The sequence below is a fragment of the Tympanuchus pallidicinctus genome, unplaced genomic scaffold (genome assembly GCF_026119805.1).
Source record: "Tympanuchus pallidicinctus isolate F22 unplaced genomic scaffold, pur_lepc_1.0 scaffold16, whole genome shotgun sequence".
In the NCBI taxonomy this organism is placed as follows: domain Eukaryota; kingdom Metazoa; phylum Chordata; class Aves; order Galliformes; family Phasianidae; genus Tympanuchus; species Tympanuchus pallidicinctus.
Genome location: NW_026294679.1, coordinates 3274670 through 3561317, shown reverse-complemented (window position 1 = coordinate 3561317; position 286648 = coordinate 3274670). Strand labels below are relative to the sequence as shown.

The 286648-nt window shown below is 45.6% G+C and overlaps 6 protein-coding genes and 4 long non-coding RNA genes across 24 annotated transcripts; 3 read left to right on the top strand and 7 right to left on the bottom strand.

Annotated features, from left to right (window-relative positions):
- Positions 1–1079: 1079 nt before the first annotated feature.
- On the bottom strand, positions 1080–15315 carry LOC128077546 (uncharacterized). The gene is made up of 3 exons (XR_008205046.1): positions 15247–15315; positions 2804–2927; positions 1080–2486 (listed from the first exon to the last, which is right to left on the bottom strand). It is a non-coding gene; the product is annotated as an uncharacterized LOC128077546 (long non-coding RNA).
- A 50038-nt stretch (positions 15316–65353) lies between these two features.
- On the bottom strand, positions 65354–68641 carry LOC128077548 (uncharacterized). Its single transcript, XR_008205048.1, has 3 exons — positions 68511–68641; positions 67469–67713; positions 65354–67015 (listed from the first exon to the last, which is right to left on the bottom strand). It is a non-coding gene; the product is annotated as an uncharacterized LOC128077548 (long non-coding RNA).
- Positions 68642–76385: 7744 nt separating this feature from the next.
- LOC128077545 (uncharacterized) lies at positions 76386–84239 on the bottom strand. Its single transcript, XR_008205045.1, has 3 exons — positions 84094–84239; positions 80343–80414; positions 76386–76683 (listed from the first exon to the last, which is right to left on the bottom strand). It is a non-coding gene; the product is annotated as an uncharacterized LOC128077545 (long non-coding RNA).
- A 22957-nt stretch (positions 84240–107196) lies between these two features.
- OAT (ornithine aminotransferase) lies at positions 107197–120770 on the bottom strand. 4 transcript variants are annotated; one of them, XM_052676858.1, is made up of 10 exons: positions 120703–120770; positions 114436–114662; positions 113422–113646; positions 113189–113284; positions 112084–112211; positions 111046–111168; positions 110607–110735; positions 109479–109592; positions 108619–108763; positions 107197–108169 (listed from the first exon to the last, which is right to left on the bottom strand). In XM_052676858.1, exons 2-10 carry the CDS (start codon positions 114632–114634, stop codon positions 108009–108011), a joined length of 1320 nt encoding a protein of 439 aa, XP_052532818.1. In that variant the 5' UTR covers positions 114635–114662; positions 120703–120770; the 3' UTR covers positions 107197–108008. The 4 variants fall into 4 exon arrangements, with proteins under 4 accessions (XP_052532818.1, XP_052532817.1, XP_052532816.1 ...); XM_052676857.1 differs by lacking the exon at positions 120703–120770 and adding an exon at positions 117292–117404 and having other exon boundaries at positions 114436–114663; XM_052676856.1 differs by lacking the exon at positions 120703–120770 and adding an exon at positions 117309–117362.
- Positions 120771–126460: 5690 nt separating this feature from the next.
- Positions 126461–128231, bottom strand: NKX1-2 (NK1 homeobox 2). The gene is made up of 2 exons (XM_052677389.1): positions 127997–128231; positions 126461–127144 (listed from the first exon to the last, which is right to left on the bottom strand). The coding sequence occupies exons 1-2, from the start codon at positions 128229–128231 to the stop codon at positions 126576–126578; spliced, it is 804 nt and encodes a 267-aa protein (XP_052533349.1). The 3' UTR covers positions 126461–126575.
- Positions 128232–131188: 2957 nt separating this feature from the next.
- On the top strand, positions 131189–199641 carry LHPP (phospholysine phosphohistidine inorganic pyrophosphate phosphatase). 10 transcript variants are annotated; one of them, XR_008205044.1, is made up of 8 exons: positions 131189–131331; positions 141754–141941; positions 142544–142697; positions 145324–145387; positions 146509–146601; positions 153349–153440; positions 192641–192769; positions 199035–199147. XR_008205044.1 is itself a non-coding variant. In XM_052676865.1 (8 exons), the coding sequence occupies exons 1-8, from the start codon at positions 131213–131215 to the stop codon at positions 164891–164893; spliced, it is 882 nt and encodes a 293-aa protein (XP_052532825.1). In that variant the 5' UTR covers positions 131189–131212; the 3' UTR covers positions 164894–165172. The 10 variants fall into 10 exon arrangements, 9 of the variants coding, with proteins under 9 accessions (XP_052532825.1, XP_052532828.1, XP_052532830.1 ...); XM_052676865.1 differs by lacking the exons at positions 192641–192769; positions 199035–199147 and adding exons at positions 164064–164148; positions 164807–165172; XM_052676868.1 differs by lacking the exons at positions 192641–192769; positions 199035–199147 and adding an exon at positions 197139–197512.
- Positions 199642–200918: 1277 nt separating this feature from the next.
- On the bottom strand, positions 200919–239820 carry FAM53B (family with sequence similarity 53 member B). 3 transcript variants are annotated; one of them, XM_052676861.1, is made up of 6 exons: positions 239682–239820; positions 232302–232454; positions 227689–227893; positions 225124–225175; positions 217166–217893; positions 200919–204098 (listed from the first exon to the last, which is right to left on the bottom strand). In XM_052676861.1, exons 3-6 carry the CDS (start codon positions 227755–227757, stop codon positions 203772–203774), a joined length of 1176 nt encoding a protein of 391 aa, XP_052532821.1. In that variant the 5' UTR covers positions 227758–227893; positions 232302–232454; positions 239682–239820; the 3' UTR covers positions 200919–203771. The 3 variants fall into 3 exon arrangements, with proteins under 3 accessions (XP_052532821.1, XP_052532822.1, XP_052532823.1); XM_052676862.1 differs by lacking the exon at positions 232302–232454 and having other exon boundaries at positions 239682–239807; XM_052676863.1 differs by lacking the exons at positions 232302–232454; positions 239682–239820 and adding an exon at positions 224098–224171 and having other exon boundaries at positions 227689–227743.
- A 4851-nt stretch (positions 239821–244671) lies between these two features.
- EEF1AKMT2 (EEF1A lysine methyltransferase 2) lies at positions 244672–250555 on the bottom strand. Its single transcript, XM_052676882.1, has 6 exons — positions 250444–250555; positions 250173–250238; positions 249266–249380; positions 247124–247231; positions 246080–246296; positions 244672–245323 (listed from the first exon to the last, which is right to left on the bottom strand). The coding sequence occupies exons 1-6, from the start codon at positions 250524–250526 to the stop codon at positions 245226–245228; spliced, it is 687 nt and encodes a 228-aa protein (XP_052532842.1). The 5' UTR covers positions 250527–250555; the 3' UTR covers positions 244672–245225.
- An 850-nt stretch (positions 250556–251405) lies between these two features.
- On the top strand, positions 251406–267964 carry ABRAXAS2 (abraxas 2, BRISC complex subunit). The gene is made up of 9 exons (XM_052676859.1): positions 251406–251533; positions 252753–252843; positions 255493–255529; positions 258021–258087; positions 259938–260128; positions 260712–260831; positions 261461–261545; positions 263192–263306; positions 265749–267964. Exons 1-9 carry the CDS (start codon positions 251462–251464, stop codon positions 266213–266215), a joined length of 1245 nt encoding a protein of 414 aa, XP_052532819.1. The 5' UTR covers positions 251406–251461; the 3' UTR covers positions 266216–267964.
- Positions 267965–268710: 746 nt separating this feature from the next.
- Positions 268711–273311, top strand: LOC128077550 (uncharacterized). Its single transcript, XR_008205050.1, has 2 exons — positions 268711–271850; positions 272948–273311. It is a non-coding gene; the product is annotated as an uncharacterized LOC128077550 (long non-coding RNA).
- The last annotated feature ends 13337 nt before the right edge of the window (positions 273312–286648 follow it).

Here is a 286648-nt window from a genome sequence, read left to right as displayed (position 1 = left end):
TTTGGTACTCAGCTTGACGTGCTCTCAATGCCAAATTCAGCTGTCTCCTGAACAGAAAAAAAATGTTTGAGAAATATATACAGGGATGCAAAAATCTCTGCATTTGATTCTTTACTTGGAGGTGACTATTTTTAAAGAACATGGGATGACCTAATGATCTGTTTGACTCACTTAAATAGTGCCACGATGCATTTGCTTCCACAAAATTTTCTGTTCTGATGGGTTGCAATTGCAGGGTGTTGTCCCCTTGAGCACAGCTCCCAGTGACTCATGCCAAGCAACATGACCTCTGGAACTCACAGACATGGCTCCTGCAGTCATGGAGATCAAAAGAACATCGCAGCAACCCCAGTCTCTCCAGGCTGTGCCAGGCCAAGTGCTTGTGTCTTGCACAGATGGGATGGAGCCATGCAACCAGTTGGACATATCCCACACCACCTGAGCTGGCTGTGTGCTCTCAGATCCCCCTCTGACACAATGTCTGAACCCGCCTGGGAAGCTTGCACTTCCCCAGGACATGACCCCAGCTTTGCTCTATTTTACAGAGCAGAACCAAAACCGGGGCAATGAAGGTGGTCTGACACATCCAGGCAGCAGCAAAGGTGGCTGCATGCACTGCTGGCCCACGACCCTGAGGAATGAGCAATCAGAGAGGAAAAGCTGTTCGGACGAGACAACGCAGAACTGTCTCGGAAGTCTGCTGTAACACCATTGCTTTTTTGATTCTGGATCAAAAAAGAGAAATATCAGTCTAACCCATATGCTAGTACTCACACCGAACCCCTGAAGACCTGTGTACGTGCTGGAAGGAATGCACATATGGTGTCTTCATTCATTGCAGTGCTGTTAGGCAGCAGAACTGTCTCGGGAAAGAATTGGGGCTGAGAAGATATTTTTAGTAAGAGAAACGACACTGATCTGTGAAAGGAAATAACCATCGAATCTTTTTTTCCCTGCATCAAGGTTACTGTTAACTTAATAATCATTTTCATTTACACTAGTGCAAAGTCATTAATGAGATAAGAGTGTTCTTATCTTTGTAACGCTACGTATTTATTAAGAACATGTACAGTCACAATTGGTAATATAACAATGCACTGTAAAGTAGAATGCAATGAATCCCTAAGGAAGAATAATAAAGATTTCTGGCTCTTTTTATTCCTCCCAACAACTCTGCAGTATAAAAAAAGCAAGATAACAATGAAGGCTTGAACTCACTTATCAGAATTTGCAAGTGCTCCAAGTGTTTATCCTCAGTGAGAGCGGGAGGCATCCATTTCTAGCAGATGATTAGGGTCTGCTGCTTTAGCAAGAAACGGCTGTGCTGTTTTTATTTAATTACACCGCTGCTGTCAATTATGACCTGCAAGCAACAGAGAAATACTGATGCTGAACTTCATGGGGCACCGTGCAGTCACCAGGGCATTGCAAACTCACTCTGTGCACATCTCTTGGAGGTGGGAGGTGTGAAGCAGGATCAATTCTCCATCTTCCAACCTTCTTTCACTTCTTTCAATAAAAGCAATTTGCAGCCAACGTGACGGCGTTGACAAAAACATTGCTGTCTGCATCCCAAGTTGCAACATTGCTTTCCTCTCCAATACTTCATGTTTGTCTGTCATTTCCTGTTGACTCAGCAAGTGCTTCCTGTAGCAGGATGCTGCCAGAAATGGAGACTCCACTGCTGGTGAGTGGCCCAGGCACAGCCTTGCAGCCCTTCTTCCTCATTCCCCTTCCTGCAACCCCCTCCCATTGGTTCTGCACCCAGTGCTTGGTTTGATCTCTGCACTTTTCTATTTCAGCAGTGGCCAGCCATGTGCTCAGATGTTTCCCCTACAGCTCATAGCAACAGAAAGGTTTGATGTTCCCAACACAAAAGGACACAAACAGTCACACTGTGTCCCCACTGCATGGCTGGAGACTTCCTACTGCCTGTTCTGGTTTCCTTTCCTACTGGTCACAGCTGAGCTGGGGCTCCTGGTGCTTTCTGCTGTGAGACAGATGAAAAAGTGACTTCTAGCCAATTTTTCAGGCAAACACCATCTTGCTCTTGCTGCAACCTTGGGGTGGAACTGAGGAGTGCAGCTTGGTTATCAGCTGCTCCAGATGACCTCTCTTCTTCAAAGTCTCCAGAAAAAGTGTTAAGGACAACAATAACTGGCCTTATTTGGTCTTAATATGATGTTAGCAGATTTAGATGCAATCTTTTTATTGGTGATGGGGGTCACCATCCCTGAGGTTTTCAAAACAAAGGCAGAAGTCACATTGAGTGACATGGCTTAGCAGTACAGTGGGGATGGGCTGATAGTTGGACTAGATAACCTTAGTGGTCCTTCCAACCTGAATAATTCTATGATTCTCTGACAAAAGTGGCTGAACTCTTTGGAAGATGCAACCAGAGAAGCCCCACTGACCAGTCTCTTTTTTTGGAGTACAATTTCTCTGTAGGGAACTCTTTCCAGAGGGGTTGAAAGATTTTCCTAAGGCTGCAATTGAAATGGGACACAGCACCAAGCCAGTACGTCAATCACAACTTCATTTTCAGCACTTCAACTCACACTATTTTCACATGTACCTTAAAAACACTGATCCAGTAAATAGTTTCTAAATTATACTAATGTTTCTTTTAGGGTTCTGAGTAGCTTTTCTGATCTTTTTCCCATTTCAGGTACTATGCTCATTTTGTGTCTGAGATGTTACTTAGAATAATAATAATAATAATAATAATATGAACACAAGAAAACAGAGGTGAAAGAGCTACCGCTAAAATTGCACAATTATTTTGTACCCCAGATGCCTTTACCTTTTCCTGACTATTTGAATTCTCTCATCTCTTCATATTACAGATTTAGCTTTCATCCATCCTGGCAGAATCAACAATCTTTTGTATAAGTTCTTTTCAGGGTAAGCCATTTTTGTGATAAGAACTGAAATGGAATGAAGAGAAGATTTGGATTATATTTCTGTGTGCCTGGACTATTGATCTGCTAGTCCAGGAAATGAAAAGTATAATGAAATGAGCGTTATTTATAAATTTGGCTTGGAGAGGGGGTCGGGATGAAGCCAAACACAGGCCGATAATGTGACTCTGCTGCAACTCCAGCCACCTCAGAAAATCAAGTTCAGCTGTCAGTAGGACATAAGTTTTGCTTCTAGAACCACAGGGGACCTGGTTTTCTTTGTAATTTACCTCTCCAGAGCTACAACATGGTGTAGAGAGGTGGTCACAGAATCATAGGATGGCTTGGGTTGGAAGGGACCTCAAGGATCATCAAGCTCCAACCCTCCATGCCACATGCAGGGCCAACAACCTCCATGTCTAATACTAGACCAGGCTGCCCAGGACTACATCCAACCTGGCCTTGAACACCTCCAGGGATGGACGGGGCATCCACAGCCTCTCTGGGCAGCTGTTCCAGCACCTCACCACTCTCATAGGAAAGAGCTTCCCCCTGATATCCAACCTCAATCTTCCCTCCTTCAACTTAAACCATTTCCCCTTGTCCTACTATTATCTACCCTTTCAAAGAATTGAAAGAGTGGTGCTGCATTCCTGCCTTGAACACATTCACCAAAATCCAGTTTAGATTCCTATTATTCAACCAGGCCCTTTCCCTCAAGGAAGGTGGAGAAGGTGGTAGAAATCATGAGGCAGATTGGTCTGAGGGAACTCAGTAATGCTCATCTTCCAAGTCTGCCTCCTCTCGTCAATATAACTTTGTGCCATAGGTCTTCAAGGTCTGCAGTACTTCCCCTGTGCATTGAGCCATCCCCACAGTCTAGTCAATGGTTATTTTTATTGTGCACTCTGACAGAACGGAACAGTGCAAGAACCATCCATTTTTAACCTCAGGAAGCTCTTCATTAAGCAACAAATAACTCTCAGCCCCTACTTGGTGTTTGTCACACAACATGCCTGCCTTCTTCCCTTCCCAGCCTGGTGTGGCAGTTCCACTCTGCTGACAGAACCAATGCATGCCTAATAACTGTAAATCACGTTATGCCTTCTGATGCTCTGGCTTTAGTATGAAAAAAACAGCACCATTTTTATCCTCAGTGAATTTAGTTTGAAATCTTCTGCTATCTCATCAGTACTTTCAGATGTTACCGGGCTGTGTACCACGGGACCAGATCCCAGTACTACCATGCAGAAATAATTTTATGGCTCAAACACCACCACCCTTGCTAATGGCATTTCTACACCAGAAGGTGCTGGCCAAAATAACGAGCTGTACTTTCTGCTAGCACTCATGCTCTGCTCCTGGCTGTGTTCCACCAGGGTGCCCAGTGGCCATGGTGCCCTCAGCCTTGAGGACCTTCATTTGGGAGCTGCCAGCCCCTTCACAAATCCTTCCTGCCCCTGGGACAAGTGATTTCCCAACTCTCTGAAACGTGCATTATTAATTTTCAAGACTCGGTGTGTCTAAAAGCCAACCACCACACTGGGAAGCATGTCATAAAACAAATATTCCTTTCCTGCTGAAATACATTATTAAAGCCTCTACGCCATAAATCCCAAGTAGATAACACTCTCCAAGGCATCTTGTAAAATAAGCAATTTTCTGCTACCAAGGAAACAAATTCTTTTTCTCAGTCATATCTAAACTCCACCAACATGGTGACAGACATAACATTGCATCTGAGTTTGTTTCTGACAGCCTCATACATTTCTAACTCTGTCAGCAAGAACAAATGCATGAAGCTTTTCAGTTAAAAGAGCTGTAGAGCAAAATAGACTTTCTGGGACCTGGCTCACCCTTCTCTATACCAGACTTTATTCTCTAACATTTCCCCCCCCCATTCCTACTACTGCTTCATTGCAGCAGAAGGTATAACTTGAGCTGAGATCAGAAGTTTGCAAATCTGAGAGCTGCCTTTTGCAGAAGACAGTGAGGATAGGATTAGAAAGATACATAAATAGCCCAGACTCCAAGAAATAGGCTTTATCATGAATAAAACATGTCAGCACAAAGGTGACAGTGTAGTATATCCTGTGGTAGACAGTGTTGGGGCAGAAAGAGCTTCTGCCTGCTCAGTCATGACTGCCCATACATAGCATACCATAACACAAGAGCATCTGATGCCAGCAGATTCAATAGTATTCTTGGAAAATTCTTACTCCATTGTTAACACATGAGAAAAGTAAGCTGCAGGACAGCTCTACACTGTGTGGCTTCCATAGCTTTTGCTAGTAAAGGTGTGCAACAGGACCAGAATAGGTTCAGTTTTGTAGCAACAATCTGAGATAATGCATCAATTCTTACTACATCTACTGGGTTCCTAATGAAACTAACACTTTTATTTTGATAAGCTGCTAACTTTGTTGTTTCTTCTTTCTTCAACAGCACCACAAAAGCTTTTCTTAATTACAATTGCATCACCAAATAATAAATTTTTGTTTTATTTTGGAATAAAAAAGAAAAGAAGAAATTCCAGTATTTGCCTACAAAGCAAAGCTACAGACAGGGAAAGAGTCTGAGCAGTTTGGTTTCAAGAACAGATGATTTATCAAAGACAGAACCAAGTCAAAAGGGAGGAATGAATTCAGTGAAAGGATCACACCTTAACATCATACACATATCTTTTACTCCCTAGCAACTCAAAAAGAGTCACCTGCAGGTTACCAAAAACAGCTTATGAACGTTGGTGTGCTACCTGAGTTCACAGAAGAATGCCAGGCAGGGCTGTGTTTCCACCCTTGGAGCAGTCAGTTCCAGATGTACTGGAAGCCTCTCTCAAAGAAGTCAAGCTGGCACTATCATTTGTGGCATAGTGCTTGACTGCCTTTGGCTCCAGTTTGTATTGAAGTTCTAGTATGTCTGATACCACAGAACTCAGCAGTGGCATGACTTCATTCAGACCATAGTAGTCCACTGATAGCCTCCACTTTCCCTGGGCCATACAGGTTCCTTGGTTCTACAGTTGATGAACCAGTTGCCTCCCCATCGAGAGGGTGATGCCATAGAGCTTATCAACCTTGCCATCAAAAGAGTGTCTTCGTCACTGGGTCTGAAGAAGCATATGAGGGACTGCAGTACCACAGAGATGGGAAGGACAGTGTCCAAGAAGCTAGAGCAAGGCAGTGAAGCATGCTAGGTCTCAGGACTGACCTCTCTTTAGTGATGTTTTTCCTCTGATAAAACTCGTAACAGTCTACTTCCCTTCTCACTGGGGATGAAGAAACCCAGACCCTATGCTCTTGAGAAAGGGCCACAATGTCACTCAGTCCTGCTACGAAAACCAATTAAAATTCCTTCATCGAAAAACTTTTTCTTTTCTTTTTTTTTTTTTAAGAGCACTATTATAAATAATAGTGAGGAAAAACAAAGTTTTCAATTTGTCCAAATGCTTTGACAATGCTGCATTTCATCCTTGCATAAATATTGCTCCTGTAACATGGCCAAGGAATGGCCTTGAGCATCCACAGCGCAAAACACAGATTTGCTCCCATCCAAGTTCCTGAGACCTCTGTACAACTCATGTTTACAGCTGGCATTCCAGCTCTTCAAAAATTGTCCAGCAGCACTTCCTGACAGGGAATCCAAACTGCCATGTCCTGAACTCCTCTTAGCATTTCAAGAGTGGCCAAGGCTTTTTTGCAGGGAGAAGTACTTTCTGTACACAAACTAACTAAACTGGAGAGAGAGGGAAAGCTTTTCAAACAAGCCATTCCTTTCACAATGTCTGGCCTTGCATGCCTGGGTGCTTATCTGTTGTCTTACGCTGATCCAACATAAGATAAACTTTCTGCTCCAAAAAAGCTATTGCTTCACTTGAACTCTAGATGATCATGCTTGAAATACCATGACTGAGACAAAAAGAAAGGAATCTGTTTAAACAAAGAGACTAACTTTTCCCATCATTTTGTTTAATACAATGGTTCTACCGCATCACCTGTAGTCTTCACTTCAGCTTCTCCAGCCTGCATGAGAGTGATGGTGAGGTATTGGAACAGGGCGCCCAGGGAGGTGGTTGGGTCACCATCCCAGGAGGTGTCCAAGAAAAGGGCAATGTCCCATTGAGTGACATGGTTTAGTGGTGTGGTGGTGATGGGTCAATGGTTGGACTTGATGATCTTAGCAGTCTTCCCAATCTTAATGATCCTCTGATGTTGGGAAACTCCAGGAAAAGTCCAGTAAGAAGTGGTATCAGGAAGGAGGTGCCTCAGCTTTGAAATTTCCATTGGAGCTTTGATTTCTGTGTCTCACTCGATATGATTTCTCACTGCTAGGCTCAAGTCTTTCTATGATGATTCTAGAAACACTTTAAGTGAGGGTTCAAGCAGCACTTGTGAAAATTGACGTGAAATTAATAAAATTCACATGGTGCTGGAAAACACAGGTTGAAGCTTGAAGACCTGCAGGCATTTAATGATTCTGCCATTTCATAACCCAAGAGCTTCAGATTCGCAGATAAAATTAGAGATGGAGTTAAAATTAAAAATCCCTTTGCACTAGTTCTTTGATTTTGGTGGAGTGTGGACCCAGACTAGACTTTTCATTTCAAGCCAGTGCTTAGTTACAGTGTTAACTAATCTAAAGTTTGGGAAGTCACCCACAGGAAGAGCTGCCAAAGAGCAACCTAACTTCCCAAGTGGAGCTTTTTCCTTCTACACACCCACAAGCTAAGAGGAAAACCTCCAATAAAGCACGGGTATCTTCTAGCTGAGATTCTTGAGTGTGCACTGCGTAACTTGGACAGTTCTCCAGCTTGTTGCTGCTTTAGAAGGATGCTTTGGTGCAGCAGATGCATGCAGGCTGTTCATCATACCTATAGATATCTGCAGATGGTTTTGTACTCATAAACTCTTGAATATTGGAAGCTTCTGAACATGCCTGCTTGATACCAAAGAAGGAAAATAGTGGGAGCACTATCTGCCGAGGAATGTGTAGAAGTTTTGTTAATATATCTGAGAAAGGGAAATATACCCAGAAAGGGTGGTCAGGCAGTGGAATGGATGCCCAGGGAGGTGGTGGAGTCACCGACCCTGGGGATGTTCAAGGAAAGGCTGGATGTTGTGTTGAGGGACATTTTTTAGTGGGAGCTATTGGGAACAGGTGAACGGTTGGACTGGGTGATCTTTTAGGTCTTTTCCAACCTTGGTGATTCTATGATTCTAAAAATAAATTAATAGATATTTTAATGAGCAAAGTTGACATTACTGCATCTTCCTGCATAGAAAAGTCTGCAGGCTTATAACAGTTATTTTTCAAATCTCCGTCATTCAGCTATAGGAAGAAAAACCTCACATACTTATGGTTCACTATAATGCCAGGTATGCAACACCCAACTTATTTAGAAATTCTGGTAATCAAACCTACCCCAGAGAGAGATAGAGGAAGGAAAAGGGAGAGAGAGTGAGCTATTCACAGCCATAACCCACAGGAAACATGTACTTGCAAGAGAAGATTTAATCTTAAAAGACATGGTAGTTAAAATGCCCACCTACTTCTTTGATTTCACGTGCAACCCAGCCTCACTGGTGTGTGCTATGTCATCCCAAAGAATCACTTCCCAAAAGCCAAGGAGGAAGATTTTATAGATGCTATTCTTGAATTGGTTTCCTATTGTAGTCCCTGTTTTCTGCAGGAGCTGGAGGGCAAACACAGGTCTCTGTTGCACAGTTGCTTTCATGATCCATGCTTATAATTTTCTATGTCAACTACAGTTCAAGGAAGTAAGAAAATTGAGATTGTCTGGTTAAAGCAGTTAACTTTTCTCAGGTTAAAGCAAGCTGTGAGTAACATTGCTGTATGAATTAAAAGGCTCTTATCCATACACAATAGACTAGGACAAAAGGATAATAACCAGATCTGAATCCCGCATCTATCTAAGCAGTTCTGTGCCTCATCTGTGGCTTTTCTATTTAGCTTTGCTCCTCACCACCCTCTGTGGGCGGATTCATCACCACTGACCTCTTAAAATTAGCGCTCATGGAGGACTGAGGTGACAGAAAATGCAGAAGTTTCACAACAGAAATTGTGAAACTGAAGCTTGTCTTTATTCTGGCACCGGAGCCAGGCAGAAAGATGGTCTGATTAATGAAAGACACAGCCTGATTACTTGTGACTTTAGGATCCTTTCCAAAATTCACATGGGTTACAAATGGTCGGTGTCCTACCCTTCCAAGATTTAACCATGTTTACCACCCCAAGCTCTTCCTCTCAATTATTTACTGCTCTCTGGACAATACTAAACAAAATATTTTGGAAAGAACTGAAATTATTGGCAACACATATGGGGAAAAAAATGGAAACAGGGCCTGAACTTCAGGTACTTGGGCACCAATATTTTATTTCTGAGTGTGTGAGGAACAGAGGCATGGACCCTGCTAGGACTGTCTACACTAGAGAGAAGTATAGGATTTTCCTCTGTCCTGTATGAGTGTGCTTTCCTTAGCAAAGCCTCAAGAACTGAGCCAGCAGCTCTGCTCCACAAAGGAGCCCACTATTAAACGTCTGACATCTCTCTGCCATTAAAAACATTTGCTGGTAAAAGCTAGCATAGCCAGTGAGCTTTAAGTGTGGATGAGCTACGGGTTATCAACAGGCATCACTACGTCCAAGCAATGGATCTAGTCTACTTATTCTGTTCTTCAAGGTCAGGAAATGGTGAAACAATGAAAGTATTGCAGGAAAGCATGTTTTTATGTAATGCTCCTCTCAGCTGTGAACCAAGAACTCTGAGAGTAGCCTGGAGGAGATCAGTGTCTTTCATCCACTTCCAAGAAAGTCTGGAAACACTCACACTTAAGCTTGCTAAGTATGCTCTAACCTTTTCTCCCTTTTCATTCTATTGCTGTGGTCTCTCCACATGAGACTCCTTCCTGTTTATTAGTTTGCTTTCTTGTATGAAAAGATGAGAATTGCTGAGATGCTTCCCTCAGCCTCTAATGGAGTTGCTATGAGCAGGAGAACATTGCTCTCAACTTCAACTTGCTTCACAATATCTCAGTAGATGTGAAATCCTCTGAGGTCACCTTTACTGCCTATACCTGCTGCCCTGTGAGCAGGATCCTCACTTCACTTGCTTCTCTTCTCTGGTATTTGCTGTCTTCAAACATTTTAATAAAAAGGTGCTTAGTCTTAATAAAGACATTAACTGCTACACCCATAGGTTTATAACTGGAAAACAGGAAGACAATGAAGATAAGATCTCACTTTATGAAAAGTACATGAGCATGGTAGGACCCAGTGCTGAGCTGGTACTGCAGCTCCAAACCCATCATCACAGCTGGCCAGGCTCCCACACAACACACCAAACAGAATCCATCCTCAGGTAGCATCACTCAGCCAGGCTAGTAGAAGTAAAATTTAATTGAAGGACAGCAGCTTATTTGACTGTTGATCTCTAACTGGGTGTGTAAGAGGTGCATCACTTTGCATTGTGAGATGCCAACTTTTATAGAGCCGCTGCTCCTGGTTGAGCAGCTTATAAGCATGCTGGCATAGTTATTGTCAATGCATTTCAATTTCACTCACAACATTTTTTGCACATTTGTGCACAGACAGGGACACTGCCCTGAAGCACTCTTCACAGGAAAAGGGCACAGGAAGCCAAAACGGCGACAGGGAGAAGGAGAAAGTGCTTCCCAGGAAACTGAGCAGAAAGTGATCATGTCATGTACCCTGTAATTAGCAGCACTAGAGTGTGCTTGTTATTTCTGCAGGCTGGATTCATCCAGCAGCTGGGAAAGTAAAAGCTCACAACAGGAATTATAGAATCATTGAGGTGGGAAAAGACTATTAAGATCACCAACTCCAACCCATCCCACCATGCCCATGGCCACATCCCTCCGTACCACATCTGCACAGTTCCTGAGCACTTCCAGGAAGGGGGGACCCTGCCACCTCCCTGTGTGGCCTGTACTAAGCATTACCACTCTTTCTGAGAAGAAATTTTTCCTGATATCCAAATTGAAGGACAGGAGAGCCCATTGGCAGATGTTGCTCAGCTGCCCATTGGCAATGCCTGCATGAGGCAGCTGAATCCCAAAGGTAGAAAATGAAGGGTACCCACTTTGGGCAGCTCCAGCACTCAGCTTTCTTTTGGTGCCAGGGGCATCGAGTCCTGTGTTTGCCATGGGAAGCCCCAAGAGCTGAATGTGCCTATGGGAAACTGTGTTTGCTATGAAAAACCAAAAGCCAGGAGGGGCCGATCTCCTGCTCCTACCCAAGCAACTCCCAAGGCCACCCTGGGCAGTAGGATCTGGCTTTGAGCAGAGCTGGGCTCTCCAACAGCAAGCCAGCCTATAATTAAAGACCTGCCATTTTCTACTTTCCTACACTTAAAACATCTGTAAGCATAATTATAGTGCACCATTTAAACAGCTTAATACAATGCAGGCGCTCTTCTTTGCTGAGAGATGGCTTTTAACAGCCTGTTGTACAGTTGGATTTACAGATAAGGCCAGAAGTGCACCTAATTATCTCTCTGCTGGCAGCTGCTATACTTAAACTTACATTTTCATAGCAACACGTGGGGCTTTTTGTTCTGCCTCATGATGACTCCTATTCCCTATTAATGCTTAATTCGCTATGCACCAATTTAAAAAGTAGGGATACAGACCTGAGCCAGGGCTCCCACTAGCCAATTAACTGCAAATAACGACAGGGAGCCTGGTGCCATGTCCTTACACATTCCCACCTCATTACTTTAAACGGTGCTGATGGCACTCTGTTAGCTGAGAAGGATGTTTAATGCCTGTTTAGCAGATTTTTGCTGAAAAACAAACTGCTTGCATAGATCATGATATCTGTAGTGAAGTAAAGGGTACTGGGAAGGAGAATGAGTGCATTTCATGGCTAGAGCTCAGCTCACAATTCTACAGCCTTCAGTGTCTCAGCCATGCCTCTCTTGAACTGAAGGAACCAATGTTTCTCAAGATAAGAGACTGTTTTTAATCTCAAATTGAAAGATTAGATAGACCATAGACTCATAGAATGGTTTGGTTTTGAATGGAGCTTCAAGCCCAACCAGATCCATGCCCAGCTGTGGGCTGGTTGCTCCCTACCAGCTCAGTTTGCCCAAGGCCCTAACCAGTCTTGGGCACCTCCAGAGTTGGGGCACTCACAGCTTCTCTGTTCCAGCACTTCATCACAAGATATATGGGATAAACTGGGTGATCCCATAAGGGTGGGAGGATCTGGAGTTTCTTCCTTTGCTGAAGAAGGTGCTGATTAGCATGAAAGTAAAAAGCAGAACTGTGAGAGTTTCTGTCTTCACAATGTCTGAGGTTTTTTGTTGGTGGGTTTTTTTTGTTTTGGTTTGGTTTTTTTGCATGGGAAACAGACAGAAAGAGAAGAGCAGCTGTCTGAGTAAGAAACTGGCCAGGAATAGCAAATTTTGTGAATAAACTTCAGTCATGCAGGAAGAGGTCAAATCTGGGCTGGGGAAGAGGATTCAGAGAGAATTAAGTTCCAGGATGCTGGATGCTAATGTGCTTGAGAGTAGAGAAAGAGAGATGAAGAAATCAACGCTTGTAAAATTAAAATGAAATATTACAAAAAGCAATTGCGAAAAGCAATTGCAAGAGCAAAATGAAAACTTGCAGAGAGAGAGGGAGAGAAAAATGAGCAGAGGAAGTAGGCTGCTCTGTGCGGCTTCTGCTCTCCTGTTCGCCTGCCAAGTGGTGGCTGCTAGAGGAGCAAACGTGAGCACTGCTGTTCCCCAAGCAGATGGGCACATCGCAGCACACTGCACTCAGGCAGCATAGGAGCTTGGGTTTGGATTTGTGGGTTTTGTTTTGTTTTTTTCATCTCTCATGATAACAGCCCTCAGTAGCTGCTGGTCCCCTGGGTGACTGTGCGAGCTTCCTGTGACGAGTCCTCTCTTGCATCTACTTTCCTTCGTCACAGACAAACACTCATCACCAGGAGATTGTGCAATTGTGTAAGCCAGCTGCCAGAAAAGCTGCTTCTGACCTGACCACAGGTGACCTCTGGAGCCATCCTTCAGGTCTCATTCGGGCTACAACATAGTGGCTGCCCCATATGTATAGAATCATGAAATAGAATCATAGAATGGCTTGGGTTGGAAGGGACCTCAAACATCATCAAGCTCCAACGCCCCTGCCACATGCAAGGCCACCAACCTCCTTATCTAATACTAGCCCAGGTTGCCCAGGGCCCCATTCAACCTGGCCTTGAACACCCCCAGGGACAGGGCATCCACAGCCTCTCTGAGCAGCCTGTTCCAGTACCTCACCACTCTCTCTGTGAAGAGCTTCCCCCTGATATCCAATCAAAATCTTTCCTTCTTCAACTTACACCCATTTCCTTCATCCTCACCCATGAAAGCCTTAGGTTGTACATCCACGATGACTTTGATCTCTAGAATTTTGAATGTCAGAACTTGCATCCCAGCAGTCCTACTAAGAAGATTCCTGTACAGCCATGCATGACATAAATACATATTTATTGAATTTCACTAAAAGATTTGGACTATCAGAAATGACACTCTCCTCTGTCCAGCAGTGAAACATTTTTAAACACATTCTTCCAAAAAGAAGAATTATACAGAGACTGTATTTTCATACCCGTCAAACTGCGAAGGTTTTTCATCCAATTACTTTTTGCCTGTAAGACCAGTGAAAGCTAGAAAGCACATACTACCAGAGTTATACAGATGAATGGATGCATTTTTACATGGATTCTTTTTGGAAACATATGGTTAGGAAGACAGGTTCCCAAGAATTTGAAAGTCTGTATTAAAATAAATAACATAAATAAGACGTGCCTAATCTCTGGCTAGATTCTTATCAGACCTGAGTTCTGTTGTGGTTCAAGCCACATGAAAAACATTTTTTTTTCTTTATTTTTTTTAGTAAGCCTAAATCTTTCTCTCCTACTATAAATGGAACTAAAAGTATTTTTTAAAATCAACTTCTCTTCTTACTAATTTATTAAATATTAATTTTCTCTGACTGTATTTTTCTATGTCAGTTGACCCACAATAAAACAGGATATCCTGCAGGTGAGAATCCAACTGCTGTCCCCACCTAACAGTTTCAACATAGGTCTGAACATTAAATGGTCTGAGTCTGCCTCTGCACGGCTGCTGCCACACTGTGTGACCATACATAAGTCAACCTCCAAAACTGAGACATCCTAATTGAAAAATGAAGACAGTTCCCTCCTAGCTCAAAGGAAGTTGTGATCTCTAACCAAATAGAGTGAAAAGATATCACTTTGAACAGCAAAGAGACACCATAAAAGAACAAATTCCATTCCTCAGACTCGGGGAAAACTTGGTGTTGACCTCAATATCTAAGAAATACAGAAAGGAAATTTCTGTTTGCGAAAGCAGAGAACTGCACACATGTCAGCAGATGATATAGGCTCATAAAATGCTGATCATTTTTCAAGGGTCTGAAGAGAATATTCTCCGCAGATACTTTGTGTACCATGATTCACATTTTAAAAGGCTTATTCATAAGCCTTGAAAGAAAATTTGGGCTACTTGCATGGCTTCATTCAGCTATCTGTGAAAAAAGAATTCTCATCTATCAGTCTGTCTTAGCTGCCTTTGATCCAGAAACTGCAGCGATCCATAAGGTGTGCCACCTACATCCTGCTCTGTAGGAGCAGTGCTCCATTTTGCTTAGGAAAAGAATTTACCTTAGATGGACTTCCCTAGTATGTGCATTGAAATCAGTTATGCATGCTTTATAAGAGGAAGCTGGAGAATAGGAACAGCTTGGGAAGAATTGCTTGAAGACTCTGACCTATCCAGGTTAATTGTAGCTGCAAGAAATATTTATGCTATTTGGCAATAGTTTATTACAAAAATCCTTCTCTGTATCTTTGACCTTATGTAGAAACTGGTCAGTAGGATATTGTATCAGGAAACAGTAATACTGAATACAAATTGCCTCTGAATTGCAGATGTTATTAGAAAGGAAATCACATTATCATATGCAATTCTACTATGAAGTAATGGATTGTGTTTCCTCAGTCAATTATCCCACTGGGAAGCAATCATCACAGCTCACACACATGGTCACCAGTCTCAGTGCCTGAAGGCTGAAGGATGAGCTCCAACACCAAAAGTACTGCATGCAACATGGCTGGCTCCCCAAGCCAGCCAGTGTGGTACATCATAGAATCACCAAGGTTGGAAAGGACCTCCAAGATGATCCACCTATCACCAGGTATTTCCTGTTGTATGGCAAAAGAAAGCAATAACTAAGCCTTCCAGCAGGATGCAAACCCCACAGACCAACAGAAAGAAGGAAAATTGACTCACCCCTTCCAACAACCAGCAGTAATTCAAGAAGAGTACAATCTCTATCCAAAAAGATACTACACCCTCAGCTGCTGACCCTTAAATGAGGGTGAGGAGGGATGGATCTATGCTCCACCTCTTGCAGTCACTTAGGTGCATTGCTTGCACCTGAACTCTCTGGGTTAGCCTGGTGCTCAATGATAGGTTCAGGCTGTGACCTGGCAATTCTGCTGCACCCACTAAACCACGTTCTTCAGTACAGCATCTAAACACTCCTTGAACACCTCCAGAGTCGGTGACTCCACCACTCCCTGAGCAGCCCACCTCAGCTCCTGAGCACTCTTTTGGAGAAATTGTTTTTCCTCATTTCCAATCTGAATCTCCCCTGGCACAAAGTGAGGCCATAGATTCCTCTTGGCAAAAGTACAGTCATTCTTCTTCCTGGTCAGTCCAGAGAGATTTCATTCATGACCACACATTTCACATTAGCTATTGGAAGTTATTGGATTACAGCTCTGCAGTGTGAAGGGTCAGCCACGGAGTGGATTCTGAGCAACTCTGCTTTTGTTACATGTCTGTGTAAGGATGGGTAACCAGATAATTACTACATGTGCTGGTTTCCTACCGATTTCTATTCTTGCAATTCAAAGATCTGTCTGGCTTACAGCAATATTCCAGTGCTCTTGAGAAAGCTCTTAAATAAGCCCTTTCTCTAAAGTGCATCTAATATTTCCATGCAATTTTCCTTTGACTCTGAAATGTTCAGTGGCTGCGGAGGTTTTCTTGGAAAGCTGAAGGGGAAAGTAAATTTAATTGGACTGTCTCTTAGTTACCTGACCTTTCACAGTCTGTGTACATGGGGTCTTTCCAATGCTCCAGAATCCTAATTAGCTTCTGCTGTCATAATTACCTTTTTTTCTTCCTCAATCCTCCAACAAACTCTTTGGTTGCACTGGGCCACAAAAAAATATATTAAATGGGTGGAGATTTTCATTCAAAGTGCAACTGCTGACTTCGTTCTAGCCCAGTATTGAAATAAAAATTTGGAAAACTAAACTCAAAAACTGAAAGCATCATGACTTTTCCATACATATTCCTTTTATTCTTCTGGCATGGCGTGGATGTTCCTATGCACATCTTTTGTTTTTCATAATTATTGTTATGGAAGCAGATCAAAAGGAGAGTTTTTAAAATTCTTATCTCTGTGTGCAGTCATAGTTTGTCATATACTCCAATGGCCTCTCTGTTGTAGCCTGGGCTTAAGCTCTACAAAGGGCAAATAACTCATTAATTTTTGACTTAACTGTGCCTTTTATCTTGCTAGAGTTCACAAGCTATTTACTCCTTTTTGAGATAGCTTCCTATGAGGAAGCAGGATTTTTTCCTTAGAATTTAAACTCCAGTTCCAACTATAGACACTTTTATTTCATATGGTAAATTGTCACAATCAAAGGCAGAATCTCTGCTGAACAGGTCGTAAAACATCTGGCTTTTTTCTTGCCATGTTTGAGTCTAATTATCTTGCTGCAGATCATGATTGCTAAGTATGAAATTAAGCTGCCCAACCTCAGCTGTCTCGGAGAGTTTGGGGTTTTGTTTTTAGCCCCTTTGTAGCTATTTTCCCAAAGCCTTAAATCATGTTGAAATGGAAACAGTAAAAATATGTGCCCAGAGAGCAGTCCACATGTGCCGGCACTTTGAAACATCACCACAGGAATTTCTTGCTGTGTGTTACAAGAACTGGTCTCTTTGTGCAGAGAGACTGAGGGCTGCAAAGGACTCCGGTATTTCAAGGAGGAATGGAAAAGCTGCATTCACAGGCAGACAGGCAGAGCTTTGGAAGCAACCACTCTGCACCAAGTGATGGAGGAGTACTCATGTCAACCCGTATTAGCACACTCTTCAGATCAAAAGGGTGTAGGAATGATGTGGCTGATCTGCCACATCCACAGCCATGGTTGTAGAGACTTGGAAAGAGCAGCTCTGATTCCCTGCTCTCTGTCCTCTGCGCGTGACCCACATCCATGCCTGCAAAGTGATCCCCACATGTCTCACAGGTCAAATTTCAGTGTCTCTGCAGTTTGCTCCTCGTCCACAAAACGAGCACAAGCAGCGATGTGACAAGAAATAAATTAGGAGCCTGTGGCACTGAGGGAGCACAATTGAAAAAGCTATAGATAGAGTGAAAGACAAAAGGAATTATTAGGGTAGTTTCTTTCTTAAAGTGGGAGGGGGGTTCCATGACCTCCAGCTTCATCTCCTGATGAAACCATCACTCTACCATCTTTGTTAGGAGAGCATTCTTCACGTTGACTGTTTGTTTTGAGGACAAATGCTATTTTTGCTGGGCTTGCTTTGTTCCCAGAAAAAGAGAAAGGACTGAAAATATGCCATCCTCAGAGAGAACAGGCATTTCCCCCCCTTTCTTTCCCCCACAGAGAGCCAGAAGTGAGGAATAGTGAGCTCCAGAAATGAATATTGTTCCTATGCCATGTACAGAGTCTCACTCTGCTCCCAGTTTGGACCCACTGCCCAACCCCTTCCCATTCTGTCCCTGCCTCTGTGCCAGGTAATGTCCAACACACGCCCATGCCAAGGAAGAAATGCACAAAAATAACAACAGTGAGTCACAGGGAACCAATCAGTCTTTCCACACAGATTGGAAAAGTCTGAAGGGACTACTGTTGAAATAACAGCAAAAATAGGAAATTATTATTTGGAAGTAGGAATTATTTCCAAAGAGCTTCTTAAGGAATGCAGAAGTTGAGGTGAGTTCCAGGTATGAGCGGAGGTTCAGAACATGAGAAGGAAGTCCCACAGGAGGAAAGGATTGGCTCCATGCAGGCAATCCAAGTGAGGTGATAGATGGAACATCATATAGGGCTGGGATTTCCAGGTGTTGTGCTCTGCAAAACTTCTGCACCTTTTTCCAGGCACATGGAAGCGACACTCATTATTATAACAGACATCTAACATTTTTCTGTACTACTTGATTTGCACATCACAAATTGTCTTGGGAACCAGAAAATACTTTCTGCCATGGAAATAAAAAATAATAGATTCTAATAAGGGGTGAAATCAGTTGGAAAGCCAACTTCCTTTATAAATGACAGGTGGTGCCTGGTTGTAAAGGATGAAGGGAGTCATTAATGAGTTGTTTGTTTTAATTATGTAAATGTAGTCAGTCACTACAGAATGGATGCCCACTTATAGAAAAACAATTATATCTTCACCACTTTAATAATATTCACCATTGGTTTTTAAGAGTCTGAATAAGAAACCCCTTAGAGAAAGAGGGAGGCTTCCAGGGGAGGTCAGGAAAACATGAGGGTTCTAAATCTTCTCTCCCCTTGTACTTCCTCCATGTCAAGTACCAGTGCCAATGGCACACTTGTACAGCCAAGCTGAGAGAAGGCTTAAAAATAATGGGCAGGAAACCTACAGTATTTCAGAACACTTGAGTGACAATCCCAAATGGTGTTCCTGCTGTGAAATAATTTCTAAGCATGGGTTTCTTAGATTACCAGACATGTCACTGTTAGAGTATAGGCCTCTAATTGAGGGTTGAATAAAAGAAACCACTGCACTACTTACCAGTTGACAATACAAATAACAATTTACCCCATGAGCAAGGCCTTGACATCCCATGCCTGTTGTTCAAGATCTCCTTGTTGCCCACTCATTTTGTACTTCCCAATTTCACAATTTAAGCTGGTTGCAACATTAATTTCATAAAGCCATCATCCTTGCTGTCACAGAGTTTCTGCTTAGCACATGAAACAGTGTCCTCCCACTGATTGTCCATTACCACTTCCTCCCAAAAACACAATCTCAGCTAGTTGAGGAAGTGGTATAAGTGGGCAGTGGTCAAGCAGAGCTGCTTTCTGTAAGGAAGTGTAAAGTAAAATCAGCAGGCTTACGCCTTGCGGACAGTGGCTTAACCAACTGAGCTGCTCAGGTATCACCAAGAAAGCCAGGAGATTAAAGATTAAGAGGAATAGGACACTTCTCTGTAAAAATCAGCTGGGGAAAACTCTCGGAATTATTTGAGGGGAAGGGTAGTTCAAGATCAAGTGGATGTATATAGGTCTTGAATAACTTCAAGGGTGGCATTGAAATGTTTCTATTCACTGCATTGAAATTCTGAAACCCTCCATCAAAATTCCATAAAGGAAGGAGGAATTCAGGATGGATCTTAGCAGATGAGTGGATGGGATTGGTACCAGAACAAAAGGAATCCTTAAGTTAGAAAGTAAAGGCTTTGAATGGTAGTTTCCCTTGTGAGGGACTGAAAGGAGATCTGTTGAGTAGTTCTAAATTAATTTTGATCACACCATATTTATGCTAGTAATTAATTCCATTTTGCTGACCTACGACTCTGAAAGACCACCAGGACTTTTTGGTGGGAAGGGGTTTTGCACATTTTCTGCCAGATCAGCAGAGATTGAACAACACTTTGAGTGTTGTTTATCAAATGGGCATCAAACTACAACTGCTCAGCTGTCGTGGGCATCCCAGAACACTGACATGGGCTTCACCCTCTGAGGGTGGATCTTTAAGTCTTTTTGCACTGACCACAATGGATTTTTTCATAAGGCCTTAAGAATTCATAGAAAGGATAATTTCCAGCTCCTCTGTGCTCCACTGTAGGTGAAATTGCTTTCAGCAGACTATCCACTGGAAGACAAACATTTTAATTATAGCAATTTTATGATGCATTTTATTCAAAAGACTCTAATTTTCATTTGGTATCCAGGGGATTTACTATTATCTTGATTTACAAGAAACATACAGCATTTGCAGGAACTCCGAATTTCAATTATCTGTTGCTCTATGTATAGTTGAGACCATGCCAGCACAGAACAAATCCAGAAGGAAAAGACGCAAATGAATAGAAGAAACATAATCTTATATTAACAATAAATAAATAAATAAAGAAGAAGTAAAATAAAATAAGAATAAAAATAAAAAGCCACTGTAGCATTATTTGCTCATTTTCCTTTGGAGCTATGTCTGTGGAGCTCTACCACCACGGTCATGAATTTGAGGAGAGGACTTGCCAAATCTGAAATGAATTCCAGGCCTGAGATAATGAAAAAAGTTGCAAGGATCATTTGCTTGCAAAAAAATAGTGTCCAAAATGTTATTTAGAATAACTTGTCTTAAAAAAGCCACAGAGAAGTTGGACCTGCCCTCAGAGAGGTTCGATTGAAGACTATTTATAGTTTCCAGAAGACTTTTTAGGGGTTGCTGAAAGTTCATTGCGAGTTGTATCTGCCCTTTCCAGCTTCCAGCCTCGTTAACGATCTCAAGCTAATAAACTTGAGGAAAGTGTAGGCTTCAACTCTTCTTCAGCCTGTAATCTTCAAGCCTGAAACCATGATGTAATGGCAAACATTGTCTATAAAGCTCGTTGACATTACTAAGCCATTACATCTTTATGAAAGTATAATTAGAATATTTATCATTTTCCAGGATATCGCCTATATTTTGTTTAATATATAATGAAATCAAATCAGTTTGTAACTTGCTGCAAGCAAAATGGCATTAGCATTTAATCACAGATGGGAGAGTCAACATCTGAGTCAACATCTTAGAAGATCAACATCTAAGAGGAGATACACACTAGTATATATCCTGCAGTTGAATATCTGTTGAAAGTCTGTTTTCAAAAGTCAGTGTGGAAAGAACTGACCATGAGTTGGACCAAAGCATGAACATTGGTAAAATTTATCTCTTGTCCTTGATGTGCGTACTTGGTGATTTTACAGTCTCCTGCAACAATCCATATGTACTCCATTAATAATCAAGCATTCCTTACTGTGCTCTGCGGCCAATTTCATTATATTAATGTAATCCATACAACAACGTCATTGCTTTTATTCTGAGCCCTGTGAAGACCAGCGATTTGAACCTTTTAGGATTCATATCTGTCTTCCTAGAAGACTTCAGAGATGCATATTTTTTGATACAAGATGGCTTAGTTGTCATTTTCAGTTCTAGTAAGACTTGTCCTTTCAAAGTACATTTTCATTTCCACAACAGAGGCTCATTTTGGCTCTTGAGTTTGGAATACAACCCGCCAGAAACCCTGTGTTTTCATAATACCACTAAAAAAAAAAAAAAAAAGAGCACACATTTTAAACATTTTTCAGCAACCAAGTGTGAAAAGTTGAAGGAATCTGTTAACATATTGATTGCTTTGAGCACTGCTTTAAATTAGCTTTCTGTTCCTCTCCATATGGTTTTCCATTAAATTTAAATAAATTAAAGTTCAATTATCTGGAAGAGAGGTACAGAGTCCTCCTTGAGCTGCCGGATGAATTATCTCCCACCCTGCTCTGTCAAAAATTCATCAGGATGTCTGCCTTTGGGTATTGCATGTGCCACTACAACCAACCACTCGTAGCCAAGATTCCCACACCGGTGCCAAGCACTCTTTCAGAAATAGCCTTGTGGTTGGAAATGGCTTTCTCAAGTCGTTATGGTGTGAGTCATCCCTGAAAAAAAAAAGTTCATCAACTGGAGAGACTCCACTTTGACACACACAACAGCTTTCAGTCTGGGGAGATGCAGCAGACATAAACAGGGGGATATGCTGCAGATGGCAGCTTTCATTCTGAAAATAAAATGTGTGGCGTGCGTCTGCTATTGGGTTTTCTGCATGCAGAGGGGAAGGAGGACAGCGTGTAGCATCCCTGCCATTCTCACAATTAGGTAACAATTTAAAAACTGCATTCCCATCTGGTGCAAATTTAGGATATACGTAGATAAGGTACTTTGCAAGGGCTTCAGAAGAGCAGAGCACCTGGGGGCCTTGGGAGAGCCTGGGATATCCTCTTTCAAAGCACAACATGTCACCTGTGTGCTCTGCACCCTTGCAGTCCCTGCCTGCAAGCACAGCAAGGGAAGAAAAGTGATCAGGTGAAGAAAGACAGAAACATCCCTCCAGATCTGCTGCTCTCATTCTTTTAACATTCTTCCTTTTGCAGAGCATAAAACATTTTACAGCTTCTGTCAGTGGAAGAGATGGTTCCTGAAGGCAAAACCCCATTATATCACTGCCTCAAAAGTCTTATCGTCTCAGAAAAACAAAAACAAAAAATGCAGCTGTGGAAAGCAATATCAGAAGCAGGAATAATTTAATGGGAACACGACCTACAAGAAAAAAACCTGGTGATCTGCAGGACAAGTCCCATCTGTAGGATGCTCAGGGTAAGCCCCAAGCTATAGTGGTGGGCTGGGGGCAGTGGGCTACACATCAGGATAAAGCTGGACCAGGCTGATGGGGTGAGCAGTGGGACAGAACAAGCTAGAAGAACTCAGTCATCTCCTGAAAACATGCAGAGCCATAAAAGTAGAGCTCCTGGAAAGTGAGTGGAGGTAGGCAATGCACAGAGCACACATTTGTGTTTGCATGTGTGTGCAGCTGGAGAAATGACTTTTGTAAGGGAGGAAATAGATAGGAATTGACTGTCCATGTCTTCCAGGTTCTTCTTGTATTCACAGCCACACAACAACTACGTAAAGACACACTGATCTGATTGGTGAAAAAGGAAAAGCGATAATCGGTTACATCCACCTTCTGCAGTCATCAGGAAAAACATGGGTTTGAGTATTTGTTGGAAAGTATCCACTTTCCTCTTTCCTCTGCTTAAAATGTGACTCTGCATCTTAAAAATCTGTGTCCTCCTGTAAAGTCTGCCATACCAGCACCTCCTGGAGACTTACCTCCAGTGGCCCCAAGTGGGTCGTTCCTTTTTCTGAACATACCATTCATCCGTACCAGAGACTACACAGTTTTACTATGTAAAAATACATTAAATGACTGAATTATTTGTTTTCAAACAACGGGCTGTGCAATCACACATCGAACAAGAATCCTTGGTGCTCGTAATTTACTCTGCACACATGGCAGCTCAAAAGGACCCCTCAGCAGACGGGGGTCAATGAACAAAACGTCCCTTTTAGTGGTGTTATTGAAGGGCTATTGTCTATTGTGTCAGGACTCAGTATTTGTTTAAGAGGGAAATTATTCATAGTAATGGGCCTATCCAGTTGATAGCCTCTATTTTTAAAATTCCCAGAGTATGCATTTATTTGAAGAGATAAGACAATTACGGGAGTTTAAAACTAGATTTTATAGGACTATTAAATTTCCCAACAGTGCAGTAAAAAATTAATAAAATCAACTGCTGCTATTGTACTAAAAAGTAAACATAGTTAGCATTAAGAACCAGGTTTTCTCCAAGGTTTTGCTGCTGCTGCTGTTTCTGCACATGGGAACAAATGGTTTCTGTTCCCTCATCTCAGACTCATTTGCAAAGCATGGCTGAGTGCTGGATGCATTTGGCTCCCTTCAAAGCCTCGCAGCAAAGCTGACCATGGGCTGAGGGGCAGGAGGAGACACCAAAGCCACAAGCAATGGCCAGTGCTGCCATAGGCACACTCTGACCAGGCATTAAGCCATGACCCAAAGGCACTCTACTTGGCTAAGGTACAGCATTGCCATTTCTGCACATCATAGGTTTAAGTGGTGAAGACTATTTGTCCAGCTGAGACACACGAGGTCTTCGTGTCAAAGAGTCTCTGGGTTCACTCCTGCTTCCTGCTCTCAGACATCATTATTTATAGCTTCTGCACCACGCAGTTTCATTTAAAATGGATGAGTGGCTGGATGCTGGTCTTTCTGCCTACTCCTGAAAATGAAATTTTTCATTCCTGTAATATAGTGCTAAAGTCTAACTCAGTTGTTCAAAAGCACCGCTGAGGTAGAAGCCTTCTAAATCATGCACTGCAAATTCTTTGTTACATTAGTGGTGAAAAAATCCTTTCACAATGCCTTACTCAAGCTGCTTTAATCAATAGTTATCAGCCATTTCATTTCCCTTGATAAGTGCTTCTTCCCCTGAAACCTTACTTCTTTCTGCAACTGAAATGTTTTCAACCTGCACTTGGAACGGGACTTATTCCCTCCAGTATAATTTTCATTTTAACCTTTTCTCAATGGCCTAGAAATAATAGATTGCTAAAATTACTTTAATAGATTGGAAATTTAAACCTTTTAGAGATAACCACCTTGATGATGTTACAACTCAATGATAAGGCAAAGAATAACAGATCTTAAAGGTTACTGAACTAAGACGATTGAAGGTTGCTGAAACACTGGGTATTGTTACAGCTCTGTAATTAAATAACATTACCTAGTGTTATGGTTCCACGTGCTATTCATAATCTTCCAGTCTGAAATTGCCTGCTCTGAAGGAAACTCCAAGGGCAGCAATTACCAATGGAGGTAAGCAAATTCTTCCAATATTCCCCCTTGTCCGACTCATTGATTAAAGCACTCTGGTGCTCCTCTATAGTTTTTGGAACACTAAGGGAAGAGCTTCCAGCTGTAATCTTCAGGCTGATGATGTGTCTCTGTCACTTGGCGTTGTGTCTGTGAGCCACAGAATCATAGAATCACAGAATATCCCGTGTTGGAAAGGACCCATAAAGATCATCAAGTCCAGCTTCAGAGAGGAACCATGCTGAACTGTTTAAAACTTCTTGCATCTCTGGTGACTACCAGAAAATCTTTTTTGAACTGCTGGAAGTAATTAGGTTTTCCTAGCTTCTCTGGAACCCAAAAGAGTGTTTCCTACAGGATATTTTTAAGACAATTGCTGATTTTAATTCACAACATCCCTTGTAATCATCTCTAGCTGTCTGTGTTGGATCTCAGAAAGCTAATAGATTTCATTAAAGCAAGTTGTATCTAAAAATCATAATCACACAATCTTATCTTTGCAGTGGTCTAGTCAATAACTATGTTTGTAATTCATTATAAAATAGGGGGTGAATTTTGGTGTTTGTCTCTAAATAACCTGCAAGGCTGTGAAACTGGAGAGGACAACTCAGAGGCTGAAGAGTGGCTGGTCTCCAAAGCTGTGTCCTTTAATTGACATCTGAGTAGGCTCTGCAGACACTGATGTTGTGAGTGTGCACGAACCAACCCCCGCTGAGATACCAAACTGCAGACATTAGAGAAACAAGAAATGGAACACTGCAGAAATCTGTTGGTTTGTTGTTTTTTTTTCTTCTGAAAATGAAAGGAACCTGAACTCCCACTGGTGTGAAAAGCATGTTAAAGGAGACATTGGGCATCTCTTGGCTGGATTCTGCCTCAACCATGGACTAAACCAAAGCAACTACCTAGCAACTGTGTATAGGGATAGAGATCAAGACTCTCTGGGGAGAAAAGATCCACTTCTGGTTAAGTCCAAGATGTTAAATTTCACTATTAACTCTAACATTCTGAAAAGCCTTGAGGGTCATTTCCATATATTTTATAGGGTTTTTTTTCGAGCCTTGTACAGAGAGAATCATGGCAAACAAAACATATGGCCCCAGAATCAGAAGTGACCAAAAGCATTCCTTCCTAATAGTTTTAGGCCTCAGAAATTGCTACAGCCCATTTTGGAAATGGGTTGAACACAGTGCACGGTGACAAGGGCATCATGTGCTCACAACTCACAACTCATTGCTCATATTTTGGCCAGGGCACTCCCCACAAACAACCCCTGGATACAAACCTGATAACTTGCCCCTCTAACGAGGGGCTCAGGTCAGGCTCCTTTAGCTGGCATTATTGCAAACACCTTGCTTCTAATGGGCCACTTGTGGTGCAAAGTAGCTTCTAAAAATACTTGGCAATTTCAGTACTTGGGATGAAACAGCACGGTGTTAAAACAATGGGTCTACACTGTGATTTTCTCTGTTGCAACCAACAGCTACCGAGGCCCAATAACAGACTCCTGTAGTTAGCATCTCCAAATTTATCTGCATACCATTTATTTTTGTCCGGCTTTCCTCAGATGCCAGCTGGGAAATACATCACTGTGCTGCGTTTTTCTTATATATCAGCCCTGAAATAGTGAAAAATAGTACTTGAGTCAGTCTATGTACTCCTCCCATGTAACTCTTTAGCATAGGTATCCTAAGGCAGCCTTTTTTAGTGTTTCAGCATGATGTTTTTTTGACAAACCATTTCCAAGATTGGTCGTCTTGTTCAGCACTCTTCAAAGGTTACTTTCCAACTCAGGAAAACAGCAGAACAAGGAAAGCATGATTTGTTTTTAAAATATTTATATTCTTTATTTGTTTCTAAGAACCCACGAATTCAAGGTCGTTATTGGCTACCTCTCCCAAATTTCCTCCCTGTCACAAGATTAACCAAAAGTATTGCACTAATTAACCTCCAGGGAACTGCCAGAGAAGGAAATACTAGTTGTACACAGCTTTTATAGCAATCACTTACAATCACCCTAGAACTATTGTTTCTATCAGGGTGGGTTTCCATTTTCCCATCACTTTTCCATACATGTCAAGTGCAGAAAAGCTTTCCTGCACCCAAAAACAAAGTCCTGTGTCTGTTTGAGAGCTGGGCTCCCTAATACCACAAGGCATTGCTCCCTTCCATTGCCACGTGAAAGCCATGCAGCTGCAGAGCTCTCCCACGTAGGTGGGGTTGTGGTGGCTTCTCAGCAAATATTTAGGATGATTGAATGATCCTCAAAAACGAACTGCTGTGTTGTGGGTTGAGCTCAGCAGAGCTGTGCTGTGACTGGACATGTGAGGCAAATACCACATGGCATTAACTCATCACAGATGTGGTGGAAGGATGGGAATTTTTTTTTGCACCAGTGGTATCTGACGACATCTACTTGACAAATCCAGCACAACAGCTATCTCAAGTTTGACCACACATATTTTGCAGCTTGTGATAACAGAGAGCTGTCTCTCATAGCTGCCTTACATGTTGCACTGACATCAAATACTTTACCATAAGTCATAGGAAGCTCATTATTGCTCTGATGTGATCGGCTCCCAAGTTGGCCCAGAAATGTCACTGCTACTAAAGTGATTGCCCAGGCATGTCTCTGGTCCTCACAACATTGATTTTAACCTTGTCCTCCAAGCACAGAATTCACTGGCGGTGCAATGAGACTCGCCAAAAAGTAAATTGTAGTTCACGAAAGAATCAAATATGTCTTGGGGCTGGATCCACCCACTCTCTGAGTTGATCTTGAAACATCATCCTCATCAAGTCTTGGCACATCGTGTAAATCCCTGTGCAATAGTAGCAGGATATCAGTCAGTAAGGCTAAATAAACATTGGCAACATTTCCCTTTTTCCTTCCAATATGTTTACCTCAGATAATAAAAATAAATGCCTCTCTGCCTGCAGCAAAACAGTGGAGATGTGTGGAAGATAACAGAGCCTCCCATCACACCATTCAGCCGGATGGATGCAGATGGAAGGGTTTCCCCTCTCATCCTTTCTCTCCCATCTTTCCCTCAGCTTCAGGCGATGTGAATCCAGTACAGAGGCTTCACTTCACGAAGCCATGTGGGTTCAACTGCAGATGTGTGTGCATTATCTGGTGAGTCTGAGATCATCTGAAGTGCATCATCCAGGGAAAGCATCCTTTAAACACCACATGGGCCTGGCCAGTAGAGACCACAGGGTCAAACCTTCAATAGCCATGCTGTCATTTTCCCATAAGCATGCTTTCCTCATTGAGAAGAAACACAGCAGCCTGGTTCACGCTGAAGAGGGTTGGCAGCAGTGGGGACACTGACCTGGCTTCCCTAAATATATCATTCCTGTGAGTTAAATGAATTATGAGCTGCATGTGAAATGCTTCTCCTTTTCTCCTGCTGTGTGTAAAATCTTGCCCTCAGACATCTGTGAATATTAAATCAATGTGTTCTCTGTTCTGTGTACACCCCAAGATGCTGATGGAGTCCAGTACTGTGATGTGCAAATATTTAAGGACGTATTTTCATTACGTGCATTGTTTTGTAATTATCAGCTTAGACTTTAATAATTGGCTCTAATGCCAGTAAAATAGAGGGGTGAAATAATAATGGATTTTGTAGTTGTGTGATAGGTGGAAAGGAAACCTTCTGTCCAAACCAAAACTGCGTATAGACTTTAACATTGTGTAAACACTTCTCTTGTTCACCTTCAGTAACAATGCAGGCTGCTTCTTTTAATGGGACATTCTTTCTGAACAAAAAGCCCCAAACTTTTTTTCTGAAACAGTAACAAATTTCTTTTGGTTTTGAAATCAGATTAGTTTTGTTTCCAGTTGGGTAAATGTGGCTTAAAATTAGCTAGAAATGAGCATACCTTTTCAATCAGAAATAGTTTTGCACGGGCAAGCAATCTGCAAAGAAAGGCAATGGCCTCAAGTCTGCTCTTAGTTAGGTTGAAGTCTTGTACGCATCAGTATTTCATGGCATAAAAGCATCATTTGAGATGCAAGGGATCTCTAAAGGCCCCTGCAATGCACAGGGACACCCACAGCTTCATAAGTGCTCAGAGCCCATCCCCTGACTTCGGATGTCTGCAGGGATGGGCACCACCAGCTCTCCAAGCAGCCTGTGCAGTGCTTCACTACTCTTATCAAAAACAGCTTTTTTCTTATATCCAGTCTAAATCTCTCTTCTTTTAGTTTGAAACCATTTACTTAAAAAGCAATGTTTTGTACCCCTAGGAAGCAGCACAAAGAAGATGAGACTCTAGCCTTTGTCTGAAGCCCGGAGTTGCTCTTGAATTCAGATAGCTTCCTGTTTCCCTTCATGCATCAGATGCACTGTTTTTTTGCCAAGTTTTATAGCACAGAGCTACAGATTTTCTCCTGATATTTATTCCTGCAAGTGTCTTTTTGCTGGAATTAACTCCTGATACACAGAACATGGAACTGATACTCACTTGGGTATCTTCATAAACTAAGTCCCCAAACCTTTTGGCATTAGATTTAAAGCACTACAGAACTGTTGGTGGATCCGTATTTGGGCAAGACTGCATTGTGAACAATTCTTGTAATTCATTTGTGAATAGGGCAGCATCTGCTGATGCAGATTTACCAGCAATGTTGGCATCATAATCTGAAGGACCAGGTGAGGAACAGCTGATGATTGATGCTGCTGGGACAAAGAGAAGATTTGGACGGCTCCCAGCACCTGCATGGGTGAGAGACTGGTGATGAAGGAGTAAGGCTAATTTCCAAATACCTTCCTCATTCCATCTGGGGATTTTTATAGGATCTTGTCTTTCAAACGAGATGGAAAGCCTTACTCTTCCAATAAATTCATGTCAGTGAAGGGAAGCTGGAAGCCTTTCTATTCTGTCTGATATTAATACCTTTAATTTATTACCTGTGGACTCATGTCTAAGTCACATTGCAGCTTCTGTATGATTTAGACAAAACTTGAACGTGTATAGGTTGCTGCGTTTAAAGAGAACAGACTCTAAGCCATGCTTAGAACAGTTCTTTCTCAGATGTATAAAAATTAACACGAACCATGATTCTTTGTTACTTTGCAAGACAGCAGGCATGAGCTGTCCCTGTGCCTGGGCAAGACTGTGTCCTCAATGAATTGCAAGCATGCTGTTCTAAAATCCTGTAAAACATTAATTACAGAAAAATGATGCCTCGTCCATAAAAGCTGCCTCAGAGGAAAACAGAGCCGACAGTTATTTTGCTTGTCTAGTGAGCTAGAACCGTTTGTCATTACCAGATGTGCACCACAGATATTACAGCATGGCTTAGAAATTAACTTGCATTAGGTGGGTTGCATGAACTGACCTGGCTCAGGCTCACGCTGCCTGTGCCAGTGTGATGGTGAGAACCTGCACCAGCAGCTGTCTGACCCAGCTCCTCTTATAAGCACTAAAACAAAACCCAAACACACGAAAAAGGGCAATTAAAGAAGTCTCAGCTCTTCAGCTCACACTTTTTTCAGAGCTTTCTGTGCTGAACAATGTGTTTGTCTCCCAGCACTGGATTCCCTTGGCTGAACCCTCAAACTCTCCTCTGCAAGTGACTCAGAGGGCTGAAGCTCTCTTCCAAAGGCTTATGACTTTTCAAGCTTCTTTTTTGAACCCTAATAGAATTTTGCCCCTTGCAAGTGAGAGTGTTTGACTCAGTTTTTTGGGGGATCAGTAACCCCAGGTAAGAAAATAAACAAAGACAATTAAACACACTGTGAAATGTGTGTGAATAACATCATTCTGAAGCAAACCTACCTCCCCAGCCCTCCCTGCTGGCTTTGGTGTAACTTTATGTGCATACAGATGGCTTCACACAGGAGGTACATCTCTTTATTGATGCGTGCGACTGCTCCTTCATGCAGCTTCAAACAGAAAACTCACTTTTCCCTACTATAACTCCAAGCACCCTGAAACGTAGCAGACCTGTATCTTACAAGTCAAGAAAATGAGATGCTGAGAGCTCATGGTGAAATTAAATCAATAACAGAAGTAGAAATAAAACATTGCTCTTCTATCCCAATCACACTGACCAAAGCCCCAGTAAGCTTACCCAAAAGTTCCACTTTATCTAGGCTTAAATATTCTCTACCTTTTGTTAGAAAAGACTGCTGAACTGCAAGACAGAAAGTCTCACATGTGGCAAAAATGAATGATTTCCAAGTAGAGAATACCAAGAGCATAACTCCTATGTAGTACATTAAGGTGTCACTATCCCTAATTAAGCACAATCTGCAAACAGGAGCGTGTTTTAGCTGGGTTCATGCACACCCCAGGAATTAGTGTTGCAAACATTGAAATTCTGTGATGCTGGTACCACAGTGAACCCAAGCTCCATGTGCTGCTAGGTTTTATAGCTTCCTTCCCCAGCTCACCTAGCACATGGCTGAAGGACTACCTCCGTGTCCAAGCTCATCCAGAAGGGGTAAATCAGGACTGCCATTACAATCCATAGAAGCTGTATCGATTCACACAACCTACAGACCTTCATTTCTGCATAGCAAAAGCCCTGTTCACATTTCCAAGGAAAAGCAGCCCTCGGCACAAGGAATGGCCAACTCTTCTCCATAGCCCAGGACCTGCAGGCAACTAATACAAGGCAGCTGGCACCAGTCCTCCAGCCCCCTGCATGAGGAAGTTCCACCCTCCTACGTCGTCCCTTAATCTCAACCCCTGGCACATGGTGTGGGCAACAGCACACGATTAACAGAGAAACTCTCTAAGCTCCCTTGCAGTGGTCCCGTGTGCTCTGTATACATGCAGACCGGTTTGGCAACGACTACAATTTGGTCTCCAAGGCTTCTGGAGGAAGGGGGGCACGAGCTGCGCTCGCCCCAGCACAGAGCCAAGTTCCACACTTCAGAGCTCATCAGAAATACTTGAACTTTCCCACAAGAGGCTTCAAAACCTTCTCCTTTACATTCATTAGTTGCTTTTCTGCAGAGGTAATTAGCTGACTACTAATTGAATTAAAAAATTAAGGTGATTTCAGGTTATTCATAGAAAGAAACAAAGCAGAAATGGCAAGTTATTTGAGAGGAATGTCAAATAAAGTGTTTTCTTTTTGCCTCAGTCTCTGCAATGACTGGGAACAAGGAGTTTGCATGTTAAATTGACTATAACTTTTTCTTCTTGTGGAAAATAGGGTATTTAATGCAACGCTCATTTTTTTTTTCTGAAAATCTTCTTTGGAATGTAGAAATGAATGTTAACATATTCAAGTCCATTACTGGGAATGGTAATGAAGAAGTCGTGGCCAATGGTTAAGCTTAAATTAAGCACGCTTCAGCAAACAAACACAACTCTTTTAGAATTCCCATTCAACATTTGTCGCAGAATAGAAGTCCTAATAAAATGTTTTCCCTGAGAAAGAATACATTCTGAAAACACGATTGCATCTACTTACTTAGACCTTCTGTAATGAAAAGCTATTTCTCAGGAAGGAAAACTGTTCTTTATAAGAAAACCCAATAAATAACAATTCTGCAACTGATTTCTTGAGACTTAGGCAAAGACATGCTGTTGCAAATACAGGACAGGACAGTGCATAAGGGCTCCATTCCCACATTACACTGGACACAGAAAATATTGCTTAGGCATTGAAAACACTTATGTAGTCTCCTCTCTCTTCATCTCACTTATCTAAGTAAAGCTTTTGCAAACTCTTGATAGAGACAGAAAATAATTGATTCATGTTTCACTGGAAATCACTTTGCTCGTAAATCTTTTGCTGTGAAATGTAACAAATTCCTGCCTTCAACTTCTTGAGAAATTTGGCATGCAAAAAGAGTAAGTGAATAGATTGAGGTTTATGATTTAATCCAAAAAGAAAAAAAATGTATGATTACAATTGCTATTTAAAGTGTATGCTGACCAATTAAACGATCACCTGAATTTACATGCAATGTGCAGTTCACGTGGACGCCTAAAAAGTGAGTTGGGATGCACACTGGAGTCACCCTTCAGGTGCAGTGCACATGCCTAGATTTCAATGAGTTTTCAATACTTGACTCCAACCACAAGAGCTTCCAAGCCCCAGGCTGCTGTTTGTATCCTGTGTCGTGCTTCAAAAAGCACCATATCATCATATCGTGATGATCGTTATTTACTTTGTGCTGAATTTTGCTCAGAGCAGTGGAAAGCCTTCTCATGGTTTTAGCAGCTCTCTTCATAAACACGAGCCCACTGAGTGGGCCAGATCCATGGTAAGCTCTGGCCAGTGGTGCAGAGTAACATGCACATCTAATATCTCAAAGCTAAGCCAAATTTGGGGCTGCTTTGCATCACCAGGACAGTGCATATAGCTGGAGAGCACCAATGACTTTGATTCCAAGCTATAGAGGAAACCTCAATTACTTCCCTATGTGATCCTGGGAGAACAGATGTTGCTATGAGTAGAAGAAAGCAGCTCATAGAGTGTCACTGAATCATAGAATTGTATCATAGAATGGCCTGGGTTGAAAAGGACCATCTGGTTTCAACTCCCTGCTATGTGCAGGTCACCAACCAGCAGCCCAGGCTGCCCAGAGCCACATCCAGCCTGGCCTTGAATGCCTGCAGGGATGGGGCATCCACAGCCTCCTTGGGCAACCTGTTCCAGTGCCTCACCACCCTCTGGGTGACAAACTTCCTCCTAATATCTAACTTAAACTTCCCATCTCAGTTCAAAACCATTCCCCCTTGTCCTATCACTGTCACTAGGGTGTCTTCACGCTGCTTTATGCACCGCAGGCCATATTTCAGAAGAATCATATTTTATTAGATTCATTGGAGCAATTTATTAGTTTAAGTGAAGAAAATATGCCCAAAAATGCCCTATGGGACAGTGATGGACTGGAACGGTGACATAGTGTGCAACTCTTGTTAAAACTTTGGCTTGGAACGTGATTTTTCATGTCTATTTTTTCCATCTCCATGCATCTTAGATGGTTAATTACATACCTAACAAAATTTAGAGAGAAAGTTTCAATGCCTGAGGCAATTTGCAACAAGTTTGGCTAAGAACATCTGCATTACTTAAGGATAATATTTTCACCTGAAACTAACATACTTTCATTTCTCTTCCAAACATTTAACAGTCCAGGTAATCACAAAACCAGACTAGAAAATTATCTCTGAATATAAGTGTTGAAAAATCCATCATTTAAAGTGGTGTAATGGAAATATTTTTTTCAAGTGTACTGTAGATCACAGTATATTCACAGGATACTGTCTGAGGAAACAGCAATAAACTACTCCTTACACTGCATTAAGATTAATCTTAAATCTTAGTCTAATCCAAATTAGCTCTAAGTAGAATATGAAGTACACAAACTGCTGACTTACATCAGTTTATAGACTGTCATATTTGCTGAAAAATGGACCAAAGGAATCATTGTATTGATTTCTTGCCTAGTCCAGACAGAGCAAAGAACAAAATTTCAGATTTACAAAGTGTGCTCAGCTATAAATATATCTGATGTCTACTCAGGTCCAGCAAAAGCTTTAATGCTACAACAAGACTTTTAAATTTATGTCTTACACAACTTACAGCACAACCAGGCAGCAGACTCCAAATTAGCTTTGTATCACCCCACACCAACCTCTCAACAAAAAGCAGTAGGATTTGTAAGCATTTCTTCTGAAACATCCTTTAAAAAAATGGGAAGCTTAGAGGGGGAAAAAAAGCTCCTTTCTCCATGTCACAAGTAGAAATGCTGCTGAATTTACTTATTTTTTCTTTTTATTTCAAAAGACCAATTCTCAGACAGCACCACAGGCAGAACACTGACAGCAATCTGAGCACCCCATAACTAACACCCACTGGGCACTGTGTTTCATTCACTGCTCGTTTGCAGCTGGTGATGTTATGCTCAGAAACACAGGGCCAGCAGCAGGGAGGGAAACCTTCCTGGAACCTCAGGAAAAGAACAACCCCTGAGATGTTCTCACTGAATTCACTGAGATTCATTTAAATAAGATAAATCTTCTCTTCCCGGACTACAGCACCCTTGTTTTGTTTTTTTTTTCTCTGGCATCACATTAGTAATTCTTCCATGGCATACAATCCCGCTGTGAAAACCAACTTGGCGAATCAATTTGTACCACCAAGATGCTCCAGGTAACTTTGCCAGCATCTGGACACAAAGCAGTTTTATTTTCTCCCAAGCCAAGCTAGAGGAGACTTTTCAGTCATGCTCACGGCAGCCACGTAACCTGCTTGTGACTGAGCTGTTTTCTGTGGTAGGAACTTGGTGAACAATTTGAACAACGCATGAAACAAGCAGAGACCTGACCACAGGCAGGGCTGGGCTCTCTTGGGAGAGCAAGAAGAAATGAGTGGCAGGAAACATTGCAAACCAGGGGTTGAATGCACCCCTCTGCCAGTCAGGGATTTTTTTTTAAAGCCTCAGGTTGGATTTACCTGAATGCAAAGCAGGCAGGCCAACTCTCATGTCAAAACACAGATTTGCTCCCTCTCAAAAAAAGGAGATTGTGCAACTAATTGCAAAGAAAAACACGCTCTTTGTGAGATTATCATAACTCATAGTTTCAGCTTTAAGAGAGCACAAGGGGTAAAGCATGCATGCAGCTGAAATCTGAAATGTAAGAACCAGTGAAGCAGGAAAACAATAAAAAGATGTTCTGGATGAGAAGAGATAAAGGAAGGAAAGATCTTTCTCCATCAACCATGACAAGGCTGTTTGGAGGCCCATTGGGACAGCCGTGGTCATTCAGCAACAGTGAGGAAAGGAAGCAGGGAGGCTGGCCCTGATCCCAGCTCTGCTGTGGTTCCCACCAGTGGGGCTGCAGGCTGCTGGGTCAGGAGCAGAGCTCTTCATCCGCCTGCAGAAAGACATCGGCATGGTGTCTGGGCTGTAGTAGGAGCTGCATGGTTTCTGGTGCCTCTAGCATCACTCCCTCAACTTCTCTTGGTGCTGCAAGGCTGGAAATCAAGGCCATGCCACAGCTTAGCAAAGAGAGGAACATAACTTCAGGAGAGAGAAGCAATCTTTTTGGGTTCAAAATCTGCACTTGAATCAGTTTATAAATCCTAAAGTGCAGATCATGAGAACAAAAGGGAGGAGGGAATAGGCATGAGGTCTGCAGAGTGCTCAGCACACAAATAGCACTATTAAACACTTCATTTCTTTTCTGGAATTCTTCCCAATGACTTTAAAATCTCCCTAGGTTTATAGAGGAAAAAACAAACTTTTCTGCCCTTCATAAGGCAGGCTTATGTGGAGCCCTGGCTGTGGCTCTTCTGTCTATGTATCTGGGGAACCACATCAGCCCCTCCAACATCCCCATCTGTGGCCCCACAACAGGAGTGCAAGGGGAGCTGACAGCAAGCATAAGACAGGAAAAACCCCACTAAAAAAATCATTTTAAGGACAGTGGTGGAATGAGGATTGATTTCAAAGTCAAAGCAAAATGGAAGAGCAATCTTTTCTCAATCAGAGGAAAAAATGCTTACCCAGAACTTTTTTTCCAAGCTTTAACAACTCTGCCTGATGTAGAGTGTATATAAAGAATATATGCAAATTTTCTGCTATTAAAAAAAACCTCTGCTGTTAAACATTCATTACTTGATAGCCTAAAATTCAGTACCTGATTTTCATATCCCTGCACAGATTTCTGCTTTCATTATCTCACTGCTTGCCAAGTGTGAATTAACTTCTATTTGCCTCTTTTACTGAAATGCACCTTGTGTGCTGCTGTGTACAAAATACAGTTGTTCCCATGTAGAAGCAGATGCTATTGTCAATGTTAAAATAAACACATAGAACAGGAAAAGAGCAAAGTGACAGGGTTGTACACTGACAGTTGGATGAAGTGCAAGCAAAACTTCCATACAAGAAGCTCTGCTGGAAAGATTAATTACTATTGCAAATCTGGTTTCATGCTGAGACAGCTGATCGCTTCAGCAAAACCATGTTTCCCTGGATGTCCTGGTAAAGCCTTTTAAACCTGGTTTCCCTGACCTGGAAGGGACTTGGGGCATGGCAACAAGCAGAACTGGGAGCCAGCACCCAAACTAGATTCATGTGTAATCAGTTGGGGCAGTGAAAGGCTGTGAGAACTTTTAAAGGCTCACATAGCCCTAAGTGGTTGATGTCAGTGCATAAGTGTATATGTCCATAAAACACAGGGTATGATTGTCTATCCCATAAACACAGAAAGGCTGGCAGGCTTGGACTGCAAAGGATCTTATTTATAGCTCACCCCCAGTGCAGGCTGTCAGGAGCCACATGGTAGCTTACAGGCTGCAGCCTGCACAGACTCAGCCTGCCACAAGACCCAGGTCCATGGGTGCCACCAAAGAGAGCAGGGGGTGAGACTGTGAAACCCTGACCAGTCTTCACCTTGCTGAGGTTTGAGCTCAAGGTGCTGGTTGCAAAGTTTAAATAGACACTGAACTGAGGATGTGGTTTAGCACAGGAACGGGGCGGCTGCAGCTCCATCCTCTAGGCTGTCTGGCAAGGCCACAGCCCTGCACACAGGGCAGCTGCAACCTGGGCGATCCAAATCACTGCTGCAAGCAGAGATACTAGAAAGCTAAATCTGTACTTGGCTACTAGAAAAAAGAAACAGAAGAAAGAGTTCAGCTCCTGGTAGTCACAAGCCTAATAATGGCAAGGCAAAGTAATAAGAGGGTTTGGAGCAAGGTGCAACCTGGTGAGCGTTACAATTTATCTTCAGACTGCTCAGGAACAGAAATAGAAGAGCTAGGATCTATGGTGAGACACCAGGTCAAACCTCAAGATCTCCCTTCTGGCCATTAACAGTAGAAGCAGACCTGAATTCAGAGTAGATGATCACCAGGAAAGATGGAGCTGGCATGGGGTGTGACTGGTTATTCTGCACTCTTACAGAGCAGAGCACAGGCATCCTATGCATTGCTGATTGGAGGAACCCTCAGCCTTGGAGTGAGGAGGGCTGCAGCAGAAAACTGGTGCAGTATTGCAAGATACAAATCCTCCCTGCTTCCTTCCATGGCATCAGACAGGTCTCCTCTAAGCTCAGAGCAAGGATGAGGAAATTGGCAGAGAACAGGCAGAGCAGGGGCAAAGAGAGGTGACCAGACATCCCTCAGGATGCTGCTGACCAGACAGTCTGGTCACTGTATATATATAGGATGGAGCAGAAGCTTGCAATTACATTCCATTTATGTGGTTTACATATAGCCATGCTTTATAAGGTAGCACACATCAAGGCTCAGCAGCATAGTGGGCTTTTTCCAGGGAGTTCTTATCTCCTCTTAGGAAATGAAAACACAGGCAAATTTGCTTTTCCAGGTTAGAGAAACCACAGTAATGTGAAAGACATTTGTATAAATAACATCATGCACCAAATTCCACCATTCCTTTTCACTTACGGCTTCAGCTGCATGAAGTGAAGTGTGTCTTATTAGAACAAATGCGTCTTTATTAAAAAAAAATACATACCTGAAGCAAATTTACAGCAATTCTCTTATCAATAAACAAACTAGCTGAAGCTCCAGGCTCCCACTTTTGTCATAGGCAGGCACAATGCTCACATCACTTGGGGCCAGATGGTTTGGATTAAGGTAGTTGTGTTAAAGGAGCTGAGCTCCATCTCAGCTCTGCATGGACTGGGTAATCCCCATGAGTGCTCTTTCTCTGAGGGCACAGAAGTTGCTGCTGAACCCCCAGAACGGTGCATTAACAAAGGCTTTCTCAGTCCATGCCAACTGCAACTCAAATGTTCCTATTTTCAGAGGATACAAGACGTCTCCTAGCAAAGCTGGAAAACCAAACTAATAGTAATCCTTCAAAGTGGAAAAGACTTACAGTGTGAATCAACAGAAAGGCAAGATTGCCTTCACTCCATTAACACACTGCAGGACTCCAGTTGTAATCCGTCTCCCAGTGGACCGATGCAGCTTCCTCATTAGAAATTAGAATAAATACAAATTACAAACAAGAGCAGTATGTGAATATAAGCATTTCTGTGCTGATCAGGTGGTTCCTTGGTATTGCAGACATAGCTGCACGATGCACTGCTCATTACTCCCGTGGCTTTACAAAACTATTTCTCAGACCAATGCAGTGTGCTATGGAGCAATGGCTCCTGCACACTGCAGCTTTTTCCAGGAAAATAGTTCAATTAATTTTAGCAAAGAAATGAACAGCAACTTCCAGCTGGCTCCAATAGAATATTTAGCATGAAAAGTGCTCTTTATTAAACAAAGTGTACAGAGATTTCTTTGTAGTGTATGAAATGAAATACAAGCTAAGCCATAGAAGATGGGTTTTCAGATCTTGTCAGGCCACTTGAGAAGGTAACAGCTCAGGTTTTGCAATAGGCAGTCAGCTTGGCCTGATTTTTTGGCAACATCCTGCAACTTCAGCAGAATGCTGTGAATGCCCAGTTTAAGACCAGCTAGGATGTGTGATTTGAACCCTTTGAACATAACAGAAGAATCCTCCATGAATAATTGTTGGCCTGTGGATAATTTACGGACCCCAACAGATTTTTTTGTTGCCTGTCTTTAAGTGTTATGCCATTTGGTAGTTAAGGAAGGGACCATGATGGCAGAGTTCATCCAGACTCAACAGAACCACACGGAGTAAGGCTTTTAATTAACCACTTGATTAATAGATAGTTGACTTTCCCATTCACTGTCCTCTGTTTCAGCATGAAGGTACACAGGTGCTACCTGTGAAGCTGCTGCATGCAGCAGGCAGCTTTCCTTCCTTCTCACTGCAGACTGAAGAGCCAACCCTTAACTTTAAGATATATTATACTGAGAAATGATGCGTGTAAAAGAGACTTTAAGTTACAACCTCACCTGCACTTATAGACTCATTTGATTTATTTATTTTTTAGGGAAAAGAGTTAGCAAGTATAGAAATATGGAACTCCTCAAGATCTGTGACTTACACAGGAATAGAAAAGCTGAATGAAGCACCAGAACACACCTAGCCATCAAATGAACATGCAAATAGAAAGTAATGGTGAAACACCTGAAATTCCCTAAAGGATGCAGGTGAGAGAAGAACCATATTGATAAATCCAGATACACTGATGTAGAGGCTGCTACACCAAAGCAAGTACTTCATTAAAACACTTCTCTAAAAACAAAACTCTCCACAGTTCAGCATTTTTCACAATCCCAACTCAAAACAGACCAAGTACGGTCTGCTTCTCCCAGATACAAACTACCTGGTCCACCACTGTTCAACACTTTTCCAAGCAAGACTTTGGGCCTTTCAGATTTCAGCACAGAAGACTGATGCCAGATATTCCCATCTAAGTGGTCTGGTAGAAAATAGAGCTGAGAGTTTAAATACTTTTCAAACACCACCTAAATAATAGGCTTCATCTTAGCGTGTTCAGAGAAGCTTTTCAAAGCATGAAATGTCATTGACTTAGATACTGTCTAACAAAAGCTGACAACTAAACCTCCAAATTCAGACAAAATTAGAGTAGAAAAGCTCTGATCCAACATGAAACACCACAAAGTGCTGGCGTCATATTATAGCAGGTGCATAGAAATTTTCAAGCCTCTGGCAAGAGGAAATGCACTTTGCATACAGGAGAGCCATGGGGAACTCCAGCCGAAGAAGCTATGGCTCACCTTTTAAGATACAGACTCTCAGAAGAAACTGAAGCAATTACAATCAACCCTTCTGGAAAGGGAACTGGTGGATGCAACCTGCAGTGAGTGCACCTGAAAATAAATTGGAAGGCGCAGCTGTGGGGATGGAGATGATGTGCCTTTTCAGAGAGCAACAAGAACATGCACAAGTGTGGAACAGGACCCAATTAATTGGTCTGTGCTGCTGGGAGATGAGCACTGCAAAGAAATCCCAGGGCTGCAAGGAGACAAGTTGGGTTCAGCTTCACCCACTCTGAAGCTCAGACATTCAGGATAGTTCTGAATCTAAAAAGTAAAGTTAGAGAGGGCACAGGAATGAGAGGGAGACAAAATGTGGGCATATAGATCACTGAAGTGATTGGAAACAGCAGGGAGACAAGCAGCTCAGGAGATGGAAGCACAAGAAGGATCTGGACATGGTTTGCTGCCCTTGCAATGAGATGCTCTTCCTCCCCAAACCCATCAAACAGGGTAAGTGCCACAGAGAAAGAAAGGGAAGGGAAAGGTAACACTTAGATTACTGCCAACCAGATAGGAATCTCTGCTATCCAAAATGTGAAGTCAATAAGGAAGGAAAATGACTAAAAGCCCAAAGGAACTAGCAGCACCAAAGCCACAGCCTCCATGGCTGTAGCCTCCCCACCAGCACCTTGTCAGGGCCATGTCCATCACTGAGAACCTAAGTTTTGTCCCCTGGATAAGTCTCAACACCAAACACTTCTGGGCAAGCACAGGGCACAAGCCTCACATACTCAGGATTCCTATACTGAAGTCTCATAACTGTAGTTTCCCCAACCTTTAGAGGTACAGTGATCTGTGATAAATTCCTGCTCTCAACAAAGCTGTTTCTGCTTGAGAGCCACTTTAATATTGCTTAGGTATTCCTAGGTTGTACCAGAGCACAGGGAGATTTCAGCACATAGAATTCATAACATTTTTTCATCTGAATAACCCCAAGCTGACAACAAATGGAGACCCATTTGGAGAGACCTTAGAGAGTTGAATTAACACCATGTTAGGTGTTTTGGATGTGATGCCAACTTCTTTTGCAAGAAATCAGACTTATCCAGCACATGCCTCTCAGGAGGTGCAACATCACTGGGCTGTGTGTGGATGCTGTAATTCTTTCTGAGGTTGATTCTGACACATGGGATGAGATGTGGCTGCCCACCAGCTGCCAGCTTTGCCAACTCAGTTGGCCAACACTGACCCCAGAGAGGGGCCTCTTCAGAAATGGCTAACAGCTCTCATATAGCTCATAAAAGGGATGAGCTAAAGCCCATTAAATAGCATGGAAAGCCTCCCAGTCCTTTTAATGGGTTTCATGCTAGTTTGCTGTCTCTTGGCTTCATTTTATACCTAGAAAACCCCATTCATTCCTGGAACAAGAGTTGTCTGCCTACAGCAGCACACTGGAAGAATGCAGATAGAGCAGCCCAGGGAAAATAAACTTAATTAACCATTTAATTTTAGTATTGGCATTTACACAGATCACCAATCATCTGGCTGCACAATCTCCTTCAACTATTTAAAACTGTAAAATTATATTAATCTGAGATGTTTTTTGTCAAGACCAATGCTATGACAGCTATAGTGCTGAAATTAAGTGGACAAATAGGTCACTCCACCACCCCATAAATCCATTCAACTTATCCATGTACGTTATAGGGTCCAATCCCAAATTCCATTCTCACTCCTGTAAATCATCTCTTCTAAACTGCTCACTGGGACTATTCATTTGAACACTTACAGACAAAAATACCACGCGAGTTCCCTTTCTTCATGTCCCTACATCCTATCCTATGACCTTATCACCTATAAGATTAGGTCTTCAAAATATTGCTCAACTGAATGATGTTGTTTTCTGTGGCCAAGTAGGTGATGTAGAAGCCAAACAGTTGTGATGTAGCAAGATGTGCCCTTCAGTTTTTGTAGGAACACATTGTCTTGTGTTATAAATCTTATTTCAAAGACTGTGCACTCTTAAAGCCAGACCCAGTGCTTCACTAGCTTGTGTCATTCAAAAACCTGGTTATAGCAATGGAGTTCATACAGTAGTTAGAATGCCCTGATACAAAACTAGGGTCTCTAAGAGTGTGGTTTTCCTTTCCTGTCCTTTTCTGCTGGCTAAGAAAAGAAAGCAGCAAGCCCCAGCCTATTTAACTCTGCAGAATTACAAGTGTCATTGCAAAAGGTTTTACAAGTGATTGCTTCCTTACTTCCTTTCCAAATTTCATACCTGCCATAAACCAGTAAAGTGGTGACAGTAATACTTTCTTTTAAAGCCCTTCTTTGCAACTGAACAGGATAAAATAATGCCCCAAGCATGAGAAGAAGCTTTAGCAGAAATGAGAGCATGTACAACAGAAGTGCAAGTGTAGTGAGATTTACAACACAGATGTCTTGAAAGTCCTTGCCATCCTAGTAGCTTGCAATGATTACACCAAAATAATGGAAATTGAAGTTTCCTCTCCAACTGTGTTCACACCAAGGACAAGTGTAATTAAGACCTCACCCATAATAAGGTGTAGCCTCAAGTTACTGCACAACTAAAGGTAAAAATAAAAGTGGGTTTGCATTAATATTGCCCTCCAGCACTCCTAGGATGCCCCAGAGACCTCTCTATTCCTCTGCTTCACCCCTGTTCCCAACCCTACTCCTGCAGCAGCAACAGGACACAGACTGCTCTGCTGACAGCACTGTGCCACCTCACTTTGGCACACCTGAATGCCCAGCTGAGCAGCTGTTGTAGTGCACAACAGCGTGAAATGGCCAATTTGTCTTTGTCTATGTTGCAGCAAGGTGTAAAAATCCGAGAGGAGGAAAGCCTTTGGGAGCTGGTAGCAAGGCAGCAGAATGCTGTGAAATCCACACTGGAGAAGCCTGAGATAGAGCAAGGTGCAGCTTAGGGGGGAAAAAAAAGATGTACAACCACAAAGTTCAGCACAACTCACACAGAGCACAACAGTGTAAAGGTCCTCTCCCAACCTCACAAAGCCAATACTGATCCTGCCCCCTGCCACAGCCATGGATTTCTTCCTTCCATCTTCCATCCATGCTCATTTTCTCTGCCTTCACAATTCATCCTCTGTGGGAAGATTTCACAGCCTGTAAAGGGAATTCTTGGGGATTTGTAAAAGGTAAGGACCTGCAGAGCAGCCAGCACCACACTGCTGCAGTGGGGAGTCCCAGTGAAGAGCAAACAACCAGCACAGATATGTCTCCTTTCTTCCCTGCCATGTCGGCCTCTGGAAGGCTTTTCTCCCTCATATTAGCTCAAGAAAAAAAAAAGAAAAAAAAAGCATGGCCTGATTTTCAGACAAAACATACAAGATTCGTGTTTTAGCCACAAATCAAATTCCAGGCCCTTAAGCAATTGAAAATAGCATTCCATAAGCTTTAAGTGTCCTGTTCAGAAGCAAGAATGGATCTTCTTGAGGGTGCTGCAAGAGATGTTTGCAGAGATTTTTCTAGGGAGAAATTCACATGTGGTTGGAATTTCCTGGAGCTGCACAAAAAAGCAGCAATATGGGGGTGCTAGAAAACAGTTCTTTGTTGCAGTAACAATGACCAAGATACAAAAGTGGCTGCCTTTTCATAACAGTAGTTGCTTGAAGTTGACACAACATATTTTCTCCTTTTATAGGGAGCTTAAGAGCAAAGAGCAGGCTTCAACTTGTGCAGCACCCTCTATGGGAGGTGTCACAGCAGAGGGTTACAGAGATGTGCTTCAATTACAGTGTCCTAGCACTGCTAGGACATATTTGTCTGTGGAGTTATTCAGAGCTACGCTTGCAGCACACACCCACTTTGAGGGTATAAATGGGTACTTTGAAGTTATTTTAGGTAACAAGCAATGGGCTGAAATGCCTCAAATAGCTCTCTGCCTGTAATTACCAGCAAAGAGAAGCTGCATACAATGTAAAGAAAACCTTCCTTTGAGTGCATGCCTCCTCCGGATCTGCCCCTTCCATGCCAAATGCGCATTTGCACTGCTGCTGAAGACAGGCCTGTGCCATCTCAGTTATTTATCACACATAAGTCCAGCCAGAGATCTGCAGGACAGGCATTAATACACCAACCAGAAAAGTACGAGCAAATGCAGTAATGGGGAGTCAACCTGCTTGAGGTACTGCTTGAAAGTAGCATTTGATGATGATTTGTTGTATCAACTGTGCTTCAGTGACTGGGGCAGGAGATCGAACTTCAGCAAGGTGTTCATTGAAAGCACTGAAATCTTTCTGAAGCAGCTGCCATAGCAAGTTCACTGCAACACCCTGATTAATTAAGGGCTGACTAATAAAGCATTGTTCTGTTTCATCATGTGCCATAGCCTGGACATTGCACGGGGCTGGCAAACAGACCAGGACTGCAGCACGAAGGTTCAAGTCAGGTTCTGATGTTGCCAGTGACCTGTTAATGGATTTTGCATAAATAATTTAAACGCTTACTGGCTCTATTCCCTATGTAGAATGTAGGAGTAATTGGCTTTTCTTTTATAAAATGCTTTCGAATCTAAAAATGAACACTATAGAAATAGATAGTTTATCATCATATTCCAGTGGCAGAATCTGTCCCATTTACTTACTATATACATCATAAGAAGTAATTACCCATATAAAACACTGACGCAGTGACCCATAGGTAGAGCTCTACAGGACAAATGAGCAGTAAAGATCAAACTTCCCTGGAACAGCCAAGCTTTCAGCTCATGCAGTTTGAAACTTACATCTTTTAAAAATGAGTTGTGTTCACAGAGGTCACATCAGGCCATTCCCATTTGCATGGCTGTAGGTTTCAGCAGCAGGTTTAGCATTCATATCACATGTTGCCTGCCTGTGTTTTCAATTACTGGGTAATACATTGCTAAAACATCAGCAGACCCAAATGTACACATGCATTACATTACACCTGTACAAGGAAAGTCTTCCCACAGCAAGCACAGCTTTCCCAGTCATCAGCACTGCCTGCCCTAAAGAGCAATGGCTAAAAGCATTTTTCATGTATGTGTTATAGGAATTATGTTAAAGTCTGGAGTTAAATGTTGCTGTTTCCTTCTCCTTGTGATTACAAACCTCCTTGGAGCATTAGCAGACTCAGACAAGCAGAGCCTCAGGCACTGCAATCCCAAAGCCCACTTGGTGTAAATTACTCAGTCCTAATGATAAATGTCTGCTCTGGCTAGTCAAAAAAAAAAACAACAAAGTAATTTGAAATACTATAAGAACAACAATAATTAGCAAAGCTAATGAAGATTTCCATGTGGGATATAGCTAAGTGCAGGAGAGCATACCCATGTGGTGGACACAAGGAAAGGGGAGCTCTAAACCCAAGGCAGCATAAGCATCCCTGGCAGCAGCTGGAAATGAATCAGAGCAGCAGAGTTTGAGTTAATATCACATAGAAGAGCCAAGGAGCTGAGATAGAGACACAAGCACCCTTCCTTCAGCAATGGCAAAACCTAAATTTTCCATGCTGATGCTGAACCAAGCCATAGGGAAGGATGAATTTCCCCATCAAGCCTCCCTCCTCCTCTTCCTCTCTATATGTGCTCAGCTATTTCAGGGTCAGGCCACATCAGGAATGCAAGCATAACTTGTGCCACCAGAACATCTTCTACGGGGTATTTCCAGCCCATCCTGACACAAGAAATATCTTAATCATGTGAGAAAACTGGTTCTCAAAGTCTCCAGGCAAAATCTACAGATCAGATTGGATAAGTGCTGTAACTGCAGCTCAGATAGAAGAACCAGGTCCTCAGCTGCACTTCCTGGCATCCTTCCACCAAAGTAAATGGAGTGCTGCTCTGGCCCTGTATCTGGATTGGTTGCCAACAACTAAGCCAAAGTGAAATACCACCTCTAAAAAGGATGGGAAAAATAATTCTGTTCGATTGCAGAGGGGAAAAAAAAAAAAAAAAAAAAAAAAAAAAAAAAAAAGGATTTGGGGTTTCTCAGCCTTGTATGATTCATGGGGTAATTCAAAGGAAATTACTGCCCATGTCTCTGACAAGTGACCTCCAGGTTCATCCTGGCTGAAATCCTCAGCCAAGACCAGAGGAGATGAACACCAACATATCCACTGGCTCTCCCAGCTCACCCTGCCTTGCAACCATGATTCCTGTAAAGCATGAGGAGAAACAGAGCTTGCACAATGCATGAAAGTGGGCCCTTCCTCTTATTTATAGTCAGATTTGAGAATGATAAGGCTGATACTGCCCTTGCAAACAGGATCAGAATTATTACATTTATGTCAGAGTCAGAATGATGTAGAAGGGGGGAAAAAAAAAAGAGAGAACACCTCCATTTCTGTCAAAGACTTTTCCAGTCACTCCTTTACAACCCCAGGCAGTTTATCATATTTCAACAACTGTTTATACTTGGTATCAACTCTTCACAAATGCCTGTGCCCATGTTGTAGTTATAGCTACACTTCATCCCTTTGACACGATCACTGTTTCTCTTAGCATCTACAGCAAAGCAGAGGTGGATCTGAGCAGCTCATGCTGTTAGGCTGATGAAATCAAGAAAAAATGTGGCCTGTGTTTATTGAGGAAACAAAGCTACTTCCATAAATAAGCAGGAGGCACAAAAGCAAAGCAAAGATGAAATAGCACTCTGAGGGAGGCATTTCACTCATTTTCGTAGGATTTCTGTGGAAAAAAAAAAAAAAAGATGATAGGAAAAAAGCTTTCTTCTCTAAATAGAGAAAATGTTCCTTTTTAGTATGCTCAAACAATTTTAAACCCTTTAGGAAGAAGATATTTCCAAGGCAATCTCAGCTTTAAACAATGGTAAAGAGCCAGTCTCCTCTCCATTGGAAATGAAGTCACTCACAAGAAATTTCTGCTAGAAAGTAACCAAAATCAGCAAAGGGCCAAAAATTTGTTTCTGAAATCAGAATCTGAAATCTGAAAAACTCTCCAATGCCACACATTGACACTATAACGTGTCATCCCGAGCAGTACAGGCAGAAACAGACCCACATCTGTTGTCTTCAACCAGATGAGATTAGCAGCACACAAGTATCTGCACTGCCACCTCTGGGGACCATCAGAGATCTTGGATATCTCCAGCAGCAGCAGCAGACAGCAAATCAGCTTACCAAGAAGCAAAGGTCTAGAGATCAATCTCAGTCTACATATCCATCTTTCCTCTTCTCAAAGAAGTCAAGATTTGATTTCCCTGTTCCTGGAACAAGCACTTAGCAGGGATGATGGCAAGTAAATCTAGCACAAGATGATGGAGACACAAGTAACCACGCAGATGTTTTCAGTATCCAGACATTTACAGGAGCAGAATCATAGCAGAACAGCACACCAGGAAGTTCACAGTTCATGCAACTAAAGCCCATAGGCAGAGCCATGCTGCCATTCATCACAAACTCCAGCATCCACCCAGGTTACAGAAATCACCTCTTAAACTTCCAAAAGGGGACTTCTGTGATGAACTGCAACCCAGCTCCATAGTTAAAAAGCTCAGTTTCATCAAGGGGGCTGTTATAAGTCTCACTTTAGTATCATTTGCAAACGTTTCAATAAAACCTTCAGCCTTGCAGCAAGTCTTGCTCATAATTCCGTATCATTGATCAGTTTAAGCAAGCTACAAATGGCAAGCTGTCCGATAGCTTGTTAATGCAGGCATCTTCTCTCATGTGCACTCTTTAGAATAACAATAAATGCAGCATCCTTCTCTTGCCAGATCCACTTCGAGCTTATGAAATACTAGCTCTGTTAAAAATAGGATCTTTGCAGTAACAAAACTTAGTAGTCTGACAAAAATATCAGATGTGCAGCACACCTAGAAAAGATGCACTTGAGCCTGAAAATTCAGACCTGATCTCTCTTTTTATGGGTTTTGGGAGGAGAATTTTGGCAAAGCCACTGTACAATGAAAGACTAGATGATGGAACTCAATCCTCAAATCTGACTCCCAGAAGTTAAGGTTTCAGGATCCAAACCCCTCACTGGCATTTCCAAGTCAGCAGAGAAAATGGTTTGGTTCTCTAATCACTCTTTGAGGTCTGAACAAGGGGCCTGGGCTGCATACTCAGTGAGCCTCTATTTCCTGTAAGGTCCATCATGCCTAAGATGCCAGAAGAAGGATCAAAAGCAACAGGAGCAAGGGAAACACCAAGTCCTCAGGAAGTTGCTGGGGAAGACCACTATCTACATGGACTGTAATTTGCAAGATGCATCACAGCTGACCCCACCTTCACCTGGCTCCCAGTGACAGGACATTTATAACTCTCCCAGGCTCCACTTACCATTGCTGCAACACTACACCCCGTAATCACATTTCCAACCATCAGTAAAAAAAAAATACTCCATTTTCAGTCACAGTCATCAGGTCCCTCCCACTCTCATCCCAGGCCCCAGCTCATAGCACTGCCACATCCTGCCCATTGTCTACAGCTATTCACAGAAAACATGAAAGAAATCCCTCTTAAAAGCTCCTCCTGATCATCCTGCCCTGCTGCTGCTCTCCCAGGGAGGTGCAGGATAACAGCAATTGAAGGCTTGCTTCCTTTGTAGTCTATTGCCCATCACCAGGACACCATTAATCACCAGTACAGGCGCTGCGAGGCACTGGACTAGCACAACTGTATGGATCAGAGATTTGTGGTGGCTCAGAGTTGCAAATACTGCAGAGAGAATAAAGGCACCTCCAGGATAATCACAGGCTTTTTCTAGACCTTGAGAACGTTTATAGACTTCTTCCCTCAAAACTATATCATGAATGACAGCGCTAATGGTTGAAAAAAGAGCAATACCCACTAATGTTCTGAGTTAAGGATGAGGAAAACAAGGTCTTTTACAAGCTTTATGCTGTGAGACAAGTTGGATTCTACACGTACTGTTTGTACTCTCTCCTTTCCCTCTGTGTATATTTTTCTCATCAGGAAGATCAAAACAAGATTATTTATTTATACTCTAACGCATAAGAAATGTTGTACTGCAGTGAATCAGATTTGAAGCTCTTCATGTTCAACCATTTGTATTTACGACCTGTGGGATAAGAAACATTTGTTCATTGCTTTCCTAGTTGTGCTCTTAACCCTTATTATTTTGCAACCAAATAGCCCCAACCAGAAAAGCTTCCTCTATCAATCAGTCTCCCATTGAGAAAAGCATACCCATACCAAGGAGGTGGATGCTTTGGGTGGGTGCTCAGCAGCTAAGACCCTGACTCATGCTTCCTTCATTCATCCCTCGTACCCAGGCTCTTTGCAAGGTGCTGCTTCAGGTGGCCACAGCCCCATTCACTCTCATCAGCTTCATGGGACCCAATGCTCACATCGCACAGAGGTAGATCAGCTTCTCTGTTTTCTCAAGTGATGAATGTGTTCCTTCTTCAACAGCCCTGTAGAGTCGCTGACCTTTTTATGTACTACACTAACAGATCTCACATTCACTAATCTCTTCAGAAGATCTAGAAATAAGATTCTATTTTCTCAGGAAATTGTATCACTCACGTATCATAATGAAAATGCTGTGGTTTGTTGTTTTACACTGCTGGAAGTACCAAGATCAAAGAATTAACACAAGATTCAAGATTAGATCTGGCTTTGCAAGCATGCAAGGAAGTGTTTGTCTTTGATATGCAAAGAAAGAATCATTAAGTAAATTTGATAACATCAAGCTAGTAAGAGCCTTCAAATACAAGCCAAGCAACCTTGAGGTAGCTTGAGACAAGCATTTTGCTAAAGCAGCATTTAAAAAAAAAAAAAACCCACTTCCAAAGCCTTAAGTCAGGATTTATTTCAAACAAATCAGAAAGGCCCAGCAGTTCTGTTTCAGTATTTTGTCTTCTAACAGCTTTCTGTAGGAAAAACGTGGGGGCAGGTGGAGCTAATGAGATCATTTGTCATATCAGCAACAAGTTTTGTAGTCATAGAGCTATTAAGATTTGGGGTTGGAAAGCATTCATCTCCATCATGTTCATGCTAAAAAGTGGAAATTTAAGCTGTTAATTAAGAAATTAAGTGTTCTAGATGCCATGTATTTTCTTGGCTTTTTTTTTTTAAGCTATTAGGCTTTTGGAAGGGGCCACCAGAAAGCCATGCTCCGATGGCCTAGATACCAAAAACCCCATGAGGCATTATATTAAAATGAATGTTGCCACTGATCAGTGTATGCAGTGTTGTAAGGAGAAAAAATCTCTGCCTCAGTTTCTCTATCACTGAATTGAAGACATTTACAAACCCTCACAGTTTAGGGGGCCAATGGTGATTCCCTATGCCCAGCCCCAAGAGGGCTTTCTTCCACAATGAATCAGAGGAGTTTTATGTAAGTCTCCAAAAAAAGTGTTTTGGACTACTGCAGCCACACAAGCTGCCATGCAGTTGAGGCTGCAACATACAGAGTGGCTTTTGAAATATACAGATGAATTTTTATTGCTTCAAAACAGAGACATAGAATCACAGAATGGCCAGGGTTGGAAGGGGCCTCAAGGATCATCAAGTTCCAACTCCCCTGTCACATGCAGGGCCACCAGTCTCTGTATCTAATGCTAGACCAGGCTGCCCAGAGCCCCAACCAACCTGGCCTTGAACACCTCCAGGGATGGAGCATCCACAGCTTCTCTGGGCAGCTGTTCCAGCACCTCCTACTCTCATAGTAAAGACACAGAGAGGAGGGAGGCTGTCACCAGCGTGACAGATCACTCTGCTCTTAGCTTTACATAGAAGGTACAGGGCTTGGAGGACTATCAGTGTTAAATCTATACCTGCCCCTGCAGCCATCTCCTGCCCAAAGCAGGGCAGAAAGGCTGAGTTCATCCCAGGCCAGCAGGAACAAAAGGCACAACTATTCACCCAGCTCACTGCTCTGACAGGCTGAGCTGTTACCAACTTCAAGGGCACGCAAAAGCAAAGCACAGACACACACAGAGACTCTCTAACTCTCCCCTCCTAGCACTGCAGGAATCAGCAAATGCTGTTTTCCCTGGAAGACTGAGGCATCAGTATTTCCTTCCTTTTTAATGCGGCTCTTTATTGTCCACAGTACTTTGGAGCCTCCGTTGCTCCTATTGCACAGCTGGAGAAACTGGGGCACAAACACACGTTGTGAAATGCCTGAAAGTGATCAGAACCCTGAACACCATGCCAGTATGTTTGCCTCTGCCTTGTATTTCAGGAGCTTTAGAAAAATAGCAGTGGCAGGAGCCAGGCAGATAATTCACGCTCAACTACAGCCAAAAATACATACACTCTAACTGCAGTACATTATGGGAAAGGCTGCATTCCCCTTTTATTGCCCGTGTCATCACTGGTCCAGAATTAATGCCCGTGCCCACAGCATTAATTACCCTCACTTTGATATCTCACAGGGAATGTTTCAGAACCAGTGAAGCCCTGCAGTCCCTCATCACAGAGCACTTCTTAAGCCCAGGAAAAACTGTGATAATCAATATTGATTGATCTCTGCATTTAGTCCCACAGCTGCTTCTAAATCACAAAAAGCACTTCATCAGATAATGCATCTTTTTAAATTTACCAAAGAGGTAGTTACACATAGACTTCAGGAGCTAGACATGCAAGAGTGCACTGATGACTCCTAGAATAGATGGGAATAATTAAATGCCTAAAAACACAGCTCAAACTGGAGTGCTGACACAGATTTCACTTTGCTGCCTAAACAGCATGCCAAGGAGCATGGATTAAACACCCTTCAAGTAGCTGAAATTCCTGCCCTAACATTCACAGCTGTGAACCCAAAGTGGGGCTTCTAGAAAAGGAGGCAGTAGATTAGTCTTCTGGATCCGTTAATTGGCACATGGATAACCCAGTTTTTAAACCCCCTTCTACTTGAGACATGGCATAAATCTCTCATTTCCCACCCCTCTAGAAGGTCCCAAAACCACCAAGCCAAGAAGATTCTTTAAGCCCATCTTCACAGGTGAGCTCCCAGGTGAAACAAGCAGGAACACCTTGACTCTGAAACCCATCAGAATTTCACCCACCCACCTGCATGTTCAGCAGACCTATAGCATAGCTATAGAAACCTAGGAGCAAAGTAGAGCTTAGCCACAGAAATGACAGCACCCAGAGGTCAGGTTGTCAGGAATTAAGGCTGACACATTTTACTGCTATATCTTTGTAGGCAACTGACCCCAGCTGCCAGATAAACCTTAAAAATTTAAGAACCCCAGTCATGTAGGCTTGCATATGCATTGCACTTCATTAACAGAATTATTTTTATTTCAATTGTGATCCAGCCACAGAAGATCACCCAACTTTTGAAAGTGACAGGAAGGCTTGATCCAGTAGATCCAATATAGTTTGCAAATACTGTCAGTGCTATATGGGGAAGTGAGAAGAAAACTCAGATAAGATAGAGACATTTTCAGTATCCTCAACTGTGTCATATACAGTCAAACTGGTGGTCACTTACATGCTGGAAAGAGGAACACAGATCTACAGCACAATTCAGTCTAATGAAAGTATGAAACCATTCCTCAGAAAAATAAACTCCTTATCTAACACTCACATCAGACCACTCATAAACTATTTTATTAGCAAAATCTAAGACAGGCTGGCACTCTTGGAAAAAAATGAAGCCCGCCTATTTCCCCTTGGCAGTTGCTTTTATTCTTGATCATAGCCTGAGAATGACAAATAGCACTTATTTCATCAGCAGAACAACAATTTTCCCTGGTAACCAATGAAGCTGCCTACTCTCCTTAAGACCACAGCAATACATCTTCACTGAAGGCTGGGGAAGCCCACAAATTCAGTGCTGGGATCTGCACTTTTCAAGGGCATCAACTTGACACAGTATAAATATTATATGCCTTTATTTCGCTTTGTAGTTCAGAATTGATTCATTCTGGAGTAGCTTCAGAGCTGAGTACAACATAATTCATCTGGTTAGCATTTGTCTCTGAATAACAAACCAAGCATCCCTACAAGTAGTGATGAAGCCTCTAAGAAAAGTGACATCTTTTTCATGATCAACAACAACCCTACTTGTTTTTTTGACCATGACCAAACACTGCCTGCTTCCAGCAATGTAACTCCCAATTCCTATTCCAACAACACAGCTTTACTAATTCCTTGCCCTCTTCTGTCACTATAAGCTTGGTTTTGTTTTCACCAGAAATTGCTTGAGCTAGAAGCCTAGAAGCCAGTGCAGCAGAATTACCTCCTCTCTGAAGAATGCTGCACCTGGTTGGGATGAATATAAAACCCAGTGCCTACAGCAGGTCAGCAGACACCCAGCTGCATGCTGGCTACAGCCATGGGTCCAGTACTAAGACAACAGAGATTTGGTGGTTGAGCCTGAGGTGAAGATGACTTTTTTCCATGAAGGCCCAGGGGCTGGGATTTCAGTCTCCATGTCACTCAGGGCAGAGCAGGATCTGATTGATAAGGAACAGGGTTGAGGGAAACAGGGCAGAGCAGCTATTGGACTGCCATGGAGCAGATGGAGCCAAACATATACTAGCATTGCTTATCTTTCCATGCAGTGTGGAAGGATTTTAGTCCAATTAGCAACTGCTTTTCAACCTTACTAATGAGGCATGTCTGGATGGCCTGTTTCACAGCATTGGACCCCAACATCACCCCAACATCTGTTAGACACAGCATCTGAGACCTCCATCAAGCAGGACACTGTGGACATCCCAGGTCCTCCTGTGCTACTAGGAGTCCTGCTGACTTCAAAGTTTGTATAAACTTCAGCATCAGTAACTCTGTACACACAGTTGGTGCTTGGCTGAAAAACGTGGTCTGGACAAAAAAAAACAAAACAAACAGCTTTAAATACTCCAAAACAAAGATCATCTGTTACAGGTCTCTGAAAGAATGGGAAAGTCTTTTGACACTTCCAAAGAACTCATTTTAAACTTGAAGTGGCTTCAATAAAAACATCACTATTCTCAAACAGAAGCAGAAATTCTACCAGAATACAAATTCCATAACTACCAGCAAAATGCCAGCGGAAAGCCAACTTTGCAAAAGAATTGGAATGATGCCTCAAATACCCTCTCTTTAAACACAAAACACCTTCTGTAAGAGCATCTCAAAGTTCAGGTGGTATCACCCAGGGTGAATTCTGCTGGAAGGTGTTCTCAGCCAGGTGCTTGAATTTCTCCACTACGTATCCCTGTTTACCACTTATTCACACTTTAAGAACTCCTGCTTTTAAGTTTTAACACTTATTGTGAAAGTGAGGATCATCAGAACAATTTAACATTAGGTTAATTTCATTCACTGTATTCTCTGAAAGGTCATAGAGCATGGACACCATACATAGAGCTGCTTTTCTCCTGTTCTTGCCTTCTTTGTTTCCTCAGATTACATCCTCCAAATCCCCTAACACCAGTGTGCCCTGATGGAATACTAACAAGTGATTTAACACAAATGGCAAAACAGACTTAGTGCAGGAATAAGTTATGCAAGCCTTATCTGTGTGCTATCTACAGAATGCTTCAGTGCATTGAATTAGCAGTTCAGTTCATGGTGACAAAGCTACTTTCAGACAGAGATAGAAATCACTGGAAATAGAAGCAGAAGCTGCTCTAGTATCTTCTTAGAAATGCTCTGCAACTTTCACATCTCTTACAGTCTTGATCAAGAAACAAGGGAGTCTGGCTCTGAATTTCCACTAATGGCAGTGAAAGAATACAGACCCTAAGAATTCAGGTCTTGTATGAAATAACTATTTCCCATCCCTTTTCACTCCTACCCCCTTCCCAAGGGGTTCTGGAATAGCTTTACCCCTTCCCTTGGAATTTCCCCCTGCTTTTTTATAGATCAGGGCTTTCTGATTTCAGCACAAGCACCTCCAAGAAGAAAGCACAGTCACACTCAGAATCCTGAGCTTGCTCTCAGATGTCTTTCTTTCACTTTATCAAGCCAAGAAAGGAGAGTGCCAACAAATCCCTACTGGTGGAGTGAGTTTCCTCCTCCACCTTCAGTTAGGATGGAAACATACACATACTGCCCAACTGCAAAGGTCAGCCTGTTTTAAAAGACTAAAGAGGCAGCTGTCATTTTTAAAGCATTAAATGAGGTGTGAATTGGAGAAGCTCATCAGCAGATGCATGTCCAGGTCCCTATTGTACTGCTACATACACTATAGAGGTCATAGCCTGCAGATTTCTTGTTTTCAGTTTGACTTTGCTCTTTGCTAAGGGATCAATAAAATGCCTCAGATTTCCTTTCTATTGCAACTTTATCATTGAGGGTGTCTTACCGTAGGTAGTAAGCTACTGGTACTACGTGTTGTATTGCCTACAGATTATAGAAGAGTAAATGGCTCGAGCACCATGAGCAAAACCATAGCTGATTGAAACGCAGTACAAGAAAAATAAGCAAAGCTTTCATTAGATCACCACAGAACAGGAATTAGCTCCCACTGTCAAGAGTTCTCATGAAATTGCTTTTCTCTTCCCACTCCAACAAGTTGGAACAAGAACATACAGTCTCAAAAGACAACTGGTTTGGGGATCACAGCTAGTTGACTTCAAGCAAAGCTCTCATTGATGTCTGCTCAGAACAGAGAGCTTGGCAGCACTTGCTCAAGTCAGGACTGTTTTGTTCAAGAGAACTAATTTTCTAACAGGGCTGCTTTACAGTGGAAGCCTCACATCTTGAACTACAAAAAAATACTGCAGGAATGCCCTGGTGGTAGCAGCTTACTCCTCCTTAGCTCAGCTATGAGCACTGACATCAGGCAGTCAGAGAACAGGAAAAAGGAGCACCACTGTTAAGCCTACTGCAGGAGCAGGCATTTACTTTAATCCCATTCCCAAAGATGACTCACATTCCTTAACAGAACTTGAAAGTCAAGGTTCTACCCTTTAAGGTCTTCATTTTCTTTCAGCATTGGCCCCATAGAAATTTTCCATGTAAACAGGAAAGTTTTAATAGCATAAAGAGTATTTCTGCTGTTTTCATAAGAATTCCTTTAATCAGATGCAATACTGAGAGAAAGCTGCTCCTTACTCAAATAACAGATTATTTAATAATATGGAACATTATTCAAACTAAGTGAAGCAATATTACAGAACATGTGAGCTGAGTGCTTTAACCCACAACTTCAGATATTATCTGGCACATTAAATTCTGGAAAAGAGAAGCAAACTTGGACATCATATCTGTGCAAAGTTTCAGCATATGCTCTAGTCCTAACTGATTTGAGACACTGATACCCAGTTAACAGCAACAACCATATCATCACATACTTACATTTTGGAGCTTATATATATACACATATATATGTAAGGTTAAGGAATAAACAGAGAAGGACCTTAAAGCTTATCAAGTCCAACCACAACCTAACCATACTACCCTAACTTGTAACAACCCTCTGCTACATCACATCCCTGAGCACCACATCCAAACAGCTTTTAAACACATCCAGTGATGGTAACTCAACCACCTCCCTGAAGATCCTATTCCAGTGCTTAACAGCCCTTTCTGTAAAGAAGTTTTTCCTGATATCCAACCTAAACTTACCCTGGCAGAACTTGAGGCCATTTCCCCTCATCCTGTCACCTGTCATGATTTCCTACGTTGTAATTTGTGTCTTAGGGAAGGGCCTTATTGAGAGTTCTTATGAAAAGCACTTGGATCACTCTTCTGTAGCTGAATTTTTGTTTAGTCTAATTAAGGTTTGTGCCTACTTGCTTCTGTTCCTTCTGTATCATCTGTGCACCTGTGAAGTAGGATCAGGTGGTGCTTACTGGGGTCTCTAAAGTACTACTGACAAACTCCTTTATGAAAAACTTCTGTGAAAGTGAGGAAGCACAGGGTGCAAAGTAATGGGCTGTTATTGCCCAGGAGATATAGGAATAGAATGAGAAATGTTACTATGGCTTCTACTCCTGAAAACTGGTGGAGCTGGCCCAGACTTCATGCTGATTCCAAAAGTAAGAAGGTGTCCATGCTTACAAAGAACTCTAAGCTAGGTGGGAGAGAAAACAAGGAGGAGCTGGTAGATAACTCGTGAAGTGAGAGTCAATAGAATTCCAGCTAACTCTGTCTGATAAGAACAAATATTTGGTGTGCTTTACTGACCATTCTGTTGTACAATAAATGCATGCTGACGTTGCTGAAGGCAGATTAGAGAAACAGCATACAGCAGTATTAATAGAAACAAAAGGTTGTCACACTTTAAGTGAAATCTAATCCAACCTCACCTGGTGCATTGGTTTCTTGTGAGCTTCCCACCTTATAAGCACTGCAAGGTTTTGATTCATGCATGGCCCTCACTGCAGAGATGCGCAGTGCTGAGTCTGAGAGGATGCTCTTGCCACTTGTGGCTTTTTCCTTCTTGAACAGTAGGAGTGGTTTTGTTTTTTTTTCTTTTTTTAAGAAAATAAATGTTTCTAACATAGGGGCTCACTTTGGGAAGTCTCATGACTCAGCCTGGCTCTGGTCTGTTTCTCTTAGCATTGACTAAGGCATCTAGCTTCAATACGAAATGAAGTATAAAAGGCCCCAGATATATAACATTGCACAGTCAATGCTGCAAGTGCCCTGAGTGCATCAGAACATTAAATTGTGGCTATTTGAACTCAGTCTGCAGATCACTCTACTCTTCCTGACTGCCCTTAAGTAGAGATCAGCTGATCTCTACTGTTTCAAAGCTAAAAACATTCAGGGTTTAAGACAGAACATCAAAAACAAGTTTATGCATATATAATATTGTAAAACAATGGAAAGCACAACAACAAGAGCGGAACTGCAAAGTTCTAGGCTACAACAATAGAGAAGATGCTCAAATGCAACAGCCATGAGCAAAGAAACAAAGGAAAAAATCTGCTTACCTTCAGAATGCCTCACATATACAGGAATCTCCAGCAAAATACCCTTACCTCCACTGCCAGCTCTTAAATAAGGTCTGGAAAGGGGTGGATCCTGGCTCCAGCCCTTCCAGACACTCAGCCGCATTGCATGCACCTGAGCTGCCCTGGGTTGGCCCTGCCTTCCACCAGGTGCTCAATCACTGCTTCAAGCTGTGGCTTAGCATTTCTGTTACAGCATAAAGCACAGAGAGTGCTTAGAAGATGGAAAAGAGATCAGTATCACGGAAAAACACCTGCTCCAAAAATCCCCACTCAGAGGCAATGAATACTCCCAGCAGTTTTCCTCAAGCACACGTGGTTCTGCCCCTAGGACTGTTGTGGAGTATTTATTTTACTGACTCCTTGTCTTTGTTTTTACCATGTTTTTTCACTCTCTGCAAACAAAGTGCTTGCTGCTCCTAATTAACAATACCAAGTGATGATGTTAAATATCAACAGAGCTACCTTCATCATATTGATGTCGAAAGGAACTCAGTAGGATAGCACAATGTAAATAAATGCAGTCTTCCACAGCTATACCCTTAGCTTCAGTGCAGACATGATCAGAATCAGACAGTGTCAGTCCCCCCTTTTCATCCTGTTGCTGCTCTGGAGGCATCTGTGAAACATTTTGCTTTAAAAATGTTTCTATACATATATGTAACATCTACTGCTTTCTTAAGGTCTTGTTTTCTACTGCATGATGTTGTTTCTCCAAGAGAATTTTTGTGTTAATGAAAAATTTAAGAACACAGCTGAAAGGGGGCAGCTGGAAAGAGGTATATTTAGCATTTTTTCTGGTGGCTATGTTTGCACCAGATCAACTGTATGATCAGCAGCAACACAACATAGCTTTGATAACATCTTGTTTCACTGAATGTAGAATGCTTATGAAGTTCTTCTAAATAATAATAATAATAATAATTAAGGCCTTTATGCTGTTTGGATGTCTAGAGAGCAACAAATCTCTCCATATCATAGGTGGCTTTTGCAGCCTGCAGATGCCAGTTATTAATGGGGCAGCTGGGCCACCTGCCCATGCATTGTGCTGCTCTGGGTGATGCAGTGAAAAGCCAGCTCCTGGAAACCTCTGTTGTACACCTCTGACAGCAGCATTTGGCTGCTTCTCTAACCTCTGTGCAGTTGTGAGACTTCCCTCTTGTGTCAGAATGTGTTAATTAGGATGGGTAACACATGGCCTCCATAAGCTGTTGCAATAATTTCTCTATGCACGCAATTTCTTCTTGCCTTCTTTATCGTGTCCTGAAGTTAATCATTAGTTTTCACTAGGAGCTGTCTCAACAAGTTAACAACATCATGAATATTGTAAACAGCAACTTTCATTTTGGTAGCCAGGCTCTGAATACCAATTTTTAATCAGAATATTTTAGCAAATTCTACTGCATGTACCAGTAGAAGAAATATATCTCAAACTTGTTTGTGAATATATAAAGTTTCACTCTAGTGTGAAAGTCTAAAATGGTAAATGAGTGAAATACCTATATTTGCACAAAGTAAAAGGTGAAAAAATTCAGTAGGGGATATGATCTAAGTAGTGGTCTTGGAATGGCCTTTTATGCAACAGAAAACACTTTTTCTACTGATTTCTGGAGATTATGATCCAACTTTCTGCTGTGTCTTATAAAATATAATTTGAACTTTCAGGCCTGTGATGTGGATTTCATTATCCTTAGGAAATCAAATGGATTAATCTCATCTAGAGGATAGCTTTTATTTGAAGACGTTTCAGGAATAGAATCTAGAGCCAGCTCAGTTCACAAGCATTACATTGTTCATTTTATGAAGGGATCCAACCAGATGTGTTGTACTACTGCACAGGACAGCCATTACAAAAGTGTCAGTTTTCCAGTCTTCTTCCATCTGCCAACAAACTGTCTTTGATTTTCTTTGATTATTTGTGCTATCCAAATGAATGTTTAAACGTTCTTCTTACAATTTTTGCATTTAAAATATCAGTGGAAACCCTTTTGCATATATGATTTCCCAGCATATGGCTGACTTCCCAACATAAGCCTTCTGGCGTGCACAGTCCTCTTCTTGCCTTTCCCCCAAAGGAGCTGTTTCTTTTTCACCAACAGACATAAACTCCAGTAAGACGAGGAGTTCCAACTCTTTTCATACATTACAACAAATCATTTTAGTGTCAGTGTGATCGTTCAGCTGGATCTGTTCCATTATCCCAACAGGGAATATGAGATTCAGGGGAACTAACACTGGGAGACAGTTTTGCAAAGGTTTCTCTGTAACGCAAGTTCTCTGAAGCCATTTCAGTTTTTCAGTATATCCCAAATGGTGGATATGGATTATGATCTACCAAAAAATAAGCAACGAGTGAATCACTTTTGGTACAAATCAGGAAAACTTGGATCCATACAGCTCTACAGGCATCTGCATATGGCTACATCCTTCTGATTTTGGTCTCACACAATAGCCTGCGGAGTGAATTTGTAAAGTAGGCTGAGTCCTTGAGTTTCAGGGAGATCTAAGGAAAAAGCATTTCTTAATGGCCACAGAATTCTTTGTGTGAAAATTTTAAAAAAGATAACCAAGTTCTGCTTTCATTTAGCTCATAAAGTTCATAAGGTTTGTGCTGGATTTGGCCTCTTCTCCCAATTAATTTTTTTTTTACTGTTGGGTGTCTTTTCTGTGCAAGTCAAATATTACTTCAAGTCTGGGTTCTGTATGAGAGATTTTACACGTTCCAAGAGGAAAACAGTGGGGCAGCCTCCCAGATGCATCGAAACTGTTTAGACAGAGTTTGGTTAAGTGTATAGACAAAAGAAGTGATGGGGGAGGAGAAATCTTGGAATTTAATGCTTCTTCCTGTGAAAAGTCTGTGTGTGTCAGAACTGTTCATAAATGCCTCATCTGCTTGTTGCTAATGTATGTCTCTTGCTGATCTCCTGCTTCAGGGCTCGTCTGGGTTACTTGTGGGAAGAAAAATAAATTTTACTCCCACTTATTTTGAGAGGGTAAAACTCTCTGAGGACAGAGGCTTTGCAGGAGACACAAGATATGCTGGTGCTCCTCCTGATGTCTGAGTCCCCATGTTGCTGGCTGGTGTTGTGTTGAGGGTAGAACAGCTCAGCATTGCACATCCATCACCGGGAGCTCCTGCCCTGCCCTGAGCTTTGTATGGTCATGTTGAGCTGCAGTGGGGGAGCACTGCATCCAACAACCCTCAAAGGTTTAGTAAAGGCTTGTTCTGCTTCGTGCCAGCACTCCCTTTGCACCGTATTGCAGTTGTTGAGCTCTGCAAGTCCTTGGCAGTCTCCAGAGAGTAAAGGCTCTGCTGGTAATTCTTCAGTGAAGCTTTAAAATGTCTGTTTAAAGATCTGTTATGAGACAGACTGTGTGTGTTTGTCCATTTTCACCTTACTGGCCAACAGTGTGTATTAATGCTTCAAGAAGAAAGAATTTGACTTCACAGATACGCAAAGGCTGAGCACTAAAGGCATTAGTCAAGCACTTTGCTGAGGTGCAAAAAGTTTCCTTTACGCAAAAATCTAAGGTGAAAGCTACAAAGTGTGAGAGGGACTCTGCTCAGTTTGGAGCTACCAAGAGCAAAATATTTCAAAGGAGGCGACAACTCTTCAGCTGAAGTGTTTTATTCCATGCTGGTGGGAATGTATATGTGACAATAGCAAGGTGTTTGCACTGATGTAAAGGCAATGCAGTGAAATTCTGTTGAAGAAAAAGAGAAATAACAAGGCGTGGAAAAGCGGTGTCTTCAGAGCCAAATTATAGTAGGCCCAAAGACTGTAGATGTTATTAAACATAGTAGTAGTATTAAAATGAAATATATATATATATGGATGAAGTACAGAAAGTAACGACGCATAATAAGAGGTACATAGCAGAGAAGAGTTGGAATGGTTTATGAATGCAATTAATGATTCCAAAGAAATTACAAGGAAAGTAATGATATAGAATAAAATATGATTTCACCAGATGATGAGCAATAGAAAATGTTTCCAATATACAAAGAGTAAGAAGGCAGGAGAGGAGTCTGTGTGCTTTCAAAAGCAAAGACAATACTTTAAAGACAATGGATTTAGCCTCTGCAAGAAAACATAATGTTCACAAAGGATGTGGAACAGATGCCAAGAGCAGATGTACAATTTCCAATAGAAGAAAGAAATATACAGAAGACCATTGCTGTAACAGCAAATTAAGAAATAAAACAATCTCAGCAGTGAGGAAAAAGCCAAAATCAAACTAAGATACATCTTACTATTTAGAAGAAATCCAAGGAGGAAATGTGAGCTTGGGTCGCAAATGTTGGAATAGAAAAGCAGGGATAGACGTAAGGGGTATTAAATAGGAATAATAAATGTTATGCCTCCAAATCCTCGTAATTGAAATCAGAAAGAAAGCAATACTGTGGAGAGTGATTTTGTGGCTTTCTTATGAAGGTCTTGAGGTGTTCTTGAGGCATCCATTTAAAGACCAAAAAAAATAAGAACTTGATTTCCTTTGAAACCTCCATTTTGTGACTCCTAACTTTCTGGATCGCATCTTCCTTGTACAGCACTACATGCACACGTTTTCAAGATTAAGAAGGATGTTTTTCCCTTTCCTTCTTGCTCTTCATAGGATTTGTAACAATAACTATGAACTGGTAGCTGAGGGGAATTCTGATTTGCACAGTGACCATCACAACAGCAGAACATCATGGGCTAAAATTAAACCTGAGGCTTGGGCTCGTTTCCAGTGGCAGGATCCTATTACTGGCAAAGGAAGCAGAGCACACCAGAAAAATGTGATCCAAACAGGTGGAGAGCCAAGGCTATACGAAATCTTATAGATTAGCTGGGGACAGGTTTAACATTTTGATTTGGAGCGCTGTTGAGAGAAAAAAAAGAGCACTGTTGCAAAGTTTCTGCAAAAATGCTTTTCTGTCAGAAAGCACTCAAGCTACATGAGTGTGCACTTTAGCAGTACCTGACTTAACTCTGATGGATTGCTTTGAATTTCTTTGGAAAGGAACCAAAATACTTCAAGCAGTTAAAGTGCATTCATAACTTATCAGGAGAAAAATACAGCGCGTCATGATATTTGCTAGGAAAAAAATAAGTCAGTTGTGTGTGAAATGCCTCCTGAAATGATTTAACGATGGAAAGTGTCAGTGACAACATTATTTATTCCAAGGGAGCTCCTTGGGGCAGACAATCTTTGGCTATGAGCATGGAAGGATGGAGATGCTGGCACTTTCAGTTCTAAGTTAGGTGCTAGGTTAGCCACAGCTTTGTCCTGAAACACTTTGGAAACAGGTTTTGAAAGAAAGCTAGGAAGGAACAAAAATAAGATTTAAGAGGGAGGGAGAGTATCATCAAAGTAAGTTTCTATGTGGGCGGAAGTCGTGTTGGTCTATTTGCTCAAAGTGCAATAACTCCCTATCATTTCCTTTACTTTATTAATAACTACTTTTCTGTTTAAAAATATTTTAATCCTTTTCATAGTTGAGGGTGACTCATTAGCTCCTTTTTTTTTATTGTTGTTGTTAAAGATGTCTTCCAGTCACAGCCACCAGAACAATGTCCCCAGAGAGAAAAAAATGATGCTAAAGCAATTCTCCCAGATCCACCAGAATAACTGTTCCCATGAATTTTAACAGGCAGCTAAACATCTATGGTTATGAAAAGGAATCCAGAAATAATGCCATACTCATAGCTGATAGAAGATGAATTAGTTTATTAGAAGCAATAGTGTTCTTGCAGCACCTCTTGGGTTGTGGCTGTAGTTCACAGCCCAGGAATTGCACTGTTTGGCCTGTTATTACTCTCAGCGTTCAAGAATAATAATCTTAGAGAGAATTTATGCTTTTTCCAGCATGTAGGATATGCAGAATCATTATAGACAATAAGAAGGAACCAAGCAAGGGAACACAAGCTCCAGGCTTTGACTAACTCAGTGCTTTTGCCTTGGTCCCTGCCAGCTGAATGAAGGGTTAAGTGCTTGCTTGGTCTCTAAGACCAAAAAATGGGAGAAGACACTGTTTTCTGCATATGGGCAGAAGAATGAAGTGGGACCAACACAAGGAGATGGCAGCATGATTGGAGCCCACAGCCCTGGGAGCATGCATGAGGTAGATGGAGGCCCACACGTGGCTGGAGAAGAGCCATATCCACAAGGTATCTTTTTCAGCCTCAGTGACTGTAGTGCGGATGTTTTTACCTCTTTTGAGGGGAAGAAAGATAGGGGACAGGGTTTGCTTCTTCATCCTCCCCCTGCCAGCAGAAGGAGAGTGCTCAATCCTCCTGCCCTGAGCCAAAAGCCTATATCTGGGTGGGGAAGCTGGTTACAAATGGCACTTCCCAATGATGGAAAATCATGTCTTCCCACAATCCTTAATCCTTTTATTTCTGTTCTCCTCGTTATCCCATGCCCCACTGCAGAAAGTGATGCAAAGCTGTTTTGGCACTTGTTCTTACCACAGACGATGGCATAAGACTGCCAGATTTTCTCCTACTGTGAGGTCTTTCAGTCAAGCCCAATTGAAACCAGAAATGTCATCGAGGCGAAAAGGTGGTGCAAGGACACTCTTCTAACAGCTGGGTTTCAGGCAGAGAGGCTAGGTAGCTGTAAAAGTGTCTGTTTATCATGCTACATAAGGCAGCAGTATTTTAATCTTAAATGCAACCCTTTTTTGTACAGTAACATCTACACTGATGTTATTTGTTGCCTGGGCCAATACCCGTGCTTTAAGTAGAGCAAACTGAACATAGGGGATGATGGCTCAACAGTTGTATTGTTTGAAGTCTATGAGAAAGAAAAAATGTGTGGGAGTGTCAATTTTTGAGGTCTTTATTTCAGTGCACCAAGACAATAACTCCCTGAGAGATAGTCTATACTTCAAGTGTGTTTTATGAGCTGAAGACAGAAATAATGACTTAGTTTCTTTGGACTGCACTGTGCAGCAGATCAAAAAAGGTGTTCATAATTGTCTTCTAGGAACCTGACCAATGCCTATGTCACAAATTCAACCATTATTTACCACCCAAGAATGCACAAAAAAATGACACACAATAAAAAGGGAAACGACGAGAGAAAAATGACTGCTTTACAAATGTGAAATTTACACGAGAAGAATACCAGCCATAGTTTAATTCATGACAGATCTCCTGGTGAGTGTACAAACACATTCATGCTGCTAACGTACCCACTGAGAAGCCATAGTAACCTGTTTTTATATAGATAGGTGGAAACGAAGTCTTGTTCCTTACAGTGGTGAGAACCAAGGTCCTCCTGCTGCAAAGCTACAGCCCCACTGGGATCAACGTGACCCAAGCTCATGCATGACTCTGCGAGAAGATTCCTGAAGAATTTACTTATTTGATTAGATCCCAGGAAAAAAAGAAACTGAAGCCACTTTCTCACCTACAGAAAGAAAACACAGAAGTTTATTCAAGACAACAAACAGTGGAGTTGTGCTTTGTTGTTGTTTAAAACTTGAACATTCCTTCTATTTGAATCTAAGGACAATGGACTTTATCTCTGAAGTACTCATGGGACCCTCCAGTTTCACATCTGTAACCCTGTGGAAGAGATCCTCATCTCTCTCCATTGTTTTTCAGCAGATGAACATCTTCCATAGAATCTACATAAATAGTCCATTCATAAAAGTACAAAAACATGTTGTACCAAGACAATAGCCTTACGAGGCCAGCAGCATCCCTAGTGAAGTGAGCAGAGTTAAACATGCAAAAAATTTGCTTTTTCCCCTTCTCAGGCACCAGCGCAGAATGCCAACAACTATCATCTCTGTCTCATCTCCATTTCTATCACTTCATAAGGACTGGGAAACAAAGATCAAAATCAAAAGCTTCTTCAGCTACCTGGAGAGCTCCTGTGTTCGTGGCACAAAATGTTCTCTGGTAAAGTACAGTGAAATAGAGTCTATTCTTTACCCATCTTTAAGGTGATTTCTTAAGAGAAATTTTTTTTTTTAATGTTCCAGTCTTGGACAAATTACTAATTCCAGTATTCATGTTCCATTTCATATTCTTTCCCTGGATCTGGTTTGAGTGCTTTCCCCCCGTGCTGTACAGGTACACAAAGGAAGCAAAAAAAAGCGTGGTGGTGATAACAAGTGCTGAAACCCTGATGCAGGAACTGCTGGGTGCAGCTCCTTGTTCTTCTGGTAGTGCTGCAGCTCCTTATTTGAAAATAATTAAACGTAGAAAATGCAATGAGGATATAGATGGAGTTCATTCTTCACTTTCATATTTACATACCCAAGGGTTCTTTGCCTCTTTCTGGGACACACAGTATAGCACTTATTACGTCTCTGAACACATCATGGCAGCCTGCTCTGGTTTGCTTAAAGTCAGCTTCAGCCCTGTCTTTACACAGAGCAGAAATGCTCCTTCTACCTGATTAGGCACGACTGCAAGTGAGCAGTGGGAGACCAGGGATTCTCTAGTTAAAAGGCTGATTATCCTGTCTCAAAATAAACTTAAATTGAACCAAGGGTGAATGATCTGGAAAATAATGAAACGCATCTCATTAGAGTGGAAATGGAACAAACTGTGCTCTGCCTTTTTTGGCTCCATTTTGTATGTTAATGAAAAGTGATAAGTGCTCTGCCTGATATTGTTGAAGACCTCGCGTGGATGAGCCTCTTGTCCTTGGTCAGATGCTGCTCTTGCTTACACCAACCTAAAAAAGAAGAGCCTTCCTTGGCATGGATCCAAAGAGCTGGGATCTGAAGCAAGCCAGCCTCATCATTCCCAGCCTGAGAACAAACCTTGAGAAGCCAAGGCTGTTTTTCACCCTTTCACGTTATAGCCAGATCATTTTGACCTCTCTGCTTAACCTCACATTAAATTTGCCTTTGGCTTTTCCAAACCAGAGGGTCAATTTACAAAACATTCAGAGCTACTCGGTTCCCACCGATATAAAGTTCAGAGAACATCAACTCACAGCAGTATCAGAATCCCAGCTTCGTCCATCTGTCCATCATTGTGTATGCAAGTCATGCCAAGTGCCTTAACTCCCATGGTTTAACCTGTGGCAGCCTCTTATCCTCACAGTGCGTTGAGGCTGCAAGGCAAAGCACAGGAAGCATTGCAGAAGTCTCTCAGGGAGACCTGGGTTTGAAAATCAGCAGTGGATGAGAGAAATAGGCATTGAAACGTGCTGCTGTAAGAGGGATGTAATCAAAATTATAACATCATCTCTGGGTGCTAGTGAAATCATTTCAGTATCATGCTGTTGGTATCTCTGGTGTCCTGTAACCCCCTGTTCTGGGCGGAATAGCTTTAAAGAAATGGAAGCACTGCATGAGTGATGCTTATGATTTAATAAACATCAGTCTGCCCCCCCAAAAATCCCTTAATTATGTAGCTAAGGACGAGACATTAACTTACAAGTCTAAATTGAAACAGTTCTTCCCCAATTTTAATCTTATGTTCTGTAGGTTCTGTATAATGCATTTGCTGCTTTCAAGGGCTTGGTGTTTCAGTAGTTCAATGGCAAGAACATACTTGACTTTACCTCTGAGGCTCCCTGGGGCCAGGTTGACCCCTTACCAAGTACACATAACTGTGTAGAATCCAGGACAGGGCAAGAATTAGGCTTACACTGCTGATTTCACGTAGTTCCTGGTCCAAAGAGGAATTATTCAGAGCTGACTCCTCAGCCTTGATGCATCTTGTGAGCCTGATCAGCACTGGTGTCCTGAGCCAAGACTTCGTCCCCACTGAACTGCCCAGTGGGGATGAGAGGCAGCATTGCCAGTCCTGGCAAATGAGAAAGGAGCCAGTTGTGTTCTTAAAAGCATTAAGGTTATAAATGAAAGGTGTTGGGAGTAGGCAAATTAAACGTCCTTTTATTTTTCCTGGGGTGGTTTGACCTTCTGACTGCAGAGGTTTGTGGGCTGTGCAGCTGTACGTAGCTGTACACAGTTGGGATGTCAGCACTGGCATACACAGCTGCCAACATTGCTCAGAGGTCAAGCTCCCAAAATTATGAGAGAGAGTCCAAGCGGAGAAGGAAAATACCTAAAGCACTGAAAAGGAAAGGGGGGGGAAAAAAGGCTGAAGTTGAAATATTTGTGGCAGATCCCAAATTATGGTGAGAGGTGATAGTCTCTCCGTAGTTGAGATCAAAGCCACAGTTCAACCATAAAGTAGGTTTCATTCCCAGCTCCACCCTCAGCTTCAGCAAGGCCAAACCAACCCTCCAGGAGTAGAACAGAGCAAACCTATCCCAGGGTAAGGGTTTTTCCAGCATGATGAGAAAAACGTCTGGTGACACCTCCAGGCAGCTTTAGTGATCAAAACACTCAGGGGCCTCTTGCATTTTCGTAAGATTTTCCTATGATTCCTTGTTTGGTTTTCTTTTTTTAGATTTTGCCCAGCCTTTAAAATGACAACTCCTAAATGCGTTTGCTTTGCTTCTCTCTTTTTAAGACATTTCTCCACTGGGATCACAAGGATGAAAGGAGCTGTGCAGAATTTGGGTGTGTGACGGCCAGGTACCAACCTGCAGCTGAAGTTTGGATCCATCATCTCAGTGAGAAGTGAGGGATATAGACCTACTCCCTCCATCCCAATGTATGTTGTCCCAGCTCAAGGGGGAAGCTTGAAGTAGGAACGTCCTTCTCCTGCAGGGTTAGGATTGCCTCCCATGGTGCTGGTTAGAAATCTGGCTCCAAAAAGAATGGATAGGTTATGAACAGTTTGGGAGCAAGTATATCTATCCATATCTATATGGAAATGTAGACTTTGAAATACAGACTGCAGTTCTGCATTAACTCAAAGTGAGTGATATCATAGCCCTGAATTAAATCACTGGGAATGATAATGGCAAATCTGTCTCTGTAGTGATAATGTCATCTTAGTGTGCCTGCTCTATATCTCCCTCACCACGACAGGGTGGCCATGAAACTCCAGCACATGGATGTTCCAGCATCCCTACCATTTAATGCAACCTTCTCCCATTTTATAGGATGGGTGGCTCAATCCTAAACAGATTAACTGCCTCTGAGAAGCTGTAGAAAGGCGATTTATTTACCCCTGGATGTGCACACAAATGCACAGTCACACACGAAGGTGACTGACATGCACACCAAGGAGAATACACTGCCTGAAAAATCCCTCACCACAACCAAAGACCTGCAGAGAGGAACAACAGGGTTACAGTGGGGAACAAATCCCAGCCCATGGGGATTTCTATAGGCTAATAATTTACCTATGTTCGTTTATCTAGAGCCCAGGTCCAGGTTTACGTGGAATAAGGCACAGGTGATGAGTATTGATGAGATTTGTCTCTTCAACACTATTAACTTTGAAAAATTCACAGCATTAAACTCTTACTAATGCATCTACTTTTGTAAGTACAGCCTTACAAGCTTAAGCAACAAACAGCATGTTCTTGGAGATAGGCTGTAGGCCTGTCCCTAAAATAAAGAATTATATCGCGTGAACCTCTGTGTTTCAGCACCATTTAATAACAACCCATTTTTCTAAGCCACTAACAAACGTATCCTCTCATAACAAAAATCTAGCTGTCCTGAACAAAGGTTTGAGGGAAGCCAATGGAATCTTTCCACTGACCTTAGTGTGTTTGGATGGAGACTCTCAACTAAAAGTTAAGGTGCCATCAGAGAAATAGTGGGCTGGCAGTTAAGCATCACAGATAAGTGCATCGCCTGGAAGTGCTGCTGGCATTGTGTTTTGTCCTGACATCTCACTGCAGTTAAACTTTAAAATATATTCTCTGCATGGTTAGAGCAAGCGTCTTCCTTAAGTGAAAAAATGAAGCTGGTCTGACTTCTGTGCTTGAATTCTAATGGCGTTTACATTTCTGTGTCTTCCTCAAGAGCTTGTCCAGAAAAACACGAGATTTTGCTGAAATGATAAGGAAACTTATACATTCCGAATGGATCTGTGTCATTATGGCATTAACATGTAATGCAGAGGCAATAAAATTTATGATACTCTTTTTCAGTGCTCTAATGAGGCATCGCCAGCCTCGCTGCATATTTGCAAAAGTCTTAACAGATAATGATTTTTAAAAGTACTGAGGTAGAGCTGCTAGCACAAATGGTCATAATAGCAAATAGCTTTGCAGGAGTCGGTTATTATACTGAATCAGAGGCAAAAAATGAATCCCACGCCAGTTTTTCCCCCCAGTTTGAAAGTCAGGCAAACATGTTTCTTCTGGATGCATCTCCTATGAGCTTTCCTTCCCTTACGTTTTCACTGCTGGCTTCACCCCTGCTATGGAAGCAAACCTCCTGATGAGACATATTATTTTTAATCCAGCTTGTTAAGGGCATGAGCGTTCTCACTAATCCACCTTTGGCATGCCTGGTTTTCCAAGCATGGTCTGCGATTTTCAATCCTTTGTATTTCACTTCCAGGAGACATTTCAAATCCAGGACCAGCTTCTTCACACTGCTGACAAGGAATTGCACTGCACCTGCAAGAAAGCTGTGTGCACCATCTGCAGCAGGAGACACATGGGGATGTTCCCAGTGCTTCCAGCTGCTCCAAGTATTCCAGAAAGGCACAGTGATTGCTGCTAGATTTATTTCCACTCATGCCTGGATTGAAGAATAGAAGAAGCAATTCCTCTGTTTCTCTTACGAAGGGAGGCTGCTGTCCACTGACCTCTTCAGCTTCCCCCATCTGCTGTGTAGGTTGAAGGGAAAAACTGGGCATAATATGTAGTCGTTTCTCCTATAGAAAACATACCTGCAAAAAGGAGTTTTGGCCCATGGGGAGAGGCAAGAGGGAGGTACCAGCTTGTGGGAGTGTGCTTACAAAGGCAGCCCTGCGCATTGGCATAGCACCGTGCAGCTCCAGCCCTGCCTCTGAGAGCTGCCTTTGGCAGAAGGTTGAATCAGTCACTGAAAACTGCTGCTGGTTTTCAAAGCATGGGACCCAGGCATGGTCTGCCAGCTTCTGTGAGCTCTCTGTTTCTGCAGCTTTGTGTTTGTAAGACTGCAAGGGCTGGTTTGCTAACCACTGACTCAACTGCCCCATCACTAAGGTCAGATGCTTACTCACAGGCCGTAGTGAAGTCATTCATTATGAATTTCCATCAGACTGGGCTGCAGTCAGATCAGCTCCCCTGATACAGAGCTGAAGCCATGGAGGGATGACAGGTCACTGCCATGGCTCAGCCCTTGCTGAGTAAGATTTTGTCAGCTGTTCCTCCCCATTGGACGTACAAGTGCGTTGTCCTCAGGCTGCTCCATCCCACTCGTTACAAAGGGACAGGAGCTTTAGTGAGACACTGAACAGTGGGACTGATGGAAGATCCTGAAGGGAAAAAGCTGATACTGTGGGTTACACTCAGTAGCTCCTTTCCAGTCTCAAACTTTGCAGTTTCTTCTTAATTCTTTGTCAACACATCCGCTTGAACACATGGTGCCACCAGAGGACGAAGGCTCCCTCAAAATAGGTGCAGTAAAAATACTGAAGGCAGAGGAATTCCCGATCCAACCATAAAACCTGAAGTGAAATGGAGACCAAACAGCCTGGCAGCTCCTTGCCCATGTCTGGGATCCAGAAGCACTTCTGGAGCATGTTTGGAGCCCAGGGACAGGTAGAGAATGAGCATTACTTTGAGGACTGCAACGCCCACTGAGGTTAGAGTGAAGACTTGGGTCTTTTATGCACTTGTGTTGCAAAGAGCAAATGTTGCTTTCATTTGCAAACCCACAAACCCCAAGTGAAGAATTATTTCTCTGTTTTTCAGGGCTAAGAAATGTGCCTATGTAAAAGCTCTCAGAGATATTGCTCTATGGACTCTGTAATTCGTTGTAACTCCCAGCCCTAATAACGACAAGCTGATTTTTCATATTTTCTAAAATTGGCAAGCTAATATTTCTTGAATCAGTCAGAAAGGAAATACTGCTCTGTCCTCTGCTTATCCTTTCTTCATCAACAAATGCAATTACAAAAACATATTTCCTCAGCTCAGAGCGTCAGGGCTCTGTCAGAGTCATTTTCCCATCTTCCAGAAGTAAATCTGAATCTGATTACACCAGGGAAATGTAATCTGATTCACCTCCCACCGCTGATGCCCTAACTTCTCTTTCTACCTATCTCAAAGCTGAAATACAGATGAAAAGCAAAGATATTCTTACAAGCCTGAAACAGAAGGATATTCATACAGAGGAGAAAAAATAGTGACACCCAGGGATCCAAGCATCAGCTCCAGAAGTGAACAGCAATTTGCTTATCAAAGGATCTGGTGTGGGCCATCTACTGCCATTATTTAATCGGCCCAGAGGATTACCTGTGCTGGGAGACAGCCATGCATAAGTGGAGATCATATGTACAGGAATCATGATGTGTTGTACAAGAAAAGCAGTATTCCAGAGCCAAAAAACAGTAAGCCCTTCCCCTGCAAAGGTTATGGATGGCTTTAACTCCAAAGCCCTGTGTGCCTTGGTTGCAATAATTGATGTTAGAGCTTCACAGGCCAGATCAATAATTAATGGTGAGTTTGCTAGTCAACCGCAGCAGAAGCTAAATCCGTTTGTACTGTGTCACAGGCCTCGTGTGCTTTTAAAGAGATGAGCAGAAATTGGCAGGATGCTTTACAAAAGGTTCAGAAGGGAGCTGGATATTGTGATAACAGCTTAATTTCATTTAAGCCACTTAATCATGATACTACAAGCAGAACGGCTCATCTGAGGAGTGGTGCACGATGGATCCTGCCAGTGGGCTTTGTGCTGGTACAGGTACAGTGCTGGGCTTCTCCAGCCCATCACTCTGCTCATCCATTAAATGCCTCTTTCCGGATGTGTCAAAACCACTGCTGATTTTTTTGTAACCAATGATTGGATGAGAGGTAACGGCCTCAAGTTGCACCACAAGAAGTCCGAGTTGGATATAAGTCAGGAATACTCATCAGGCTGTGGTACAGCTGCCCAGGGAGGTGGTCACCATCCCTGGAGGTGTTCCAGATCCATGGAGATGTGACGCTGAGGGATGTGGGCATAGCAGGGGTGGGCTGGGGGATCTGAGAGGTCTTCTCCAATCTTCTGGGCATAAAGGAACGGAGAGCAAATCCCCAGGCGTTCATGCAGGAGAACTGCCTTGCTCCTGCTGCATGCAAGCAGGTCAGGATTTGACTAATTTATTACTATACAAGTTACTGCAGTGATAAGGTAATGTGACAAATGCATTATTAACAGTAGCCCATGGTTAATTCATCATACTGTGGTACTGCTGCTGGCATATTCTGCTCCGGGGGCCGCTTTGTGGGGAATACTGACCCACCATTCTGTGACAGCAGTGGATAAAAAATGATGACAGTCTGCCCCATCAGACAGGGGACAGCCTCCAGATGCTCACATTTTCACCATGCCTATCTGTAGCCAGAGCAATAAGAGAAAAGTGTTTCTAATGATCTGTGCAGGAATTTGCACTTGTTGCTGGAATATTTTTCAACATAGCCAAAGGTTAATATATGCACTGCTGAGCCCCTTATTAGTTCTTCCTCTCTTGAGTACTACACCTTTTTTCTATTAGCATCACTCTTATCCATTTCTCACAGTAGTTAGCACGCCCCTCATATTTTTGGGCAATTCCCCACATTTAGAGCACATGCTTTCTGCCCTCCAAATGGATACCTGCAGGTTCTGCTCAGTCTTCTATATGAGTCTGGGCTGACTTCCTGGCCTCTACTTCCCACTGTTTTCCATGGACTTTCTATGCAAAACATCCCCACGCAGGGATGCTGGCCAGCCCCTCTACAGAGGCAACGTGGTGCCACATGATGCTACAAGGGAAGCCTGGAGGCACGCATTGAAACAAACAATGGGGAAAACAATCTTGATTTCAAGCTTCGAAGCAAAATGTTTGGAGCAGATTGGGAAAACTGGCCTTTTCTTTTGTGTTTTTCTGAGTTGTCCCTATGCCATCCTAAAAAGGCTAAAAAGGAATAAAACCAACCAATCTGCCTCAACTCCAGACCCAGGATTTTTAATAGCAGCAACACATCAGAAATGCTTGTGATTCCCCAGAAACCCTCATGCCTTGTTGTTGTCTTTCATTTCACCCTGACAAGAGATGAATGAGAGCCCCTGGTTTTCTTTTCCCAAGATAAGACTGGATTTCTCTAAACAAGGAAGAAGTCCAGGTCAAGGAAGAGGGAACAGTCTGTGCATGGAAAATCCCCATCAGCTGGCTGCCCTAGAGGTGAGGAACCAAAGGGCTTTTTCCTTGCCAGGAATGCTCAACTGCTTTGAAAAGACCAGCTGAAAACTCTCCAAAACAGAGGGTTGTTTTTTTTTTTTCCTCCTCATGGGAAAAGAAGTTACATTCTCTTAATCTTACAAAAGACAAAACCATACATTTTCATAACTGAAATTTGGATGTATTTTCCATGTTTGTTCTGTGTTACAACTCAACAGAAACTGCAGCAGTGACAACAGAGCAGCAAGGTCCTAGGTTGCTGCAAGGGAGGATTTACTAAAATACAACAGCAGTAGACACAGAAACAATGGGGGAAGGGAAGCTGCTTACCTTTACAAGACCTCAAGTAGGCAGGGATCTCCCAGAAGATCACCTCACCTCCACTGCCAACCCTTAAATGAGATCTGGGAAGGGGTGGATCCTGGCTCCAGCCCTTCAGATCACTCAGCTGCATTGCATGCACCTGAGCTCCTCTTGGTTGGCCCTCCTTTCCCACCAGGTACTCAATCGCTGCTTCAAGCTGTGACAGCATTTCTGCTACAAATGTCCCACAAACTGGTTCCCATTTAATTCCCTCTTGTTATTTCCTAGCCAGCAAAAGAGCTGATTTCTGATCTCTGTATCGCAAGGGTGGGTGATGGTGCTTTGGTGGGAAGCATTTGCACAAGGAGCCCACTGGAACATCCTGCCCCACACAACCAGGGCAGGTATCATGGGACTGGCTCCCATCCTTGCTCCAAGTCAGGCTGTTAGCAGCCAGAAAATGCAATTCTTTGTTCTGCTGTTTCCCTAAACTACCTTAAGGCAAAAATCCTTCAGCAAGAACGTCAGCCAGGCACTAATGATATTTCATCCCATCTGAGCAATCCTGTTCCCAAACACATAGCCTGGAAGTCTCTCAGTAGCAGTTCTGGATGGAGCTGTGCACCAGCAGCCAAGTATGGTCCTTCTCCTTCCGCTCCTCCCTTGGAGCATGGGATATATTCAAACACATTATGACAAACTCAGCACATACACAAAGTTAAAATCATCACAATAACAAAGGGGATGTGGGAGGGAGCCACCATATCCTAGGAAAACTCTTCCAAGTTCATGCACATAAAAACAGCACTTTTTGCTCTTCAAGGCGTGACTGACAAAAATGCAAGGAGCTGAAGCTGGGAAAATATTTTGCACTTACTAAAGGGTGGCAGCTCTTCCATACATATATATATATATATAAATTTTTTTTTCTGGGCCTGCTCTATATAAAACAAACTATAAAAATCATTTTTCTTCCCTTTCTCATCAAAACCAGAATTCTGACTAAACTGCAGCAATAAAAATGAGGTAAAACTGCACCTTGCCCAAAAACTGGAGGTGAAAATAATGTCAAGCTAATCAGCACACGCACTTATTTCAGCTCCACATATTTTTCTGAGTTTTAATGGTGGGCAAGGTGAAGGTATTTATTTGAGGAGATGATGCTGCCACTTTGCCTTGGCTGACATCTAAGAAATTGCATGTAATTACTGGAAAAACATAAGATGGGAAGGGACTCTTCTGCTACTGATTGAAAATGACTTTATTTTTCTTTTTACCCCTTCTATGCTGCATAAATCTCTTCCTATCCTCACACTATTTGCCACAAAAGGAGTTTATCACTTAGCTTGTGATGTTTCTTTCCCCAGGTGCAGCCAAGCAGACTCATTCTGCACTTCAGCCCCTAAAGGACCCAGGATTTGGAAAATGTGGTGGGATGAGCACTGGCTGTGTGTGCTGGGGTGAATGTCCCCAGTTCTGCAGTGGCAGCTGTGCCATGAGAAAGCAGGTATGCTGGTCCTACTAGGAGAGGCTTCAGACAGCAAATTGCTCTGCTGGGCTCAGGTACCTGAAAATAGGGTGTTGTGAGGCAGGGGTCAGCCTCTGCTCCCTGGTAACAGTGTGAGAGGTGATGGCATCAAGCTGAGCCAGTGGAGGTTCAGGTCAGATATTAGAAAAAATGTCTTCTCTGAAAGAGAGGAGGTGCATTGGCACAGCTGCCCAGAGAACAGTCACCATCCTGAAGATGTTCCAGAGCCATGGGGATGTGGCACTGAGGGACATGGACAGTGGGCAGGGGGGGGTTGAGCTGGGGATCTTAGTGTTTTTTTCCAGTATTTGTGATTCTGTTGATCACTGGATGGAATCTGTGTTAACAAGTGACCCTCAAAATAATGCAATTTCTCCTTTTTGCTTCTCCTTTTGCTTTGTTCCACATCCGCCCCCTCCACTCAGCTTCCTCCTTTTGCTGCATTTTATTTCAGCTTTTTTTTGTGACACCAGTAGCCTTAATGAAATATGCAAAGGCATGAAATTCTCAGGGCAGCACGAGTTCAGGCAGCTCTGCATCAGGGCTGGGAAAGGTCAGGACCTCCTGTATGATGGGCAGACGCGGGGACATGCAGAAACCTCTCCTCATCCAAACAGGGCAGCTGCAAAACACTGCAACAAATCCCACCGAGTGCTCCCGAGGACCCCAGACACTGCAAATTGGGAACAGGGAGACACTTCAGCAAATTGGAGAGATTGCTGAAATAGAAAGAAGAGGGAGACTGTTTTCGAGTGGGAGATTGTTATTTTTGTCAAGTGTTTACCAAAACGCAGGACGGAATATCATTTCAAAAAGTCAGCCAACCCTAACATTTCTCAAGGCTCACCGAGCGCAAGTGGGATGGGAAATAATTTTTCCTCTGTATTAGAAGTGGATACAGACTGCCTGACTTTATTGGGCAAATTAATTACACGCTAACCCAAGTCAGATTAGGTAACTGCATTTTCCATTTTTCAGCAGCAGGTGGATATCAGCCAGGTATTTGCAGGTGGATGTCAGATATTTGAAAACATCCCCACTCTTCCATAAGCTTCCAAATGGACATCTTGGCTCTGAAAATCTGAAGGAGGAATAGCTTAAATGCAAGCAGCAAGCACCAGTTTCTCCACGTGCTGTCCTTCTGGGCCATGTGAACTGCAGGTACAGCAGTGGAAGACATTTTCTGTTAGCAGCCTAACAGGATCACTGCTCTGTAGTACCAGATACATGCCCTGAGCACCAGTACTTGCCATAACTGGTCCATATTGCAGAGTTTTGTTCAATAACTTGCTGCTTGGAGCAACATCTCTATTTGCAATGTGGAAAGGAGCGGTCACGCAAACACAGACTCATTGGAAGGGACCACTAAAGGTCATCTGGTTCAACTGCAATAAGCAGGGACATCAACAACTCCCTGTGCATCCTGAGGGATCAGTGGTGCCATCAGAGCAGCTTGGATGATATTGCCACGTCCTACTCGTGTGCATCTGGCAACCCACCCTAAATTTATCCTGATATTCTCTCTCATGTGCTGTCTGTTTTCACTCTACCTGGAAGAGAACTACTCTAGGTCATGAGCTCCTATGTTGCAGCCATAACATATGGGCTCAAAAAAAAACACCTGGCATCTGGTGTGGGAAATTCAAGAAATGAGCCACAGTGACACAGCTTGCTAAAAGCTGCAAGGAGATCACTTCAGTTCACTGCTGTTTTCATACCACTGTGACAGGAGAGGCTAATTAAGGACACTTTGATGATCCAGTCATTGTTCTGTGAACTCTGAGACAATGTAGGCTGAAAACGAGGGCCAAGAGCAAATTCTTTCCGAGGAAGCTGAGCAGGCTGAGAATGAATTAGATGTGCAGGGCCTTTCTAAACTGGGGGCTGACATAACTGCCCCTTGCATAGGCCCTGTCCTTTCCAGGATTCAGAAATCACTGCAGCCACCTTTTGGCAGCTTGCAGTCCTCCTCCCTGTGCCTCAGCTGCTCAAGCAGCAGAAAATGGAAGACTTTGATTTTCTGCTCGAACACCACAGAGATTATCAGCTCACATAGAGAGTAATCCCCTTCTAAATGTGTCTGGTTTTGGCATAGGTCCTCCAGTGGACATTTAGGGCAGCTCCCTTTGGAGTTGGTGGCAGCCAGGCACTTGGATGCCTCTGTGGTATCCAGGTCCTTTGAGAGCAAGGATTCACTTCTAAAAGAAAATCACAGAATCATATGGGTTAGAATGGCCCTCCAGGAATCATCAAGTCCGACCCAGAAAAGGACATTCAAACAATAAAAATCTGGCTGACTTCTTTATTCAGCCACCAAAGCCAGCTGCTCCCTTTACCACGAGATCCTCCCAAATGAGCCTTGGAAGGTCCATCTGTAAGAAGCAAACCAGACTACGTGCCATTACAGAAATGCCATCTCGCATGGGAACAAAGTAAGTGCTGGGAGTGCATGCAGACACCAGGGCTTTTGCTAAATTCAGTTCACCAGAAGTTCCTGAACTAGACTGCAGGGTTACTTTCTTACAGATTTCATTCATATCAGCATTTTCAGCCTCTAGTTAGCAATTTCCATTTTACATAGAAGCCATCTCTTTTGCTTAGGCCCAGCAATAAAGTCACAGTTTGCATAATGTTTTTTCAAGCAATATTTAGGCACTGAAGGCAGAAAGCAGTGCTTTTACCCAGCTGAGAGATTTTTACTATCCTTAATCACATTTCAGAACATTGATTTTAAGAAAACAAATAAAATGATAATATAAATTGATAATATATAAGATTCAGCATAAAACAAGTCCTATATTAAATCTAGACTCAGGTTGATGAGGTGGAATGGTTTTGGAAGTGAACTTAAAGATACCTGGATCCAACCCTCTTCTGTGCACAGGCTAAGATATATGCCTATTATTAAAAGGTTGATGAATTAGAACTTTTTTTTTTCATAGAATCACAGAATGGCCTGAGTTGAAAAGGACCACGAGGATCATTCAGTTTCAACCCCCCGTCACAGGTAGGGTTGCCAACTACCAGACCAGGCTCCCCAGAGCCACATCCAGCCTTTGAGATGAAATCAGACTTTGACTCACTGGGATGCTGCATAACTTCCTGCCTTTCTTCCAGTTGATGAGAGGCAACTTAGAGAGATGCAGCTGCACCTTTAACCTCTGGCACTGCAGCTGGATCCCAATTAACTGTCATACAGTGCAGGATTAGATGAGATAGAGGGTGGTTTTCTGTCCCAGAAAGAAAAGAAGATAGGCACAAAGAGAAGCCTCCAAGTATTCCTATTACTCATTCAAATGTTGAAATAAGTGCACGGGAAACCACAAATCATGCTAAGGTTTAGTGGGCACGGTGTGGCTTGGTTGGTGGGTAGACTTGAAGACCTGAGAGGTCTTCTCCAACCTTCATGAATATATGAAAATATGCCAGCTGGGCATTGCAATGCACTTGAGACACTCAACTATACCCAGAATGCTTAGGGCCTCATTCCCTGTCAAAAATCTAGTCAAAATTTCTCTCAGAAGAAGGATGATGAGGGAATTCAGATGTGAAACACTGTGCCCTAGCTGTGGAGAGCAATGATGACCAAAAAGAGAATTCCTATAGTGTCGTATCCTGAAAACATAAGGCATCGCTGCTTAACCTCGTTGTTTTATTAGTAAATATGAATGTCAATGAAATGTTAACGTGACATTTTACGGGAATGACTACAATAATTTAATTATGTAAAGATGCTCACTAATTAGAGTCTCTAATTGCAGTGTTATTTGCTTCCTGAGTCCAAAATTATTACTGCCCTTTTGCAATAGTTTCAACTCCAGTGTATCTGCATAGAGCCACTGGGCCCTCAGTGTTCCTCATATGCATTTAATAAAGTGCATCACTTTCACTGACATTAGTGTTTAGTCTGGTTACCGTGTTTGCCATCATCACAGATTCTTGGGTTTGCTCAACAAGTTCCTCCTCCACAAGTAGCTTGAACTAAGGCTCTGCTTGAACTAAGGCTCTACCTTGCTTTTGAAGAAATCTCATAAAGAGGAAATAATCTGACAAAGGTACATGCAAGACAGTGCTTTGGTTATGTTTTATGGCTTAGATTTGGTTATAGTTCATGATTTTGTCCAATTCAATGTGAAATCTCCCTCAAAAAAACAAATCAAAAACAAACCAGTCAGTATCATCTGTGCAAACATATATCCAAAATATGCAATATCTTTGCTTCTCATTAGCCCTGCTTTGCCACCTGTTGCACTAAGTCTTGTTTAAGTGTGTCCTTGCAGATGGTCATGATAGTCTCTATCACTCCAATGGAAGTTCCTGAAGGTGCTATCTTTCTTTTCATAGCTTTCTCTGGTTCTTTTGAGCTCAGGCTTGTTACCTATAAGTCAGATGGTAAAATCTCTTGCAAATTTCTCCTGATCTTCACTTCCAACAGGGAAAGTCTTCATGGCTGATCCAAAAAAATGAAAATTCTGCTCAATTTTTAAAGCCATCCTTGGAACACCTGGAGCTTGATAAACGGTTGTATATTTTTACACTGGCTGCAGCTGCAAATTCAGTATCTGAGGACATGTTTCTACCCATTAAACACTAGTCTGACCTACATATCATACCTGAAGTTCACCATCACAAGTTCCTACTGCAGTCACAGAATGGCCAGGGTTGGAAGGAACATCAAAGATCATGAAATCTCCAACCCCCCTGCCACATGCAGGGCCACCAACCTCCCACTTAATACCAGCCCAGGCTGCCCAGGGCCCCATCCAACCTGGCCTTGAACACCTCCAGGGATGGACGGGGCATCACAGCCTCTCTGGGCAGCTGTTCCAGCACCTCACCACTCTCACAGTAAAGAACTTCCCCCTGACATCCAACCTCAATCTGCCTTTCCTATGTCAGTCAATGACCCATGTGACTATGAGGCCATTTGCCTTTTCCCATAAATGCCAAATTTATGCCAGCCAAGCATTGGGTTAGGAGCACCATCCCAAGAACAAAAAACTTATGCTGCATTCACTTTAGCAAATAGATACATGGGAGAGCCTCTCCATAGCTCAGAAGACATCTAGGCTAGGCCACCATCTCTGCTCCACAACCTTGTTCTCATTTGTTTTCCCATTTTGTTCATGTCCTTTCAAGTGGAAATGACTAATTTGTTCCAAAGGATGCTGGTGGAGAGCAACTTATTTACGTCCCTGCACAGCTGGCCAGAACCTGGGCAGGAAACACAGGTGATTTATCTGCAGATGTCTGCAAGCTCCAAAGATGGGCTTCCTGCACAGCACTGTAGCACACACTGCTGAGCCAGGGGAAATAGCTTCTCCTTATTTTATTTCCTCTTCTTCTCCACTCTTTCATTTTTGTGAGTGATTCCAAATGCCTCTCAAAGTGGAGTCGTATTTCTGTTAAATCCATATTCCTCTGGTGCCTAAAGAAGTGCTCTGCCCCTTTTATTGCCAGGCTTACTCTGCATGTCTGTGTTTTCCTACATCTATCCTGCTTAACAGGCTGCACACTCAATCGCTCCCAACCCCAACCTCTGAGATAAATGCAGAGGTTACGTTGCACAGCAACGTTATCTCAGTACTGATGACTTTGGTACACCCCATAAATCTTAAAAGTATTCCTAAAAGCATTAACTGATTATATATTGCATGCATCTATTGTTACCAGAGCCTCATAGGGATGAAATTAAAGGTTTTTTTCTTGTGTGAGAAACAGGCAGAGCTAATAAAACTCTTCTTATTCATTTCTCCTTCCATGTTTTCCTCCCCAGCAGCACATCACACTACTTGAAATGAGCTTATATCCATCCTTCTGGCATAACCCTGAATTGTTAAGACAAGTCCTGTAGTGCACACCTCCAGAGGCCGACCAATTCACAGCAGAGTTTAACACTTCCAAACACTACATATTATCACTGATGTAAGGGGAAAAAGAAGCAAAGTGACTTAAGCCATCACTTTCTGGTCCTGAGGGACCACAGATGCTGTTTTTCCTCCCTTGATGTACCACATGAAGCCCTTCACAACTCCTGTGCTGCCCTGTGTCCACCTGTGCACATAGCAGACAAAGCCAGCAGTGGCATTCATCACAGTGCTTGGTTGCTTGCCTTCATGCACACAGCCTTATCACTGCAGCTCCAGGTGTTTGTCCTTTAGACTCTTCCTTGTAGGGACACAGGTTGTTTTTCCCATCCTCCATCTCAGCCAATCCATTTGTAACTCTGAGGACACAACCACCTTCTCTTTCACACCCCTGAAGACTTTGCAACAGCCTGGCTGCTACTCCACATTGGGAAGCATCCCATCACATACTCTCTATCCCTTATTTTCAGATCTATGACCATCCTACTTCCCTCTCTATACCCGCATCATTCACACCGGGCATTTTGCTGCAGGTGGGTGGGTAGGAGGACACAGGTCTGATTTGCACTGATGTTTGTAGAGGTCATCAGAGCCTCCTCTAGCAACAGAATCCAAAAGCAGCCAGCATACACGTCAAGTGGCTGCTGCTTTCAAGTGGGTGAGGAGCAAACCAAATTTTTAATAGGTCTGTCACAGCAAACGTTGAGTTTTAATTGCACTGGATAAGTCTGCCAGGTTGTCTTGGCAGGAGCTTATCCACAAGGAGGGTACCTAAGTGACTGTGTCATGTTGTGTTGGTTGAAGTGCTTTGAAGTGGTCACAGAAGTCCCCTGTGGCAATTTACAGAATGTTGTGTTATTCTTAGGGGGGAAAATAAGGAATTTTTGAGGAAAATCATCAAACAGTGCTTTGGATCTCAGGACCGGTGAGCTGATATCAGGGCCCACAGAGAAGCATGTTTGAATAGTGCCAACAACACTGTTAAGCCAGGTAACAAAGGTTATAGAATAGATGAGGGATGTTATTTTGCTAAATGCAGGTCTATGGATCCCCAAAGGGGGAAAAAAGGAAGAGGGAGGCCAGCAGCAGGCAGTGTACCTAATGTTAATGCTTCAGTACATGTTGTTGCTTGCCTCTGCCAAAAGCAATCTTTCACAGTGGGAAAACACAGCAAAAGACAGGAAATATCCAGCACAAACAGAGGCCAAATATCTCCAATTTACATCCCCAGCTGGTTTCCGACCATTTCTATGGACATAAATCAAGCAAGTGGAAAAGCACTGATAGTGGACCTGTGTCTCTCCTTTTTTTCTTACTGGTCCCTTTGCAGTCCTGGGTCTGCAGCAAAGGCTGCAGAGCTGCACAGGACCAAGCCAGGTCCCTGTCCTCCCTTCCTCCATCCTCTGATTGGAGCCCTGAGCACCACTTCTCATCCATTGCGATCACCAACACCCAAGCTAATTATAGTCTTATCTGAAAAAACAAGGGATTTGTGCCTGACCTTCTCTGGGCAGCAAAGGTACACAAGTAAATCTCTGCAGATCACTCCAAATTCATTTGAACAGGTGCAGCCCAACCTGATGCTCAAACTCTGCTGAGCCCTCAATGACAGACACTTCCTGCCCAATGCCCCCAGCTCTCGTGATGCCTCTCTCAGGATGTCATACGGACACTCAGCACATCACCCTGGACAGGAACAAACAGGAGCAAACACTTGAATGCAATTTCCCCCCCACACAAAATCACAGAATATCCCAAGTTGGCAGGGTGCCATGAGGACCATCAAATCCAATTCCCAGCTCCACACAGGGCTACCCAAACCTTATGTGTGGGAATGGTGCCCCAACAGTCCCTGAGCTCTGGCAGCCTGGGCTGTGCCCCTGCCCTGGAAAGCTATTCCATGCCCATCACCCTCTGTTGCAGAACCCTTTTCTGCTCTCCAACTTGATCTCCCCATCACAGCTTCTTCGCACTCCAAAAACAAGCAGAAAGAGTTTCTTTAACCAGAAGATCAACACGTGCAATTGCTTTCTTCAGTGCTACCTCCCACATGTGAATTTTTCCCATTGTCCTTGGCACATGCCAAAATATTTCCTCTTGCCACAGCATCTGGCTTCCCAGCCAGACATCCATCCATCAGTTGTGCTGTTGACTCTTTCTACTCCACTTCTACATCTAAAGCCATGGAGTTGCTTCAGCCCCATGCACTCTTCTCCATCCTCACCTTTCAGCATCTTTGAACACTTTCCCAAGAATACTTACTTGCATAATTGTCTCCTCTTATGTGAGGAAGGTTCTGGATTAAAGCTGCCAGTTCATTCAGTGGCATGCCTAGGACACAGCTGAGTGCTTCCCCATATGCACACCATGTATCTCCCTGATGAATAGTGTTTGCTCTAAGAGCAACTGGTTTTTGGTTGCTTTGGATAAAGCCTGTGCCTTCCACCCTAAAGCACTTTTGCTGTAAAAAAAAAAAAAAAAAAAATTTAGAGTGAGGTATCAGAGGATATGTATTAATTTGGTTGGCTCTAATTATCCAGTGTTGAAATAGCCTGGTCTGCACTGAAAGATTACTTAAATGCAAACTTGCTCACAACCCTGTGCAACACATCTCAGACAGGGCAGACAATAAAACTACTTGCAAAAATCCCTACAATAGTTCATTGAAACAATTAAGGACTAGTAGGATCAGACACAGTGATTTTTTTTTATTATTTTTTTAAGTGTTTTTAATAAACTTAGTGTAAAACCAGACTCCAGGTGGCTATAAATCAACATATGGTTACAGAGTCAGCTCTGACAGATGAGAATAGCCCTTATGTCCATTTGAGAAATTGTTGTAGACAATGCTGGAAAGAGAGAAAAGGAAGAAAAGTGCTTCAATCACATTGAAGCCCTGCTATCTGCCCCACAGTTCAAGGGCTGGCGCTGAAGGAAAGCTGTCCTGCTGCTGAGCACTGCAGAGGCCACCAGGGAAAGCCAATTCCCCCTCAATCCTGATTGGAATGGGCACCAGCAGCCAGAAAGTAGCTGGATTTGTGACACCAGCAACATGGGAGTCCGACACAGCACTGCCAAGACAAAATCTGCAGTCGGTAAGGAAAAATATCCCCAGCTGAGTGCTTCTATAGACACCAGCAGATGTGGTGTTCTGCAGTTGATGCACTGATGGCTCTGGGCAGCCTGCTGTGGTGGTTGGTGACCCTGCACATAGCAGGGGGTTGAAACTAGATGGTCATTGTGGTCCTTTTCAACTCAGGCTATTCTCACCATCCCTGCTGCAAGGTGCAGAGTTACAAAGCACCCAAGGAACTCTGATACTTAGAAGGTATGAGGTCAGAGGGAAAGAGAAATGCCCAATGATTCTCAAATTTGGCCCAAACCCTCTGAGGAGGAGAGCACAAAACCCAGTCTTCCCTGGGAGAAAAGGAATGCTGAGGGCACACAGTGTCCAGACAGCTTCAGAGGGGAAGGAGATTCAAAGCATCTTCTCCAGCCTTGTGTTGTGCAAACAACAGGGTGTGTTGCTAAACACTCAGCTCCCACCTCCAGCTTAAAGCCTGACATCTGTATAATTGGTATTTCTACTGATGGCAACAAAAACACTGATTCACACAGGAACTCATGCAGAATACACTGAATAAAGCACCCAAAGCCAAGCTAAGAAAACCAGATTAGCTACAGAGCATGCAGGGTGCAGGCTGTGGTGGTGTTTCCCCTAGATCACATCATCCAGAAGTGCAAATGCTTTCATTGGTGTAGGGGTGAGAGTTGAGGCCAATGTTCAGCAGATTGTGGATAAGCTGTGCCTACTTCTCCACTTTAAGGCTGCACAAGCACAGTTTTGGCCACAATCTGGAGCATGTGTGAATGGAGGACCTGAGTTACTTAAAAACCTCTGTATTTGTTGCTAGAACTCTAAGTCATCTATGTCCTGCAAAGCAGCACAGTTTTACAAAGCCACCCAACTGTTCCACACTGCAATCTTTTTTTTCATTCTCACTCTACAGCAAGACAGAAACCAAATATTTTTTCGTCATACTATATGGCTAAGAGTTACCACACCTTGGAAATTAAGCTTTGTGTTACAATGTCAATGTTACTTCAAGTATACAGGAGGAGATTATACAGTCTCAAAAGATCATCTAGAGAAAGAATTGTTTTTAAAACACATAAAAGCCAACAGATAGCACTATTCATCATCTTCACACCAGCAAAGCCATCAGCTTCATCTTTGTGCAGAGACCAGCCCCATCATCAGTCATGTAATTTACAGTGAGAAATAGATAAAGATTTTGTTCTGTGACAATTACAGTTATAAAGACCAAGAAAGAAATCATTTGACGAGCTGCCAGCTCAGGGATTACAGATTTGATGTGTGGTTTCAGCCACCTCAGGGCATTAGCAGTGATATTCCACCCCCCCCCAACACTGTAGATTGAAGAGTATTGATGAGAGAGTCGAGATCAGAGAACAGCAGCTCTAACCATTACTCTGCCCCTGCCTATTTACTACTACATTAATCTTTCCTTGACCTACTAAATCCCATTTTCTTGGGCTTTTTTTTCTGGGGAGATGTAGGAAAGGAGCTGAATGTATATCTGATCAGCCAGCACCCTAAAATGCTCCACCGCCAAGCCCAACAGTGTAGCACAAGAAATACGTCCCTTGGAAACGTAGAAAACAAGCTTTCCACCAGCACTTAGCAGTCCACGATTTGCTTTTCCATGGTAGTACTTCCATCAAGAGATTTTACTAAAGCTGTATAACATGATGGAAAGCAATGATAGCAGAGCAGCAAAGCCCTAGGCTGCAACAAGACTTGCTCAAATGCAACAACCATGGGCGCAGAAACAAAGGAAAGAAACTGCCTACCTTCAGAACACCTCAAGTACACAGGGATCTCCAGCAAAATACTCTCACCTCCACTCTCAACCTTAAATGAGGTCTGAGAAGGGATGGATCCTGGCTCCAGCCCTTCTGATCACTCAGCTGCATTGCATGCACCTGAGCTGCCCTGGGTTGGCCCTGCCTTCCACCAGGTGCTCCATCACTGCTTCAGGCCGTGACAGCATTTCCACTTTGCCAAGCTACCATATTTTATTATCATTCTAAAGACAGAAAAAAAAGGTCCTGCATGGACTGAGCTCATTTAAGTAGGTGGGTATGTGGTCATTGATTTTGTTAAGGTCAGGAATGCACCTGATCATATCTACCCTATACCACATTAACCCATGTAAAAACCTGAGTGAGAAACTCAAAAATTGGCACAGACTTATATGAGATTGGGCTTGGAAGTCTGGCACTGCGTGCCCAGAGCTGCTGTCTGCTCTCTTCAGCTCTCATAAAATGCGCATGTCTGCCTCGAAGGCCTTGAGATGGTCAGCAAAGGGTACCAAAAATGCATGAGGGCTGCTCCAAAAGTAATGCCTCCTATGTTACCATGTTGGCCCAAGACATCAAAGTTTGATGTTTGGTGGTGTTGGCAGTTGAGCTTGAGAATTCCATCAATATTCCCCTGGAATATTCTCTTGGAGCCATTTAAAGAAAACATGGGTGATAAATCCTTTCGGATAGCAAGCTCTATGGTGCCCAGGGCACTCAGGCTTATATGCCTCTGTATTTGTCACAAAGCACATTTGTCTGATCAGTTTGTGGGGGGTCGATAAGTCATTACCTTTCAGTAGCAAGCAGAGGGAGGTGTCTGCCTTTGTGGTAACGTACTGACATGACTTCAGTCTAAGAAAATTCCTGGGAGTCACAGCCTGGGCTCAGGGTGGTGGTAAGGCAGAGGCTCTGCAGCAGTTTCATTCATACAAATCACTGTCGCTTTTGGAAGGTGTGATCTAAACAAAGTGATGTTGGAAGGGAAATGGTTATGCAGAGTTTCAGAACAATAAAGCAAAGCACTTTGAAGGCAATCTAAGCAATGTGCTGTGCTGCGCTTTGCATCTCAGCTGAGAGCTTCAAGCACCTTGAGAAGTGATTTCAAGCTTATACATTATTCATCTGCAATATCTGTCTTCTAAAATATAATGGTTAGGGAGAACAACAATCAGTGCTCGTTCACCACAGCCAGGCCATCTAACTTAACAAGGAGCAGCCTGTAATTTCAGTGCACAAGAGCATTTCAGACATCTCTCTTCCTTCTCATGCTCTCACCAAAGTGCAGTGAACTGTGACAAAATCAGGCTGCTTGTGCATATCCTTTCTCTTCAGCTTCCTCAGAACAGTGGCTTGTTTCAGTGCTGCAATTTTTGTTGGCCTTTGTGAGCTGAAGTGTCTGAAGTCAGAGCATTTGTAGTCAAGGTTATAACGATAGCAAAAACTCAATTTCTGATACTAAATATCATTGTGTATGGAAATAATGGAAAACATATTTAGGACGTACTATTTCTGTTGCTCAGTTTGGTGATTTTCAGATACAAGTTCAAATTGTATTTTATTAGCTAGACCCATTGCTTGCAGCACAGATGTGAGCGTGTGCCATGACAGCTCAGGAGGAATCACAGCCAGGGGCTGCCAGACGAAATCTCACACAAGCAAATACTCATTTTTCCTCTTTCCTAACTGGAATAAAGAAAATCTTGCACAAACTCACCTGAAGGGATGATAAACCCAGATGAGGCAAATTGGGTTGGCCAGTGTGTTGGGGGCTTTTGTTTGTCTGATGTTAACAGTGAACACTGGCATTGGCTTATAGAGTTAGCTTCCATGTGTGGCAATAAGTGAGATACTGCTTGGGGACAGTATTTCCCTGTTCTGCTCTTAGATTCCTCACAAAGACATAGATGTGAGCATCAAAGTGCCCCTCAGATCTTCAGGCACAGAGATATATTACCTGTGCCACAGTGGCTATTAAGATGGATTGCAAGAGGAAGGCATAAAATAAGATTTTGACAGCAAGGGAGACAATGAGATGAAAAAGAAACTTTGATTCTCTCCACTACATGTAGATTATTTTCTAAGTTCTAAACTATGGCTGAGTCTGGAAAACACAAATTGGACAGCACAAAAGAAGGCAAATACATTGGATCTACTTGTAGAGGAGCACTGCTCCCTAAACACTGCATTCCTCCACCCTGCAATTTATCCCTCGTGGTCACTGTAATCTGCGTGTACAGCACTTTAAAATTCATCCCAGTGTGTCAGTGAGAAGAGCTGGATGTGGCTGTGATGCTCAGTGAATCTCAGCTGGGATACATCCCCACATCCCCTCAGCATTACAGTGAGCAGGAGCAATTAATGATCTGCCCAACTGCTTCTTACAGTCAGTCAGACTGGAAGTCTGGCGTGTCCTCAGCATGGGCTCATTGTTTTATTGATATTGTTATCATTGATTCCACCTGCTGGGCACTGTTGCATAAATCTGTGCAAGTGTTATGTACAGATGCAAAAAAGTCATGCCTATTTCTGGAGGTTGGCCATCCCTTAAAGGGAGACTAAGCTAAGAACTTCCCAATAAACTAACCAAATGAAATTATCTTTTCAGTACATTTATTTCAATGCATTCCCTGGGATTTTCTCTGCCCTCGTGTGACTGCTTCAGACCTGCACTGGCTGGTAACAAAGAGTGCTGGCACCACTCCTTCACACAGCTGCTTGTGCAGTACTGATGATAGTCTGCATTACATATCAAATATGAATTAAAGCTACTCAATGAAATCATAGAATCATCTAGGTTTGAAAAAGTTCTTCAAGGTCACCAGATCCAACGAGCAAAATGACCTATCAAGTCATAGAATCATGGAATCATAGAATGGCTTAGGTTAGAAGGGATCTTAAAGGTCATCCAGTCTCACCCCTTGATGTGGGCTGGGTGCTGCCCACAAGCTCAGGCTGCCCAGAGCCCATCTTTGTCCCTGCTGTGCTTTAGCCCTGTGCTCTCCTGGAACCACAGCAGCCTCCAAAACATCTCCACCAGCTCATATTTGCAAAGGTTCCTTGTCCAGACCCCAGCAACACGATGGGGAACCATTGGGAAAGTGAAGTGGGCATTGAGAACCCCAGTGCAGAAAGCAACCCACCCTACCGAGGTGTGGAGGTGTGAGCAGCGGGTTCAGGCAGCTACCAGGAAAACCATTTGTGTTCTAAATGTACTGGAACATCTAGCAGCTCTCGGAAAAAAAACTGAAAAGTTCCAGTAGAAAAAATGTTAGCAAGAGGCATCCAGCAGAAACTTGCGGACGAGTTCCTGCCAACCAGTAAACCACCACGCAAACTTTACAAACTGGTCATTTTCCTGTACAAAAGTATGAAGGAGAGAGCTGCAGAAGTTCGGGCAGCAAGTGCTTCTCCTGCATAGAGCCCTGTGAGCGAGCTGCTAACGTGTCACCTTCCATAACTGACTCAACACAAGGGAAAATGCAGGAAAATGGATTTTTATCAGTGTCCTACTTATGAATAAAGGTGAAGCCAGACAACATGAAAAACAGTTTCACAGCTGTTTCAGTTTCTTTGTAAATAAAGTGAGCGTCATGTAAAAACAGCTGTGAAAGTGATTTTATTGAGTGGCTGGGCACAAATATCATGTAACGTATCCTTTAATTATTCTGCAATTTAGTAGATGTTGCTAACAAATAACACATGGCAGCGGGATACTTATGGCTCCTGCTGGTAGCTATACAGAGGGAGATTTGTGACATGGTGAAACGACCAGGTCTGGGCTTTGGTATGTCGTGTTCTGCAGACTTGGAGGCATCCCTCCCTCACTGCCATGTCTGTGATTTGCATTTGCTTCCACAGAAGTTGTCAGAGAAACATAGAACTTAATCACAGATCGGGTTGGAAGGGATCTCAAAGTCTAACCAGTTCCAGCCCCCTGCCATGGGGGTATACCCACTAAAGAACAAAACCCACGTGCTGAGCTTGGCAGAGAAACCAAACCTTGGTTTCTGCATCCCTGGAGGTAGTTCAAGCAATGCAACAGGCTGCCCTGGGGAGCAGTGGAGTCCCCATCCCTGGGGGTGTTTGACTGATGAGTGGACGTGGCACGAAAGGTTATGGTTTATTGATGGGACTTGGAAGGTCAGGTTGATGGTTGGATTGGTAGTCTTGAAGGTCCTTTCCATCTAGATGATTCTACAGTTCCATGCACGTGCACTGTCTCTCTCATCACGTAGTACAGACACATCCCACAGTGAGTGAGTGACACAAGGGACTCCAAGTATCATGCAGATCAGTCGTATCCATCCTGTTTTTAAAGAGCTCTACAGTACTTTTGCCCTTGGAGATGAAGGGTCATGAGATTTATGAGTCTTATTTACATCTATGTCATCTTGATGCTAAAAGTCTGGAAGTGACTGCAATCATTATCTATCCTGACAAAAAGGGAAAATACAAGGCCCTGGAGAAAAAGCTGATGGGAAATTATAAATAAAATTATGAGAAGGGTTCAGTGTGGGACATGCCACGTTGGATGTCTGGGAACTGGCTGGATTTGCTCGTCTCTTCAGCTCCTGTGAGTTAAGAGGTCTCATCTGTATGTGACTCCCTGCAAAGCAGGAATACTTGGGCAGAGTTATGTTAACAGCTATCTGCAAATCACAGTTCTGTTTTCCTCTGGAATACAGGTTACACCATGGTGAAACTCTGCTTCTGACAGGAACAGATCTGCAGGAATTAAGTAGTCGTTGATTTATTCTTCAAGAACTTAAGAGACTGTAGGGGACATGCAAGCACAAGTTGATGTTGCCACTAGTTTGGAGCCAAAAAATATATATATTAAAAAAAGAAGCTACATGACACTGAGCAGCTGGGCCAGCATATCTGTGGTGAATCCCATTATACATTCTGCACTGTGAACCTCAATCTTTCATCTTCCAATCTCTAAATGGTCAACATTTTTCCAATCCAACTATTTTCATAGCTATTTTTGTCTGGATTTCAAAAGCAGTTGTGTCACTGGTCTGCAGCTGTTCCCATCACCCATAGGGTCCCACTGTTCACCCCAAGCTGCCCCATGATCCACCAGCATCACTCTGCTCCCAGCCCAATTGCACTCCAACCCTGAGCAGCAAAAGTGGGTTTTGCAGAGATCAAGAACAACTGGCAGATCTTGATTGGGAATAAGCCCTCTTTTATCTAGAAAAACTAAAATGAAAATGATTGCAAAATGTTTTTATTGCTTTCCCAGAGGAGATGGTTAAGGAGCCCAAAAGCAAAGGCTGCTGTACTGATTGAATTTTTGGACTTTTTCCTGAAAATCCTCAGCTTCTTTAGACAGCAGGAGGTCTTTGCCTATTTTTTAAACCATTTTGATTAGAAGTAGCAGCAAATATATTTGCATAATTTTCACATCCAAAATATCCTGACTGTGTCTAATTACCCACTGTGTTAGACAGCAGACAGACACGCAGCACAGACAGCCTATGAACAAGGAGATTCACAGCCCAGTGCTGGGCCATAGCAAATAGCACTTGACAGGCCAAAGTGTTCCTTCTTTCTTTTTTTTCCATGCACTGAGACATACAGCCTCTTTCAGGCACCAGGAGAACAAGGAAACACTATGCAGAGGCCCAGGGCTAGAAACCAAAGCCAAGGCTTCTCACTGCAGAGCAGACTTCATGTCTTACGTTAGGCAACTCAGCATCTCCCTTCCCTCATTACCTATTTGTGAGATGGCAAATATCCCTCCTTTTCAGGACAGGGTTTAGAAGAGAGAACTGCAAGGCACTGCAGTAAGAAATTCCTATAAGCATTTAACAGAATAACACTGGCAGTCTTTTATCACCAGCATGCTATGAAACACAAGCCCCCAGGACTGGGTGAACTGGATATTCAATGCAGTCATTTCCAAATCAAAGCAGTAAAGATTTTGATTTCTTGTATTAACACTCAGTATTTCGAAGGTCAAATATGTTTGTCCATTGAGTTGGCCAACTTTGCTACCCCTGATAACACCACTGTCTGTAACTGCAGTCTCCTGCCCTGCTGTCAGGTGCTCAGTGTGACTTCACTGCCTTCAACCATAAAACCAGGGCTGCTGCTCACATCCAGTTCTCCATGATAAGCTGAACTACCAAGAGTAAAATGCAGGCTGTAAAACCTCCAGCTCCTGGAAGGCTGTAATGTGCAATAATCCAACAGCTTCTTCTGGCCAGTAATAAAAATGGAGCAGATGGGGCTTTTTATCAGCTATATCACCAATCCAGCACTATGAGCCATCAGCCCCTCAGGACCAAGCACTCATAGCACTGATGCCACCTATAGCCTCCTCTTCCCTGCAGTACAGTCTGCTGGCCCAAGGCCATGCATCCAAGAGAAATGCATTAAAAGCAAGTTACGATGTCCAGGACACAAGTGGCATTTCAAAGAATCTTCAACATGGTAAATAAGAGCTGGGGAGAGCTGCCAGAGTGGTGTTGGTCTGCTGGGCATATCGCATGGAACAACTGCACGAGTTGGCCCCACTTCTCCAGGAAAATCAGAATGTTTGCAGTCTTCTGGAAAGCCTTTGGCCAGGCTGCTTTGTGGGACAGAGTTTCACTGCAGTTACCTGAGTCGGGACTATGAAAGATGCTTTTCAGCCTTGGATTTGGACATTTCCATCAGCCACAAAGGCCGTAGAAACAAAGGAGCAGCAGCATCCTTCTGCTGAGAGATTCAGAGCACATTATTGCCTAGACAGTCAAATATTAGCAGTGAGATGCCCTGCTAGGCAGCTTCAGGCTGATTGTACTCAGCCTTCCACTGTTTCTACAGAAACTTACTCTGAGGTCAGACAATTAATAAAGGCAAAGCAGAGGGCAAACACTGAGCAGGAGGTGGGCTGGCTTGGAAGAGCTCTGGGCATGCACCAAGAACCACTAATCGCTCTAAGCAGCAAAAATACTCCGTGCCCAGTTAGCAGAGGGGCATCTAGAGACTAAATCTATTATTTGCAGTCCTAGCCAGACTCCTACACGTAGTTTGGTTAGGACCCATCTAATTATAGGAGTGTGGAAAAGTACTGCCAGCCATACCAGTCTGCAAAGTATTTTACTTTGTAAATGCATTCATTTCTGGTGGAAACATAGCAGGCTCTGGAATAGCATATTTATATCCAACAAGATAATAGCCATGAAATAACATGGGGAGATGATGTATATGGCTGAGGGCTGTTTGGGCAGTAACTCGGGAGAGCAGCATAAAGAAAGCACTCAGCAAAATGTAATGACAGCACTGGAGCTGCACGGTGAAACACTGTCATCCAAGAGTGAAAATGTGATCGCTTCTGTTAAGGAGCAGCCTGGAGGCCTGCCTTCCTGCTGCAGGGTCTGCTACCCGCCTGCAGGATGGTGGGGATGATGCTATGGGACCCCAAAGCAGAAATGGAGCAGAGCAGCATGTCCTATGTGGACCCAACCCTGGAAGTGAGATTGGCCATGACATCATCAGCCCTCAGCTCATGGTGCCACCACAGAGCCTGGGATTTGTTGGTGGGTGTTCCCAGGAGCCCCTGGAGCCAGCTTTGCCAAAGCAGGAGCACCCAGAAGGGATGGCAGCAGGGCAGCTTTCCCACCATAGCAGGTGTGGTGGTCACCCCATGGCCAATCCAACGATTCCAGGAGCAGAGCATCCCCTTGCTCCCCCATCACAGCCTGTCAAACTGTGGGTGCAGATCCGGAGGAGGCCGTGGGGATGAGCAGAGTTGGAGCAACTGTGCTCTAAAAGCTGAAGGAGCTGGGGGTGTTCTGCCTGGAGGAGGGAAGGTTCTGGGGAGACCTCATGGCAGCCTATGGGAAAGCTGCCTGAAGGTGACCATCAAAACGAAATGCTGAGCAGGGAGATTCAGATCCATTGGAGATTCACCCTTAAATGGCTTTATGATGTTTGCTTCTCACCCACCTGACCATTTCATAGCAGAAACAGGGCACCTCTGCAGTGCAGCTCTAGAAACAATAACCCTACCAAAGCACACTGTTATTTCATAGTGGACTTTCCCAAGCCAAAAAATCCATATATAACCTAAAAGTCACAGGTAATTTCAGCTGTACAATTCTCCTGAATAGCTTGAGTATTCTCTGAAAGCAGCTGAGAACCAATTTTAACAAAGATCCTTCATTTGGTTTGGCAGAAAAACAAAATCAGGGACATTGAAACAAAACTCTGTCCTTCTTTATAATTTTCTGCAGAAAGAAAAGAGGATCATCCAAAAGCCATTGAATGCAGTAAGTTAAGGTTCTGCTTCAACAGGCTGAAGACACCTAATGCGAAATGAAAACTAATTCTTAGGTGCCCTGCAAGCCAGCTGTTTGAAATGGGGGCAGCATCTGGGTGTGCCTCATCATTGCTGCAGCTTTGGGTGAGGAGTCAGTTCAATTGAGGCCTCCCTAAGACAAGAGGGAGAACGTGCATCCTGATAGTAAGAGAGCCTCAGTTACATGCATGCCAGCGGCTGCTGGGCCTTGTGCTGACCATGAGTCATTGCTCTGAGCTCGGAAGGAAAGCCAGTTCCTTGCAGAGCAATTCAGGAAGCAGATGATCTGTTGGGACAAGCCTCTCCTCTTCCTCAGCCAGGAGAAATAGCACAGAGAGCAGGTTTTGTATGCTGCACACAAGCAGCAACACGTGAGATGCAGTGCTTGGGTACTTAGGACCTATTTAAAAGAAAAAGAAACAACAGAATGATTCTAAGATGCTAAAGCTAGAGCCGGGCTCTTAGGCAATATGCAAACTGGATGATACTTAGAGTGAGCATGAAATTACAAGCACTTATTTATTAACTGAAAGTGGATGAGAAAATTCTAGCCCAACACCAAAAAAAAGTCTGCATGGCTTCTGGAAAAACACAGGACCCTGAGGACAAAGATACAGGCAAAACCAACATTAAAAAGATGGCCAGTTTGTAATGGCTGCCTCAGCATCCATTCTTCCACACAGCTTTGAGCCCCAGAAAGCTTTGCTCATTCTGCTTCCATAACTGACAAGGTATCATTTGCTTTCCAGAGCATCTCTTGCTTTCTTTGGCATTTGCAAAGGAAGGCCAACTGACTTGAAATTGCAATTAATTGGTAGCTAGTCATATTATCTTGAGATTTCTTCGCTGTTGCTATAATTTGCTTCCTGCCTTTGTGAAGGGGTTGACACGACCACACTGAGCTGTTTTGATTTGCCTGTAAGTAATAGCATCTGCTCCTTTGCCCCTCGTGAGAAAGCAGCTGCGTGAGGTTAGCTGAGCTGAGCCCTGCAAGCCCAGGCATTCATCAGAAATGTTATTCATGAGTACCAGTCATTGAGTTACGTGTGCTAATTGAGTGGTGAGCTAGGACTGGGAAGGGCAGCCCAAGGAAGAGCCTGGAGCCAGACTTTGGCCAAGGCAATGGCAGGAATCACAGAGATATTTAGGTTGGAAAAGACCCTTAAGATCACCAAGTCCACCCAGCAACATAATCCAGCTAAGTGCACCACATAAAGCAGGTCCCATGTCCCCACAGTGGGGAATGACAAACTGCAAAGCACTGGGGGAAAAGAAATACACAGGAAAAGTTTGCCATGATAACCAGGAAGAATTGCATTCCTTGTTAATAGACATAATTCATTTGTTAATAGACTTTTCAATCAGTGCTCAAAAATGATCTATTTGTATTGGTAGCTTCTTCCAGCAAAGGAAACCAATGGGATTTTTGGGAGACTGGGGAAACCCTAACAGAGTGTGCAGAGTTGTAGCTCATCCTGAGCCTGAGTAATCTGTATATACACGGAGAAAGGTCATGTTGAAGGAGGATTTCCTTGGGAAATAAAGATGGTTTACAAATAGTGGAACTAAGCACTCCTTGTAAACCACTGGAGGTGATGCAAGCCAGCTGGGGCTTGCCAGCTGAATCTGAGCAAAAAAACAGAACTTTCTGTGCAGCCCCAAGAACTCACAACCTCTCCTTGTCATCCACCCCCCCCAGTTCAGAAATAAACAGCCATAGGCTCTTAGCCATCCATCTGCATTGAAGGCCGTGACTTAGCTACAGTAAAGGAAAGGTTTCATTTCAAAGCCCTCAGCCTTGTGCTGGGTTGAGCTTTATGTAAGGCCAATAATTTTAATCGTATTTGAAATAAATTTGATTTAAAAGAGCAGAGCTTCGAGTTAGGGAGAGCATCAGACGGTAGGATAAGACTCAGCCTAATGCACTGCTTCTTATTTCCTTTTTCTGTCTAGGCAAGAGCAGGTCCAGGATTGAATGCTTAATGAAATGTCATCAGGCAGCATCAAACAGATTAACTTCCTAAGCTAATGAACAAGCCTGGAATATTCCTTCAGCCACTTCTTGCACAGATTTGGATACAAAGTGTGCAGCTGGAACAGAAACACAGAAACACGTCCCCATTGCCTGCTAAGACAGTGAGTCTGGACCCGAAGGTGGGAAGGTAATTCTGTGTGCAGGTTAACTCAGCACTGTGGGATTTCCCCTGCAGAACTGCCTTTGAAGTCCTCTTTAGAGCAATCCCCTGGCAGCCAGCCAGCCAGCCTTTGGCAGGCACCACAACCAGATGTCGTCCAAGGACGTCTGGGGTGCCCAGCATATGAAATAATAAATGAGATCAGTAAAAAAAAAGGGCTGTGAAATGGGCCAGCAGAGAAAGCAATTCTTAATTCAGATGCAGAAATGGAAGCAGAGAATGAGAGGGAGACAGGGAGCTGGAAGCCACCGAGCTGGTGGATGAGTTGGTGTGTGCTGATGAGTGTGCCCCAAGCACAGCCCTTAAACACCAGTGTTATCTGATGACACTTCTTAGTGTGGTGGCCAAGCTTTTCTAAGTACATCAATACCTCAGATATTAAAAATGCAAGGCATGGGTTTTGGCATGTGGTATGAGATGAGTCATTGTTGCAGAGTGACTTTCAAGATGTTTGGATGCTAAGTGGACGATGCTTGATTATAATTCTTCTGCTGAAGTATTTATGGGTGTAATTAGACAGACCTTTCAGAAATTAAAGGTGATGAGGTTACAGTGAATGAAATTTTCGTTGAAGTGAGGATTAAAGAAAATCATCGCTGAGGCACAGGGAGGCTCACGGGAAGAAAACACACCCAGGACACAGGAAAACACATCCTCCTGTCCTGCATACATATAGAACCAAGCAGCAGAGCTCCATTCCTGCTGCTCAAATCTCCTGACCAAATTTGCTGCTGACGTGGTGCTATGCAGCAGAACAGACATCACGGCCGTTAGCGATCCGTACCTCCCAAAGAACAGCACCAGGGGTTGTCCTGTATCTCAGTGGGAGGAAGGATGACATCAGACACACCATGGCAAATCTCTGCTCTCACTGCCTCCACATGTGACCTAACCATTTCACCATGCCCTCCTGCGCTGACACTGGGCTCTCTGAGGAATGCAGCTTTAAAACAATCCCTGCCCACTGCTTGCTCACCATCAGTGTTTGTTTTGTCCAGCAGCGAGGCTGTGTCAGACACTTACTCATGCAGTTTGTGGCAGAAAATTCTGGTCACATCCAAATCTGAGCGTGTGCTGCTGCAGCTGTAGTGACCTTGTTGCAAGCTGCCCGTAGATCAACTTATCCTGCAGCACTTCACTTTTTCAGCACCTCATCTGAAAAATTGCCAAATCCACCTTAAGAAAGTTGTCAGCTGATACAGATAATCAGCCAGAATGGCTCCATCAGAAAAAAAAGAAAAAATCCTTACTGTCATACCTTAAATAAAGCTGTGTAAATGCAAGAAGTCCATTACCTGCAGGGATGCAACAGGGACCTGGCAGGGCTCCTGCAGCCCACTCCACACGCCCAGGGCAGGGAAGCCCAGATGCCACCAGCTTGGACACTGACATCCTGCTCACACTAAGAGCACTGCAAGGGCTCTGCTGGAAGATACAAGCTGCATCAAGCAGCAGACACCTGTGTTCTCTGTGCCAGGCTTGGTAATTGTCTGTGAATCTTATCTTCCCTCAACAATTACCTTCCCGTTGGGGTTTCCTCTCTGTGTGTATGTGAAAGTGTATAGGAGTGACTGAGGAACATCAATCTGAGAAATTGGTGCAGAGGCAGCAAACCATATTTCAGGGGGTTGGACACAAAGAGCAGGCTCCGAAAGTTGGCAGGAATTAGGGCCCATCAGCTTGAGAATCCAATAAATCAATAAGGACATAAGGTGTTTTAGTTTGGACCCCACTTAGGTCCAGGCAAGATGCAGTGTCCAAGAAATACAACTACCCAAATATGCATTTTAGGACATCACACCAAAGAAATGTATGTTTGCACAGTGTTCTTCACCTGAAGAAGCTGAGCTGGGCTCTGACCATGCAGCTTGGAATAGCTGCAGTGTGTACGCAGATTTAGCCCACAGTTATGATGCAGAAGGACTTTCCCCTCGCAGACCCCTCCACTGGTTTGTAGCAGAGAGAAATGCTCCCATGTTCTGGGATATACCTTCACCAACTGCTGTGGGAATCACTGCCTGGCAGCAGTAATGCAGAATGCAGATGGTGGGTACAAAGCTGTGGGCCAGTGGTGGAGTGCTGCCTTCTTAATGCTGATTGTCTGCCTGGAGTTCGGTAATTAGCACATGCTAAGACCTCATCATCTGCTAATAGGCTTCATTCTTCCTCTGTGCCTGATCTCCCTTTGTGTTTCCAGGATTCCCGTCCACAAGGTGGACTGAACTGCTGAGGGCCGCATGAAATCAGTGCAGGTGGGACCAGCAGGGAGCAGGGGACCAGGACCACTCTGAGTCCAGACCTGCATGGTCCCACCAGGCTGTTCCTGGCAGGGAGACTTGGGGAAAATGTTCACCAAAATCTGGAGAAAACAGAGGAAAGCATGAGGACAAATGCCAAGTGTGACATTTGGGCAGGAGTAACCTACTGCACTAACGCGTGATGGCAAACCAATGATGGGAACATGTAATGTGTCCCTACAAGTGAGATGTCAGTCATGCTGTTGTGAAAAAATAAGAAAGTAAACATCTTGTTTAGATGTCTAAAGAAGAGTTTTCTTGAAGGTGTGCTGCTGCTCCATGCAAGGTCTAGAAGAGCTTTGGCTGGAGGCTGCAATTAGTTCTGGGTGCAGGACAGTGAGAAAAGGCACTGCTGAGAGCACCAGAAGTGCTCACTTGTCTGGTTTTGGTAGAAACGACTCAACATCTGGACAGCTTTGCCTTAAAGTGCCCTGAGGAAAGTGCTAAGAGGAAAAAAAGGTGTTCTGCAAGGCCTTGGTGATAGAAGCAAGGAATAGAGGTAGTAAAGGGATGAGATAGGACGTGATGGTAGATAGAGGAGGAAAAGTTTGTTTTGAAGTTCCCATGATATGAGGAGAGCACTCAGCTGGGATGCGTGGCTGGATTTGCTGTTCTTGGGCAATCTCAGCAAGCACATATTTAATATTTTCACATGCTTTTTCTTGGTGATGTCCTTTAGATATCTACTGATCATTTTCCAGGTTTTTCTTCAGCTCTGAAAGCACGTTCTCCAAAGCTCCTCAATTTCAGCTTTGCTAAGAGGAGACCTGCAGAGAAATGCTGGCGCAGCCACGTAGGTATATTTGGCCCAGGAAAGGAAAGCTGCATAGCATGGTGATGCAGGTCCCAGACACCACTGTGGGTCTCATCCCTTCTTTTTGGTTTTAATTTACTTGATATTGGCTTAGCATGTGACCACCCACCAGCCTGCAGAAGAATAGTGCGGGCAGAGGACTAGATTAAACCAAAATGTTCCTGCTCTGATTCCTGTCGTGAATTGCAAACTGGTGACTTTCTGCATGGAAAAATAACATTCCTGTCTGTCTCAGAGCAGCTGTGGGGACATTGCAGGAGCTCAGAGCATCCCATGCTCCCCAGCTCCTCGCATGATATCGAAGCAAGCATATGTGCTGAGGATGGGCAGGAACATGCTGGAGAAGCCTGGCTGGGTTCCTCTGAACAACAACAAAAAAAAAGCCACTGGGACAAAGACACCCAGGTGTCCTCCCAGGATGAAGCTCTCCCAGAAGCTGGATATCCCTGCAGCTCACAACTGCATCAGAGCTGGACCCTATTGCTGAGAAAGCCCCATTGCAGAGCCCAGTTCACCTCTGAAAATCCCTGCTCATCACGGCCCTGCAAAATGATGGGTTTTGCATTAGGTCAAGAGCTCTGCTTGGAGAGGGCACTCCACACCCACCTCATGCCTGTAATGACATTGCTATGATCGGTCACAAAGGCAGCAGCTGCCCAGGAATGCCTACCCGAGATGGCTTACATCTTGTTTTCGTTGTTGTGCTCTCAAAGGTTAACTTCAGTGCTGGGAACCAAAGCTGGAGCTCATTTGCTCAGAGCCCACACCGCGTGCAGACATCGCTCCCTTTCTCACACATTCCTCCCACTGTCCTTAACCTTGTTGTGAAGGAGCAAGACAGGGAGGCGAGTATCAGCAAGGCCACAGCTTCAGCTGTCTTGCACTTATTGCAATCTAGACAACACAAACTGTCTCCATGACACACAGCTCTGGTGCACGTGCACACAGCCAGCCCAGGGATGGAGCCACCCTGCTGCACTGCCCTCAGTACCACTGCTTGGTTTTCTTTGTCCTTTTCAATTCATCACATTCTGCTTTCTACCATCAGCACCACCCACAAAACAATTACTCAACAGTGCAATGCTTAGATGCCAGAGAAATCCCAATCCTGGGGCCAGACACAGGGCTGTCAAGCACTCATTGATGGTTTAGAGCTCACCAGCTAATGAGCATTAATTGCTATGGGCGCCCTAAGAAGAGCTGACCATCAAAGAGAGTTGCAGCCAAATTTCAGTTTTCTCAGGGTGTTCTTGAAGAGAAAAATGGTACTGGAATCGGGTGGCTGTCTACTGAAAATAAAGCACTGTTCCCATCTCATTGACATCATCTCCTTGGGGCTCAAATTAAGGATGCATCTCACTCCCATCCCCTCCAACAAGGCTTCACCCAGCTTCTATAATGAGATCCATGCAGCAAACCCATAGGAATGCGTTTCTCCTGCACTCACCCATGATGATGGAGCAGTCGGATCTCTGCGAGGATCATCCTATTGGTGTTACAGCCATTCAAGAGAAGGAGCATTCAGTAGCAACAGGAAGGGAAGCCTTCCTGTGCCTTGTCTCTCTTCCTGAGTGTTGAGGAAACTTCTACAGCTTCTTGGTGAAACCAACAGTTCCTTTAACACCTTCCTAATTGCCAACTACCACAACTCATGTTGATAAGGCTTTGGCAGTACCACCATCAACTGAGCAGTGCCAGAGAGAACTTATGTCACTGCCAGTCCTACCCAAACAGCCCACTTGAGTTTTGGTTCTCCTGCTGAACCACGCTCCATCAGTACTCATCCACAGCAGGGCAGCCGCAGTACCTGCTGAGAAGAAAGGAGATTTTCAGTCTTTGCCATTGCTCGTCTCCCCCAGGCAGGGGAAGCAGGAGGGTTCACCCCCCAGCCCCACCACTATAGGACAAGCCAGGGATTGGAAAGCCAACTGCAGCTCAGTCAGGTGCTCAGTGTGAATTACGCCCTTACACGCTGTTCCTTCTGTTATTTCAGAGGAGTTGTGCAATGCAGGCAGCTTTTCCCTGTTCTCACTTCACATCTATTCCGAATGAGCGTATTACATTGAAGATTAGGTCTCCATGTGTCAGACCCCAGGGAAGGACTGGGAGTTCATCCAAGGTCCAGGCCTTTGTTTGGTTTGCACATCGTGCAAAGGGTCAATACTCCTGCAGGTCTTTATACATAGCCTAAATCATGGAAAATTAATAGGATTTCATACAGGAATGAGTAGGAGTTGCTTTCTACTCTTATTTATTTGGACTAGAGCTGATAACAGCTCGGGGATTTTCCAGACAGCACAGTCCCTGCTCAGATTTCTGCAAACAAACCCATGCAGACAGACAGACAGCACCGAGGAGGGAAACAACAGGGCTGGATTCGTTATGGTCACCTCTTATCTGTGCCATGTTAGCACACAGGGCTGCAGGATGAATGCAGACTGCCCCAAATACGAAAATAAAAGCATCTGAACTCGCATTTGAAAGAAAAACAAAGCAGCGCTGTAAGCAGGGCTGCCTGGACCCCATGAGCTCTCTGACTACACAGTGCCTGAGTGGGACCAGAGAACCCCCTCCAGCTCCTCACAGGCAAAGCAATTCCTCAGGAGCAGACACCGAGCCCCCAACCAAGCAGTGGTCGATGCAGTGGATGGTGAGGTTCAGCTCTAGATCTGTCTGATTGATTGATATTGCTGGCACCACATTTTTCTTGTCTGTTGCCCTGAGGGGAAAAGTAGATGCATAAAGCTCTCTTCTTGCTGCACAAACACAGGAACCCCAACTTATCACGTCTCTCACTCTGGACCAAAGCACCACTGGGATGCCCACAGAAGGCAATTTCCTAACATAAAGGAATATTTCAAGTTCTGTCACAACATCCCACCTTCTGATTTGTCTTACTTCAGTTCTTTGGCAAACAAAGCCTCTTTTTTTCCTCATCCTCTTTCTCAGATGTTCCTACATCCCTATCAATCTAACACTGACAGCTATGAACTGCCAAGAACTGATCATGCTAGAGATAGAGGCAGTTTCCTTTACCCACGATTGGCCCCGAGTGCACAGCATAAGCTATGCTTTGACAAAGCACCCAGAGACAAACCTGGGTCACATTTTTCTATTGGCAAAGACCAAAAGCAAGCCCTCAGGAGTCAGGAACTCCAAAAGCAGTAAGCTCTGAGTGTAAAGCTGAACTTCTGGCTCCATCTGCTGCCAGAAAGATGGAAAAAAACAGGAACATGAACAGGCATCAGCCATTAAAAAAAGCAAAAAAAAAATCAACTAAGACAGCTATTTCTGATTAACTCATCACCAACAGCTGAAAGACCAACAAAATAGAAACTGCTTCATCATCAAAACTTCTAACAGGCTTAAGATGGGCAGTCCTTTCCCAGGTCATAACCAGCAGGTATTTGGATCCTTTTAAGGAAGTAATTTTGGTAATTTTCAAGGAGTACTGCTTGATAGCTAATTCATGTTTTTGCAGTTGGAAAGGACAATGCCACAAGCACGGTTCACAAGAGTGCCAGAAGGAACAGAACAGACAGGAAATCTGCATTATGTTTTCCATTCTCCCCACCGCTCACTATGTTGCCTTTACCTTCCACTGTTGCACGTGGTGTTTTTATAACTCAGCTTGTGCTTATCCACAAACAGAGAATTATTTTTTCCCTGCCAGTGTATATATTACATGATTTCATGCCAAGAGAAACGTGTGTATTGTTTGGCAAAGAGCATGGGCATACAGTGCAATCCAGCATTATTTTTGCAAACAAAGCTTCCAGTGATGTCAGTGGCTGCCTTGCATACACGAGGAATTCTGGTTCGGCTCTTGGGTGCTTACATCACCTCCATCTCTGTGTTTGCACAGCACTCAATGCAGTCGCCATTCATTTAGAGAAGCACTTCATACACCAGACACAAAAAAACATCAGAAGCTACTTCACCAACTCTGCATAGGCGATGTAATAGAGACAGATTAAGCCCTTGCAGCAACGCTTTGTAAGTATGAACAGACCTTAAGAAAATGTTATTGCTGCATAGCTCTCGTTACAGAAACGGAAGGGATTTGGTGAGGCAGTTTGTGTTAAACACACACATCTCTTCCAAACACCACTTCAAATATGAATTCCAACTTACAACAGCAAAAAGCACCGCCAGAGAAATGTCATTTCCATGCTCTCATCACTAAGACAAGGTAAGAAAAGTAACTGAGAAGTACTGTGAAGGCACTGGGGATGCACAGAAGGGATGTTCTCCGAGCTTGCTTTTCTCACTTCTTCACTTCCTTTGAAGTTACGATGCAAAAAGCAAACTAACATGTTACGAAATGTCTCACTCATTTCGTTGCACGTTTCACATTATCACACTAATTTGTAAATGATTTCCAGTTTGGCATCTTTCAAATTAAACTTTGTTAGGAACAGCATTTGGCAGAGCTATGGTACAACTGAGCGACGTGTAGAAAAAGCACAAAGCCAAAAGCACCCAATTCCTGGCACTGAGCTGTTAAATGCATTTAAGTTGTCTATGTTTTGTGTTTTTTGGGGTTGTTTTTTTTTGGTGGTTTTTTTTTTTTTTTTTTTTGGTAATAGAAGCCCTGAAGAAAATTTCTAACACTAATTAAAATCTCAGACAGCAAAACCAGAGGCTGATTTACAAGCACATTATCTATATGAGCAGCCCTACCTGACTTACAGCTTCAACCTCTGAGTCACTGAAACCTAGCCAAATCTCAGTTTATGCTTGCTAGAAAGTGGGGGAAAAAAGAATTTTACATGATAAAATAAGCCCTTTCCCTGCCCTCTCCTCTTCAAAACACATGCTACATATCAAAGGCAGATCTAACAGCCTATAATCTCGCCCCTTTACACACCAGAAGAGAAAGAGCTCAAACGTTTCCTTTGGCCATTTCAGCTCTTCTTGTTATCTCAGTGACTGAGATGTTGCTTATTGTCACTGAAGCAGAAGCTGGCTGGTGCAGGGTTCACGTGGGGGAACAGAAGTCCTGGGTTCCAGTCTCTACTCCTGAATAATATATGCAGTTCTGTTCTTGTTCTGACATTGAATTGCAAGGCTGGCAATCCCAAAGCATGTATTTGGGCTCCAAACATACCTACTGGCTCTGCAGACTTCACCATCCTCAACCCTGCTCCTGAATTTCTGAGCTGCCTGGGCAAGCACTGCATTCCTTCCTTCCTCACACATTAGTCGTGGCATTGGGAACAGTGCAGAATTGAGGAGAGAACTTTCAGGGTCAAAACAGAAGATTAGTCATGAATAATTGCATTTTAGGATAACAGCTTTTGATTTGTCTGCAGAAAGCTTTACATACCTTCAGAAAGCACATTTTCATAAGACTGCCAAGGAAATAGCAACGGGATGAATGAAATGCCCAGAAATCAGTCAACAACGGTCTGCTCTAGAAATAGAATGATTCTCAAGTCCCAAGCAGACTTGGCCTAGTTAATCTGCAACCAGAAAGTGGACTGGACAAAATTAGAGTTCAAATTATCACCAAAAGGCAGAGCAAGCTTCTCAGCAATACCAGGTGAAATATAGTAAACCAGACCACAAAATTGTACATGCAGGTTATCATCGCTTATTACAGAAGTTTTTAAAAAGGGCAAAAAACAGCTTCAAAGATGTTTATCAAAACAATTTGCACAAAAGGGAGCCTGGGAGCACAGGCTGAGAAATCACAATATGCCACTGCAAGAAAACCCAAAGCATAGTACTTGGGTGCATACTGCAGCACAGCAAACAAGCCATACAAACCAGCTCAGCATCAGTGAGGGCAACGGTTGGAGTGGTGAATCACAGAAGGAGAGAAGCAGGCTTCGGAAAATCTATCTCAAAAAGAAATATAAGACTAGAGAAAAAGCAGTGGCTGAAATAGAATTATCAGCAGTCTTTACACGTGTAAGAGACTGCTGTGCAGAAGGAAAGTAACCTCTTCTCTGTGGATCTGGTGGGTAGTATAAATGGGCTGCAAGGGAAATGCATGGAGAAGATAGCAGGGGATTTGCTGACAGCAAGGACAGGGAAGCACTGAAACACAAACTGTTGAGTCTTCTGTCCCAGGGTCCTTCCAGGCAATATTTTTCATGCCAACAGTGACAGAGGTGTAACTGGGGCAGGAGAATGGACACGATGATGTCTTCAGTTCTTATCTGCCCTGTTACTCTATGAAAGTAAACATGAGGACTTTCTTGGGTTTACCTTTTGATCTCTGAAAGCATGCTAGTAATTATGTTTACATAACAGTTTCTTTCAGTTATTTCATCCCCTTCCAATTACATTGCATAAGCACAGCTGGCAGAAGAGCAAGCTTTCCTAGGCAGCACCTTTCTGCACTTTTATTCTTATTCCTAAGAGTAACAACCACGATGACACAGCATCCCTTGCAGAAATGAGGCCTTTCCAAACTGAGCAAGTCTTATTTCATCCATGTACAAAGTAAAGTACACACTCGTCTATGCTGTGATGTTAAACAGCAGATTAGTTCACTCCTATATACTCTGCTGCCTTTAAAATATTGTTGAAATTAACACAGAATTGTTTACTACACCCAATTATCAACATGTGACAATATTTAACCTCCATGCTTGGCAAAAGCACCATTTTGCTTAAACAGTTATTAATCAGGGTTTAGCCTCAGCTAAAACCAGCTCAACTGAGGTAATAAACACAAAAACCAACCTAGTGTAAGAATAGTAGCCAGCTCTGCAGCTGCACAAATAGCTGGGGATCCAAGAGGCACAGAAACACAGAAGTACTCATCCTGGATAAGAAGTACAGCAAGAGCTTCCGTATCACAACAGAGAGAAATGCAGACTGCAAAAGGTAGAGCTTGATGTGGCACTGGACAGAGGCAACCACAAGTTTCTGTGAGGCTTGCTGTTTTTAATGCTTTGCAGATTTAAATTGCACATTCTTTTTAATGCAAGGCATGTTGTAATATAAACATTCAGATTATAGAAAGTTTTATAACAGTGAAAACAGATCTGTATACTCAGATCTATTTTACAAGGCTGCAAAGCCAAACACTGAGACCAGCCTAGAAAATAGCAACTCTTGTTATACAATCAGAATACTTTACACACAGAATACAGCCAGATGATTGTACACCAGTATAACAACTGGTCTGTCAAACCCACAGAATTTTTTTAAGCTACAAATGAGAAACAGAAATTCAGCCATAATTGCAAGCGCTTCCACACATCAGACATTACACCAGGAGAGAAAAATGCCAGATGTGAGAGAGAGAGACTACATCAGACTGGTCAGTTCTATGAGAGCTCAAGACCACCCTTATTCAAATATATATCAATTTATATGTTGAATTTTAGCCAAGATTTTCAAGAATTAAACAGATTTCTATGAACATCTCCCCTCAAATATTCTGATTGAGCAGTTCAGTAAGCACCAACTAGACAAACAGAACCTCGCAATTTCATTTCCAAGTAGTCCAAGATTGGAAGCTCTTTGAAATAGTTACTTGTGTTCTTCAGGGCCATTTTTATTTAAAGACATGGATATTTTTTCCCCCACCCTTTTATTGTTCATTTTAAAAAGCCAAATCCTCTTTAGATGAGATGAATCAAAGGCGTCTGCTTGACGAGCAGTCCTCCGTCACACACATTTCAACTGATCGCCTCGGGTCAGCCGACAAGCACACTTTAAAAGCCACGTGTTCAGAAAGACAGGATGGTCTTATGGATGATTTCGATGCACTCTCTGATTTCGTCCTCCTTAATGACCAGCGGCGGGGCCAGCCGGATGATATCGCCGTGGGTGGGTTTGGCGAGGAGCCCGTGATCGCGCAGCCGCAGGCACACCTTCCAGGCATCGTAGTCTGCAGTGAAAGGAAAGGCGCTTACAAAAGGGGCACAACCGCAGCTTGTGGTACAGGCTGTGAATTGTTTGCCACCTAGCAGTGAGGAGATGAAATAGCATGTGTTCCTTCTCTGCAGCTTGTATTCTGTCACTTGTGTTGATGACCAAAAACAGTAATTGTCACCTCTGGCTTTTAAACCATTTTCTGATATACTTCAAGGTGTTCATCTCTAGAAACTTGCTCTCAACCACTGGCTCTTTTTACTTTCTTATGCCCTCCTGCATTCATTGTAATCATCTACCCATCCTGGAACAAACAACCTGAGCTAGTCTTCCATTTTCTGACAGAAAGAGCTTTCCAGATAAGGCCAATTTTCCTCAGGGGAAGGGTCAGCAGGGTCTTTGTGGGGTGTTAGGTTCACCATCAGGCCTGAGCATTATTCAAGTCATTGAATTCTATTTCCTTACCTTTGGTTTCCCGAATCACAATTGCATTTAAGAGTCCTCTTCCTCTGACACAGGTTACAATGTCAGACGGTGTCTTCATGAGCTCATTTCTTAGTATGTTACCCATTATTTCTGCATTTTCAACCAGGCCTTCCTCTTCAATTACCTAAGGGAAAGTCAGATCTACACTCAACTGAAAGGCATTGCATTTGTTTTACTTGTCTATTCTAAGGATGTTGCAGTTGCTGAGATACAAAAGCTGATTAATCCAGAACGTCAATGCAAAGGCAGCACATCCAAGCCAATTAACATTAAGTCTTCATTCTTCCCTGTTTACAAGAAACAGCCTCATAATTTTCCAATCTTTTTTTAAGGAAAAAGAAGAAAAAAAAAAAAAAAAAAAAGGGAAACCTCTACAGAGTCAACTCGTGAGTTTGCCCAGGTCTGGACAATGATGAGGCTTTTTGAATGACTTGCATTAATTATGTTCATCATGCAGTCAGCAAGTGTTTAAGAGTGCAATGTGAACAAGATATCTTACCAGCTTCTGTTCAAGCTCCAGTGAACTCCAGTGAGCTCATATCTCAGTGACATTGGTGATACCATTTATGAATGTACGTAAGCACCTAGAAACTTGCCCTAGATCAATTTTATTTTGTCACTTAAATCATTAAGCCAACAAAATACACAGAAATTAGAGTACATTTACAGCTAAGACTTTAGATTTTGTTCTGTGATACAAGGTAGTTAATCACTGCCAATCGTTCACCTCTACTTAAAGATAGATTTCTACTTGCAGCACAGCCAATAATGTTATTTAAGTGAAAATTGTATCAGCATGACACCCTTTGGAATCCCAGTCTTTACTGAAACACACAAACCTCCAGTGCTGCCAGTGCAACACGACAGGCCAGGGGATTTCCTCCATACGTAGATCCATGTTCACCAGGCTTAATAGTCAGCATAACTTCATCATCACATAACACTGCCGAGACCTAGAATAGAAAGGTCAGCTAATTCATTTATGTATGTATATTTAGAACAGTAAACTTCAACCTCTCTGAAGCAAACTTTTCCTCAGGGCTCAGGAAAGGATCATTTTCATCCTATAGCAGTATATTCCATTCCCAGTCCTAGCTCTGTGCAAAGGAGGGTATATCTGATTATCACATAACAGCTTCATCCCTTTAAACGTGCTTAGTTGTACTGGTAATACCTAACTACAGCTGAGAGGCATTTCTCCAAAATGAATATTATTTCTAGAGTTTAAGTTTCAAAACACTGTTTAACAGTTCAGAAATCAGCAAAACAACTCAAAGCAGGTTGAAGCTTCCAGCCTAATCAGCAAGAAATGAAGTCACTCCAGGAGGACAAACTCGGTCATGTGTGCATGGCAGACAAGTGAACCATGCCACTTGTTCAGCAAAACGTTTTTTTTATAGATGTTTTAGTACACATTAGTATTTTTTTTCTCCTCTTTTAGGAAATGACTTAAGAAAATCATTGTAGCAAGACTGAGATCAACTGCTCTCCAGAAGACTAACTGGTAATTCCAGAATGAAAGGCTGACTACTGGACACTTAATTTTCCTTATTTTATCAAACTGAAGGAAACAGATCTAGACTAAACTGATTCAGTTAATCAGCAAGGACCAAAACACCTACAAAAATGTCTGGGCTGCATTAAAAGAGGAGTGGCCAGCAGGGAGAGGGAGCTGATTGTCCCCCTCTACCCAGCTCTTGTGAGGCTCCATCTGGAGTACTGTGTCCAGGCCTGGGGTCCCCAGTACAAGAAAGATGCAGAGCTCTTGGAGAGGGTTCAGAGAAGGGCCACTAAGATGCTCAGAGGGCTGGAGCACCTCTTCTGTGAGGAAAGGTTGAACTGGGTTTGTTTAGCTTGGAGAAGAGAAGGCTCCAGGGAGATCTCATAGGCAATACTTGAAGGGAGCATATAAACAGGAGGGAAGTTATAAAGGCTTATTCAAGGAACGGATATTTTTTGTTACTCACAGGATATAAGCCACCAGAAAGTGCCTTTCCAAGAAGAATTATATCAGGTCTCACATTTTCGTGGTCAACAGCTAGCATTTTCCCTGTTCTGGCTAATCCAGTCTGTATTTCATCAGCAATGAACAGAACCTTCACAGAGATAAAAAGGAAAAAAAAATCCACAGTAACAGAAAATGACTTTTCACACCCATTCTTACTTGAAACAATCTAGCAAAGCTGCACAGAGCCAGTGAAAGACTTCCCAGCTGTGTTACAACGTACACCTTCCTGCACCTTCCCCGAGCCCCTGGAGAGGCGTATGGTCTGTGAGACATCACACAACTCCCAAGTGAACACGCTGTCCTATTTCACACTGATAACTTTAGCATAGAAATCCTCTTCCACAGGAAGAATTCTCTCAATTCTCTCACAAAGACTGGTGTTATAACGAATTCCTTACGTTGTGCTTTGTGCAGAGGTCCCGTACTCCTGTCAGGTAACCTTTGTCAGGAACAATCACACCTGCTTCCCCTTGAATTGGTTCCACCATGAAAGCTGCCACGTTGGGATCCTGAAGAGCCCGCTGTGAAAATGGGGTGCATAGGAAAGAGGTCAAACTCACAGATGTGGAGATAAACGCGTGTAGGAAAACCTAGCTGAAACTCTGGGATTTAATCCTAAATGGTGATAACAGCAATCATGTCAGGCTGTCACCCAAGTTCCAAAGCAGAAGCCTGTGTCACTATTTGACTCAAAACATCAGCTGCTGTGTTTGCTCAGGGAATTAGAAACCTCAAGTTGCAAAGCCAGACAAGCAGATTATAGGATCAGTTCATGAATTACATCAGAAACACATTCAGTTTTGCATTAGCCCATGCAAGACAAACAATTACTCAATGCTTTGCCAGTTCACCTCAAGCAAAAATGAACAGAGCCTCTCCAGAGCAAATCTGTCATCTTAAAGCAAAGTCCACAGCTACATTCTTGCACCATCAAGCTCGACAAGGTTTGGAACTTCCAGCAATTTGAGTGAATCACCAGCCTGGTATGGCTTTAAGGATGCTGTAGTAAAACTGGCAAGACTCCCAAACTACTGCAGTGAATTCTAGTCCTCCAGTCATTGAAGAATCGATACCATTTTTGAGAAAAGTAATTCAAGATAACAATTTCTGAATCCAAGTCCAACTTTGGAATATATTTTGCCTTGTGAATGCCTAACATCAATTCTCTTACAGTTTATTTGCTGTTCTTTGTTTATGCCTTCAACATCTAAGCAAGAAGGGAAACAAAACAGACCTTGTGGTTTCCAGTTAACTCTTAAATCAATACTGAAAATCAAAACCAAAGTAGAATTCATACACATTTCCTACAGGTAATTATAGCATTGCTGTTTCTTACATGTGTCTAAATATATACTTCTTAATGTGTGCATTTCAAACTGCAAGTTTTTCCTACTTTGCTGCTTACTTAAGAGACACTATAAAATGCTTTCACATACCTCGAGAGCTGGCAGGTCATTGTAAGGGATCAATTCAAAACCTGGCATAAAGGGCCCAAATCCATCATAACTGGAGGGGTCTGTAGAGCTTGAGATAGCAGACATTGTTCTGCCCCAGAAGTTGCCAGCTAAATAAGAGAAGAAAAATACACATATACATTTAGTTGACAAAATTACAATGCATTTTCACCTAAGACAGCTGGCAGATACTTCATCTACAACCAACAAACAGCAAATGTGAGCTCTTTGGATTAAACAGAAACAGTCAGAAAACAAAACCAATGAAACTCCGCATCTTAACAACCAAAGAGCAGTTAAAAGAGCACAAAGGATGAATGCAGCTTCCATTTGGCTCCAGGCTGCCATTAGGCAATTTCTGACAACTGAAGAGGCTGAGTAGCACAAATAATCTCTGCTTTATATATTCAACTGCTGTTCATAAAGTGTTATAAACCACTTTATTAACTGTGGTCTCCTTCCTGGGCTTAAGTTCAGCATTGCATCCTCCTTGCAAGGGCTGACACTACCAGCAGCTCCTGGCAGAGCACATCTGCCCTCATTGCTTCCTGCTATGTCCACCTCAAGGGAGAAGATCTGAAATCAATTTATCCCAGGAATTATATTTATATCTCCTGCTTCTACAATCATTCCTCTTCAGATCATGTGTCTCTTAAAGGAGACTTAAGAAAGAGCTTATAATTCACTGTAACTATTTAAGTCTGAAACCAAAAAAACAGAATATTGTGCTAATAGAACATATTTAAGGCTGAACTTCACAACTCAGAAGGAGGCAGTTGGAGAATCTAAATGTTCTGCAAACACTAGTGTGGCCACAACAGTAGTTTTTAATCAAAATCAGCAGCTGCAGATCCATGAGTGCAATGTAACCTGTTGAGATCTTAGCTTACTCTGGGAAAACATCAAAGGTCAGATTTCACAGACCTTCAGATCAGCTAACTGAGAGGAAAAAGAAAGGAACACTAAGAATACCATGCTGTAATCATGCAGTATAACTGTAGTTATAGGAGAAGAGTGTTACAGCCAGTGTCTAGAACTGTCTGCTTCCTGAATCAATACCTCAACTCAGACCATGCATTTAACATACCTGCAAAAATAATCTTTGCTTTGTATTTTGGAATTCCTTTCACAGTGTATGCCCACTTGCGAGCCAACTTACAGGCAGTTTCTCCAGCTTCCACTCCTAAAACATAAAGTGGGACCAGTGTCATACTTGTACATGAGACAGGTCATTGATGCAGCACCAAGTGCATCAGTGCAGGCCCAAACTCATGGGCAAGAAATAAAGTAGAAATATCCTCTTTTTTTTTTTTTTTATACCTGTGTTCATTGGAAGAACTTTGTTATAGTTGAACATTTTGGTGACAAACTCCTCATATTCACCAAGCACATCGTTATAGAATGCTCTAGAGGTAAGGGTCAGTTTTTCGGATTGAGCTTTCAGGGCGTTCACAATCTTTGGGTGACAGTGGCCTTGATTGACAGCACTGTAAGCACTTAGAAAGTCAAAATACTTTCTGCCTTCGACATCCCACACATAGACACCTAAAAAAATACAAAGGTATTGTAAATAAATAAGAGATTATAAATGAAGCAAGCTAGGAGTTGCAATGCAACCTGCTCAGGCACAAATGGGCATCTTGCTATTCCCTGGGCAACTCAGGTATGACCACAAGAGGCACTCTAACTGGAAAACAAAAAATCGATGAAAAAGGTGGTAACAGAATAAAGAGCAGAAAGGTGGTACAGAATAAAGAGCCAACGAGGAATCAAGAAAAAAAGTTTCCCATTAAAGCTACTATTCCACTAAGTTATTAAATAGTGTGCCTCCCCTCCGAGTCCAGAGTGATTCAGAATTTAACCCACAGAGGAAGATCAGCCCCTTAAATAAAGTGAAAAGTCAGAGTACATTTAAATGAAGCAGTAATGCTGGAGCAGTAAGCAGGGACTTAATTGAGATCCAAAGCATCTTTCCCTGTTCACATTGACAACCTTCATGCAAGGCAACAGAAGAAACAAAGATGCTCAAAACTTTCTTGCTGAATTATGTTGATAGGAGAAAATGATTAGACCTCTATTTCAATAAATCATTTTAGGTATCATTTTACCATGATATCAAGAGTCATCATAAGCCCTCAAGCACTATGATTAGAAATCAGCTGTCTTTTTCACCTCAATTACTCAACGCACCCCTTTCCCACTCTGCCAAAAAACCAAGCAACAATCAAAAACCAGACTGAAAGCTCTGAAACTGCTTAACCCAAAGTCATTGCACACACACACACACACACACACACCCCATCTACACTACCAAAGGAAATCAGATTAGAATACCTTTTCCCCTCTCCAGAGCGACAGGCAGTGGGTGATAATTGTGGGCACCGTATTTCGCCTCACGCTCGAAGATGTAATCAGAAGATGGAGGTCCTTGAATAGTTTTTTTTGTAGCAACTGAGGTAGCAGAGTTCAGTGAAGTATGAACACCTCTGCAGAGAGCAGCAAGGCTCTGGGAGCGGATTAGCTTGGAAAACATTGTTGACTGCAGGTATGTCGTAATTGATCTGGAGGGGAAAAAAATGAAGTTAATAATTAGCACTGACAGTACTTCAGAATAAACATATGACGTGATTAAAGTGGTTTTGCTGCCAGGAATACAAGTTTCTCAACTCTTCTGCATTTCAGCTAAGAAATCTCCTATAGCAGCACTGACTTCAGCTCAGGTTTGGGTTATGGTTTTTTTTCCCCTATTTTAATGTACACTCATAGTAACAATAAGAAAACTGTTCAACTCTGGAAGTATAGAGCTGTACAATTTCACCTACAGCAGCATTCTTTTCTTTTGTGTCTTAACTTGTGACTAAGTTTATTAGTATAAGCTACAATTTGTAGAGCAGGGAAATGACCAGAAACTTAGATTGATATGACTGATGTATCTTTGGGAACAAACACAGCAGTTGTACCTAAACTGAGGGCAGGAGTCTTATGCAATAGCCAATTAACCTTCTCAGATTCATGTTTTCCAATGAAATGTAAGTTGTTTCCACAATTCTACGACAGCACCTCCAAATTGTGCTGAAGTGCTAGGAAGCACCTAACACTGAGACAGCACAAAAAGAAGACTTTGCAGGAAGGTTCTGTATCATTTCATTCAAGGAGCAGCTTGAACACATAAAAGACCCAAGATGTCTGTGAGGGGTAGAAGGAGCAAAGGATTATCCCACGTATGTCCTGTTCTTGCATAAGAGAGAGAAGAGGGTTCACATGACTAATCACAGCCTACAAGATACCAAATTTTCAGTTGAGATCTCAGCAGAAATTCCTGTATCATATTTGGTTGAAAACACCAAAACCATTAAGGGAGCACTTGTGTTTCCTCCATGGCTTCACCCCAGTCAATGCAAAGATATGTAACGGGCTCAGAGAAGGGAAGCAGAAGCAGTTGAAGAGTGGCAGCAGACAACCATCAAAGCAAAGGTGATTGCTTCAGCAAGACCACGAGCTGGGAGAGCTGAGGATGGCAGCTGTGCACATCACACTTCCAAACTGGCAGGGGTAGTATAGCCCACAGTGAAGATCATAACAACAAGCACCCTGATTATCCTCCTTTGTAACAGCCTCCATAGCAAACTAACGAGCTTTCTAAGTAACATCCACACTGGTGCACTCCCTAACAATGAAAGCACACAGCAAAACCTAACCAAAAGAGATACATTAAATATTAAAATGGAGAACATGGAGATAGTTCACACAAGACAACTGTTCTTTCAGGTTGCCTGCAGAGACAGAAATATTAAGTCAGATTTATTCAAAGTTTGTTTTGGTAAAAGAATTCACCCTAGATGCGTCAACTTTTAAACAGGCACTGTTTTTTCAGTAGTATCCTCTAATATTACACTGCTGCTTCTCACTTCCCAGCAAAACCAAAACACTTTCCAGTTTTACTGGACCATTTGAGTCTCTGGGAAGAGTCAGCAGTCTCTGTTCCAGCAGGGATCAGCTGCTTCTCAGCCCAGGGCATTTTACCAGCTATCCCCAGTCCTGTTAAGTATTAGCTATTGGTGTTAATACTTCCCAAGACCATAATTACAAACTGGGGGAAAAAAAAAATCAATCTGCATCCAAGATTTTGGTCAAAAGCTTAGCTCAGCAGCACCACTCAGAACTACAACCAGCTGAGCTCCCTCAAGGTCATTGGTCTGCACCACCCTGCCCCTGACACACCTCCATGGCACAGCAGTTAATTCCCTGATAAGCTGCTCTAGATTGGGATGTTTTCCAGATACAGCTAAAATGAAAGCTGTAAGGAAACGAAGCTCTCATCTGCCTTGTAACAGAGATTTGCCTTGCTTGCATGCAGACTGCCAGTTTGAGGTTCTTCTACTTCTTTCCGAGCAGAAAACCTTCATCAGAGATCTCTCACAGAGCTGTTTGGAGAAGCACCCTTCAAAATATGGCACAAACCATTTCACAGAATGACAGAATAGCAAGGCTTGGAAGGGACCTCAAGGATCATAAACCTCCAACCCCCTGCTGCAGGCAGGGCCACCAACCATCATGTCCAGTACCAGCCCACGCTCCCAGAGCCCCATCCAACCTGGCCTTGAACACCTCCAGGGATGGACGGGGCATCCACAGCCTCTCTGGGCAGCTGTTCCAGCACCTCACCACTCTCACAGTAAAGAACTTCCCCCTGATATCCAACCTCAATCTTCCCTCCCTCAACTTCAAACCAACTCCCCTCGTCCTTCAGTTATCTGCCCTTTCAAAGAGTTGATTCCGCTCCTGTTTGTGAGCCGGAGCATATGGCAGGGCAAAACCGAGGACATCGCTTGCAGCTGGAGCCAAAAATAATAATAATAAAAAAAGCCGTTAGTGCTGATCAGCAAAGTAAGATTGAAGGACACGTCAGGAAAGGCAGGGTACGGCCGCGTTGGACTGAGACACCAGCACGCCCCGCATCGCACGCTGCTCCGAGGGGAAAAAGGCGTTGCATCAGAACAACGGCTGCTCACAGCCGCGCACACACGGAAAAGGAACGGCGGGCGGCCAGGATGAAGGAAGGCACCGCCATAGCGGGCACCGAGGGCGGCCCTCAGCACGCCGGGCAGGCCGAGGCCGCGGCCCCGCTCCCCGCCTCACCCAACAGCCCCTCGCCGCCCCACCGGTGCCCCGCGCGAGGCGATACATGACGACGAGCTGCTCGGTACCTGCTGCTGCTGCTGCTGCTGCTGCTGCTGCTCGGCCCAGAGCCCGCGGCGAAGAGGCGGAGGCTGCCCGCGGCAGCTGTCACCGCGCCACGCCGCCCAGCGTCACACCCTACCCGCCCGCCGCTGATTGGCTCTCGCTCGCCGCCGCACCCTACTCTCTCACCTCCTACTGGTCGAGCGGCGAGAACTCCCTTCGCTCAACCAATGGGAGCGCGACGCCGGCATAACCCCGCAACAAGCCCCGCCCACTGCCAGCTCCTCTCGGGGCGGCGTCGCTCCGCCCGGAGCTCCGTCCTGTTGTCCCGGCCCGGGGCGATGCGGGAATCCGCTGATCCTGCCCGCACCGCCTGCCCTCCCGCTCCCCGTCACCGCAGAGCGCAGCCAGAACGTCTGGGCTTTTGCAATGACCCGGAGATACGCTTAATACGCATGCATTGTCCAGACAGCCTGTTGGTGCTGGGAAGGAGCTTATTTTTCCATAGAGAAATCATGATATAGTGGGATTGACAGTACACAGAATTTGCATATCGTCCCTACACACAAACAGCCCAATACTGTGGAGCCTTGTCACATCTAACCAAGCAGGCAGGAGCAGCATTGCTTACACAGATATAGAGCAATGCCCTTGGAGGAAACGTTCCAGAGCAAGGCAGGCGATCCTGTGCTCCCCATAAGCACCTACAGCTACAGCCAGGCTCAGTTCCACCTCTTGTGAACTTAGTGCTATGAGGAAAGAATGCCTCTGTCTGCTGCCAAAGCTGAACGCATAAATCACTGGATGCAAAAAGGTTGTGCCGTCGGTGCTAGATTGCAAAATGCATTTCACAATTACAGCTGCTGAATGAACACATCACTACACCATGCCCAGCTGCTCCTTAAGCCTGGAAACAATCTAGCTAGGAGCAATTGAAACTATTCTAACACAACATATGATTTTCACGTAAAACACCTACAGCTTTGAGGTTGAAAGGAAAAGCAATGCAGCAATTATTTTGCTGCAGCTCATCTCTGGTGTAAAGAAAAAAAAAATGCATGAATGCAGCCTTGTTCCCCAGATAGCTATGATCACATTCATCAAACACCACACATTCCTGCCTGAAAAGCAGAGACTCACAAACAAACAACCCTAAAGCAAGAAAGGCCTCGCTTCCATATGGTTTTTACAAAGCCAGATAGAAGGGAAAAAAAAGAAAGGCTTGTGCACATAAATACAGATATAACACAGAATGCTTCCTTGCTAAATGCTAATCTCCTTGGTTTTTTGAAGCTGGCATGGGTTGTTCTTGAGATAAACACCATAAACCAAGTATAAAGTAACCCTCAACAGGATCATAGGTGTTTAACACCTGGGAGGGTGACTTCAAACCCCTACAATGCATAAGCTTGATGGCAGTTTGTGTTGGAGCACTGCAGTTCTGCTGTGAATCTCTCTTTCCTCCTTTATTTTAGGCACTCATAAAGGAGACACTGAAAAAAATACCCATTTTTCTTCTGTAAATTTTATCGTGTTGATATTTTTCACAGCAGCAGCTGTTCCCATAGGTCTTGAAACAGTTGCTGTCAGCTAGATGTAGTATTTCTTGTAATTAAAAATAAATAATAAAAAAGCAGCAGAAGCATACTGAGTACTATTTAGTTACCTTCAGGTACCTAAAAGGCTCCACATGATGTAACCAAAACCCTCAAAAAAATAGAAGACATGAAATTTTCGCATTTTTCAATAATTTGCCCTACAGAAAAGATGAAAATCTTGACCTACTTGAGGAAGGAGGTTATTATATTCATTCTGCTTATCCAGAAAATACTGTTTGACATATATGTAAAACACAAAGTTATATGAAGGAACAAGTTAAGTCATGCCAGTCATTAGGAGTAATTCTGCAGCTCTCTCTCAGGCAGAATTGCTCATTGAAGTCATTGGGAATTAGGCATGTGAAGAGACCGAGGAATTGCATCCCATTTATTAACATTATTTTCTTCCACTGAGGTCAGGCCAATATTCTTGTACCCTTGAACTACTTCTGGCCTCCCACATGGGTGAGGCTGCACAAGCTCTCCAGGTGGAAGGTGCTGCCCATGGGAAGCACTAGTGGAATGATAGCTTTCCACTCCATTCCTTGGTGGTGGCACCACTTGTCTCAGAGGAAGTGTAACCATAGAGCACAACCCAGACCAGTCAGCAGGCTGGGCTTGGAGTCCTATCAAATCAGGAGGCTCAAGGAGTAAGTTCATTATTAGCTAAAACTAATAGATGTCTACAGTGCTAACAGGCACAGTCCCACCCATCTTCTTTACTCTCACAAGGGTAGGCTTCACACCTCCTTTATTCATTTACTGTAAGTTAGCGATAAATACGAGTGATTTCAAGAATTTTTCTCCATGTACACTTAAATCTTTCACTTTCATCAGTAAGATTTGAAATTCACATTGCTTTGAGAGAACCTGGTGTACAGAATTGCTTCCTACAGCCCATGGTTGTGTTGTTCTGGTTGTTTACTGACAGCAGGATTCTACACTAACATTTCTTGCAGGACCAGAAAGTTCAGTCTTTCCTACAGCACAACTAATAGATTATATGTTGTAGCATGTCAGAATGTAGAAACAACAGTCTGCAACTCATGCGAAATACATTTGCCTTTCAAGTTCAGTTAGAGGTTTCCTTTTTAGTTCATGTCTTCCAAGATAATTTAGAAAAACATAGCACTACCCCCTCAAAATCAGTGCTGTTTCATCAGGTGGATGTCCCCTAACTCAGCTTAAAGCACCATGAGTGAACTTTGGAGATGATAGCCCCACTGCAAGATGAACTGTGAGCTACAGTCAATACAGAGCTTTCCCACTTTACTTGTATTTTACAAAGATTCCAATGATGATTTCTTAGATGACAACATGGATTACTGAATTATAGAATCACAATAGTTATTGTCTTCTATTGGGCATTTTTTCATATGCTTGAATTTATATTCAGTTATTTTCCTTTGCAACTTCCTGATGTCCAGAGCCTTCCACAAAGGAGATGTGATGTTATTTGTGTGTGAAACTTAGGCTTAAGGGTGAATTTCTAGAATTGGCTATTTCTAGAATTTATAGATAATACATGACCCAAATCTGCAAGTACAGCAAGAGGGCAGGAATCTGAGAGCCCACAAGACCCTGACAAATGGCATTTCCTAGCACAAAAAGGAGAAAAATTAAAACAAAATCCAAAGAATATCAAAGCAAGAGTAAGCTACTTTGAATTTCAGGCTTCCAAGTGCCTCACATGAGCTTGCTTCCTCCTTGTACCAAAGTATTTTGATCCTGATCCCACAAACCTTCTGAACTTCCACCAACTTCACTCTTGGATTAGATCTCGACAGTGACTTCTGGAAAAGATATTCTGGAAATTGCTTACCCTGCTCTTAAGACATTCAAAATCTAACCAAGCTGGCAACTGAAACTGTCATAGGAACACGCAGAAGACGAACACACATCCACACAGCTGGGTAAAAAGAATGAACATCTTGTCAATTAGGCTGATCTCAGAACTGAGCCCTGAACATCTGGTTGCACTTTGTCTCAGGAGTTTGGAAGCTCTCCTCAAGATTCTACCCCAGCACAACCCCACAGGGCCCTGCTGCTCATGTGCCTGACATTGCTACAGCTGTGGCTGCCAGTCTCTCCAAGCGATGAGCTGCTCAGCATTGCTGCGTGCTGGGACTGGGCAGTGCACATAATGCCTCATGCCAGCAGACTTTAACTCAGTCTCCTTGCCTTGCAGGGAGAGATTAGTGAGGTATCACGCTGCATCACTGCCACTTGTCCCAACCTCTGGCTCGCTGGCTCCCAAGCTCCTCCTTTCAGGACCTTAAACCAGCTCGAAACCTTCTGGAGTACAAATAATTCAGAAAAACTAGAGGTTTTCTTGATACAAAGAAGGGGCAAAGCAACTCAGAAAGCAGAGCATTTAGCCCATTCTTTGCTCTCTGCAGCTCATTTGTTTCCAATGCTCTTCCTTACCGGTTGCAGTGAAATGCAGCACCTCTCGAGCTGATGAACAATTGTGCTTTTCAGTGTATTTGAGTGGGACGGACAAGAGCTATCAGCCAGTGGCTGCGCACAAACACGCACCAAGAGGTGTCAACATGGTGCTGGGGGCACAGGGGTGACCTTACCTGAGAGGACAAGAGTTCACCTTGTGTGACTCACAGAGTGCTGGGCCAGGTGCTTGAGGAGCCACAGATGCAGAACCCAATGTCTTGTGAGGCTCCCACCTTGCAAAGCCCATGCATCTTTGTATATACTCTCATTTTGAAGAAAGAAAGAAAGAAAATCACTGCTTCTTTAAATAGCACCAGAGCAAGTTCTCTGATGAAAGCCACCACGATAGATCAGTAGTGTGACTTTCAAAGGAGTAAAATATTTTATTTGTATTGGATTTGTACACAGATATGATGTCTTTGAAAGTGTTTCAGTGTATCAGAGAGGTGAAAAAGCCTGAATGCCACTGAATCCCACTGTAGTGTTATGACATGCCTAAGCCACATGAAATACCATGTTTTTTTAATTACAATTCATCATGTGGTATTCTAAGGAGAAGAAAATATGATGATTAACTTGGGAAAGAAGCTGGCTTTGGAGCTCTTCAGTGTTTAAAGAGGAAAATACAGGAGAAATTAAGGTTAATATCTGTGGTACAGTAATAAGCAAATAGCAGAGACTGTGGAGCCATGAGCTGCAGGAATCGCAGAGCCATAGGGCTGCAGAACACAGAGCTGCTCTATGGGGAGGAAAAGTCCATATGAGAGCAAAGGTGTAAGATGATACATGGGAGGCAAAAGGAAATCTGTGACACACAGCTTGTAAATTTGGGACACACACATTATCTCGCAGAAACTTTTACTGAACACACCACCAGATATCAGTCCCACACCATGAGCTCTCCATGCCAGGAAACTGCCATAAAAGTCTGCTCAAGGTGACTTTAGCTGATATGGGATCATTAGAGAAAACGAACATGTGTTCAGGTCTACTTATGCAAGAGGCCTGTTATCAATTGTTCTTCAGAAGGATTTCACCCACCAAATATTTTGCTAGACGTCTGATTTGCCTGCAAGCTGTAAAGCTTCTGGAATCAGACTTTAATCACATTCCTGTCCAGTATATGAGGCCGAAGCAATGCTGCTTGACCTCCCCTGACCCACCTGGACACGTTGCAGGTTGATGATAGACCAGCTATGGGTTTTGTGAGGTCTGCAATAAACACAGGGTACCTCAACTTTCACTGCTTTCCTGAATGCGCAGTGGGACAGGCAGGTTGCCAGTTACGGTACCCATAGTTTTACATATAGAACAGCTCAACAAAACAGTGGTTTATGAAATGAGGTAAGTAACAAAAAGAGTTTAGCTGATGGATCAGGAGGACCAAGGCTGAGTTTGCACATACCATGTTGCTGAACCATACATACATCCTGGAGAATAGCGTAGAACGAGATTCCCCACATCTGTGAAGGAGGCTCGGACTGCTTCATGCAAAACAGACAGAAAAACTCCTGGCAGGAGTTCAGCCTAAGGAGACTGATAGCAACACATCTAGCAGCTGATTAAAGGAACAACCAGAGCCACCTCCCTGTGCATCATCTGCCCCACACTGAACAGAGGGGTCCTGTGGGGCCTGCCGGGATCCATTGGTCTGCTTGAGCTGGGGAGGAAAAGTCCACATGTGTAGAGCAGGGGTTTGAAATCCATCCTCAGCTCCAAGACCTGCATGTAGAGAGCTAAGCACTCACTATACACATTCCAGTATGTAATAACTTAAGAAAGCAAATAAGGAAAAGATAGAGCAGGATAAAATGAAAGAGAAAGAAGGAAGAGGCTGCTAGGCAGCAACTATACTTCAGCTACATTTCCTAAAGCTTTGTGTTGCATAATAAATACTGATTTTCTTCACTAAAAATGCTTGGACACTGACATTTCAATAGGTGTATTTCATCTTCCTGTTTTCAGTAGGTTTAACTAGTGTAATGATGTAATGGGACAGAAAGTACTGCAATAATAACAGGGTGGCAAAGTCTTCAGCTACAGCAAATGAAGACAAGCCCAAATACTACGGCTACAGATGCAAAAATGAAGGGAAAAAAAAGCTGCTTACCTTCAGAAAGCCCCACATAGGCAGGAATCTCCAGCAAGAGAAACATTCAGCTCCACCACCAACCCTTAAATGAGGTCTGGGAAGGGGTGAATCCTGGCTCCAGCCCTTCTGGTCATTGCACTGCATTGCATGCACCTGAGCTGACCTGGGTTGGCCCTGCCTTCCACCAGGTGCTCCATCACTGCTTCAACCCAACTTTATGAAACGGTTTGTTTGTTTGTTTCCTAGAAGTCCAGTTAAACAAACGTTTCCAACATTTCCCTAGCTTTGGTCATGGTTGTCCCCCAGATACTTTGTTCATTAACGAGTTAAATGAAGTTGATTACCAGAGTGCTTTTGTGCTTGGACCACTGATATTTTTGTTCCCTGTGCAGAGAAAGTAAAAAAAACAAGACTTACTTTTTTTTGGTCCAAAGATGAACATTGTGTGAGTCAAAAGTTTTCCTTTATCCACACACCAACTTGCACTGCTGAAGCACAGCAGATGCTCTCTTGTTTCCCTATGAAGCACCACACATTTGCCACGGCAGGAGAAGGATTTCAGGCTGGTGCCCTAGCTGCTATGCTGTGTTCTGGAATAGAAATCAAGATAGTGAGCAAAGCCTTACATGGGGATGCATGACCCAAACATGCCCAGCAGCTGGCCTTGCTCACTGCCCATGCTGTTGTTACAGTCGATACAAGGGGAATGAGATTAGCCACTAACTTTCCTGTTTTCTCTGGAGCATTTTAATTCAAAACTTCTAAATTAACACATAGATGCGATTTTTGCAGTTTACACATGGGTCTTACTTGTGATTCTCTTTAACATCTATATTCAGCTGTGAGCAAAGTCAATTTTTGTCTACGGCTGATAATATTGCACAACTCCGTATTCAGAACTGCTAGAGATAATGGATACTCAGTGGGGCACTTCTAAAAGTGTTACTGGTGCGAATAGCACAATCTGGGCAGTCCAGAGCTCTGCAGCAATTGCTGTTTCCAGGGCTGAGGTTTGAATCACAGCCACAGTAGTGGCCAGTCACAAAGAGAAGCCAAAGGGGTCACCAGCCAAGGGACACGGGACAAGAGGAGGGACACATCAGCGTGAGTGCTTGGCCAGAGCTGAGCCAGGAGTTTTGGTGGCCAGGGGCCAGCGCTGTGAGGTCTGCAGTGCCACTGCCGTGCACAAGGAGAAGGTGCAAGTGATACACCATAGGAATTGTGATGTGTTCTCTGAAACTAAATGTAAAACTTTTTCATCAACCCAGAGCAGTAGATATGACTGAATGGGGTCGGGGGAAAGGCTGGCTTTTCTTGCACAGCAATCAAGTGTTCAGATTTCTCATAAAGCTAAAGGCAAAAGCCTTTAAAATGCTTGCAGACATCAAGATTGCACACCAAGTTATACTGCTGCATTTTTTAATGTGTAACTTTCTCTGGTTTTTCTACAATTTACACTCATTAAGGAGGAGAGCTGACCATATCACAAGGGCAAGGGCAGAAGAACTTCTCCCCAAGATCTCAGAGCAGTGCGGGTGAGCAGCGGGCCCGTGCTCTAGGAACATCTCAGTGACAAAGGAAACCCAGAGAGGTGTCTGCACACACAGCGATGTGAGCCCCGAGGAGTGGGCTGCCAGGAGGCCAAGAGGATCTCGGTCTGGTTTCTCCCAGTCAGGAGCACGGATGGAGCTCAGGGATGAGCTGCTGCAACTGTAATTCATACCCAATCGGAGTGAAAATGTTACTGCAATTAAGCAACGAGTAAACATACTCATAAAGCAGAGTTGTGACTTCCAAAGTCATGACCTGCGGCAAACCCTGTGCTTTGTTAACAGCATTCCAATAATTGGGAAGACACAGATTGCCTCCTTCTGGGCATGGGAAGGTAACAGCAGGACCTCAGCTCTCCTGCACTGAGCCTTGCAGGGCACCTTGGCTCAAGAAACCTAAAAATCCCACAGAGGAATGCAAACACCACTCTGTCCGAGCACAATTACAAACAAACACAGGGTAACTTCAAAAACAGAAAAAAAAATAATAATAATAATAAAAAAGAAAAACAGCACAACCTTTTTATTTAGACAAACACAAGAGATAGATAGGATTAATGAGCTCAGATTTTTGGTTGGAGAGCCAACGCGTACTTGAAAGCATCGTGATGTGACCGAGGGGATGCACATGGGTTGTAATAATTTGTGAAGCCGCACGAGGCGGATTTATTTTTAAACCAATGACTTCCCAGCATTAAAGGAGGGAGCAGCCCCCAGCTAAAGTCCCTTTTCATTCCGATGCTCATAACAATGAAGATGAAATACGATTTTCCTTTCTAAGAAATGCTTCAGAAGGCAAAAACAAAAAAAAAACACAAAAGAGCACCAAAACGCATTTTTTTCTCTGGTACAGAAAATAGGTCTCTGCATGCGGGAAATTCTGTGTTTGCCTTATTTTCTACCACAAATGCCCCATTTTTAAAGAAATGAATATTGCAATCATTGTCTCTGATTTACATTTTCAACTGTGCCTCATTTGGCACTGTTGTTCCAAGAACAACCGTTCTCTGCAAAAGGAATGATCTTTGGACAACTCATCTCAAACTTTTGAAGTCAATGGGGATGAAGTGAAACGCAAGACAGAGGGGCGATGCATATTAGCAGCAATCAAATACTTTCCCACTGCCCGAGCGGACTCTGCACATCGCCTGATGGCACAGAAGAGAGAACTCTTAGCAGGTAACCAAGCTTGCAGGTTTGGGATCTGAAATCTGATATAAATGAGTCATGCACCAGTCCCCGGAGCAGCAAAAGTCGTGGACGTCTCCGTGTGTGAAATCGGACCAGCTGAGTGTGGTCAGCAGCACCAGGACAGCAGCAGTGGGAACAAAGTGTGGCAGCTCCGAGCTCCCTGGGGCTGAGGCGTGTGCTGGCAAGCCAGATGGCAACGAGGAACGTTGGAAAGAGAAACTTGGAGAAGAACTAAGAGTCAGGCGTGTGTAAAGAGGGTTACTCTCTCCATCTCCTATAATTACATATCAAACGTGCTAATAAAATCCTGTGGTTACAGCATGTGGGTATTTTGTCTCTTTGTCGAAGCGAGCTGGAGAAGAAAAACCCGATTCCTCACCCTCGGGAGCGCTGGGACAGACCCGGGGTAGGCTCTCAGAGGTGCGGGGCATAGAAGGGCCCGAGGTACGCCGGCCCCAAGAAGGGAGCGAAGGGTCCGCCGCCGGGGCCGCCCAGGGGGAAGGGAGAGGCGGCCGGGAAGAGAGCGCTGGCGGCGGCGTACGAGGGGAAAGTCTGGCCGGGCAGCGCTGCGGGGCGCGGCGGGCTGGGGGAGCAGCGGGCGGCGGCGGGGGGAGCGGAGGCGGCAGCTCCGTCGGCTCCGGGATGCTGCTTCTTCCACTTGGTGCGACGGTTCTGGAACCAGATTTTCACCTGCGTCTCGGTGAGGCTGAGGGAGAGCGCCAGGTTGAGGCGTTCGCACACAGACAGGTACCGGGTGGCGCGGAATTTGTTCTCCAAAGCCACCAGCTGCTCGTAGGTGAAAGCCGTCCGCGCTCGCCGCGGTTTGGCGCAGCTCGCCTCTGCCCGACGCCGTCGGCCGCCTCGCGGCGAGCCCGGCTCCTCCGGCCCCGTGGCTGCGGAGCACGAAGAGGAGCCGGCGCCGGCCGCTGGCTGCCCCTCCTCGACCGCTGCCTCCGCGCCGCTCTCCGTCGGGGTGCGCGCATCTATGGGAGAGGGCGGCGGGGTCAGGGGGGCACTGCGGAGCCGCTCCGAGCCCCCCCTCGGCCCCACGCTGCGAGGAGCCGTTCCCTCCGCGTCCCTCCCCGGGCCGAGATTTAACGGTCGTTAAATAAAAGGAGAAAAAAATCCGGCCGGCAACCCCAGCCACGGCGGCTCATTTACAGGGAGGTGTGGATATGGATTTCTTACCAATTAAAAAAGAAGTTATTAAAGTCCCCTTCTGAAGCGAAATAAATCCCCTCCCCCCACCTCCCCATCTCCGTGCTAATGGAGTTTCAGATTTGCGAGGGCCGGATCGATAGATGTCATCTATTAAAGGTAAGTTTTAATCGAACAATATTAGGATCAGGCCGGGGGAAGGAGGTTTGAAGTGGGTACCTGCAAGCTGTGGGCAGGAGATAGGCGGGAGTCAGTAATAGGATATCGATCAATGGGAGCTAAGGCATCCTCCAGCGGGGACGGACTGAGCAATTACCCAGCCGGCTGTCCCGGGTGCGGGGGGGGGCAGTCGGCGAACAGCGGGCGTAGATCGGCATCGGGACCGGGACCCCCTCCCTGCCCGGGGAAGGGTGGCCCAGGGACGCTTCCATTTGGGGCCTGGCGACGTCGTGGTGCGCGCGGGGCGCAGCAGGAGGATTGCCCGGGGGGGAACTTTTCTATCTTCGAGACTCGAAAGGGGCTGCATCCCCCTCTCCCCCCGCCTCGCCTCCCTCCCGACGGACGGCGGTCCGCAGCCCGACCCCCCCGCAGCTGTCCGGACTCGGGGGATGCTCCCCGGCTGCCGGCACCTGCTCGCCCCGCCAGCGCCGAACAGAGAAACTCGAACGCGTTCCTACCATCCGCCTCTAGTTTATTCCTCTCGCTCTCGTGCTGAGCAGCGCCTTTTCCTACTTCAACTCTCGCCAAACTTTTTTCCTGCTCTCCCGAGCGGCAGGCGCTGCCGCCGCTCCCCGCGGCCGTTTCGCTTCTCCGGGTGAATTTCTGAGGATCCAGGATGTCTAGGATGGAGAAGGAGATCTTATGCTGCTGGACGGGGGCCGCCTTGGCCCCACCGTCCGGGCATTCCAGCATCCCCCGCTCCGCGCTGCCGGAGAGCCGCGGGTGCCAGCGCGGGGCCGGGGCCGGGCGGAGGGCAGCGCTGCCGCGGAGCCGCCGCCGCCGCCGCCTCCTCGCGGAACCTCCGCCTGGGCGCTGGAGACGCGGAGTGAGCGGCGGGGAGGAGGAGAGCGGGCGGCGGGGTGGGGGTAGAGGAGGGGGCAGAGCAGCCATTGGCACGCGGCCCCGCGCCCTCCCCGCGCTCCGCTCCGCGGGGGCGCAGCCGGCGCCGCCCCCCACCATCATCGCCGCCCCGCGGTGCGGCCCGGGGGGATCCACGCGTGGTTGCTCCCGGGTGAACCCTGTGATGAGGAGAGCAGGGGCTCGGTGCGCTGCCTCTGCCCAGCGGCCTTTGTTTTGGGTGTAAAATTGAGCTTTGGTCCTCAGTGAGCATCTTCGCAAATTAGCATCTTCTCGTTTTCGGTTGGTTTGAGGTCAGCTCAAGGTCCGGGTAGTTCAAGGGCTGGCCCTGACTCCTGGAGTTCAGCCCTGGCGTGTGCATCGGCCCCATTTCACAGGTGGGGGTGATTGATTGAAATTGAGGTACAGCCATGCTGGACGCCTGCCCCCCCGAGCAGCCCTTGACTGAGAACTGTCACCTGGCATGGAAGTGCCCCATCACCTCTTATCCTTATAGCAGAGGTAAGATGAGCAACAGCAAGTCAGGTCTCTCCACCCTGCCCCACTCTCATGACCTTTATTTAAAACTTCCTAGCAACGTAGTGCTGTCCTGCAGACTTTGAGGAGGATGCTGTCCCCTCCCCTTAGAAGTTCTGCGTTTTGTTGGTGCTGCACATCAGGGTGAGGTGTAGACAAAGACTTTATGCAGCAGGAAAGGGAGTGCTCCCACTCTCTGCCTGTCTGTGGGAATCTGACTAGGTAAAAATAACGTGCTGCTCAATGGTAACAGGTGCTGCAGAATAGGAATAAAGATGATAGAGTTGGGATTTCTTTTTGTTATTGCAAAGGCATGGGTCTTGAGATAATAAGGAGCTGGAAGATGAGATAAAGGTGTGCAGGGAGACATGATTACAAGTAATTTCTTTGGTCAATTATGTGGTGGCAGTACCTGAGAGAGTGTTTGACACTGGGCTCTGGTATGGGATATCACACACATTCAGAAAAGAAGTTATCTCTGTCCTGGACAGTTCATGCACTGAAGCTGCAGACCAATGAAGCTTAGTTTCATGGATGCATCCTGCATAAAAATGACCCTAGGGTTGAGGTGGAAATCATTCTGCTGGGTGCTGCTCAGTGCTTCTCATGTGTCAAAGTGATGAAGTTGCCTGAGGTGCAAAAGGAAAGGGAAAAGTTCCCCATTTCTGGATAGTGTAGGTCCAGGGTGAGGTCAAATAATGGAAATGAATATGAAATATTCTTGCATATCCTCTAAGTATGGTTTTGAACAAGATTCTTTTTGTTTGTCACCAGTATCAAAGTACCCTGAAAAAGCACAGGTATGATGATCTGGTAGATAGATGTATTGCTGACTGTATTTTAAGGATCATAGAATCACAAAATGGCCTGGGTTGAAAAGGACCACAATGCTCATCCAATTCCAACCCCCTGCTATGTGCAGGGTCACCAACCACCAGACCAGGCTGCCCAGAGCCACATCCAGCCTGGCCTTGAATGCCTGCAGGGATGGCGCATCCTGTCACCCTTTGCAGCACTGGAGATGTTTCATTTTTGGAAGGAAAAAAAATTGACCAGATTTATGGTGAGAATATAAATGCTTCTGAGTTATTGCAACTGCAGAAGTTTAAAAGGTAAATTGTAGTGCTGGGATTAATTTGTGGGCAAGCAGACATCTTCAAATATGATCAGGTTAGCACGTGCATGGAGGCTGACCTACAAATAGACATGCCCATGGAAGGCACACACAAAAAGCACGCGTTCATGGATTGGTTTTAGCAGTCTGTTTGAAGTTGGTTTGCTTTCCAGCCCAAGCATTAAAATTCAGCCTGAGTGCTGTCTTTAAATTGCTTTGATGCTGGGTGGGTTTCAACCCTGACCTGTCCTGTCGGCAGTGATGGCTGTAACAAGCTGCGGATCAATATTCATAGCGGGTGTCCTGGGCTGATAACACTATCCGAGACAATGTTCGCTATCAGCGTAGACAGCTGAGATATTGCGCCATTAGTGATGTTGTTTTAAATAACCTGATCCATTTCTGGGTCTATTTAGTGAATTTCACAGTTTAGATAATATCTTTAAGGAGAAGCCAAAGGCTGTTCCAGACGCGGCGATGCAAATCAATGCTGCCAAGGCTCCTCTGCTTTCCTTAAAACAAAGTGGACTGTGGTTCCAGCGCACCTTGTGATGCGTTCTGCTATCGATAATATTAGCAATAAGGCAGCATTTCGACAACATCGAGGGAGAAACAGAGCAACCTGCAACAGTGCTGATAAAATCTTGTCTGACTGTAAAAAAGAGGGGACCTGTTCAGTTTTTTACATGACGAGGCAGTTATTTCTCTTGGAGCACATGTGAGGAGGTGCCACAGAGGCGATGTTTGGGGCAAGCAAGGCCACGCATCCATCACCGGGCTGGAGAGGGTCCCTTGGGCCAGCACAGCCATCCCCATCACAGGGGGTCCCTGCGTTCCAGGTCCATGCTCCTATTTGCATGGATCTTCCAAGACGTCTGGGGAGCCTGCAGAGCGAACTTGCTGTATTGGACCCAACCTATCTGGTTCTGTGCCTCTGTGCTCACGTGTGAGGGGGAACTGCATGAGGGGGGGTAAGCAGAGCGGGTCAGCAGGCAGACCCATAGCAGAGCCCAGGCCGCTCTCCTGACAGCGTGAGACACTCAGAGCTGACAGAAGCAGCGCAACTCAGAGAAAACAACACTGTTCCCTGCTGTTTGTAACATCCATCCCCCGCTCCCTTCAGGCCGCCTCGCCGCGCTCAGACTCCATTTCCCGACAGCCCCCGGGGCAGCGAGGCGGTGCCGACATGGCGGCCTGGGCACGGGCGGTGCGGGGGCTGTTGCTGGATATCAGCGGGGTGCTGTACGACAGCGGCGGGGAGGGCGGCGGGGTGCCCATCGCCGGCTCGGCCGAGGCCGTGCGGAGGTACGTGAGACCCTGCCAGCCCGACTCTGTGCAGTGTGGGGTGGGGGTCGCAATGAGGTGAATGCTGGGGGTGATGGGGGGGGCTGCGTGCACTTTGCGTTCAGCTGGGTGAAGGTCAAAGGTCGTGCAAAGGGCTGCTGGGCAGGTAGTGGCCTCGTTCAGCTAATTAACTTGGTGAGCTGGTCGGTGTGTCCTGGGGGCAGGTGTGGCACTGGGCTCTGTTTATTTCAATGTAAATATTGTCTCTGCGTTTGCTGTACGCGAGGTTGCAGTGTGTTCCCTCGCTTTTCTGTTGTTGGGATGCAGATCTGGGATTCAGAGTAGACCCTAGGAGGAAAAGATTACAGTAAAATAAAAGCTTTTATTTCTCCTCAGGTGTAGAGCAGCCTGTTTGCTGAGGGCAGAGGCGTGTGCTGCTGGGTGCGACCTCTGCCAGAATTAAACTTCCCTGGCTTCCCTTCTCATCTCACCCAAATCCTCCTGATGACATTATTTCCCTGCTGAAGCTGTGGCTGACAGTCAGTTTGCCCATGAAGGAGCAGCTCCTGCTCTCCATCTTCCAGGATAAGACACTCTATCACCTTCCTGCGACAGCACTCTGTCACATCTCCTTGACTGGCATTTTCTGATTACTTTGCCTGGGCTCCCGGCTTCTCTGTCAATTGCCCAGGAGGAAGAATCATAGAATCATTAAAGTTGGATAAAACCACTAAAATCCCCAACCCCAGCCCACCCCACCATGATCACTGCCCGTGTTCCTCAGTGCCACATCCCCATGACTCTGGAACACCTCCAGGGACAGTGACCCCAGTACTCCCTGGGCAGCTGTGCCACTGCATCATTGCTCTTTCAGAGAATAAATGGTTCTTAACAACCAAGCTGAACCTCCCTTGGGGCAGCTTGACTCCGTTACCTCTCTGGTGGCTGCAGGAGATGGTCAAAAAAGCCAGGTGTTCTGCTCAGAAAGAGGAAGGATGCACATGCCTGCCATCAGAGCCACAGGCTAATTTTGCTTTATTTTCTGTATCCTCTGTAGGCTCCTTTATCTTGAGGAGAAACTGCTTGATTCCTTCTGCCAGAATTTTTTTGCATGGCTGTGACAAAATGATTTTGTTCTCCTGTGGCTTGTTGCCCCTTTGGTAAATGGGGGGATTTATTCCTTTGTTTCTTTAGACTTTAAGTGCTTCAGGGGCTTCTCTCTTATGCTGAGTTTGTGCAGGGTAGCCCTGATCATAGCTGAGGCATTCAGGCATGGCCATAGTAAACATAAATAGCAACAACCATATAATTACTGTCTGCAAGCAGATCATTTCCTTATAAACCAAGACATATTAGTAATATCTGCATCACAGTTCCCCAGATGTTTTTGACATATTGTTTGTTTCCCCTAGGTTTTTAAACTTTATTTTCCATCAGGTTGCGGACTGTTATTTAATAACTGTGTCACTGCATTTGCTGAAACCTCCCATATGGAGGCAACATACACTGCAATTTAACTTACGGCAATGCCAGAAATGCGCTGCTGAAACAACACGCAAGCTCTGGCCTTGGGCTAAATACAAGATATTACTGTCTTTCTCTTGAAAATGCTGGAAGTATCTGGGCCCCTGTTTCTCGTTAGGCATTTCTGCATCTCAGCAGCTAATTTGACCTGATGCAGAGGGGGCTTTAGGGCATCTTTGAGGAGGGTTTGGAGATGCTGAATTGGACAGGATGTGTTGAGAAGGGTTGGGGTTCAGGTTCGGGACAGTGTGGTGCCTCTGTGTGCAGCACTTTGCCCACTGCCCTGTGTGGAGACACCCAGATCCAAGCACCACACTTACTTCTTAAGGAGTGTGCTAGGAACAGGGAGGCAAGTGTTGGTATACCTGGTCTGCTAGATGTGTCAACAAGAGGTTCTATCTGTGGCAATTGGAGACAGCCCAAATGACCACTGAAAGGCATCAGGAAGCAAAAAGAAAAAGCATGTTTTGTTCAGGTCATTCAGTGCAAGTGGGTAAGAATGATCATTTTCTGTGGGTAAAGTTGAGTAACCTTATTTATCTCCCTATCAGGTTGGTAATTGTTGTAGCTCACACCACATAAAATCCTTATTCACTCATTATCCTATTACGAGTTGATCATTAATATCAGTGTCCGTGTCACAATATGGCTCGGTGGTTCCATGCAGATGGATTAAAGCAAAAAGTGGCTCTTTTCTAATTAATTCCTTTTTTTATCAATTAAGAAGTCGTAAGTGCAGACAGCTAGGAACTTTATAACTAGTTCTCTTTGATACAATCTTTTGCAAAGAGATGTATCTAAAATTTCTCAGCACATTTATATATTTCACAAGTCCACTATGATTCTCAAACACCATTCTGACGTTGGTTCATACCGTGGATATGAACTCTCCCAAAGTGGTGGCTGACCTGTTGTCTTCCTGCATCATCTCCCACACCATTACAGCAATTAACTTCATGTAACGATGTATACTACACAACAATAAAAAATATAAGTAAATATTTTCATTTGCTGTTGTTTTCATATGGCTGAAGTCATTTCAGCTCCTCTAAACCTGTATTTGCTGTGTGATTTTTCTTGTTTTCAGCAAAATTCTGCTGTGCAGTTATTTCAGTTAGCATTTCAGAGAGTAGCAGTGTAATTTCTGCCAGCAGAATTCAGTCTGCCTTATGTTTATGATGGCTGCAGGGAGTCGGGTTTCTCACTTATTTTTGGTTTTAGCTTTCAGTACAGTCAGATGGAGTGAAAAAAACACCAAAGAAGCTGATGGGCTCTGAAATGCCCTGACCAGGATGACATTCAGTAACACAATTGTCTGTACTTTAGAGATTCACCCAAGGAATGGCTCACTGTCTAAGCTGATGTTACTTGTGATGACAACGGAGAGTGTTTTATTCCTAACGCACATGCAGTTTTTACCAATGAAATAATTCAGTATGCACTGGATGGAAATGGGTGAATAGGGAGCAAAGGAATGAACCATGGAAGTATTTGTTGTACGGAGGGCACGTCCTTCTGTTCTCAAGTAGCACTAAGGTGGATCTGGATCCTTCAGATGCTTGGCCAAACCATGGCAGACAGGTATCTGTGTGGCAAAGGGCCTTGGCACCACTGTTTTAACCCAGAACCCAGGGTGCCAAAACACACAGAAACCCAGCAGGGACTGCTCTAGTTCATTGCGGGTGAGGATATTGGAGAGGTACGTGACCAGACAATCCAAAAATGTGTTGTTAGGATCATTTGGCCCTTTGAAACTTTTAACCCACCACATTTCCTGGCTGCTTAGTTTGCTGTGGCATGCATTTGTTGTAAATGAGTTGTAATGGAGTTGAATGAAACACACCTCTCTGCAGATAGCTGGCAGATACTGGCTGCCATTTGGGGCAGATGAGAAAGCCATCAGTGACTTAAAGCCTTCTGTTGGAGCCAGCCTTAACAGCACCTCTATACTGTGCTCTTATTGTCTTAATTGATTTATACAGCATTGGCATGAGGTGAGCTATTCGCTTTTTATCTTCCAAATAATAGGGAGTTGGTCCCTTGTAAGACAGAAGGTGGTTAAACACCCATAAAAGATGCCCAAGCCCAGCTCTGCTATTTGCATTTACAGCCCTGTGCTGATAGTATGGCCATTAGCATATCCATATGAAAAGCACACAGTGGTTGGACCTTTACAACATCCTGTTGTTTGGCCTGTATAGTGCATCTGTGAGCCGGGCCTTCTACAGGGGCCCTGAAAAGAGCAGCGGAAATCTGGGGCGCGGGGAGGCTGCAGAGCAGCTGGGCAGTCATGTTAAAGTCAGCTACCTGGGGAGCCGGACAAGGAGAGGATTGTGAGCAGAACAAGTGGAACGGGAACTGTAAAGCAATTCGGCATGTGGGGATTCGGGTGGGATGGTGGTGGGTTTACAAAGAGCCAGCTGAAAGCGTGGGTAGGGCAGGGAGCAAGAAATCTTTGTTGCAACAGATGATAACCAAAGCAAAGTTTCCTGGTTTGCCACATCTTGAGGGCATGGGATAGCAGAAGAGTCCTAGAAAGGCTTTCAAAATAAACTATACAAACTCTTGGGTTAACATCCATTTGTTTGTCTTTACACTTAATTCTGTTGGCAGTTTCTATCTGCAGATCCCAAAGAAGGCTGGGTGTGACCATCTGCCTGCTCTGGAGGCAGCCAGAGAGACACAAAGAGATGGAGCAGTCTCTTGTAGGCACAGAGGTATTCACTGGCTGAGCCAGGAGCAGATCCAGGAACTGACCCTCACTGGCTGTGAAGTGGCCATAGCTCTTCAGCAGCCTGTGGTCCCATGTTTCTGCAGCACTAGCCATGTACTCAGGCTTCTTGAAGTGGTGGACCTTCCTAACCTAGGTTTTCTTCACTAATCAGCAGTGTTTGTTATTGTTTTAAAAAGAGCTGCCTGCTCGAAGGTATAGGTACTCCGAGCAAATGCTGTCTGTGTAAATTGCATGAATAAGTGCTTACACTTCTGGAATTTAAATATCATTAACCTTTAGGATCTTGAGCTATTTACCACCCATCAGCACAATTATGGCACATACTAATATTTACCAACGAAGAATAATAAAATGTATTACCACGATACCCACTAACAGTGCTTGTTCTTCTACCATCTAAATTCTGATTAATTCTGAAATGGATTAGCAGCTCTCTGCCTCATTCAGAGCCTTAGAACTTGAGACTTGTCTCAACTTAATGCTGTTGGGTAACTTTTTTTCCCATCTTTCATGTTGGGTGAACTTGGTCTGAAATCTTAAGAGCCAAACCAGATCCTTTGCATATCCTCAGCAATAGCACCATCATTTATTACCACCATTAGGCTTAGGGGCCTTCATTAAAATTGCACATAGTCCTTGCAAGCGATGCCCTGGCAGTAGTTCTTAGCTGTGCTGCTTCTTCAGAGTACAGTGAGAGATGCAGAAGTCAGCTGAGAGGTTCTGCAGGTACCGAAGGACGCTCAGCTGAGTTTTGCTTGCTTTGAGGGAGCTTCTATCTGCATTTGGATCCTTAGCAGTTCATCACTTCCAGATTGAAGCCACATTAGGTTTGCTGAAATGCAGCTTGCTTTGCTGTGAAATCATGTGGCACCTTGTAGAGTGCAAGGCACGTGAGAGCGAATTATTTATTGATAAAATAGGCTAAATGAAGCCTTTTGGCAATTGGCTTGCTTAAAACAGAATCCATTATTTACTAACAGATGCTGTTTGTAGACAAACTGAGAATGTGACAGTGACAAAGATAGTTTGGTTTTGATTGAACTTTTAATGGAATAATTAGTGGCTTCAGAGACAAAGCAACTGCTTCAGGAAAGAACTAAAACTATTGGAGTACAATTAATTATATTGTCCATAGAAATGTTTTGCCTAATGAAAATAAATATATTCCAGGTCTGTTTCTGCTAACTGAACACCCCAAAGCTCTGATTTTTGTTATTGACAGCTCCAGAGTGGAGAACTGCCAAGTGTTTAAGGTCTACCAGAATTTATTCTGCTCCAGAATGCACCTGTAGGTTTGATCAGCATTCAGTTCTGTGTGAGTCTGTGATGTAATCTGCCCTTATGCTCAAGCAGGTGAAATGTGATTTACATTACCAAGTAATGTGTTCAGTAATTCCAGTATCTAATTGGTGCATCAGGGGAAGGCAGCTGGTGTGGGAAATACAGGACTAGACAGGTCTTGTGTTCTGTATGGGAACCCAGTATCTGTACTTCTTTAAAAATACTAAGGGTGATTTAGATACTAACTAAAGTGTTGGTAGGATTTCAAGTTTACAATGAACATCAACTAAACAATTTAAGCTCTTGCTGTCAAAGTGTTTCTAAGTGGTGTTTCTAGAGTCCTCAGTTCTATAATGGGACCACTTTGAATTTCACCACTGTCCACCTAACAAGACCAGGCATTAATTACTGTGACCTGAGCTGGCTCTTCATGATGTAACTGACTAATTATTGTGGCTAGAAAAGAATATTTGCCTTCTTTGTATAGCAGTGTGTGATTTACTAGGTGAATTAAGGGGAATGGGGCACTTCCTCTGATGGTGGCCACTCTTCATTGCTTCAAAAGGCAGTGCATGGAATAATATGACCCTTTCAGGGGTTTCCTTTTGAATGATTTCAACTCTTTCGTTAGCAAAACCTTTCACTGAGCCAGAGGGTGGTCAGAGATGGGGAGGCCAAAGTTTAGCCTTCACCGTGCCCTCAGTTTCTTTTGCTGTGTGCAGGACAGCACAAATTGCAGGAGTGATGGCTTTCAGTCCAGATCCTTGGGCCATTTCTCTTCCTGTTGGTGTCACAGTCTCTTCATTGTCTAAAAGAACAGCTTTTGTGTTTTATATGCCCAAGGGCTGCCCATAAAGGTTGGCAAGGGCAGCTGGTTAAGTCTGCACAAGGTCAGTCAGGATGTCTAATAATTGTCCTAACACTTTACCTGTTATGGAACAATAATGAGAGTTTTTTCATTATTTTCGGGTGAGTGAACCTGGCAGATGCTGACAGCCAGCAGATGTGTAAAGTTCGAGGTGATTTGTAAGGGACTGGCTCATCTGACGCACAGTAATTGCACTGTGGGACATTGTCACTCAGCGTCCCGTCCTGCTCTGGCAGGATGAGGTAAAGGTCAGTTCAAAGAGCTGGTACAGCAGGAGGGACAGTGCTGGGCTGGAATTCAAACCTCGTTTTCCTGTCTCCCGTGTCCGCATCCTCACGATGCGCTTGGTACTGAGTTCTAGATTTAGGGATTGCTTGGGTGACAGAATAGTTGTTTTGAGACCAAGTGGTGAAGCGTAGGAAGAGGTGCTTTTACCCACCTGTTGGTATTTTAGTTCTGTACTCATCTGTCCAAGTATTCTTTGATTTTAAGTATGATTTGCAGCTCGGAAGTTCTGTTAGCAGTGGTTTGTTGCTTTGAGCTTAACAGGGTTGCAGGTGAGCTCATGCAGCAACAGGACTGTCAGACTTCTCATCTGCTCCCTGCAGCCCTCTGCACCTAGCTGTCCTCCTCCAAGTACAGCTCTGACAAGTGTTTTTTGCAGCAGAAAGGGTTTTAGCAGTTTGCCACCTGTGACACCCAGAGAAGCCAGCTCTTTGAGCACGCAGGCAAAACTGAAGGTTCCCTGTTCCTGCTCTGGGTCTGGGGCCCATTTTTCTCTACTTGCAAGCACCTAGTCCATTGCTCTTTATCTTACATCACAAATTTTGTTATTTCTCTTCTCCCAGCATCCTCTCAGTCAGCAGTGCTAGAAGGTGCTGTAACACACTCTGCTCCTGGTCCTCATGTGTGAGCATTAGCTGCTGCATCAGCTCAGAAACACAAGGTTTCCTCTGAGAGCCTACAGTACCATCACAGTCTGCGTGCTGAGCACTGAAGGACTGGTCCTGATGTGCATATAATCACAGCAGTAGGTGTGATTGTATCACACAGGGATTTGGCAGAGAGCTCACGGAGGGATTTTTTTAGGGGCACCAACTTGGAAAGAACGGGTGAGCTTTCACTGAAAAAGTTTTTATGTAGCTATAGCTCTTCATTGTAGATTCAAGTGTTTTTGTTGATTTTCCTTTGTTTAGCATTCCAGGATGCTTTTGAGAGCTATCTTTGTGCTTTGGCCAAAGAACTCCTATTTTCTGACCAACTTGACTGTATTCTTTCCAGGCCTTGCTTCTTACCAAGAACTCTGTTTGTTGCGATGATGATTTCTGGTTGCCACAAGGCCAGGAGCTGCCCAGGATATGTCCAATTCTGTCATGCATTTTAGAAGAGCAACTGTGGTTTTCATCTAAAATTCTGAGAAGAAGCTGAATTTGTAATACAGGAAAAGCTGGTCTTTGCTTTCAGCCAGCTTTCAGACCAGTTTGGGCACATTTATTTGTCTGCACAACTCAACGGTTAGCGATGAATTCATTTCATTGACCTTTGAGAAGAGAGGATATATTCTTATTCAACAAATGTCTGTTTCCAGACAATCATGAATCACAACATTTTTTACCTTCAGAATATATATATATTTTTAACAACGGCACGCTGTTAAAAGTTTATGCATCCAAATTACATTGCTTTGCTTTTTAACTACAGCTGAAACCGTGTTTCGAATAACAGATGTGGAACACTGTCATCTCGCTGTCACACCAATTGTTCATTGTTCTGAGAAGGTCACATCATAATTCATTAACAATAATTATTCCCTGTGGACGCCCTGCACTTCTTCACTCAATTGCTTCATTAACTTGCGAGCGAATCTCACATTCACTGCTCCAATCAATGAAGATATATTTATAATGTACAAGTGGATGCTATTAGTTACAATATATTAACTGCCTAATTTAAAATAGAAAAGCTATCTTTATGAAGGGCAATTAAACACTAAGTGTAATTGATAATTCACATACCTATGATTAGGAAAGACAAATAATAAGAAAGAAATGAATCACCTGTGTTATTGAGGAAGACGCTGGCATGCAGCTTTAATGAGCAGAAGGGGCTCTCTGGATCAGAACTGGATTTCCAAGAATTCTTGGATGGAAAATTCTTCGTCGGATGTGTTGTGTCTGGGATTTGGTGTTTGCACCAACTTGTTGGGATCTTCTTTCCTAGAAAAAAGGACCCACACTTCTTGCTAAGAATCAGAGCAGGTGATTTCCTAATAAAAAAGCCATCATTCTTCCTAACACACACACACACACACACACACACACAAAAGAAAAACAATAATAGTTCAGTAACAATTGAAACCTAATCTCAAACTTACCTACGTATCTGAACCTGTATTAGGCCAGGTCCAGGTCCTCAGAGATGGTTGTGTACATAGTCTCGCTAAAACTAACAAAATTTAGACATTTTAGTACATTTGAGGAGCTGAATGAGGGTCCCTTTGGCAGAAATTAAGAAAAAAAGATTGAGATAGATTTTAAAGGCCTCTCTTTTGCAATGACCACATTGAAATATGTTGATTTTCCAAAAGGCAGACAGCTGATCCTTGGAGAACAGACCTTTTCATGATATCTCCTATGGGTCACCACAACTTGGTGAATCCCAGCTTGGAAAGGTGAAATGCTTCTGGTGCAGTGCAACGAAGAATGGTTAGAACATATTATTTTCATGTGACAATGAAAGCTAGATGAGATAATGACATTTCTGCAAACGCTGAAGCACTGTGCAGTGTGTACTATTGGCACCTTTGTTTGCAGGTGGGGAAGCAAAAATTGCTGTGAGGCAGAGGACTGGCATGAGAATGCAGAGCAGGAATGGTGTCCTTGGCTCTGGGCGCTTGAGGCCATACTTTCTTTCTTCCCTTGAGAAGTCAAGAACTTTTTTTTTCTGTAAACATTTATTAATAAATCAATGAAACTGCTCTATTTTTCAGGATTACCCAACAAATAGCAGCACAGGTGTTTTATGAGAGATTGCATGGTAAATGTGACAGAAGCCATCCCTGCATTGATAAAAGCATCATTCTTGCAGCACAGTGTAACTGGCAGGCCTCATGCCTGAAGTCTGCAGAAGTGCAAAGCTGTGCTTTTACCTCCAGTGTAAGTGCTGATCACTGTAGCAGATGACCAATGAGTGGAAAGGTGTAAATCCAAGCTAAAGTGCTAATAGTGCTATTGCACCAGCTCCTGTGCTCATGGCTGTGCAGTTTGTGTGTGCATCCTGGGAGTGCTTTAATGATACAGGTGAGAAAGCAAAATTTCAACAGGATTTGGAGGTTTTTGATACATGGAGAGAATGTGAGCATGGCAGGCTGAGGTATCCTGCGTATCATGTCCATCATCAGTGCTGCCCCCGTGGTGATGTTAGCTCTGCTCCAGATGCCAGTTCCATGTTATGCAGGGGCTCTGCACGTGTAGTGCCCTAAAACTGCTGGGTGACTCACTGCAGCCTTTCAGTACCTAAAGGGAGCCTATAAACAGGAGAGGAGTCAACTCTTTGAAAGGGTAGATAACTGCAGGATGAGGGGAAATGATTTTAGGTTGAAGGAGGAAAGATTTAGGTTGGATGTCAGGGGGAAGTTCTTTACCAAGAGAGTGGTGAGGTGCTGGCAAAGGCTGCCCAGAGAGGCTGTGGATGCCCCGTCCCTGGATGTGTTCAAGGCCAGGTTGGATGGGGCTCTGGGCAGCCTGGTCTGGTGTTAGATATGGAGGTTGGTGGCCCTGCATGTGGCAGCAGAGGGGTTGGAGATTCACGATCCTTGAGGCTCCTTCCAACCCCAGCTATTCTATGATTCTATGATGCTAATTCCGTGTATTGTAGGGATGCCTACATGGTCATGATAAAGGATCCTGCTCCTGTTGTCATCGTTGCATTTTTATTGTAATTATCCACGTTTTATGTGGTTTAGCAAAGCTGATACTCCCAGCTCCTTTTCCACGTCCAATTGACCCAATTAAATTCTGCTGCTTTTACTCGACAGAATCAAGGCGTCCGGCCTAAAGCTGCGGTTCTGCACTAACGAAACACAAGCGACCCGAGAGAAATTCGTGAAGAAGCTGCAGGGCCTGGGCTTTGACATCTCTGTGGCTGAAGTCACCGCCCCAGCACCAGCAGCCTGCCGCCTTCTGAAGGAGCGTGGGCTGAGGCCACATCTGCTCGTGCACGATGGTGGGACACCGCTGGGACTTGGGTGGGGACAGCCCAGAGGGATCTGTGAGCAAACAGTGAAGTCCCGTAGCTTGGTGGTGGAAGAGCTCCTAGCTGTTCTGTTCCTGTTCTTTCTTCAGTCATGAGACTCTAGAAGAGCTGTAACAGAATGGCTTGAGTGTGATCTCCATCAGCAGTGCAGTGAAGGTAGGCTGATGCAGTGACTTGGCAAAACGACAGCCAAGGAAGCCTTCTTTTGCAGGGATATCTTTTTTGGAGCAGTAAATAATAGTGTGGGAAGTAAAGAGCAGAGTTATCTGCAAACAGGTTATCCCCAGGTCTAGGTGCCTGTGTGTATTGAGCCACTTAGAAGTGGGTGGCAGGAGCTCAGGCAACAGTGGGAAATGGTTTATTTTTCTCCTCCTTGTGATGAACAGCAGGATCTAGCCAGGAATAGAAGGAAGCTGAAGAACAGACTTGCATTTATTTATTTGATTCAGACGTATTTATTTTTTTTTTTATGTGTTGAGTAAAGAAGTAAAAGAAACACAAATCTACAAGAAAACCATCAGTTCAGGTAGGATACAAAATGGTAAGGAATGTATGGATTTCTTTTTCTTTAGATCTTGTCCCTGAATTTGCTGACATTGATAAAACGAACCCAAACTGTGTGGTTATCGGAGATGCAGCAGAAAATTTCTCCTATGCAAACCTTAATGAAGCTTTCAGAGTTCTGATTGGATTGGAGAAGCCTGTTTTGATCTCCCTTGGAAAAGGGTGAGTTGAGCACTGCTTGTTTCTCCCTCTTGTCTTTCTATTTTTTAATTTCACCCAATGCCTTTGTACTTAGTGGAAGCCAGATACTGGCTTTCACGCTGCCAACTTCTAAGTGGTTCACTGATGTTTCTAAATGGAGAGGTTGATCTGTTGAGTTACCTGTCGATGAAAGATCCTTAGTGGATCTGTGAGGATCCACACTTGGCCTCCTGTCTTGTCACTTTTTTTGTAGTCTTTCTAGAGATACAAGGAGAAACTGAAGTGAGAAGGTAAAGGGTGGTATGGATGCAGCACTCACTGGGATGAGACTCAATTCATCATTGTGCACATTTGCAGAGAGCACTGGCAATCACTCAGCATGCAATGCCAAATCCTCCAGCTAACTTGGCAAATGCTCATCAGGAGGTCTCTGTGGTGCACTGGGTAGGGCATCTCTTGAATTTCAGTTCTTGATGGTCATCTTTTCTGCAATGCCCAAACTCCACCGAAGCTGTAGTGCAGGTGGGGATATCTGTCTGCAAGCAAAGTGTGGTGGCTGAGGAGACCTGAGGGGAGAGCCCAATGATATACTGAGAAATGTATGACCTGCAAAAGCCCCTCTGCTTTTGAACTGACAAATTGGTTGCTTTGTTAGTATAGGTGTCAAAAGATATTTTTAATTATACTCTGAACATTAAAGTGAAATTTTGACTACTTACTTGCATAGGCAGAAAAAGTCCAGTTCAGGAATTTTGAATGTTTTAGTTAAAACGTTCATTTAGATGTGTTCTGAGGTTGTGAACAGGTGGTTATTAATGACAATGCTGAAAAACAACAAATCCCAGTGGCCTTTGAGGAGTTATTCTTATCTGTTGCCCTGTGTATGGACTTAAAAAAGAACATGCATGTTTAGTTTGTGGAAACCATAGAGACTTTTTTTCAGTGGTTCAATAGACCATAATGAGCGTGAAAGCCCTTCTGAGTTTGTGGGGTATTGATCCAGAAGGTAGATCTTATCAGCGAGGAGCAGTTAAATCCATTGTGTTGACAATCCTTTCACTCACATGCTCTGATCCTATAAACCAGGGAAAAAAGTCCATGCAATTTTTTGTGTTGGAAGGATAAGGAAAAGCCATTATAAGCCAACAGCACAGCTGCTAAGTATGTGAAATAAACAAGCGTGGTGTGGCATCATTCCATCTTTCAAAATGAAATACAGAACCTACTTTCAAGATTGCAACATGAGCAATGCCAGAATGCCTTTGTGCCTTCTGCATATAAAAGTGTTTATTTGTTTAGTCCTTCATGGATGTAGACAGCTCCAGAGCAGGCCCACAGTTTGTTCATTTGGTGGGGTGTGGGTTTTATCATTTATTTTTATTTTTTATTTTTTAATGAAGAATAACCCATGTTTGGATTTCCTGAGCTCAGTTTTTGCTCTTCTACAATCGAACTTCTAGGTACTGTAAATAAGAGTCCTGCAGAAATGGCTGAATAAGTTACTCTGGTAGGTAAGTTCTCAGACCTGATGAATGGAGACTATAAACTGGATGAATTGCTTCACAGTTTATAGCTAAGATGCATCATCGATGCCAAGAGTCATGTGAAAAAGACAACAAACCACAGGTCAGCTTTCTTGCTCATGTGCAGAATCAGTGTGCGAGGACCTGAACAACTCCTCTACCTGGAGCAAGCAGGTTGATTTCTGTTAAGTTTTAGTTCATTCCGTGGAAAAGGAAAGCATCAGAGTCAGTGAAGCAGAATGCCCTCCTCCTGAAAATGGAGTGATTTACATTTAGCATCTGTTTTGGGCTGAGAGTGGGAATTGGCTTTGTAATTTCTTCTGTCATGCCACTGTCAGAAAATTAAGCTGTTTACGCTAGACTATAGAAGGTTAATGGCTGTTCTAGCAAAGGTCAAGTGGTCATTTTAAAAGGAGGCTGTGCTGAATAATCGAAAATGGCAGAAGGATAAGGCATAAAATCTTCACTGACTGCTCATCCTACTTTTTTTTTCTGTCATACAGCAACCCATTTTTGCTCTGATCAGAAGAGCTCAGAAGACCTGGGTTGACATGAGTGGTTATTCCAGAAAAATTCCATACAGACTGTAATTAATTTTGTGAACTTCATAGCAATAGCAACATTTTTGGAAAGAGTAAAATCTAGTTTTGAGGACATTCTCAGTCCTGATAAAAATAAAGGCAAGTGAAGGCTGATGACAAGCAATGGTGGTCGCCTGTCTGGGGCCTCCTTCCAGATTTACTGAAGGAGGTCTTGCATCTACCTCTGCCTCTGATCAAAACAAGAGCAACGCGCCTGCTGTCCTTTGTGAGAAACTGGTACCTTGTGAAGTAGAAAACGGGTCAACTTCATCCCTAAAATAAACTTGAGGAAATCCCTTTCAATGAGTAGAGTCGTGTCCCAGCTGCCAGATGGGCACCTGGTCTGAAATCTTTGCACAGTGCTGAGCCTGCTCTTTACTTAATTCCTGGTGCTAATTTAAGGCTTCAGAGTTTCTGATGACTTGACTTTTTGTTGCAGCCATATGGACATCTGTATAGGCAGAGAAATAATAAAATGTAGTTTCTTTGGATTTAACTGCCAACATTTTCATTTCATTGGAACTTTATCACTTTCATTTCCAGACGCTACTATAAAGAAACTGATGGTCTGAAACTTGATGTTGGAGCATATATGAAGGCATTAGAGGTATTTTATAGCTTGCATTATGCTTACTCGCTCTGTGCACCTTGTTAAAGAGTCACTGGCATGAATATGGGTCATCATCTGTAATTACTCTCCTTGGTGGAGGAAGTTTTCACAGATTGAAACCCATTTGCTGCATTCTAAAGATGACTGGATTTATATTGTTCATTTTTTTCTACATTTAAACTTCTACCATCATGGTATCTTTATTGGAAGCGAGGCTCTTGAAGGAAGAAACTGGAAAGCAAAAACACACCATATTTTCTGCAAGATATCCAAGAAAAAACTGAGGGTCCATTAATGTTTGGCATAGCATTGTTAACACAGCCCCTTGCCCTTAGCAATTTACAACATGAAGTCCTTATTCAGCAAGATACTTATGTGCAGTCTGTTTTTAAGCCAAAGTCTGTGCAGAACCCAGTAGATAAACTGACCTAAGGGTGAGAGAAGGGAACAATCATTACACTCCTTTAAAGAGGCTTGCAGAGAGATTCTAAAAAAATTCATACTGAGTGAATGTGAATAATAAAACAAAATACACAAGCACAGAAGATAGTGGATGTAACATATGCTTGAAGCACATTCATTTGGATAAGTATGAGTTTTGGGGAGATTTTCTGCCTTCCCAAAAAGTTTGCACTTTTCATCATCATGGAACAAGCTAGAAATGCTTTATGTTTTCAGGTTTTCAGCACGTTGCTGGGGAACAAAGCTTTTCAACTCCGACTGGTTACTTTAGCCATTAAAAGTATGCTGGGAGGTTGAATGAACTCTCCACATCTTTTAATGTGAAGGTTATTTGTTATTTCTGTCAGAGTGGGGCTCTCACAAACTGGAAGGATACTGGAACTCACTTGGTAGGCTGCTGTCACGACAGAGAATCAAGCAGGTTTATAGCTCAAGATGCTTCAAGAGGACTTTCTCTTTTGACAGAGAGCACTGAACACTCCTGTTATCCAAGCTACCAGATAGTAATCTTCAACTGCTAACCCATCGTGTTATTTAAAGCTGAAAATCAATAATTACATACTTTTTATACAATTGACTGAAGCTACGAAGTTGAACAAATCCTTTTCTGATCTTAATAGTGTTATCTGTGTCTTCCTCTCTCTTTTTTTTTCCAGTATGCCTGTGATGTTCAAGCTGAAGTAGTGGGAAAACCAGCAAAAGCGTTCTTTGAGTCAGCCCTAGCAGAAATGGGAGTTGCACCAGAGCAGGTAATGGTTCTGAATGATGGAAGATGTTGTGCTTCACAAGATAACAGCTGCTCTGAGGGCTGCAGGAGGGGGATTTGCAGCTAAAATGTTATTTCCTTTGCTATCACATTTGCTGGTTTTTTTAGTACAGTTCCTAAAGGGAAAGACGGGAAGCACCGACTGGCCCAAATCCCCTCTCATGTTGCTGCTTTCATCAGGCTTTCCAGAAACACACTGAGTGTGTGGGCTGCTCCCTGCTTGCTTAGTACAGCCCATTTTTTCCCTCTCTATTTGTGCCCTCTTTATTGATCTGTTGTTATATCACACAGGACATAAGGATGAGTACAAAACGACTAACAGACGGCAGTGAATTACAAGGTAATAACTCCATCACAGGCTTCTGGTGACATCATAAACAATTGGAGTGAAGTTTGGGTGGCTTGTAGGTCCCTGGAGCCCGGAGATGAAATTATGGCCCTGTAATTCACTGTGTGCTTGAGTTTTACTTTATTATAGAATGAGAAGATGGAAAAGACCTAGTAGGCCATCTCATCCATCTCTTTCCCCATGCAGGAATGTTCCCTGCTCCATGTTTATCCATGTTTTGTCCAGAGAGTTTTTAAGTGAGCAAACAGCAGCCTTTTCAAAGCTCCCTAGGGACAGTATTCAGAGCTTAGTAGATCTCATGGGCAGGCAGCTTTTTCTGACATTCAATGAAATGATCTCCATTTAAACAATATATCCTTCTTTTCATTTTACTCTAGGTAACAACCAAAAAATAACTGGTTTCCTTCCTGGATGTTTTCTTTTTCCAATTATCTCTAGGCTCCTTATCATTACAGTGGCTTTCTCTTACTAAAATTGTGTGTTTAGCTCTCAGCAACTTTCCTTGCAGTTCAGTCCCTCTGCCCCCTAAGCCAGCATGGGGTTCTTTTCTCTGCTGCCTTCAGTTTGTCAATATCTTCCCAATAACATGATAGCTCAGCCTGAACAAAATATCCTAGATATTGAGCAATTACTCGATCCATTCATCCAACCAACAAGCCAAAAAATCAATTTCAGAAACAGAATGGCATCTGAAGAAAAAGTAGCTGGAAAAAAAGAAAGAACAAAAGAAAGAAAAAAAAAAAGCCCACATACATAACTCAGCCCTTTGATTCTATGCCTCTCAATTAGAGGCATGAAGATGTGTTTTCATTCTGCTTGTATGAGATGTGAATGGCATGCTGCTCTGGGCTTTTCCAAGGCTCTGTATAAAGCCATTGCTTGCCCTTTTCCACAGGTAGACAATGTGGTGGTCCTCAAACTTTGTTTTACCCACTTTGCCAGCGTGTCAGCCCCTACCACTGTGGGGAACATCATTACAGGGATATGTTTCAACACAAGACTGCAACACCGCAACTCGTTTCTCAGCGAGTTTCTTGTTTCTTGTTGCCCTGGGGAACGAGATTTGAACAGATGATTTAATCATAGAATGATCTGGGTTGAAAAGGAGCACAATGCTCATCTAGTTTCAACCCCCTGCTGTGTGCAGGGTGGCCAATCACCAACCCAGGCTGCCCAGAGCCACATCCAGCCTGGCCTTGAATGCCTGCAGGGATGGGGCATCCTGTCAGCATCCTTGGGCAACCTACAACAAACTATAGAAGAGCATGCGGATTTTCCTAACTTCTGAGTGCTTAACTTTGCAACTTTAATGCTCTTTTGAGGAAGATTATTTTTGGGTTGTATTAGTCATACAAAATAATAAAAACTCAGAGTATGTTGTTCAGTAAGGTCCTTAATCAGTAGCACATTGTGTTACATTTTAATCTGTCTCCTGACTGAGCTTTATGTCTTTGTAATGGCAAGATGAGGACTGGCTTTCCTAGCCTTTCCTTTTATAAAATGTTTGCCAGTAATTTATTCCACCTGTGGAATGCATTTAATCCATTAAAGTATTCTAGATGAGCTGTGCGTTTGAAAACATATTACAGTTTTCTTTTACCTGATGTTTAATGAGAAGTATCTTTTTAATAAAGCTGTCTCACCACAGTAATGCTAGACAGTGGCAAACCTGAAATTTCTCAAGCCACTTTAATCAATAGAGTTATCACCAGTCATTTCCCTTGGTAACTGCTTCTTACTGAGACCCTGACTTTACCTTCTGCTGCCAAGATGTTTTCAGCCTGCACTTAGAATGGGAGGAACTCCCTGAAGTCCAATTTTCATTTTAACCTTTCCTCAATGGCCTAGAAATAACAGATTGCCAGTATTACTTTAATAGATTGGAAATTTAAACCTCTTAGAGGTAACCAGATTTGTCTTATGATTCAGTAGTATGACAAAGAATAACACATCTTAAAGGTTACCGAGATACCTAATTCGTATGTTTTAAGGCAGCTGTAACAGTGGGTGATTTTTACAGCTTTACAATAAAACCTAAATAATGTTAAGGTTCCTCTAGTTTTATATAATCATAAAGAAGTTCTATCTGTAGCAAATTGTCCTGCTTTGCCCGGAGTTATGGTGGGTCATACCGGAGTGCATAAAGCCCTGGCAGTTAACCAGTTCCATTGCTGCCACCTGCACAGCTCAGGTGGGGGTCAGCAGTGCATGAGAGCAGAGCGGGGTCACCCCCAGATCTGCTGCTGTGCAGCCATCCCTTCCCCAGTCACCAGGATAATGGGAAGGTTCTCCATCTCAAGAAGAAGAGTTAAGCAGCCACATGAAGTTTCAAACACTCAGGGGGAAGTTCTTCACTACGAGAGTGGTGAGGTGCTGGAGCAGCTGCCCTGAGAGGCTGTGGATGCTCCATCCCTGGAGGTGTTCAGGGCCAGGTTGGATGGGGCCCTGGGCAGCCTGGGCTGGTATTAGATATGGAGGTTGATGGCCCTACATGTGGCAGAGGGTTGGAGATTCATGATCCTTGATGTCCCTTCTAACCCAAGCCATTCTGTGGTTCTGTGATTTTGTGATTCTATGATTCACTGGCCTGGCACCTTTGGAAATCTGCCCTGGAGGTGTCATGTATTTCTTTTTCTGTTTCACCTGCCTTGTTGTACAAACTCTATGGGATCAGAGGCCACAGGTGATGCCCTGTGCATGTTTGATGTTCGCACAGCCTGGATAGAAATGTAATTAACAGAATTATGGGATCTTGAAGCCTAGGAGATTACCAGCTGGGCCATGGGGAATAGGGAGAAAGGTAAATGCATCATATTTCTTGGACAAAGGCTCTTAACACATCAAGATTTTGTGCAGCAGCTTTATTTTATTTCATTTTATTTCTACATTGTTGGCACACTTAGCTTGGGTTATTAAGCCTATAGCAAAAATCTGCTTTGGCTTAAATACTTTTGGCTCTAGAATCATTCATTGTATTAAATACTCTGCTGAAGCATGCTTCCCCCTTTGAATCTTCATGTTTGCACCTTCAGCCTCTAACATATTGTGTGTGAGCTCCTCCCAGCAAGCGGGGCATTGCAACACAGGCAGAGCTAGGTAGTGGGGAATAAGGGCTAGTTTGACTGGAACGATGCAGTGGCAATGGCTTTGCTCAGCTTTGGCACACGTCTGCTTTATTTATCATGGTACAGCCACACACCATCTCTCATCAGCTGTAGGGTTTAGGGAAATATGAATTATCCCCATCTTAATTCTGTAATGATTTTCTAACAGCCAGAGAGACGTCTCACTGCATTCTTGTCCTTTCTAATGATTTTTTACTTGGTGTAGAACAGTACCTTCCCCAGGCGATTGAATGGATGAATGGTGTGGTTCCTGTGTAAAATTTGAACGCAAATGGGGATCTTTTGATTCCTTCTTTCTGTGGGTATATGACCTTCCAGTTTTATATTTCTTTCTCTTCTTACCATATTGCAGTCAGAGAGGAAGTTAAACCCAGGTTTGACAGGTAGAGTTTTTTTTATTTCCCTTGACAGCGCACCTTTTGACCTCTATCTTCTTGCCAATGATTTTTTAAATCCTAAATGATTTGGGAATAATTGCTCCTCCTTTAGTGATTATTGCCCTTCACCGATAGTAAATCTGTGAAATCCCCCGGGGCTGGAGTACATTTTGGTATGCGTATGCCACAAGCTGGCCTGGACAGGCATCGCTGCTCATGTGCAGCTGCACTTGCAGAGCTGCTGTGAGTCTTGCAGGAAAACTTGCCTGGATGGAGTGAAATACAGCCCTGGTGAGCGCGCTTCTCCCCAGGGCTCAGAGCCACCCTGCTCTGCCCTTTCCTGTGTTCTGAACACATTCATTTCCAGTGTTTTGAGGATCCAGGAGTGAAAACAAAGGGTATACACAAAAATAAGGGGAAAAAAACAGAATCTGGCAAAATTGTTCTCTGCCAGCTACTGTTACCGATTTTCCCCCAAGCTGCCTTGAGAAATGTAATCACTCCCATCATTCTGTTCTCTTCACCTATGTATTCATGCTTTATTTACTCATTACTTGAAATCAACCCTTCCTCATTTCATGTTTGGTGCAGTGGTAGGGAAAGGTGAGCTATCTGCAGGGAACCATTCATCTTTCTGGGAGCACGTGTGTTTCCATAAGCAGAGCAGATAAGGAAAATCATCCAGTAATGAAAGGATGACAAAGGATTGAGCCTTCTAACGTGTGGTGGCTTTGAAGCAGTTTGTGGGCAATGCTATCTGTCCCAAAGCCTCCTGCTGCTCTTCCCCTATGGCCATGTTTCCCCAGCTCTGTGATCCCATGAGTCTTTGTCTCCTTGCTCCTTACAGAGGCTCGCAAAGGGTGATCGCAGAGGTTTTGCTCTTAGGCAGAATGAAGCAAGGGTGTGCATATATAAACTGCTTCAAAACAAACTGCTTCAGCATGGAACCAGACAAATGAGCCTTGACTTGCAGGGATGGCCTGTTACATCCCATCACCTGAGGGATGATGATAATCCTTCACATGAATGGTATTTAAAAGCAACATGAAAGATGAACTGGGCTGGTAGCTACTGTATGTAATCTTGCATGCTGTTCCTGATGCATTACTCAAAAGAGGATTTGTGTTTTATCAGCTGAAGCTGTTCCAGATGTGCATGTACCTATCTCAGTAGGTACATGAAGGCTCTCACAAAATAATCTGTTTAGATGGGCTGTAGGTGTATCCTGAGGTTTCCTTTATGTGCTATTTAGTAAGTAGGAGAAGGTTCTAATCTGATGACAGATTGTAATCAGATGACAATTAAAAATAGCTCTGCATCCTTAGTGCTTTTAGTCTTCTATATATTTAACTTAATCCTGCCCAGTAGACAGCTTACAGAGTGGGAACTGCACTTTTTGTTGAAATAGAGATGACAGAAGGAAACTGATCACATCTTTCCAGCTGCATAGCCATGGCCCTGGCTCATGCATGGCACTCATAGCTCAGTTCCAGAGCAGCTCCCTGCCTGACAGCATTAAAGAGAACTCTAAAGAGTTTCCCTTATGTCTCTGGGGACACAGAAGGAGGAAGAGGGTATACATGCATGCAGGGGAAAAGAGGGCCTATGTAAGGTGCTGCCCTGGATCCCACTGGGGTTTGGTATTGGTACTGTGATGATGGGATGGGTTGGAGCAGAGAGAGGTAAGAGCAGGACAGAGCAGGACAAGCAGGGTGGTTGCTTGCCTAGTTGGGTATGTTCATGTCATGAAGTAGCACAAAGCAAGTGTCTACCCAAAAGCATATTGCAAAGTTCACATCCATGGAGCAGGAGACTTTACTGTGGAAAGTATGAATGCAGAAAAAAGCAATTGCTGCATGAATTCTTATTGAGATTCCGTGGCAAGAAGGGATTGGAAAGTTTGGGTAAATGGATGTGTGATCAGGAGAGCAGCCAGGAGGAGTTTAGGTCTTTGTGTAGGTTGCTAGTTGGATTGTCGTGGAAATTCTGTTCACATTCTGGTGTTCCCATTTGGATATGGGTCAGCTGAAAAGGTATAGGGAAGAACTGCAAATGTGCTGAGAGGGATGAAGAAAATTGGAGCAAATGTGTTTCAGCTTAAGACACTGACTGTATTTATACACTCTGGAAATTCATTTCGTGGAGAGAACGCACAAGATACCAAACCATCACTTTCCAAGCTTGATGATTAGCTGAAGTGATAACTGAAATTATGCCTGCTAGAAAGACTTCTGCTTTCAAAATGTAAAAGCAGTTTCTTCAGTATGAAAAGCAATGCTTTCCTTACTTTTCCTTACTCTTTACCTTTTTTTGATAGTGGGCTCAGTTGAGTTCATTTGTCACGTTGTGCACAAATTGATAAATTAGATTTTGCACTCATGGAAGACTTCCCAAATTTTTATATGAACCTGAAAATGGCTTGGAATCAAACTCTGTAAATTACACATTTCAGTGATCACAAGCTTAAGGTCTTGCCTAGCTCTTAGAATATCAATTTTAAGGAAATGTTTGAAAAGAAGAGCTTAATTTAAACTACTTGGAGCATAACATAAATGCATGGTTAGGAACGGACCAGGACTAACTTCATAAAATTCAACATTTTCTTTGAACTGCGTGCCACATCACTTTGATTTTCGTGATGGATTACAAATTGTACAGATGTATACTGCACCAGTATATTGCTCAAGGAGCTATCGCCTGAATTATATTCAAGGTAGAATGACATTTAATCAATACGGTGACAATCTTATCTTGTTTAATTTGTCTGATGGCAGTATTAAACATCAAATCAAGCTGTTTATTATGTCAAAGGAGCGTGAGGGATGGCAGAAATAAAATTCTCTTGACACCCATTTTTCCATATTTCACTGCTGTGACAGGCCATCATGATTGGAGATGATATCGTGAGCGATGTCGGAGGCGCCCAGCAGTGCGGGATGAGGGCAGTGCAGGTGCGGACGGGGAAGTACAGGTCAGTGTGCTCCCACAGCCTTTGCTCCACCTGGGTCATGGTGGAAAGAGGGGAAATGGCTGCACTCAATGCTTTTTTGCACTTGCCTTTTGGCCAATCCACGCCATATTCTTAATTCTCATGCCACGCGTTGATTTCTAAAAGAAGAGTTATAGTTTCAAACTTGGTACGCCTTCTGAATAGTGCTTCAGATTGAATGCATGAGACCTGTCTGGTTGTTCCTTTTCTGTGCCTTTTTACGGAGTTTTACCTGTTGATGGCACCCATTTGCCACCCATGTCCATTTGTTGCCTGAACAAACACCTCTTTGTGCAGCCTTAAGGCTTGGCTGCATGATGGTGCTTTCCTTTGCAAAATGCATCTTGAGTAAAGACTGTGAAAGCAGCAGAAAGGGGAGGCATGTTTTCTTTTATCCTGGCTGGATGTGGCTCTGGGCAGCCTGGGCTGGTGGTTGGTGACCCTGACCTTGGCAAGGGGGTTGAAATTACATGATTGTTGTCATTTTCAATCCAGACCATTCTATGATTCTATGATTTTCAAGAGATATTTTCTGTTAAACTACTGCTGTAATACTTCATCTAAAATTACAGCTATAGTTTTGCATCACATTTAGTGCACAGAACTGGTTTGTTTCTTGGGTTTTGCTTATTTATTTTTATACTACTGTGAGTGTTCTCCGCTTGATATGAGACATGTCTGAATCTTCTAGCAGCATCAAGATGTTTAATTAAACTACCAACTAGGTGGTCCCTGTGGGTTACCTCTCAAAGCCCTGTGAAGGACTCTGTATGTCTCCTCTTTTCTCCAGACATATTTTCAGCACAGAGAAGTCTGGAATGTGAGAGCTGTCTTTCCACTTCATGTCTAAATCAGAGTGAGCTTCCGCAGACTTGCTCACCTCTTTCTAATGGCCCTTCAGACCCTTCTCCATGCAGGTGTCTCCATCATCATGTGTGTTCACTGACAGAGGAGCTATTGATACCTGCTCCTGGCAGCTCCTGGTAGAAGACTTGAGTACAGTTATAAATATGGCATAGTCCAGGGGTGCCCAGTGGAAAATGAAGCCACTATGCACTGCCCAAGCAAGGTTGAAGTCAACTCAGGGTGACTCTCTAAATGCAGTGCAGACATCAGTCCCTACATTTAATGTTTGGACTCAGCCATACACCTTGCAGTAGGCATGGTTTGGTAACAGTATCTGTAATTTGATGTAAGGTGAGCTGTAGGATTGGTGCTTGCCACTGACTACCTGCAATGTCAGTTTTCAAGTGTTTTTTCTCTCTCTTAATTTGAGTTTACATAGGTAAATGAAATTATTCTGATGGACTAGTAAGTGATGATTTCTGAGGAAGAAAGTATGTCACTTGTAATATCATGGTTACTTATCTGTGATTTGTGTAATCCTATTAACTCCCTACAGGAGAATTAGGATTGAACGGTTGTTTTTTCTCTGATATTGATCATTAGGAAGCATTTTGTGAATCCACATCTTAATGTCACACAGATACCCGTATCAGTGAAGGAGGTCTGTGTGACAACAGAGAGAAATTAGACCCTGGCTACTGAGGGAGTCTGCTGACACAGAGCAGTGTGCTGCACCCAAGTACCTCTGGATGGCACCATTAGTACATCTACATCACAATTAGTTACCACTTCGGGAGCAAGCCTGAAAGCCAAGGCTGTTTGTGCAAATGAAGGTAAAAGCAAATCGGCTTCAGGGTTTTACTGGAGATGCTGAGTGTTGGCATGGTGGGATTTCCAGACATTTTGGTTGTGAGAACCTTGCAGTCCAGAATATGGGGCATCACCCCAGCTGGGTTGCTTCTGTGCTGAGTAATTTTTTCCATCTCCACCACAACGGTGGAGTCTTCAACAAAAAGGATGCAAAGCTGATTCCAAAGTACAATAGACAATAATAAAGTAGAAGAATTGTTGCAGGAGCATTTCACATCACACTGCTGGATATGGGGAAATTACAGGTCTTGCAGAGGTTATCCCAGTCAAGGCATTTTGCACATTGTTCTCCAGGTCCAAGGGATTCTCTTGTTCTCTTCCACTCTTACTGAGATGCTGACCCTATAACACCTTGTTATCTGCTGTGCATATCGGGCAGCATTCCTTCATTCAGGAGCTGCTGCAACTTATACCAACAACCCATGGACCTGCTGCCAACCAGGGGTTTCACACTGCAGCACAAAAGACAGCATGCGAGCTAAGGCTTACAGTACAATTTATGGTATTTCAAAGGGACTCCAGTGACTGTGTGTAGATTACAGAATACAAAGCAAATTCTGTGTTACAGGCTGAGGTGTTTGGCTGTGCAGGTGATTTGGGGTCCAGGGAGGAGCAGAAGGGGTATAAGGAAAGCTTATCTGTCTGTATCTATGCTTACCTTCTCAAAGGCACTTAATCCTCCAACAGTACATTGGAGTTGCACTCTTCTTCAGCAGCCAAACCATGTGTGGAGGATATAAGTCCATAAAGTGTAATAAATCACAGAATAAAGTTTCTTTTGACAAAAGCAAGGGCAATAATGGAAAGCTGTAGGGGTAAAGTGGTGTTTGGAGTCGATCTTGGTTAATTTGATTCTCTGACACAGGGTGAGTAGTTTGGTTGACCAAGTATGGCCTTTTTAGGTGTAAACCCCAAAAGAGAAGTGTGAGCTGGTCTGCTGGTGGTGTCACCACTCTGTTACCCCTTCCTGCTGCGGTGTGCAGAACAGGCCTTTGCTGTGGACTCACAGCTGGGTATTTATTTCACCACCACAGCTCATAGTGCAACAGCCCTGAGCTCTCTTGGAACACTGCACATGAAAGAGAGTGGGGATGAAAGGAGAAAAGGGGACCAGGAAAGCTGCTGTCTCTTGCTGGCTCTGCCTCTGCTCTGTGGAAGAACTGGGTCAAGTTACTTCATGTTGCCCGTCTTCAGTTTCCCCACTTTATAATTATCCTTTGAGAATAATTATCCCGAGTTTATTAAGAAAGTGGTTTGTGATCTGTTCCTCTTATCTGATTGAAGAAAACATACTGCATCTGTAGGGATTTATAGGAAATCAGCTCGCTTGATGTGATTGAGATGTTGTGACAAAGACCTTTCAGGCTGACATCATCAATTGATTAAGGATTCTGATAAACGGGGTGGGTCTTCATCATAACTCTCTAAATAAAGGTATTAAATGATTCTAAAAAGCAGATTTTCACCCACAGATAGATGGACAGCTATCACAGCCTGTAACAGTCAATGAAAGATCATGGCTTGTTTCGTAAAGCAGCAGTCACATCCTAATGCTATGCAGTGTTGCTGCTTGAAATAGAAGCAGCATCACTCCCACCCTTGCTTTCTTGTTCACTGAATTACTAACCACAGCCAAGACGAACGACTTTATTAGCTTGTTCATGTTTCATGGGGCCTGATGGAGCATACCAGAAGTGGGTACTGAAAGGAACACGCAGCGGCACTCCCTTAATGCTGAAACAGAACCAGAGGCATTTTGATGGCCTCACAATCCTGGTGATGACGCCCGCTTCACATATTAGATGGAAAGACTTCCAACCCATATTTGCGCTATAAAAGATGTATTATAATTTATGTCAGTGTCTGAAGCAATGTTCATTAAGATCCAGTGTCAGCAAGTCAGCTTTCGTTCTGTTCACAGCATCAGAAGGCGTTGTCTTAGTCACCATTCATTACACATCCAAATCAGAGTTTGTTCCCTCCACATGAGGAGCTTTGCATGTGTTTATCAGTTTCTTGACCACACTTTGCTTACTGTCATCTCTGGTTCAGTTTTGTGAGGGAAGCCCAGAGTTAATACTGCAGAACCTTAGCATATGAACATGTCTAATGACAGCCTTACATTTCGCCATGTGTTCAGAAAGTCTAGGCACTCGAATTAGAGTTTAAGCCTCAGGTGCTGTAGAAGTGAAGGGCCTATGAACAGGTCTAATTTCTTGATGTTGTAACAGGGTGTTACAGTCCAACCAGCTGCTCGTCATTATAGGATATCATAGAATCATAGAATCACAGAATGGCCTGGGTTGAAAAGGACCACAATGCTCATCTGCTTCCAACCCCCTGCTGTGTGCAGGGTTGCCAACCAGCAGCCCAGGCTGCCCAGAGCCACATCCAGCCTGGCCTTGAATGCCTGCAGGGATGGGGCATCCACAGCCTCCTTGGGCAACCTGTCCAGTGTGTCATCACCATCTGTGTGAAAATATAACTAACTGCAGTGCAAAATAAAGCAATGCACTGGAAATACTTTACCACTGAACTGCAAGTGGTGAATTTGGAGGTAGAAGATTTTAGCATTTGACTCCAAAGAGTCTTCCTTGGTGTGACTTCAGTTATTCTGTTTCTCTACCTGTATCTAGCCATATTTTCTATAGTAGTCCAACTGCTACATCTGAAACACTGATGAACGGAAGCAATTTGCATGTAGCAAATCAAGCTGGTAGTGAGCACATCAGCTTGTACTGCACTTTTGCTTTCCCTGTTTCCCACAATGTATTCAAGCTGTAAAGGTTTCCATTCCTCCTACACTGAAATGAAATAAAGGACGCTGAGAGGACAAGACACTACTGCAGCAGCTACCAGCATCTGCGTGGGTACCACCAGAGCCTGTGGCAACTTCAGACTGGCAAGCTGCTTGCCCAAAAAGATTCTGTTTCTCTCCTCCCACAGATACGTAACTCACAAGCCCAGAAAAACAGCCCTGGTGGCTGGAATGAGTGAAAGGAGGCAGCTCAGGGGCTTTCCAGGGCTGCTCTCCTGCTCTGCACCTACTTCCACTGCATGCACCTGAGGTCTGTCTGGGAACTGCCTGTCCAAGGGGATCTGCAGCATCCCAGAGGGCAGGGCCACCCCTAGCTCCTGTTGGACACCCAGCTTCCCTTTCTGGTATCAGCCCCAAAACCACAGTCTGCAAGATGGGACAGGAAACAGGCTCTCATTTATTTTTATCTTTAGCAGCCTTTTCTCAGTGCCAATGTAATGTTGCAGTAGAAAAATTCCTCAGCAGAACAGTCATGGGAGCTGGTCGAGCACAGCAGTGTTTCTCAACACTTGTCGCTTGCAGAATGCCAAGCTGCATTAGCTTGTTCAACATTTGACAGCAATGATGAATACCATACCAATAGCTAACTACTTTATTTCTGTAAAAATGCTAATAAGCGTGTTGAAATGTGCTGCAGCAATGGCAGAGCTGGGACAGCTGCACAATTGTGGTTTCGTTTGAGATTTCCTTTTTTTAAAACGCAGGTTCCTCTTCTCACTGTGGTTTTCTGTCGTAGTTAAATGCCATCCCAGCTCTTGGGTTGGTGGAGTTCTGCACTGGCTCTCAAACGGAGAGCATGGCAAGAGGGGACTGCTCTGATACAACCAAAGCACAGCATTCAATTCAAAGGAAGGAGCAAACAAACAAGTGAGAAGCAAGCCAAATTAGCTGCTGATGTAACTCGCTCGAAGCAAATGATTCAGTATCTGAAATTCAATCTTCCTTCTGGCTGGGGCTCCTGCTCACCCAGTAAACATGCTGAGGAGCGGCCGTGCTGGGCAGTACCTTGTGCCTGCACACAGCAACCCAGAATTCATGCTTCAGTGCTGCCAGCCCTGCCTGGGGGTTTCCTGGGGGCTTACCTGGTGACGTTGGTTTTCTCTTCTGATTCTAGGTAAATAAGAGTGAGTTTAGCCAACAAACCCAGGGTGACTGGCTTGAACCCAGCACGTTTTGTGCTCTTGAGATGTTTGCAGGGCTGTCTGCTCCAGTACGTGGCCATGTAGCTGTAGGTGATCAGAGGCAGAATGTGGGGTCTGCAGACATGAGGCTTTGGGACTGCAAAAGACAAGAGGTGGGGGCTGCTCCCCTTCGGGCTGCCTCTGTTGTGCTTGGGCTGGTGGTTGTTTTTCATGCCCTTTGGAAGACATGATGTGACTTGCCTGGAGTTAAAAATAAAGCACCAGCACTGCCAGGTCTTCTGCACAATTACAATGGCTCCATACATGGCTGCTCATTCCATGTCCCATGTCAAGAAGAAACAGAGTAATGTGAGACAAGGAGGGGGGAGGCTGAGGAGCTGCACTCCCCTCTGCCCATCCAGCACCAAGGAGGGCTCTGGTGGAGATGAAGATAGCTTGCAGCTGACGCTTGGACGTGACTCATGCTCACACATTGCCCTGTAACTATTACCATTCTTACTTCTTTGTGGTTTTCAGTCATTGTCAACAGTGTATATGGTTACACCTCAGCTCTGCTCACTTATAGGTTGCCAAAAGATGAGTTAACGCAGCTTGCTGGGCTGCTGCTTTGAATGGGCTTTGTGTCCTGTGCAGAAGCAGCCAGCTTTAAACCAGAGCCATCCTCCCTCCTGAAAAATGAGGTCCTGCTTTGCTTTGTGAAGAGCTGGGCTGGGCCTGGCTGCTGCACCTCCTGGCTGAAAAACTTATTCATTTTCCTTTTAAATCCATAGAATTGAGTTGAAAGGGACCTTTAAACACCATTTGATGCAATCCTGTTGCAGTGCACAGGGACACCCACAGCTCCATCAGTGCTCAGAGCCCATCCCCTGACCTTGGATGTCTGCAGGGATGGGGCATCACCACCTCTCTGAGCAACCTGTGCGGTGCCTCGCCACTCTTGTGTCAGTGTAGGCTTTCATTTCACAGCTACAGTTATTGTTTCCATTCCCAGTTGCATTCTGAGTGCCACCCCAGGAAGCTGAAGAGGAGTATGTGTCAGTTTTGCCCTTTCAGTTTCCTCTCCCTCCCAACCTGTTTCAGCAGCTGCTAGCATACACCTGAAACATTCACACAGCTATGCAGCCTGCTCTCACATGGGAAATTTGGCTGCACAATGTGTGCTGCTGTGGTGTTGCAGATGGTTATGTTCCTGCAGAATGAAGGGATGCTGCAATCCGTCCTGCTTCAACAGAGCAAACACCTTGTATGAGCTGATCACCCTCATTGCCTTTGCAGTGGGATCTGGGCACTTTCAGCATCACTTGTCCCGGTCAGGTAGATCACACACCATAAGCATCATTGCTCTGCTTTGTAAAGATAGTTTATGTTAATACAGATGCCTATCATGGAGGAGGTGAGCCTCCACCTGCAGCAACACATCACTGGTACCATGCTTCTATGACAAAAGCATGATGGCTTAGAAGCTGGTTGTGGATAATCCATCCTTGGAGGCATTCAGGTCCAGATTGGATGGTGCCCTGAGCAGCCTGATCTGGTGGGTGGCAACCCTGTCCATGGCAGAGGAGCTGGAACTAGAAGATCTAAATGTCCCTTCCAAACCAAGACATTCTGTGATTCTGAGTAGGTTGTGGCTGCTGTGGCTCAGCCCTGTGTGCTACAGGGCCGTTCTTTGTCCCCTTCCCCATCCCCACCATCTCAGGATGCTGCCAGCTTCCAGCTCACATCTGAGGAGCTGTGTTTTTCCCAGTGTGCATTTCCAGAGGAAATGCAGCCAGAAGATTACAAAGACCCAGATAGAATTCAACCCTTTGTTCTGCTTTTACAATTGCAGTTTATCAAGGGTGGGAGCTGGAAGTATTCTGCACCTCTGTCCAGACTGACTGAGCACTGTGGAGCAGAGCAGCTGCAGCCACACTTCAGAAGAGGTTCCTGGGCTGCAGAGCCCCTTAACCTGCTACAAATGGAGCTTTGTTTGAACTCCGACAAGCATTTGCAGTTGAATAACACGAACCATTCAGCTACACTATTGGCTGCCTGGCACTGAAATCAGGCCTAAAAATAGGGGAATGTCTGACCCTGAAGTGAATAATTTTCACTCTGAACCCAGCCTGGCACCCACCCAGGGTGACATCATCTGGAGGAGAAGCTGGAAAAGCTTTCAAAGTGCTGCTTTCCACGAGGGAACTCTAAATGTTGATGCAACTGATAATCAGGCAGCAAATTTGATGTGACTGTGACTCAAAGGAAGGAGGCAATGGGAAGGAAAGGGATGAAGACAGAGGGAGAGGATTGAGACTGCATGTCAGAGAAGTATTTGGGGAGCTTCATGTGTGGGTATCTCAAGGGAAGATGAGAGGAGTACAAACAAGGTTGTTCTCTGGACCATTAACAGAATCCCAGCATGGCTGAGGTTGTCAGGGACCTCTGGGTCCATCTGGTCCAACCCTGCTCGTGTAGCAGTCTGAGGACCATTCCAAGTAAAAGAGGTCCATCCCTATCCACAGTGATTCCCACTGCCTGTGGAAGCACTTCTCTTAGCACAGGGATGTCTGAGGTAGCCAGGCATTGAGTGACCTCCCCTGGTGTCAGAACTGTGATATTCACAAGCAGCTTCATCCAGGCTAACTTCTTGGGATTGTAGCAAAATCTGTGGTGCAGCAGCATCAGCGACCTCACTGTTGGAGTTCTAAATCCTAATTGCCTGAAGCAAGCTCCTCAGATTTATGTGCTAAGTTTCTAGGTCTTCTTTAAAAATGATAATGCATAAAAGATGCAGTAGGCGGCTTTCCTCTGAAAGTCCCCATCCTTTTCAGTCTGGATGCTGCCAGGTGTTGTTGTCCACACTGGAATTTGTAGCTTTTTTCACATGGTGAGAGTTAAATGTGCTGTTTATGTTGGGTGTCTCCATTATCTGTTTGCCTTCTGCCTTTTAAATTCTCATTACATATTTATAATGCTGTTATGGCAAAGATGCCTGGAGCACCACTATGGGCGGTGTTTGGTCTCAGAGTCCCAAATGATGCTGAAAGAACTGCTGTTGCTTTGTAAACACTGTATCAAAAGCTGGTTTCCTGACTACTGCTTGGCACTTCTAACCAACAGTGATAAAGAGGGGGAAAAAAATACCATACAAACCTATAGTTCTAGTAATAAACCAATGTATTTGGCTAGAGACTGAGAGAAGCATTCAGGTATGCATGCCCTTCTCTGGGTGTTCACTCGTAGATCATCACAGCAGTGAAACTCTATTGGAGATGGGCAAACCCTCTGCTGGTTTGTGGACATCTGCCATAGCAGTGCATGCAAACAAGCTGCTCTTCACTCCATCAGCCTCTGGTTGGGATTTGTCTGACTGAGCATTAGAATATTTCGGGCTGCCTGCTGGGAAGAGACCAGCCTGCAGCTGCAAAGGTGTTTTGTTGGCATGGCCTGAGCCTGCCGGAGGCAGATGGTGGCCCAGGCAGGGACAGGAATTGACCTTAATGCAAAGGTCACTGTGTGCTGCCCCTCCAGGTGAGGGCTTGGGCAGAGCTTCTGTGTTTTACACGCTTTCTGTATTACAATTTGAATCCTCTTCATCTGAGAGACCAGTCTCGATTTGCAACTCGATTGTACAACTTTTAGCTGCTGATGTCTGGTACATTTTATTAAGAGGAACCATGTGAAAGGCAAGGCCTTAAACCTTAACAGCTGGAGTAAATCTGGTGTAAGACAGCAGCGAATGCCAGTGTTGCTGTAGGTCAGCTGCTCGATTACAGACCCGTGGCTTCATGGGGCATTAATGGAGCTGACATAAATGTGCACACAACAGAAGAGCTGGCTTTTCTTCTTGCAGGCAGAGCTCTTTGTTTTTCCTTGCCAGTTGAGACATTCTTGCAAACATTCATCTTTAAAGATGACACTTCTTATCTTAAAAATCCATAGAGATGCGGGGAGTCCACTTTCACCAGAGCAAATGGACTTTTGCTTTGAAAAGCCCATTCCTGAACATTTGCCATGACTAACCACCCCTGCTCTCAGCAGTCTTGAGTTCCACCATGTACAAAGCTACGTACAAAGCCGCACTTGTATGCACAAAATCATTTAGAGCTGTGTCTCTTGAACACACATCCCTGCACAGCCAGCCTGCACTTTCCCTGCCCCAAACCAGAGGCAGTACAAATTGCCAAGCAATATTCAGACACTGTGATTGCTTTGCATGCAAGGAAGAGAGGCACAGAGGTTAGAACTAACACTGTCCAAAGGGTCAATTGCTCATGTGCTTAGCTTGCAAGCACTCGAGCATTATATGGAAACATCTGTTCCAAAGGCAGCTTGCAGGGACAGATGTTTGGTCTCAGCACTCCTGTGGATGAGGTCCTGGCTCCCCCCAGGCAGGCACTCAGGAGATCGGTGCGTCCTGAGGAGTATTTGAGTGCTGCAAACAGTGTGTGCTCATGTTTCTGATGCCCTGTCTCCTGCTGCTCACCAGCCTCAGAGGTACCGCTCTCCTCCACTGAGCAGCCGGGTTCCCACACCCTGTGCTGGGTCCTGTCACGTTGTTCTCTGATTGTTCTTAACCTGGTGGTGAAGTCCCTGCTCAAAGGAGCTACTGGACTAAATTCAGAGGGCTGTGTTCTCTGCGGAGCTAAGTACAATGGTCGGCATCAATGGGCTCCGCTGCTCCCTGCTGAAGTGAGTGGCAAGCACTTGGCACCCATTAGAGGAGCAAAAGGACACTTTTTGGCTGAAGCCAAGTCCTGCACTCACAAAGTGGGTACAAAGACCTCGGCTGAAAGAAAAACTTATCTGCATTTAAATCAGCCTAATTAAAGTGGCTATTTCCAGGAGCAGCACTAAGCTGGCAGGCAGCAGCAGCATTGCCTGCCCAAAGTGATTCGTGCAATTACCACCTTTCTGTTTATCTGATATTGTTTTTTTTTCCTATAGCAGTCATCCACGGGATATTGCTTGTGATGACACCTATGTGCTGTACGTTTTAAGTTTAGGAGCAGGAGACTGCTCTTTACAGCAGGTGAGGAGCTGGGGTGTCAGAATTGGGCAGAGCACTGCTGATTTACACCTGCTGGTGCTCTGGGTGCTTAAAAATAGCTTAGCAAGTGTAGGAGAAAGAAAAAAAAAAGCTTGTTCCATCCATCTAGAACACATTGTATACATCAGGGGAAGGAGAGGCATCTGTGGGAGCGAATGCTTCATTTATCAGCATGTGGGCCATTGGAAAGAGTGGATGTGGCTGGGATCATTATAACCGAGATCAGTCTTCTTGGAATGGGAAAGTAACGACAACTCTCATTTTACCAAATCCTCTGAAATTTACTGCCTATTTATTTCACACCCTGGGCCCTTTCCTATGTCAGAGAACCGTCCGGATTTATGGAGGTGCAGCTTAGTAATGTAAATACTTCAGAGATCATCCGCACAACCCGTGGGGCTGCTCTGGTTTCTCTCATTGTCACTGCTCAGGGCCGTGGGAACAGGGAATGCAAACGGGAGCACTGCAGAGGCCTCGTGAGGCACCAGCCAAAATCAGGCTAAGGAGCTCAGAATGCTCTTCTGCCACTTGTTCTGCAGGCAAGCAGTACCTGCCCTTCAAGGCAGCTTGGTGCTGATGGGAAGGGAGCAAAGCTCCTTCTGTCCCATCTTCGTGACTTTGCTGTTTTCTCTCTTTCCAGTTTATCACTGTGTTTTCTTCTTCATGTCTGTGTGAGGAGAGGCATTCTGTGCTCAGAAATATGCCATGCAAGGAAGCGTCGCAGTAGCAAATGCATTTCTGAATGGGAGGGCTGACTGCAGCTTCGTTATGCAAGCTGTGAGTATCCTCCATTGCAACTGGAAACCTCTGCTGGAAGCAGGAGTAACAGCACAAGAAGGAAAATCACTTTGGAACCGTGTAGGTTTTGTTAAATAATAAAAAAAGAGGTTATCCAGCAGGCGTGAAAATGAAGATGGACAAAGGAGCAGAGCTGTGGGCCTGGAAGCCCTTTTGCTGCCATTGTTTTATATTAGAGGAAAATGCCTGGATTGGGGTTTAATAATTATTGCAGGTCTCTTTTGTAGTAAGTTCCTAATTGCTGGGCCTGCCTGCTTTTGTGGGTTTATGAGCTTTGTGCCTTTTGGCTGAGTGTTTACACTTTTATTACCATGAGAGTAACAATCTTTTCCAGCCCAGCATGTCTTGCAGGAGTGTAAATGCATAGCCTTGATGTCCTACTCATCTCTAAAGCATTTGAGGGTTTTAGGGTTGTTATAAGGACACTCATACAAACGACAAACCTGAAAGAAAACAGTGCTCTAAAGAAGACAGAAGGAGAATTTCCTTTGAATCCTTTGGAGTCAGGATTTCAGTCCAAAGGGTTTGGTAGCAATGTAAGCCTTTGTGCTTCCAGACACAAGCCAAATTCTCACTCATAAAATTCAAAAGGAAATTTTCCTTCAGGGCACAAATTCTAATATAAAATCTCCCACATTTTGCTTCTCAACCGCTGTCAGAAGCTGGCCACTGTTGAAAGCAGAGCCAGGAATGAGCTTAGGCTGCCTGAGCAGGCGCAGTGGTTTTCCTGAGCTGTGCATTCCTATGGGAGCACACAGAAGGGGTGCACTGTCACTGCCACTCCACTGCTGTGGTCACCCTTAAGGCCACAGGCTCCAGAAAGGAGCTGTAAATGGGATGGATTGAGGTGACAGGAGAGCAAGGAGGGTTTGAGCCCTGTGTGTCAGAAAGCCTCAGCGCCCCGTTTGCTGCAGCAGCATCTCCACGGTCCTCTGCTCAGCTCCTGTGCTGCCCATCCTGCTCTCCCCTCAAAGATATTTGGCTGTGGATGTTGGATGCTGTTTGCTCTGGCTGAAGGCAGCTGGGAGCCTTATCCACAGGACCCAAAGAACTGGGCAAGGTCTCACAGATCCCACGTCTGTCACTTCCTTCCTGTTCTGTGGTTACTGCCGAAGCGCAGAAGATGCAGGGCTGTTCTTGAGACCTGGGATCTCTTTCAGCTGAAAAAAAAAAAAGCAAAAAAAAAAAAAAAGGCTGTGGTGACATTGTCAGTGCCACAGCTCAGAATGGGGTTTCTCAGAAGTCTCTCTAAGAGTCTGTTGAAAAGTTTGGGAAGCACATGACAGAAGATGCTAAATGGTGTGGTCAGGCGTCAGGCGGGGGTTGGAGGAACCTTCTTGCCCTCTGTCACTGACTGGGATCCTTGTTCCAGCTGCAGCATACAGTATTTTGCACAGAATTGCTTCTTCTGGCACTCTCCTCCCACACACTCGTGTACTAATATGGCCATTCTCAAGGGCTTTGTCCCTGCCAAAAGAAGAGGACAATTAAGAGGAAGCCACAGAGTTTGCCATATAAAACTTACCCACACTGAATCATAACGCAGAGCGCAGTTCCATCCAGACAGATGCTTCCTGGATCAAAAAGAGAGACTGGATCTGGTGGAAATGCAGAAATGGCTTTGCTGTGGCCAGTTCCTGTGGCTGGGCTCCCTGCTGCTGTGTTTGCCCTGTCCCTGCCTGGCTGCACGTCACTGCACGGGCAACTCTGCAGCTGGGGGCTGGAGCAGTGCTGAGCTTCAATGGGCTTCAATTGCTCAGAGGTCCGAATTGAGATGGGTCCCCCCAGCCCAGCAGAGTGCTGGCAGCCCCAGCTGGTGCTGGGTCAGGATGTTATGCAAAAGTTCCTCTCAGAAAGAGTGGTGAGGCATTGAAAAAGGCTGCCCGGTGAGGTGGGGCAGCCACTGTCCCTGGAGGGGTTCAACAACTGTGAAGATATGGCTGATTGCCAAGCAAATCCAGGAGCTACTTGTCTTTATTGGAAACTTCTAGAGGATTGAATAGGCAGTAAACCAACAGTTTTCCATAGCTATTACTCTGCAGGGAATTTGGCCAGGTCTCTGCGTAGCAAACATATAGGACACGCCTGCTGAAATCCATAAGAGCACGATAGAATTTAATCAATCCCATTTGTTCACAAGAAGAGTCAGCCCAGATCCCTGTTGTAAACACCGGGGTAACACTAAAGGCAGCATAAGCTGTTACACAAAGGTACGTGTGTCTCTGTGAACAGAAAACACCAAACCTGCTTTTTTTTTATCTCAACTGACCCCTCCCCTTAGTTTATCTGAGATGCATGCAGTCTTTGCTCATCCTTTCACTTTCCTCACTTTATTATCCCATCCTCTCTCTTTGCCCCAGATTCCTGGCTTTATTTGTTTGGTTCTTTATCCATGGGACCCACGGCAAAGCCTAAGACTGCACAAGAACATGACAGTGCCCTGAGCCCAGGCTGCTGCCCCAGGACCAAGTGCCAGCAATGTCCCTTTGGTGGCACGTGGCAGAAAGCCCCCAGAATTCAGCTGTGGGTGTCCCTTGTGGACTCCCAGATGAGTTCCCAGCGATTGCTGTTGTTTTAAGGGGGTTTTATTTCCAAATAAGTGGCTTTCTCAGGCACGTTTATTATTCCCTTTGGAGACTGTTGATTCTGCTGTCCGTGCAAGCTGTGTGCAGGCAATGAATAGCGATAAGGAACAAGCTATTGGTAGGGTATTGCATGGGCCAACAAGTGTGACTGTGTGTGTGTGATCAGAGATACAGGCAGAAGAGAAACATGAAGATCTGTTGGTAACTGAGACATGTCCTCTGTCTCATTCAGTGCTGCCCTTAGAAATAGTGTGGAAGCTTCGTATATTTATAGGATATCTAGGAAAAGTTGTTCATCTGTGCTGAGTTCTGGTGTTTCATTGCACACCAGCTGCATTTTGTTGGCCACCGACGCTACTGCTTCTCATGGGTAGTTCTTTTTCTCTCTTTACTTCCCATATCTTTTGTACAGCATCAGGGAGAGCAGCTTTGCACAAGCACAGCACTACGTGGCTGCGGAGGACTCGGGGCAGGTGTGACACCCAGGGGCAGGGTGTGCTCTGTACATGGCCATTCTCTTAGGGAGAAAACAGGCTGCTCTCTGCAGAAAGCCACATGGTTGCTGATATCTGCCGGGCTACTTTCCGAGGAGAGTGTGGGATAAGCATCGTTTCTACCAAGATTGCTGTGCCAGCTTTCCAAGTCAGTGCTGAGTCCACAGCCTGAGCCAGAATGTGCTGTGAAGCTGGGATGCTTGGCAGGGATTTCCCATCTGTAAATCATTCTTACTGGGATGGGGGGAAAAAAAAAACAAACAAGGTCAGTCGTGGTCTTATCTGCTGGGATTCTTCATAAAATGGCACAAAAAAACAAATACGCCCACCATCCTCCCCAGGGATTAGATATGGCAAGGAGGCTGTGGATGCCCCCTTCCTGGAGGCACTCAAGGCCAGGCTGGATGTGGCTCTGGGCAGCCTGGTCTGGTGGTTGGTGACCCTGTGCGTGACAGTGGAGTTGAAACTAGACGAGCATTGTGGTCATCATTGTGTGTTTTCAACTCAGGCCATTCCATGATTCTACAATTCTTGTTGTTCATGAAGCAGCAGCTCAGCTTTGTCTCATTTCAGAGACTTGCCTGTACTGGGCTGTAGCTGGAAGTGAGGAGGCACTGCCTCCCTTAAAAGACTCTTCTGTCCCCCCTCTCTTTTCTTAGCAGAACCATCATCACTTGTAGCTTGAACATTACACTCAGGGCCTCTCTCTTGCACATCCCCCTTTCCCACAGCACTGCTTATTTCTTGCACTCTAGCCTCCTGCCTCTTTTCATGGGCATCTGCAGGCTTGGGAGATTGCTATGCTCCCTGGTCCTGTATTAGTCCAGGTAAGCAGATGGCAGTGTGTCCCTGTCGTTTCTGCTGATGCCTCTGACTCTGCATCTCAGCAATAGTTCATGTTCTGCAGTGGAGCAGCACATCCCAGGCTGTGTCCTGGCCATTGGAGCCACCTTCCCAGTAGATGGCATCAAAGACAGCAAGTTCCCTGTCACCATTCTGCTTGCGCTGGCTGCAAATGAGCTGTTCTACAAATGCTTGGAGGTGGAGATTGACAGCAAATGCCTCTCATTCCTGTCACAGGTATTAAGGAAGGTATAAATTGTATTTTCTTTCATTCTACAACAGGTCCTTAAAATAAGGAAGCTGTGCAGTGCTTTCCTTTTGCCTCAGCTTTCAGTGATGTGCCCTATGTCTAATCCCAATGTGGGGCCCAGTTTCCCTCCTGGTGTTGGGACTGGGTGAGTGCTGCATCAGGGCTCCCTGCCTTTATTGTTCAGCCATTTGTTGGTAATCTCAGCAGAACAAATGCATTTGTCTGCTCATCGCAGGCCTTCATATGCAGTTTTTAGTGTCTAAATTTAGTTCACTTTTAATACATATATATATTTTCTGCGTATGCAGTGTCCTGCATTGGATGATTAAAGGTATGTCATCAATTTCTTTCTTTATAAGCCACATGTATATCTAATAGTCAGCACAGGTCAGCTGTCTACTGGAGGAAATCCCTCTTCTCAACCCCCACATTTAGAGATTTGAGAGACCAACAGGTTCAGCCCAACAGGAGACCCCTAAGAGCCCGAGCTGACACATACCTTGCAAAAATATGGTGGCTAACACACAATTATTTCTGGTCTCTTTCTGAGTGCTTCCAAAGTCACGTTGTCTAAATCAGCACTAAGGAAGCTGGGAGGTGACAGGATGGCTCTGCCTGGTTTCTTTTTCACTGCAGACAGTTTGTGAAAAGCATACAGCAGCTTTCTAGAGCTCAAATCTTTTCAAAGGACTTTCATTTGTGTTCATAGACGGTCAAAAAGAAAGTGTCCTTTTCTTCTCCGTAGACCTGCGGTCTTTGAAGTACCGTTCCAATGAACAGCACAGAGCAAAAGAAAGGGCTTTGTCAATGTGGAAGTCTGGGCACTGGGTGAAATTTGGACTGCTATATGCGTGAAGGTTTTGCTGTAAAAGTCTGTGACATTGCGTGACGGTTTTCTAACCTGAGGACTTTTATTGAAGAAGCATTGGACTGTTATCCTGCTGAGTACAGAATCACTCCATCTCAGCTAATTTGCTTTCCTCAGCTTATTAGAAATCCTTGTGAGGGGGTGTCCTGACAGGCTGCTGGAACAGGAGAACAGAGCAGTGGTGTGAGAAGGGTAGGTTGTTTCACATCAAAACTCATTCTGGAAAGCAATGACGGAGACTTGGGGGTACTTGGCACCTCTTCCCACACCCCTCTGCACCCCCAGTGGGGCCAGCAGGACCTGTGTTGATGGGAGTGCAGCCCTGGATGAACTCTTACTTGTTTCTGACCTACCTGGGGCATTTCCAGCCAGGAGCTGAGCCTGAGCTGGGAACAAACAAGAGAAGGGACTAGAGTGACTCCTTAGGTGCAGGGGTCTTGGAAACTCCACCTTCAGGAAAAGGAAAAAAGGCTTTCCATGGTCTTCTCTTTTTATGAGTCAGTGAGTAGGTTATAGCCCTAGGAGGCTGTGGATGCCCCATCCCTGCAGGCATTCAAGGCCAGGCTGGATGTGGCTCTGGGCAGCCTGGGCTGCTGGTTGGTGACCTGCACACAGCAGAGGGTTGGAACTGGATGAGCACTGTGGGCCTTTGCAACCCAGGCCATTCTGTGATTCTATGATCTTCTGTAGCCACAAGTGCTGGTGGAGTTTCTCACCCTGAGGAGGTAGCAAAGGTTATCAGCACATCAAATGGCACTGCTGCATATCTTTGAGAGAGTGCAGTGTCCGTGCAGCTGATGTGCTGGGCTTCCACCATCCACTCATGGTGTCCTCTGCACCACTCAGAGTTTGAAGAGCACTGTCATGTGGCTCAGAAGAAAACAAACTGTCATTTTTTTGGTGTGTTTCCAGGGGTGATTTGTCAAGCCTACATGCAGTCATGCTGGAGCACAGAGGGTTTGTCTGTCTTGGGCAGTTTTGATAGGATCTGAGCAAAGCTGATGAAAAAAAGTATTGTCTAACAGAGAGAGAATTGACACAGAGCTTTACTGGAGAAAAACAAAACAAAACATCTGGGTAGGGATGATACATATGTTTAGTGGATTAGATCTGAAAACAGGATTAAAGTCTCCTGGGGATTTTGAGATGATAAAGGGTACCAACGTGCTGCCCAGAGTCACCCAGGGCTGCAGGGTCAGGCAGGAGCATTTTCTTCATGGGGAAAAATGGCAAGAGGTGCCACTCACTTTATTAAAGTTTGCCATGTATCCTATTTCCTTGAGCAGAACTCGAGGAAGAGGCACTGGGAAGAGGCATGGGAAGAAACAGGGATGGCCAAATGAAGTAAGTTGGAGGAAAAAACACAACATGATGGTTCCCAAGAACAGATCAGAGAGCCCAGGACCATTCAAGTGTTATAAGAGCTGGAAAACTGAGAAAAAAGCTTCAGTGGGAGATAAAAAGGATATTCCCATATGACGTTTTATAGCATGATAGAATAAGATTTGTCAGGTACTCGAAGTATCAGCATTAGTGGGTTTTTTGTTCACAGGGGTCAGATGACCTCCTCGTGGATGGATTTGATGATCTTTAAGTCTTTTCCAACCTGAGCAATTCTATAATCCTGTGATCCTATGAGCATGTTTTCAGAGTGCTGCTGTACCGTGGTGAACCTTCTGTCCCGAAGATATTTGCACATCATGTGCAGCTTTGGGAAGGTTTCTTTGCACAGGAAACCAACATCCACTTTGCAGCACCTGAGGATCCTGCCCCAGCAGCCAGTCCATGTGCATCAGCTCTCACATGCAGTCCCATAAGACAGGGAGAATTTGGCTTTGCGTGCACTAAGGAATGAAAGAATAAATAAATAATCTTTCTTGGCCTTTGCAATTCGCCATTTATAGTCATGCAACAAAATCCTGCATTCTGGTTTTCAGAGAGCCTGGGGATGGCTCCAGGCAGGGGAGCCTCTCCATCACTGGGGTGGGAGCTTTGTCTGGGCACAGGGCAACATCTGCCTGGTGGGAAAAGCTAAAAGGAGCCCAATCTCTGTGAAAGCCACAGGGAAGCCATCCAACAGCAGCTCCCTTTTGAGTTATCCTTGTCTGGTTTCCACATTGCTCGGAAATATATGAACAGAAAGGCCAAAAGGGCTTGTGTGAGGGCAGCACGAGTCCTCTGTTTGGCTCACAAAAGGGTTGAACTGTGGTCCCATGGGTTGACTGGGCTCATTGCATCTATTAGTTAGGTCTGGCTTTTGAGCAAGATTCACCTGCGTGTTTCATTGAAAAAAAAAGAAAAAAAAGCCACTTTAAAATGATGAAATAGTAAAAGAAACATCCGTTCACATTGCTGTTTTGCAGATGGTCATACTTGACACTCTTGGGAAAGAGGAGCTTGTTTTAGCTTTTCAGAGAGCTGTACTTGCTTTATTTGGTGCGTGCATGTGCCTGGGTTGAGTTATCTCAGCCAAAGTGAAGTTCCTTTGCTTTGTTTCTTTTTTGTCATTTTTAGCATCTCATTTCTGGGGCTGTGAGAACAGCCACCCATGGTGACTTCTGTTCAACACTTGAAGATAGTTTTCAGCTCATCTGTTTTCAGTGAATCACCTAAAAACAGGCTGCCCAGAGAGGCAGAGAGGATGGATGCCCCGTCCATCCCTGGAGGTGTTCAAGGCCAGGTTGGATGGGGCCCTGGGCAACCTGGTCTGGTATTAGACATGGAGGTTGGTAGCCTTGCATGCAGCAGGGGGTTGGAGCTTCATGATCCCTGAGGTCCCTTCCAAGCCATTCTATGGTTCTGTGATTCTATGATTCTATGAGTAAGCATGCACTCATCTTTAACAAAGCTGAAATCTCATCCCCTAACAGAAGGACAAGCTCAAGGATCTTGCTGAAAAAGGAGAGATGTGCCGAGATGCGTGGTTCAGTGTTCAGCCCAACTCCTTGAGATAGCCATCCTACAGAATAAACTCATTTGCTTCTGGTTAGCTGTCTGTGTAATCCACCATTAGTACAAAATGCAATTAGCGAATCGGGGCTTCACTGGATCATTTTGTCCCATCCTCTGCCCCAAAGCTTGAGCTGGGAAAGGTCTCAGGGAGGAGATTGTCCGGCAGCAGAGCTGTTGAACAACACGTCCTGGCACCCTGCTGTGCTCAGTGAGGATGCCTGCTCAGAAGCAGAGGCTTTAGCTGCCCGAGCAGCGCATTACGGCCCTTATGAATACCCCACATTGCTGCTCTCATACGAACCCGGATGGAAGGCTCTTTATCTCAAACCAGAACTGCATGAAAATTAGCTGGGGCTGGGGAAGCAGCATCTGTGTTATCTTTTTCTTAACCCTGCTTTACCTCCTCTCAACATGTAAATCCTGTTGCTAATGCGATTTAATGCACAGAAACCTCAGGAGCAAAACCTGCAGATTTTAGAGGGACTTATAGCTCTGTTTTCTCAGTGAATCGTATCATTCCTATTCAGCTTGTTTTGCTGCGATGTGCACCTAAGGTCGTGCAACTGTGAACCTTCCTAGTTCTCACCAGAGTCATTCAGTGATATTTCTGTGCACATAAATGCACCCTAGCCATAAGTTAATGTATCCCCTGTTGACAAGTACTTCCCACTGGTGCCTATTACTCTGCCCTGGACAATTGCATTCCAAAATCAAAGAGCTCTGCGCGGGGACATTACAGACCTGTGTCCATCTGATGGAACCACTGGCTTTTTTTGTTTGTTTGTTTTTTGGACCCTTCCATTTCTGGTTATTGTTGCCCTGAAGTCCTGTCATTTCAGACATGGTTCTCTGGCCTTGAATTTGACCAGGTCATCTCCTTAGTCTGCTCATTGTTTACAATGAGTGTTCAGAGTGTTGGGTTGCATGGACATGGCCACTTCTGGCTGCAGGCTCTCTCCTTTCTGGGGCTGCCAATGTGAGCGATGTTATCTTACACTCGTGTGTTCACCCTACATTGTTTTCTATCCCTCCAGCTCTTGCCAGCTTAATAGGACCGTAATTAGGTTTACTCCCTGCAGAATTCCCCTCGGTGCTACCTACTCTCAGCCCTGCTCACTGGGTATTACACCTCCCAGAGGTGACAAGTGCAGCTCCCAGTAGGCTCCAACTCTCTCTGTCTGTCTTGTATAGTCCTGCCATGGACTTGCAAGTCAAGCAAGAAGGATTTTTAGATCAACTTCTATATTCTAACATAAGCTTTCCTCCTTCTATTAATATAGGGCACACTGATGTATGCATAATGGAGGACTTGATATACCAGATAAATTTCTAACCTGGTGAACACAGCCAGTGCTCAAGGAAAGCTCTGTAATGAGGTTGGTTTTGCCAAGAGCAGCCTGTTAAGCAATCAGGAGTGAGATTAGTCTGGAACTGAAGTATCTTGATGATGGGGCGATGCTGGTGGCGGGGCTCAGCAGCAGGAAGGTGGTGGCAGGTTGAGAAAGGCTCTGCTGACCCCCAACTCCATTCCCAGGTGGTAGCTTGGGTTGAGAGAGCTGGACAGTGTTTTTTCCAAAGAACAAATGTTAACAAGTTGCTGTGTCAGGATCTAGAGGCATAGGCAGGGACAAAATGCAGGCAGGTGGGTTTGAGTGACACAGACTGGGATGCCTTGGGTGGGCAAATTTTCACCAGCACCATCCTGGTGATGTATCCAAGAGCCAGCCATGGCACTAAGTGCACGTGTTGAGAGCTTGGCTTGTTTCAAGCAGGACCCAAATGAGGTATTTTGATGACAGGAAGCCTTCAGTTCAAACTGGTCTAAGTATCATCCCGTATGCTAGTTCACAGCACCCTGAATCATAACCACAAGCTCTTCCTGAACTCACACATTCTCCTCCTCAACCATGCCTTTGAGCAACTGCTGCTCTTACAGAGCACCTCCACCACTCTTCAGAGCTGCTTTGCAGAAGACCAGACAGGAGCTGCATATTGCTGGATTCTCCTTGCAGCTATGGGAAAGGCAGCCTGGAGAGCTCCATCCAGCCCTGTGCCTCATGGGGTTTCTTTTGAGGGCTGGGGGAACAACGAAATCAGTTGGGCTGTTTCTCTAATAGCAAACCCTGACACCAAGTTAAATAAATGGGGCACCAGCCTGTCTGTGTCAGGCTGCCCAAGTGCTTGAGCTGTCCAAGTCTGCCCTGTGGTTTTGGGATTCCTGTTAGAGATAAGTTTGTATTTCCCCTCGTAAGTACCCTTCTGAGCATCCCTGGGAGAAAAGGGATCACAATCATTAAAAGAGTCGTTTGATAGCTGGAGAAGCCTCAGGCTTTTTGACTTTGTAAACGTGTCACTTCTAGTAGGAACTGAGTGGAGACATCACCTATAACAAATAGCATTTCCCTGCCTGGAGCAGCATCCAGGGAAAGGGAAAAAACTGTGTACTTTGACTTAGAGAAGCACAGAAACAGGTGCTGCCAAAAGAGTGGAAGAAATTAACTCCAGATCTTTCCAGGGATAATGTCCTGTTTCCAATCCCCTCTTCACTTGGCTTTAAAAACTTTGATTAAAGTAGGTCAGTTCCTCCTTTCGGCAATGCGAGCACCGGCGCAGGTCCTGCAGGACTGCAGCATTCCAGCCCTGTGGTCTCTGGAGCTCTGCCTTGTTCCCTGACCAGCTTTACCTGTCTCCCACTGAAGCACAAGCACTCAGCAGCTTTTCCCCGTGGCTGCTGGTAGCAGTGTGTGGTGTTTGCTCACTTTGTTGCAAGGTAACAATGACTTTTCCTCTCCACACTTTGAATCCAAAAGCAGGGGAGCGAGTGATGGAGCATGGAAGTCACAATGTGGATCTATATTCTGCCTGGTTTTGAGTGCACAAGGAAATCTTATCTGGATGCATCATGGTAACACAAATCTACTTGGATGAAGAAGCAAATTAAGTGCTGTGGGCTTAGACAACACATACATATTTTCAACTATTGGACCCCAAACAACCATTAAATCTCTTTTTGATGGCTGATGAATGTTACACATTTTTGTTTTAATTAGAACAAGATTGTAATCCATACTTCAGTTGAGTTCATTACACGTATAAGCCTAATACAATCAGGAGATCAATTGGTCATTAGCTAAGTAAGTCTACTGTAATTAACATTTACAAAAAACTTTTAATTGCGTATCTGTCCTTCACAGCAGGTAATGTGGGAAGTGGGGCTTTCTTCCCTTCCACTGCTGGTGTACTGGAATCCATTTGCAGGGAATGTACTGTGTGTCCTTGGCTTCTGACCAGTTAAACTCTGTTTACAAGAGCTAGCTGGAAAAGACAGCAGCTGCACCAAAGGCACCAAAGCACAGAGAGCTTCCTGATATTGCCCATCCTCCCTCAGGGCAGCTGGCGGAGCTGGATGGGCTGGATGAGCATCCTGCTGCTCTCGTCGAGACCACGATGGCAAACTCCAGACAGATGGGTGCAGTGGTTTCTCAATGGAAAGTGGAGCTGGAGGATGCTCGGGGGAGACCTTACGGCTTCCTACAACTACCTGAAGGGAGGTTGAGTGAGGGCGGGTGAGCTTTTGCTTCACAGTGATAGAATGAGAGGTCACGGCCTCATGAGGGAAGATTCAGGTTGGGTATTAGGAACAATTTATTCTCTGAAAGAGCAGTGAGGCCCTGGCACAGCTGCCCAGGGAGTATTGGGATCACTGTCCCTGGTGATGTTCCAGACCCATAGAGATGTGGCACTGAGGGACGTGGGCACTGGGCATGGTGGGGGTGGCTGGGCATCTGAGAGGTGTTTTCCAATCTGAAGGATTCTGTGGTTCTATGATTTCACATCCTGCTCTGCTGTGGCATCCTGGCATAGCACAGCAGAAGCTCATGGGACAGCCTCAGCTAGTCAGTGAACCACGGGACAGCTGGAGCAGCAGCCATCATCCTCCCTTCTAATTAGCACTCTGAATTCAATTAGTGTCATCAGCCAAGCGGGATCTGTCTGCTCCAGGGATGCTCACAAAGAAAGAGCTCTCCCAGTGCTGCACCACAACACAGAAGGGCTTTAGTGGCCATGCTTGGGGTAGGCTGCATGACGTGAGCTCACCTGGGAGAGAACAGCAGCAGTGCTGCGGTGTGGTGACACAGCAGCCCCTGTGCTGGGTGGGCACTGACACCCACACCGAGTGGCCTGGTAGGGGTCACAGAACAGCTGTGGCTTTTGGCTGAGCTGTGACAGCAAGATGATCCCTTTCACAGGGGGAAGCCCCTAGATCTCTTCCAGAATTGCTTCTCCACAGATAATAACAAATAGTCCCTTCATACTTAGTGACTGGGTAGTGCTGCTTTGGCCTCCCTGAGAAAAATTAGCATCCCTCCTCGAAGGGACAGAATTATGCTTCTTCCTTATGCAGACTGCATAATTCACCATAATTTTATTATCTCTGTGCACTCAGAAATACACCACATGGCTCTTCTGTAAGTGGAGAAGATAAGAGGCTATACCAGCATGAATTTTCTTTAATAAGATTACACTATGATAATAGGCTACTGGAATAATTTAGCTCCTAATGATTTTGTTCTTTCTTGCTTTCCCCATGATCAAGGGCAACATGCATTAAAGTTGCAGAGGCTTTTTTAATTATGCAGTAGTAAGTATGTATTTTGTGTAGCAGCTTTAATGATTCAAAGGGAATTTTTGTTTTTGTGGGAAGTACTTATTTGGTGTTGCCATTTTCAAAGCCATGCGTGTGTGAGCACTCGTGGGCACGTGGTCTCATTTCTGCAATATATACCAGCCTTGTTTTTTTGTGGGAAAAATCCAAGTGTTGAAACATAACACGGCCAACCGAGCTGTCTGGAAGGGGATCAAACTTGTGATGCTTTAATCTGATTTAAAAGTGTATATTGAACATTGTGAACGGCTTCTTCGCGCGGATGAGTTGCCCAACATCAGGCATTCAAATCATGAAACATTGGCTTGCCTCCCTTGGGGCCTCAGTTTCCCATCAGAAAAACAAATGGAAGAGTGGTTGGGACTTCTAACCTGCCTGAGAGCTTCTCCCACCCAGTTTAGACTGCAGCACGGGAGCGCCAAGAGGTTTTGTTCCCTGATGTTTGCAAAGCTCTGTAAGATCTTTAAAGAAGGAAAGCAAAGTATTATTTTAACATTCCTCTGCTGATTCCCAGGGGCACTGCTGGGTAACTGCTGTCACCTGGATTACATCCAGTCCTGGGAGAGTAATGGGAGCTGCAGTCCCACCTGGCACTGATGGCTTTTCTCTCCGTGTTTGTTTGCCCTTCGGTGCTATCTGAACCAACCCTGCTACATGTCAGCCTCCTTCAAATCGCCCCTTTCTGGCCCAAATACAGCTTAATTTGCTCTGATTTGAACAATGGCTCTTCAGTTTAATTTATATCAACGCAGTTCCTGCCTTAAGCTGGGAGGGTGGAGGCTTGAGTGTCACCCAATCCATCAGTCAGAGCCGGATGTCGCTTTGCAATTAATAGATGGTTTGTACAGACTGGAGTGGAAGGAAGCAGAACTCTGTGCTCAAACACTTTTGAGGTTTCCCTGTTTGTTTCCTCTTAAAAGACTTCTCGCAGAGACGTGCCCCCCACAGTCATGTCTTCCTGGGGAAGAACAGCTGCCTCAGCTGACGTCATCCAGAGGGCAGAATCCACACCAGCTGGCAAACGGTGGTCAGCATTTATCCCTTCTCCAAGGGCCTCTCCAGGTCCACGTGGAGAAGGGGAAGAGAGGTGTCCAAACTTTGGAGCCCTGTAAACGATGAGGGATTCTCAGCAGATGATGTTTGCAAGGCATGATGGTGGGGAATGTATTCCAGCTGGGATTGGGTGTTTGGGGACTGATGGAGGGCAACCTCCTTTCAAGCATCATCCTGCTGTGCTTGCTAGGGGGAGGGTTGTGTAACCCGGCACTGGGAAATGCATTAGCTGCTTGAGCTCTGCCTGCACAAGGTCTCTCACTCCTTTTCCAGCAGATGGGAAATAGGAGCAGAAGTTTTCCAGCTGGAAGAGGCAGTGGAATTGTGGATCTGGGGAATAGGAAAGGAGTGAGAGAGCTGTCCTTCTCACACAGCAGTGGTGGCAAAAGCCTTTCTCTGCTGCCCTTAACCCTATCTGGCAAGGGTAGAGCTCAGTGAGCACGTCCTGCAGCCATTCCCCTGCCAACAACTCCAAACTGAGCCCTTCAGTTAGGAGCTGGCTTTTCACTTGCAGCTTATCTGGAAAGCTAAATCAGAGCCCAGATGGCTTAGAAAACCCCAATGAGGTCCAACCTGGACACGACTCTTGCCATGCACATTCCCATGCTCTTTCAGCAGGCTGGGGACTCTCTGCCAAGAGTGATTTCAGAGGAAGCTTGGAAGGAAAGCCCAGCCCCTCTGTTATCCCTTCTTCAGAGAACGTCTGGTGCCCGTGCCATGGGCAGAATAGCTGAGAGAAAGGGCTTTCATGGAGCTGGGAGCCAGGTCCCCCTGTCCTAGGATGTGCCCTCTTCCTCCATGAGTCACTCCATAATTGAGATTAAGACTCTTGAGGACAAAGGGGATGAAACAGCTGCCTCTCAGAGCTGCTGTTCTGCTCCCTGTCATCGTTTGTTTTGTTCATAGGTCTGCAGGCATGTTTTGTGTGCTTTCATCCCTGAGTTCCGCTGCATTATTTTGGGGCATTGGTATGCATACCTGCACGGGGTAGGACTGCCACTGCTCCCGAATGTGGATGCATGTCAGAAGCAAAGCAGTTTATGTGTGTATACATCTTCATAGCTTCCAGGTGAGCCAAAACGCACGGCAAGCTGGAATGTTAAAATATATCCTTCACTTTGCCAAGAGGGACGGATGCTCAGGGACTGTGAAAGTGCCCGAGGAACCAAACCTGTCCTGGGATGCTGATACCTCTGCTGCTGGCTGCATTGCTGCACACGCCAGGAGCTCAGAGGTGGCTTTGCAAGGTGCAGTGCTTGCAGCAAGCACACGTGTGTGCTCAGAGCGAGAGCCGGGCGCCTGTGGTGTGGGGCTGAGCTGCTGGCAGCCGGAGCGCTTCCTCCTCCCAGCTTGCTGGAAAACATGACTTCTAATTAAAGCCAGATTATTAGTCTTGGCCTCTATTGTTAGCGTTTGCATTTGGAGTTTTCTTCTTCTTTTTTTTTTTCTCAGTCCCTTTAAAATGTCTGGATAGATGCTATCAAGGTCGATTTGTTTGTGATAGAGGAAACGCTTTCACACGGCGGCTAAATGTTGTCGGAAAAGAGCAGAATTAATAGCTGCTGGCTTAATCCTGATTAAACTGGCAGCTGGGAGATATTGATCAGCATGTTCACAGCAAACGATCCACCTCTAATTCACACAGTCAACGAGCGGAGGGCTCCAGTTGCCTTAAACCGTCCCTGTGTGCTGGCCAGCTTGACTGACAGCAGGATTCCCAGCCTATCTGCACACCTCACGCCTCGTGCCACGTGCTGTGCTGCACTGTTAGGAAATGGTCGTGCAGGTGGCTTTGGTCTGGCAGTAAGTGAATCTTGGACCCGTTCCCAGCTTTGCTCTGTGTAAGAACTCTGCTGCTGCTTCCACTGCTGCCGGCTCTTTTCCCACCCGTCTTTTTTTGCTTCTGCCGTTGGATTTTTGGAGATGGGTTGCAGGAGGATGCACTCAGCTTCCCAGCCCACCTGTTTGGTTGTGCTCTGACCCCCATAATGTCATAAACCAGAAAGTGCCAGGAGAGGGGAGGAGGATCAACCCGCCTGACTTTCCAGCTCAGGTGCTTTGTTATTCTCCCCAAACACATGTTCCACATTAGAGGTCATGCATTCTCACTGTGGACACTGCCAGGCTGTGTTTCCAAGCAAAACAAATTGCTTTGTCTTAAATATTCATAAGGTCGCTGTGTTTTTTGGGCCTTAGCTGCTGCACTAAGATTGGGTTTCTTGATTTTTGCCTCTGATGACCAAGTTACAATCCCAGAATCATTAAGGTTGGAAAAAGACCTCTAAAATCACCAACCCCAGCCCATCCTCACTATGCCCACTGCCCACATCCCTCAGTGCCACATCTCTGTGGCTCTGGAACACCTCCAGGAATGCCAGTGCATCACAACTCTTTCTGAGAACAAATTGCTCCCATCACCCAACCTGAACCTCCCCCCGTGTGCACAGAGTGCTGTGCCACCCTTCCCAGATCTTTGGGCAGAGGGATGTGAGAAGCATTTCTTCCCCAAACTGTGCTTCAGGGTGGCATCAGATTTCACATTTGTTTTTCTGCAAAGTGCTATTTTTACATTACTAGGCTTCCTGTGAGGTTTAATCCTGTGACATTTCGGCCTTCTCATAGAATAGCTGGCAAGGGGAATTTATAAGACGCTGATACTAATAACAGCAGGACCAGTGGCTGCTCCTTGTGTCTATCGTATTAGGATTGTGCAGATGACAGGAGGAAATTTGCCTCTGGACTCAGGACCCAGTACAGCTGACCTTTCACCCAAAGCCCAAACTGGGGATAAGTGACCCCGAGCACCTGAGCTGAGCTGCCACTGGCACACAGCTCCCAACATGCCCGAGAGGTGACATCCATCTTCAACGCTTCTCCATGTGGACACATGGCCACAGCTCCCATGCTAGAACACCCAGCAGCAGTGATCCCCACGTCACTGATCCCCCCCAGCCTCCAGGCCGTGCTCCTGCCCAGTTTTCTTGCACGTATGGTCAGAAATGTGCTTTCCATGAAGGTATCAGCTCTATGGTGGCTCAGTGATCGTCATGGGTCCCTTCCAGCTTGGGGCATTTTATGATCCTACAATATCTAGTTTTATCCTCGGAAAAGCCTCATGTAAAACTGTTGTTGGTGTTACCATAACCATGGTGATAGTAATACCAAGTCTGATCTAGAATTCCTTCTTCATGGTGGATCTCAGCGCTGATCCACTTGCACAGCACTTCTGGAAAAGATCAGTGTTTATTTCTCCAATGTCAGATGACAAACTATTTTTCCACTGAGCAAGAAAGAGGCACAGAAGGAAGTGACCTCCCCAGTACCTCCGGCAGCACCGCAGCCAGAAATAGCAGCTGGCCCTCCCTGTGCTCACATCCACCCCTGCTCTGCTCCTGTACCGTTCACCTCGCGTTGGATGGGATGGGGATTCCTCACCCTCCCAGGTATCCAAACAGAGATATTTCTCCAGATGTTCCTCCTCGTGGCACGTGACAGCCTTGCTTGAATGTCCATTGTATGTTATAAAGATAGGCCCTATTATAATCGCTGTCCTTGGGCAAACAAGCTCAGGCTTCCTGTTTTCCTTGTCAACCTTATTTCTCCAAATGTTCTCCTGTAGGTGCATCACACAATAGCTGACTTTAAGCCTACACTTGTATCCTCTGCCATCTGGTCTGGATGATAGATTGCCGTTGGATGGCTTCTCTCCAGGATGCTGACCATCCCTTATGTGTGAGCACAGGGCCAACTCGTCCTCCTTGCATCCAAATTTAGGAAACGAGTGCATTAGCAGCAGATGAGACACGGAGCACCAACATATGAAACCTATCTGCCATAGGTGAGGGGAGTTAACCTGTTTAACAGCTGGGGACACAGGCATAAATCAGAAGCCTTGGCAAAGTGATGGAGCTCTGGCTTTACTGTGGAGTGTGGCTGTTCTCTTTTTCACACAGCAGAGACTGTTCTCATCTCTGAGATTTTAGGCTGTTTGTACATTCAGGCTTTGGTGTCCTTTCTGCTCTCCTTGTTTGGTGGCTTCACCCTGTTCTCTTTTGGCAGCATGCTTTGGTCTCAGAAAGCACAGTGTTGGCAAATGCTCGTTCTGTCACTCCACAGGGGGCACGACTTCTGCAAGGAATATTTTAGCATATTTGCAATTGAACTTTCTTCATTCCAGCCTGGACATGTACAGCTTTTCTTTGCTGGCTATTCAGTCATTGAGCACTTGTAACTGCCCACAGCATTTTTGTACTCAGCAGAATGCTTTCAGGTCCCGCTGAGGTGCCTGGTGAATGGAGGGTGTGCTGACAAGCAGTGCCAAGTGCATTCATGTCTCTTGCTGCTCTTTACCTCTGAGTGTGGTGCCAGGATTGAACTGAAAGAGTCTGCTTTTTCCATAACCTGCAGCTGCCTGGGCATTCTGGGCATTGCAGGCACTGACATCAGGCAATGTTGTGGTAATGATAGAACCATGAGAGCTGGAGAAGATCTCTAAGATCCCCAACCCCAGCCCACCCCCACCGTGCCCACTGCCCACGTCTCTCAGTGCCACATCCCCACAACTCTGGAACACCTCCAGGGATGGTGACCCCACCACCTCTCCCAGCCTGTGCCAATACCTCATCACTTTTTCAGAGAAGAAATTGTTCCTAATACCCAACCTGAACCTCCCCACATGCAACTTAGGGCCACTACCTCTCGTCCTACCACCTGGGAGAAGAGTTCTCCTATGTTCTCCTATGTTAGGCTCACATTTGCTTTTGAATGTTTGGTGACATTTCCTTCCTGCATTTTGCACGTCACATGGACAAGTAAGTGATAATGTGGGCAGATAGGTGGTTATTTTAACATCTGGAGGCAAAAGAAGGAAATGCAGTGTAGGGGGTGGCTGAATTATCCATCAGGTGAGAAAGCAGAGGTTACTGCTGTTCCTGAAGTCTGCGTGTTATTTCTGCTTGTTTTACTCCTCTGACATGCAGTGGACAATGTGAATCTCCCCTCTGCCTTGGGCTGGGTGATTTTCGTAGCAATTAAGAAGAAGCAGCTTTGTCTTTCATGTTTGATAGCGTGCATGCACACATTCCCCCCTTCTTCATCTTGCAGCCATGGTATCACTGACAGTACGACAGAAAGTGTTCAGTGCACAGAACTATTAAAGACGTAGCTCAGATGGTGCTGATGGGAGGATGACATCTCCTGAATAATTTATTTTAACAGGGAAGATTTGTAACGCTTAAGTATTAGCAGAACTCTTTGTTTTAACTCTTTCTGGGGCGGATGCTCATGGCTCACACGTTAGGTCAAGCAGAGGCTGGCCTGTTTGAGCACACGGTGGGCATCTGCTGTCAGCCAGAGCCACCACGTCCCTTGGAATTTCCAAGCATTTGTTCATGGTTAGTTGGAGGTCCTGCAGTTTGCACAGGAGCCTGGAGGAAGGAGAGTGCTCCGTGTGATTGTGACCCCAAGGCTTCAGAATGCCTAATGGTGTGCAGGTGGGAAAAAGGGACCTGGGGTGTGATTGGGTAACACTGAGTGCTTGCATTCCTCAGTGCACTGCTTCTCATTCACAGGTCTTCAGGTGTCTGAAGGCTGGGTGGTTTGGCTCTGTTCATACATGTTGCACTTGCAATAACTGGTGAGTAACTGGTTTGTGCAGGGTGACAGAGACATCACTGAATGTGGATGCTAAAGGTAAGCCTTTGGGCTTTCCTTGCAGCGTCAGTCTTGGGACTGCTGTGGCTGCTATCAGAGCAGGAGCACTTAGTGTGTAGGGTGTAGAGCTGCAGGCACAAGGCTTGCTGTGCCAGGAGGAACTCAGCAGAGGCCCTGCCATTGGCTCCTTGCATACATTCAGTGGAAGCTTTGTGCAGAGGACATCTTTGCATATCAGCAAACAAGCCAAGTTTCCAAGCTTAATCTGGCATAAATACAGTAATGAGGTAGAGATCAGCTCTAGGGGTTTCATCAGTTTTATTCTTGGCTTTGGTGTTAAAAGGTCAAGATCATTTCTGTGGCGATTGCCGAAGAGGTCTTTTCCTCCCTCCTTTGTTTAGGCACAAGGCACTGCACACAGGGAAACAAATGCTGCGGTCGGCCTCCTGGGATCAGTTCCTACTGCAGTCAAAGGAAGTTCTCCACAGAAAGCAGGGCCCAGAACTGGCCCATACAGGATGGGCAAAGCCATTACTGAAGTTGCTGTGTCCTCACCCTGCATTCCCCAGGTGGCTGCTCCCTCCCCAGGGGGGCCAGGGCTGACCCTCCAGCAGCTGTTCTCCCCTTCAGTCTCATTGCTTTGCGATGGCTGACACTGCTCTCCAACCTGGGGAGGTTTTTCCTCAGTCCCAATTTTTGGGGGCATTAGCGATTACTTCCAAACATTTCAAACTCGATGGTGATTTCCAAGAGAGCTGTATGGCCTCCAGAGGAAACGCTCTGCATTTCTTTGGGTTTAAGATTTCAAATGCATGGCTAAACTAAGCCCTATGGCTAGGATTGCTTCTAGGCAGATTGTGAGCCCCTGCACAAAGGTAGAGCCTGGAATATGCTCACAGCAGTGACCTGTGTCACCATGAAGGACATCCTTCACCAAGCACCTTCACATTGGGTGGGAGAGGCTGGCAACGCTGAAGCCATCATTAACAAATCTTAGCAATCATAGCAACGGATTATTTGCTAATAAATGTGCACAAGCACACAGATCCCTGTCTTAAATGAGACTGATCTTTCCCATGTTTCCTGTCATGGTTAGAGGTGGTTTTCATGTTGTTGTGTTCTCTGCCACCTCGGTGTTTTGACTCCTTGTTTCTGAATGTCTTCATGTGGTGACATTACTGCCTAAGTTATTCAGTGCTTCTGAGAAATGGTTGGTTGAGTAAGAGGTTTCTTGGTTTCAACCAGAAAAGAAATACTAAAATTGTCTTTAGAAAGTGGCTTTTATGAAGAATAGTTCATATGTGCCACAAAAGCAACCAGAAAGGACTCTGGGTGAGATTTAAAAGGACTCATCATAGAATCATGCAAACGTTTGAGTTGGAAGGGACCTTTAAAGATCATCTGGCCCCGTTTGCTGTGAGCAAGCAGCAAGCTGTCCTGCTGGCCTTCCCCAGTTGCTGGCAGAGCAACATTTGGTGTGCAAAGTCCTGGTTTGTGCCACCAAGGTCAGCATGGATGTGTCCTCTGCAGCCCCTCCATGGAGTTCTGAGCTGGAGAGATGCAGCAACTGCTGCAGAATGCAATGAAACAAGGCTTAGGCTGGGAAGCGAGGGGGGATATTGCTCTGCTGGAAAACCGTAAGGAGAGGGTTATAAAATTATCAGGCCTGTAAATTCCAGATGTGAACCATATGATTGCAAAGCCCTTCCCTCTGTCCTTGCTGAAATCGACTCTCTGCTAAGCCTCAGCCGTGTGTGTCTGCCTCGAGAGCTCAGCTCTCCTGCCCCGTGTCGCACGCACAGTGGGTGCCTTGTGCTGGGAGTAAAAGGGCTTTTGAAAAAACATTATGCAACTGATGAAGTGTTTGCTTAGGATTAGGTGCCACAGTTAGTGTAAGCATTAAAAGTGTCTCTGGCCACCGTCCTGCACCGCAACTGCCTCATGTTTCCTCTCATCTGATCTGAAGATGGATGGTCATCTGGTTGGAATGGGTTTTGTCCCATTCCCTGGGCAAAAAGAAAGAAATGAAAAGAAAGAGGAAAAAAGAAAAAGAGTGACTGTATTTTTGAAGGTGGAAATGCATTCGGCGCAGCAATGCTGGGTGTTATCAGTATCTGAGCTGGGCTTGCTGGGAGCATTCCCAGCACAAGTGCAAAAGAAGCAAGACTGCCTGGAAGTAGTTTGGGGTTTTGTTTTGCAGTGAGGAAGCGTCCACGTGTTCGGGGCTGGAATGCAGCTCCATGTGGGAGCCTTTCCACTGCTGGGCTGAGGCCTGGGGACCTGTGTTGTCTTTCAGGGAACGATCGAGTTACACGCCTCGAGCTTTGCCATAGTAGCAGAGGAAGGGAGAGCACAAAGGTTATGGAAAACAAAACATTAATTTTCTTGACCAGCTGTGTTACAAGCGGAGCGCAGCTTATTTATACCCCTGGCATACCGTCCGTAAATCAAGCCTGCTCTCCAGCAATGCATTTAATGAGAACTATTAAATGATTTCATGATGTACTCATCATTACCATCTGATAAAAACCAGCGCTCCCTCCAAGGACCAGGACTTTCCAGTCGCAGCTTTTACACTGGTTGGAAGTAGGTTCAGGGAAACAAAGCCCTCAGCAGCGTCAGTTGTGTTCTGCAAACGTCTCCCGGGTACATTGTGTCTGGCAGGATTGATCGTTCCTCAGGCCGAGCTCGGATCCTTTCAGCTTTTAATTAGGGAGATGGGCTGCTGACGTGAATAGCAGTTTGCTTTTATATAATACCTTTCACGTAGAAAATGCCCCGCTCACATCTCGCTTCCATCAGCCCGTGCAAATCTCAAAACAGATCGCTGAGGTCGGTGCTGGCCGAGCCAGGCTGGAACCCGGCCCGAGGTGCACAAAAGCAGTGCGAGCTGCAGGGCGGCCATGCACGGGCTGTGCACGCTCCTTGCTCTTGCAAACCAGGGTGTGTTTGCTGTTTGTGTGTGCAAATCAATCTGATGGGACGGCTCCCCGCTTTGTGCTTCGTGCATTACATTACATCCAGGCACAGCAACCCCATCCCACAGCCACCAGGAGGCCGGCGGGGCGAGGAGCCCCTTCTGCTCCTGCATCCCACTTCCAGTGGGACAGCAGCATCCACGGCCCTGGATCCCAGCCAGGTTTCCAAAGGGCCAGGCTGGAGCCGATTGCTGAGCGCAGCCCTGTGAGGACTCCTTTGTCAAGGGCATAGTGAAGCATTAAAATCATGGGGATAGCTAATTTATGTGAGAAGGTTTTATATGAATCAATGGGGAGGGCATTGTTGCCCAGAGGCTTGCCCCTCTCTGAGTGTTTAATTGCTAATCAGAGGCTGGGTTCAGCAGTTCCCATTATCTGATGCTTTCTATCTCGGTCAATAAAACTGGAGAGGCTCATGCTTTGTAACAAAGATGTTTATCTTGCCCAGATTTGTGGGAAGCAGCTATCGTTTCTTGCCACAGAGCTTTAATGCTGCAAACAGTCGTTGTGACTTAGTTTCAAGCTGTGCTTTGGAATGGGGGCTGGGAGGAGGCTGCCTCGGGCTCCAGGCTTCCTTTGGATTTAGACCTATGTAGCATCTCCCAGACTTAGGCTGGGGAAATCGAGGTCCGAATGTTTCCTTGCTCTCCTGCCTGCCTTCCATTGGTAACTTTTTCCCCATTCAAGCAACTGGCCCTGTTGTCCCACATAGGGACAGTGGGTATGGTGGTGTTGTGTCACCCGCTGAACTTGGTGATCCAACCTTTATGATTCAGTGAAGTTGCTGCCAGCACTGCTGGGCATCAGCACTCTGCAATCATCAGCTTAAACAGCCTCTTATTCCTCCTGGGAAGTAATAAGTAGTAATGCCTACTGGGTAGGCAGCATAATCATGTCGATGAAGAGGGAATATGTCTGTGCAGGTGGTACTGAATTCAGCACACCAGGAGCCCTGTGCATTAAAAAATCCTTTACTTCTCTCATGTACAAACTAAAAAAACAGCAGTGTGAACATAGGAGCCTCCTACAAACAGCTCCTAGAGCCACCCTGGCATTCCATGTGTGGGTGCAGTTGCCCTTGCTTTGACATCAGAGTTTCCCAGGGGCTCCATCTGCACTCCAAACCACTGCTGGGTTTTTCCCAGCAGAGCAAGTTCTCATGAGTCTGTCACCTGTCACAGGTTTGGGGCTCAGTTTGCACTGCAACCATTCTGCTAATCCCTGGAGTACTTTCAGAGTGGAACATAGCAGTGGTTTGATACAATAGGAAATGAAAAAAATAAAATCAAATTACCACTGGAAAGCTAATTAGGGATAGTGTAATTGGGGCCTGCTTTTTGCAGAGGCGTTGCACTTGTCTAAGAATGGTGTCACCTCTGCTGCCCTGTGCTGCAGCAGCACTCCATGATTGCATTAGTATTGATTGAAGGCTTGGCTATATCAGCACGTTGTCCTCAGCAGAGTGGGGAAATCAGCACGGTTTCACCATAGTATTTATTACTGTCTGCTGCTAATTACGTAACAACCCTGGCGTACTCCAAGGGCAGGTGTTGCCTGACCAACCTTGTTGCTTTTTATGATGGTGTAACTGCATCAGTGGGCAAGGGAAGAGCCACTGATGTCATCTGTCTGGACTTCAGGGAAGCCTTTGATGTGGTTTGTGTGACATCCTTCTCTCCAAACTGAAAAGGTATGGATTTGATGGGTGGACTGTCTGTCTGTGACACTGTGGGTGTCCCTCTTCATTGTGGAGTCGTTTGGGCCAGATGACTGTTAAGGGTCCCTTCCAACTCAAACAGCTCTCATGATTCTATGATATTCTGCATAAATGTTGACTAAACATTTTGCAGGTCCTTCCTCATGTTATTTGTTTTCTTGTAATTTCCACATCTCGAATATTCTCTGAGCATTGCTCATTGGGTTAGCTGCGAAAGCACCACAAGTCCTAATCTGGGGTTGGTGTGCTGACCTGTAAAAACTGCCATAGGATGCAAGCAGAGGCTGCAGATTTCACAGAATCATAGAAACACAAGGTTGGAAAAGACCTACAAGATCATCCAGTCCAACCATCCACCTATCAGCAACAGCTCTCACTAAACCACAACCCTCAACACAAAATCCAGACGTTCCTGAACACCTCCATGGTCGCTGACTCCACCACCTCCCTGGGCAGCCCATTCAACTGCCTGAAAAAAAATCTGATTTAAAATCAGATTCCAGTGACTGAGGCTGAGACAGCTTTAAGAACTGTAAGTAGTTAAGGGCTGGATGGAAAGTTCTTCCTCTACTGCCATGGCAGTAGGACCTTCATCAAAGCATGGGTTTGATGGAGACCAGAGAAACAACTAAGCAGAGTTAGAAAACTATTGGAGCCCCCGGAGCCAGGATCCAGGCAGATGTCTTCCAAAGTCAGAGTTTATGGATTCCCTCTAGCAATTAATCCATAGTTACACTTTGTAATTTTAATTTTGCAGACTTGCCCACACGTTGTATAACCGGCGTTAAGACCGGTGGCACTACAGAGAGAGCTGCTCTCTGCCTGTTTTTACTTCAGGCCTTTTTGCCTCTTGTTCTCCAAGATTTTAAAATTGGCTCATATTGAACTGGTCTCCAGCCAACCAATTTTTTTCTCCTGTAAATAATCCTTCTTCACCTTGCTGGCGCTGCATGCTGTGAAGGACAGCAGAGGAGCCACAGTTCCCCTGGCAATGCCAATGGGAGACCTTTACTTGGCTTTATTTATTACTAATATTAATGAGTCATCAAGCCTATGTCACTACTAACCAAATCACATGAGAGTCCATATCAAAAGTGTGGCCCCGAGTACAGGGCTGTGGCAAAGCAATACCGAAGGAGAAATGGCGTATAGTGTCTCTATGCTGAAAGCAGGATAATTATGAAAGCCTGACGTCCACATCAGCCCAGAGTTTATTTTAGAGATGTTAAATTGGGCGAAAAGGAGAATAGAAGAGAGGTTTGGTAGGAAAAGTGCTGTAGTTAGGTGCAGAGCAGAGAAAAATGCTTATGTGTAGAAGAGCCAACAGCAACGTAGCGGCCTCCTAAATATCAGGGAAATCTCAGCTCATTCACCTGGTGACTTCAGAGGGTTGTTTTAAGATATAGATGCCTTTACTTTGTTTTTACTTCAGATGCAGCTCTCTGTAAGTCTGAAAATGACTCCTTGCAGCACAATGGAAGCAAAGGGTCGTGTGGGTGGCAGCTGGGAGACGTGCAGGTTTAGAGATCTGCAGAGCCCATGGATCTTAGCCTCCTTTTTGGAAGCTGAATCAATATTTTGTTAGGTTTTGCAGCAGAAGTATGCCTGGGCCATCAGCACTTTTTCTTCCCACTGGGTTTTTGCAGCTTCGCCTGGGTCACATTAGTGCTCTTCTTTGAGATTTTCTCTTTCCTATGGCCCATGAAAGGATTTCACGTCTGATTTTATAGAGCAATGAAGCTGGCTGGTGGAATTTGCTAGGAGTCAGGGCTGGAATTTGAGGGGTGGGAAGGAAAACACGTTCCTTGGATGTCAGGTTTGTGTTGTGGGGGCACGTGATGCTCTTCTCAGCAGTGATATTTAAAAGGAATTAGAAAGCACAAGGGGACGTAGAAGGGAGACACAGATGTGACTGTAAGGTCAGAGGAAATGCCTTCCCTTTGAGACTCTCAATCTGTTTAGTTTGTTATAAAGAAGATGGGGATTTGATTACAGTGGCTAAGCACTGTCATGGGGAGAAGAAGCAGGGAATGGGAGGGATCCTTAATCCAGTGGAGAAAGGCAAAGCGCAGCCGGCAACTGGAGGTGGTAGCGAAAGAACTTAGAAATGAGGTACAAATATTGGCAGGGCTTTAGCATCAGCACACACTGCCAAGGGCAATGGTAAAATCTCTAACTGCTGATAGGTTCTTTCTTTGTGGAAAGAGGACTGCTGGCCAAGCACGTATTGTGGGACTCCACAGAGGGGTTACCAGGTGATGTTCATGGCATGCAGCAGGTAGGAGGTCAGGCTGGGTGATCTGTGTCTCCCTTCTGGCCCTAGAAGACATCTGCAAAGGTACCAATTAATTAGACAGTGTGAGTGGAAGCCCAGAGAAGTTGTGGTTGCCCCATCCCTGGAGGTGCCAAAGGCCAGGCTGGATGGGGCAGCCTGAGCTGGTGCCTGATTTAGTGGTCGGCAGCTGTGCCCACAGCAGGGGGTTGGAACAGGATGATCTTTGAGGTCCCTTCCAACCCAAGCCATCCTACAAGCCTATGGTTATAGAACTCTATGAATCTTCTGACCTCTTTCTGTTTGGGGTGCCAGGTGTCACAGCCAAGAGGGAGCTCAGTGTCCAGGCTGAGCACGTTCTTGGGGCAGTGATGGCTCTGGGCCCTCATGCTGGCTGCTACCAGGAGCAGAGGAAGGGCCTTGGTGACCCCGGGTGTGAGCACTGGCACTCTGACAAGTGGTCCCAATGGGGATGGATCAGCCCTGCAGGGGCACTCAGGACCTCCTTCATACTGGTGCTGCTTTTCTTGACCTCACAGGAGATGCTAGACAGAGTTGCACAGGCAGTTTGGGGTCACTTAGTGCAAGCAATAATAAGGAGAAATGACATATATATGTACATAGATAGATAGATACAGCCACGTGTATTTGATGTGGGCATTGTTTAGTGGCAAACAAAGAGTGGCAATGGCTACCTGCTGTCTGAATGTGTAATGCTGGGTCACTATGGGGCATCTTTAATCCATACCAGCCAGTTATTCCATTCACATGGACACAACTACAAAGCGTGCAGAGCACTGCCTGTGTAATGAGCTACTCTGAGATGCTTAAATTCTTGTTGCCTTCTCCAAACTTTCCCATTTCTATGAACTCTGGACAACTCCATGGTGCCCTTCTGCTTCCATCCAGAGTGAAGGCATGAAATGGGAGCGAGGTGCACCAACAGAGCTGGGGGAAGGTTTCCCATTAGCTGCAGGCCATAATTTATGGTGGGAAAGCAACAGGCAATTAAACCCCTTACACTGCCAAGCATTAATGTATAGGGCTTTAAGTTAAAACATTTCCTTTAATGTTTTACTTAATGAAGATGAAGACTCTCTCGTTATGATCTAGAAAGTCCTTTCCACATGAGGGCTTGAGTGGTCTGCTTCAGAAACACCTTTATTTCACATTTATGCCCACATACCACACAAACTAAGCCTGCATTTCAAGCTGCTGCTTAATGCTGACTGGGAAAAAACAGCACGAAGGATTGATCTGCCTTGCACGGATTTCTCTGTGCTGTCCTGGATGCTGTTTGAAAAGGATTGAGGGTTGTTTTACTTTATTTTTTTTCTATTTCATAGACAAATATCTCCACCCTCAGATGCCTTGTGAGAATTCAGCAGTCTGTGCAGAGTGCAGCCTTCTGGGCTGCTCCACCTCCAGCACAAAGCCACGCTTTGAAGTATTTTAAGCAGCAGCTTTTCTCAAAGGTATGGAGCTCGCTGTGTAAATAAACTTCATTTCAAGGCAGGTTAGGTTACAGAAGCAACTCCTGCATGGCTAAAACCCCTACTGTGGGTCTTTCTTTAGTTCTCCAGAGGATTAGTCTTCACCTGAAGGTGATGCGAAGGGAAGAGAATAGTTTCAGTGGATGAATGCAAAATCTTTGAGACCAAGAAGGTGAAGCAGCCTCAAAGCTGCTGCTCTTGCTTGTGTTTTCCTTTGTATTAAAAGTGGCCGTTTATTGCTTTGATATCTAAGAACTGAAGCAAGTTTGGTCTGACCTGAAGGAGGAGCAGGACTGGGAGCTGGAAGGAAGTAGGTGGAAACCTGCAGAGGGCTGGGAGCCAGCAGTGCTGGGGATTTAATCCTTACACTAACACTGCTGGCTTAGCGTGCTTTCCCTAATCCATTCTTAAGCACAAACACAGATAGATGTGGTTTGACACCTTCAGCCCCACACTCCCCAACACGTCCTGTCCAAATGCCAGGACCCCTTCCTACATAGGATCACATTGTTTTCTGTACACTTTGCTCCCCACATGGGCCCTGTGCAGTGATTCAGAGGCTGCGGGCACCCAGCACAAGGCTCACTGTTCCTCTTGGTGCTAAGGAAGGCCCAAAGCAGAACCACTGATGTGCTCCAGCCCTTTGGGCAGCTGCTGCAGCGCTGTGGGCTGCATCTTTGGGAAACTGTGTGCCCACATCACAGCTTGGTGGTGCTCACTCAGCCTTTTTCCTCACTTGGATGCAATCCCTGCCTTTGTAAGGGCCAGTGGCAAAGGTTGCAGAGTTCCAAGTAATCAGTGGGAAATGGTGATTTAACTGTTTAATTGGAATAACTGTAGCAAAGTTTACAAAGGAGTGGCAGGTTCTGAGAAGTATCCCACATCAGTTCAATTCAGGGAGCGCCATCAGATGAGACACACTGCTGTCACTTTGCACATTTAACATGGATTATGCAAAGAATGTATTAAAGGAATACAATGAAACATTCTCTTAAATATTCTCTTTGAAGAAGATCTTCAAAACCACTGAACAGAGTAAGATGTTGAGCTGTGAGTTCAGCCCTTGAAATCAGCCTTTGCCACCTTCGGGTAATACTGAGCTCCTCCAACAGCAGCATCAAATGCACATCTGTGTGTAGGTATGCACAAAGAACACGTTTGTGCCCAAATTCTTTCTTGGGGACGTTTAAATTGATTTTCTACTGAATGGAGTGAGGTCACTTGGCAGAACCACGCAGGTCACCAATAATTAATCCAGGCAGGCTGGGTCTCACGGTGCTTGCAAACACCCTGTTAGCCTGGAGGCTTTGGCAGAGCAGGGGCAGCACTCAAACTTCCTCAGCAAACAGCAGACATGCATTTAACTTTCGAGGAGGAAAGGGAGTCTTGCTGTTATTGAAACCATTTGTGCCATGCTTGCACTGCAGCACTGGGTGCATCCACGTGGCAGAGCTGCCAATCCCGCAGCTCACCCTGGCTTACTGACAGGCCCAGGGTTTAGTGCAGGTGGTCACAGTTTGCATCTCATTGGGAGTCTAAAGAGATCCCGGTTTAGGGTCTGTTCAGTGCAATATTTCTAGAAGGATTTGCAGAACTCAGTGCTTTGTGTGCTTTTTAGCAAGCCTGGCTGCTGGACGGGTGTCCCTTGGTACAGCTGCACAGGTGCTCTGATGCAGGTAGCAGAGTTAAAGCAATAAATCTCAGCTCCCATTTACCCTACCAGACAAAGGGGTTGTATTTGCAGAAGACCTATCTGTTTTCTCTAGCTGTATCAGTTGGCCTAGCAACATATTGCACAGAAGTTACAAATACCTTCTTCACAATGCTGCCCAGAGAAGTGCTGTACCTAAGCAGGTTTACTCTGCTCAGATAGAACTGCAGCAGCTTTACATAAATGGGAGCAATTAAGAGGCGAGCCCACAGACTTCCCTCAGATGTTAGCAAACAATTTGGCTGTTAATTTCTACCTGTTGGTGGATGCTTGAATTTCAATGAGTTGCAATTAAACACAATTAGCTTTGTGCACAGTTCTGGGAGGTAAGAGAGATGGAGGTTGCTGCAAGTCTCCAGCATGGGCTTGTGCTCCTTGTGCAGCTGATTGGCCAGGGAGAATGGCACAGCAGCTGTGGCAATGCAGAAGGCATCCTTGGCTCCTTGGCTTGTGGTTGGGACTTTTTGTCCACCTCTGCAAGCACCTCAAGTGCTGTGTTCTTTTTTGGGCCCCTCATCACAAGAAAGACACTGAGGTGAGGCACCGTGTGCAGAGAAGGGCAACAGAACTGTGGAGGGTCTGCAACTCAGGTCTTATGCAGAGTGGCTGAGGGAGCTCAGGTGGTTCTGTCTGCAGAAAGGAAGGCTCAGGGAAGACCTCATTGCTCTCCCCAACTCCCTGAAAGGCGGCCGTGGCAAAGTGTGGGTCAGCCTCTGCTCCCAGGTAACAGCGATAGGATGAGAGGTGATGGCCTCACGTACTGCCAGGGGAGTCTCAGGTTTTAGGAAAAACTTTCTCAGAAAGCAAGGTAATGCAGAGGCACAGGAGCTGCACTGGGGTCACGGTTCCTGGGGGTGTTCCAGACCCGTGGATATGTGGCACTGAGGGTCATGGGCAGTGGGCATGGTGGGGTTGGGCTGGGGTTGGGTTTGGCAATCTGAGGTGTCTTTCCCAACCTGAATGACTCTGTAATTCAATAATTTTATGCAAGCCATTGCAGCAGCTCTCCAAAAACTGGCGTCTGAACCAGAAAATCCTCTCTTTCCATTCTGAGGGACATCTAGCTGTGACATGAGGGATGAGGCACCATCCCCTGAAGCTCTGGGACCTGTTCCAGCCCACGGTGCATTCACCAGGTGCCTCTCGTGCTGGTTTGGCTCCCACCGTAACACCAGGAAATGTGCTGCACAGACATCCATCAGCTGCACGTCGGTGTGCTGTCAGTCACTGTGATTTATTTAGGCTTTCAGTGCTGAACTGATTAAATTGCACATTCAGTGAAAGCGAGAGTTTCACTCCTAGCACCGACTGAAATTATTGCATCTGTCCAAAGACACCAGCAAAGGTTAACAGTGTCTGTTTACATTCCTCATAAAGAAAATCTTGTTAAACTCCATCTCACATATTTTACAGCCGTGCTAAGAGCCCCTGAAGAATACGTTGTCAGGAGGAATGGTTTTAATCTATTTATCTAATTTTATGCAGCACGAGTGTATGCTGCTTAATTGGGGAGTTAGCAGGAATTCTATGTTGTGACACAAAGAGCTTCCTTGTGCAAACACAGGGAGCTTTGGTGGGTGATCCTTCCTTGCTGTCTTGCTGGAAAGGTCAGTGATTGTGGGATGTGCAGAACTACAGACCAAATGACTGCAGCCTTGCACACTGGAATGTAAGATCATTTGTCTTTTTCCACTTAACTTTTGTGCCTTGCTCTGGCCCTGCCTGTTGTTTTTCCTACCCACCCCTATTTTTAAAGGACTACACAAAAGCTGATCTTAATCCACGATAGCGATTGTGTGTTGATCAGTTCCCATCTGCTCCTCTCCAAAGTCAAGTTTGTACAGGCCTTGGGTTGATCCGAGTGATGGAGCTGCTTTCATGGCCATCCCAGTCCTAAATGCTACCTCCATTTACACTTCTGTTTGCAGAAATGTACCTATGGAAAGTGGCCTATAAAACTTGGAGAAGTCTGACCCAGACAGAGAAAGACCCTCTGCAGAATTTCTCTGCCTTGTGATCCGGGCTTTGGCTCTGTGCTTCAGCAGGAGGAAGCCAGCTGTCTGCTGGTAGCCCTGCTCCCATGCAGGAGGTCTTCTCCCCAAGACACTGTGTGAAGAGGTGATACGGCAGAGCCAACTCTCTGCTCCTGCTGTTCCCTTGGAGCTGAAGCACTGATCTGAACCAACATGTCCAGGATGCATGGGGGATCTGGCACCTGGGCCATAGGGAACTGCTGGGCTCCTGCACCACTGACCCATAGGCTGGGGGGAGGAAGAGGCTGGTCATGCCCCAGGGATGCCCTGATGGACAGGAGTACTGCCAAACCTCCAGCTCCCACCCACCCCTGGAGGCCCTGGGTGGGGGTTCTTGTAGAGCCATCAGTGCTGGAGCAGATGTAAAGGCACCAAAACTCCTGATTTGGTGTTTTCAGCTGGAGAAATGCCTGAAGCCCCAGAAGGGGATGGAGTGCCCCTCACCACCATCCCTGTTCGTTCTGCAGCCCCTCAGTGACCAGATCCCCATGGTTCCATAGCACAGCCTCTCTGCCTCATTTCTAACAAGCCTGGTTTGTCTGCATTTGGAGCATTGCTTCTTGGCGCTGCTGTTTGAGAATTACTGCTCGCAGTTTCCCTTTGACAGATGCATAAAAGAGCCAAGGGAAAAACCCAGAGCTGCTTGGCCACGTGTTCACAGCTGTGTCCTGCAAGACCAAGGCAGTGACCACATGAAACAGCTCCAGGAATGGCACTGATGGGGGCCCAGCCCTGGGACAAGCAAGGAAGAGTGTGTTCTTCCAGGACTCTGCCCTGTGATGCAGTCCAGCCCATAGTCCTTTCTGCAGCCAGGCAACAGCATGCACATGGCCTGGCCCTGATCTGCAGGAAGGGTTGCATTATCAGAGCCTTGTTCCCTTGTTCGTTCCGTTCCAGCTGATAAATCTGCGTATCTCTGTGCCCACCCCTTCCCAGCACATGGGTGTATAAGAAAGGAAATAAATATTTTTCAAGGTGTAAGATGGAGAGAAGTTTTGTTCATTACTTTTTTTTTGAATCCCCACTGAGATTAAGGATTATTGCCAAAAAAAAGAGAAGTATTTTACCATACTGGCATTTCTGTAGTCATAAAAGACTCACAGGCCCTGTGCACAGGATTTTTACTCTTTGTATTTTAAGGTTTTTCTCCATAGTATTTTATAACTCGCTTTGCCTTCAGCAATCAAAACTCTTCTTTGGTTGAGGAGAACCTAAAAATGCTCCTCACTGTGGCTCCTATCACACTTCAGCCCTGGAACAAGGTAGAACTTGGAGAATGAAAGAAAGACCTGTGGAATAACCTTTCATCTCTTCAATAAAAAGATTTAATGGCAGCACCATTTCCAGGCAGCACCATTTCCAAGCTGGATGTGGCTCTGGGCAGCCTGGTCTGGTGGCTGGTGACCCTGCACAGAGCAGGGGGGTCGAAACTAGATGAGCATTGCGGTCCTTTTCAGATCAGGCTATTCCATGATTCTATGATTCTATGCAATATGAAAGGCTGCTCACAGAGCCATGTGTAGGTGACCCCAGGAGCACGGAGAGCATTTTTCAGTTTTCCTCTTGCACAATGCAGCTTTCTAGCATGCAAAACCCACAGAAGGGCTCTGCTGTTGTGAGGGGCAGCTGAGAAACGAGCAGAGAGGAAATAGCGCTGGGGAGTGCGCTGCTGCAACTGGAGAAATAGCTTGGTACTTGGACAGGCGAGTGTTCAACACCTTCTGCAAATCATTAATAATAATAGTAATCATCATCATCATCATCTTCATCATCATCATCTCTGACACCCACACATCCAGTGGGAAATGCACGCTCCCTGCTGGGAAAATGGCCTTGACAGGAGCCAAGAGTGACAGGAGCTGGACATGAGGGCTCTAAGTCTTTCCCAAAGGAAAGGCATTAAGCGTATGAAATACATATGTTTTCTGTTCAGCAGCTGTTGGGTTTCTCAGCCCCAGGGCCATAACAGGGCTGTGAGGTTTGGGAAACTGACCCAGGCTCTTTCTGCCTCTCTCAGCCAGAAATGCTGCTGAATCAGTGAAATGGGATTGTGCATCTGCAGGCCACTATCTTCAGTTAAATCCCTGGTGAGCATGGCTTTGAGCTGCTCTGCTCCGGGGTGCTGATGGTGGTGACCACAAGTCTGGCTCTTTTTGATGGAAACCACCACCACTGGATTTGCAAAATTCAACCCCAGCAGATCCTCCACACTCACTAAAGCTGTGTGCAGACCTTGCTTGTTTCTAGGTCAGAAGTGGATTCTTCCTTTCCTTACCTATTTCTAGAAAAACAAAACAAAACAAAACAAAACAAAACAAAACAAAACATGGGAGAGGAATTGTTTGCATAACTTTGTAGGTTTGTAGGCTTGCAGTCAAGTGAGACCCAGGCTCAGCCAAGGGCTCCATCTGGATCCTGAGCCCCGCCGAGCTCTGTGGGCAGCAGCAGAAGGACCCAGCAAGGAGGCTGCTCTCACTCATCGTCCCCTCTGTCTCCTTTGCAGGCCCTCTGATGAAAACCACCCCCAGGTGAAGCCTGATGCCTATGTGAACAACCTGGCCGAAGCGGTGGACACGATCCTCAGCCAGATGTAGGAGCAATGGTGCTACAGAGAGCTAAGGGGCCAGGATGGTGCCTTGCATGTGGCATGGCCACCAGCTGCTCCATCCTCTGTCTCCCTGGTGTGCAGAACACCCGTGCTTCTGAATTGTTCACCCAAGGGACTAAATCAAGACTCACCTCCACAAAGGGAACACCAAACCCTCTGCGTGCGTTTTGAGCTTCCTTCCCCTCAGTGCCATCCAAGTGCCAGCACAGCCCTTTAGGGACGAGGATGACTCTGAGGGGCATGGAGAGCAGTCACATCCTGCGGGGTTTGGCTGGGTACTGGTGTGCTTCTACAGTGCATTGATGGGATCCGATGGGCATCCCAAAAACCCTGTGGGACTGTCAGAGCATGCTGGGCAAGGCTGTGGTTGTGTTTCCATCCTGGTTTCCAGCACCTCTCTGGCACTGCCCTGAGTCAGAGGGCAGGAATTCAGGAATGCTGTGACAAATCACGGAATAATTGTGTCTTTATGTCCTTAATAAACATGGTCCTGTGAATCTAATCCCGTTGTTGCTGTGTTCCATTGGATCAGCACCCCCGAAGGGTTTGAAGCGGACATCTCCAACAGGGGCCTATGGTTCCTCCTTCCCTTTGCAGGGCAGCCTGGTGAGCAGGCAGGGCTGCTCACTCCAAACAGAGAAAATTACAGATTTGGGATGGCTTCCCCACCGTCACTGCCTCTGCATTGTGTCTGCAACCTTTTAAAGTCAAAAGCTTTCAAGTGCGGTCAGCAGCTCTGCACCCCTTGGATTTTAGGCAAGACTTTGTGCCTTAGAGTGGAATGGAATGAGACCACGTGGATTCTGGCCTCCTGTGGGACCACAGAAAGGTTATTTAAACACAAAGAGCACGTGTGTGTATGTACAGCATGCTGCCTGCATCCAGCTACTGCTGTCTGAGTGCAGTAAATGACAATTCCAGCTCGGTTTCCAGCAGCCCTCAGAGCTAAGGTGACCCCAGGCACCGATGCACTGCTCTGTGTTTCTGTACCGGGTGCATTGCAAAGGCTGCACCCCTTGGGGACAGGAGAGGGAATGTGGGCTAGGAGTTCAAGTGCAATAAAACAAACTACATCTGGGAAAGTGACCTTAGCGGTGTCTCTTGTTCTGTTTTTCTATCTTTTACCCTCAGGGTAGTGGTTCAGCCAAAGTCTACAGCTCCATATGCATCCACACACACGTGGAGGATGCTGTAAGCCACAGTCCAGCATTAGTGCTGCAGTGGGTCACTGATGATTTCTTTTTTTATCCTGTAATTCTTCCTTTTTGTTCTGTTCTGCTAAGCCTGTTGGTCAGGTTGAAGTTAGGCAGACAAACTTTTTGGATTGTTTGCTCACTTAAGGAAACGCAGCCGTTCTGCTTTCTGGTTTAAGAAATAAGTGAAGGTGAGGACCAGAGCACAGGCTGTAGGACACTGTCTGACTTCCACAGATAACAGAGGCCCTGTGTGCCTTTACCTGGGCTTCCTGCCTTGCTCAGCTTCATACTTTAACATCATTAGATGTTAAAGTTAGGGTAGTGTGATTAGGTTGTGGTTGGACTTGATGGTCTCGAAGGTCTGAGCAATTCTATGATTCTACGATTACCTCTGACCTTAAACAAGAAAGCAAAGACACTGCTTGGCACTCAGCTCTGTGATTCCCCATCGCCTCTCTGAGCACCATCAGAGCACAGAGCTCCCCCCCAGCCCCACAGATGAGCTCTCCTACCACCACGAGAGCTCCGACCCACAGCGGCGCGTGGGAGCACAGAGAGGCGAGACGCCGGCCGGGCCGAGGGCTATGGAACCAGGAAGCTTTATTTACACAGTAAAAGTAACAAGCAATTTCCTGAGACTGAGCTGCTCTAGTGCAATCAAGTCATGGAGAGGGGACAGGTCAGCAGTCTTCTTGCCCACCCCGGGGCCACCTGCAATGGCCTGGGCACACACATAACCTCTGCGCTTGTGCAGTGTGCAGAGACGTTGCTACGACAGGGCAGAGCTTCAGAAGGCTTGTTGTTGTTGTTGCCGTATTTCTTTCTTGTTGTGTTTTTTTTTGTTGATTTTTTTTTTTTTTTTTGGCCATCCTCTTCTTTTGATTTCTTCCACATCGAAAACATAAAACTCCGTAAAGCACTGCTACAATCCTAGAATATCCTACATCAGTCTGTTATCCTGTTCAGCCAGGAGCTTTGAAACAAAGCACTGAAAACACAACTGTATTGGCCAAGGAGGCTATGCTATAACGTGAAAAAATTACAATCTATGTTACAAACACTTCTTCCCATCTTTTTGTCCAAGATGTAATCTTCCTTAGAACAGGCTCGAAACACGTGCGTGTGTTACCGGTGCTAAGCGTTTCTCTATCCAAACCCTTTATTTCCTTAATGCTGCAATCTTATTGCTGATGCCACGGCCTGCTGTCATCCTGAAGCTGTCGGATTGGGTCAAGCCTTCAACAAGCCACGGGCATCTTCACAACCACAAGCCTGCGAGCTGCAAGCAAAGGCCTCCACCTGCACTGCAGTACCACGTTCTGGCAGGGCTTTGCTGCAGGGGTCCCCAGGGAGGTCCTCTAACAACCAGTGGAGCCCTGGGAGCCCCTGGGCTGCAATGGATCTCACGGAACTCGCACCGCATCTAACTACAATCAACAGGATGTCCCCTGGATCTGAGGCACGTACTATATTATATTTAATATTTTTAATTTTTTTTTATTTATATATATATTTATATATATATAAATCCACAACTGTTTTACCTCTACAGAGAGAGAGATTTTTTTTTCTTTCTTTTTTTTTTTTTTTTTTTTTAAGTAAGGCTTTCTCAAACTGAAAACAAGTACATGAAATCATACGAAACCAACAGAGAAACACCCAACAGAACACCACTGTGGCCTACAAACCGTCACTGCAGTCTGTGTCTAAGCTAATGTGCCCGGTATAAGGCCATTACTCATTGGAGAAGCATCTTTAGTAAGGCAAACGGGTTGTGCTGTATGTAAACTGTATGCTACGTCTGTGTCAGGTACAGCCGGCGGCCGCTCGGTCACCGTCCTACTGCATGGGGTGAGCATGTCCTAGGTAGCAGCCCTTGGAGGGAGAAAAGAGCCCTTGTTACAGCCCCACGTGTGCATAGGCAAGCGTGCCCTGAGCTCTGCGGGAGCCCGGGGCTGTTATGGGGGTTTGGGACATCAGGAAGACTCAAAGCCAAAATATGGTTGCGTTGCTCCTGGGGATACGGGCCGGCAGACGCCACGTCCCAAAGGCCCTTGGCTCGTAGAGCGCTGGGCTGTGGGCCTCCCACGAGGGGTGTGCAGCCAGCGTGGGTTGTTTTCAACAACACATTGAGAGACACTTGAAGAGAGATGGAGGATTCCCCAGCAGGAGAAGGCCCCGGCCCCGCTCTGCAGGGAGCTGAGCTGACCGCGGCCACGAGCAGACGTAAAGCTATGAGTGGATGGGATGGGGGAACGCCCAAAACCCCGCAGGAAAAGTGCAGTAACGTAACGGCAGGGATCGGTAAACCTGCGTCGGCTGCTCTCAGCCTCTTCTGGCTTGCAGACTCCCAATGGGGTGTTGGACCCCTGCTGAAGGGGTTGGGATCCATTGGGATCTATCGCTTCATTTTCCCTTTGTGCTTTTGCAGAACTTGGGAAATAACCCCAAGGAACCTGCAGAAGATGCTGGAAGCCGCCCGTACGGCTTTCCAAGAGATTTAAACAAAAGGGGACCAAAAAATAAGGACGTGTCCTTCTAAACCAGTTAGCAAGCAGACAGCTTATTTCATGGAGGAGCGTATCTCGTACAAACGTCATGGTCACTGCTTTATCTGTGCTTCAACAAGGCACAGAGAGAGGAAAAGCTTTCAGTGCTGCTACCTGAATTTTCAGCATTTTGACAGCTTACTTTTGTCAAGTAATCCTATGGCACTGGACAGGGATCCACTTCACAGTCAGAGCAAAAAGAGTGCGGCAGCCACGCGGTGGTTGGCGAGGGGCCGAGCGCTGCTGGATCCTCATCAGGAAAAGGAAAATTAAGAATCTGTATTAAAAAAATGATCCAGCCCTTACCATCAATAACTTGCAGCAAAAATTGTGGTTTCCATCTGATGGCACAGCCAGGGGCTGGAGGATCAGCGTGGGCTCTGGGCATTGCAGCTGCCCCACCACCAGCCCGGCCCCACCACCACACGGTTGGCAAATCTCAGCTGACCTTCTCTTTCTTCCCCCAGTTTTCCAGTCCTCCCCAGGGGTGGTTTATTTTTCCTTTTGCTTTCCAAACAACCACATGTGTGAAATGGAAGCCATGGCTGGATCCATCAGCCGCGATCCTACATTTGCAGAAGTTGTTTTCTCACTGATGGATGAGCGTTGTTTGGTGATCCCCATCCCTCTGGTCTCCAAGTTCTGACAGGCGGTTTTCCCAAATTAGCTGATATCCGGCTACAGTAGTTACAAAGAGTTTCAAGATTTACACACGCACACGCACGCACACACAAAATTGCTCTAAATACCTGATGAAATTTTGGCAAAGCTGCTTCATCCCCTCCAGCTGGCAGGGGGACGCAGGCAGCACGGCACAACCCACGCTGACCCCCAGGGGACCCTTCCCCACCGGAGCCCCAGACCCCAGCACGCTGAGCCCCTCGTCCTCAGTTGTTTTCAATCTGCTCGATGTCTATTTCTCCATCCAGCTGGAAGGGGCTCTGGGTGCCCGCCCCACCGCCCTGCCACGGGGTCCCATCCTCCTCCTTCCCACCACCCTCATCGGACTCCTCACAGGACAGGTCGTCCCGGCTCGCCCCACGCTCCTCGCCCCGTGTGCGTGGCTCTGGCACTGGGGTGCAGGCGGGGGTCCTGCCCGGCATCACCTCCGGGGAGTGGGGGGCTGTGGTCCATGGTTGGGTGGTGGGGAGCCGCTGAGTGTTGTCCTCTGCCGCGTTGCTGAGGCTGCTAAGGCTGTTGAAGGTCTGGCGGTTCTGTGGAAGGAAGGGGAGAGAGGAGCTAAGATGGGTGCAGGGTGTAAAGGATCAACAAAAACCACTTTGTGGCTTTCTGTGGTGAGCTCCTCAGGCGTTCTGTGCTCCTTCCAGAAGGCAAATCTCTGTGCTGTTTCCAAGGCTTTCGTTTGAGAGTCCGGGTCAACCCAAAGCTGGAGGACAGAGAGGGCTGCTGCTGCCTGCTGGGGACTTCCTGCTACCCAAAGATCAGCCTTGCTCCCAACATCCTGATCCATGACACCAGCAAAATGCAGCACACTTGCCTGAGGCTTTTAATTCTCTTGTACTTTTCATATCCAGGTAAGCTGGGAGTAACTACCAAAACAACTTACCCCAGACTCTAAATGAAGCCAAATCGTCCCTTGATGTATCTCCTGAGAAACTCAGGCTGAAATCGCAGCTACTTTGCACTCCAGTTACTTGCCTCATAATCAGCAGGTGCTGCACTAGTGAAGCACAGCGTACAAGAAGCCATTGCAAAGATTAGCTGGACTAGATGACCCTGAAAGTCTCTCCCAGCTCAAAGAATTCTATGATTCTATGACTCTAAGATAAGGGTTGCTCCCTCTCATCAGTGCCATCTGTGGCTCTCACCCATCCCAGGGCACATCACAGGTACGCAGCCCCAGCTCATCCCTTCCCTGTTTTTAACACAACCTTGTCATTCCATGTGCTCTGCCTTGCAGGGGCTGGGTGTACAACAGTTTCAAGCAGAGATCTGCAAGCTATGGTTAATGGACAACATGTAATTAACACAGAACTTGCAGGAGGCCTGAGGACACATGAGAAGTATTTTCTAAGTACCTCAGAAAAATTCACAAGCGTGTTTCCAAAAGTGATTTAGGCACTTGAAAGCCTAAGTCTCTTGAAAGTCAACAGCACTCTCAGAAGAGCAAATCCCTTCCACAAACAAAGCCCTGGCACTCAAGGAACATTTATTTCCATTTGTTTCCAAGCTTGGACACAATTCAGAGAAGAGTCGTGAATGCAGTGAAAATGAAGCATCAAAGTCCTCTGTACTGGCCAAAGAGAGAAGCTTAGTGCAAGGTGGTGCAAGCCCTCCTGGCATCAGCACCATGCAGAGCCTCTCCTCCATCCCTGCTAACCTCAGGGCTCCTATGAGCCTCTCCCAAAGCTGCCTGCTAACACCAGCTCAGAAGAGGAAGTTAGGCTTCTGCAGCAGTCCAGAGGTCTGAGGAGCATTCAAAGCAACCCCTGAGGGAGAGGAAGAAAATGAGATGTTAAAGAAAGCACCTGAAAAGTTGTTTACGAAAATAAGGAGCTCTTGACAACTTAAAATGAGCTGCAAAGCTGGAATCCACTGTCACCAGCCAACCACCAGAGCAAAGACCTTATGGCATGGCTCAGACTGTGTAGGGATGCTCCACAGCACTCCCCATCAGGCAGGGAGCAGATGAACAGCTAAAGGTTCCAAGAAAGAGCCCAAAGCAAATTCCATCCACAGTGATTGCCCTCCACAGGGCCACCAAGGACAACAGGTCAACCAGCAACAGCCCTACCTGCTCCTGCAGTCACTTGAATTCTCTCTTCCAGGTTTTACAGGGGACCTGGGGGGAAAGGAGCTGCAGGAAGGGACTCACCTCCTACATTTAACCTTTTCCATAGGTTTTGGTGCAAGTTTCCATAGGTTTTCCCTCTCTCCCCTCCTGCTGCCTGCATGCCTAGCAGCCAGGGATGCAGTCTGAATTCTGGCAGCCCCCGCAGCGAGAAAGCTGGAGAAATTCCTCGGGAACATTTCTTCGTAACACTCTTCCCCTCATAAAATAAGGGCCTGTGAGTTTTTCCCCGAAACACATCTCCCTCAAATAAGGAGATCCTGGTGCATATGCTAGAATAAATATTAGCACGACCGTGATCCCCGTGGCGAAACGCTTGGAACGGCTTTTGCACAAACACCTTCTTTTCCACCCTGCCAGGTTATTGCTGCAATTTTCCCCGTGAAGGTGCAACGCTACGAGCTGTCAGCGATCCCAGCCCTACCTACTGAGCTGTCATCACCTCCCATTAGCACACTGAGCTCCAGTTTCTTCAGAATGCTGCAGACAACCTGGGCTGAGAAGGGAGTGGAGGAGCTCAGGGGACCAGCGCCAGCCTCCTCAGCCCCGCCATGCTTTTGTGGAACAAAGCTACGGGCACCTCGCTGCCCTGCTCTGTTTTAAGCCACTCTCTGAGCCTGTTGCTGTGGGGTACCTTCACCCACAGCCTTGATGGCTATCTATCTGCTGCTTCGATCTCTTGTAGGATGGCAAAGTGCGACGTGGCACCGGCATCCTGCACGTCCAGTGCTTGCGCTGCCAAAGAGAACATCCATTGCTTCAGACTGAGAAATGGGTTTCCTGCCACGATTCAGATCAGGAATATACACAACACTCAGATTCAATACTCGACCAGTTCTTCTCCGACTCCATCCCTAAGCTGATCTCCCCAGGGCTGACTTTATGGAGAGCTGCCATCTGCCTCCCCAAGGGGCTGAGCCATGCCAAGCCCAGCCTTCAAAACCAACACCGCCATCGGGGCTGCAAAGCCATCACCAGCACCGCCTGTGCCAGAGAGAGCTCCTGGTGATGGATGAAGTGTCAGGGGAGAAACGGCCAAAATACCGGAGGAAAAAAAACACAGCGGGCAGTTATAGGTAGATGAAATGCAAACAGCTCTGTACATCCGGAGCTGGGCTATAGGCAGTTGTGTGTCAGGGAGCTCAAACCCATCCACTATTTTTTTTTTTTTGCGATGCATCTATCGAGGCATTGAGATGGTGGTGGGCAGAGCTCCAGCTGTGCCGTGTTGCAGGCATGGGATGGCCAGCAGGGCAAGGGAAAGAAGCGGAAGCAAGTTTCCATTCCAAGGAGCTGGCCATCCCTCAGACATTACTGAGCTGTGAGATTTGCTTCGTTCCCCAGCAATGAGTCTGTTTGGAGGCACCCAGCTCTTCGTGTGCTCAAACAGGCCCAGGAGAGCCAGTAGGAGGGTGTTCAGTGCTCATTACCAAAACCACAAGCAATCATGTATGCCAGCTTCAAAGGAAACCGGTACAAAATGCAAAGGCAGCCTGCACAGCTCTGCTGCTCTATTATAGCCTTGTTTATCCCTCAAGCCCCTCTGGCCAGATACTTATCTGGGTTGGAGACAAGGAGATGCTGGAAAACAAACCTACAAGAAGAACCGACAGCCGTCCTTGAGGGTGCTGAAATTCCAGCTGCACCGCAGGCAGCACCAAAACTCTGTGAGCCCACCCCCACCCACGGCAGCTTCTGGGGGCTCAAGGTGCTCCCACTTCCACAACGCAGGGTAATATTAAACAATCAGATGCTGCATGCATGTTGGAACTGCCCTCTGAGAGAGGTTCTTCCTGGTAGGGATGGCTCTGGATGGCTGTTTGTCTGCCTTTGTTTTCCACCCAGCTGCTTGCCCCCTTACCTCCATTGCAAAACAGTGATTCACTTTTTGCAGCCACCCTGCATGCATTTTGTCAGCATCCAGGCGGCTGTGACAACACACCTGGCAGGGATGAGTGCAGGATGTCACAGTTTGCTTCCCAACCTCTCATTTTATGACAGACACCAGCATTTCAGTGTTTGTGCGGATGCTGCACTGAAATTCCACAGCTTTAGCATTTAATTTTGCTTTTATTCTGCTTGGTGTGTAAAACAGCTTTCACAAGCATGCTGAGAAATATCTATTATCCTACCGGGTTGCTTCACACCACATTAGTAGACCAAAAATAAAGAAAAAAAGGGGAGTTTGATTAAGCCTTGAATATTAACACTGCCTTTGAGAGTGGTTTCACTGGTAGCTTTACTCTCGCGTTGGAGCTCTGTAACTGCCCCAGCCATAGTGTGGGTTTGTAATGGGTTTTCACAAATGGCAACCTGAGCCCATGCCAAGGAACTGGGTGGGCTTCAAGGTCTCTTCCAATCCAACCATTCTGTGATTCCATGACTCTATGAGATGCTGCTGTAGGAGCTGTCGGTGGGAATGCTCTGCTGCTACAGAGCCCCTAGGAAGTGCTAGAGAGGTGCAATCCCAAAATCCAGGAGGGATGAGCACAGCTATGCCTGGGATCGGAGCGGTGCTGCTGCCCAGGGATCACCCACCTCATGCACAGCAGCCTCAGCGAAGCCTCCCAGCTTCATATCCATTCATAACAATAATTGGAGGAAATCTTCACTTCCTGCCAAGAACAAATATTTTCCCTAGCAGACACTGAACGCTTCAGTACGAGCTGGAGAGATCCACTCACTTGGGTCATTGTGCAACCCTACCAGCCATGAGCTGGTAATAAAGATGTGTGTCTTTATTCCCAGTTGCTCACCGTGCCCATGGCTCCATCCCACATACGGCAGAGCAGAGCTGAAATGTACACAGTTACACACAGTTTGGAAGTGGTGGCTTTCCCATGCAGTCCTCCAGCTTCTCCTCTGCTTGGCAGGAACCCCTAGGCTGTGCTGTGCTTCAATCCATACCCTCAAAGCCACAGGAAGGCAGGTGACTGCTAATATCAAAGTATCACCTGGCTTCCCCTCCTCTTTAAAACCAGCTTCCATTTCCTCATTACCTTCCTGGCTCTGCCAGCTCCTGTTGATGCCTCAGCATCGGAGTGGGTGAGGGTCAAGATGGACCAACGGGGTCCTTTGGCTGCAGGGCAATGCTTGCACGAGGTCAAATGTGAGCACCAGAGAAAAAAGAGCTTCCTTGGCCTTTGCTTGTATAAAAGGAAGCTGTGGAAAATGGTTTGAGAAAGCAGAACATTTTCCAAGTGAGTCAACATGGCTATGTCCAATACTATATTTTGCACAGTCACGTACTGTAGAGGCAGCGTCTGCCAAAAAATCAGCGCAGTGGAGCAAAACTGAAGAGGAGGGTGATGGGCTCATTCCTGTTCCCAACATGGCCCTGAGCCAGAGCCATCGAGACCATCACAAAGCACGGCCCATTCCCTGCCCAGTGGGACCCAGGGATGCCCTCACTGGGACAGGTCCTACAATGACACCTGGCTGCACAGGGGTTTGACACCACGCAATGTGCTGCACACCGGTAGCAGGTGGTAACTTACTGTCAGTGCCAGCTGTCTCAGCACCACGATGGGAGGCCCTGCAGATGAAGCAGGCACTGCTTTGTGGACACAGTCCCTATTTCAGGTGAGTTCTGAGCATCTTTCCTTTGAAAAGAAAAGCGAGCTGCTCTCCTGTTTTACTCAGCTCTCTTTCCTGCAGTGCTTCTGGAGAGTTTTGCAGGAAAGAAATTCCCTCAGAACTGTTCTGACCATCACTTCTAAAACTCTGCAGTGAATAAATATTTTTTACAATAACACCCGTTGCCCAAGAGGCCACCGCCACGCTTCCTCATGCCTGGAGGAGCCGTTGTGACAGCTGTGCTGGGCTTGGCCACAGCTCCAGCTCCTCTTTCATGCCCTGCCACGTGCTGCCCTGCTCTACCAGCCCCACCTCCTCCCTGAGCACTGTCAGCAGCCCCTGCTATGAGATGTGATGAATGAAGCTTCTCAGAGGGACACGGGAGAGGAACCTGGCTGCTGTTTGCAAATCCCATCACCACATCATTCATCAGAAATGAGGAAAGGATGGGCAAGCCGGGTTTTTTTGTTTTTTTTCTTTCCAAACAGCACAAGCAACTGCTTTTGGCCACCAGCACTGAGCTTGTCAGAGCATCAGGCAGTGCCCTGGCCCTTGTACCAAGGCAGCAAGGAGCAGACACAACATCAAATAAGCATGGAGATGATGACCTCTCCAGCTGTGGGACCTTCCTTGGCTTGTGCACCTTTGCAGATTCCATTGCCAGAGTGGTTGTTTTTTTTCTGCAATCCTCTCTCTGCTGCAAAGACTTCAGCAAACAGGAGCTCAGAGCCTGTTGTGGAAATGCAAAGTCACAACCTAAAGCAGTGATGGAGCACCTGGTGGGAAGGCAGGGCCAACCCAGGTCAGCTCAGGTGCATGCAATACAGCTGAGTGACCAGAAGGGCTGGAGCCAGGATCCACCCTTTCCCAGATCTCATTTAAGGGTTGGCAGTGGAAAGGAGAGTATCTCTTGCATAAGATCCCTGCCTGCCTGAGGCCTTACAAAGGTAGTAAGTAGCTTTTTTTCCCCCCTTTGTTTCTGTGTCCACAACTGCTATATTTGGGCTTGTCTTCATTTGCTGTAGCCAAAGACTTTACCACCTGCTATTATCGCTATACTTTCCATTACATTATAGAGCTACAGGATTACACACCAGGTTGGGCTCAGCAAAGTGAAGGAACCTGAGGTCAGCACCAGCCTCTGTGGGTGCTGTGAGGTTCCTATCACGAACGTGGAGGTCTCTAGAAAGATTCAAGAGGCCCAGGGTGGGCTGGGGATCGGGCACTGTGTTGCATGAAAGCTGTTTGTTAGGACCAAGCACAGCACAAGCCTGGATAGCAGGGGTTAAACCAGGCATGTGATGCATCAGATGTGGGCATTTGGGACACAATTGGATTTTGTGTCTGCTCCAGACAGACACTGCAAAGCTCTGTTTGTGTTTCCAGCCCCATCCTCTCATGTGAGAGCAAATGGGTGCAATGCCTGGCCCTGCAGGGACAGAGCTGGCAGTGGGGACAGAGCTGGGCTGCATAAAGCAGTGGGCACAGCCCCTGCACTGCCGGGACCCAGGAGCCCTGCTCAGCTCAGAGTGCTGCACAAAGAGCCAGGCCGTGCTCTCAGATCCCTGTGCTACAACCCCAATGTGATGGCAGGGACACCTATGTCCCCAAGTACTGCCCGCTCCCATGGCAGGATTTCCTATCCACCAGTTCTGTCTGGTGAGTCACAAATTCGTAATTGAAGCAGATGGGATTATTTCTACTGTAAAATCAAAACAGCATATGGAATTACACATTACTATTACTGAAACCTCTGCTGTGCCCCTAAAATAGAGCCTGTCACAACAAACCACCTCCTATAGGCATCTTCTGAGCAGACCAGCGTACTGCCTGAAATGGTCACTACCATTAGTTCTTATGTTAGGAATGTCACAGAATGGTTAAGGTCGGAAAAGACCTCTGATATCCCCAACCCTCCCTCACCATGCCCACCAACCACATCCCTCAGTGCCACATCTCCATGTTTTTATGGCATGAAACTATAAGGGCATTCACAGAGGAGACAGGGATAGCACTGATGCATATGGGGTCCAGTCCAACACTGTAACTTCAAAAACATCCATGCTGCATGCACAACAGTCTGACCAAAGCCAAACCCAGCTGGCCTCCAAAGTCTCTGCCCCTCCAAGCCACCTCACTTGCATTTGATCCCAAACCGAAGCTCAGTTCCAATGCATTTTTCCACCAAGCCACAAACTGACCTTTCCAGTCTCTCGTTCATGTTTACTTAAAAAACACTGGGACTTGGAAGCTGGAACTTCTCTCAAGAAGTTACATCAACATCAAACTATTTCCTGGGACACGACTGGAATCCCAAACCTCCAGTTTTTCACCCTTCATCCTACCTTCGGGCAATATTTGCTACTCCTCAGAGTAGGTGCTGAGAAGGCCTGAGGTGCTGCCCATCCCATCCAAAAAAAAAGCTGCCACAACTCAAACAGAAAGCCTTACATGGTAATACTGAGAGTTTTACCACTCCAGGAAAGAGGCGGGTGGCCGGAGAGGGGAGGACGGAGCAGTTTCCCCTATCCTACAGTTTAAAAACTTTTCCCCGTTCAATATAAAGACCAGCATAAAATATTTCTAAGCCGTTAACTTCATCTTTGGGAGCCCGTGAGCTCCTTCATCTATTGACCCTCATGGATACATGCTCTTACTCTTTGATTTGGAGAGGAAACGGGACAGCCTGACTCCCACCTATCACCAACATGAACTTCCAGCTGAAGCTGATTTTAATACTGAAAACTGCTAAGAACCACATGACCACATTTCAAGAGGACCCTCTCGTGAGTACGGGTGCCAACGTCTCCATCCTACGAAAGCACGTGGTCCTTGGAGAAGGGTGAAGTCACCCCATGAATGGCAGCATGTGTCTGTAGAGCCAGCAAGCGCTGTGAATAGCCCCATTGTACGTGGCACAAACACACCAGCACCCCTCCAGGGCAAGCAGCTTCGGGAACAAGGTCCTTCCAACGCCCTCCTCACCCCAACCTCCTTTCAGGGAGTTGTAGAGAGCAATAAGGTTTCCCCTGTGCCCCCTCCAGGAACAGCTCTCTGTTACTGCATCTGACTGCTGTTGTCACAGAGGTGTCAAGGCACGTACCAGGAAGATGTCCATCTTCCCATGCATGTTGCCCTGGACACGTGGCCATCCCTGCCTTCAGGCCAGGGCTGCATGCTGCAGGGAGAGCTAAACAAATACATATATACACGTGCCACTTGGAAAAAAAAAAAACCAACCACCAACAGCTTTATAAAGGATAGCTGCGTTTGGAAACGTGCTAACACAGATTCACATCTCGTACCAACAGCCGTATCAACATCTTACAAAGCAGGAAGCAGAACGGGCAAGAGACAGCAAGGACCCATTCTGCCATGACTGAGGATGATTTCAGATTCTGATCCAGGGCCGCCGCGATCGCTGCGACAGACGTGTTTCGTCTCCCTTGCCGCTCTCCAGAGCCTGTGTGAAGGAAAGCAATCTGCTCAGCACATACGGCAACACCAGGGCCGGCCCCTGGCTCGGCGCTCTGTGGATGAGTCAAATGGCACAGCATGAATCAACGTCTGCGCTGCAGTGAAGCTCTGCAGTGCTGCCCCAAATCCTGCCCATCCGCCAGCCCACAAGACCCTGCAACGTCACCCCTCTCCTGCATCTTCTATTGCACCCACCCAAGGCTTTGAGAAAAGGTGCTGGAGAAACCACGCCGCCCATGGAAAAATATGATTCTGACCATTTTGTATCAAAAAGGGTATTTCAAGGACAGTGATTTTCATGGTCTGGTATCTGCCCAACGCTGATGCCTTTCTGATTTGGTGCTGTACCAGTACATGAGCAGCGTGAGTCCACCTCTCTAAGGAAAATGCAGAAAAAATAGACAAAAACAGGCAATGAGGGCTTTGAGGAATTAAAGGCAATGTTTTTTTCCAAGCATTTTCCCTCCCAGAAGAACTTTAACATTTAGATCCCTTTCTTAACTAGCCCAGCTATGTGGCCACGTAATTGCTTCCAGGAGCAGCTCACTCCCCTCCTGCCTCAAACCCTCCTGCCTCAAAGCCTCCTGCCTGGCCCAGGTATCCCTCTTGGTATGAAGAAAGCATTTATTTCAGGTCAAATTATTCTTATTTTGATTATGGTGCCGGGTTTATGGCCTGTAAACACATGTGGTTACCAGCATGAGCAAAGAATTAACTGATGTGCTGCCAGAGCCAGATGCTGGTCTGGGAGCCGGGCTCGGTCCCTGATTCTGCTGGTGGGACTCAGTTTCCCCAGGTGTGAAATGAATGCCTATAAGCCATTTCTACCTCCCCTAAGGCCAGAGAAGAGAAAACGTGCAGCAATGTGGACCATTTTTTCTGCTCTTCATCTCAAATCACCCAACTGCTTTCATTGCCTGACAGTCATTAAAAGCTGCCTAAGGGAACACTGATCCCAACACCCAAATCTGCGTGGCTTTCTCAAGCACACTGACCACAGTGTCTCCCAAGAGGAACCAGTTGGTTTTTGTGACATTCCCTTCTTGAGGAGGGCTCCAACACAGTGCCTCACACCCCAAAATCCGGCCCCACCAAAAGCAAGAATGCTCACCATAACCTGCCTCATCTTGCTCCCTGCCAGTCCTCCCACGTGGAGACAGCTTTCGGGTGAAAAACTTTCCATACCCCAACTAAGCAATGAGGAAAACCCCATCCTTTGCACAGCCCCCCAGAACTGCTTTTTCCTAAGTCTGCTTTTGCAACCGATGCAGAGCTGCAGCCCCGCTTCCTCCAACTCAGCAGCCAGCCCTGCATGGGTCAGACCTGCTCCATGAGGACAGGCACAGGGCCAGCTCCTTGGGCTCTGTGGTGATGGCCACGTTGTTTGTTTGTGCTAGCAACGCATGGGAGGCAGCCAGCAGCAGCCTGGCCACAGAGCTGGCACCGATGGGTGGGGAGGAGGTGCCACCAGCACAGGGGCTTCCTTCCTTGATGGCATCGCTGCTTGAGCAGCGTGAGCCGTCCTGGCAGCAGCACTCCTCTGCTCTGGTGCCGGAGGGCAGCCGGGTAATGCAGGTCATGCAGGCAGTGCTTTTCAGGCTTGGAGGATGTTTTGAGGTAGAGTACAGGAGCCAGAGAAAATACAGCTACTCCTTATGGTTGAGGTTTTCAAGGAACCGAGCTGCACTGAGCCGTGTGAGTGATCTGATTTTTGTCATTCTTTGGGCCCTTGCTTGAGTCCAAAGCCAAGGCTACACAAATTATACGTGCACCCAGGCTTGGTGTCCAGAGGGAAAGGGAAGCTCCGCAGGCTCAGCCGGAGTCTCCCTGCACAAGACTTCCACTGCTTTGCTTCCCAGCTGACAAACATCCACCTTGGTTAAGCCAACAGAGAAGCTCGCTCTGCCCTAAGGCCTCCCAGAACAATTTGATGAGTTAACTCTGCATTTGGAGTCCAGCAACTTCAGGCACATCCAGTGCAAGGGAAATGTGACACGCACATGTGACACCTTTGGGCAAAGGCCTACGAACACCATTCAGCACTCAGGGACACCCCTGACATCCTCTGCTCAGAGCTCAGTCTGCTCTTCAGCTTCACTCCAAGCATCCCAGCTCCCACTGGTCTACGTGTTGGGACCACATAGGGGCATTTCCCTTGGTTTTTCCTGCAGGAAGGGAACAGCTGCTCCCCCTCTGCTCCTCTCACAGCCCCTCACTTACCAAACAGCTGCTGTGGCACTATCAGCATCCTTTCTGTGGCAATTCCATTACCAAACACATTCAGTACGGTGACATATGGCTGCTTTTAGCATCTGCATTATTTCATAACCACAACCCTCCGTCCATGCAGTCCCCATTTCTCTTTTTTTGTTTCACTTTTGCAGCCACACTTGCAGGATGAGCAAATGCAACCACAGCCTGTGGGAGCCAGTGGCCCTGTTCCCCGTGGTCTGGAGAGGGTTGCAGTGGGCTCCAAATCTTTCATGCAGCCTTAGAACTGCAGCCAGCAGGCACCAAGGTCTGCCATCCTCCAAGAGTGCATCTTAGATTCTTGTGGGTCCTAATTTGGGCATATACCCTGGAGTGGCTCACAAGCCTAGCTGACAGGCTGGGATTTGTTAGATGCCTTAGCACTTCTTTTAAAACCTGGGCAGGGCTGGCACCACCAAGACCTGCAGATGATGCCCTGAGCCCTTGGTTGGTCTGCCAGTAGGAGGGCAGGATGGATGTTTTTGGGAGTGCCTCTCCACCTGCCACTCTCCCTTTCCCAGCCGTTCATTTGCAAATGTTGGCAACTAAAGAGCAGAAAATCACCAAGAGCCTTTGGGAAAAATAATAATTGCATCACAGGCATTTTCAAAGATTTCAGGGGAGGTTCAGTTTCAGGTTATTTATCAACTGTCAGGAGAGGTTCAGGTTGGATATCGGGAAAAGGGAGTGATGGGACACCACTCTCAGACATTGGGTTTGGGTGGCCCTGTGTGGAGCTGGGGGTTGGACATGATTGTCCTTGTGGGTTCATGCCAACGTGGTGTATTCTATGAAAATAAATTCATTTGTTGCTTTAAGGAGAGATTGAAGCCCACCATGGCTGTGACCTGAAGAGGATGGTCCACACTATTCAGCACAGCCTGCTCTGCATTGACTTCAACAGCCCAAAGCACTCATCCCCAGGGAAACTGCAACAGGACTGGCACGTTCTATGAGTTCTGCTCCCTTCTTGTCTGTATTCCTCCTACCAACACCTGAACCTGCAGTTGGTTCTCCTCTGCACTGCCGAAACCATTTCTCACTCATCTCACCGCAGCACAAGCATCACTGTGACGGCAACCACTGTGTGGGCTCTCTAAATAGCTCTGGGAATAAAAATAGTACAGCGTCTTTTATCTCTTCCCTTTGTTCACCACCAACTACTCCAGCAAATGCAGATGGGGCACACGTGCAGTAATCCATCAGCTCATTGGCCTGCACAACTCATTCAACACTTTGGTCTAATCCTGAAAGGTCTTGTGAACATCCCTCTGCTAACAAGCGCTGTCAGCTCCCCTTGAAGGTGAGCAGCTCCAATGGCAAGATACCTCAAACATGTTCAACGCTGCACAAACTCCCACCCAGGCCTGTAGGAGATTCTGCCCTGCACTACAGGTGAAGCAACAAGTGGCTGCTCACTGGGAGAGAACTAGAGTGGGGGAGGCACGACAAAAAGTAGATGGCTAAACTGCATTCCATCTCCTCGTCCACAGTGAGAACTTGATGGATAGAACAAAGCATTCAGAACCAGCCTGCTGCCAACCACAGTGCTGTGCTGGGTGTGTTTTAGAAACGCTTCCACCAACGCAAGGAAATGAGAGGGCCTTCAGTCATGCCAATTGTAGCTAGTAAAAGGCAGTAACAAGTGTCAGTTGTTTTCACTGCCCGTTCAGCTTATCAACTAATGAAATAAGCTCAGCATATTAAATGTTACTGGCATGGTTTATCAAAAGATGATTGCAGTGCCATGCATTGTCCTCCGCAATCACCCCAACACGTCATTCTCTGACTCCTTTTATCTGTTAAGCTCTTCTGGAGGAGGAAAAACTAATCACATCCTCCAACACAAATGAGCTCATTTGAACACCCGTTGAGCTGCCAGGCATGAAATGCCATCAAGTATCACATCCCCGAGGGGGGAACAAACGCGTTTATATGATGAGGAGTGAAAACACCAGGATGTTTCTAAGCCTCACCTGATGCAGTGTTACGAACAACACCGGGACACCAATGTTGCACAGATGGAGCAAACCACTGCTTGGAACAAAAGTGCAGCTGCTATAGGTACAAAGCTCTGAGCCTGCTGCTGGGGCGCAGCGTGAGCCGGATCCCCGCCACCGCACGTGGCACAGGAAGAGGGAGGCCGTGCCCAGCTCCCAGCCTTACCTGGGTCATCTTGGCCAGGTCCAGCGAGGGCCGCGGCTCCTGTGCATCCTGGGGCCGGCGCCGCTTGACGCCCACCTTCTTGTCGTTGAGGACACAGGGCTGCGAGCGGCTGCGGCACAGCCCACCGGCACGGCGGCCCAGCTGCGGTGTGGAGGCCGGCGTGCTGCTGGCCGAGGGCGGGCCGGGCTCCGAGGAGGAGAAGCGGTCGTGAGAGCAGGACAGGGAGCGCTGCATGTCCACCCGGCCGCCCTCGGGGCTCCAGGCGTCACCTCCAGCCCCCGATCTCCTCGGCAGGCAGCCCGGACGGTGGTCGCAGGACGAGGCCAGAGGATGCGAGCGGGACGGCAGGCTGAAGCTGGAGCTCCTCTGCATGGTGGCCGAGCCGTTGGAGTAGCGCTGGACGCTCCCCCCGCTGTAACACCGCCTCTTCTCAACCGGAGTCCAGACCTTGGAGCCCAAAGGTCTCCACGATGTCCTGCAGCTGGACATTTCATCCGAGAAAGACAGCGAGCGGCACTGGCGCTTGCTGGGCGGCGCCGATGGGTTGCTGTGAGGATCGCTGAGGCTGAGCTCTTTGATGAGGTTGGTCACTGAGCAGGTGCTGGTGGCTTCCCGTGGCCACAGCGCGCCCTCCTCACCCTTGTCGGCCAGGCAGTCCCAGATGCTGGTGCCCGGCTGCTCGATCTGCAGTGGACATTTCCTGCTGAGGTCTCCCCATCTGTCATTTTCTGGTTCAGAAATGATAAGAACACACACACACCCACAGGCATTAGCGTTAATTAATTCTGCGATTCGTTTTCCACGTGCATAAACAAAGAGTAGCATATGGGACGTTTTGCAGTACAAATTAATTAACGCTCGGAATATGGTTTTCCGAACCGCCAGCACAATGGTTGCTGTGGCATAGATGGAGAGAGAGACAAAGTGATAATTGCAGCAGGAGCAAAACTGCTAGAAGATGATAGGAATTTGCCTTTGAATATCCAGACTGCACTGGCCAAGGGGCATCCAGCATTATGAAATGACACTTTGTTGTCATATCTCTGGGGTAGATCATGCCTTGGATGCTTTCCTCAGACTCCATAAGCAATGGTTGCCTGAGAGGTGCACAAAAAACCCAAAGTTGGGGCTGCAAACTCAAAGCTGCTGCAACACTGGGCTGAGATGGACCTGGGGGCTTCCCCGCAGCAGAGGTTGTGGCCACCACTGTGGGCACAGAAATGCAGAGAGGACATCAGAGCCTACAGGATGTCAAAGCCGTATGCACACTGGGCTGTCCTGCTTGCTGACTGCTGAAACAGCATTGCTCCAGTGAAGTCAATAAAACTTAATCCCCATTAAGGCTCTGAGCACCTCTCCCACAGCCATAGAATCATAGAATGGCTTGGGTTGGAAGGGACCTCAAGGATCATGAAGCTCCAACCTCCCTGTCACAGATAAGGCCACCAACCTCCACATTTAAAACCAGACCAGGCTGCCCAGGGCCCCATCCAACCTGGCCTTGAACAACTCCAGAGAAGGGGCATCATCCACAGCCTCTCTGGGCAGCCTGTGCCAGCACCTCAGCACTCTCATAATAAAGAACTTCCCCCTGATATCCTACAGCTACCCAAAGACACCATGTCTAACCGAAATTAGAGCACGTAACCATCTCTATGCTGGCTGATACTTTGTTAGATGCCCACCTCCCATCCTTCCCCCCAACCTGGGGTTTCCTGCTGCTTTGGCCCAGATGCTAATCTCCCGAGTCACCCGTGCTGCTGTGCCCACCAGTTTTGCACATTTTGCACTGATCATTCAAACCTGCAGGTTTCAGGGGATGGCTTGAAGGCATTCATTTTATGAGATGGGCTTTGGGGATCTGTGCAAAGCTCTGAGAAACTTGTGGCTCCGAAGTCAACGGGTTCTAACTGCATTCAACATGTGTACAGCAATGGGTCAAAAGCCACTTCATAGAACCAGAGAATCATGATGGTTGGAAAAGACCTTTAGGATCCCTAAGCCCAACCCCATCCTACCCCCATGGTGCCCAATGACCACATCCTTCAGTGCCACATCCCCACGGCTGAAACATCTCCATGGGCAGTGACCCCACTCCTCCTTGGACAGCCTGTGGCAATGCATAACCACTCTTTCTGAGAAATTTTTCCTAATATCCACGGGGACACGGGGAAACTGCAAAGCAGGCTGCAGCTGCATGCAGAGATCCCAGCGATGACCACGTGAAAAGAGGATTAAGCACGATGATCTCATTCACACACATGGTTCCCTGACTATAAAAGAAGAAAGGAGGACCATCAGGGCCGGGCTCCTTGTCGCAGGCTGCTGGGGCCAGCAGGGCTCTGTACAAACACGCCGCTGATGCTCAACAGGAAAACCATGGTAGGGCTGCACCACTGGCTGCTGCAATGGAAAAAAGTCATCACCCAACAGACCTTCTCTGGTAACTGTTATTGTTGTCGGGAGGCAAACCGTGCTAGCTAACCGTCGCTGCAAAGTTTCGTGTGATCATATCTAAATGGTACAGTATTTTTTAGGGTTGTTTTTGCGTTTTTTTGGGTTGTTGGTTTTTTTTTTTTCCATTTAGATCAATCAACTCAAAGCCGTGCCCAGCCTGCAGCTGCAGGTACAGCCTGATGGCAGGAAAGATGCCACAGCACAGACCGCTTCCTACCAGGGCCTGCTTCCAGTTGGGAGGTCAGACCTGGGGCCCTGCAAGCTGATACCCCATAAACCCCTTTTGGCTCCTTTCCCCATTTCCCCCTGCCAGCAGCTGCCTGGACACCACCGTCCCCCAGCAGCCTGCGCTGCACCGCGCCGTGCCTTAACCGCTGCTGTCCTCATTTCAAAAAGCACGATGAGAAGTGAGAAATCCGTGCTAAACAATTACATCTATGTTTAGATCTTTATTATTTTCCCCCCTTATTATGCTGCCAGCAAAGAGATTTCTCGGGTCAGGTCACCAGACAAAAGAAACAGAAATAGAAGCTAATTTTTTATGGCAAGCTGCCACGACCCCCATGCCCAGACGTCACGTTTTACAAAAGGGCCTTGGTAAGCTTGTTCAAGAGGATACAGGATACCTTCCTCTTTCGACATTACTTCTGCACAAACAGCTGTAAAACTTCAAAAAAAAAACACCAAAAAACAAATCACAAAGAAAATTGCAAGCATACTGTTATCCCGAGCGACAACTTTGGGTTATTGTTTGCTTTCCTCCTTTGTGCTCAGCTTGTGCTGAAGGAAACTGGGGCTCCGGCAGGGCAGCTGCCATCCAGGAGATGCTCATGCATGGGGTGCTCCGTTCCCCTGTCGCCCCCCAGGACAAACCACCCATGCAAAGCCCCACAATAACCTAGAATGTGGTCTTTTTCCGAAGCAAAGTGACTCTAACAGAGTAACAAATTGAAAACAGGGATCATCTAAGCATTGAGGGTGTAATTAAAAGACTTGGGAGCCACTTATGAGAAAAAAAAGTCTGTTTTTTTGCTCAACTTTTTAAGACTAAGATTCACATCCTGAGAGCACTGATAACAATAATTGCAGTGGAATCATTAATACTGCTGCGGTTACGCATGTATTAAGTTTCTTAAATTACAAACCTCAGCTTGGTTTACCCAGAGGCAGCAATTTGTTCCAGGGCAAAATCCATCATGAGAACTCCTCAGTTCAGAAATAAACGGCTTTGCTGGAGAGCACTCTTTGCCCATCAGAAAATGATGGGAAGGCATTCACAACCAAGGCATGATGTAGATAGAGCATGTGGGGGCACTTCCCTGCTTAAATGGGTCCTTCTTGGTGGTCAGTGTCCTCAGACAAAACAGCCTGGGCCTCTTACTTATGGATTTTAACTTGAAACTGCAGAACTAAATGCTTCCAGGCCCTTGCTGAACATGCCCATCGATGAAACAAGGATGAATTTATCAGGCATCAGGTTTAAAACACTGCCATCTACTTCTGAACTTCCTCTGGGGCAAAATCCTGGTGTTTCCTCTCACAAGCATACATGTCTGGCACACAGCCTCGAACATCCATCTTTTTCCCTGGGTAACCTCTATCACATCAAACAAGCACACAGGTCCAGGTCACGAGGCTCTCAGAAGCTTTGTTCCACACCCATGGGGACCGGTACCATCCTCAAAGCATCCCTAAGATCTCTGCACAAGCAGCTCTCATCAGATGAAGGCATCCAGGTCACCGTAGGCACATTTCCATGCGTTGAGCTCCACATTTTGCACTGGCCACACAAGAACTTGCCAGCTCCCTTGTCCATGAGCTCCAGAAGGGCACGAAACACCTGGAGGGCACTTCTGTGAGAAGCTGAAGGCATTTCGGTTGTCCAGTGTGCAGAAGAGGAGGCTGAGAGGAGAGCTGGCTGTTCTCTGTCGATTCCAAGTGTGTGAGTGCTCAAGAGGTGTTTGGACAATGCCCTTGCTCTATGCTTTAGCTTCAGTAAGCCCTGAAGCAACCGCCACAGCCCTTACAGCGAGATCTGGGCACCAAAACCTGACCACCCGGGCTCCTCACCACAGAGAAAGGCATCAAATCAAAACGCCGACACAACGTTAACTACCACGACACAAATGTGCTGCTGCAATATTTTTACGGCTGCTTTCTATACATAATGCATGATCCTTCTGCTCGAGTTTCCTCTCCGTTCTTTTCCTGTGAAATAATTTACATTCATACATAATTTATTGCAGCAAACTTGTAAAGTGATTACGGGCTTCAATCAATTTTTTTTCCCCCTCCTTTTTGGCAGATAAACTCCATTTGGATCCCAACCCAAACATTTCTCTTCCTTTGGGTGTGCATCCAGTTCCCTTTTTCACATGTTCTTTGCGTCGAACGTTGGTCTCCCACCCTCTGTGCAGCATGGAAAGGCAGTTTGTATTTTCCACTGCCCCCTGTTTACGTTCAAGAGATGATTCCTAAACGTGGAACAAATTCAATGGCTGCAATTAGCTGATGGCAGCCCCACGGAGCCTGACAGCCCTCCTGCTTTCCCATGGCACAACTAAGATTAAAAAAAGATGTGTGGAGCTGTGCTTCAATGGGAAATGCAAACAACAGGCCCATACTTACTGCCTGAGAATGTGCCCAGGTGTCAATACCGTGTGCTTGGTGTCAATAGCCATATGACAAGGGGAAAATCCACACAGTTTCAGTAAAAATAAAACATCCCTCATCACCTATCTCTCACCAGCAGTCACCTGGCTCACTAAACAGTTGGGATGTCAGGTCAAAAATTACTTCTTGCTCTCAGAGGATGTGAGGCTGTGGCTATTGTTACAAATCCACTAAGCTTCTTGCAGAGGGGTGCAAAAGAGTACTGCTTGCTGCTACTGATTGAGATGCCAAGTGCTTCTTACATACCTGCTTAGAGAGGAATCAGGCAATATCACCAGGGCATTGTTAAAATAGTGTAAATCTTCCACGACCATCCACCCACAGACAGAAAATTCTCAATGCAGCAAGCCAAAAATAATACCCAAACTTCCTAAAATGCTGGCTGCCTTCTCTAGCACAGCCACTGATACCTTCACAGGGGTGCATAGTGGAGAATGCATGGCAAGAAAAGGAAACAGATCTCCATCTGGTAACAGCACAATTCCTTTACTCCCAGGTGTTTTAAGGGCACATCAAGGAGAAGGGAAAGAGGAAATCGGTTTTGTTTCTCTAAATAGCCTTTTGCTGGGAAAAAGAATCAAGATGAAATGCCTAAAACTAAGAATTCAACGGTCTTAGTAATACTGCTATCATCCCACACATAAATCTAAATATTTAGCTCACCTTGAGAAGTGGAGCAAATATTGCAAATATTGGATCTGATGCACCAAGTCTTTAATAAAGCTTACTAATATACTCAGTTTTTTAAAAGTTATAATTGATTTTCGGATCTTCTCAGACTTCAGTACCTTATGAGAGGCTTACATGTAAAAGGTGTGGGCATCAGTGTACTCCCTTCCCATTCAAAGTGGTTCTCAGGACATTTTGCCTGCACGGGTATCAGCAGAGTGCCTTGTGCTGCTGCTGGCGTGCCATACTGAGGCATTTGCCATGTTCATGTTTTGCTTTCTTCATGTTTGGCCCGAGGACACAAATACATGCTTGGGCAATGAGGGCAACCCCCGTACCTGGCATCCCCTCTGCTATTGCCAGCCCCAGTGCTCTGCAGTCACATTAGACAGGCAGCAAGTGACACTCAAACCAACCTTACGCTGCACACAAGCATGTGCCAGCCCAGGCTAGCTGGGCTTCTTGGTTATGGGGTGCACAGCTGGGGCCTTGGCCAGCTTCTTCCTACCCCTCTCATAGATATGCATCCCTGGATATCTCACCACATGTGGTGAGATGTGGTGAGAACCCCCAGTGCCCGGGCCTTGCTCTGCTCAGGATATGCTACGTGACCATGCTGATGCTGGCTGGGGACCACTCCAACCTTCCCAGACTCATTCATTTCCACGCTTTTGCTCTCAGCCTGAAATATTCCCCCACTGCGCATTCAGCGCCATCATAACCCTGCAACTCTTTCAAAATGCATCAGCAAGTGTCAGCACGGAGTTGGTTTGTGGTCGTGGCCCAAGTTTGAAGACACCAAGAAGAGCGTTTGGGAAAGATGCCTAAAATTAAGCACAAACCAAACAGGGCTCTCTCGCACCCCAGAGACTCACTCCTCTTGACTGGGCATGACAAAGACAATTACATGGTAAGCTGTCGGTCAAGGAGGTGAGATTAGGTTCCCTTGGAAACAGGATAATTTGGCAGCCAAGGAAGAGCAGCGCAGCGCTAGGAAGACGCAAACGGCTTTGTAAAAGCTATTAACACCAAGCTGATTTTCAATTAGGCTTAGACTCTTCATATTTGTGGAAGAGCCTGCCAGTGCCACGGCACAAAACAAAACCATCTGATTGGATTTCTTTGTTCCTTACTCGTTTTTGACAGACAGGAGAAAGGGGACGGACTGTTTCTGCCCATTCTTGACTTTGAAGCTTGTGACTTTCATCTGAAAAAAAAATATCAAAACATTTTCCATCTTTTCCCCCCTCCTCCAAACAACTCAAGTTGGAGAGCTTGGGAAATATCTCCTCTCAATGCATGTGCTCAGCTCCCATTAACGCTAATGAGAGTTGTGTCCACGAAGAAAAGGGGCAGTTGCTTTGTCTGCAAAGCATTGGCTTTCATACCAAGTAGCTTGGCTCAAATTTGACCTACAATTTTAATTGGCATTTGAGACTTCGCCTAGGGTCTGGCTCCCCATTTCAAAACCCAAAGAGCACTGTATAGTGACACATCCTCCTGCATTACTGTTTTTCAAGATCCTGGGCTGATGCACCAAAACCCCATCAATTTCAGTAGCCACTCAGCAAGATAGTTGGTAGCAAGCTACGCCAAAAAACGGTGTTAAACATCATATATAACAGCTTATGTTATTGTGAAAGGCAAAAAAGATACTTTTGTTGTTGCCTGAGGTCTGTCCATACACACTGTGCCAAAAGGAAGAATATTTTTAGTTATAATACTGATATTTATCATTTCAGCACACTTTGGAGTGTACTGAAAACAACCAGAAAAACTTATCATGCAAACAGTCAAGAGCTGTAGTTGAGGGATGGATGCTCGAACACACGAGACACACAGTTTAAGAGCCAAAATGCTTATGATCCCAACTGCATGAATAACTTCAAAGATGCACACAAAGCAGTGGGGAAGGAGACAAGCAATGCGCTCAGCACTGCGGGGCAGCAAACCACCCCTGGGCAGGGGCTTCCCATACTGGGGGCAGTGGGATGGGCAATACTGAACCCCGAGGCACAGGGCATGGGTGGGCTGCATCCCAGGCTTTGCAGGGCAGCATTTTTAGGAGAGGTGCAGAAGATGAGGACGTCTTCCCACGCATTGCCAAGGACCCAGGAGCGCAGATGAAAGAAATACGGGCAGAAGTTTTTGCTACTTACCCATAATGCCACAAGAGAAGAGGGTAGGTCCTTGACTCATCTTTGGAGTGTGCTGAAAACAACCAGAGAAACTATTCACTTCCAGCAGGCTCAATCTATGTGTCAGAAAACACCCAGCCCGCATCCTCGGCTCGGGCATCCACAGCCAGACCCCAAGCGTGCGGCCTCATCTCCCAGCCTGCACATCATCCACCTTCCATCCTCCCTCAGACAAACTGAGGTTAACTGCACGATGTGGAGAGTTGCTGTCACAGCCTGAACTTGCAAATGATCAGTCCTGCAGCTGTCCCTGCTGGCAGGACCCGAAGCTCTGCAGAACACAAACTGGGAGCTGGGCAGTAGTGAATCAGCAGAGGCTGAAGCCCTTCCACGCTCATGCAGGCCTCCCATCTAGACACAGGGCTGCTTTGTGTTTTGCCTAAACATACAGTGTGTTTCTAAGGCACCCCAGCACTTTTTCTGAGGATTCTGCACTTGGATGGTGCCAACATGCACTAAAAATAGGGGAAAATACCATTATATGGGCACTAAATAAGCCCAGTTGGCTTTTTATGCTCTTTTTTTTTTTTTTTTTCCCCAGGAATTTTCCTCTTGACTGTGTGCGACAAATCATCAGACTTCTAAAAATGGGCATGGACAGTTTTATATACAATAAATCAATATGTCATCTGGAGCCACATGCCATTTCAGCTATGTCTGCAAAAACACACTTTCATACTGATCGTCCTTTTGTTATCCCACAAAACATCCACATTCTGCTTCTGAAGTGTCTGTCCTGGCAATTCCACCCCATCTGAACGAGGCCTTACTTCATCTGAGCTCCACATCCATCTGCACCACCATAGTTGTGTTTTATCCACCGTTAGGCCACTGCATTTGCACCTTCTCTCCTGATTCCTCTTTAATACATTGCAAATAATAATAATGAAAACAAGATTGTACCAACTGCCGACAAACCGATGAAATCACTTTGTGTGCTGCCAATACTGAGCGTAGAGGGATGCAGAGGCAGAAAGCAGGGATTTGTGCAGATGAGGAGATGGGAAATAACGGTAGGTTACATTTTTTGGACCACCTTTTTAGGTGAAATGAAGAGATCTCTTTCTGCCAGGCCCCATCTTACTAAGATGAAGGCAAAATGAATCAGGAGACAAGGATGGCATGCAGCTGTCTCTGAAGAGTGGCCAAAGTGGAACAAACACAGACATGGGACAACCCTAGGAACAGCAGCACACATCTGCATGCCAGCCCCCAGAGCAGCATAGAATCATAGAATCACAAGGTTGGAAAGGATCAAAAAGATCATCCAGTCTAACCATCCTCCTATCACTGTTCCTACCACAAAGCAGGCTTTGTTCAGAGACCAAAGTGAATGCCTGCAAACGAGGAAGGAAGAGGAACATCTCCAAATAACACACATCCCATATTGAGTGCAACTGCTATTTTACAATGCTCAGCCTAACCATGCTGGGATACAAACCAGCCAGCAAGCCCACCACCCTCCAGCAGGTGATGGTGCCTGCTGCTCAGACGTTTATTGCCTTTGAGTTTTACTCTCTGCCCTCTCTGCCAACATAAAAACTGCTGCTCTCTTTGCTGGATCAGACTTCTTCTGAACATCTGCCTCAATTTAACTGCCCGGACAACCTGGCAATGCAAACTGTATAACCAGAACAGTTACTCCCTGTTGACACAGCACTAGCACCATGGCAGGCACTCAGCAAACAAGGGAGGGCAAAGTTTGGTGGCGTGGCTATGCAGCCCATCCCGCACAACATGAGAGCTCCTGCTCTTCTCCTTCCTGCAGCTGAACCCCTCCACCCACACCCTGGGGTGCTCAGCAGCCTGCACTACCAGCCCAGGAAACCAGCTCACAGAGTGCTCCATCCTCAGAGAACTTGGGCATTACCATCACTTTTATGCTCCAAATGCCCATGTATGGCTGATCCTGCCAGATGCTTCCTGAGCATCCTTATCTGTGTCGCCCTGCATCGCACAGTTTTCTGCCTCCTTCCTTTCCAGACTGTGACCATTCATCCTGCAGAACAGGGGTGAAAACCCCAACATCCCCCCCGGTTGTTACCAGACAGCTCTGTGTCACCCTTCACCCCACCATAATTCTGCCTCTTTCAGCATCATTTGTTGCCCTAATTTTTCTCTTACCTGCTCATTGGGTGCATTTGGGTTTGCATCCCTCTGTGCTGCCAGCAGGACTGTTAGGTAACAGTCCTCTCCATCTCCCACTTAATCCTGCTCCCCACTTGCTCATCCTCCTAATAATCATGAGCATCTGTTCACTCTGGGCAAAGCAACTCCTAACCTGTCTTATTCACAGTTTATTCTATTGCGTGCTCACAGAAATGCACATATGCAACAGCCACAGCACTCCAATCATTTACTCATTGCCCGCATTTTGGATATTAACGAGCCCAGCAGAAACCAGTGCAGCACTAGAGAGAAAACCACCTCAAGATCCAACCCTGCAGTGTGAAAAAGCATCCTAAAGCCACAGCAAAGCGATGGCAACAGCAGCAGAGTTGTGAAGAGCACCGCCGCGATGCTTACCAGCTCAGTCCTGCATGTTACAGAGTCAGCACCTTTGTTTTCCCGAGTTTTGGTTAAGATCATCACCATGGTAATGCAGTCCTGCGTTGGAGTCCATCGGAGTCCAGGCAAAGGTCGCTGTCAGCCATGCTCTGGCCAAGCTCCCATCTCAGTGCATTTTCCCCCAGGAGGGCTGAGAGCAGCGGGGGCTGCGGCCGGCGGCTCCCTGCGGGCACAAGGAAGAGGATGAGGAGTCAGGTGAGGTTTGAGGAGCAATCCCTGGCTGGAGTGCAACGGGCAGCACGGGGAAAGGGTTGCCCTAGGAGCTAGGCAAGGAGTATTTATTTTAGGCTCTTAAGCATTGCTGGCGTTCCTGGGCACCCGATTAGCTCAGAGGCATTTCGTGCAGCAGCACTAGCAGGAGCTGGTGGGAGCACACAGTGTGCACGAGGCGTGCTGGAGGAACAGCAGTGTTGCAGGCAGATAAACGCACAGCCCTCCTAATTCTGCTTTGTGAAAAAGGGAACCCATCAGCCCATCTCCGTATGGAGATCCTGAGGCTTGGAAGCACGGCCCCAGAGGCAACCCCTTGCCTGCAGATCAACCAGGAACAGATTTCCTGCAGACAAAGCCATTTCAGCATCATTACCCCCATGAAACCCTCTGGATGCCCCATGTCAGTCCAATAATTCCCTGATTCCTGCCCCATGCCATCCTGGTAACTCCCTGGTTCCTGGAAGAACCACAAGGAGCCCTTTGGACAAGAAACGAGGCAAAGAGCTTCCTGCAAGCAAGGAGAGGGCTCCCTGCCCACTAATCCAAAGCCTCACTCCATGCCTCTTGATCTCTACTTATTTCCTTGGGGGTTTGAGGCAGTAAATGCTGTGTTAGTGCTGCACGAGGAGGCTGCAAGCACTCACCCAACCCCACTTCACCTCCTGGCATTCCCTCCCATGCACCCACCCCCACGCAAAAGCAGACAGATTGCAATTCAAATCTGATTATAGAAATCAGTGTTTTTCCCAAACCGCCCCTCTAATCCTGTTTCACTATTTTGTTGCCTTGCTGTTAACCAAACAAACAAAAACATCATTTGCATGATCCGAAGAGCATGAAACACTTATCTTGTAACACGCAGTCAAAACCAAATTGCAGTACTTAAGGACAATATTTGAGAACACGCTGCTAAGTATTAAACCTCATTACAAACTGATAAGGATTCTCTTTCCAGCTTGCAAATAATCTTTTTCATGTTTATTTGGATTAGAGGTCGGGATGGAGTTATGAGTAGCTCATTTAGAGGCCAGCTGGCTGGTAGAGAAATCACCTACTGTGTCTTGTGAGGACAAAGTTCAGCCAGAGTGCAAAGCCAGGATCGGGAATCAATACATTTTTCAAAGATTTACTGCTCCAACAGGCACGTGGTACAGACTCCAGCTTCTTCTGGGCCATTGGATGCCTTATGATGTACAATTTACTACAGCTTCACCACAAACCCCCGGGCAGCCCAACGATCACCCCATGGCACGAGCACTGCCAGAACCTCCAGTGATACACAGTGGGATCTCCAAAGCCTTTGTGGTGCCCCAGTGACATGCACGTGGCACCACGCAGCACCCCAAGTCCTGCATGCTCCTCTTCCTTGGCTTCACTGCAGAATGCCACCAGGAATAGACATCAGGAATGTTCTTCCTGCAATTTCAGCTCTATCAGCGACCGTGGCTGAGCCACGGACGGGGCAGGGCTGCCCTTGAGGACATCCAAGCCTACATCTGCCAAAACAGAGCTGATACTGCTCAAGGAAACACCATCTGCTACATGAGCCCTACGTGGGGCCCAGAGCAGGGAGCAGTGAGCCCTCTCCCCCTGCCACGAGCCCTCTGGGTCACACCGTACCAACTCTGCACCATTTCTAGCCACCTCCATCACTGCTCCCTGCTTGGGACATGGGGCAGGGATGCTCACCCACACCACATCTGTGGTGCTTCGGAGGGCACCGAGGCCACTGCTGGTGAGCAGCCGCTCACCAGTGGAAATCCAGATCAAACAAGCAGTCCCAGCAGTCGGGAAGCAGTTAAGCACGTTTTCTCATTAACAGGCTACAATTTCTCCACCAATAATTATCTTTCCCTAAGGTAATGATTAATACCGCTGCAGCAGAGCACTACGCGCAGCCAGGCACGGAGTTGAGCCCGGGCAGCAGCTCTCTGCCCCATTTGGGTGACAGTGCCCTGACCACTGCATCCCCCTGGGGACGACCACATCACTGTGCCACGGCCAAAACTTCCCACTGCAATGCCCTGCCCCACGACGCCCCGCTGGTGCTGTAGGGCAGCACCCATTCACACTGGTCTTCCCATGAAAGCCATGCCATGAGCAGGAAACTGCTGGGTATTTATGGACCGGAGCTTTCCACGCATACAGATGCTAATAAAAAGATGCTCTTCAGGGACCATTAATTATTTTAAGGAATGTATTTCCTCATTTGCAATCAGATAAAGGAACTATCTTCATCCTTCAGTCAAGGTTAAGTTTAGACTTGGGCCACAGCCATGCTGTGAGATAATCCAGGAGCTTTTTAACCCCCCAAAAGGCTGAAAACTCAATCTTTCAAGAACCCCTTGGGTTTACGGGTTGCCTTGGAATCTCCTTCTGCAGCCAGGACTGCAGCAAGAGCATCTCCAACCACCTCACCTAAAGACCTCTGCCCAACGAGCACACATATGTGCTTCTACACTGATTTCAACTAGCAGCTCAGCCACAGAAGAGATGTTAAAGCAGACCAAGAATTTCCTATGGCTTATTCTGCAAAGTAAAGTTAAATTGCTATTGCTACCATCAAATTACCATCAAACAGTTCTTGTTGCACACGTCATTCCTCCACTGCCCACGTACACTTTTCTCTGGGCACTGCATTGCACACCCAAAACCCCCCAGCCATGTCCCCACTTGCTCTGTGAACGGAGAGCTGCTATTACTATTTTGGCCTTACATTTGCTACCAGCTGGAAGGAATGAAACCCCTACATTTTTACCATTTCACTGTATTACTATTCTACTATTGTGACTACAGTCACAACAGTAATTTGCTTCCTTTCTGTTTTTAGAGTTCTAACCATGAATCTCTGTTTCTCACCCTCAAAGCCTCCTATCATTACCACACCCTCAGTGCCAGAAAGAAGAGGGCAAGACTCTTCTCAGCCCAAATTATAACACACTAGAGTCAGAGGATTGAACTGTTATCCACAGGCTGAAAAAGTAATGCCAACACCAGTGCTATGGCCACAACCATAGAACCATTTGAGTTGGAAAGGACATTTAAAGGCCATCTGGTCCCATCCCCTGCAGTGCACAGGGACACCCACAGCTCCATCAGGTGCTCAGAGTCTCCTTTGACCTTGTGTGCCTGCAGGGATGGGCACTGCCACCTCTCTGGGCAGCCTGAGCAGAGCTTCACTACCCTTATCATAAAATCCTTCTTCCTTATAGCTAATCTGAACCTCCCCTCCCTTAGTTTGAAACCATTTCCCCTTGTCCTATTACAAGTTCAAGGGGAAACTAAGGATCCCCATGCACACTCTCCTCCTGGTATCCAGATCCTGATTTCTTCATGCACAGCCCCAGCAAAACTTGGGCCCAGCACAACACAGCTCACCCAACATCTACAAATGACTTAAAGGGGGGGGGGACAACCAAAAATCTTCCCAAAAGTTTCGATGGGACAACCAATGTTTTTAAAAAGCAAAATGAAAGCACTAAACAGCACACAAAAAAGCTGCCCTGTCGTCGGATGGTATCCAAGGAAGAACCAGTCTGTGTGTGCTGGAGCTGCCTGTCCGCAGAACACCACTTCGTTCAGGTATGTCAGGGCTCCACATCTGCCTCACCACACTATAAATAATACCAAGAGTTGCATTTTCAACCTGTTGATTTATTGTGTTACAAGTTTGGAAGAGGTCCCTACAGGTTAATATTTGTACAAAGCCAGGCAAGGGCTCACTTCCTCACTGGACTCTCGCAGCCAGGCTGCACGGCGCTCACTGCTCCATACCATTAGTCAACACTGACTTTATTTACAAGATTAAAACTTCCAAAAATCGTGAATAAATACCCCTGTCTGCAATGCAACCCCTCAAAAAGAAAGAAAAGTCACAACCAGGAGGCTCAATATGGCAGTGCCCACCTTGAGGAGCCACATTAGGAACACAAAGCCTGACTGTGAGCCACCACGGTAAATCTGAGGACTGTAGGATATCCCAAGCTGGAGGTGACCCATAATGACCACCCAGTCCAACTCCTGGCCATGGCCATGCACAGCTTGGTCCATCAGCATGGCCCATGGTGAACCCTCCCAACCAGGAGCTCCACACGTACCAAGGTGCTGACCAAAACCATAAACACATTGCTCAGCATATTAAAAAAGCCTCCTTCCATCCAACCCTTGCCTCCAAGCGCTCCACGAAGGATCCTGCCATAAGGTGACACCAAGTCCTGGTGTCTCCAGCCCAAAGCCAAGCATCCGTCAGGGAGAGCCCAAAGTGCAAGTGCTCACCCCAAAAAATGAGCGATCAAGGAAAATGGCACACCATCTAATTCAGTAAAGAAACATTGGTTTTATTGCCCCCTTGCTCTTACGGAATAGGAGTGGCAGGGGAAGGACTCCCTCACAAACAAACGGCGGAAAGGGATGGAGAGAAAGGACAGGACAGGGTCAGAGGTGCTTTGTCTCAACATCTCAGCTTGAAGAAAGCAGCGCTGGCTGTGACTTTGCCTTTTCCTCCCTGGCAACTGAAAAGGAAGAGAAGAGAGCAAAATTAGTCATTGCAAAGAGCAAACACGAAGTGCAAAACAGGGGACTGCTGGCACAGAGAGGTAACTGGATGCACACAATGACTGCGCACAGACCAGTCTGCTGCATGGATCTCATGCATGACAGCAAGTAATGGCAAGAGGAGCCATCTCCAGGTCCCAGCCACCGTGGTAGGAAATACCACCAATAATTCTGCATGGTGCCACGGGCCATCCAGACATACCCTCTTAAAGGATGCTCCAACTCTGGAGGTGCCCCAGGCCAGGCTGGATGGGACTCTGAGCAGCCTGAGCTGTGTCTGATTTAGGGGCTGGCAACCCTGCCCAAGGCAGAGGGCTGAAATGGGATGATATCTGAGGGCCCTTCCAACCCAAGCCATCCTACGGTTCTTTGACTGTATTCTAAGATGATTTTCATCAGAAAAAAGGACTGTAAAAATGGCACGTTCTCTTTGAGGAAAAACTTCCTACCATTGCCTAATTGCTTATCAGCAGTCTGCTTCTCATTCTGAGCATATTTCCAGGCGTGCCCAGGGAGCTGGAGCAACGATGGTCTCTGGAGAAGAGCAGCTGAAGCAGCACCACAGCCCAGCCTGCCAGTCTGAAGAACCAGCTCACCTTTCGATGTCTGTATTTTTCCAATTGTGAGATTTATGACAAGAATTTGCAATGGTCGGTGAGATACTGTGAGTGTTGGCCACGCTCCCGAAAGTCGAGGAATTGCTGAACTGAGAATTGCCTCAGCTGTTAACCTTAACAACCAGGGGTGCTGAACAAGGCAGCAGAGCTAGGTTTACTTTTAATTACTGCTTGGAGAACTCTGCTTTAGTAAATAGAAACAAATAAACCACTTCATGTTTCTTTCTCACACCGTTTTCCCATATCCGACCTGAAACCTCTGGGTCGGAGATGGTAAGCAGGGTCTCACCATGCCATTTTTACAGACCCACTTTCAGTGATTTCAGGCCATTTTAAACCCATCTCAGTACCTACCTCTGCAGCACGACGTCCACCTACTTACAGCCAGATGACAAAGCTCCATGGTGACAAACCTCCAAGGCTCTCAGCCAGCTCTGCCTTGCTTGCTCCAGAGCCCCCAGGTTTCAACATCAACAGCAATGCGTTGGTGGCAACCAGAGAACCACAGTATGGCCAAGTGCTAGCGACAGCTTGGGCGTCTTGCAGGGAAACTTGGAACTCCAGCATCATTGTCAGACTTGGGTACCATTAGCAAGGCAGATTTCTCCCTTTTCCAAGGCTGAGCTGGAGATCTGATTGAGGCTGGTGGTCCCTGAATAACCAGGGTGACGGAAGTGTCTGGATTTAAAGCAGGGATACTGGATGTACACGCAATGATGGAGGAAGAACAACCAGACTTTTGAGATCTTCTCCTCCAGCTCCATTCTTACCAGTAAAAGCTGTAAGACTGCAGAGCCTCCAGCAGAAAAACGATCGCTCAGGATATTCCAAAAAATTCAATTAGGCAGACAATATTCTCGGGGTTTGGAATGCTTTCAGCTGGCAGTCCATGCCTACAGTGTGCATCACCTGTGGCCAACCCATAAAGCAGAAAGAACCACAGGGCCAGCAACGCCACTGCTGTGGTCACACCTCACTGTGGTCCCCACTGGATCAACATCCCTATCTCAGGGGAATCATTCCTCGGTTGGGAAAAAGCCTTCACAGAGCTCACTGGCTCTGGAAGATGAACCTTTACCCATCCTCCCAGCAACCAATGGAAATGTTGCAGTGCAAAGTTGGTGGCAAGGAGTGGACAAAGGAAATGGACGGGAAACCTTTGCCCGTGTGCAGCCGCTGCCAGCTCGGCTCTCCGGCACGCTGGGAATGAATTTCCCAGCCCTGCATCTTACATAAATCTCCTTAACACACAGGGAGCCAAACATCTGTGAGTTGTCTGAATTAGCATGAATTTGGCAGACTGAACAGCAAACTTGCATCGCCCCGCAGCCTTCGGATTCCTTGTTTTTCCTCGGGTTCATTAAATACACCACAATCTGTTAGCAGAAGACGGCTCCTACGTGCGCGGGCTGCCAAGGAGCCGATCTGGGGAGCACATCCCATGGCAGCCTCTGAATGCTGTGTCCAGAAGGGAGAATCATAGGATGGCTTGGGTTGGAAGGGATCTCAAAGATCGTCCAACTTCAACCCCTCACTGTGGGCACAGCTGCCAACCACTAAATCAGGTATTAGATCAGGTTGCCCAGGGTCCAATCCAAGCTGGCCTCAAAAGGGATGGGGCACCCACAAACTCTGTGGGCAGGACTGGGCTCCCCTGGGGTCAGCCATCCCCATGGGCACAAAGCATCAGCACTGATGTGGGACGTGGAGTGCTCATCACAGAGCCCCAGAAGCACCAATGTAAAGGCAGAACGGTGATATTTTTTGATAGGGAATGGGGGATGGATGCTTTGCCATCCCTCAAAGGGAGCCTTTCTGTAGGAGGAAGGAGGCAAAGCAAACAGCCGCTCGTGGCATTTACTTGTTTCATCAAAGCCAAGCAGCACCTGAATGCTCCCGACAGCACTTCCAGGGAACCATTCATGAGAGCTGGTGTTTTTAATATCTCAGGGAGACATTCACAAAGCTGGAATAATACCCATCTGTTACTCCAACACACGTTCAGTTCCCATAAGGTGTCAGCAACACGTATAGCCCAAACCTGGCGCAGCTCCGGCTCTGCACAGTCCTGCTGGATGGGGCGGGATGCTGTGAGCCTGGGGGCGTGGGGTGGGATGCTCCCCACTACTGCTGGCACTACTGAAACCCCAATCCCTCTGTCTGTCTCTGAGCAAATAGGAAAAATGGCCCAGCAGCAAATGGAAACGAAAGCCACGACTGGCGGTGTTTGAGCTGGCACCGACGCCAGCCAACGGGACGGGTGCAACTCCCTTCCCACCAGGTGCCAAGTCATTGACGACAGCGTGAATGTGCAGCAAAGGGAAAAAATATACATTCATTTTTCCTCCCAGAGTCTCCAGCAGCTGGACACTCTCCACACATCCCCTTTCCTCCCATCCTGCAGGCATAAATCAGAGGTAAAGGCAATGCCCCTGTGCCCCAAGGACCGAAGGCTGCAGGGACCGCACAGCCCCCTCCCCAGATGCCATGCTGGGGACCGACAGCATCCCATATTGGCTCCCTGGCTGGTGGGAAGGCACTGGGCCAGGCAATGGTAGCCTGATACAAATGGAGCATCTCATGGAGAAATGTACGCTGCTACGCTCCTGGGCAAAGGGACTAACATGGAAGATGGAAACCGTGGCACAGTCCCCAGCATCACAACACCACCTTCAAACGCATGGGACTGCAATTCAACACTAAGTTCTGTCTTTTGGGTGATGCTTTTTCACACTTTCAAACTTTCCGTGGTAACCCCTCTTCCTCACCCCTTCCTCTGCTCTCCTTTTTTTGGGAAGATGCTCCTTCTGGCATCGGCAGTTGGAGAAACAGAAGCGGGAGCAGAAGCGCACAAAGAAACAAATCAGTGGTTAGCAGAGAGGTAGAAAACAAGAGACAGGAGGTTTAGACAATGGGAATAATAAAATGTCTCCCTCTCAGCAGGAGGGACATCAGTAATGATGCAGAAAAGGGACAATCAATGGATATTTTAGTGCTGTATGCAGGAGAGAGCAGAGCGATGGCTGCGCCTGTTGCCAGCAGTAAGCCAGGCTGATGTTAAGCAGCAGGCACTAAATATAGAGCTTTCTTAAACACTGGCTCCAAATAATTTACACCTCCAGCCTCCATGGGGCCACACCACAGCTCCCATGGCGTCAGCAGCCCCACAAAGAGCCGGGGACTTCCAGCAATGCTTGCAGTGTTTGACTCATACCAACAGTGGGGAGGAACAGTGGGGAGGAACAAAGCGGCCCTTCCCAACCCCTTCCCAAAGCCAACGATTCATGTAAGACCTGCAGGAGAAAGGCAGCTTTCTACCAACAGCACAACCCACGTGGAAGTGGAAGCTTGGGTGCCTCGGAGCCCAGATGAAGCCATTGGGAGCTGCAAATCTTCATTAACCACGATGCTTTCACCCTGAGAAGCACCAGCAGCAGCACTGAACTTCAGTCATAACACAACTGATGGGCCAATAAAGAGATAATCTTTTCTCTGAACTAGCAGAGAAGCTAAAAAAGCCAAATGTGGATACTTGTAATGCTTTCTGTATCTTCATAATTGTAATGGATATTCCACATATGATAATAGCTTTCAGCATCTATTTAATAGAATTAAATCTCATCCTTTCAAAAATATTACATGATATTCATTTGTAATGGCTGGGACATGAAAAGCACGCCATAATAGGATCAGGAACACATTCCTGAAGTGATCTCATGGCGTGTACAACTACTCCCCAGCACACCACCAGGCTGTTTGCAGCGACACGAAGGTTAGCAGACAAACACCAACCCCATCACATCCACCTCTAACGTCACCTTCCCACTCAGGACTTTTGCCTCCATTCTGGAGCTGGCTCACAGCAGGTTTTCCAGCTGCCGGAGCACAGTTTGTCAGTTTGCACATGTTACACACCCTGGAAGCTGGAGGGATGCAGGAGCAACAGCCACAGAGCCAAACCCTCTGGTCCCACTCCTACTGCAAGGCCAAGCCCTGAGCTTTGGCTGCTAAACACAAAATCCCATGAGCCCAGGGAATGATGCAGCCCAGGGAATGATGCAGCCCAGGGAATGATGCAGCCCAGGGAATGCCTCACAGGCTACAGAGGAGCAATGGCACTGATGCTGCTACATTTAATCCTCCAAAAGCAAAACCCACGATCAAGTCTCCCATGAGGTTATTCCTTTTAGTATCTCACGGAGTTGGAGGTGTGGAAACCTCAACCCAAACCGTCTCCCAGAACACATTTTTTGCACTCACTCATCCATTTCTTAAACTAACATTCAGTTACGGAATCAAACAGGCACAGGTACCAGAACAACTGCTGCCCAGGGACCTGCACAAGTCTGGGGGCTCTCATAGAAGTTCAGTGCCATTCAGTGCCTTCCTTCACCAAGTTTCAATCCCAACACACCAAATCTTACTCATTTTGCATATCCATTCGTGGAGGTGCTCCAGAACTGTGGGCACGTGGCACTGAGTGATGTGGGTTGTGGGCATGGTGGCATGGGTTGGGCTTGGGGATCTCTGAAGGCTTTTCCAACCTTAACGATTCTATATGGCACCACGTGAATCCAGCCTATCAAATATTAGAAGCTCCACAAGTCATGGATCAGCTCCCCAAAGCGAAGAGCAATTCCAATTCAATTAATACATGCCACCACTCTTCAGTTTTCAATACAGGTTGAAAAGGGAAGGTTTATGTGTTCCCAGCCTGTGTTATCAGAGCCTGCACCAGCAGAACAAGCCTTGGCTGGGGAAGCGGGTCTCTCCAAAGGCAGCCAACCCATCAGATGTGGAGAAACAAAACAGCCTGGGGACCTCTGGTCACTGCCCCAGAGCCACATTCTGCACTACTGGCTGAGCAAACGGCCAGGCACCAGCAGACTGCAGGCTTGGAGAGTGACCTTGGAAAAGCAAAGTCCCTTCTCATAAACACAGCACACAGAGCACAGAGCCAGAGCTCTGGGGTCAAGCAGCACAAACCCCAGTAAGGCAGTGCAGGCACAGGGCTGCACCCCATCACCAGCAGCAGAGCACCATGGGTTTGGGAACACGGATAGCATCAGGGGATGGAGAAAAGGGTGAAAAATGGCACCAGAGGAGGGGATTAGGTGTCACCTTGCAACACCTGATAGCATCTCTCCACCTGCAGTACTTGTAATGCACAGGTCACTTCGTACCCCTGCTAATAAGCACAGTTTGCAATCACCACTTACTGCCTAAGCTGAAATTCACCTGAATGTGGGGAGATTGGGCAGGGCTTCCCTCCTGCCTGCACGGCTGGGTGCTGAGGAGGGTTCCATGGGCTGTCAGACCCCACCAAAGGAGCTCCTAGACCATCGTGGTGGAAAACCCCCTCCTCTGGTGGGCCGGGCTTTCCCAAGGCTTCAAGCATCCCTGCTCTGCTGCCAATTAGCACTCATTAGGAGCGCCTCCAGCTCCTGCCAGCCCTGCAATTTGGGGGGGGTGGGGAGAAGGAACACACCAACCCTGCACTTCTCAGCCTGGGATGTCCCCTCCTTCAGCTGAGATTTTGCAAGGAAAGAAGAAATCACATCAACGAGCAAGGAAAAAAAAAAGCCAAACCCAATACTACTAGAAAGAAAAACGAGGAGGAACATGAATCCCATCACTACGATTACCTATCTGCACATTTACACACACACAGTTACTTGCCCACGTATCCACACTTGAAAATCAGCCTCAGTCAGGGCTGGATCCGTGCCACAGTCTGCACGAGTGCCGCGTACAGCCCCGATCTCACCCACAGATGCTCTTCATGGATTCGCCCCGGGTTTACGTGCAAAGCAACGCTTCGGACGGGGCAGGCTGAGCCCCCGCTGCAGCTCGTTGCTCCGACCCGACCCTCCCCGCTCTGCATCCACTGCGGAGGGAACGCAGCCCGGACGTGACTTCCCCAGCCCGACTCAGACGGGGTTCGGTGCGGCGGAGCGGTGCCGGGGCTCAGCGCGTCGCTGCCGGCGGTGCCGGGGGTCGGGATGTTGGGACGCTCCCGGCTCGAGGTTACCCGGGCAGCCCGCAGGTAGTTTCAACCTGTCCGAAGGCGCTTCGGGGATGGATAAGGAAAGCGGGCTCATCTGCTGGCGGTTACGAACCGCAGCTCGGTCCGTCTGTTTCATAACCAATTACGCTCAGTTTGGACTCGGCGCATTTCCTCGGGGGTGGCCGCGCTGCCAAGCGCCGGCGGTGCACGCACGGCTCCCACCCCGAGGCCCGGCACCCCGCATTCAGCCCGGCGGCGGGACCGGGGGGCGGCACCCCCCGCGCTGACACCGCGCCGAGCATCGCCCCGGGCCGCACGGAGCGCAGCACGTGTCCGGGAGCCGCGGCGGTGGCGAACGCTGCTGGCTCGGGGGACGCGAAACTTGCGACAACGAGCCGCCCCCCTCCCCCCCACGGGCTGAGCTCCCGCACACCCCCCGCCCCGGGGCCGCTCCCCGCCGCCACCGCCGCCCTTTGTCCGCCACCCCCGGGACGGCGTCGCGGCTCCCCCCCGGGTTGACAGCGCGGCTCAGCCCCGCCCGACGCGGTCCCGGCTCTTACCGTGGTGGCGGAGCGGCGGCGCGGCCCGGCCGGGGCCGGCTGTGGGCACCGCTCCGAGCCGCGCTTCCTCCCTCCCTCCTGCCGCCGCCGCCGCCGTGCTGCGGGCGGGGAGGGCGGAGGAGGAGGAGAAGAGGAGGAGGAGGAGGAGGGAGGAAATGCGCTTGTCACTTCCTGAGCGGGGCCGGCGCGGAGGCAGGGCCCGGCCCGCACCTGCGGAGCTCCGCGCCCGCCGCCCCCCGGCGCTGCCCCGCAGCCGCCCCCGGGACGGCACCGCCGACCCCCGCGCCCGGGCTCCGCTTCCCCGCCGTCGCCCGCGGAGCGCCCGGAAAGGAGCGCCGCCCCGCCGCCACCCCGAACCCCGCGGGCACGGGCACTGCGCGGGGCGCTCGGGACGCGTGCACGGAGCCGGCGGCTCCATCGGGCGGCCGAGAGCGCCTCCTGCCGGCACCCGGGGGAAGAGCCCGCTCACACCGCCGCCTGCCGCCTCCCTTCCTGCAGCCCAGAGAGCCGCGGCCCTGGAGGTGCCCTGGGCAGCCCGATCCAGCGGTTGATTTATCGGCTGGTAACGTTATAAGAGTTGGAACCGAATGGTCTTTGAGGTCCCTTCCAATCACAGCCATTCTACTACAAGCTCCTCCATCCCACTTAAACGACGTGCTTTAATGACCGTATATATTCAGTAACAATGAAAATTAAACACTCGCAAGCTCCTTTTGCAGAACTTTAGGAATCAAGTCTGAATAGTTTGTATGGTTTCCCAGCTGAACATTTAGCAATCAAGCTTGCAGCATAATTGAATCCATCCCCGTGGCAGCCCTTGCAGCACAGGGCTGGGCTCCAAGAGCCGGGCAGAAGGCTGCTTTCTGTCTGCATCCACAGCTCAGTCCAGGCACGGCATCGCTCACCTCTCGTCCTCTGTGCTCCCAGAGGGCTGTCAGCAGTGTGCACAGTGTCCTCAATGCAGGAATCTATTTTCCATCTCTCTGTAACACATTCTAGCTCGGTGTACCTGAACAAGGTGAGCAGGTACCCTACACCGGCTACAAGAAGCAAGTGTAGATTGTCCCCATCTCTGCTCGCTCTGTGACACTGTCTGTCTGTGAGCACTTGGCCGTTCAAGCGGCTGCACTGAGGCTTGTTTGTGTTCTCTCGTATTGTTTGTTAGCCCTGCTTTCCAGCACAAGCATATGCACTTGCCATTATCTGGAATTCATATGGCTACATCAAGCGTCCTGTTTACTTTCCAGTAACCTAGAAATCCGCTCATTTCAAGCTATACTGTTACCTAACAAATGGAAATTAAGCCACGGCTTGGCTTTCCCCCTGTATCAAATAAAACACACCAGTGTTCCTTTCCCTCCTCCATCTCCAGGCTGTAACGGTTCATCCCTTTTCCACTGAAAGCCCCAGCTATCCAAAGGCTGCTCCCCTGCCCTGCAGGTTTAGGTCGCACCCAAGGACCTTCCAGCCACGGGGCAGAGCAGAGCCAACCCCTCTGAAGGAAGGGAAGCATCACACAGCCCAGGCAGAGGCAACGCACCACGGAAGCACAAAGGCAGGTGGGTCTCCCTGTGGCAGTGCAAAGCTCTGGTCTGTTTATCTTGTGCGTTTTCCTCGTGTGTTTTACAGGAGATGATCCATATGTTAAAATGCTTACCAGGTCCGTACAAATGAAACAGTTCCTGAGGCACGTTCTTTACCTTTCAGTGTGCCAAGATTCAGAAAGCCAGCTGAGTGCCAAAGCACTGAGAATTTTGCTGTATGTTGCTAAATACCACGATCACAGTTTTCCTCTGGTATGAAATAACACAAATGTTGGCAGCTTTTACCAGGCACCCTGGAACCCAGCAGCACGGACATAGCAGAGTGCATGTACATGGATTTTCCTTACAATGGCTACAATGCTGCCAGTGCATTCCTGGAACATGGGAATACACAGCAGCCAGTGTCAGCAACGAAGAAAAGCACATTGTGCTTAATGCAGCAGAAAAGCTAGTCAAGGACTCATCCTCATGAAAAGAGATGCTGCCAGGATGAACGTCAGCCCCACTTCTCAGCCTCATGGGTATCACAGACCCCACGCACCTGGACAGCGAGGCCACGCTGCTGCAAGTGAGAGGAGTCACTGCCTCCTTTCCCCACTCAGGCCTTTGAGCCACACTGGTGTCCTAAGGTCAACCTCTGAAACACAGCGCAGTCTGCACACTGTGTTTGCTCCCCCGAGACCCACAGGTGTCCAACACCCCAAATCCCACAGCACAAGTGGGACAGCAGGCCGTTCCTGGTGGTCAGAAATTGGGCTACAACACTGAGTTTGAAATGGAGGGGGGGGAGAGCCTGTGTCTGTATGTAGGTATGACCCCGGTATGCTGCAGTTATTTCTACCCAGTGCTCTCTATAAAGACTTGAATAGTCTCTGGATGGAACAGATAGACTGTCATTTCATCATTACTGCCCTCTCTGGTACAGCAGCTGCCATAATTCTGTTAGTGTTCCACTAACAGAACAATCCAGCATACCTTAAAAAAAAAAAAATCATAGCTCCCATAAATTCTTCCTTTTAGACCACAAAATTACATTTAATACCAGAATATTAATGCTGTATCTTCTTAGCCTTCCAAAAATTAACTTTAAAAAACACTCGACAGACTGCACTGCCGTTGGCTCTGCTCCTTAGGGAGCAATGACCACTAAACGAAAATACTTGCATACAAATAACAGCTTGGTCACCAAGAAGGAAGTCAAGGAGCAAGGCAACATTATTCCTTCTTCTGAATCTTCTGTGTTCATTCATTTGTGTTACAGTTCTCACGTCTGGCACTTCCCACTTTTTAATTTATGGCAACATGATTAGAGTAGTTTTTACTTCAAGAAAGTACTGTGATGCTGAAAACGCAAAGGTTTTTTTGTCTTGAGAGCCTATTTACTTTATGCTTAAACTGAATTCCACCTGTAAAGATAGGCCTTCTTGAATCAATACTTATTTCCTTAATTTCACTTGGTCTCCTCTTTCAGACATTTCATCCTGACAGTTCACTTCCTTTACACAACCCATAAAAATCCAAGGCCTGCTCTCCCACAGGTAAAATGCTCCCAGCCCACTCAGCAGCACAAGAGCCACAACCAACACAATGGATCTCCCAGTAAATACTTCCAAAATGAACCACAGAAGGCCATTTTCCCCCAGAGGGTGGTGAGGCACTGGCACAGGTTGCCCAAGGAGGCTGTGGATGCCCCATCCCTGCAGGCATTCAAGGCCAGGCTGGATGTGGCTCTGGGCAGCCTGGGGTGCTGGTTGGTGACCTGCACACAGCAGGGGTTGGAGCTGGAGGAGCACTGTGGGCCTTTTCAATCCAGGCCATTCTGTGATTCTTCTCTATTATTAAAAATGGCTTTAAGGTTTATCATGATTCTATGATTTGCTCGGCGATGGCAGATACCAGGAGCCAGATACTGGGGGTCAGAGCTGTACAAAAAAGCAGCTGGTTGTGGGCTACTATCCTAAAAGCCATCTTCCTGGAAGGGAAGGTCAGCAATGGCCAGCAGGACCTGCGCAGCCCAGCCACAACAACCAGCTCCTAGCAGTTCAAGCATCACCAGAGCTGCACATACTGAAAACACCTGGCTTAGAAGATGAGATCTGTCCTAGTCTTGAGGTTTCATTGCTTAAGGAGAATGGGAGAGACTTCATTTCCAAGCAGTGGATCCCTCTGGAGGGCTGTGGTTGAAGCCGCCCTTTCCTTTCCAGTCTTTCCAGGCATCTCATTGAGCTTGGAATCTGGCTCATGAAGCCAGGTGCAAAGCCCACCAGCACTCAGGGAATGTCAGCCTTTGGCATGCTGTAGGTCAACAAAGGAACATAATCCCTCTCTGTCCTGCCTACCTTTGACACAAAGCTATTCACAGCTCCATAAAGGTATGCTGGCCCTGCAGCACCATCCAACCTAAACTCGGGACTACAGAAAAAGCTTGCTGAGATCCAGGGATGGTATTAGTTTCACTATCTACAAATCTCACATTTGACTGAGAAATCACAAGCAAAATCCCCAGAGAGAAACACAATAGGAGCAGAATGCATTTCAAATGCTGTATTTACTCCCCTGTAGTTTAGCTTTGCAGCTGACACCAAAAGTCACACAACTGTGTATTCACCCAGACATCCACCTTTATGAACTACCATAAAGCTCTCCAAACCACAAGCAAAGCCTCACTGCTCCTAACTCACTGTTTATTTCCCTGCCTCTTTTAAGAGGTTTCTCACAGAGCAGCACAGACATCTTGAGATTCTACCTTCATGAAAAATCATCTGGCAAGGTGAACTGCTGAAAATCAAGGCCATTCTCTGACGTGTCACTGCCAAATCTTACCAGTCAGTAAAGAAAAAAACATTATTCAAGTCACTATTCCAGCTGCTGCCTAGACTCCATTATTCATAAGGGTCAGGTTTCTAACAGCAGATTTCAAACAGCAGGCCTTTGATTATTACTGCCTTAAAAACGCCCTCCTCAACATGTTTTACAAGCATTCTTCTACTCTCCAGTGACAGTTCAAAGTGCACAGGCTTATGAACTGCCAGCTACAGATGAGATGCAGAAATCATGAGACCCAAGTGATTGCTTGTGTGCTTGTTTGAGACTGAAGAGAGGCCACTACCAATTTAGGAATCAAAACCATTTCAGCTGTGGGTGCCACCCTGCTTTTTCCTGTTCCTTGTCCCTCCTTCCCATAGCACCACCCATCTGCAGGCTTCACTCTCTTCATTTTTTTGAGCATTTTACTGGAGAATTTCAGTGTAGTCCTGAGAAGCTGACAGGCTCAGGAACTCTGCCTCAAACTTGCCCTAAATCCCACTTACCTCACAGGGAATTTACAGGTAAACTCCTCTTCATTATGCAATTAACATTTATCCTGAGAAAATCACTGGAAAACACATGGTCTTTGTTGGAGCTCAGGACATTATATAGCAAATTAGTCATGAAAGAGGCATATGTCACATGCTAGTGAGATTATAATATCACACCTTTATATAATTATGGGATCAGTGGAAGTAAGTAATGATGCAAGCCTACATTCTCACAAGTAATGAGAATTACCTCCTGCAAAAATGAAGGGTCCACCAACTACATCTCAAAAGCTTCTCTCCAGTTACACCACAGCACAGAAATGAGATTTCCTTTGTAGAACACCTCTGCTTCTGTTGGTCACTGATTACCAATCCAGAAATTGAATACCAGATAATCTTTACATTCCAAATGCAGACATCACTCAGCTATCTCAGTCAATATTTAAAATGACTTGTCTCTCTCAAACTTGCAGCCTCCCTGAAACAAGTGAGGTTGTAGCAAGGACAAAATTTACAGGCAAGTTATGCAAAGCTCTTGTGTTTCTAGGGCAATGTTTTATAGTCCCTTAGAGTTCCATACATAGCATTTAACTGTGTACTCAAATAACATTTATTTACACACGTGTCTGAGGTTTGCTGTCAGGCTTACTTTAAAGTTCAGACTTTTCTCAGCTAATCTAATTTGTCCAAGATGGATGGTCTCACTTTTTTCTTTGGAAAACCAGTGCTGTTACGCTGTTTCCAATTCTTCCTCCAAAGCAGAACTTGGGTGTTGGCAGCTCCTCCACAATTTCAAATCCTGCCAGACAGAAATTAAAATGCTTTTATTAGAAGGAAGTCATTCTATTCTGCTCTTGGATAACCCTTTGCAAACCATTCTTTATTTGTCTGGACAACTTGCAAGTCAGTTACTTTGTAATTCCATAGGACTGCATTGTTACACTGCACTGCTGCTTCATACAGCTGAAACCATTCCATAGGTAATAAAAAGCTCAGATGGCTGAAATTAATGGCAGCGATTTTAGTTCCCCAGAAGGGATGGTTGTTTTAGATCCACACTCTTGGAGTTTCAAGCTTCAGGCATAAGATTCAGGAGCTAACCATCACATAAAGAAAAATAAAAACAAGACAAAAACACCTACAGAGAGCATCAGAAGATCACAGAGGAGGGAACAAAAATGGTCTTGCCAGCTGCCCTAAGCACAGGCAATTTTTAGAGCAGTTGTATGGGTGAACCAGATCTGCTAACAAAAGGCCAGAATAGAAAAAAAACCCACCCAGAGGGGTATAGAATTCCCTCCTTCCCAGAGTAGCTAGACTGAGATCCTTGTTCTCTAAAGTATAACAAAACCTGAGCCCCCTTGAAACATTGGCGCTGGCAAATGTAGCAGCAGTAATTCTTGAGGAAAACAGTGAGAACAGGCTGAGGAATTTACTGATCCTTTTACTACTTTGTCTTATCCTGATCTGTGTCACGTTAACGCTGACACTAAAATCTACCCACTGCACTTTTGCTCAACCACAGGTTGGCAAATGGTTCTGTTCAACTGCTCACCTTCTCTGAACTCATTCAGCAGCTCCTCCTTGGTCCAGTTGCAAGATGTGATGAGGAAAAAGCCCTCTGGCTTCAATACAGTGCAGAGAGATCTCACGTACTGCTTCCTCTTTCCAACTGCATTGTCAGGATTAAGGCTCACGGCATCAAAAGTCCCCTTGTCAATACAGATCTGAAATCCCAACAGCTCAGCTGATGGAGCCAGGAAGTCTTCTACCTAAACCAGAAATCTACAACTGTGAAAACAATCTTCTGCTCAGGAGCTCCTGAATCTTTAATGCAAACCAATGCTTTAATACCAAAAGCCTCCAACTTGGCAATAAGAAAGGGTGAGCCAAAGTTACAATGCCACATCAGCTTCTTTGTTGTCTACCCATAACATAATAATCTATTTGCTATAAAGCCCACAGACACAAGTATTCATCTAAAGCTCAAGCTAACACATTCAGGAGTTCATTCTTCCAATCATTATTTGCACTCTGACCTCTGGTTTTCCAGGCACCGTGTGCTGGGCCCTGTACTAACACAGAAGATGGTGCCTGTTACAGAGATCACAAGTGAGATACAAGAGCAGAGACATCACAGGGATACAGAGCTGGTGGGGAAAAGCACAGCAGAGAAACACTGGTGACTGAATGGCTGTGGCTGGAAGGGATCTCTGGAGGTCAACTGGTCCCCCCTGCTCAAGCAAGGTCTCCCAAACTCCCTGCTGCACAGCTACTGGCAGGGATTCCTTCCCATAAGGATTTAGTCCTCTTTCTTAAAGCTAACATTCAAAGCATATCAGCTTAAATACAGAGCTTGTCAAATGGCTATCTGCTCTTCGGACAGCTTTTGACTGCTACAAACAAGAAGATAACCACAAGTCTTCCTGTGAACACAGATTTATTTGGTTAGAATTCTCTGATGAGGTATAAAATACAAATGAATTTCAAAATACATCATTAATACATTGCAGTGAGTGCACCTGAATATCAAGTAGGTCACTTAACCTTGGGGTCAGCTGCTTTCAGTTTCCTTAATGAAGATTCTCTCAACACTTACCAGTAATTTAATGTTAGACACCCCTTCTTTCTCCCTTACTTTTTCTGAAAGTTGTATTGCAGAAGCTGAGTAATCAATCCCAGTGAGGTTAGTGAAGCCATTTTTTGCCTAGACAGAGCAGAGAATCTTAATCAGTGTGCTAGCACATTTTTTGTTCACCAGGTCCATTCCAGTGCCCTATAATTCATCCTCCCCCCTTTAACAATAAGAAAAAAAAATAAAAAACAAACCAAAACAACCCAGGACCTTTATTTCTGCTTTTATTTCTCATTTTCATTTCTGTTATCAGCACCAGAGCTGAACAGCCAAGTGAATGGACTGCAGCAACCCCATCTGCCTGCTACCTCATCAGAACAACTGCTGACTGAAAGCTGGTTGATGCCAACAGGTGGGGAACTGAGCAGAACTGTCCAAAACTCTGGAGGGAAATAAGCCCTTGTCAGTACCAAAAGTAACCTCCAAACCAGGAATTTTCTGGGATGAGAACGTGCCAATGCCAGATGCTTCAAAGTAAGAAAACCTCTTTAACACACATGAAACCGAGCAATTATTCAGCTTACAGCCTAAATTCTAACACCAAATATATGTAATATATTTTATTAATACAGAAAGCCGTGGTAAAACTTCTATTTTTCTGATTTTTCATGCTAATGTCTATCTCAATGCAACTATTTGCATGCAGTGAGGTCTTTGTATCACTGATTATCAGGCAGGTTACGAACCACATAGAAGAGCACACAGACTTTCTGCTGACTTTGAACTAGATAACGACAACCCAGTTCATCCAGCTCAGGCAACGACAGCCCAGCAGCCCTGCTGCAAAGCAGATGGGCTCACACGCCTCTCATCAGCTGGAGCTGGGCACCTGGGAGCAGGGTGGGAACACATTTGCATTCCCAGGTAGGAGCAGATCTGGCCGGCTCCAAACTTAGCAGGAGGAGCTATGAAGAGCTACAGCCTTACAGGCAGCTGCAGGCAGAATGGTGGAGGTGGTTGTTTTATGAATACCAAGGACCTCAACTAGCATTCAGCAATCTGCTACCTGTCTACTTATTCCAAAGGCCAATACCTCAACAACAAAGAGTCCTTCCTCCTCCTAGCAGCCCCTCAGTCTGTGTGAGCGCAGTGCTGGCCAGCTGTTCTTAATCGAGGACTCATTTCAGCTAGACACAAAGGCTGTGTTGTTTGCATTTGATGAAGAACAGCATATTGCTTAGGCTTCTGCCCACGTTCCTCCCCAGAGCTCCAAGAGCAAACCAAGCTTCCTGAGATGCCTGTGCTGAAGGCCTGGGGGTGGAAGCGTAGTTTCCACAACAGCTCCTCTGTTTGGAAACGAAGAGCTTGAGTCACTTCAGGGAGTTTCCATTCACTCCTATAGTCTCTGGGGGCAGAGAAGGAAAGTTTAAGGATAAACAACATTAAATGCTGCTAAACCTGTATGGCCTGACTCCATACGGACAGGAAGGGATCGTTCACTCAAACCTGACTCTGGAGTCAGATGAGGGCCCTGAAGGTGGTACTCACAAGCAGCCTCCTGCTTCTCCTTGACAGAGCTGGTTCCATTAGCAGCAGACACCCTCACTTGGCTGGTGAATACCCTTCACCTGCTCTTACAGCAGTTTAATAGTTTTTAAATTGCCACTGCAATGTGGCAGTCAGTCCCCACACAGGCCTTAAACTCTTCTAAAAATCAAAGCCCATGTTTTTTAAAACAATTGTGCACTATAAGCCCAACCTTGACTTCCATTTAATTTCTGTTGTAACTAAAGGAACCAATGGAGAGTGTTGGAAATAGGAACTACTACAGCAACAAAGCTTCCTTCTTCACCAGTTCTGCAGTAATACTACAGCAAAGGATTCAGTCAAAACCACAAAAGGATTACTGCAGCTGCAAATCACCTTGCATCACTCTTTAACATCACTGTAACACTTCAAAACCTGTCTGCTGAGGGGTTTCCACCCTGGCAGAAATGGATGCTTCTTGAGGCACTACCAACTTTTCAAAGCATTTACGTGAACCACTTGGTTTTGATCATTTTTTGCATCAAAATAAAGTATTGCTGTCAGAACTGAGGACGGACAAGGAGAACTGAGAACCGAGTTCTGAGCACCGATTCTGTTACAAAGGCAGAATATACTAACCAATTCAATCAGTAAAACACCATTCCCAGTTCCAATGTCAAGCACAGAGCTGTCAAGGGGCACCTTTTGTTTCTCCAGCCATCTGATTATGCGAACCATGCTTTCTTCTCCAAACCTATTAGGAACAAGGGCTCAGGTAATCAAGCTGGCAAAGACACACAATCAGCACAGCAAATGCATTCCCTTGCTCCCCAGTTTCTGCAGAGCCCTTCTTATTGAAGCACTTGCCTAACAACTGACATAGCTCATACTCTACATCTGCTAAAGTTTAAATGAATCAAACCACAGAATGGAAGAGACCTTAAAGGTTACAGAACTGCAATTCCCTGTTGTGGCCTGGGTGCCCCTGACAGCTCAGGCTGCCCAGGGCCCATCCACAGACATGGGCACCTCCAGGGATGGGACACCCACAGCTCAGGGAGCAGTGCCAGGGCCTCACTGCTCTCTGAGTGAATGATTTCTTCTTAATTTCTCATATAAATCTCCCCTCATTCAGCTTCCAGCCATTCCCCATTGCTCTGTCAGACTATGTACAAGTCAGTCCTCCTGATAAGCTCCTTTCAAGCGCTGTAACTGAAACATCACCTCTGGAAGGCAAAGCCCTCCTATGTTGTATGAGAAGTCAGCACTGGCAACTGCCCTACTTACATCAGAGCTCAGTGATACGAGAACTTCTGAGTACAACAGACCATACCTACCAGCTCGCTGTCTCTGCCAGGACAGTTGTGTAAGCGCAACTTATCAATTTACATTGCAAAGCCGGTCAGAAGAGGAACGGGTGACTCCAAGACTGACATCCCCTTCACACTGCCAACACCCAGAGCTATTCACCAACCCAGAGGACGCATTTTGGCAGCATCCCCTTGAGAAACAAACAGGCATGTTCAGGTAGGGATGGTTTAATTACCAAATTTCCCCAGCGTCTCCCGTCTCCTGAAAAGCTTGCAGCTCTCTCTCATACGCAGCATCCCAGCTACGGGGAGGGAGAAGAAAATACGGCAATTAGCACTGCGAACGACTTCAAAGAGGGGGAAAAAGGAGAGCGAGCCCGCATCTATGTCACGGGACCACCTAGAGCCCACTTCACAACCGAAACCAAACGGCTGTGAGGAGGCCAGGCACTCCCGCAGGCCGGGTGATGCTCTCGCTGCCGGTCCTGCCCACAGCGCGCCACTCACTGAGGCCTGGTGCCCAGCGCCGAGGGCGCGAAGGGCTCCTCCCCGCCGCCCGCCATGCCCGCCCGGAAGCGCAGCGCTACCATAGAGTGCGGCTGGCGCAGGGCGCGGGAGGAGAGCGCGCCGCCCTTGCGGTGTGGAGGACCGGCGCTCAATGCTGCCGGGCTTCTCCACAAAGCCGGCCCCTGGAGCCGGGCTTTCTTTGGACGAAAGCGCTTGCTTTCTAGCGCTGAAATTCAGGGGGTTACAACAGGGTGCTGCTCAGATCTGCCCCACTGTAGTATCCTTTGCCTAAGCACTTTCAAAGCCAACATTTCGTTCTTCTTCTGGCTCACAATTTATCATCATACCAAACTGTTTCACTGAAAGCAATGGATAGTGTGCTTGTAAGGAGCAGTTCAGCTCCAAGGGGACAGATTCTTATCATTTAATTCGTGAGAGCTGCCCAAAGTCCAGGCAATCGTTATTAAAAAAAGATTTGTGCTATTGTTTTGACGTCTCTTGACTAGAGAATCTGACTTATACGCAACTATCACAGAGCCATAGAATCATTTGTGACCCCAAGGATCACAAAGCTCCAATTCCCTGCAACAGGCACAGCCACCAAACTCCATACCTAATACTAGACCAGGTTGCCCAGGGTCCTATCCAACCTGGTCCCAGATGGGAAATGAGAATCCATTTCATCTGTGACCACACCTCATAAACCATCATAATCGCACTGCTTTTATGCTGACCCAGGCAAGGCTCAGACCTCAGGAAGAATCACCATCGTGGTAAGGGACGGCCAGGCAGCTGCAGATGCTGGAGTCGCCATCCTGGTAGCTGTGGTGCTCACAGACACGGCCCGGCGCTGGTGCGAATGCATTGGATGACCTCGAAGGACACCATGATTCCCCGGCCAGCCTGAGCGCGGTCGGACTACATCTCCCAGCAGCCCCCGCGCTCCGCCGGAAGTTGGAGGGCGTCGGGCGCGCTCTGCCTTGTGGGAGCGTTGGCGGCGGCGGCAGTGGTCTTCATCATGGCGGCTTCCATCTCGGGCTACACGTTCAGTTCCGTCTGCTACTTCAGCGCCAACAGCAGCGCCGACCACGTAGGTGCCTGGTGCCGCCTCTTTGAGGCGCGGCGGCTCTGGGCCCGCAGGGCTCAGCCCGCTTAGGGGGGCCGGAGGCAGCGGCCCTCGCTGGGCTCTGAACAGCGGCCCTTCGCCCGCGGGGCGCGTTGAGCGGCCGCTGCGGCCCGGCTGAGGGGTGGGGGGGTGTCCGAGTGGGGGGGGGCTGCTCGGTGGGCCTCGTGCGTGGGGGCTGCGGGCACAGCGGTGTTTATCAGAGCCCAGGAGCGGTGTTCCCAAATCCCTCTGTTCCAGTCTCTGTAGATGAGAACTGTGCTTTCTGGACCGCCTGTGGAGTTCTTAGGGCTGCTCCCTGCCTGCTGTGTTCCTGTGGGGCTGGGACAGGAGGCAGTGCCTTTCTATCAAGTGTGTGCTTTCCTTGCAGGAGAGCAGTGTGAGGGAATAATGGCGTCATAAAATGGTTTTGGAAAGGACCTTTAAGATCATCCTGCTCCAACCCCCTCCTATAGGAAAGGTTGAGGGAACTGGGCTTTGTTCAGCTTGGAGAAGAGAAAGAAGGCTCTGGAGAGACCTCATTGTGGCCTTCCAGTAGTTGAAGGGAGCGTATAAACAGGAGGGAGAATAAGGGTGGACAGTGATAGGACAAGGGGGAATGGTTTTAAACTGAGACAGGGGAGGTTTAGGTTGGATATTAGGAGGAAGTTTTTCAGCCAGAGGGTGGTGAGGCAATGGAACAGGTTGCCCAAGGAGGCTGTGGATGCCCCATCCCTGCAGGCATTCAAGGCCAGGCTGGACGTGGCTCTGGGCAGCCTGGGCTGCTGGTTGGTGACCTGCACACAGCAGGGGGTTGGAACTGGATGAGCACTGTGGGCCTTTGCAACCCAGGCCATTCTGTGATTCTATAGGCAGGGACACCTATCTCTAAACCAGGTTGCTCTCAGCTCCATCCAGCCTGTCTTGAATGCTTCCAGGGAGGGTGCATTCACTTCACTAAAATGAGTGTTTTTGGTCATGAAATCCTCGTGTTGTAATGGGGTGGCTCATTACTACAGTGTTATTATTAGAGTATAAATACTGGTAAATGTAAGATTATACATGCAACAGCCCACGTGCTTATGTCAAACAATAGCTTTGTATTTAGCCTTCCATTTAATACTAAGAAAGTTACAATAAATTACTGTATGTTGTGGGATTTTTCTTTCTATTTTTAGTCTTTTGTTTGTTTCCCTTGAAATTGCAGGAAGGGTTTCTGCTAGGAGAGGTAAGACAAGAAGAGACCTTTAGCATCAGTGACTCCCAGATCAGCAACACAGAATTTCTACAGGTAATTGGTAAGTAACAGAGCTTTGAGAAATTCTAAGGGAAGCACTGTTAGGTTTTTCATTTCTCAATATAACAATGCAGTAAGAATTACTATTTCATGTTTGAGACCACCATTTTAAAGTTGTTATTAAACCACTGGCCATGTTATTTGTTTACAAGTCAGGTGTGAGGAAAGGAAAAGCTGTTTGTGAGACACAGGGCTCTTTATGCATCTCTTCTTGTGAAGAAGAGCTGGTGCTGTGGAGAGTTTCCCGTTTGCATGGTTGCCTAAATGCAGGGATGTGCTCAAAATAAAATGTATTGTTTACTTTACAAATACTGGAGGAGGGTAAACTTATAGTAGAGGGTTTGGATCAGTGGCTGGTAGATGGTAGCACTGTAAGGTGTTGTGGCATTATTTGGCAAGTGGTTTACTTCAGTGACAAAAGAGCTAGTCTGTACTGCTCATTTACTGTTATGAAAGCTGAATATCTGTTGGTTGAAGTCCTCACTGAGGAGCTATCACAGCTTTCCAACTCTACAGTTTACAGAAATCAGGGAGTCCCTAAGAGCAAATCTCTTAGTGTTAAAATACATCTGCATCAGTAAGAACCCAAATGTGCACATACTTGACTTTGTGGAATGGACTGTAGATAACTTTCCAGGATCTTTATAAAGCTTAGCTGTTACACAGACATCTTCCAGGCATCTTACAAAGGATATTTCCAGAGCTAATGCTCTGTGGAAGTGTGTGCCATATTATAGTGCATCTGAAGATACTTGCAACCTTGAGGTAGGGCTGGTTGTGTGCGTGTGGATCTGGAAAGTTAATTAGATTGCTGGTTTGGAAAAACAGGTGATAAATTGACTGTGTGACCTGTAGTAATCTGTGAGGTAAATCACAAAAAATAAAGGGATAGATCTTGTGTGTGCATAACGACACAAAGTATTGTAGCAAGGAAAGCAGCTGATGTCTGTCTGTTCAGACAAAACTCATTGTGGCTGCTCAGTGCAGTCTGGTCGGAGTTACTGGTGCAGTGCAGCAGTGTCACTAACCAGCTGCACCCTAGTCTGATTTCATAAACCAAGTGCTTTATGTCCTGGATACTTTTTGTTGACCAAATTCTCACTTCAGCCTTTATCTATCAGCCTTACAAGTTGACCAGAGAGTTTAGAAGTTGAAATGCAATTGATGGTTATGTTACAGTTCTTGTATGAACTTCAGTACTTCTGTGTCTGTTATCTCAAAGCTTAGTAGCACTGTGTGTGCGTTTAAAGTGTGCATGCAGTAAGGATGCTCTATGTATTTATGTGAAATAAGTCCATGTGTAAAACTCAGGTTTGGAATGATGACAGCTTCATGCATTTGTGTGGTGATGCAGTAACCCAAGAATCAAGGAATGTATTCTCAGCAGTCGTAGTCAATAGATTTGCTGGAAGGTGTTAATATGAGCTGGAATCATTACATTTGCTGGCCTTGTTTAGCAGATCATTCCCACGGATTCCTGCATGCCAGAATGAAAACGTGAGGCTGATACGGCTTTCTGTTTGGAGCTGTTTCAAAGTCGAACAGCAGCACAACAAATTCTTGCTGGTGATAGTGATGCCACTAACAGACACAGTGTGCCACTGGTGTTTGGAGCCTTGTTGGGATGCTGGCTGAATGTGCTGCGATGCCAGTGTGTGCAGTCTGTTGTCGTTGGGAGCTGTGGGCTGCCTGTGATTCTGCTGAGGTTGCCATCATGGCTGTCAGAGCGGCAGTGAGTCACGCAGGAAGGAAGGCTCTAAACAGAGATGTTGCTGAACACACTCCAGCAGCATTCAGATATAGGATGTGAAATGGTGTGGCCACGTGTGTTTGGTTTCAGACAAGAGTTGTGTGATAAAAGCATGATGATATGATGAAGTGACAGACTGTGTCTGAGGAGTCTGAGCAGAGGAGAACTGGACAGAAGTGCTGAATGCCCTGAAAAGGAAGTCGTGCTTGGTATGAGAGGAAGCTGAATGGTTTGGATTTTTGCTTCTTTCCCTCTCTGTGACTACTGACCTGCTACAGCCTTTGTTTAAATGAGCACCTTAGCATTTAGTAACCCGTAGTGAAAAATGTCTGTGCAACTTATTAAGACTTTATAATTCTGTGTGTAAAATGAAAATGCAGGTCATCATTAAGGAGTTTAACAGGAGCTGTTTAACACCTTTTTTCATAATAGGTTCTAGTTGTCTCACCAGGTTAAATATTCCCATGTCCAAAGTTTCAGTGATTTTTCTCCCCTATCCCTGTTCCTCAACACTGTTTGTTAAAACAGCAGTGAATATCAATGCAAGTAAAACATGAAAAATTTTTAAAGAGGGAATAATCATAAATGCCTTTGTGAAGAGGTCACAACTGTAAAATAACATACGTATATATGGCTACGTCTGTATATATCAGAGCTAGTGCGTGCCTTGTGTATTGCTCAAGTATTTTCCTCTGTGAGATGGAAGGTGAGAAAGAGAAGCTGCTTTCAGGGTATGATGCTGTGTCATCAAGAGTTGCTGAGACACAAAAGGACGCTGTGTGGTCTGATACAGAAGTTTATTTGCTCAGCAGACGTGATGTGGAAAGGTGATGCGAGATATGCCACTGTAACGCCTCTTTATCTTGAGCAGTTGGACATGTGTCTCTCTTTTTATTGCAGAAATCCACAACCATGAGCCATGTTCAAAACTCTTTAGGTAAGCTTTTTCTGTTTTCTTCTGGTGTGGGCTGTGAAATGCAGAACAAAATGGCTCACTGAAATGTAGCAGCATTTCAGCTGTGCCTCGCAACGTTTGTGGTGTTTCCTCACCTGGTGATGGTACAGAAATGCACGTAAATTGCATGTGCCATGGCCGTGGGAGTCTGTGTTCAGTTCTGGTACCTGCTGCCTTACCATGAAGTCTTAGTTTAGAAAGAGTGCTGAGGTAACCAGGCTTCTTTTTCTGCCTTTTCAAATTGCCACCTGTGCAGTGGAGGGGGATGCAAGCCAGATTAAGTCATATCACTGATAATTAAGGTGAATGTCAAAGCCAGTTTAATTTATCACAGTCCTAGACTAACTCTGCTTAGGCCTGCTGGGTAGCAGTACCTTATAAACCTGCTGGGTTAACAAGTTCTGTAGTTGTACTCATGTGCACTAATTACTGCAAGGCTTTCAGCTTGCTGTCCTTTTTGCCTTCTGATCTTCTGCGCTCCAGAATTAAAATTAAGTGTAGGTCTGATGTTCCCTTTAGCAGCTTTAATCTATTACGTGTAGCTTTTCTGTATAGTCTTCACTTGTTATACAGCCATGGCTTCTAAATTGCTCCCTAGAAATCTATTTTCAGAAGGAATTCCCAATTAATTTCTTCTTGTCTTTGTTTAGAGATTTCCAGCCCATTAAGATGCAGTACCTCAGATACTGTGACTGACATGAGTTACATTAGAGAGAAAAGCTGCAGTCTGTCATCTGCTATCTGATAATTACAGCTCCTATCCTAGGGATGTATAAGCTGGAGGCTCCACACACTGAAATAATGTCCCAGTGGCTGGTGGGCCCTTCCTGATTCCCTTTGGTGCTTCGTGCAGCACATCTCAAAACTGATCACGTTTACCATCTTTCCCCAGTCAAGAAATGTGTTGTTAGTCTCTGAGGTGATGAAAGAAGGGGAGGAAGTCTGCATTTCACTGCATGATTTCTGCACGTGAGCAAGGATGGATGTATTATCTTCAGAGCATAGGGGAGTCACACAAAGTTCAGGGCATCTTTATCAGCTGCTTAGCAAGATGCCAGTTGTTCCTTTAGTTGCAGCAGCTGCTGTGTGGGGGCATTCTGCCTTAACCTTTGGATTTAAATGCAGCCAGGCTAAGGAGTCCTGTGTCTCATCTGCTCTCTATTGCACTGCTGATGAACATCACAGGTTTGGCCCCAGTGCATTTAGCAAGGAGCAAGAACTGAATAAGAGATAATGGTTTGAAAAGACCTGATATCTTCATCTGTGCAGTTCTTAAGGTGTTCTGGGAAGTAGTGGTTGCTCATCCCATGGGAGAATTACAAGTTGTGAAGAAAGAATTGGATATTCAATCCTTACAAGAATATATGAAGGTTGTGAGAATGGATTGAAAAGATTATGCAGATACTGTATCTGAAATCAGTAATTGTAGCTTTAATATTCAAAGTAACTTGCATGTTAAGCCAGATCTTATTTCCACCCTTATTTACCAGCCAAGTACTGAGCTCAGGATTTTCTGTTTTGTTTTTTTTTTTCCCTACACAAACAAGAGTTGAGATCATAGACCTCTAAAACAGAGTGTTTTCCTGCACTGCTTTAGGTGTTAGTGATATCAGCTCTTGAAAGAGCCTGAGGACTTGGCAGGTAAGTCAAGGAGGAATCTATTCTCAAATGTTTTTGCTTCCGTTATGAAGTGTGATCCATTTGAATTTATAACCCTATCTGTCTGGATAGCTTTATAAATTCTTAAATATGTCTTGTCCTCAGAGTAACAACTCGCTAGGATTTGGGTCTCTGTTCTGTAAGCGGAGCCACGTGGAAAGACCAGAGTAGCAGAGATTGTTGCTGACCCCAGTGTAACTGTTCTGGCTTCAGGGGTCTGTTCATGTGAGCTTAATTGCAGGGCTGGAGCTCAGGCAAGTGATTTGTAGCTGCATGGCAGTTGGCCCTGCTTCCCTTACCTCTCTGGCAGGTAGGGCTCCCATCAGCAGAGCAGGGATTTGCAGAACGCTGGTCAAAATACAGTTCCACAGTCTGTTTCTGTGTGTGTCTTGTCTCTGTTGTAGAAACTGCCAGTGAAATACTGGTCATCAAACTAACGTGTGCAGTGAAAGCATCTGAGAACTACTAATTTCAGGCGTGTTATACTTTGTTACCAGTTGTTTAAAAGCAGGCTGTTTGCACCAGCTAGTCTTATACATCTCACCTCAGAGCCCTGCATCCTCCTCTGTGAGTGGCTGCTGCTGTATTTTGAGCTATGCAGTCACCCCAGGCTTCTGGTTTTCTATGCTAAGTAGCACTCAAGTTGTATCTCTTAAGTAGGTGGTGTGAATACTGACCTGTTGTGATAAGGGTAAAATTGCAGAGGTTGATTTCTCATTTATAGAATGCCATCTATTTGAAGAATATAAACTACTCTGTGTAAAGTGTGTGTAAACTAAGTGCCTACGTTTCTCTTTTCCTTTTTTGGTTCAAGCTTTTATGACTATGCAGGCAAAGTTAATGAGGAGAGTTTGGACAGGATTCTTAAGGATCGAAGAAAAGTAAGTTGTCTCTTTTCCTCCTGTCCTCGATGTAAGCACATAATCAGAATGGTTTTGAAAAGACAGCTGACTAGAAGAAATAGTTCCCTTTAACAGATCTGATCTGATGTCCTGAACAAGAGTCATCCTGTACACAACTCAGTGGGTTTGTGATACTGAGCTTAAACTGGGAGCAGTGTCTAAATTCCCTGAAGAAGAGTGAAGAATTGGAGTTCACATCTCCAGAAAGGAAGGGCTGGCATCGATGCACCGTCTGGTTTCGGAGCTGAATGTGCAGCATGACCATTGTGTGCTCCACTGCTGAAGCCAACCAAAAAATGTCTCTGGTCTGCAAATCTGTTCCAAAAAAGTTCATTTTAAAAGTCATGCTGTAGCCTTGTAAAAGCAATTGTTGCACTGCTGCTGTTGAACTGGAGATCTTGTCAGAAAGCAGTTGCATGCCTGCTGTTGTAGCTTTCTGTCATGTGGACATTGTTAGTTCATACAGGAGCTGGGCTCACAACATCTGGGTAGCAGTAGGGTTACTACAGGGTGGGGGTGACAGATGTAAGGCTTTGTTTTCTGTTATGCTTCTTGTTACAAACTGGTGTTATCCCAGCTGCTGCAGGTTGCATCCCAGTGATCACAGAGCTAATGGTGAAGGCTGATGTGTTGGGCTTCTGGGATCTGCTCTGCTTCTCAGCAAGGGTGAAGTTATCATCATTAAACTGCAGTCTTTATTTTCTGATCACCTTGCCAACCTGATCTGCCAACCTGTGCTTACAGGCAGTTCTGCTGAGGAAGGATCTTTAGGAAAGCAAGTCCCAAATCTGTGCAACGACTGCAGACTAAATCATTGTGATGGTTTTTAGCTTCCAGCCAATGCTGTCAGAATAAACTCTTGTGTGTGTGCTTATGTGTTAACTTAAACACACACAAAGAACATATGTGGTTACATACATGTGATTAAAGTCCTATAGATTTGATGACATTAATTGTTGTAGTGTCAAAAAAGAAAAGCAGCAGTGCTGTCCTGGAACTAAGCTAGTCTTGTTCTATGCTGCTAACAAAGTAACTTCCTACATCAGACTGTGTAATGTTGCTGTAGATTTTACTGTAAGGAGCTAAAAACGATGCTTAATTATGACAGTGAGTGTCATATTGTTAGATACATCAGTTCTGCTCTGTTCCAATAAATGTACACAATCTTAATGTGTCACTGTGTGATAGTGCCTCTTCTTGGGGTTGTTAATGATGCATCCTTTGTCATTATTGTCTTAATTTAATTGCCCATTTACACTAAATAATTTTAATACACTGTGTTCAAAATAATCATTGAATTATGATATCTGCTGTGCATATGAGCCTTATCACAATTAAATACACAACTTTATGGCAGTGTACAGCAGATTAGTCCCATACGTCTCAATGCAGGCGAAGCATTTGCACATATGTCTGCATAGCACTGGAAATGTCTTGCAAATCAATCCAAGTGAACAGGCAGTCAAAATGTTCAGGCTAAAAAAAAAAATATGAGTACATCTGCTGTGTTTGAAAACTGCTCAGGTCTGATAATTTGAAGGTGCTCCAAGATTTGTTGTTAGAAGGCACTGAATTGGTACTGAAAGTGGGCTCCTCATGGCACTGAGGGCATGTGAGCGTTTGTAGCAGGCTGAGCACTGAATAGTTGTGTGCAGCAGGATGTGTCCATTTCTGGGACCATCTCATGGGTGCAGAGCTCTGGTAATTCAGTCAGGCAAAGCTGTTGCAAGAACTGGCTAATTAAAATATCAAGGTTAGGGCAACCTTAAGATCAGTCAATATGTCTGCATCTCTCAATTAATGCTTCTTTGTGATGCATTTGATTACAGAACGTGATTGGATGGTACAGATTTAGGAGAAACACTCAGCAGCAAATGTCCTACAGAGAGCACATCATCCATAAACAGCTGACCCACATTCTTGGAGTGCCTGATCTCGTCTTCCTTCTCTTCAGCTTCATTTCCACTGCAAATAACTCAACGCACGCTTTGGAATACGTGCTTTTTAGACCAAACCGAAGGTAAGCTGTCTCCACATATGAGCCAGCCCTTGGTTTTTGTTCTGTTCCTTATTGCTGTTCAGAGCAGTTTACAGTACAAAGAGGTTGGCACAATTACACAGAGGGTTTTCTGTTTGTCGAGGGTTACCTTGGTGTACAGTGGTTAGTGATGATGGCTTTTCACCCACCACCACCCTGTGCAAGTAACTGAGTGATGAGTCAGCCTTGGGGTGAGGGAGAGTTCTCAGTTATTGAATACTCACACCATAAACCCAGTGCATTTGAAGAGACACGGGGTGTTGGTGCCATATTCCTTGTAAAGGACATGAATGCAGGTTCACCCTCCTGTCTCTGGCACAGTGGCTGTTAGAGGTCCATCTCCAGGGGATTTTTGATCATGCATTTAAACACAGCCTCTGTTATTTAGCAGTTTTAATAATAAACTGAAAAATAATAATAATAAACTAAAATAATAAACTAAAATAAACTAAAAAGCTTGGAAATGGGACAAGGTGTGAGCATCAAAGAGGTGGAATAGCGTCAAGACTGTTGTAAATAATTTCTTGAGCAGTAATTAAGAACTCTTTCTGAACTTTCTCTACAGGTATAATCAAAGGGTGTCCCTTGCTATTCCTAATCTAGGCAATACTAGTCAACAGGAGTACAAAGTGTCTTCAGTGCCAAATACTTCTCAGAATTATGCCAAAGTTATTAAGGAATACGGGTAAGGTGATACCAAGCTGCCTTCTGTCCCTTCCCCAAAATAGTGAGGATATGCACTTGAAGCTGCAAAAAAAACCAGTTCTGGAAGAGAATGAGCAGTTGGTTCCTACTGTGCTTTTTCTGCTTAGAATGAAATCTTTGACAGGAACAGTTGTAACTCAATGTGCTCAGTAGAAAAGCAGACTTGCTATGGGCAGTCAGTGCTGTGGGCCTTCTGGCTGGAGGATTATTGTGTTATTCATTTTTTTCTCAAGCAGTTCTCTATGCAGGCTTGTTTTAAAGCCAGAACACCGATTGGGAGTGTTTGGAGCTTTTGTTATTGCTGGTTTTAGTGATTTTATATAAATTGTTTTAATACAAAATAGCTCTTGGGACTGCTGACAGTCATGCAAGTTTTCTGTGTATGTTTGATCTGAATAAACAGGGGGCTTCGTTGTTCCAGAAGGAGCCTTGATATCAAATGTTCTGCTGTTCGAACTTTGGTTCTTCAGAGCTTAGTACTTTTTTGACCAGTATGAAAGAAAATACCTTTTAGAAATACAGCAACTGACTGCTTGAAGCAACTCGGGGAGCGTGAGGTAGGAACTTGTGTTGTGTTCTTTGACTGATGAGCTCTGCTTCTTTCTGTAGTACTGATTTCTTTGACAAAGATGGAGTGATGAAGGACATCAGGGCCATCTATCAGGTTTATAACGCGCTTCAGGAGAAAGTGCAGGTAACTCCCTTTCCTGTTGGTCAGTGTGTGGGTGGCATCTTTTCTTCATCCTTTAATCAAAGCAAGAGCGCAGGAGTTATTTAGAGCTCACAGATGATTTCTCATAAACCGTGCAAAGATGTTTGACTTCAATAGTGGGCCGTGGCAGTGACCTCTGAAAAATGATTTATACGAATGCCATTGATTCTCTGGCTTTTGCAAGTAAATGAGACTTGTTGCTCAGAGATTTCTGGGAGATGAGAGCTATTTTTAAGAGTGCATCTTGAAGAAAAGCTTTCCCCAAGGCTGTGGGGATTTGCCTTTGTGAGGTTCAAAATGATTCCTGGCTCTTGGTTTGTAGTGTGCGGCACAGAGCTCCATCTGCTAGTTAAAACTTGTGAATGTTTTGTGTAGAGCTCGAGTGCATCCTGCTCCGAATGCAGCAGTGCATCTGAAAGCTCCTCGTGTATCAAACCTGCTGGATGCAAGCTTGTCAGCTCACAGCCTGCAGCTGTGCTGCCTCAGGACTGCACGCATCTGCTCATTGCCATGGAGTCACAGTTAATTTCCAGGCTTTCCCTTCACATCTGCCCTGTAATATCATCAGGGAGTGCTCCTTCTGCCTGTTCAAAGCATGGCTTGCTTGTATTTTACCATGCCCCTCCTGCTGCTGTGCGTCGTTACAGAGCTGAGGGATAACTTGGCTGTTAGCTGACTTGAGGAACTTGGACCTTTCAAGTAGGTGTTTCACAGAGAGCCTTACAAGTTCTCTGCTAAAGCAGCTGAGGTGTCTGTGTTTGCATTATTCACCCATTAGTTTTGTGTGTGGTGGCTTTTTTGGGCTGTGGTCTTCAAGAATGAGCTGCACTGTAGGCAGAGCTCATGTTCTCAACTCCAGCTGGAGGTAAGATCACTGGTTGTGACCCTTTGAAGAAGCAACATATTGCTAATGACCTGCTGTTCAAGATTCATCTTTGGTTTTAGAGTTGTGGGCTCTCAACGCTGGCTGTGTTTACTGATGATGAGCAGTATTTATTGTCTGAAGCTGTGAACAAAGTCCACTGTAACATGTTTGGATTAGAAAGGAGACCCATGTTATGCACTGTTCATAAATGAAGGGCTACCTAAAATTTCCCATTCGTTTCTTAACCAGCATAGGGAAACGTTGCTGAAAATCACTGGGCTTTGCTTATTTCAGTGTTATCAGCTGGGAGATGAGCTCAGGGCACTTGTTTGTTGACACAGCTGCTTCACACTCTGGTTTAAATTTGGCCTGCTATGAAAAGCATGCACCTTCATGCTAGGTTTTGTAATCATGCTGCCATAGTATCGTTATCATGCTGATGGCAGTGCCTTAAGGTGACTGGGGACTCTTTGGGTTCCAACAGGAAAAAAACAAGTCTTTTTCACCAAGTGGGGAAGACTATCTTTGGTTCTTATTATGGCCATCTTCCTGGTACTGAGGAATGACTTAGGGGTGCTTTTCTCCCCGTGCAGAGTTGTGAATTCACAACAGCCAGTGGAAAAGTGCTGTGAAATAGCAAATTCCTGCCCTTAGCTTTGTGTTTTAATGGCTTCTGCTGTGGCATTGGCTTTATTAATGTTGCTCTGGGGATCTTTCCTGTACTTGTTGCAAAGTCTGAGCATATCTGATGTTTTCCTCCTAGGCAGTATGTATAGATGTAGAAAAAAGTGAACGTGTGGTTGAATCTTTTCAAGCCGATGTGAACAAGTTAAAAAGGCAAATTGCACAAAGGAAAAACGAGAAAGAGCAAAAAATAAGTAAGTACCTCCTAATTCCTTTGTTTCAGGACAAGATACTGTAAAGGCAGAGTGCTTTGTGGAATTGTTGTCAGTTGCATTCCTGATGGCTCATAGCAAAAGGAAAAAATATTCCACAGGGCTGGATGGTACCTGACTTTGGAAGTGTGTGCTGCAAGGGTTGCTGTAGGAGTCAACCCTGGAAATAAGGGGGGAGGTGGGGCTGTAGGGGAGGAGTGGGAAAGTTAGTTCTGGAAGTAACAGAGGAAAAGATCAGAGGTAGGAAAAGAAAAAAGAGTGAAGCCAGGAGTAGGAAAAGCCCATCTAGGCACTGGAGAGATTCCTTTTGAAACAGAGGCAGAGAATGGGCAAATGGGAAGGAATATTGAAAAACAATCTTAAAAGCAACCTGTATATTTTAGCAAACACTTCCTGTCTTCCCATGTTTTGGAATACTCAATTTCTGTTTTTTTATTGGTTTTGTATCTGTATCTCAGACATCTGTATCTGTCTGAGGTTGAAAGATGGCTTGTGCTGGTTGATAACCTGTGCAACGGGCCGCTCTGTTGCTCTGATGGGATGCTTTTTTCTCCAGTGAGCTGCTGTTACCACGTTAGTAGTTCAGATCAAACTTGAGCCTTCAGTGAGGTTCCTCCTTCCCTGAACCTCGCAGGTGAGGTGAAGAATCAGTCACAGCCTATCTGCAAGGCATAAGCAGCATGAGTCACTGTTGCTTCCTGCTTGGCTGGTGATGAAACAGGCAGGGATCTGCTGCCTCACCAGCGAGAGGCAGAGCTGGTTCTGTAGTGAGGCTGGAGCTGATCTCAGCCCATATGGCAGAAGCTGGGAGCGGAGGAGGAAGAGCAGTCAGTGTGAGTCTCCAGATACTACCAGAGAGATGGAAGTGCTGGACTGAGAACTGATGCCAGAGGGAGCTGAAACAAGAAAACACGCAGCTTGTATCTCTAATATATTTAGATGCAAGTAGCTAAATAGTGAAGCTGGCCTTCTGTTCTCGCACTGTCTCAATATTGGGAGAATTTCCTTGGTTTTAGTGAGTGAGTTGTTCCAGCTAATCAGTCTCTGGGCTGGAAGATAAGGGAGCATCTGATGCAGATTCCTGTGGTGGCATCGTGTGAAAGCCCGCTTTTCTTGAGAATGTTTGGGTGATGGGTTGTGGCTCTAACACTGGAGCACAGAGTCAGCTGAGGCTTTGTGGCAGATCACTGAAATGATTTTGTTGGTGTTCTGGGGTGCAGGCTGCGCACTTCCCAGATGCCAGGAAGCCCCCCATCACAGTTCTCATATTGCAGACTGAAACTGCATTCTGTTATTTAGCTCCTTCCTCTGATGCTTGAGGGAAATGTGCCCTTTTGTTTAGGTAAGAGAGAGTGGCTGGCTTGATTATAGAAACTATTCAGCTTTGATTTTTGCATTTTCCAGAAGCAAGGTGTGTGCTCGGTTGAGCTGATAGCACTCAGTCTAGCACTTAGCTGCAAGGCAGCCTTAAATACACGAGTGTCAGTTCTGACAGATGGTTGGAGGTGAATAACCAGTTAGAAACCAGTCAAACCTCAGTCTGTCCCAGCACTGAAGTGTTACTGCACAGCATTTCTCCTCGTGTGTAATGTACGATACGATCAACTTAAGCTGCCTTCTAATTAACTTTCCATAATACCCTCCTTGTGTGTCTGAAGGCTTAAGCAGTTTCCTCGGTCTTGTCTAATGATCCCAGTTATTTCAGTCTGTCCTCTTAGGCCGTGTCTGTCTGTTCTGCAGGATTTCTCCAATGGTTCCATGTTTCTCACCCTGCAGTGCCTAAAATGAACTGCAGCATCCCAGTTGTGTCATTGCACACAACACACGTGTGATGCCTGTTCCATCAGCAGCAAGCCTCAGTTTCTTTTCTGCAGAAGGGTGCAGCTGTCCCTTATTGTGCAGTTTGTGCAGCTTGTCATTCCTATGTGTGTCTTCCATAAATTGTTTTCCTAATCACCTCATTTGTTAGGATCACTTTGAAATTCCTTTTCTGATACTCTGTTATGCTGGTGGCTATTAGTAGCATAGCACCATCTGTAATCTTAATAAGCACGTGCTGATTACATTCCATCATCAAGGTTGGAATGCAAGTACTGCTCATGCTACTCACTGTTCACTATGAAAAGCTGAGTCTGTGAAATCCTTGAAGGCAAGGCATATCTGTGGCTTTTGGCCTTGTTTTGACTATGAAAGGCACACAAAATGAAGAGTCACAGGCACAGCGAGCCTCAGCATGGCTGCTTTGTGATGTAGAGGTCAGAAAACAGAAGGAAAAGCATCAAGTCATGGAAACTTCATGCAGCTGTTTGTAGGGATCTTAATGTGAGCAGGGTAAGGGTTGGGTGGACGTGGCTGTAGGTTGGTGGCTTTGCAGCGCACTTTAGGAAAGCATTAAGTGCACCGTCTTTGCTTTGTTTCTTCTAGGATTGCAGCAAGCAATTTTAAGTAGGCAAATGCCAGCAGATAACTTGGAACCGATGTTTGTTCCACGAATGTCCTACACTGGATTTGCAGTGGAAGGCTGCACGCTTGAAGATTCGGACGTCTCCGATCCTCCGCCTCCGTATTCGGATTTCAGTGCAGCCAGTCAAGAAAGTACTGTGGGTCACAGCCTCCTGGAAAGCAGCGTTTTTATGCCTCGACCCCAAGCAGTGGGGTCTTCTGGTTACGTTTCGACAAACACGGGGTTGAAATATGCTGGTAATGGAGCATCCGCGCCATCCTCCCAAGGAGCGGCCGGTGACAGCGTTGACGAATCAGAAGACAGTGACTACGAGAACTTGCTTGAACCTACAGAGTCCTCTGACAGTGAATACTCACAGACGAGGGATTCACGGCCTCCAGCACATCCCGATGGTGACTCCAGGAACACTCAAACTTCTCAGATTTGATAGGGGGGAAAAAAAACAAAACAAAAAGGATGTGACACTGTTTTTCATCGTCGTTACAGAGAGACTTTGGGGATTAAACCTGGAGGAGATGAACTACACAGGATTACTGTGCACACGATGTAGAAGACTTGCACTAGATGGTTGATTCACCTCGTGATACATTTTGCAAGTTTTGTAATGGAATCATTAGGATAATCAAGTTGTACTAATACTGATGAGGTTCATGGATGTACTGGTAAACTTAGGCAAAATGAAATTTATAGAAATCCTGTAGCTTTTGTTGCCGTATTTTCTTTAAGACAATAAATTGGGTTGTAGTAACTAAGCACAGTTAGTCTACAAGTAACGTTCTCAAATCAAAACTTACCTCTTGCACTATCATGCCTTGAATTTTAATTTCTGAAAGGGAAAACAAATTGTGTCGGCCGCCTTCAAAATAGCTTTCTGTGATAAGCCAAATTGGCCTTTGCAAGCAGAGAGATGTTGGGAATTGGGAGAAGCCTGACTGGAGCAGATGTAGTCTACCTTCTATGGCATGCTCTTCTAACAGAGAAGGGGTTCGTTTCAACATTTTTCCTAGCAGAATGTGTCTATCACTTACAGTGTCGGTTGCCTTCTTTTCTGTAAAGGGTGTCGGGGGGGTGGGATGGCTGAGAAATCACCCGAATGAATGTCATAAATGTTACTCTTCTGGTTTTGCTGGGTTTACAACGACTGTATGCCACACTAGCCTCATTTATTGTCTCGTTTGTTATTTTAGTATGAATGCAAAGTGCACATACAGGAGCAAATGACTGACAGAAGTGGTAAATTCCATCGTGGTTGGACTTTGGAGTCTGCAAATTGCAAACAGCAGAGACTGCTTCTTGCGTTTTATTTGCATCTGAATATTGGATTGACGCCTCCGGATGAGTTATTTTATGTAATAAATAGGGGATGGGGTGGGAGGAGATCGTTTGGAGAGTCCCCTGGGTTTATTACCTCTTTTCCTCTGGATGAAATGTGTAAATGATTATTTTAATTTGAACTGCAGCTCATCAGAAAATTGCCATTTGGGATAAATGAAGTGTGGTGTATTTAGAGAATTTCATGTTTGGATGCACTTATTTTTATTTAATTACTGCTTGTATACTAACGTTGCCCAAAACATGTGAAATTATGCCACTGAAATGTTGTGTATTATTGGATTTAATCCCTGATCTGTAAATGAGAAAACACACAGTTTACGATGAGGGCATCGTAAGCATTTGTCGTGTTGAGGTGTGAGCAACCACTTGTGGTTTATACCCTGGTGAACAAAGCAGTCACACCAAAGGTGGGAATGCATCAGATTTGCAAAAGACTGAGACTTCAGCACTTCAGTGTTGTGTGTGTGGGAAGAGCTCTGCTCGTTCGCCTCTCTTTACCTGTACTGAATTGAGCAAAAGGAGATGTGAAAAGTGCCACTCTTCTGTGGAGTGCTTCCACCCTTCAGCATCTCGTGGGCTGGTTTAACTATTTTACACGATTCTCGTTAGCCTTAAGCTGTTGCATTTTGTCTTTGGGATTTGCAGTCCATTGAACAGAACTGGTTCTGGGTGCGTTGCTGCTGTCGGTGAGCGCCTGCAGCTCGGCTGTCCGTGCGCGTTGAGATGGGAATTGACAAGATGGCAACTCTGGTTTTATTTTTATTCCGCACAGAAACCTGCAAAATGTACATCTCTGACAAAGCAGTTAAATGTGACAATAAAATCTTATTTAATCCTGTAATTTATATTTTAATATCTGTCAGATTCTGTGTCGATGAGTGACCTTAGCGGAGTACAGAAGTGCAGCTGGAGATGGATGACTTGCCACAGCTGGGTGCTTGTAGAGGTGGGTTGGGCAGAAGGGAGATGAGGCAGTGCCATGTTTGTGTGGTACAGGGGTGTGTGAGTGCTGGGACATTCCAAGGATTAAGTAGCCCCAGTTGTGCATGTCTCTGGGAGGAGGGAAGGTTATGGTTGGATACCAGAAGGAAGTTCTTTACAGAGAGAGCAATGAGGTGCTGGAACAGCTGCAGAGGGGCTGTGGATGCCCCGTCCATCCCTGGAGGTGTTCAGGACCATGTTAGATGAAGCCCTGAGCAGCCTGGGCTGGTATTAAATGTGGAGGTTGGTGGCCCTGCATGCAGCAGTGGGGTTGGATCTTGATGGTCTTTGGGGTCCCTTCCAACCTAAGCTATTCTGTGATGGAGGTGACTGGAGGTGGAATGCTGAGTCTCAGGAGTGAGTGCACGTACGAAAAGAAAAACCAGTGGAAGACCTGCAGTGAGGTCTGATGATTAACAAACAGGTAGGCAGAAGAAGAGAAGATGCTGGAAAGGTCTGCTGCTTAGTTCTAAGGCCCGTAGTTTGTTTGGCACAAGGAAATGTTTCCCTGTTCTACCATAGTGAGAAACCTAGGATTGCTGTTCCTTTTAACTCCAAACTTTTTGTTTTCCTGATTCTTTGTAGGCAGAAGAACAGGACTGGAGAATCATAGAATCGTTAACGTTGGAAAAGACCTCTTGGATCCCCAATCCCAGCCCACCCCCACCACGCCCTCATCCCTCAGTGCCACATCCCCATGGCTCTGGAACACCTCCAGGGACAGTGACCCTGGATTTCCTCCTCTGGAAGGGTAAGGACGCACTGAAGGGTGCTGTGGGAGGTGGATATCTGCATGGCTGTAGTGTCACAACTGCACGTGCGAGTGGTCTCTGCACACAGGTGGGAATATTCAGAGCATGGAAAGTGTCCTTTGTGTCCTGCAGCCAGGAAGACTTCTGGCTGTTCTAATCTTAGCTCCTGCCTCTAATTGCCAAGCGCCCAGTGGTAAATCCCCAAACAGCCACGAGATAATCTGAGCAGCCAGCCATCCTCGGTGTCCTCCATCACCATGGCCCACCCGTGTCCTTGCAGCAGCACGGTGACAGATCCACCTCCTGCCCTCTAATCCCACCCAAAGTGCTGATGACGGGAGCGAGGGAGGTGCCGGCTCTCCATTAAGCCCCTAATCGTGGTGCCCACTGGGATCAGGGCTGTTAGTGCTGGAATTAGGGCTGCTATTTTAGCAGCAAGTTTTCATCCACTCCTGCTCCATCCCTGGGCGCTCAGGGTGATCTGCTCACTGCAGTGCTTCCTTCACTCACTCCTGCAAGAAATTTCCTCCTCCAGCTGGGCCTGTCCCCAGGAGATGGATTGGGCACGCTGTGATCAGTGCATAAAGCCCAGCATCATTACTCAGAATCCTCAACGCTGGAAAAGATCTCTCAGATCTCCGCTGCCCACATCCCTCAGTGCCACATCCCTGTGGTTCTTGAGCACCTTTGGGGATGGTGACCCCACCACTCCCTGGCAGCTGTGCCACTGCATCGCCGCTCTTTTGGAGAAGAAATATTTCCTGATTCCCAACCTGAATGTCCCCTGGTGCTCTATTCATTTATCAGTGCTTGCAGTTCAAAGCAGCTGCAGCCCTACAAAATATTGAGCAGTTCTGTTTGCTTGACTTGTCCTCGTTTTGAAGAGCTGAAGATCTGCTGTTCTTCACGGGACCTTGGACTGTTCTGTCAGCTGCTCTCTTTGTGATGCACCTAATAAGGCTTGGGAGCTCCTCAATGCTGACATGACAGGTAACAGCACAGCAGCAGGGCGAATGAAGAGAGCTGAGTTTCAGGCTGTTCCTCACTGCTGTGTATTGCACGCCCAAATGGGGCTGCTGCAGCCTCAGTGTGCTCTGAAGGGAAGCCCTAAGGAGCTGCTGAATGGAACCAAGTGTGTTTCCTAAGCTTAGCCTAATCCTTTCTTAAGCTTTATTAATGTCAAGTTACATTCAAGGCTGTTTATTTTTATTCCCTCTTAAGCTTTATTCCTTACTCATTTGAGAGAGAGGGTGTGTGTGTTCTGAATGCGTGAAGGAAAGGTGCTGTTTTAACTTTGGGGTTCTGGGGAATAATGAGTGATGCAGAGTGGAATCATCGCTGCTGAGCTGTGCCCAGGCCAGCTCCTCGCCTTTGGCACACGACCAGCTAATGATGCAATGTGTTTGTAGGACTTCTGGTCCATGTAATTACAGTAATGGATTGGTTTTGTAGGTGGAGCTGATCTCTGTATACTGCACTCGTGTCTTTAGCTGTCTTGGGGATGGGTCACCAGTGTCTGTTACAGCTGCTGGGCGCTGCGATTTTAAAGCATTGTGAATGAAAGACTGAAGTGATGGAATTATCTGCTTGGGTCCAAAGTGCCAGCCAGGCTCTGGCTGAATGGGGACCAAAAATTTGAGTTTCTTGATGAACAACGTATTGAAGTTGCCAAATGTGAGGTGAGGCTGCCCAGGGAGGTGCTGGGGTCACTGCCTCTGGAGAACTGTGGGGATGTGGCACTGAGGGATGTGGTTAGTGGGGATGGGTTGGGGTTGCACTTGGTGGTCTTAGAGGTCTTTTCCAACCATAATGATTCTGTGGCTCAGTGCTTCACTCATCTGTTAGAGAGCTTCTATGCACAAGGCTTTACATTCATCCTCTGTGCTTCTTCATCTTGCTTGAGCACGAGATGCCCAGCGTCCTTGCTGCAATGCTCAGGCTCCTTTCTCTCTGCCCATATCACAGCTGTAGTCCACGTTGGCTAAAGACTCACAGATGGGTGGGGAGCAGCTGCCAGGGCTTCACTTCGAGGCCTCGGAAACCATCCAAGGGATCTGGATGGTGAAGGGAGATGAAGTTTCCAAGCCTCAGCCACATTTGTTCATTGGGTGCAATACCATCTCGTGGAGGTGGTTCAGGGGCAGCCCAGCCCTGAGCTGGCAGAAGGTGCTGCTCTGCCTTACAGCTTCTTTCTGTTTCCTTTCTTTTTTTTCCTTCTTTTTATCAACGATCAGTTTGGATACCATGAATAATTCTCAGCTGTGACTGCACTGTCATCACATGGGGAATCATAACCAAAACATCTCCAACATGAATGCACTGTGCTCTCCCCTTCCCCAGATACGCTTTGCAGACTGAGACCCACTATTGTTCCAGGGCTCCCTTTGCTGCAGGTATCTCAGCTCCTCTTTCTTTGCTCACAGGTAAAAAAGACACCGACTCAAACCTTTCAGTGCTGTCATTTCAGGAAACAGCTCCACAACAACAACAAATGGTTTTCGAAGGAAGGCAAGAGATCCCACAGCTTCCAGGTGTTCACCCAAGTGAAGCTCAGCACAATTTCTTTGTTGATGCTGGAAGAAGAGCTTGGCGTGCCTGTGGCCCCACTGGCCCCTGCCTTGGAGTTGGTGGTGTGTTGGTTGGACCTCGAGGAGAATCGAGCAGTGGTTGGGAAGGGCTCGTGCTGACAGGCTGTGCTGCAGCCAGGTTTGTGGCTGGCATAGGTACATCCATGGTCGAGAAGTGGAACTATCTCTGGGGAGGACTGACCAGTAGAAATGGAGGAAGGATGTATTAATTTTAGTCGTACAGCTCTTTGAAAATGTGATTAATGGCATTTGTTCACTAAAACACTCATCTGGAGCTTCTGCATTTTAATTAAGGCTTTACCCAGTGAAACCATTTGGTGGCAGGTCTGTTCTCTGACCATGGGATCCATTGAGCGCACGGAGGATGAAGACACAGAGGAGGGCTGATGGCCACTGCTGGGAGAAGGTGAGGTCCTACCATCGCTTTGCTCCTGTGGGTGCAAAGCGTTTGTCTGCAGAACACGACGGGGCACTGCTGACTGCATTGCTTGGAGGGAGGGTGAGCTGGTCCATACCCTACCAAAGTCAGGGATGTGGCTTACGTGGAACCCCAGATAGGCTCAGCATGCAAGCATCTTGAAAGGGGGTGCATTAACCCTTGTATGTTCCACGGTGTGCCTGGTGGAAAGCAGAAGGAAGAGAGGTGAGGGTAGAGCCACAGGCAGCAGGATCAGGGCTGGGAAGAAAGGGGACCTCCAGGCAGTGCCGTGCTCAGGTTTATCATGGCCAGAGCACCCTGATGTGGTGTGGGATGGGGACGTGTCCACCGCCCGCTGCTGCTGGGGTTCACAATGGGATCTGTGAAAGCCATCGATTGCAATTCTACTGGCGGTATCACTCTAGAGAGCAATGCCTTTTCAATCCAAAGGGACCCCTTCCTGGTGTGTTTCCAGGTTAGTCAACAATTCTTCATGAAAAAAGGAATCAGCAAGAGCCATCTGACTGTTTTAATAGTATCATCTCCCACTTGGAAATCATCCGCATCCCTTCTCTTTCCCAGAGAAAAATAATTAGAGTCAGAGCTCGTTTTGCATAGTGATGCATGGGGTTTTTTTTAATGTTAACTGTGAAAATGGTAAAAAAAAAAAAAAAAAAAAAAAAAAAAAAAAAAGGCAAAAAAAAAATCACTGTGAAGACATCATAACACGCTTATTTTCCTCCCAAATGGGACCACCATGGCTATGAGACACCCTGTGCTTTGCATGAGGATTAATATTTTAAAGCTGGTTGGGGTTAAAAGGCGCCACGTGGATCTGAGCTGTGCTGCCAGAGGTTAGCAGAAGCTTTAGGATGAGGACGGGATAATGGCTCTGTTAAAAATAATAATGATTTATTCTTTTCCAATCCAATTATTGCCCGGAAAAGCAGCGAGCAACTCAGCATCATGGCCTCACAGCTGAGTGCCATGCACACCAGGCTCTCTCCCCCTGGCACAGTGAGGGTTGCAGTGACTGACCAGCAGGTTTGCTTCAGCACTCTGCTCCCCACGTTCTGCCGTTCCAGGTCTTGCCTTGCAAAGCCAGCTCTGTATGGAAGAAAGCAGTGGGATGAGAGAGGAACCCCCCAGAACACACAGCATCGCAATCCCTGCTTATTTACAGCTCTACAAGGAGTTTCCACTGGATTCCTCACCCATGTACAGAAAAGAGGGGTAAATTCCTCCTCATGAAGTATTTATTATTTTAGGTTGTGGTCACTACAAACTCTTTACCCATATTTTTTAATGAGTTTTGACTCTCCTGAGTTGCAGTTCTGTATTTTTCCCCTTGCACTGTGCTGGCTTTTCCTGTAACTTGGGCTACATGTGATTTATTTAATCTCTCTCCACAGAGAGCAGAGAATTAGATTAAAGAGACAAATTAATAAACCGTGGTAGCTGTGAAACCTCATACTTTTTACTTACCAAGAGAAGTACATCATCCTAAACTCAGAAGTCAGAGCAGGATGATCAACAAGCTCCATCACCAGGAGATGGGTCCCTGCATTGTTGTCCACCTGGGACACTTGGGCCAAGCTCATGCTCTAAGACAGAGATGGAGGCTGTGCATCCAGTATTGATCTTTGCTTAATAAATTGAATTAAACAACGTGAGCAGCGAGCAGCTGGCAGTGCAGCTCGAGCTCTTGGTAGCACCATCAGCTTCGGATGCTTTCTGCCGCACCCAACTCCTGCTCAGCTCTGTCCCCAGCCCTGAAAGGAAGAGAAAGGGAGAAATCTTGAGGACAGGTGAGTAGCAGCTGCCCTCCTGCTCAGCATCCCTCCTCCTTTGGGCAGATGGGGCTGGAAGATCTCTTTTTGTTGTTGTTGTTGTTGCAATGTTTGTTTTTGCTGGTGAATTTTGCTCTGGGATGGAGCATGGAGGGGGTGCTGGGGAAGGGTGTGTTCTGGGCAGCAGATGCCTTTGCTGCCCAAGGCATGCTAACAGACCAGGGAGTGCACAAATCTGCTACAGATTTGTCTTTTGGCCTTCTTACAAAAGTGCACCTGTGTGTCTGGAGTTGTTTTAAAGATCACAGGGAAAAGGCTAAAAATACACTTGTCTGATGACAGGGAGGTGAGAGGGAGGGGTGGCTGCCATCTGCCTGCTCCTTTCAGCAGGATGGATGGCTCTTGGTCTGCTGGCTCAGCAAGCAGCACTGGAAACCTCAGAAACCTGGAGGTGGCAAAGCACTGATGGGCAGAAGCACCTCGTCTGGGTGCTGGGGTGCAGGTGCTGCCTTTGGCCGGCATCCATGGGGTGCATGCTGGTTGCAGTCAGTCTCTAAAGCTTCACTGGTCCACATCTGGGAGTGAAGCATCTGTTTCACCAGGGTGAGTCATTTCTGAGATGGAAAAGACCTCTGAGATCCCCAACCCCCACCCAGCCCACCATGCCCACTGCCCACATCCCTCAGTGCCACATCCCTGTGGCTCTGAACACCTCCAGGGACAGTGACCACCACTCCCTGGGCAGCTGTGCCACTGCATCACTGCTCTTTTGGAGAATAAATGCTTCCCAATATCCAACAGGGACCTCCCCTTGTGCTGGCTGAGGCCATTATCTCATCGTATCGAAGGAGCAGGTAGGACTCATTTGGGACTGAGCACCTTCCAAGCTCCTTTGTGAGCCGAATTTTCTACTTCTCTGTGTCAGCTTTCCTCACGTATGATCAGTTTGGCCTGCCCTGAGGAGCAGCAGGGCACTAATTAATTAATGATCACAGGGATGAGTCACTTTCCTTTGTGCCCTCCTGCAGCACCACCTTTGCCGCTATGGGAAGCAAGAACACAGCCCCTGTTCTGGCCTGGCTCCTGCAGAAGGAGGCCAGCAAAAAATGAACGTGCAGTGCCTGTGCTGTGCTTGCTGCTGTCCCAGAATTGCCACGGCACAGTAGAATGGGTGTGAATTTGCTCTATGAATAAACCTTTGTTTGTGATTCCTGAGAAAAGCAGGAATCACAGAATCACAGCATGGCCTGGGTTGAAAAGGACCACAATGCCCATCCAGTTCCAACCCCCTGCTGTGTGCAGGTCATCAACCAGCAGCCCAGGCTGCCCACATCCAGCCTGGCCTAAGCTTTGAGATTTCAATAGCACTGGGATGTGTGTTGTCTGCATGAGCTGTACAGCTCGCTCCAAGCCGCACCACTGCGATGTGGGCAAAGCCTCCCAGTGCAGGCTGCTGTGTGAGGTGAGCATGGGGGAGGAGGAATGCAGGAAGGGACAAGGACAGAAATGCTGCTGGGGAGAGGGAAAGGCGATTTGTGGGCAGAATCCCTTCCTTCTGAGATCATCTCAGCTGACAGTCATCAGATGGGACTGAATTCTTCATTACCCAAACAAGGATTGTTCACATCCTCTTATGACAACTGAGAGACTATTATTACTGTCAGTTACCAGTGACAGAAGACCACAGGCCCTGGCTTATTGCTCAGTGTGATGAATGCAGGATCAGGAATGCCAGCTTCCATCCGAACTTCCAGATGGAAAACCCCCAGAACCAGGAGCCCACAGCCATCAGGGTCACGGTGCTAAAATGAGAACATACACACACAGTGCAGATGTAAAACCAAACATCACAGCTTGCTTTCACTCCGGCCAGGCACAGGTTAGAAAATAATAGCTTTTTCATAGATATCCTATGTGTTTTTATACAACCCATGCATATCAGGAGCTGTTGGAGAGGATCCATAGGAAGGCCACAAAGATGATGAGGGGATTGGAGCACCTCCCCTATGAACCACAGGCTGAGGGAGCTGGGTTGTTCAGCATGGAGAAGGCTGCAGAGTGATCTAATTGCAGCCTTCCAGTACCTAAAGGGAGCCTACAAACAGGAGGGGAGTCAACTCTTAGAAAGGGGAGATAACAGCAGGACAAGGGGAAATGGTTTGAAATTGAGGGAGGGAAGATGGAGGTTGGATATCAGGGGGAAGGGAGTGGTGAGGTGCTGGCACAGGCTGCCCAGAGAAGTTGTGGATGCCCCATCCCTGGAGTTGTTCAAGGCCAGGTTGGATGGGGCCCTGGGCAGCCTGGTCTGGTATTAAATGTGGAGATTGGTGGCCCTACATATGGCAGGGGGTTGAAGCTTGATGATCCTTGATGTCCTTTCCAACCCAAGGCACTCTGTGATTCTATAATCAGCTTAGTTAAGAATGATGTTACTTCTAGTAAAATAAATAAATAAATACATGAAAGCCAACACGAAATACAGCTATTTTTTTTTCCTAAGGATATTGCTGAGAAGCTCCACATGGACAAGGTAACGCAGATAAAGGTAATTCATGATGTGAACCTCAGCAAACGCAGCAAGGTGAGCGCTGAAGGGACTGTTTGCTCCCCTCTCACTTGCATTTGCAATCTGCAGCTCGGAACCGAGGCTCACTTCTCCACTTGTTTAATGGGATATGACAGAATATTTCAGGATACAGAAGCCTACGTCCTGCTAATTTGCAGTATAAACAGACAAAAGGTTTCCTGGGGCTGATCTGTAAAGAACAGCTGCTCTTGAAGATGCTCTAGGTATGTTTCCCTCGCACTAATCTGATCAGTTCTTTAAGGGGAAAGAGCACCAAAATAAACCCATATATTCCACCATTTGAGGAGATGCTGCAGCTGTTTGGTGAGGAACACTTGAGTTATGAGAACAGGGAAATTGCTGCTCTCCAGGAAGACGCGAGCTGAGTATTTCCTCCTGTGTGAGAAGTGCTGTCACTGCAGTGGAGGAAAGCAGAGCAGTCAAGGACATGTGCACTATGAGAAGGGCAAGTACAGACCTACAGACCTCATTCATTGTCCTGTTTAGGTATTGGCACTAATGCTCAGAGACAGGCACACATCACCTTTTCAAAACACACTGCAAAATAAGGGAATGTGCCCAGGAATAGAAAGATGGCTGACTGTAATGTGCATTCAGCCCTTTTCCCTTTTTTCTCCATGCTTCGGTTTGCCACCAAATACAGCCCAGTTTTGCCTCCATACCACACAGCCTCCGTTCCCCAGTCAAAGCCATCCAGTGGTTTTGAGAGCATTCATTTAAAAGCAGCATTTAAAATCAAGGTGGTGGCATCACATGTAAGCCCCGAAAATAGCTGCATAAATTACAACCGTTGCTACAGACCATTTAATGTAAGTGGGATGGGAAAAAATAGCATGCAGATGATGCTGGAAAGCAAAAGCATTTTTCAAAACTCAAGGTCTGCACAGGAAGAGTACAAAATTTCCTGTCTCTGTTGGGGGTGACCTTGTGAAAACCGGCTTCCGTGTGGAAAAACATCAGGACTAAATTAGGGCTTTGTAACGTGGATGGAGTCTGAAGTAGACTGTGCAGTTCCCCCGAGGGGTCAGTGTGCCTAGGAAGTAACTTGTTCAGCCTAGTTTAGATGCAGGGAAATTTACCGAGACGTTTTCAAGTGCGGTGAGGCGCGCGTCGCTTTCTTCTTGCAGTTAGAAAATGGGAAGTCTCAGAAGAGCTCTCAGGTAAATGGCTGTTGGAGAGCTGGCTGTTATCAGCCAAAGCCTTCCTTTTGCAGCAGAAATGCTGCTCGGCAGATGCTTTCAGGAAATAGCAGACCTTGTGGTAGATGGTACCAAATTGCTTTGCGTAAGCAGTGTTAAGCGAACTTTTGAGCTACGCTGCAAAGATCCCCTTTATGATCATCTCTATGGTAATTATTACATCGTTATTTTTTTTGTGACATGGCCCCTCTGGTATTAGGCTAGAAAAAGAAGCTGAAGTTTTCCGTGGTGTTCTAGGTTAATGGGTTGTGTTTAATTCAGAATATCTTTAATTTCCTATGGCCTCAGCAAATTGTGGCTTTATAACCTATAGCCACGTTATCTCTCAATGAGTAAACAACTAAATTAAACCTCTTTTGGGTTTCCAGTACTAAGAAGAGGGAGTGAGTTGTGTTTTGGAGACAGCTAGTGCTAAATCTGAATTCAGGATGTCTCCAAACTTGTCATATGAGGATCTGAGCAACACAGCCTGCCTCTCAAGTTGGATCTAACTAAAGTTCTCCCTGCTTTGAGCAGGGACCTCCAGAGGTTCCCCTCCTGTCATTCCACAGTTCCGTGATGCTATCTGGTACATAATTAATGCCAAAGCTGTAGACAGCACTGACAAACACAAAGAAATGATTGTAGCCAGAGCTACAGCACAGTCATCTCTAGGATGAACTGGGGCAGCCACGCAGCCCAAATGCAAAGACTGACAGAGCTAAAAGAAGGTAATCTGCTGTGTGAGGAAATTAGTTAAGCAGAGCATGTCTACCATAATGTAACTGAAGTACAAACCTCAGCTAGAGTGACCATGCTGTGAGAGCAAATCCATTCATCCCACTGCACTAAGGTAGGATAGAGGTCCAGCACTGGCATAAACAGAAACTGTATTTTGCATTGTGGAAGTGGCCACCAAAAACATCAGGGGAAAAAAACCCAAACTGTATCAGTATGTATCAGTCTCAAAACCATCTGAAATATACTTTTAAATAGCGAGTCTAAGGACAAATATTTCTGGTTCCTTTTTTTGTCTTGACCATGGTTTATGCACCTTCAGGTTGCACCGAGGTTATATTTAGTTTATATTTTATGCTGGAGGATTAGAAATCTATTTTGCAAGTAAAACCTCCAAGCCTAACTCAATCACTTGACTCCAGAGGCAGAAGGTCTAGGGCAGAAAGCAAATATTCCATGAAACGCATTCAGTTACTGCGAGTTGACGGAACTGTGATGTAATGCTTTTTAACTGAGAAGATCTGACAGGACCATATGCTGAAGCAGTCAACAGCTACAAAAGAGAAGTCAAAGTCCAAGGGACTTTTCTCGTGAGGTGATCGAGTTTGAATAAAATGCAGCTATTTTGATTCTGAGCAATGTGCTGCTGAGGCCTTCTTCAGAATGTCCTCTGATGGGAGAGGGAGGCAGCCAAGAAATAAGATGTGTGCTCTGAGGGAAGACCAGCCCCACTTGACATCCTCACTGAGTGCCTGAGAATGACATGAAACCTCTGGGAAGAATGAGCCATCCATGTAAGAAGCATTCTTGGAATAAGAGGCTGGCAAACTGAAAGCCAGGAAGGTGAGATGAGAGGGAGAGCAGCGCAGTGAAATGCCAGAACTTCTGTTCTTCCACGAAAAGTAGGAAAGCACTAATCCAAGCAGATTCTTGCTATGGTTGAGAGAGGCTTACTAATTTGATGGAAGCACCCAGTCCCACTCATTTTAACAGCTTCTTTCCTCTTCTGACACATGTAGCCTGGATTCTATCTACAGCAGCTGTCTAATAGACATTACTAATATATTCAATTGAATGTGGTATTTCTATATGATCAAATATGGCTTGTGGGCAAAGGTCCAAAGCTGAACTGAGCCTTGGGTGTTTGCCCAGGTCCCTTGTCAGCTGACTGACAGAGATATGATAAGAAAATGATAAGAGATCCTGGGGGAAATTGGGCTACAGGAAAACTCCAGCACTGTAAGAAGAGCGATGCAATGTCCAAGGAAAGGGACAGCAGTGAGTGTCTCAGTCAGGGCTTTCAATGTCTGTGAAGGTCTGAGGTTGGAGCTGTAGTGAAAGAACGCGGCCTCTGTGAGACCAAACAGTTTGACCAATAGTCAATTATTTCAGCAGCAGTGCAACATTTTGTATAATTTTTTAAAATCAGTTTTATTGACTAACCTGAATTGCACTGGGAAAGTGTAAGTCAATGGCTCGCCCTCAGTTTCTGTTTTATTTGGCCAGCAGTGAGGTATACAGACAAATGATCATACATGGATCTGGCTTTTGACATCAGCTGTTGAAACAGGAGTTCACCCCTCAGTTAATTATACTTCTGAATTTCCTAATATTAAATCCTTACTCCAACCTCTGCAGAAGATCCAATTTGCTGTCATATTTGAGCAATTTCAGATGTATGTTGTTCCAATGTATAATGTAAACCACAGTTTTCGAGTGAATTCCTGTAAACTGAAAATTCTCTCTGGACACGGGCAGTTGCAGAGCTGTTTGTTTCATGTAAGACAGTACTTGAAGGGAACCTATAAACAGGAGGGGGAATGGCTGATTGTGAGTGATAGGACAAGGGGGAATGGTTTTCAACTGAGACAGAGGAGGTTTAAGTTGGATATTAGGAGGAAGTTTTTCAGCCAGAGGGTGGTGAGGCACTGGCACAGGTTGCCCAAGGAGGCTGTGGATGCCCCATCCCTGCAGGCATTCAAGGCCAGGCTGGATGTGGCTCTGGGCAGCCTGGGCTGCTGGTTGGCGACCTGCACACAGCACGGGGTTGGGACTGGATGAGCGCTGTGGTCCTTTGCAACCCAGGGCATGCTGTGATTCTATGATTCTATGAAGTGCAGGCTGGCAAAGCGTAGACATTTTGTGGAGGTTAGGCAACAGAAACTCATAGGCAGCCGAGACATGCAGTGGGTTTACTGAAGCAACACATTCCTGAATCACAAAATCTGTGTTCCTTAGCATAGCCAGACTTATCTAGGAGACAGCAAACATATATTTTGCATGCAAGCAAAAATGTTAGCTACAAAAGGTCTATTAATAATGTTGCTTACCTACAAAATATCCACGTAGGAGCTATCAATGGGAGAGAGTACTGACAACAAGCTAATGAGCGCCTGCTGCTCGATAAATGTCTCAGCTTTGCTTCAGCATTTCTTTGTGCAGTGAGAGGCTGTGATCCCAGACAGTGTTACACAGCAATTATTTCAATCTGTATCTACCCATGATTTTAGCACAGCATACAAAAAAAATGAAGCTATAGCAGCTTCTGTGATGATTGATACAGGAAACAATAGTTGCTCAATGTATAATTACTGAATTTTTTTCTTTTAAAGGTAGGAATGAAAGCAATCAAGAACAAAACAAAACTGTGTTTCCAGGAAAGTAATCTGGCTTGAATTTGATTTTTTTTTCCTGTTTCTCAGGTTTACTTTTCTTTTGTTGTATCTGTCAATACGGCATAGCAATTACAAGGTAAATTCTTTCTGTATGATTAGAAATAGGAAGAAGACTGCAAGCTGCATTTTATCCAGCTGTTGAAGCTGCTTCTTTGAGAAATGCTGGAAGCTATACATTTTTTTGCAGAATATCTCCCTAAAATAAGGCAATGGTATTCAAGTGATAAGGGTTTTATGGCCCAGAATAGGCCTGAATTAAAACTAGAAACCTATTCTCAGGACTATCCAGAAAACCATCTTCTGTATTTAATTCCAGGCATGTGTATTCCTTTTCTTTGCCATTTATCACCCTCACAGACCTCCACTAACAGCATCAAGCCATCTCTGGACTTACAGACACTCCTCCACATCTTGCTAACCCGCAGTGTGGCAGCCAGCACCAGCCCACTGCTCTGCTAGGTGCCTCCCTCTCAGTCTCACTGCTACCTGTACCGTGTTCTGTTTGTTTGCTGTTTGGCTTTGAACAGCATGCATTTCATCTTAGATTTGCTAATAAAAAAACAAAAAGCCTCAAGGAGAAGTTAAGGGAATGGCTTCTGAAACGTATTCAGAATCCCTCAGAAGTCTATCAGTGGGTTACATCAACTGGAAGATGGATTTTGCTCCCTCTGTCTCATCAAATAATCTGATTAGCTGGCAGTGATGACACCTGGCATGACATCCTGCATTCTGCAACTGCGTCTGTTCTCTGTTGCCTTTTACATTTACAATAAATCCCCCTCTCACTTTCACCAAATGTTAAGTGCTGCTGACATTGTCTCTGAGCGGGGGAGCGTTATTGCCACCTGATAACGTTGGGTTGCTATGTAGGAAAAGTGATATGCTCACTTAAAAAGGAGAAAAATGCACGAGTCTGAACCCCACAGCCAAGCTTCTGGCCATAGAGTTCAAGCATCTATGATTTATAGGCAACGTTTGGGGAAAGGTGCTGCCTGTCCTTGGGGCTCACAAAAGCTAATGCTCAGATTGGGGAGCTACCTAAACCCAGCATCTAAGCCAGTGGTTGTATGAATGCAGTATTTTTACCCACACTCAGTTAGCAGTGTTGGAGGAGCTGGTGTTACGCTTGCCCCCCATTTCTGTCAATGCTTCTTCTGAGTTCCAGGTATTTGGTAGTGGTTAAATGTGTTATTGTTGGGATAAGCGACATGTTGGCCATTGCACAAAGGAATCCAGCCCCTTTCAGCCTGATGTTCCTCGGCAGCAATTAGCTTATAGATTTTAATCCATTTTTTCTCATGGATTTTTGTCTGAAGTCCTCACAAGAGTCTTGCATTCCCCTAGAGGGACTCAGGCTGCTGCTTCCTTTTATAGTTGCATTGTTTCTTGTCATTGTCTTCCCTGACGTCTTTCTTTAAGAGCAGATTCCAAGAGCTCGCTTTGCATTTCCATCTTTTATTTTTCTTTCCCCTTTGTTTTTAACATGCAGCTCCGCATCTTGCCTAATTCTCTCTTGTTTCTCCTCTTTTCTTTGTCCCCCAGTCCCCCCCGTCCCCCCCCCCTGCTTTCTTGTGCTGTGACAGACCTGCTGATGCAAGCTCAGAGCCACTGCAGCAGCCATGCTGTGCCTGCCATCTGGGACGGGCAGATCCTGCATCCTCCCAGAGCCTGAATGAGCACACTGGATTATCGCCATTGCCATCACCTCCCACTTTTCCATTTTCCTTTGTGTGCCTTGTTTTTCTGTTGGCTGTGCTGCACAGACTCCTTTACTTAATGAAAGTCTGCCCAAGCCAGGAAAGATTCTAAAATTCCTTGATCAGGTGGCTCAAACTCTTCAGCTGGAAAGCCCTGGCATGATGGATTTACTCCATCACCCCCTTCCTCTACTCCCTGAAGAACCACAGGGAAATGAAGACAAAAAAAGTGCATGCTAGAGCTTTCAAGTGCCCTCAACTTTTAGCCTCTTTCTAGTGAAACACATTTCAGAGTGACTGAAGAGCTAACAACTCAACACTCGTTTCTGTCCTATTTCTGCACAGTTGCCCCTAACAATAAGTGTTGCTGCATTTGTTTATTTTCTAGCTTTCCAAGCTATTTTTTCCCTAAAACAAAAACTGCCTGTCTCCTACCATGTGGTACCAGAGAGATAAGATGTCCCCGCTGCTGGCCTTGTGAACGCATGTTGTGCTTTTGTAGCAGGGCAGTCGTGGAGTTGAATAATGAGAGGAATGCTTGGGTCAGGGTGTGCTGTGTTATGCGAACTGTGCCCATCTCTGGGAGAAGGTGCCTCTGACAACATTTTCTGAAGGACATTATTTGAGAAGTAGCTGAAAACTAGGCTGACAAAACGGGCAGAACAAGCTGCAGGTAGAAGAAAGGCAGCTCCCGGGGAGCACAGCACAGCACTAGTGTGAAGGTGATGACTTTCCCATCACAACTGGGAGTGTGTGGGAATCCCAGAGCAGGGGCCTACCTTCCTTCCCCAGGTCAGTTGCAAATATCTGGAGCTTGTTTCCAGGCCTGAGGATGGCAGTCTGTAACAACGCCCTACAGATGCAGCAAGGAAGAACAGTCGGGACATCACGCCTTCTCTGACGTTTTCCTCTTGCAGTGATCTAGCTGCAGTTGGATATTTTTATGTTCCACACTAAAATGGTAAAAAGAGACACAAGTATGTGATTACTGGGTGTGAGGGCTGGGGCTGACTCATATAGGTGATGTAAAAATGGTATCAAATCAGGCAACCACTTAAAATATCCTGCTTTCAGCAGCTTCACAACCTGTACTTTCTTTAGATTTTTGTGCGTTTCTATTCCTTACCTTTTATCGAAGTGTTTCAATTTCAGTCGCAAGCCCTTCTTGATCACAAAGAGCCAGGAAACACCGAATAAAGCAAAGGCAAGAGAAGCACTGGTGTGAGCAGAGAGTTCTGCGTATTCAAAGTTCAGCTGGTGAGAAAGAACCATCTGGTGAGCACGTACAGCCCTGCTCCTGGGCGAGCTGGGATGAACTGCCTTAATGGGAGCCAGCACTGCCTGAGAGCGAGTAGTTACCAGGGAAAAGAGAACTGCATAAGGGAGAGATTGTGCTTAGACATCACTAACCAGATGTCATCTTGTACTCAGAAAATTCTGCTGCGATATGAAAAGAATCCGTGCCAGCATAAAATAATCTGGTATGTGTCTTTTGGTTACCTGAAGTACAGTTTTGCTTAGCTGAATGCCATGATGTGACATGTAGAGATCTGCTCCTGTGGATGGTTTCAGAGCTTTGTTCCCAATTATAGCATTCTGTATCATTTGCTCGGTTATGAGCAGGGTGCATCAGCACAGTAACGTCAGGGAGGGCTGAAGGAAGGAACCTTGCTAATAGTGCTAATACATCTATATATATTTATTCTGAGTGACTGAAGGCAGCTCTGTTTCTTACGCAGCCAGTCTGTGAAGGCACATACTCTCCAAGACATGAGTGGATTCAGCTCTGCAAAGCAAAGTCCCCCTAAATAACATAGTAAGCTGTCAAGCAGGTATGAGTGTTCCAAATGCATTACTAGGCAGTTAAAATTTGTCCTTTATCTGGTGGAATAAAGTTAAAATTTAGAGTGGAATATGAGAAATTAGTACTTACCTACAATTTCTGCTACCTCTAAAATAAAGAGAATCGTCTTTCTGACATTAGGAAAGAATAAGGTAGTCAAATACCAAATCTATCAAGAACTGAGTTGTCAAGTCAGCTAGAATCTGATTTTTTTTCCATATCAGAAGTCTGAAGGCTTTAATCAGATAAAATACACGGGTAAGTAGCAATGCTCTGAATTGTTGACAGGTCATTCCTATTGTGCTCTGTTGTTTAAATCTAGAACAAATGGTAAATTCCTTCAAAGTAAACCTTGCAGAAGATGCCAGCAGCTTTTGAGATCCAGCCAGTGACCTGATCTTACCAATAATACTGCCAACATGCTGAGATTCCCTTTCGAAATAAGCAGCCCTGAGAACTATTTTCAAATTCAGTTTTGCATGTGTGTTTGCCTTCCTATACCATAGTTACCTATTTCATTCCTTGGAGTGCCTGCTCTGCACAATAGTTATGCAGACAGGAAGATCATTTCTCTCTAGAATTTTCAAACGTCTTTCTTTCAGTCGGTCGTAATTTTTGCTTGCTATGCAACAAAAGGTTTTGAAGCAATATGAACCTACCTTCCTCAAAGGTCTTTTTCTGCATTGTAAAATGCATTGCATTCTGCTCGCGGGCTGCAGGGGCACTGTGTTTTGTTAAAAGGATGTTTTTATAACAAGACCATCAAATGGTTTCCTGACAGGGTTAGGAAATATTCTGTAAGGATTTGAATTGCTACGTTCTACTAAATTATGTATTATTTTTATTTTCATATCTCTTCAGACGGTTTAATCTATAACATTTTTTGGAGAAAATTTCCCATCGTTGCAGTGTTGTAGCAACTTTTATGACTGATCTCATCACTAATCGGTTTAGAGGACTGCTCTTCCTTCAAGATCAAGGGATACGTTTTCTGCATTATTTCTAAGCAGGAAGATGGCATGATTTCTTGAGAAATATTTCTTTCACATGACTTATCCAACCTTATCTGGATTTTCCATATGGTTGTGTGAAAGAAAATACTGTTGTCCCAATCCTTTCTATAGCTAAATACATGTAATTGTTAGTATTTTTCCCAAAGATTCAGATGAGAGCACAATTTGTTCAGTGAAGATAGAAAGAGATTTCAGTAAATCACTGGTTTCAGAAAGATGAATCTCGTTATCCCCACTTTACACTCCTCCATACTTTTCTGTGCGTGTATGGGACTAGTTTAATTGCAAATTGAAACGTATTTCTGTTTTGGTCTCCTGAAACAATTTAACTTTACTCATCCTGACTCCAGTTTAGATGCTTGTCTGCTGGACAAAAGGCATTTTTTCCAGCGCAAGGCATTGCTGCTCTGAGCACAGTGCGTGCTTTTCCTTCATGGCAAAGCTTTGGGTGTCAGCCTCTTCTCCCAGGTAACAGAGATGGGATGAGAGGTAATGGCTGTAGGCTGTGCCAGGGGAGGTTCAGGTTGGCTGTCAGGAATCATTTCTCCAGAAGAGCAGTGAGGCACTGGCACAGCTGCCCAGGGAGTGATGGGCTCACCATCGCTGGAGGTGTTTCTGACCACAGAGATGGCACTAAGGGACGTGGGCAGTGGGCATGGTGAGGTGGGCTGGGATTGGACTTAGTGGTTTTTTTTCCAGCCTCTGTGATTCGATGAAAAGGAATGGTTCCAGTTCGTCAGCAGGGACGAGCTTCCCAGTGCAACCCTGAGGGATGAGCAGTTAGCTGTTAATGGAGGCCCCTCCATTGCCTTGGCTGGGAATAGTGCACGAAACCACGGAGATAAAAGCGCTAGAACATCTGCAGAAGCCTGAAACAAAAAGTGTGTGGAAAAGCAGACAGGTATCAAGTGATGCAAGACCAGGAGAGGAGAGCTGAGATGTGGGCAAAGAAGGGTTTTTTGATCTGAGAACTTAAAGAGGGGTCTGGCTGAGCAGCGCTCGATTCCACACCTGCTGCGCCGGAATTGAGATGCTGAGGGGATCGCAGCAGTTTCATTTCTGTGCAGAAATACACCGCCGTGTGAGAATGTAAGCAAGTCGTGGGCAGCTGCGGTGGGTGGGCGCTGACACTCACTGGGGTCTCATCTTGCATAGAACGCCCCTTTCCTGTGAGAAAACTGGAAGGACAGCTGCTAAAGAAGTTGGTATTTTAAGAGGCATTTTCAGAGCCCGCTGCCATGAGAGCCGTTTATGGGGGCCATGAG

Coding starts and splice junctions, on each gene's coding strand:
- OAT (XM_052676855.1), bottom strand. CDS start 116,730: ATGCCCCGTCCATCCCTGGAGGTGTTCAAGGCCAG. Junction 113,647..114,435: donor CGCTCTGGAGAGGGGAAAAG/GTATTCTAATCT, acceptor GTATTTTTTTAG/GTGTCTATGTGTGGGATGTC. Junction 113,285..113,421: donor AGTTCTTCCAATGAACACAG/GTATAAAAAAAA, acceptor TTTATGTTTTAG/GAGTGGAAGCTGGAGAAACT.
- NKX1-2 (XM_052677389.1), bottom strand. CDS start 128,231: ATGCTGGAATGCCCGGACGGTGGGGCCAAGGCGGCCCCCGTCCAGCAG. Junction 127,145..127,996: donor GAATAAACTAGAGGCGGATG/GTAGGAACGCGT, acceptor CCTCTCCCATAG/ATGCGCGCACCCCGACGGAG.
- LHPP (XM_052676864.1), top strand. CDS start 131,213: ATGGCGGCCTGGGCACGGGCGGTGCGGGGGCTGTTGCTGGATATCAGC. Junction 131,332..141,753: donor TCGGCCGAGGCCGTGCGGAG/GTACGTGAGACC, acceptor TTTACTCGACAG/AATCAAGGCGTCCGGCCTAA. Junction 141,942..142,543: donor ACATCTGCTCGTGCACGATG/GTGGGACACCGC, acceptor CTTTTTCTTTAG/ATCTTGTCCCTGAATTTGCT.
- FAM53B (XM_052676861.1), bottom strand. CDS start 227,757: ATGGTGATGATCTTAACCAAAACTCGGGAAAACAAAGGTGCTGACTCT. Junction 217,894..225,123: donor CTTCTCTTGTGGCATTATGG/GTAAGTAGCAAA, acceptor TTTCTGAACCAG/AAAATGACAGATGGGGAGAC. Junction 204,099..217,165: donor ACCTGGCCAAGATGACCCAG/GTAAGGCTGGGA, acceptor TTCCTTCCACAG/AACCGCCAGACCTTCAACAG.
- EEF1AKMT2 (XM_052676882.1), bottom strand. CDS start 250,526: ATGGTAGCGCTGCGCTTCCGGGCGGGCATGGCGGGCGGCGGGGAGGAG. Junction 247,232..249,265: donor GTGTTTTACTGATTGAATTG/GTTAGTATATTC, acceptor TGCTCTGTCTAG/GCAAAAAATGGCTTCACTAA. Junction 245,324..246,079: donor GCTGAATGAGTTCAGAGAAG/GTGAGCAGTTGA, acceptor TCTGTCTGGCAG/GATTTGAAATTGTGGAGGAG.
- ABRAXAS2 (XM_052676859.1), top strand. CDS start 251,462: ATGGCGGCTTCCATCTCGGGCTACACGTTCAGTTCCGTCTGCTACTTC. Junction 258,088..259,937: donor TTCTTAAGGATCGAAGAAAA/GTAAGTTGTCTC, acceptor ATTTGATTACAG/AACGTGATTGGATGGTACAG. Junction 260,832..261,460: donor AAAGTTATTAAGGAATACGG/GTAAGGTGATAC, acceptor TTCTTTCTGTAG/TACTGATTTCTTTGACAAAG.